Source organism: Schistocerca americana, chromosome 5 (assembly GCF_021461395.2).
Source record: "Schistocerca americana isolate TAMUIC-IGC-003095 chromosome 5, iqSchAmer2.1, whole genome shotgun sequence".
NCBI classification, from domain to species: domain Eukaryota; kingdom Metazoa; phylum Arthropoda; class Insecta; order Orthoptera; family Acrididae; genus Schistocerca; species Schistocerca americana.
The window spans coordinates 720,336,308-720,624,665 of NC_060123.1; the positions used below are offsets into that span (position 1 = coordinate 720,336,308).

General features: G+C 40.9%; 1 protein-coding gene across 7 annotated transcripts; it reads left to right on the top strand.

Moving 5' to 3' along the window:
- Positions 1-73,218: 73,218 nt before the first annotated feature.
- On the top strand, positions 73,219-199,525 carry LOC124616187 (ankyrin repeat domain-containing protein 1-like). Of its 7 annotated transcripts, none has more exons than XR_006979852.1 (7): positions 73,219-73,744; positions 103,269-103,767; positions 189,028-189,270; positions 189,370-189,517; positions 198,455-198,604; positions 198,689-199,072; positions 199,162-199,525. XR_006979852.1 is itself a non-coding variant. In XM_047144481.1 (4 exons), the coding sequence occupies exons 1-2, from the start codon at positions 73,389-73,391 to the stop codon at positions 103,744-103,746; spliced, it is 519 nt and encodes a 172-aa protein (XP_047000437.1). In that variant the 5' UTR covers positions 73,219-73,388; the 3' UTR covers positions 103,747-103,769; positions 198,455-198,604; positions 198,689-199,525. The 7 variants fall into 7 exon arrangements, 1 of the variants encoding a protein (XP_047000437.1); XR_006979854.1 differs by having other exon boundaries at positions 198,689-198,858; positions 198,944-199,525; XR_006979856.1 differs by having other exon boundaries at positions 198,689-198,858.
- Positions 199,526-288,358: the final 88,833 nt, after the last annotated feature.

The window sequence follows — 288,358 nt, forward strand, 5'->3', positions numbered from 1 at the left end:
AGGCGGGTAAGCGCGTACCTACCATTCTGTAGTTTCAAAAGTGCATTCGATGTTTGTTGGTAAACCTGCTATCGGTTATCACTGGTGCACGAACGTGTTCGTATGGGCGCACGAGAGCGAATTCTTTAGCGCACGGGTTATCACTGGTCTCATATCCTTTTACGTTAGTAGTTTTAGTAGAGGAATTTTGCACTTCTGCGTATAATTAAAAGGTTTGAGCCTTATTCACTTAACTTAGAGTTAAGTAATTGCTCGGCGAATATTACGTTACTTTAAGGGCTTTATTAAGTCTCGAAAGACCTGAACACGTTATTGCCGGAGCACTCGACCCTATTTTCGTAGTGTGTACACTACTTGTTGACAGGCGCGGCCTCTGCGCCGTGACGTGGAACTCGGCGGGCGCGGCGCTGGCTCGCGTGTGTTTCGGCGTGTGCGGGCACGCAGCGTCGCTCTCTGGAGCAGCTGCGGCTGGTGAACGAGTTCAGTACTCCTGGTAAGCTGTTTGACGGGTGGCTGTAAGTACCTGCCTTTTCGAGCTTTCCCACTCTTAGGATCTAACGTAACGGAGCTGAGAATCCATTTCCTATACTTGAGTTTACGAACATTTACTGTACTTAGACTTTTCAAGCCACGTGTAATTAACTGCTCTTGATAGTCAGCTTGGCCTAACTTGGTTCCACTCTTCTTGCAACTCACTGCAAGATTACCAAATTTATAGTTGAAAATTTGCCCTCTTTCTCGGAGGATTGATTATTGTTGTTGGTTGTTGTGTGATTTGATTTAGGCATATTTACTTAATTCTACGGTTATTCTTGTGTGTGTTTCACTTAAACACCTTATGGACATTTTTTATTTTGTATGACTTCAACTTGTTCTCGGTTTTAAGGGTGGCTTTCGCCTACTTATTTTGATAAACAGTAGTTATTGCAATTACTGTTTCTCCATTTTAAATCTGCTTGTGTAAGTAAAGCTTGTTGTTTAAATTGATATTTCTCTTGTCATAAAGACTGCTTATGTAAGAGAAACTTGCTGTTAATTATTATACAGCGCGATTTTTTGCACCTTATACAAACTCGATTCATCGATGAGAGGATATGTAACAAATAAGGCCTAATGAACTTACATCTGGATATGCGTGGTTTTAGCCCTAAAGACCATTTATTCAATCATACTTTCGTACCGAGACTACGGTCTAATACGCACTGTTCCGCGCAGCCACAGGTAACAGCATGCACGGATACTCCTAGAGGGTGGTACTTTTCCTCATACGTCACGCCTTAGCCCCCTCTCCTGCCATAGTAATTGGTAGTGTTGTGTCCGATTCGCTTCTCTTGCTGTCTCACCTTGTAGCGAATGTGATACGGCGTTGTACACAATGGTTCAGTATTGGAATCGAGAGCTTGTCGACACGGTGTTTACTTGTAATGTTTCCTTACGGAAAGGCAAATGTCGTCAGGCGGCGGGAAGCAAGGTTGTATCAGAAGACCTGTCCCCGCCGACAACCTCCACAGCATTCAATGTTTGCAACAGTGCGTCCCCATTTGTCTTGGACAGGGTCGTTTCAGGAAGGAGGAAATCTTGAAGGATGAACCCGGTATGTTAGGATACCAGACTTGGTAGAAAACGTGCTTAACAGTGTGGAAGGCGACGGCCTTGTCAGAACCAGGCTGTTGGCCCGACAGTACAGGGGAAACCAGACGACCGTGTGGGACACTCTCCATGACGATTGTTGTTACCTTTATCACTTACAGCGTGTGCAGGGCTTACAAGCGACAGACGTTCCACATCGAGAGCAGGATTTTCACCTGGTAACCACGGTTCCGGTACTTGCGTCATCCATCCTATTCAAAGATGAGGCCACCTTCACTAATAGTGGTATCTCCAACTTGCATAACAGTCATCTGTGTGATAGTATGCACAACCCCCACGGTATGGTGACAGCGAATCATCAGCATCGGTGCAGCCGGAATGTGTGGGCCGGGATAACTAGCGACCGTGTTTTGGGACCAGTCGCGTAACAGGCCGTAAGTATCGGCGTTTCTTGCGGATGACTTTGCCTCCCCTGCTTGAGGAAGTGCCAGTGATGAATCGGAGGGTTGCGTGGCTGCTACGCCACGGTGCTCCAGCCCAAGTCGCCCTTAACGTGCGGACGCATCGCAGTCCCTGGTCTGTGAATCGGACGAGGGTGTAAAGATGCGTGGCCTCTCGTTCATCGAATCTCATCCCGTGTGATTTCTGGTTACTGGGCCATCTCAAATGTATCGTGTATGCAGAGGCCATTCCAGCAGTGGAGACACTGGAGCAGTGTATTCGTGCTGCCTTTGACACTGTTCGGATGGAGCGTGGCTGATGTGAACGTGTGAGACAGAACATGCTACGGCGCGTACACGCATGCTTTCAGGCACATGGAAACGATTTTCAACTCATAATGTAACTGTGTCTGCATGGTACAGCGTGTTTTAGACTCTGTAACAATGTATTATTGCATAAATGGTCCCCTAGCATGGAAACCCTGTATTTACGGACGTAAGTTAACTAGATCTCTTTTGTTCCATATCTTCTCACCGATCAATCCATAGAGTTTCTACACGGCATAGAAAATCACCCTGCATATCAGATGCAAGAGGAGATTGTGCTGTTAATTATCATTCTGACTGTTGGCATATTTTGAAATAAATTTGTAATTTTTTCAGGAAGAATGATGTCCTCAACCGGGTTCAGCCCTTCCGCGTGTCCTATCCTCTCTCCATCCTATGTTTGGATTCTGAGGGACGCATCAGAAGTGAGCTGCCTGCGAATTCTCGATTGTACAGAGTTGCGATCAGAACCGGAAATCCTTATCGATTACACAGGTCCTGCAAGTTCTCCTATTCCCGAGGGTAAAAGAATGAAGCTTTCGCGAAAATTGTATAAGAGGGCATGGCTAGTATCGGGAATGCGTCAGAGGCCAACCGAATGAGACAGTATGATATATTGAAGAGCCATGAGCAAATATTTGCCGATACGCCTGGTGCTATTAAAGGGTTCCAAGTACAGGAACATCAACAGTTCTTTGTCAAACCATACCCAATTCCATTAGCTCACAAGACGAAAGTGAAGGCTGACATTGCCAAGATGCTGAAACAGGGTGTGACTGAGCGGGCCTGTAATCTCCTGTCTCGGTCGTTCCGAAAAGATGTGAATCTGTACGGTTGGTTTTGGAGCCTAGACAGACAAGGGCAGAACATACAGGCCCGAGAGCCTAGATGAGTCCTTACAACGCTTCCACAGGTTGTACTGTCTAACGCGCCTATTTTGATGTTACCTCCAGTCTCGGTATTGAAAAATAAGGAGCCAGCCATTAAGATAAACGAGGCCGTGCCCAGGCAACAGAGTCAAGACTCCGACACAAGGCTATCGTTCAAGTGGCGTTGAATAATACACTGAAGCGCCAAAGAAACTGATATAGGCTTGCGTATTCAAATACAGACATATGTAAACAGGCACAATACGGCCATGCGGCCGGCAACTCCGATATAAGACAAGTGTCGGGCGCAGTGGTTAGATCGGTTACTGCTGCTACAATGGTAGGTTATCAAGATTTAAGTGAGTTTGAACGTGGTTTTATAGTCGGCGCACCAGCGGTGGGACACAGCATCTCTGACGTAGCAATGAAGTGAGGATTTTTCCGTACGACCATTTCACGAGTGTACCGTAAATATCAGGAATACGGTAAAACATCAAATCTACGACATCGCTGCGGTCAGAAAAAAATCCTGGAAGAACGGGACCAATGACGACTGAAGAGAATCGTTCAATGCTGACCCATCGACAAGTTTCAGCGAGCGAACCATTCAACGAAACATTATCGATATGGGTTTTCGGACCCCAAGACCCACTCGTGTCCCCTTGATAACTGCACAACGAAAAGCTTTAAGCCTCGCCTGGGTCTGTCAACACCGACATTGGACTGTTGACGACTGGAAACATGTTGCAGGTCCGACGAGTCTCGATTCAAGTTGCATCGAGCGAATTGACGTGTACGGGTATGGAGACAACCTCGTAAATCCATTGACCCTGCATGTCAGCAGGAGACTTTTCAAAGTGGTGGAGGCTCTGCAATGGTGTGAGGCGTGTGCAGTTGGAGTAATATGGTACGATACGGCTGACATGGCTAGATACGACTCTGACAGGTGACACGTACGAAAGCATCCTGTCTGACCGCTGCATCCGTTCATGTCCGTTGTGCATTCCGACGGACGCGGGCAATTCCAGAAGGACAATGCGACACCGCAAAGTTCCAGAACTGCTACAGAGTTGCTCCTGGAAAACTCTTCTGAGTTTGAACACATCCGCTTGCTACCAAACTCCCCAGACATGAACAATATTGAGCATATTTAGGATGCCTTGCAACATGCTGTTCAGAAGAGATATTTATCCGCTCGTACTCTCGCGGATTTATGGAGAGTCCTGTAGGATTCACGGTGTCAGTTCCCTCGGCACTACTTCAGACATTAGCCGACCACATGCCAGGTCGTGCTGTGGAACTCCTGCGTGCTCGCGGGAGCCCTACACTATATTAGGTAGGTGTACCCGTTTCTTTGGCTCTTCAGTGTATTAAACATGCAGCCAAAGTAAGATAGAAGGGCTTGCTGTTGTTGTTGTTGCCTTCAGTCCTGAGACTGGTTTGATGCAGCTCTCCATGCTACTCTATCCTGTGCCTGTGCAAGCTTCTTCATCTCCCAGTACTTACTGCAACCTACATCCTTCTGAATCTGCTTAGTGTATTCATCTCTTGGTCTCCCTCTACGATTTTCACCCTCCACGCTTCCCTCTAATGCTAAATTTGTGATCCCCTTATGCCTCAGAACATGTTCTACCAACCGGTCCCTTCTTCTTGTCAAGTTGTGCCACAAACTCCTCTTCTCCCCAATTCTATTCAATACCTCCTCGTTAGTTATGTGATCTACCCGCCTAATCTTCAGCATTCTTCTGTAGCACCACATTTCGAAAGGTTCTATTCTCTTCTTGTCCAAACTATTGATCGTCTATGTTTCACTTCCATACATGGCTACACGCCATACAAATACTTTCAGTAACGACTTCCTTACACTTAAATCTATACTCGATGTTAACAAATTTCCCTTCTTCAGAAACGCTTTCCTTGCCATTGCCAGTCTACATTTTATATCCTCTCTACTTCGAGCATCATCAGCTATTTTGCTCCCCAAATAGCAAAACTCCTTTACTACTTTAAGTGTCTCATTTCCTAATCTAATTCCCTCAGCATCACCCGACTTAATTCGAGTACATTCCATTATCCTCGTTTTGCTTTTGTTGATGTTATATCCTACTTTCAAGACACTGTCCATTCCGTTCAACTGCTCTTCCAAGTCCTTTGCTGTCTCTAACAGAAATACAATGTCATCGGTGAACCTCAAAGTTTTTATTTCTTCTCCATGGATTTTAATTCCTACTCCAGATTTTTCTTTTGTTTCCTTTACTGCTTGCTCAATATACATATTGAATAACATCGGGGAGAGGCAACAACCCTGTCTCACTCCCTTCCCAACCACTGCTTCCGTTTCGTGCCGCTCGACTCTTATAACTGCCATCTGGTTTCTGTACAAATTGTAAATACCCTCTCGCTCCCTGTATTTTACCCCTGCCACCTTCAGAATTTGTAAGAGAGTATTCCAGTTAACACTGTCAAAAGCTTTCTCTAAGTCTACAAATGCTAGAAACGTAGGTTTGCCTTTCCTTAATCTTTATCCTAAGATAAGTCGTAAGATCAGTATTGCCTCACGTGTTCCAACATTTCTACGGAATCCAAATTGATCTTCCCTGAGGTCGGCTTCTACCAGTTTTTCCATTCGCCTGTAAAGAATCCGCGTTAGTATTTTGCAGCTGTGACTTATTAAACTGATAGTCCAGTAATTTTCTCATCTGTCAACATCTGCTTTCTTTGGAATTGGAATTATTATATTCTTCTTGAAGTCTGAGGATATTTCGCCTGTCTCATACATCTTGCTCACCAGATGGTAGATTTTTGTCAGGACTGGATCTCCCAAGGCTCAGTAGTTCTAATGGAATGTTCTCTATTCCCAGGGCCTTGTTTCGACTCAGGTCATTCAGTGCTCTGTCAAACTCTTCACGCAGTATCGTATCTCCCATTTCATCTTCATCTATTTCCTCTTTTCTTTCTATAACAGTGCCCTCAAGTACATTGCCCTTGTATAGTCCCTCTATATACTCCTTCCACCTTTCTGCTTTCCCTTCTTTGCTTAGAACTGGGTTTCCATCTGAGTTCGTGATATTCATACAAGTGGCTCTCTTATCTCCAAAGGTCTCTTTAATTTTCCTGTAGGCAGTATCTATCATACCCCTAGTGAGATAAGCCTCTACATTCTTACATTTGTCTATCCCTGCTTAGCCATTTTGCAATTCCTGTCGATCTCATTTTTGAGACGTTTGTATTCCTTTTTTATTCCATTTTTATATTTTCTCCTTTCATCAATTAAATTCAATATTTCTTCTGTTACCCAAGGGTTTCTACTAGCCCTCGTCTTTTTACCTACTTGATCCTCTGCTGCCTTCACTACTTCATCCCTCAAAGCTACCCATTCTTCTTCTACTGTACTTCTTTCCCCCATTCCTGCCATTTGTCCCCTTACGCTCTCCCTGAAACTCTGTACAACCTCTGGTTTAGTCAGTTTCTCCAGGTCCCATCTCCATAAATTCCCACCTTTTTGCAGTTTATTCAGTTTTAATCTACAGTTCATAACCAATAGATTGTGGTCAGAGTCCACATCTGCCCCTGGAAATGTCCTACAATTTAAAACCTGGTTCCTAAATCTCTGTCTTACCATTATATAACCTATCTGATACCTTCTAGTATCTCCAGGATTCTTCCATGTATGCAACCTTCTTTCATGATTCTTGAACCAAGTGTTAGCTATGATTAAGTTATGCTCTGTGTAAAATTCTACCAGGCGGCTTCCTCTTTCATTTCTTCCCCCCAATCCATATTCACCTACTAAGTTTCCTTCTCTCCCTTTTCCTATTCTCGAATTCCAGTCACCCATGACTATTAAATTTTCGTTTGCCTTCAATACCTGAATAGTTTCTTTTATCTCCTCATACATTTCATCAGTTTCTTCATCTGCAGAGCTAGTTGGCATAGAAACTTGTACTACTGTAGTAGGCATGGGCTTTGTATATATCTTGGCCACAATAATGCGTTCACTATGCTGTTTCTAGTAGCTTACCCGCACTCCTATTTTTTTATTCATTATTAACCCTACTCCTGCATTACCCCTATTTGATTTTGTATTTATAACCATGTATTCCCCTGACCAAAAGTCTTGTTCCTCCTGCCACAGAACTTCACTAATTCCCACTATATCTAACTATAATCTGTCCATTTCCCTTATTAAATTTTCTAACCTACCTGCCCGATTAATTGATCTGACATTCCACGCTCCGATCCGTAGAACGCCAGTTTTCTTTCTCCTGATAACGACATCCTCTTGAGTAGTCCCCGCCCGGAGATCCGAATGGGGGACTATTTTACCTCCGGAATATTGTACCCAAGAGGACGCCATCATCATTTAACCATACAGTAAAGCTGCATGCCCTCGGGAAAAATTACGGCTGTAGTTTCCCCTTGCTTTCAGCTGTTCGCAGTACCAGAACAGCAAGGCCGTTTTGGTTAGTGTTACAAGGCCAGATCAGTCAATCATCCAGACTGAAAAGGCTGCTGCCTCTCTTCAGGATCTACACATATGTCTGGCCTCTCTGTTGTGGTTGCACCTACGGTACGGCCATCTGTATCGCTGAGGCACGCAAGCCTCTCCACCAACGGCATGGTCCATGGTTCGTGAGGGGGAGGGTGATAGAATAAGAGCTATCAAAAGAAAGTAAAGATGATCGAGCTTCATATCGGTCAAAATGTCCTTGTTCACTCTCATAAACTGTCAAACAAGCGAAATGGAGTATGTAAGAAATTCTTTAGTGTTTACAGTGGTCCGCATCGAATACGCCGCATTCCACACCCCAAGGCGGTGGAGCTCCAGACAGTTCGATCGCGCATATCAAGGCGATTACATCACATCTCCAATATCAAGCCGATAGTCGAGTGAACGAGACAACGACATTAAGCGGTAATCAGTATGTGGAAACAAGTAGTACGTATATTCCGTTTCATTGTCTAATGTTCTATTAGTGATATGTTGTAAGTAACCAATGGATTTATTGAACAAGTACGTGATGAATAGTTTACTCTATGGATAAAATCAAGTTGAAGTGTCAAAAGAAAGTAATAAAAGTTGACGATTTCCGAGTACATGTTCTCATTTGGTAGATGTGCATGCTTCGACCCGATGATACCGGTCGATGGAACTATGTTCTGGATATGGCATACCCTCTCGTGACAGGTGTGAGACCACAGGAAGGTGCGGCGTCTAGCGTGAGAAAGATAGGGAGCGATGTGAAGCACGGAGGAATACAGACGAAATTTGTATTTTGAAGTAATAGAACTATTTGTGTTATATCTTAAGTCATGGTACATGTTTGTATTAATAGAACTGTTTCTGTTGTTGTCGTAAGTAGTAGTATGTGTTTATAAAACTAAAACTAAACTCCTCCCGAACAGGCCATGAAGGCCCAACGGTACCGACCGGCCGCCCATAGGCGTCACTGGATGCGGATGTGGTGGGGCATATGGTCAGCACACCGCTCTCCCGGCTCTGTGTCACTTTCCAAGACCGGAGCCGCTACTTCTCAATCGAGTAGCTCCTCAGTTTGCCTCACAAGGGCTGAGTGCACCCAGTTGACCAACTGCGCTCGGCAGACCGGATGGTCATCCATCCAAGTGCTAGCCCAACCCAACAGCGCTTAACGTCGGTAATCTGACGGAAACCGGTGTTACCACTGCGGTAAGGCAGTTGGCAGTATGTGTTTATGATGTTGTAATAATGGAAGGTGATACGAAGGGTAGCTACTTACTCTAGTGAGCCATGTGTTTGGGTAAGTCACATCTCAGGAGGTGTAGATGTACGTTTGAGTAGTTGTGTAGTTGATACAGTACTTCCGCTGTATGAGAACGTGTTCTCCATTGCGAAGCCCATTTTTTACTGTTTGTCCTCTGTCGCAATCCCTTTTTTAGTATGTGACCACTGTTAGCGAGTCATTTGCCCGTTCACGGTTAAGTTAGAATTTTTTTTTTTTTTTTTTTTTCCTTCACTCAGTTCGATAGCATTACTGATTCATGAAATTTTAAAATGCTGTGAAACCTGTTGTATATAAAACCTTTAGGGCATATCCTTCAATTTCGGAGCCTTAGCGAGGCAAAAAAATTTCAAGTAAGTTTTTTAAGAATGTTGTGGTCACCGTTTTGTAAAAGTCTCTGAGGCACACCTTTCTACATCTACATCTACATCTACATCGATACTCTGCAAATCACAGTTATCTATAATTCCAATCTCGTATAGCCCGCGGAAAGAATGAATACCTTTGTCTCTCCCTACGAGCTCTGATTTTTCTTGTTTTATAGTGGTTATCGTTTCTCCCTATGTAGGTCGATATCAACAAAATAGTTTCTCATTTGGAGGAGAAAGTTGGTGATTGGAAATTCGTGAGAAGATTCCGTCGCAACGAACTAACGCCTTTCTTTTAATGATGTCCAACCCAAATTCTGTATCATTTCTGTGACACATTCTCCCACATTTCGAGATAATAAAAAACGTGCTGTCTTTCTCTGAACTTTTTCGATGTACTCCGTCAGTCTTATCTGGTAAGAATCCCACACCGCGCAGCAGTATTCTAAAAGACGATGGACAAGCGTAGTGTAGGCAGTCTCCTTAGTAGGACTGTTACATTTTCTAAGTGTCCTGCCAATAAAACGCAGTCTTGGGTTAGCCTTCCCCACAACATTTTCTACGTGTTCCTTCAAATTTAAGTAGTTCGTAATTGTAATTCCTAGGTATTTAGTTGAATTTACGGCCTTCAGATTTCACTGATTTATCGTGTAACCGAAGTTTAACGAATTCCTTTTAGCACTCATGTCGGAAAGAACAGACACGAAGCATTTATGTACTTGATTCGCCTGTATGGGCAACGAATCCACTTTCTCCAATAAGGATGCACAAATACGTCCGACCGCCTGTAGGAATTTCTCAGGACACGGACGAGAACTGTGGACTGATGGCGCTAGATGGGAGTGTCGGTAGGTCGACAGTCGTGCCGAGATATTTGTGATAAGCATCGTGTTGTGGACGGCACAATGGTCAACGGAACTGGCAAGTGAGCAAGATATCATGGGTTCTGATCTGGCGCATATTTTCACCCGTCGTCGCTGATTGCGCAAAATGTCCCAAATGTCCCAGTGCAGCTGAGATCGATAATCCTTTCCCTTTCATGTTCTTTCTCTACCCTCCAGTGCATTCAGTGAACTAGGATATCGTCTCCTCTATCTCAACATTCGCTCCATCCCTGCCAACAAATACCTGTTCATTAATACCCTATCTCAGCACTGGGACAATTCCTTCATCCTTAATGAAATCCTCTTCCAATCTCACCATGTTGTCCGCTACTCCCTATCTCCTTTCTCACACCGACAAATCCCTTCCCCTCGCCCGCCTCGGGGTCATTATCGGCCACCTCAAGCATCTCCCTGTCCGGCCACAACCCCTACTCAGTGACCCGTCTTAACACCTTCTCCTCAGCATCTTTTTTTCCGTCCCTCACCATCAACTGTGCCACTGTCTATATCTGTCCTGCAGCACCTTCCCCCTATGAGTTCATTTCCCATGTTGACTGTACATTCTCCGCCTATGCGATCGCCACTGACCTCAACATCCACAGCTGTGACCCTGCCACCCTTCGGCGGTGGCATCAGCTCCTTCCCTCCCCCCATGGTGACCTTGTACCTCTCCCAAAACACACCTGTCCTGAAAGTAACTCCATCCTCACTTCCCCCAATCTCGTTGGCTGTATCGCCATGGATGTTCTGGATCCCATTGGTAGTGACCACCATCCCACTGATATCACCCATGCCTCTTCCTTCTCACCGTCTCCTCTGCCTGTGGCCCCCCTGCAGCCCCCCACCCAGCTGCCCATCCAAAATCCGTCCACGACTACTGCCACACCAACTAGGATGCCTACCGGGAATCCAGTGCCTTACTGGTTGAAAGCCAACGCCTCACCCCTTCACCATCCCACTGAAATCACTCATGCCTCTTCCTTCCTTCAGAAGACTGTCACTGACACTGTGGAGCTCCATGTTCCTACCAAACTCATCCAACCCCACCGCCCTATGCTTCCTCCACAGGCGGTCCTTCTCCTTCATGAATCCCACAGGCTCTACTGCTCCTTCCTTGGCAGCCATGATCGAGGTACACTCATCTGTAACCGGCAATGACAGCGACACATCTGGAACATCCTTACAGCAAAGAAACGATGGGACTAGCTCCAGATATGTACACACCTCAACTCCACTCTCCTTGTCAACTCCTCCAGGTACCAGTCAGCCTTCCACCGCCTTACTAGTAGCCATCCCATCTCACATTACCCTATTCTCCAAGACAATCGCCCCTTCCCTGACAACCTCAGTAAGGCTAACCATTTTGCTTCCCTCCTATCCAAGGCCATCTCCATTCCTGACGATCCTCCCTCTTCCCCACCATCCTTCACTGCACCGATACCTCAGTCCCGCCGCTCACCCGTAGTTTCCAGTGCTTGAATTGGTTACCCCCTTCAGACATCAATATACTCATCACCACACATGACATCACCCTCATCCACTCCAAACGCAACACCGCCCCTGGTACGATGGTGTCACCTCTCGCCACTTCAAGCAATCCGCCCATCCTTCATGGTTGTCCTTTCTATGCTGTACAACGTCCGCCTCTCCATTGGCTTTTACCCTGACCTGTGGAAGACTTCTTGTGTCCTTCTGTACCCTAAACCCAACAAACCCCCCTCTGACACCTCCTCCTATCGTCTCATCTGCCTTACTCCATGTTCAGTAAGGTCTTTGAGATCATCCTCTCCTGCCATATTCACCACCACCTTGACCAGCTCCACATGCTTCCCCTTACCCAATGTGGCTTCCAGCCCTCCTTCTTAGCTGACAACCAGCTCCTTAACCTTACCCATCTTCTTTCCCTCCAACTTTACTCCCATCGCTCCACTATCTTTGTTTCCCTTGCCCTCCGGAAAGACCTTTTCTGGTATTCTGGGCTCCTCTTCAAAGTCCAGACATATGCTCGTCCATCTTGTTGCTTCCTTCCTCTCCCATCGTCCCTCCTATGACACTATCCACAATTGCAACACCTGTACTTTTTACCCCTCTGTGGCGTGCCACAAGGCTCAGTCTGAGTTGGTGCAGCCCGGGCGAGGCTAGTCAGTTGGTCAGCCGGCTCAGTATGGGCAGTCAGCGTCTGTCTGTCGTCCGAAGAACTAGTATGTGTTAGGCCGCCAGTCTGCTCGAGTTTGTTCAGGCAATGGGCATTGGCGGTTGGATCGATCGATTGGTCGGTCGCGCACTGGGACACAAGATGACTTGTCCGTCTTGAGCGTCGGCGCATGTGAGGTCGCCACGTCAGTCCATTGGGCCGCGCCGTATAGCAAGGGGTAGTGGCTTCGCGGCCGACACGAAAGCAACAGGTGCCAACCCACGACATCGGTCTGGCCGTGGCGAGCTGCGACGCCGTGAGATGGGAGATCGGCGCGCCTTCCTGCGTCGGTTGAAGCGGCTGGCAGGTCTTCGCCAGAAGTCGCAGTCATTAAAAGTTACGTGATTCGTGATATGTTGTTTCAGTTACTTGTTAAATTCCACTTGTTCTCTTGGTCAGTCTCTCGTCCCCAGCTTGCTCGTTTGTCTCTCGTTCGCATTTGTTAGGCAGTTAGTGTCTGTCTATCTGTCTGTCAGTCTGCCATACGTCAATAGCTGCCTCTGTCATGTTTGTCAGATTCGGTGTTATCCAATTTATAAAATTAAGGTGTAAGGCCGAATTCCTGAAATATATTTTATCTTGCCTATCATCTTGCGAGGCGGTATATGTGTAATATAGAGCATGTTGTACATTTCATGTAAGTCTGAATTTCATGGGTTTTATTTAAATAGTCAATTTTATAAAGTTGCCACCCTTCCACCGTAAGAGTCCTTTTAAAAACAAATTGCACTTTCGGTGGCAAATAATTTCTTAGTGTGTTTGTACCATTTCCATCCTTCTTACAGAGGGCATAGTTAATGTGTTTGTGTGAGTTGTTAAAATTTTTAGTTGCAGATTTGCACCCGTGTAGTCTTTCGGAGGTTGTTGTGAGCGGTCGTGACTACGGCCGTGTTGAAAGGGAGCGGCAAGCTTCTCAGCCCAAAGGCTCATACTGTCAGTATAGTTCTTTCTGCCTCTAAATAAAATTGTAACTTGATATTTCGAGGGTGCTTTTCTGCTTACAAATTTTAAATCTGTTTTGAAAAGGCTTTTATGAATAAAATTCCCATTTGTTAAAGGTAATTTCATATTCATCAGTTACTTCCTGGCAACTACTTCCACGCTCACCTAGTGTGATTAAATGTGTTAATGTTCTTGATGAATCGCTAGTAAATAAAGTAAATTCTTTAAGAAAAGATTTTGAAAGTAAATTCACGGGTTATCTTGCTCTGTGTGATTTTTATCCAATTGTCGACTTTTAATTTGTGTTTGCCTCCAGTGTTTTTAAGTGCACTTTGAATTGCCAGCTCTGTTAGTTTACCTTTATGTCGACTTTTTAACTGTCCCCCAGTACATGTCCCGTATTAGTGTATACTTTAACTCCCATCGTCTCCATTTACAGTGTTTTTTATGTCCCCCTCTTTGTCCCCCCTTTTTTATGTAAGAGTCCCATATGGGGCAAGGGAATGAAATTACAATAAAGAAAAAAAAAATCAGTGAACTAGGAGTGTGTGTTATAAATCACAGTGATTGAGAAGTCGCAGGTATCACAATAACAACTTTACATAATCTAGCTGCGATTACAGTCACAACTACAAGTCACAAGTAGCCTTTAACATTCAACACTGTGTGCCATTTGTTGGTCGAATTTCGTTCTTCTTCTTGTGAACCCGCCTTTTTTTTCCTTTATTGAATTTCGATTGCCCCCCTACCCCACCAGAGGGGGGGGGGGGGCTGTCAGCAGCTTAATACGCCGCTCTACAGCCGATATAAGAGTTAAAAGAAAAATATAATGGGAAGATAACAAACAATATAATAAAGGTGATAAAACGGTGACTTTGTTAAAAATAGTAAAGTGGCGGAAAAGTGCAGAAGTTAAAATAGAAATCCACGGCGTTGATGATGCTAACGAAGACATACAGTAAGTACACAGGCACAATTAAAAAACGGCGCACACTGCACTGAACACTCAAACACTGCACCAGAAATTAGAGACGAAAATAACTCACCACAGCCTATGGAAGATGGCGGGAGGGAGGGGGAGGGGGGGAGAACCCGGATAGATGAGAGGAAAAAAGGGTGGGGAAAACAAAAAGGGGGGAGCCGAAGAAGGGAGAGGACACAGAAAAAAGGGGGGGGGAGGCAGGGCGGACGCGAGTAGGAGTGGGGAAGGCCATGGAGAGGAAAGGAAAAGGATCTGGGGGAGATGTGAACCTCTTGTCTAGCTGCGATTTCAGTGACAAGTCGCAAGCAGAAGTCGGTCTAGCAGCGATTTCAGTGATAAATCGCAAGTAGAAGTCCAAGTAGCAACAAAAAAGCGCAGTTAACATTAGATGCCTTATGCGATCAGTTGTCCTGCTTCGTACTTCGTTCTGAGAGTCTTGTGTCTCTCAATATGGATGTATTACATATTTGTGGCAGAAGAAATGAACCAAGGAACTAATTTGCTCTAAAAAAAATTTTATACTCGGTTGAGAACTGGTGTAGCCGAGGAATGTAAAGGCCGAATAAAGGTTTTGCCAATAAACAGACCTATAGTGTAGACAGAAAGTTTCGTGACTTGTTTAAAGACATTCTCCGTCATAAAAGCTAAAGCTCCACTGTAATAGATAAGTCTCCGATGTGTATTTTGATGCGTATTACACACATACATCGTACATAAACTACTAAAAATGCAATCTGGTGTCCACTATGTAACTTTTGCCAAATATTTAACAGCTGTATTCACAAGATGGATATTTTCCCGACAGTACAATACACACACAAACTTTTGTCTGCATTCTCAAATACTGTATTAGTAGTATTCCCATTGTCAACTTGTAACTGTAAGATCAGTGCCTTCCACTGTTTTCACTTGCACATCATCAATCTCAAAACACACAATCTACCAACCTAACCTAGATCTTGGGCTGCGGTACAGGTCAGTCTGTCATCACAACCAACAATCAAGGTGGCAGGGGTGGACGGATCAGTATCACAGTATCACAGTAAGTCTTCATCATTAAATACATGGTAGAAAATGTTAGGGTTTTGGATGAAAGGTGAGAATGGAATTTTCATTATTCACTCACTATAGTTTACATTTATTTATCGTCCCTTTCACATCGCATAATGGTTTCAATGACACGCTGTACCAATACTCAGTTTGCACACTTATGTTATCAATTATGGTTGTTTCACACTGCGAATTCTTGAAGAGTCGTTTTGAATATTCATGACTATCTCTTCTAGATATGGATGGGTACATAGAGCAACCAGTAATCGAAATGGGAACTGTGTCTCGAAAATCACGAGGATTATTAAAATTTTATATTGCTACTAATTACTGGCAATATAATTTATGTTATACAACTGCTAATGCTTCTGGTACAGAAAGCACCTGAGTGGGGGGAGGTTTCACATTTTTCATAAACGATGCCCCTATGTTCATTCAGAAACTTATAAACTAACATTACTTCTGATGAAGACGGTATAAAGACGCTGTGGCAACTTTCCAATTCTGCTGTCACTGATATATTGAATTATCGCTATATCGAGTGACAAAATATGGTTCAGGTACGGTGAACGAAACAACGTGGTTAGAATGCGTATTCTATACATGAACTCTTATGGCACTGTGTTGTAACTGGGTTTTCTTCTTTTGATGCTAGTCAATTGTCAGGATGAGCATTACTGCAAAGGGCATTTGATTCTAAAGCATTATGACAGGGTGAACAACACTAAATAAATTACTTTTTCTCTCTTAACAACATGTGGGCAGGGCCGGTTCTTCCTTGGCTAGTGTATGAGGTAGATTGAAACAGCATTTTTACATAAGACAACTTTTATTGAAAGTTTTGTACAACGGTTTCCTTACTGGATTATTCTGGCTGGGAGAGCGGCAGCTGTGTCACCTGCGAAGCCTTCTGCTGCGGCAGCAGCGGCGTCTGATTACGCCTGGCGGTGTGTGTCTCGTGTCGCCGTCTCGCCCGGTTGACTGGAGACGCGCATCGCGAGATGGCTCCTTTAATTATTGTGAACGGAGTTGTGAATATGATGGTGATACCTTGGATGTGGCGTCCCAGTGTTTCTCTTCTCTATGAGGCCTCGTGTGACAGCGGAGCGGCGCGGCGGGGAAGGCCAGTGTCCCGGACTCGAACAACGGACTGCAGCTTGCCAGTCTTCGGCTGTCAGATCTTCATCACCAGCTTACAGGTGACTGCTGATGTGAGGCCGTTTCCTTCCCGTCCTCACGAGTCACTTGGGTATGTAAAAATCAGTCTTCAAATACCTTCGAACTTCTGTCTTCTGGCGGCGAGGCTGCTGCTTGCTATTCCTTTACAGCGGCGGACTTGGTGCTTCTGTGTACGATGTAGTCTCTTCCTGCATGACGGTCTTCAGCCTCGAAACTGAACTGAAAACTACTCTGTCGGGCCCACTGCGTCTTGCGTATTTATTTACTTCATTTCACTGGAGGTGAACGACTTCACGGTCATTGCCTCTTCTGTCACGTTGAAAAGCTTCTCGAAGAATCTTCTTAACGTCGGTCATTGGCTCTAGGAATGTAGGCGAGGGCATTTGATCACATGTGACAATTGAGAAACACGTGAGCCTGTCGGGCGATGCCCTGACGGCTGAATCGACAGCTGCTGCTTATGTGGGGAGGGCGCTGGCTCCTCCCGATGTGCTGACTTGCAAGCGCCGGCGGTTGCCACTGCTGCTCTGCTCGCTGTTTGCCAGTGTGTAATTCTTCTAAACTAAACTAAGTTTTTCATTTATTTTCTAATTTCTACTTCACTTCACAATGATTTCACTAATTTATTTACCTATCTCAAGTACCACTCAACAGTGTGGTAGTTTGTGTTATGATTCTGAGCATCACACTATCAATATTTTCACACTTGTTTCATTAATTTCAAGTGAAGCCAAAGGAAGAAACATAGGTATGTTTAATACTGATTGTTTTATTACACGGCACCTGGTTTGTCCTGCAACACTGTGCTAAAAAAAACAGGGTGCAGCATAGAACTTTTGACTGATGCTGCAATGCTTCTATTTTTTGAGCGCTTGATCAGTGGGGGACTTTGTCAATGCATCCCCAGGCATGCCAAGGCAAATAACCCATGGATGGGTGTTGTGTTTAACGCATCCCTTGATTTGAGTTACATTACGTACTTAGATGCGAACAACTTATACGAGCACACCATGATGCACCCACTGCTAGTTGGTGGGTTTCGATGGGTGTCCGAAGGCAAAGTGAAGGGATTAGGTGGAAAAATAATGGATCTTGCAGCTGATTCTGATGTAGGGTATGTACTTGAGGCAGACCTCACATAACTTGGCGTTATGTCCAGAGCAACAGATTCCGTGAGGAAGCACCATCCCTAAACTGTTCGCTACTGTTGGAGATAAGCAGAGGTATATTATTCATTATCATAATCTCCAGCAGTGACTTAGCTTAGGGATGCAGCTTGTTAGAATCACCCCGACTATCTCCTTCAAGCAATCCCCATGGTTGAAGGAGTATATTGAACTAAATATCAAAAAGAGGGCGGTCGCGACTAGTGATATTGAAATAGATTTTTATAAATCAATGAGTAATTCTATTTTCAGGAAAACTGTGCAGAATATAAGAAATGAACGCGATATTTCGATTATAACCGCATGGGATGGGCATTATAGTGTGAGAAAGTGTATCGCCATGACAAATTTTAAGCGTGCCACCATCTTCAATGAAAACTTTGTTGCTGTGGAGATGTCGAAGGTTTCAGTAGAGTTTATGAAGCCTATTTATTTTGGGACATATCCAAATTCTACATGTACCACTATCACTACAAGTTTGCGAGACCTTATTTCATAGAACCAAAATTGCTCTATATGGATACTACTGGATGAAGATCTGAGATCCATATGAAGTAATTAGGTGCCAAGGTAAAAAATTCGAGAGTTCTTCTTATGAGACCAATAATCCTTACGGTATTGTTCCTAAGAACAAGAAGGTTATTGGGCATATGAAAGACGAGGCAAATGGTTTACCGATTGCAGAGTTTGTGGGATTGAGGTCCAAAATGTATGCATATCATACAATAGATGGGTGTACACAGAGGCGGGCAAAGGGTGTTCGACGTGTGGCATCTCACGCATCTAGTTTATATAAGCACTATGTGCTGAAAAAAAGTTAAAAATAAATACTTTTAATTTTCTTATGTAAAAGCACCATGTTCTGGGAAAAAGATATTGTCACTTTATTTAGATATATAACTACAATGTGTTGCAAAAAAATTATTATTGTCTCTCTTTTGTGATTCATGTGTATGTGTGCATAAATAGTAGTGTTTAAGCTTCACCTAACGCTAGCCTTCCAGTATAACTAGCCTGAAATCCATCCAGATCAATTTTTTTTTAGTATGGCTGTTTGGGTTGGACGCTTTAGAGCCACCCAATTAATTGTTATTATTATTAAAGTATTTCAGCTGTCTGTGGTGGAAAATGTCTAGAGCCACCCAGTTCAAAAATATTTAGAGCTACTCAGTTAAGTTGAAACCATCCAATTAAATGTTGTTATTAATGTATTTCATGGGAAATGTCTAGTTCAAACCTATGTCTCGTTAAGTTGGAGGCAGCCAATTAATGAAGTATTTCACAGAAAATGTCTAGTTCACAAAAATATTTAGAGCTATCTACTTAAGTAGGAGAACGTTAACTCACAGAGCAGCTCCATTCAATATAGTCTGTTTGGGTGGAATTTCATTAGTAGTAGTAGTAATTAGCATGTAAGTTAGTCTATACCTCTGCTTTAGTTTTAAGAAAGGCTCTATAAGGGAAAAAATCAGTCCCTTGGAGGACTCTCCAACATGTGTTGGATTCTAGTCATAAGTTATAAGTATCTCTGCGTTGAACCACATCAAGAACTGAACTGTATCTCAAGAACTATATATATTGCACATCACTAACTAAATTGTAATCTCAAGAACTGAATTGAATTGAATAAATGAAAAACATTCGTCACTGCGCATCGCTGTTGTTATTTTTTGAAAAACCTAATCATTAATTTTTTGCTAAAACATATCTTTGAACATTCTGCAGTCGCCTACAAGACATAGTGCCTTTAACACACAATTTCAGAGAATTAACTGCAGGCAAGGGCACAGGAATGCGGAAGCCTACCTATTAATAGCACAGGCACCACTAGTCCCTTGTTGACAGTGCAGAAAGCTGTGGTAAGTAGGTTGCACACTTCCAGTGGACTGCAGGTGTAGATGGAAACAGGTATAGTATCTTGGTTAAACTTACATGCTAAGGACGTAGATGTCAAAAAAATATGTACATGGATTGTTAGGAAAAAAAATGATTTCTTTTCATTAATCCAACTTAAAAGTAATTTTACATTTTCATAAGCACATACAACAAAACTTTTTTTATACATGTTCTTGAGTCGATGGAGAGAAGGACACCCATAGAATTCCCAGTCTTGAATAGCAGCAAACTTAAAGATTCGATGCATCCATGAGATCTTCTTCTTCCCCTTCACGTACATGGTGGTATCCATGTGATAGAATAATTTAAGCGCAGTCACCATATCTTTATAGGGTATTCCAGGATCATCCCAGTGAATTCCATGGTAGAAATGTGTTAATGTCTTTGTACTCTTCCATGTCGTAGCACACCTCACATGCTTGAAAGACCTTGGTGATGCAATGTTTGCTGAGAATGTCTCTATTATTCCAGCATCTTATGTGTACGCTACAAATGCAACATCTTTAAATATGAACTGTCTATGCTCACCATCATAGAAACCCTGAGAATCCGCAATGATGTTCGCACCTTGAGATGTCATTCTGAAATGCTGTAGGTATGGTGCAGCACCTATTCATTTATACAGCTCATTGCACAACACCAGTAAGCCGGCAGTAGTTGATCACACGGTCATGTACAACTAGAGCATCTGCAGCAGTGTGTTCTGGGAAATTTGTCGATGGTTCAAATTCAATTGGCATAGCTGTAGATCCAGTCTATTACGATGATCAGTGAAAGCTCCTTGAACTTACGCAGACTGAGTAGATACCCTCCTCCCTCACCTTTGGAAAATTTCAAAGTAAGAAGCACGAAACCTTGCATACATGTCATACGCTAGACTGTATACATTTTGATTCCACTGCAGATGTAAATTGTAATACGGGTAGAATTCTGAATTGAGGTATACTTTGGCACTAGTTAACTTGCAGTTCTGTCTGTCTGAAACGCAAGTATGATGAATCTAGGTGTCTCTAGATGGGAGGAGGTTTTAATAGCCCATGTTTGTCTGCTCGCAGTTGGTAACACTGGGTAATCGCAAACCTCCCATGAACGAAATGTTAGTGACAGAAATGTACCTGAATTCAGGACTTTTAAAAGCTTCAAACGCTCCTCGTCTGATACACTAATGTGAGGCATTTTTCATATTATCTTGCTGATTGTGATCAAATTCTCGTCTTTAGCTCCTTGAATGTATGAGTTATTGTCCATCGCACTCCGCACCAGAATGAGTCCCTGTTCAGCATTCATAATAATTTCTCTCGTGTCCTCAAAGTATTCCATAAGCATTTTTAGAGGTATGCATGCAGTAAATCGTTTGTACTGTGCAACTGTTCTATCCTCTGGATCGTCTATGGACCATCCCACATTTTCTAAACTATGCAAATCCGTTGATGATGCAGAGAAGTATGTTTTAAGGGTTGATGTTATTCGGACATTGCATGTACAGTCGATCTCAGACCCATGAGTTCATAGCGTACCTCTTGGAACAGCCTTACATGTAAGCGTGGATCCCGCTGTGTCGCTGCCGTCAGTTTTCTTGAATGACCCCACTAGATATATGAAACACTTGCATTGAAGTGTGAGTACGTGTTGGTGCTGGATGACAATCCTAATTTCATCGTTCTTGTTAAATGTGGTTGAAGCTAAGGTTTATTGGAGAAATATTCCCAATGTATAATTCTCTCATCATACTCTACTGGACTAGACTGGTAGTGTTTCGTTTCTCACCGTTTAAGCGCTCCATCTATTTTAGTTACTACATAATAGTTTTCAGTTTCATATATCAGTACAGTTATTTTGTTTTGTTTCTTCTTTTGTCAAGAACAATGCACAGTTCAGTAACAGGAGAGCCATTAGCCACTGGGATTATGTCTTCTACCTCCACAATGTTTTCAGGTTGTAAAAAGGGGACAGACGATCCTTCGTGAGGGTAGTACGTAAGGAAGTAAGGAATATTATAAAATCACGTGATTTAGAAGCAAGAAGGAAAGTAAAACAAGGTTATCTACTTGCTGCCTCTTATGCTGACGTATCTCTACGATCTGTTGCAAAAAGCCGAAAAGGCTTACTTTCCACAGATATGACCTCTTTCTGCTTCTGCCGGCCGCGGTGGTCTCGCGGTTCTAGGCGCGCAGTCCGGAACCGTGCGACTGCTACGGTCGCAGCTTCGAATCCTGCCTCGGGCATGGATGTGTGTGCTGTCCTTAGGTTAGTTATGTTTAAGTAGTTCTAAGTTCTAGGGGACTGATGGCCACAGCAGTTGAGTCCCATAGTGCTCAGAGCCATTTGAACCAATCTTTCTGCTTCTAGTAAAAAGCGTCCAAGATATGAAGTACGTAAGTTTAACTATCGTTACTTGGATATGGATGTAATAAGAGATATTATACTATGTACACACATTTCCACTGCAAGCTAGAAACTAGTCGAAAAGCAGTCACAAGTAACAATGTTTCAATTGGCTCGCTGTGATGACAAAAAGCACTTCAATTGTTGTATGCACATTATCAGTATTAATAAACTGCTCATACAAATGAAAGAAATGGTCGGTATTATTACGGAAGTAGGAATATCCTAAAAGAGTGTGGCGATTAAGTTTATTTAATTTGTTAAAAAGTACCGCTGACAAAGGCAGATTTACTTTCATGACAATGTTTTTCAAACTCCAGCTCACAAGGCACACGTGGTTAGCTTCTGCATTCCTGTCTCGAGCATCATCCTCCGCTGAAGACAGTTCACTGACCATTGTGTTGTGCGATAGATCAACTGTTTATTTTTCTCAGTAACAACTATTTTATTCACGATCACACATTGTCAGTTTGGCAAGCCGTAGGTGAGTAACCAGCATTCGGCATGTGCCTATCATTCCGCCTGAAGGAACGCTCGTCGTTATTTTAATACTGCTCAAATCAAGAGAAGGAATAAAATCCTTTGGTAAATTTCCATTCCAGTCGCTCAGTGTTAAAAATACGATGGGTTACGGGGATTCAACCAAAATTCCAACAGAATTGGCAATTAATTTTTGTGTGAGTTGTTAATCTTTTCTCACTCGAAGAAGCATCACCATTTATTAGTAACTGCCACATTTCTCTTGTTGACAGGTTTAACTGTATTTCCTTTGTCAAAACGCAGTGTAATTTGCACAAACTCATCTCACAGCAGCTATTGCGACAGAATTCTGAAACAGAGTGCCTCAGTAAACAAGTAATTGTGAGTCACAGAGCTCAATAGCTTACGAAAAAACTCATAGTGTGGTTTGCAGTACTATGAGAGAAGAAATTTAATGTTTATTTTCATACTAGGAAACTCTTGTTTCGCTAGCTGTCGATAACTTAAAAAGTACAGTCACTGGAGTGAAAAAAATAAAAAGGGAAGTATAAGTACTGATATATCGCCATAGATAAGAAAGTTCCTTGTGTGTACGAATTGGCAAAATACGCTCCCTCTTGTGTGCCGTCATTCGTCAAATTTCCGTTTCGATGTCTCGAGCGGTTTGGGAGATATGAGAGATGTGAGATTCTCGTGGGCGTCAGATCAGAAGTGAGCGCGCTACATAGCATCCATTTTCTCGATATCGGAGGCAGATAGAAACCTTCTCCCTAGTCTAAACAAAAATTCATCATGTTAGCTAAATTTTATATGCAGTGGCGCATGGTGTAGTACGCACCAAACACAAAATCATAGCGACCCATATTTTTCATTGCAAACTTTTCGAATTTTGCGTAGCGTCTTATTAAAATGTGTATATCACAATAAGTATGACCATTAGCGAGATGATGAGCACTTGGCCACGAAGCTGACATATAACGCTACAAGCAAGGTAAAAATTGAATATTTTTAATGAATAGTTTGTGTAAAATCGTTTGAGAAAGATTACAGTATGCGCGCGCTTCGTTTCTGTCAGCGCAGAGCGCCGTCAAACGGCGCGTGCAAACACGTGGACCCGCGCGACACGTCCGGAACGTGGGCGTCGCGCTGTAGCGTCGCGCCTCACGTGCTGTACGCGGCTCAATTTAGGCAAGCATTGGCATGCGTAGTTGGTTAGAGTCTGGGAAACACGGGTGGAACATCTGAAACCAACTATGATGAGTGTGAAACAATCCCACAGATGATCATATGTTTCCAAGTTCCGGGCAATTTGACACCTAGAACACACAATTATTGTACAAAAGCGACAGCCTAATGTCCTTTTTAACAAATGTTTGCAGTCAGTTGTATGCAGTTTTAGATACATATCGGCAAGACGAAAAATTGTAAGATAAATTCTAATCACTATTCAGATTTCCAGAAGGGATAACATTTTGTAAAGCCCACTTTTCTGAACAATGTATATTAAGAAAATGTGCACAATTTTTTATTTCAAGTACGTCAGAGACTGGAACACACCGTCTGTAATAGAAGAATAAAAGTGCTTCAAAAATGAAACTGTAGTACTTAATTTTTGTTTGCAATAGTTGCTTTCGTCCCTGTTTCCTGTCTGCGATACTCGTCTCTTTAGCCGCAGTGTAAATGAATTCGGGCCTGCGACTAAAAGAGCTACGCTGCACGCCAAAATGGCCGACAGATGTGCTGCCGGCTGACGGGAGAACGGCAATCTGGTGGTACTTTGTGTTGCAGGAGCTGCTGGCGCGGCCGGCTCGTTTCTGTGGTTCGGGTCGGCGCTGGGGCCGGCTCGTGGGAAACGTAGGACGGCTTCACTCTGTCCATAGTGACAGAGGTACGTTTCCCGTTTGGGAGGATGTCCAGTGCGCGGTCTCCTCTTCTGACAACCTGGTGCGTTTCGGTGTAGGGCGGTCGGAGAGCAGGTTTCGTGCCGTCACTACGTAGCATCACGTGAGAGCACGAGCAGAGGTCGTCGTGCACGACCAGCGGGCCGGTGCCGTGCCTGCATGGCTGTGGGTGGCGTATCTTGTGGGTGTGCTCTCTGAGACGCCCAACGAGCGTAGGATCCACTTCCCGTCTCGGAGCTGCTTCCAGGAAATCTCAGGGTAGCCTCAGCGCTTCCTCATACACTAGGTCGGCCGAGGAGCCGCCCAGGCCGGATGTGCATTTGTTTCGGAGTCGCAGTAGGACGATCGGTATGGCCTCAGTCCAAGTGGCACGGCAAATCGGGGCCGCTCGGAGGGTGCGGTGCCATCATTGCACCAGTCCACTTCGTACCGCAAAGTACTGACAGTTTTGCTAACATTTCGGACTATAATTGTCTACTTCTGACGGTGGTGACGTGGAGCGGGCAGCCAGACCGCGATATCCGATGCGCCGACATTTCGGCCGAGATATTATCTATCGGTACTTCTTCCAGCCGAGTGAATCTGTCGACGATGGTGACCAGGTAGCGCCGGATGTTTGAAGGCGGCAGCGGCCCGACGAAGTCAATGTGAACGCGTGTGAATCGCACTGTGACGTCGGGCAAATTACCTAGTGGCACACGTACGTGTCTGTTGGCACCGGAGACAACACTCGGCCCACTCTCCTCCACCTTGCTGCTACGCTCCCGGCCACACGAGGCGACCTGGAACCAGACGGAGAGCGGATCTCGTACCTGGGTGGCTCAGGCTGTCTAGGGATTCGAATGCTTGCCGTCACAAGTTCGTAGGCAGGGCCGTGGACACGTCGCAATAAGGACAGCTGGCGGACAGCCCCTGTTTTGACCGGCAGTGGTAGCGAGCCTGAAGGAGTGATGCGGTGGCCTAGCACGTCAACTTGTGACTTCCCAAGATAAGCTTCGCGACGTTCAGCACAATTCCGCACTCGGTCGTTGAAAAACCTCGACGAGACGCTGGCGATGTTCTTCTGGAGAGGCTGACCAGACCAAAACGTCTTCGAGGTAAGCGAAAGAGAACGACAGGCCTCGCAGCATTGAATCGACGGACCTTTGCCACGTTTGCGCCGCATTCCGGAGACCGAAAGTCATAAATTTCCTTTCAAATAAGCCAAATGGGGTAATAATGATAGTCTTCGAAGTTATCTTGGCTGGTCAGCGGAATCTGGTGTAATCTGGTACGTACACTATATGAGACGCTCAACGATACTTCAACTCAATAAAGACGAGGCAATAACTACCAGTCAAACACAAACTCTGGCTTGTAATTTCCAACAGATTTTATTTAAGAATACCCCAGAATGATATACGTAATTGCCCTAGAATTTGAAACATTACTAAACAGACAAAATGTCTACAGGCGTCAAAGCCCACCCCAAACAATAAATAACTTTAAAACCCTCTTTACATAAATCTTAAGAACCGTAAAAACAATAAATGATTTGCCGAGAAAAACTCTTACAGAAGCAGGAAACGTTTTAGGACATAACACCATAAACAACTCATAATTCTTCTCTCTGAATACGATATTAAAAACCCAGAACAATGAAAGGCGTCTATCAGGTATTACAAAATGTCAGTGGCAAGTCATGGTACAGCAGAGGTGCGCGGAAGCTAGAACGCAGGTCGAGCCTGAGTGAAAGCTGAAAGGAACGGTGAAGAAGGAAAGACGGACGCCTCGGTGTCAGCAGGCACAAATAATAAAACACTCAACTTAAATTCGCCAAAGAACTGGAGTCTATCGATAAACAGAGCGACCGCGCTATTTGTTACAGTTCAAACTGACCGCTGCCAAGGCGTCGTCCCACAGTTAAACGACCAGCTACAACGGACGACGCGCACCGCTGATTATACCACTGAAAGGACAACGTAAAACCACACAGCAACTAGGCAGTGTCAGAAGTAACACAATACTTAAAACACTAGAAAAATTTCAAAACGGGAATACGGGCACAAGGGACCCACAAGCCATCCACAATCAGCACTTCCTAATGACATGAAATAGTGATGTACACAAATTCATCATCATAAGTCGTTATGCTCATTGCTGAGCGTCTTGACCCCACGAAGCAAGCGTCTCCATCCCGGACGGTTGCCAGCTTCTCTTAGTGCCTGCTGACGTGGTAGACCGGAGATCTCGATTTGATCGATCCATCTGCTCGCTGCTCTTCCTCTCGATCCCATAAATTACTGCCACAAAATTTTTCGATCAGACACAATTATATTGTGTGCACTTCTACTCAGTGCCACGGTTCTGCAGCATACTGTACATAACAGCATTTCAGACAGCATTGGCTACATTGTGACAAAGCTGTCGCTATTCGCTGTTGTAAATTAATAATTAAAATGTTCACAATTTTATGATGTTGAAAATACTGAAGTTTATAACTATTCCACTGGCTCTGCCCTTCCTCTATTTACAACTTCATCAATGACGAACGAGAATTTAATAGTGAAAAGGAGTCGCTAATTGAAACAATACAAACACTCGGTTATCTTCTTCTGGTAATAGTAACAGTAATAAACTTGTCAGGTTTTCTCATCAGACGCCGTACACGCTCGCCGACCGCGCGCACTCGCACCCGCCCGCCCACAGCCGGACTGCCCGCGTGACAGAAAGAGGCTGAGCGACCACCGACAACCAGGCTGCACACCGACCGACCGAAGCCAGCCCTCTCCGCACAGCGAACGTGCGCCGAAATAGCCGAAAAGCGACCAAAGGGGGGAGCCGCGGCCGCGCGATACAGACTCGATCGCAGAGATCTTAGATGAATAGAGATAAGCGACTGGCGCCACGCATCATACACACGAGCGCCACTCGACGCAGTGGAGGCCAGGAGCTGCCAGACGGACGCACGATGCCCACTTCGATCGTGTTATCGAACTCGGCCTCGGCTATCTTCAAACGGTCCGGCGCCGTTCGTCGCGGTCGGCGGCAGATCGGCAGTCGTGTGAAGTTAGCATCCCTTTTTCGAGAAATATATATTTTTTTCAGAGTTCTTGATAGATATGCCATAGTTCTATAGTTCTTTGCACAAAATTTCAATAGTTCTGCAGAATTTAGCGAAGAAAACAACGATACTCGAAAAAATTTTCGTATCGAAAATATTCTTTGTCAATTTTCGCTAAAAGTAAATTCGTGCAGGAGTTCTGAGGGCAGTACAGAACAGAACACCAAGAGCTCTATCGAAAATCCCAATAACATTTTTTTGTGGCGATAATAGTTTATGAGCTACACTGATTTAATGTGGGACACACTTTCTCTACAGAATATATATATATATATATATATATATATTCGTACAACAGTTCTGATGACAGTTCTGGATATTATGTGAAGAGTTCTATCGAAAATCCTAGTAGCATTCCTTTGTGCAGGTAATAGTTTATGGCGTAATTGCAACTTAATTAGGAACCCCATATGTTTTTCAGAGTTCTTGATAGATATGCCATAGTTCTAGAGTTCTTTGCACAAAATTTCAATAGTTCTGCAGAATTTGGCGAAGAAAACAACGATACCCGAAAAATTTTCGTATCGAAAACATTCTTTGTTAATGTTCACAAAAAGTAAATTCGTACTACAGTTCTGTGGACAGTTCAGAACAAAACACCAAGAGTTCTATCGAAAATTTTTTGTGCAGCTAAAATTTTACGAGATAATTGCAATTTAAGGAGGAAACCTTTTCACTTACTGTGAAGTTAGCACACTTTTTTTCAGAAATATATGTTCTTCCCTCCCCCCCTCCCCTCTCTTCCCCCCCCCCCCCCCCCCCATGAACCATAGACCTTGCCGTTGGTGGCGAGGCTTGTGTGCCTCAGCGATACAGATAGCCGTACCGTAGGTGCAACCACAACGGAGAGGTGTCTGTTGAGAGGCCAGACAAACGTATGGTTCCTGAAGGGCGGCAGCAGCCTTTTCAATAGTTGCAGGGGCAACAGTCTGGATGATTGGCTGATCTGGCCTTGCAACACTAACCAAAACGGCCTTGCTGTGCTGGTATTGCTAATGGCTGAAAGCAAGGGGTAACTACGGCCTCAATTTTTCCCGAGGGCGTGCAGCTTTACTGTATGGATAAATGATGATGGCGTCCTCTTGCGTAAAATATTCCGGAGGTAAAATAGTCCGCCCATTCGGATTTCCGGGCGGGGACTACTCAAGGGGACGTCGTTACCAAGAGAAAGAAAACTAGCGTTCTACGAATCGAAGCGTGGAATGTCAGATCCCTTAATCGGGCAGGTAGATTAGAAAATTTAAAAAGGAGAATGGATAGGTTAAAAGTTAGATATAGTGGGAATTAGCGTAGTTCGGTGGCAGGAGGAACAAGACTTTTGGTCAGGTGAATGCAGGGTTATAAATACAAAATCAAATAGGGGTAATATAGGGATAGGTTTAATAATGAATTAAAAATAGGAGTTCGGGTAAGCTACTACAAGCAACATAGTGATCGCATTATTGTGGCCAAGATAGACACGAAGCCCAAGCCAGCGACAGTAGTACAAGTCTATATGCCAACTAATTCTGCAGCTGACGAAGAAATTGATGAAATGTATGATGAGATAAAAGAAATTATTCAGATAGTGAGGGGAGACGAAAATTTAATATTCATGGGTGACTGGAATTCGGGAGTAGGAAAAGAGAGAGAAGGAAACTTAGTAGGTGAATATGGATTGGGGGGAAGAAATGAAAGAGGAAGCCGCCTGGTAGAATTTTGCACAGAGCATAACTTAATCATAGCTAACACTTGGTTCAAGAATCATAAAAAAAGGTTATATACATGGAAGAATCCTGGAGATACTAGAAGGTATCAGATAGATTATATAATGGAAAGACAGAGATTTAGGAACCAGGTTTTAAATTGTAGGACATTTCCAGGGGCAGATGTGGACTCAGACCACAATCTATTGGTTATGAACTGTAGATTAAAACTGAATAAACTGCAAAAAGGTGGGAATTTAAGGAGATGGGACCTGGATAAACTGACTAAACCAGAGGTTGTACAGAGTTTCAGGGAGAGCATAAGGAAACAACTGACAAGAATGTGGGAAAGAAATAGAGTAGAAGAAGAATGGGTAGCTTTGAGGGATGAAGTAGTGAAGGCAGCAGAGGATCAGTTAGGTAAAAAGACGAGGGCTAGTAGAAATCCTTGGGCGACAGAAGAAATACTGAATTTAATTGATGAAAGGAGAAAATATAAAAATGCAGTAAATGAAGCAGGCAAAAAGGAATACAAACGTCTCAAAAATGAGATCGACAGGAAGTGCAAAATGGCTAAGCAGGCATGGCTAGAGGACAAATGTAAGGATATAGAGGCTTATCTCACTAGGGGTAAGATAGATACTGCCTACAGGAAAATTAAAAAGACCTTGGAGAAAAGAGAACCACTCATATGAACATCAAGAGCTCAGATGGAAACCCAGTTCTAAGCAGAGAAGGAAATGCAGAAATGTGGAAGGAGTATATAGAGGGACTATACAAGGGCAATATACTTGAGGGCAATGTTATAGAAAGGGAAGAGGAAATAGATGAAGATGAAATGGGAGAAACGATACTGCGTGAAGAGTTTGACAGAGCACTGAAAGACCTGAGTCGAAACAAGGCCCCGGGAATAGACAACATTCCAGTACAACTACTGACAGTCTTGAGAGAACCAGTCCTGGCAAAACTCTACCATCTGGTGAGCAAAATGTATGAGACAGGCGAAATACCCTCAGACTTCAAGAAGAATATAATAATTCCAATCCCAAAGAAAGCAGGCGCTGACAGATGTGAAAATTACCGAACTATCAGTTTAATAAGGCACGGCTGCAAAATACTAACGCGAATTCTTTACAAACTAATGGAAAAACTGGTAGAAGCCGACCTCGGGGAAGATCAGTTGGGATTCCGTAGAAATGTTGGAACACGTGAGGCAATACTGACCTTACGACGTATCTTAGAAAATAGATTAAGGAAAGACAAACCTACGTTTCTAGAATTTGTAGACTTAGAGAAAACGTTTGACAGTGTTGACTGGAATACTCTCTTTCAAATTCTGAAGGTGGAAGGGGTGAAATACAGGGATAGAAAGGCTATTTACAACTTGTACAGAAAGCAGCTGGCAGTTATAAGATTCGAGGGACATGAAAGGAAGCAGTGGTTGGGAAGGGAGTGAGACTGGGCTGTAGCCTATCCCCAATGTTATTCAATCTGTATATTGAACAAGCAGTGAAGGAAACAAAAGAAAAATTCGGAGTTGGTATTAAAATCCATGGAGAAGAAATAAAAACTTTGAGGTTCACCGATGACATTGTAATTCTGTCAGAGACAGCAAAGGACTTGGAAGAGCAGTTGAACGGAATGGACAGTGTCTTGGAGGGAGGATATAAGATGAACATCAACAAAAGCAAAACGAGGATAATGGAATGTAGTCGAATTAAGTCGGGTGATGCTGAGGGAATTAGATTAGGAAATGAGACACTTAAAGTAGTAAAGGAGTTTAGCTATTTGGGGAGCAAAATAACTGATAACGGTCGAAGTAGAGAGGATATAAAATGTAGACTGGCAATGGCAAGGAAAGCGTTTCTGAAGAAGAGGCAATTGTTAACATCGAGTATAGATTTGAGTGTCAGGAATTCTTTGCTGACAGTATTTGTATGGAAGTGAAACATGGAAGATAAACAGTTTGGACAAGAAGAGAATAGAAGCTTTCGAAATGTGGTGCTACAGAAGAATGCTGAAGATTAGATGGGTTGATCACATAACTAATGAGGAGGTATTGAATAGGATTGGGGAGAAGAGGAGTTTGTGGCACAACCTGACTAGAAGAAGGGATCGGTTGGTAGGACACGTTCTGAGGCATCAAGGGATCACCCTATTTAGTATTAGAGGGCAGCGTGGAGGGTAAAAATCGTAGAGGGAGACCAAGAGATGAATACACTAAGCAGATTCAGAAGGGTGTAGGCTGCGGTATTTACTGTGAGATGAAGAAGCTTGCACAGGATGGAGTAGCATGGAGAACTGCATCAAACCAGTCTCAGGACTGAAGACCACAACAACATATTCTTTTCAGAGTTCTTGATGGATATGCCGTAGGCGAATATAGCAAACACCAATATGCGGTTCCTGTACTATAAAAATATGTCCCTCAACAGCTTAACAAAAACTAAATAGCGATCAACAGTCATGCGGCAAACCTTTAAAGTTCAATCGGGCATCGCGTTATAAAAGTCAGGACGGTTTGTATTCTGTATTAAACGAAGCCGCCGGCGGCAACAATGTCATTTGCAAGAATGAAAAAGTTGCATTGTCAGCTACTTATAAATCAGTAACTAGTGTGCTGTTCTTGGTGATGTCTGAAGTGTGCGCAGTAGGAGGCCATATTAGCACAATGTCGAAGGAGAAGAACAGTAAGGCTTATTTACTTCGACAGTGGATTGTGGAAATCCGACTCTAACAACAGATGGAAATGTTTTTTTGCCAAGTGTGTGAGATGCACGTTAAGTTCTATTTTTGCTTTCTCAAAGTTAAAAATCAATGTGATTTTCGAGTTAGTTTTTTACTTAATGAAAATAAACTCACTTCATTTTTTAAACCATTGTTATAGGTGCCCTGAGATAAAAAAATTCAGATTATACAATATTTACAAACAGCTGCTCATAGAAATGCTGCTAATATCTTCAACATCTAGACAACCTTACCAGCAGCATTTTCTGCAAGCAGAAGTGGAAATAATGGCAATGACAATTTTTGGAAAGATCTCTGCTAAGCTTTAGTTTCAGCCAATATCCCTTTCAATAAATTAAATGATGTAGAATTTCGAGGGTTTCTCAAAAAATATACCAAACGAAAAGTTCATGTTGAATCAACAATAAGGAAAATCTATCTCGGCAAAGTTTACTAAGAGGTAAGTTTAAACATTTATTTAATGAAATTAGGTTGCATGTCAGCTACCCCCATATCCCCCACCCTCCATTCACGTTTCATTGAAACTTTTCAATTTTTAAGAATTTTAAATGTATTACACTAAAATATTTTAAAATCGAAACATAAAATTTCGTATGGCCTGTAGTGTCAACGAGTTTACGATCAAGAAACATTTTTAATATATTTTGTTATTCTCACCCCCCCCCTCCCCTCCATTTTACACTTGTGTTCCCCCCCACCCCCCACCCCACCCCCACCCAAAAAAAAGTGAGACTCATATTACCATGGCTGTTCTTTACAAATTTTCAATAAAGTAATTCTTTTCAGGTAATACAAGAGATCAGAGATGATATTGGGGATTCAAGCGTGTGGTTATCTGTAGATGAAACCACTGACTCATGTCGGAGATATATTGCCAACGTTGTCGTCGGATAAATGGCGGAATATGAAGCATTGTCTCCAGAGTACTGGAAAAAAACAGACAATTCTACTATTGCTAGGGTTGCTCATGATTCAGTACACGTTTTGTGGTCCGCTAAAGAAAACGAGGAAAAACTCCTGGTGATAGTTACAGATGCAGCAGCGTATATGATTAGGCTGCTAAAGCTTTGCAGATATTTTATCCCAAGGCAGTTCACATAACTTGATTAGCACATGCTCTTCACCGACTGGCTGAAGAAATTCGAGCGTATATTCCAGAAGTAAATGCCTTAATTTCCTCTGTGAAAAAAGTGTTTGTGAAATGATGCCAGGTATTCGTTTACCCCTACAGGCCATCATCACGAGGTGGGGACCATATGACAGTGAGCATTTAGTAGACGTGAAAAGGGTGCCGGACGTGATGGACAGAAACGAAGCAGCAAGTATCCCAGCTGCAATTATTGCTTGCAATGAGGAGAGTCTCCAGAGTAAATTTGTGTTTATTAGGACCCATTTCAGTAAACTCTCAGCCACAATCACACGTTTGGAAGAAAAATCAATGCCTCTATTTTATGACCTTGAGGTCTACGAAACAGCTGTCTTCGGAGACATACCAGGAGAAATAGGAAAGTGTCTTCGCAACAGAATTGAGAAAACTGAAGCAAGGAATCCAGGTTTAATGTTTCTTCGGGATGTGAATAAGGTGTTACAAGGAGAATATGAAAAACAGCTTAATGGTTATTCTGTAAGTGACATAGCCTCTTTTCGGTACTGTCCTGTGACTTTGTGTGATGTAGAGAGAGCTTTCTCTTTGTATAAAAACATTTTAAGTTACAGAAGGAAATCATTTCTTCCAGAAAACTGTGAAAAATATTTACTTGTTTATTGCAATAAAAGCAACTGATGCTAAAATAGACTAAGAGAAAGAGACAAACAGACAGTAATAAATATTAACTTTGTTAATTAATGTTTTAAGAATAATTCTATAATCAGATTACTTTAGGAGGATTAAAAGGTGAGAGAAAGTTGAAATAATGAATTTTATTTATTATGCATCTTTTAAAGTTTTTAGAGTATATTTATCAGAATCTTAATGCATAGATGCATGCATATATTCATACTTTTCAGTGCATATAAATCCGAGCACTAGTTATAACTTCATGCAAGAGGCTGTATATGCAACAAATGGAAGTCTCAAGACTATCAAAAAATGCAAGAAATGTAAAGGAGAAGCAGTCGAGGAAATGGAATTCGGACGCTACTTGATGATGGATACTAGTATAAAAATTTGTCCACTAACTGAAGAGCAGTTTCCTCCAAATCAAAGGAAGAAATTTGTGTTGCAAACGATCACGAAAGAAATCGTAGTCTACAATCAAGAGTACACTATCGTTGGTGCCATTCATTATAATAATTCCATCGAACACTACGCGACATACATCTTTGATGGAACCTACTATAAGCAATATAAAGTTGTATAGCGAGTTTCAAAATAAACGATAATTTCTCCACACCTGTTCATGTATGTCAAGACAGGACAATTTTTACTAGTACTTTGAAATTTAATAATGCAAGACTGTCAGTAGATTCATGAATGAAACTTTTATCAAACAATTAATATATTGTGAGCTCTAGGTAAAAAAAAAGGTAAATCTGTGCAATACATTGTGCTGTGAATATTGATGTTTTTCTTACATACTGAATTACATGCAATTGTTATTCTAGGTTCAATTTACATACACACTATTCCAAATAAAAAATAAAAAACTAATGTTATTCTTTGAATTATTACATTGTTGAAACAGTAAACCAGTAATATTTACAAGTTTCATGTTTTAATTAGTTTTTAAAAAAATGTATTTTAAGAATCATTTTTTTCTCCTAATAATTTAAGAACATAGTATGACATATTCCAGCTTAAAATATTTAATCCATTGTTGAGTGATGTGGTTTAGTGTGTAGGCAAGTGCTATATTATTATTCATCCATATCTTTGTTGTAAGGGGCTCATTAGCGGTTCATTACTATTCGTTAGCGCACTTGAGATGATGTAATTTCGATGGATTGCTCACGTGCTGCCTGCGATATGGAATGTCTGTGCTACAACAGAATCGCAGGTCAGAGCAGTGTTGGCAGTTTAAGTCGAGTTTAGTAGCTCGCAGATAGCAGTCATATTTTGTAGCTCGCACAGAGCACTTGAGTTCTGGAGTTCGGACAGGGCAGTCGAGCGGCTGATTTGTGTTGGGCCAGTCATGCAGAACGAGCAATGTAGTATAAGGTAATATATATATATATATATATATATATATATATATATATATATATATATATACGGGGTGAGTCACCTAACATTACCGCTGGATATATTTCGTAAACCACATCAAATGCTGACGAATCGATTCCACAGACCGAACGTGAGGAGAGTGGCTAGTGTAATTGGTTAATACAAACCATAAAAAAATGCACGGTAGTATGTTTTTTAACACAAACCTACGTTTTTTTAAATGGAACCCCGTTAGTTTTGTTAGCACATCTGAACATATAACCAAATACGTAATAAGTGCCGTTTGTTGCATTGTAAAATGTTAATTACATCCGGAGATATTGTAACCTAAAGTTGGCGCTTGAGTACCACTCCTCCGCTGTTCGATCGTATGTATCGGAGAGCACTGAATTACGTAGGGATCCAAAGGGAACGGTGATGGACCTTAGGTACAGAAGAGACTGGAACAGCACATTACGTCCACATGCTAACACCTTTTTATTGATCTTTTTCACTGACGCACATGTACATTACCATGAGGGATGAGGTACACGTACACACGTGGTTTCCGTTTTCAATTACGGAGCGGAATAGAGTGTGTCCCGACATGTCAGGCCAATAGATGTTCAATGTGGTGGCCATAATTTGCTGCACACAATTGCAATCTCTGTCGAATGTCGTACACGCCGCAGTACATCTGCCACAATACGTTGTTTCATATCCTCTGGGGTTGTAGGCATATCACGGTACACATTCTGCTTTAACGTACCCCACAGAAAGAAGTCGAGAGGTGTAAGATCAGGAGAACGGGCTGGCCAATTTATGCGTCCTCCACGTCCTATGAAACGCCCGTCGAACATCCTGTCAAGGGTCAGCCTAGTGTTAATTGCGGAATGTCCAGGTGCACCATCATGCTGATACCACATACGTCGACGCGTATCCAGTGGGACATTTTCGAGCAACGTTGGCAGATCATTCTGTAGAAACGCGATGTATGTTGCAGCTGTTTGAAGAAGTGAGGACCAATGAGGTGGTCGCCAATGATTCCGCACCATACATTTACAGTCCACGGTCGTTGTCGCTCTACCAGCGAGGATTGTCCACGGACCAGTAATTCATGTTCCGTAGATTCACTGCCCCGTGGTTTGTGAAACCCGCTTCATCGGTAAACAGGTAGAACTGCAACGCATTCTCTGTTAATGCACATTGACAGAATTGCACTCGATGATTAAAGTCATCACCATTTAATTGCTGATGTAGCGACACATGAAACGGGTGAAAGCGGTGACGATGCAGTATGCGCATGACACTACTTTGACTCAGTCCACCGGCTCTCGCAATGTCCCGTGTACTCATGTGTGGGTTCATGGCAACAGCAGCTAACACACCAACTACACCCGCTTCTCCTGTGACGGGCCTGTTACGGACCCGTTTGCGTGCTACGACCGTACCTGTTGCATACAGTTGGCGGTAGATGTTTTGCAATGTGCGGCACGTTGGCTGCTCTCTGTCCGGGTACCGTTCTGCATACAACCTGCAGGCTTCAGCTGCATTTCGTCGACACTCGCCATAGATGAGGATCATCTCTGCCTTTTCAGAGTTCGAATACACCATGGTCACAGTTCCTACAACACTACACTATCACAGACGTCTGGTAACACGGTGTACTACAGTTGGTCTGCGTGCGGAGACGAATGCAGAATAGCAATAGCAGCAAGCGCTACATGCGGACACTGCGACAGCTAGATCAAACCACAACAGTGCACTAGAGCCACACTCGTAAACACGGTCGTCATCGTAAACATGTCCCTGCAGATGCTGCTCGCCGACCGTGGCCCGTGTTTGTTACAACACGCAACTGAACGTCGGAAGTTTCAAGCGTCAACTTTAGGTTACAATATCTCCGGATGTAATTAACATTTTATAATGCAACAAACGGCACGGATTAGAATTTGTTTATATGTTCAGATGTGCTAACAAAATTAACGTGGTTCCATTTAAAAAAACGTAGGTTTGTGTTAAAAAACATACTTCCGTGCATTTTTGTATGGTTTGTATTAAACAATTACACTATATATATATATATATATATATATATATAGAGTTCTTTGTTGCTGCCCGCATATGTTAATTGCCACAATTGATTTAACCACAATTGCAATGTTAAAGTCCCATGTAATTCTTTGCAGAAATGTTTCAATAATAACTTTTGTTCTGAAGAAAACTTTTGCCAGTCATTTATCTGAATTTAAAGGTTTTACGAATTCTTCCCATGCATACTCATGTAGATTAAGCAAAAGAAAATCAGTTGTTTTCCTACAAATGAAAATCTAGTGGCCAGCATTTCACTGGAATGTCACAAAAATTTCTTATAGGCGCAGATATGTAGATAGCGTACCCTGGCGACATCATTGTGAGGTAACAATTTTTCAGTTTATGCAGGATGATGTCACAGGGCCGTGACACAGCGCTGCTGACATCAAAACTTATTAATCTCGATATGCAGTCAGTCTTTAATGGAAGGTCACATTAAAACTTGAAATTTGGAAAGAAATTTTTCTAGTGGGAACCTAAACGGGATTTTTCTGTTGGGAGATTATACTAAATGTGAATATTATAATTATATTTTTTCTGTTGGGAGGTTAAATTGTTTATGTAGCTTTAATAATGGATGAGATACTGGTGACAATATCTCTGTTTGCAAACACATTGATTACAGAAAATTGAAATTAAAGATTTGTATGTCTTTTCTTATCAATCACGACATTTCAAACCATTCCTGCTCCATAATATTGTTGATTCCTTTCGTGTCCTTTTTATTTTCTTTAGTTTTACTTCTTTTCTTTGTTATTCTGGCCTCCATTTTCATGCTTTCAGCAACTTTTTCAATTTCTGTGACATGTTGCCTGTCCGCTCATAGCAGCACAATTTTCATGTTGTTCCTAGTTTTGATGCCTGGTCTGCCCATTGTTTTTAATCTGCTTTTTACTCCATCATTAAAACATATTATGACATCCATTCCACCGATGTGAAAAGCTGAAATACGAACAAAAACAGATTTCGGTTAGTGCTCCCAAATGCAACTGTTGAAACGCATTCTGATTTTGCTTTATGCCATGTAAACATTTTTCCTGCACATACGACAGTCGACAGTTTCTTCAAAGACATTACATAAACGAGTTTCTACGGAAATTGCGGCGGCCGCATTTAACAAAATCATATTTAAGCACGAGAATGACGAGGTACTGTACATGAAGTGTATATTTTTAGAATCGGTAAGAACCAGAAGAATTTTATTACGCAAAACAATAATTTTTTTGAGCTCTCATGACATCCAGGACCCACTTAGATCTAAATATATGCCCACGACCCTCGTGGTTGAAAGTTAAGTGGCAACATCAACAGACTCTAGGATACAAAACCACATGTGATGTGTGTAACAAGTAAATTTGAAGTTGCTATCGTTTATATTATTGCAAACATTTGTTCTAGTTAGAAAAGAAGTGTGGAAGTTTGATGAGCTACACTACAGCGAGAGTCAAAAGTCTTTACAATGTATAGTAACATAAGTATATTTAAATGAGTATATTGTACAAACGAACTAAGTAGTATGTTAAAATCCTGATTCAGTACATGACTGATAGAGGTGGTGTTATATTGAGGGGATACAGTATTAACGTTAATAAGGAGTTCTAAATTTGTAAAGAAGAATCTCGTTTACTTGGCCCTCACTAATTCGGATTTCCAGTTTATCCGGATTCATATTTTGTATCCCTCGGTCTTTTTCTCTTTCTTTTCTTATAGCACGAAGATGTGTAGTCGGTGGGGTACATAGGCTGCTTATCACTAGGCTGGTAATTTAGTCTAGTACCGAATGATGAAGCTCAAATTGTGTGAATGACATTGTTTCTCAAGTATTTTACATTAATATTGGGGCCCATCAAGTAAGTTGCATAGTAACGACGCCAACAGTTCTCCCACCACAGCTCATTGTACCTCTGGTGCGTTTCTCGAGAGGTGTGACACAATCTGGTTAGTGGCGCATGTGAATGTATCCGCTCTCTCATCCATCTGTTTGTTTTGCACTGACGATCCTTCTCTCTTTGAATCATCTAAGCATACACATCCCACGCTTCCACCTGCAGTTACTGTAATGTCAGTGTTAAGAAGCTGTACCGGCAATTGTACATTGCTAAACGTTTAGACTTTTTGTATTTAGTGGAATATTTCCGGACTATCCTGATTTTAGGTAATCTGGATTACATCCAGTCCCACCTTGTCCGGATAAAAGAGCTTCTTGTGTATTGCACTGCACATTGTACCACTGATTATGTCTCACATAATTCCAAAATTAAAGTGAGAATTCACGATCCGTTCTCATAGCTGTACTTCCGGCAACACCTCATCTCCTGCGTTCCAAACTTGCCCTACGAAACTTGCAGAAGTGGCACTCCTGGAAGAAATGATAATGTGAAGATATTGCTTCGTAACAGGCTGGGGTTAGAGACCCGGTCCGGCGCACACTTTATATCTGCCAGCAAGTTTCACATCGGCACACACCCACTGCAGAGTGAGCAGACAGTCTACTTCAAAACTATTGACACCATAAAAATGTTATGAGAGTTTTTAAAAGAACTCATTCGGTGCTATCCAAAACTGTCAACAAAAGGGTTGAGGCAGTTTGTTATAATGTAGACCAAGTGGCTCTCTCGTAAATGATATTATCTCATTAACTGTCCCCAAAAAAAAATTTATTACAGTTTTCGGGAACACTCTTATGGTCCTATTAAGAAATGTCTTCAGACCTTTTGTACGAATTTATTACTTTTACTTAACAAAAGTGAGTCCCACATTAAAGAAATTATCTCATATAATGTTATCGTTACAAAAAATGTTATTATAGTTTCCGTTAGAACTCTGTGGGTGCTATTCAGAACTGTCATCAGAACTGCTCTACGAATTTTGTTTTCGTAAAGAAAGTGAGTATCAGATTGAAACAACTGTCGCATAAACTATTAGCGCCACAAAAATATTCTTAACATTTTCAATACAACTCTTCGCGTGCTATCCAGAACAGCCAACAGAACTGTTATACAAATTTATTTTTTTCCAATCTGACAAATTATTTTTTTACTATACCAAAATTTTGACGTGTTATTGTTTCATTCCCGAAATTCTGATGAACTATTCGTGCTTTGAGCAGGGAACTCTAGAACTATTGCAAACATATCAAGAACTATGAAAAAATGTATATTTCTCGTAAAAGAGGTGCAAACTTCACGGGAAATGCTCATAAGCATTCTTTATTAAATGCAGTTACTTCGCAAACAATTACCCGCACAAAGTATGTTACTAGCATTTTCGATAGAACTCACAATGCTATCCACAGCTTTCATCAGATCTGTTGTACGAATAGATATTTTTTTCCTTGTAGTGTAAGTGAGCCCCACGATTAATAAATTATCTTACAAACTATTATCACCACAAAAAAATGTTATTACGATTATCGATAGAAGTCTTAGGGGTGTTATCCAGAACTGCTCATCAAAACTGTTGTACGAATTTCTATGGAGAAAGTGAGCCTAACATAAAGCAATTAGCGTATAAACTAACATCGCCACAAAAAGACGTTATTAGGATTTTCGATAGAACTCATGGTGTTCTGTTCAGAACTGTCCTCAGAACTGTTGTACTAATTTGCATTTTGCGGAAATTGACAAAGAATGTTTTTGATACGAAAATTTTTTCGAGTATTGTTGTTTTCTTCGCTAAATTCTGCAGAACTATTGAAATTTTGTTCAAAGAACTCCAGAACTATGGCATTTCTATCAAGAACTCTGAAAAAAATGTAGTTCTGAAAAAAAGGGTGCCAGCTTCACAGTAGGAGCTCTTATGGCATTCCTAATTAAGTTGCAATGACCTCATAAACTATTACCTGCACAAAAGAATGCTACTAGGATTTTCGATAAAACTCTTCACATGGTGCCCAGAACCGTCATCAGAACTGTTGTACGAATATATACACTACTGGCCATTAAAATTGCTACACCGCAAAGATGATGTGCTACAGACGCGAAATTTAACCGACAGGAAGAAGATACTGTGATATGCAAATGATCAGCTTTTCAGAGTATTCACACAAGGTTGGCGCCGGTGGCGACACCAACAACGTGCTGACATGAGGAAAGTTTCCAAACGGTTTCTCATACACAAACAGCAGTTGACCAGCGTTGCCTGGTGAAACGTTATTGTGATGCCTCGTGTAATGAGGAGAAAAGCGTACCATCTCGTTTCCGACTTTGATAAAAGTCGGATTGTAGCCTATCGCGACTGCGGTTTATCGTATCCTGAGATTGCTGCTCACGTTGGTCGAGAGCCAATGACTGTTAGCAGAATATGGAATCAAATAGTTCAAATGGCTCTGAGCACTATGGGACTTAACATCTATGGTCATCAGTCCCCTAGAACTTAGAACTACTTAAACCTAACTAACCTAAGGACATCACAGAACACCCAGTCATCACGCGGCAGAGAAAATCCCCGACCCCGCCGGGAATCGAACCCGGGCGCGGGAAGCGAGAACGGTACCGCAGGACCACGAGCTGCGGAAAATATGGAATCGGTGGGTTCAGGAGGGTAATACGGAACGCCGTGCTGGATCCCAACGGCCTCGTATCACTAGCAGTCGAGATGACAGGCATCTTATCCGCATGGCTGTAACGGATCGCGCAACCACAGAGTCAACAGAAGGGGACGTTTGCAAGACAACAACCATCTGCACGAACAGTTCGACGACGTTTGCAGCAGCATGGACAATCAGCTCGGAGACCATGGCTGTGATTACCCTTGACGCTGCAGCACAGACAGGAGCGCCTGCGATGGTGTACTCAACGACGAACCTGGGTGCACGAAAGGCAAACCGTCATTTTTTCGGATGAACCAGGTTCTGTTTACAACATCATGATGGTTGCATCCATGTCTGGCGACATCGCGGTGAACGCACATTGGAAGCGTGTATTCGTTATCGCCATACTGGCGTATCACCTGGCGTGATGGTATGGGGTGCCATTGGTTACACGTCTCGGTCACCTCTTTTTCGCACTGACGGCACTTTGAACAGTGGACGTTACATTTCAGATTTGTTACGAACGGTGACTCTACCCTTCATTTGATCCCTGCAAAACCCTACATTTCAGCAGAATAATGCACGACCGCATATTTGCAGGTCCTGTATGGGCCTTTCTGGATACAGAAAATGTTCGACTGCTGCCCTGGCCAGCACATTCTCCAGATCTCTAACCAATTGAAAACGTCTGGTCAATGGTGACCAAGCAACTGGCTCATCACAATACGCCAGTCACTACTCTTGATGAACTGTGGTATCATGTTGAAGCTGCATGGGCAGCTGTACCTGTACCTGCCATCCAAGCTCTGTCTGACTCAATGCCCAGGCTTATCAAGGCCGTTATTACGGCCAGAGGTGGTTGTTCTGGGAACTGATTTCTCAGTATCTATGCACCAAAATTGTGTGAAAATGTAAACACATGTCAGTTCTAATATAATATATTTGTCCAATGAATACCCGTTTATCATCTGCATTTCTTCTTGGTGTAGCAATTTTAATGGCCAGTAGTGTATATATTTTCTGTAGAGAAAGTGTGTCCGACATTAAATTGTAAGTAGGCTGTTTAGGTTTTTATGTTGGTGATGTGATGATCAGAATAAGTAAAGAGAGAGATGTCTGAGTACATTCAGTTTTACTCAGCTGTTTGAAAATCAAATAATGTTAGAAGCTTATCAGCAGAATAATTTATAAATTTTTCTAAGGGGATGTTTCATATGGCGACCCTGCCAGGATACCTCACTGGAATCTTCTGATTTTTTCTTGTAGTTTCTGTAATTAGTGTAGCTATTGTATATTCCTAGAGTGTAATTGTAGAGAGAATTTACTTTGTAGTTGTAGTTTTTCATTGTTGTACAGTTAAACAGTTGTGGCATGCGTGTAGATTTGCACCAAGTATTTCGCAGTTGCAATTGCAATTAACTAGATATTATTTTCAGTGCTATGTTAATGTGCTTTCTTATTTCGCTCTTCAAATTGTGCTTTTCTGTGTTATCGTGTGAAATATTGTGACAATAATGGCGTGTGAAAAACGTAATACTAGGCTCCAAAGTAAACTGAGAAATGACAGTGAAGACGAGAGTAGTTTGTTAGCGCCACCATGTAATGAATTAACTAATGTTCAACATAGTAATTTAGTAATTGTGCATAGGGGAATGGATCAGGCAATAAATAATCATGTAGCCAGTGAAACAGCTAGAGAAGAGGGTAGTATTGTCGATCGGTCGGTCAGCAACAGCTCGCCACAGGGATCCGAAATGACAGGACACAATTTTGCAAAACCATAGATTCAGGTTTTGCGTCATCACCCGTTTCTCAGTCAAGTCAAGACACATTGTCTGCTTTTCAAAATGCGAATGTTGCCGGTGCAAATACAGTTCTGAAAAGTACAGAGGAACATGTTTCAGACACCAGTGCATTGTTATTACAATTAATGCAACAAATGGGACAACAGCTTCAAAAGTTAGACAAAATGGAACAAAATCAGAGACAAACACAGCAACAGCTTCAAAAGTTAGATGCAATGGAACAAAATCAAAAACAGTCACAGCAACAAATGGAACAAAATCAGAAACAAATTAAAGAAACACTTCAACAAACACGTGAAAACATAACTACTGAGTTACATAACATCGAATAGAAATGCCATAAAGTCTGTAATGACGTAAAAACACAATTTTGTGAGTATTTTCAACCTATTTTTTCGAGGCATGAAAATGCATTGCATAATCACGAAGCAGCCATAAAAGAACTGCAACCTGTTGTTCATGAAAATCACTAGACCTTGTGGTCTAAAATTGACTCAGTTGCATCTACCGATTGCAAAAACTCAGGAAAACCTAAAGGACAGAGTAGATACTCCGAAAATTGGTTCAGAAAGACACATGGAGGAAATTAGTTCATTATCAGAGAAAGTAGTCGAACTTTCGGATCAGCTAAATAATTTATCTATGAAGGTAGATGGTAATCTGAATGACACAAGACCGGTAGTCTTTAATGACACAGAGTACGAACAAATTAGGATATTCAACACAAAAGAGAAATCCGGGAAGTACAAAATCAGTTGGCACATGTAATACAGGAATCACGTATTTCAGAGGAGACTCGCGCTCCAACACGGGAAGAGGGCCTTAGAAATAAGGAAAAGCCACAACATAATAACACAGGGTATTTCGGAAACTATGAAAGAAATTGGCGCACCGAATTTTGAGATGGAACCGCCGATACAACGTAACAATGACCGATACGCGACTCGCCGACACGAAGACTTTGACTGTAAGCTGTTCATTACTACATGTAAATTCAAAAAATTTACGAATTCTGGCAAGGACATTCATCCACAAGCATGGCATCATCAATTCTCTCATTGTTGTCCTCCCAAATGGTCATTGGAGCACAGATTAGAATTTATGTGTGGCTACTTAGAGAATGAACCAGCTGTAAGAATGCGATCGGTCATTCACGATTGTCACAGTGAATGAGAGTCTTATCGTGCCTTCCTCTCAGCATATTGGTCTCAAGCTACACAAGACCAAGTAAAACATAGCATCATAATGATGAAACATTTCGAACAATTTGAATTTTCCAGTCTTATGAAATATTTTGAAGACATGTTGCATAAGAATCAGTATCTGTCAAACCCATACAGCCCGTATGAAACTTCATGGCAGATTAAAACTGTGTGCCAGACAGAGACTCAAACTTGGGACCTTTGCCTGTGCCTTTCGCGTGCAAGTGCTCTACCAACTGAGCTGCCCAAGTTTAGAAGGTAGGAGACTAGATGCTGGCAGAAGTAAAGCTGTGCAGGAGAGCTTCTGTAAAGTTTGGAAGGTCGGAGACGAGGTATTGGCAGAAGTAAAGCTGTGGGGACGGGGCGTGAGTCATGGTAAAGCACTTGCCCGCGAATAGCAAAGGTCCCGAGTTCGAGTCTCGGTCCGGCACACAGTTTTAATCTGCCAGGAAGTTTCATATCACCTCACACTCCGCTGCAGAGTGTAAATCTCATTCTGGAAACATCCTCCAGGTTGTGGCTAAGCCATGTCTCCGCAATATCTTTCCTTTCAGGAGTGGTAGTTCTGCAAGGTTCGCAGGAGAGCATGTGTAAAGTTTGGAAGGTAGGAGACGAGGTACTGGCAGAAGTAAAGCTGTGGGGACGGGGCGTGAGTCGTGCATGGGTAGAATAACTTCAGGCGCAACGGTCCACCACGCAGTTACATGGAGAAATTCTCCATCATGTGACCGACAAGAAAAAAATTACAGCAACTACCGACATGACGACAGACGATATAACCTTGACAATAGACCAGAATGCAATCAGAACTGGCGGGATTCAAACAGAGCAGGGCACTCTCGGCAAGGTGAATTGGTAGAAGTTAGGTCTCCTAATCCTAATAACGACACGTGCAAACAAAGAGACAGACAATGGCTCGCACCGCAGGCAGCCACGTGCGCCGGCTGGCTCAGAGAAAAATAACAAAATAACATAGACGCTAACCTTTAGCATTCCTTACTGACGTATACAGCATGATAATTGCTTTGAAGCTGAAACTCTGCGTACTAGGAAGAGTAAAGGATTGCACCACATTTCACATATAAAACCGTTTATTGAGAGATAATCTGCTTTTTAACTTAGTCTTTGATATAAAATTTTTCACTTCACGTTACTAGTACACTTTGTCACACTTAGAAACTGTTAACATGCAACAATGTTTTGTAATTAACTATCCAGTCTAGAACCTAGGGAACATACACTCCTGGAAATTGAAATAAGAACACCGTGAATTCATTGTCCCAGGAAGGGGAAACTTTACTGACACATTCCTGGGGTCAGATACATCACATGATCACACTGACATAACCACAGGCACATAGACACAGGCAACAGAGCATGCACAATGTCGGCACTAGTACAGTGTATATCCACCTTTCGCAGCAATGCAGGCTGCTATTCTCCCATGGAGACGATCGTAGGGATGCTGGGTGTAGTCCTGTGGAACGGCTTGCCATGCCATTTCCACCTGGCGCCTCAGTTGGACCAGCGTTCGTGCTGGACGTGCTGACCGCGTGAGACGACGCTTCATCCAGTCCCAAACATGCTCAATGGGGGACAGATCCGGAGATCTTGCTGGCCAGGGTAGTTGACTTACACCTTCTAGAGCACGTTGGGTGGCACAGGATACATGCGGACGTGCATTGCCCTGTTGGAACAGCAAGTTCCCTTGCCGGTCTAGGAATGGTAGAACGATGGGTTCGATGACGGTTTGGATGTACCGTGCACTATTCAGTGTCCCCTCGACGATCACCAGTGGTGTACGGCCAGTGTAGGAGATCGTTCCCCACACCATGATGCCGGGTGTTGGCCCTGTGTGCCTCGGTCGTATGCAGTCCTGATTGTGGCGCTCACCTGCACGGCGCCAAACACGCATACGACCATCATTGGCACCAAGGCAGAAGCGACTCTCGTCGCTGAAGATGACACGTCTCCATTCGTCCCTCCATTCACGCCTGTCGCGACACCACTGGAGGCGGGCTGCACGATGTTGGCGCGTGAGCGGAAGATGGCCTAACGGTGTGCGGGACCGCAGCCCAGCTTCATGGAGACGGTTGCGAATGGTCCTCGCCGATACCCCAGGAGCAACAGTGTCCCTAATTTGCTGGGAAGTGGCGGTGCGGTCCCCTACGGCACTGCGTAGGATCCAACGGTCTTGGCGTGCATCCGTGCGTCGCTGCCGTCCGGTCCCAGGTCGACGGGCACGTGCACCTTCCGCCGACCACTGGCGACAACATCGATGTACTGTGGAGACCTCACGCCCCACGTGTTGAGCAATTCGGCGGTACGTCCACCCGGCCTCCCGCATGCCCACTATACGCCCTCGCTCAAAGTCCGTCAACTGCACATACGGTTCACGTCCACGCTGTCGCGGCATGCTACCAGTGTTAAAGACTGCGATGGAGCTCCGTATGCCACGGCAAACTGGCTGACACTGACGGCGGCGGTGCACAAATGCTGCGCAGCTAGCGCCATTCGACGGCCAACACCGCGGTTCCTGGTGTGTCCGCTGTGCCGTGCGTGTGATCATTGCTTGTACAGCCCTCTCGCAGTGTCCGGAGCAAGTATGGTGGGTCTGACACACCGGTGTCAATGTGTTCTTTTTTCCATTTCCAGGAGTGTATTTAGACAGTAATTACGAATACATTTTTATAGTGAACAGACAACACAATGTTATTGTGTGTGTGTACATTCTTGCTTATTAGTTGCATGATTACGTAACGACTATAAGGCTCACATACTTAGAACATATACCAGTACTGCTAATGAGATATTAATGCAACATTTTGGTTTCCTTGCAAGTACATTCTGGATTTAAAGTACTTTCTGAGAGATACCAGGTGACACAGTGGTTAGTTTATTTGACAGCTACACGATTATATCACGACGCCCCTTATTGAGTGACACAATTTACTGTATATTATTGCTTTTGCGCTGTATTTGCTTTATATCTGCACAGTTTTTCTGAACGCTTCTGGAAAGTAAAACATGTTTTAGTATGAACTTTTGTGGTATAGCTACAATGAGACAGCCTTTTTCGTAGCACAACAATGCATTACAGTATAGTACTTTCTTGATCACGGTGCTGTACGTAATAACTACGATATCTATATGCATAGTATTTCGCTTTTGTTTATTACGAGGTAAGTAGATTAACTTCTACAGAACTTTGCTTACAGACGACAATAATTACGACATTTGGCACTTTTTTACCCTTAAGTAATGACAGAGATTATCTTGCAACAAGATGCACAGTTTAGCGCTGCAGTACACGTATTTGAGTGATTAATTTTGTACTTAAAACATTTATTTTTAAAGATTTTTGAATTACTAAGCTTTACTTCGTGAACTCTTCATATTTTTTCGGAAGCATTGTGATACTATGAGAGCTTTGAATGTCGTATTTGGTATGGGATCATGATTTTTAAAGTACATTTGAGGTTGATGACACTATTGAAATGAGCAGAGAATTTTTTTTAGGTTTTGAAATTATTGCAGAAAGCTACGACGTTTTTGAGATTTGACTGAGCTGTTATGATGTTGTTATTACGATGACGATGTGTATTATGCTGTTGAGGTATGTTTATGATCAATAAGCTGATGCTATATGAGGAATTTGATTATGCGACATATTTATTATGATGAAATATTGAAGAAGTGTCGACGAATATGTAATGTGTAATAAAGTAAGGAATAATGAGTAGTGGTTAGGGTCTCTGATTTGTGAAAAAGGATGTTGGAAACTAAGAATGGTACTTTAAGAGTTATGAAATGTGTGTACATGCATGAATGTAACACAATGCCGGCGAAAATTTTTTGGGCATTGATATATTTATAGGATTTAGTTTCTACACATTCGTAATGCAAATTCTCGATCTGTGAAATTTTTTTATATGAGTCTCACTGTAGCGTAAACTGCTGTCGTAAATATTTCGGTAAGAAAGCTAAGTGATCTTGACGTAATATGTTATGGGCGCCCAGCTGCGCCAGTCGCCTGGAGAAAAAGTCATTAGGTGGAGAAAAAAGAGGCCATTAACCTCGCTATTGACATTCCTTTGTAGAAAGGATCGCAAATACGGCACGCTCATTACTTGGAAACATATTATTACACTGAAGAGCTCGTACTTTGCGCTACTTGCTGAAATGTTTATGAATTGATGGGAAATATTCTTACATCTGCACACCTGATTATGACAAGTGTCTTTTTATGAGAGTTGAGAGAATCTCTACTGACTTATGAAATGCCACATGGCTATTGAATGATGTTTTTATGCTTTGCTTTGTACATAGTTGCTTATTTAATTTGATATCTGGTTTCCAGCTATGTTGCAGCACTGGTTTTATAAAATAAAATTAAATGCATTTGCTAATGTGAACACTTTTTGTCAACAGATCTATTAAATAATAATTTTATGATCCACATTCTTCGAAAAAGGAGCCCTTGGAAAGGAAAGAACAATAAGAAGGGACTAATAACAGTAACTGCATACATAATTTTCTTTTCAAGTACTTGGTATTTTTTTTTGTAGAGTAACTTGTAGTGGTGCACCACTTTAATGACATAGACATTAAGATGTGAATGGACATTTCCCTTATCTGCATTGTTGTCTTTAGTGTACTATTTTTTCTGCTTGTGGGTTTGTCATATTTAGGTGTAAGTTATTACATTTGCTGCTGCTGTTTGCCAGGCATAGTGCTACTGAATTTCACTTTGTATTACTCTGTTTAGCCAGTTTTACTACTGATGTTTTTTCTTGTTGCTGCACATTGGCTCATATTAGTTGTAATGTTGCATTTACTTTGCTAATTTATATTTATTGCTGCGAGCTTTGCCAATTCTCATTTTTATGTCGTTGCTGTTTGTGTTAATTGTTTTGTGCTGCTGCATTGCCTCGTCCCTTAGTTTATGCATCTGAGCTCAGTAGATTTAAGTTAGCTTAAGAGGGGGTACGCTATATAAGAGAACGAGTTACAATGAATTGGAAGAAACGCATTGAGAATTTATACGAAAAAAGTTTGTAAAAGAAAAAGTACTGTACAATGAAGAATAATTATTTTGAAAGAGGATATGAATAGAATACAGAAAGCAGGTATAGATAGGACTTTTTGGGAATAATGATGAACGAAGGGAGATCTCCAAGAAGTAAAGAAAGTTTTGTTTGCAAAATACTGCAGTAGAACAAACCCTGTCCTTTCCTTTTGCGCTATTCCACTATGTGTTTGTGTGCCCTTGTGTATTTGTGTTCTTCCTGTCTTTATGTGTTTATCTGATAATAGTTATGTTGCAGAATTTTTCTAATAATGTGTTATTTACTTTGTAAAGATGTTTAGACATTATTTATTGTGTTCTGTTTTAATGCTCATGTGTGAAATTAATGTTTCGAAAACTATTCTCATTATTTTATTTATTTACTTACGTCGTAATTTCTGTAACACTGGTGTGTATGTTATTTCGATTCTTTTGTAAAGCCAGTAATAATACAAATGTTATCAGTATTATTATGTTTTAATGATGTTTTCTGTACCTTTCTAATTGTATTCTCATGTTATAAAATTGTAATTGACACGAGTTGATCAAATTAGGTAACTTGTAAGCATTCATTTCAGTGTACACATTTCTGTTGGTTATAGTATATGCACAATATGTGAGAAGATGGGACTGTTAACGTTTGCATGTGTGTTATTAATTCAGCAAGGGACTGGTTAACAGCACTCCTGGTTCTAAGGACAATTCCAAAAACTTTGTGAGTGCACAAGTGGTGGTTTATGGACTTGCTATAATGTCCGCAAGACTCTTCGATGGTGATTGTGCACCTGCACAGTCGCAACAGATGGCTGCTGACCATCTCTACAAGGACTGCAGTGGGTCTGCACCTTTGATGGCCCACCAATACCCTACTCTCTACCAGGACTACAGTGGGTCTGCTCTGTGATGACCTACCTACCAATATTCTTCAAAACTTCAACTGACTCTGTGGTGAGTTTGCTCTGTTGTGGCCCATTACCTGTCTGCATGTCAAGAGACAACACTGTCTTTCCGTCTGAAGGACAACACTACTTCTTCAAGACTGCATAGAAATCCACTACTACCATGTGAATTTTCTTTTACTGCTGAGACTTTGAGGAAAAAAACTGTAATTATTACTGTGATGAATGATCAGGACTGTCTTTATGAGAACAATTTTTGCTTTTGGCCAACAGTGTATCAATAAGTGTGCATTTGATGTCTTTGTTATTGTAATTATGAAAAATTTTATCAAATCATTATTGGCCACTGCCCAAAACAATTTGTAAAATATTTTGTGGGGAGCATGGAGGCTATGTAAGGCTATGTAAGTAGGCTGTTTAGGTTTTTATGTTGGTAACGCCACGTAGCGCTCTGTATGAAAATCACTGACTGAGCTGTGTGCAGTCTGTGGCTGGTTTGCATTGTTGGAATTTTTGCTATTGTAGTGTTGGGCAATTTGGATGTGAACAGTGAATAGCGTTGTGCAGTTGGAGGTGAGCCGCCAGCAGTGGTGGATCCGGGGAGAGAGATGGCAGAGTTTTGAGAGGTTGCTATAAGCAGACGACCTGGACGTGTGTCCGCCAGAAAAAGGAAATTTGTAAAGACGGAGGTCATGAATTGATATATTATTAAGTTAAATATATTGTTTGCTCTCTATCAAAATCTTGCATTTGCTAAATATGCCTATCAGTAGTTAGTGCCTTCAGTAGTTAGAATCTTTCATTCACCTGGCAGTATTGACGCATGCTGTATTGCAGTAGTTTGAGTAACGAAGATTTTTGTGAGGTAAGTGATTCATGAAAGGTATACGTCATTGTTAGACAGGGCCATTCTTTTGTAGGGATTATTGAAAGTCAGATTGAGTTGCGATGAAGAAATATTGTGTGTCAGTTTAGCGATGATCAGAACAAGTAAAGAGAGAAATGTCTGAGTACGTTCAGTTTTGCTCAGCTGTTTGAAAATCAAATAACGTAAGAAGTTTATCAGCACAGTAATTTATAGATTTTTCTAAGGGGATGTTTCAAATTTATCGCCACAAAAAATGTTATTGGGATTTTCGATAGAGCTCTTGGAGTTCTGTTCTGAACTGTCGTCAGAACTGTTGCACGAATTAACTTTTAGGGAAAATTAACAAAGAATGTTTTCGATACGAAATTTTTTCGAGTATTGTTGTTTTCTTCGCTAAATTCTGCAGAACTATCGAAATTTTGTACAAAGAACTCTAGAACTATGGCATATCTACCAAGAACTCTGAAAAAATATACATATCAGAAAAAAGGGTGCCAACTTCTCAGTAAGTGAAAAGATTTTCTCCTTAAATTGCAGTTATCTCGTAAACTATTAGCTGTACAAAAAAATGTTAAAATATCTGTTCCACCGCGTGACCGTGGCGCGGGGCGCGCACGGCGGAGGGAGCGCGCCGCGGGCGGAGGGTATTTAAATCGGCCTCCGCCGCGACCGAAACCAGTTCCCTCTGAGCAGCCATAGCGTACGGATCTCCGTGCCGGCACGTTCACAGGAGCTCAGTCCGTCAGTTCACCTGATGATGGCGACATGTATGATCGCCGAAATATTGTGCCCGTTGGACACTATAGACCGGCAGCACACCCGTGGATATTTTGATTATAAAATACGCCGGGAGAAACTCAAGAATCACAAAAAAATGTTATTAGGATTTTCGATAGAACTCTTGGAGTTCTGTTCAGAACTGTTGAACGAATTTGCATGTTGCGGTAATTGACAAAGAATATTTTCGATACGAAATTTTTTCGAGTATATTTGTTTTCTTCGTTAAATTCTGCAGAACTATTCCAATTTTGTACAAAGAACTCTAGAACTATGTTACATCTATCAAGAACTCTGAAAAATGTATATTTCTCGAAAAGGCGATGCTAACTTGACACGACTCTGCAGCACGCTACCAGCTGACCAGTCTGCTGCGTCGTTTGATCGACCTTCGCCGCTTGTGCACCATCGTGCTCAGCTCGCGCTACCGCGATAGCCGTACTCCCGCACTGTGCGGCTGCGAGCGCATTAGGCACGGATGAGCCGTCGTCGGCCGCCTTGTCGATCAGTTCTGCCACGGCACCTGACGTCATCTCCAACCGCGTCGCCATAATCGCCTCGATAGGTGGAGAAAGAAAACTGCCATTCTGCGGATCGGAGCGTGGAATGTCAGATCCCTTAATCGGGCAGGTAGGTTAGAAAATTTAAAAAGGAAATGGATAGGTTAAAGTTAGATATAGTGGGAATTTGTGAAGTTCGGTGGCAGGAGGAAAGGGACTTCTGGTCAGGTGAATACAGGGTTATAAATACAAAATCAAATAGGGGTAATGCAGGAGTAGGTTTAATAATGAATAAAAAAGTAGGAGTGCGGGTAAGCTACTACAAACAGCATAGTGAACGCATTATTGTGGCCAAGATAGACACGAAGCCCATGCCTACTACAGTAGTACAAGTTTATATGCCAACTAGCTCCGCAGATGACGAAGAAATTGGTGAAATGTATGATGAGATAAAATAAATTATTCAGGTAGTGGAGGGAGACGAAAATTTAATAGTCATGGGTGACTGGAATTCGACAGTAGGAAAAGGGAGAGAAGGAAACATAGTAGGTGAATATGCATTGGGGCTAGGAAATGAAAGAGGAAGTCGTCTGTTAGAATTTTGCACAGAGCATAACTTAATCATAGCTAACATTTGGTTCAAGAATCATAAAAAAAGGTTGTATACATGGAAGAATCCTGGAGATACTAGAAGGTATCAGATTATATAATGGTAAGACAGAGATTTAGGAACCAGGTTTTAAATTGTAGGACATTTCCAGAGGCAGATGTGGACTCTGACCACAAGCTATTGGTTATGAACTGTAGATTAAAACTGAAGAAATTGCAAAAAGATGGGAATTTAAGGAGGCGGATAAACTGACTAAGCCAGAGGTTGTACAGAGTTTCAGGGACAGCATAAGGGAACAATTGACAGGAATGGGGGAAAGAAACACAGTAGTAGACGAATGGGTAGCTTTGAGGGATGAAATAGTGAAGGCAGCAGAGGATCAAGTACGTAAAAAGACGAGGGCTAGTAGAAATCCTTGGGAGACAGAAAAAATATTGAATTTAATTGATGAAAGGAAAAAATATAAAAATGCAGTAAATGAAGCACGCAAAAAGGAATACAAACGTCTCAAAAATGAGATCGACAGGAAGTGCAAAATGGCTAAGCAGGCATGCCTAGAGGACAAATGTAAGGATGTAGAGGCTTATCTCACTAGGGGTAAGATAGATACAGCCTACAGGAAAATTAAAGAGACCTTTGGAGAGAAGAGAACCACTTGTATGAATATTCAGAGCTCAGATGGAAACCCAGTTCTAAGAAAAGAGGGGAAAGCAGGAAGGTGGTAGGTGTATATAGGGTCTATACAACGGCGATGTACTTGAGGACAATATTATGGAAATGGAAGAGGATGTAGATGAAGATGAAATGGGAGATACGATACTGCGTGAAGAGTTTGACAGAGCACTGAAAGACCTGAGTCGAAACAAGGCCCCGGTTGCAGACAACATTCCATTAGAACTACTGACGGCCTTGGGAGAGCCAGTCCTGACAAAACTCTACCATCTGGTGAGCAAGATGTACGAGACAGGCGAAATACCCTCAGACTTCAAGAAGAATATAATAATTCCAATCCCAAAGAAAGCAGGTGTTGACAGATGTGAAAATTACCAAACTATCAGTTTAATAAGTCACAGCTGCAAAATACTAACGCTAATTATTTACAGACGAATTGAAAAACTGGTAGCAGCTGACCTCGGGGAAGATCAGTTTGGATTCCGTAGAAACACTGGAACACGTGAGGCAATACTGACCTTACGACTTATCTTAGAAGAAAGATTAAGGAAAGGCAAACCTACGTTTCTAGCATTTGTAGACTTAAAGAAAGCTTTTGACAATGTTGACTGGAATACTCTCTTCCAAATTCTAAATTTGGCAGGGGTAAAATACAGAGAGTGAAAGGCTATTAATAATTTGTACAGAAACCAGATGGCAGTTATAAGAGTCGAGGGGCATAAAAGGGAAGTAGTGGTTGGGAAGGGAGTGAGACAGGGTTGTAGCCTATCCCCGATGTTATTCAATCTGTATATTGAGCAAGCAGTAAAGGAAACAAAAGAAAAACTTGGAGTAGGTATTAAAATCCAAGGAGAAGAAATAAAAACTTTGAGGTTCGCCGATGACATTGTAATTCTGTCAGAGACAGCAAAGGACTTGGAAGAGTAGTTGAACGGAATGGACAGTGTCTTGAAAGGAGGGTATAAGATGAACATCAACAAAAGCAAAACGAGGATAATGGAATGTACTCGAATTAAGTCGGGTGATGCTGAGGGAATTAGATTAGGAAATGAGACACTTAAAGTAGTAAAGGAGTTTTGCTATTTGGAGAGCAAAATAACTGATGATGGTCGAAGTAGAGAGGATATAAAATGTAGACTGGTAATGGCAAGGAAAGCGTTTCTGAAGAAGAGAAATTTGTTAACATCGAGTATAAATTTAAATGTCAGGAAGTCGTTCCTGAAAGTATTTGTATGGAGTGTAGCCATGTATGGAAGTGAATCATGGACAATACACAGTTTGGACAAGAAGAGAATAGAAGGTTTCGAAATGTGATGCTACAGAAGAATGGTGAATATTAGGTGGGTAGATCACGTAACTAATGAGGAGTTATTGAAAAGGATTGGGGAGAAGAGGAGTTTGTGGCACAACTTGACTAGAAGAAGGGATCGGTTGGTAGCACATGTCCTGAGACATCAAGGGATCACAACTGACCAGAACTGCGGTAGCCTCACGGCTAGTCTAGATACTGTCAGGTTAACAGCCGCTTGATTCTCATTCATTCTTTATACCACAGGCAAATTAGTTAGAAAATCAGCGCAAATGGGGGAGAAAAATTATAAAGTTTTGAAATTTCGGGAAAATACTCATATGGGGTACAGTAATACGAATCAGAAAAGTTTCCTTTCGTAAGGGGGGGGGGGTGTTCCCCTTTTATCCCCTCTAAAAGTAAATTTGTACCATATTTTAAATTTATACACAAAAAGGCTCATTTTTCAAGCAGTGCTCTTATTAGTAAGTATATTCCTAGCAAAACTGAACACGAAAAATATCTTGTGCATCTTTTCATTTGGCCGGCCGTTGTGGCCATGCCGCTCTAAGCGCTTCAGTCTGGAACCACGTCACCGCTACGGTCGCAGGTTCGAATCCTGCCCCGGGCATGGATGTGTGTGATGTCCTTAGGTTAGTTAGGTTTAAGTAGTTCTAAGTTCTAGGGGGCTGATGACCACAGATGTTAAGTCCCATAGTGCTCAGAGCCATTTGAACCAATTTTTCATTTATACGAATGTTATATGAGATATGAGAATTGGAACAGAATTCTGTTAACGTTATAGTTTGCAGTTTTTGTTGCTTAGCAAAGTATTGAAATGAAAAGCGTAATTAAGTGTACGGAAGTATTTCGTAGCCTATATATTCCACATGATGATATTTCTTTTGCGATCAGTATTGTTGAAATCAGAAGTACGTCCGAACAACAGAAACGTCGTTCCTCTTCCCACTCACTCAGCGCTCCCCTACCACTATAGTCGCTGCCGTTTCTTCCGACCCACTGTCCAGTTCAGTTGAGTTAATGTTGTGAACTGTCAAAGTAGTGCCAGAGAGTTCTGTTTTTGTGACAGCATTCATCAGTTTGTGGAGGTATGAAATGTTTCTTCTTAGTCTCATTCCTTTTCTCTGGACTGAGAAAAAAAATTGCTGGACTCTACTACCTGTTTTATTTTTGCTAAATCTGTATCGGAAGGAGAGACATCAATAGTGACGAAGGGCTTGGCAACACTGTAAAGGCTCATTCTTACATCTTCACGGATGATTCCTGCTGCTGCTTCTAGTATTCTCTTTCTCTCATCTCAAGTGTGCAACGTCACCAAGGAAGGATGAGGCTCATAATCTCCTAAAGAAAGCTGTACTGACTGAAGTGCATAAGGTACGTCGAATTGAATACATTTTGGAACGCAATATAAGAAAACTAATTAATCAGAATGTTGCACAAGCAGTTGGTAAAAGTTTGAGGTCCTCTTCCTCTTATCCATTCAATTTCAGAAAAGACTGATTCATGTGTGCTGAAAAGTGTGAAATAGAGGAGGAAACAAAAAAACCACTCCACAAACGCCGTGGAGAATTTGAAGTTCGCTCTTCAACAGTGAAACAAACACTGCTTGAGAAAGCATAGAAACGCGGTGATGATTTCGGTAGAAAGGTTGCCAAACGCATCAACAGTGTTTTGTGTTTGGTAGCTGCAGAAGCCCGTTATCATCAAGATTGCTATGTTAAATTACTGTCGAATCCCTCCTCTGTTCGAAAAAGAGGCCGCCCTCAAGATACTAACTCTGAAGCTGTGTACCAACAACTTTGTAAATTTATAGACAATTCAGAGGAATGTCAATTTTCACTGCTCGATTTGTTCCAGAAAGTTAATTAATGTCTTCCAGAAGGAGAGGCAATGACTATAAAAACTCTGAAAAATAAACTGAACACTTTGGTCATGGGGTCTTGTTTGCCACAATATCAAGACATCCCTCAGCTGTATATTTTTTTTGTGGTGGTGGCCACAAATTTTTGAATCAGTGGTACAATGATCTCTTGTTAATGAAAAAGATGAGAGAAAGAGAATACTAGAAGCAGCAGCAGGAATCATCCGTGAAGATGTAAGAATGAGCCTTTACAGTGTTTCCAATTATCCAGATATCAATGATTTGACAGAGAATGCTGACGTGATGGTTCCTGACAGTTTACACGAATTTGTGAAGGGTGCAGTTTTGTCAAAAAAGAAATGTAGTGAACAGTCCACTTTAAAAAATGTACAGTAGTATCCAATGTGATTGTGTCAGCTTCCAGCCCTCGTTCATTTATCTCCTCATTACAAATTGGTCTTGCAGTGTACTTATTTCGCAAAGTGGAATCAAATAACATTGTTGAAGTTGTCTCGAATATGGGTTTCCGTTCTTCATGCAGCACTGTGGCTTTATTTGAGGCTTCTGCTGTTCCGTTATGGAAACCAAATACTTCAAATGATTCGTTCTCACAGTTCGTTTTCGATAATGCTGACTCCAATATTGCAACAATGTCGGCCAAAAGTACATTCCATGGTAGTTATGGGACTAACTGTGTGTCGCCCCACATTCCATTGTTGCCAGATGTATCCAAGATGGCGGCGATGACGACATCCAAGATGGCGGCGTGTAGACTTAGCAACAGCGCATCACGTCATCCAAGATGACGGATTTTGGCGGGAAGTATGAATTTTGGTGGGAAGATATGTCAATAGGGCTATCTCCACTAACCTAACCCTTCAGAAAAAAACTGGAGAGTGTTGTGTACATAATTCCGCGTAGTCAGCGCGTACACAACTTTCCCACTAGAGCGCGCCCCGCTAAGCACAACAACGCAGGCGCAGCACTCGTCCATCTCCGCACTACGAGATGGTGCTGTCTTAGAGACAGATCAAATTCTGCTTCCGCCGATCCGCGTATTAATGTTTAACGCAGCCAATGAGATTGCTGCTAACATAGAACCTTTTCTCCTCGTGGATCACACTCGCGCAGTGATACCTGAACGCGCGAGGTATTATAACGAGTGTACAGACCTCCGATTAGTCAGTCTGCATCAGTCTGCATTAGTCTGCATAAGTCTGTACGAGTCTGCATTTATCTGCACCTGTCTGTACCAGTGTACATTAGTCTGTACTAGTCTATAGTCAAGTTTCAGTCTGCGCCTAATAAGATTATCATATTCCTGTACATAGCCATGAAGATAAATGTATAGACACTTTGTCAAGTATCAGAGATACGTGAGAATAAGATTAACGTATCAAGATCAAAGGAACTTCAGATTCTCAATTGTAAATAGCATCCAGAAACAAGTTAAGTTATTTTTATACTTGTTCTTATTTTAATAAATGTGTGTAAAAATTAATCAAGTTCTGTTTAAAGTTGGTCACCGTCAATCTGCTACTCTAAGCGTGCAAGTGGCATTTCTATCATCTGACCTAACGGCAGAAGATAAACACGACACGATAAGACCACGAGACATATTGCTGACACTCGCCTACTTCGTTAGACGACAAGTCAAGTAATCTGATGGTGTGTGTACCGAAGGTCTTACAATACGCACACCACAGCGGGCAATTCAAATTCCAGCAGGATAATGCATCACACCACGAAAATGGAGGGAAAATAGACCAAATGAGCTACGACCCCTAACCTAACCCCCAACCCAGTAGAAAATGGTGGCAAATTCAAATTCCAGTAGGATAATGTACCACACCTTTCTTATCTCTACTAAGCAAAGAAAATCGCAGGAAAATAGGTCACCTGGCCTACCTCCACTAACCTAAGTCACCCGACCGCTACCTCTTCCTACGGACTGACACCAACTTTCAATTTTTGCGGTAAACAAAATTCAGTTCCCGTATGTCTACTAAGGTAAATGTGTGTGTGAAATCTTATGGGACTTAACTGCTAAGGTCATCAGTCCCTAAGCATACACACTACTCAACCTAAATTATCCTAAGGACAAACATACACACCCATGACCCAGGGAGGACTCGAACCTCTGCTGGGACCAGCCGCTCTACTAAGCTAACAGAGTGACGCAAAAGAAAAGACACTTTAATAATCTCGGTCGCTAGACTGTCACCACCTCCTAAGGATTCGTGGGAAAAGAACTTGGACATAAGACTTTATTTAAACAATTCCATGCAGGTGTGTTCACCACACGTTCTGGACTCCAACTGACTTAGTACACAGTGCCAATGCTAGAGGACGCCACCATGACATCATCCAAGATGGCGACCATGACGTCAATCAAGATGGCAACACCCAGTGTATCCACCATGTGTAGTAAGATTACACACCTCTCCTACCTCCACCAACCCAATCCCCTCCCCAATAAAAATTGTGAAAAGGGAAACAGGTAAGGGCCTCAAGGATCAGGAAATAGTACTAAAAAATAGTGAAAATATTGAATTAAAAGATGAAACTCTGGCAAATTACATTAATAATTACTTTTTAAGTGTACCAGTGTCATTAAGTAAAAACTTTACCAAACATGAGAAATTAACAGCCCCAAAAGTAGACAGTAGTATGTTGTTAACTCCCACAAATGATAATGAAATATTAAAGGTGATAAAGAGTCTAAAATCAAAAATGTCTGCAGGTGTAGATGAAGTGCCTGTGTCAATAATAAAAAAAGTTGCCAAACAAATTATAAAGCCCCTGGTACATATTGCCAATTTGTCTTTCAGTGAAGGTGTTTTTCCTGAGAGGTTGAAAATCTCTAAGGTTAGACCTCTGTTTAAAAAAGGAGATCCATACAAGGTAGAAAAATATAGACCAATATCCCTTCTCCAATCATTTTCAAAAATTCTAGAGAAATTAATGAAAACCAGACTCATAAATTACTTAGATGCTCACAAACTTCTAAACTGCAATCAACATGGCTTTCGCTCGGGCCACAGCACAGAAACGGCTATCCATGCCTATACCAAAGAGATTGTCAGGAGTCTCGACACTAAAAAATGTGTAGTGGGAATTAACTTAAATTTATCTAAAGCTTTTGATACAGTAAACCACAAAATTCTGTTAAACAAGATGGAGGCAATAGGTGTAAGGGGAGTTGTGAAGCAGTGGTTTGAATCTTACCTTCAAGATAGAACTCAGGTAGTAGAAGTCATCGCAGAACATAAAAATCAGAAAATCAAGTGGGTCTCAGATGCAAAGAAATTGGAAATAGGTGTCCCACAGGGCAGTGTTCTTGGTCCCTTATTATTTTTGCTTTATATAAATGACATAAAAAATCCTAATATTTCTACCAAAATAATGTTGTTCACAGATGACACTAGCATAATTATAAGTGATGATAAAAAATCATTAACTACCACAACTGATATAGTCCTGAAATATATTCAACATTGGTTTAATGCTAATGAGTTAACACTTAATCTAAGTAAAACAAATTATATACAGTATGGCAAAGCAACTCAAGATATGGACCTCCAGTTAAAACTAATGGATAAGAAGATAGAGAGTGTACAATCCACAAAGTTTTTGGGCATGCACATGGATCAAAACTTAAGCTGGAAAGACCATCTCAAGTATTTATCCCAAAGGCTCAATTCGGCATGTTTTGCATTGAGGATATTATCTAGAGTATGCAGCACAGACTGTACTAGACTAGTGTATTTTGCTTACTTTCAGTCCATCGTGTCTTATGGCATAGTGTTCTGGGGTAAAACTAAATCAAGCTTAACAGATATCTTCAAATTTCAGAAAAGAGCTATACGAATCATAACACATAACTCTCCAAGAACTCATTGTAGGCCCCTTTTCAAAGAACTGCAAATACTCACAATACCATCACTGTATATTTATAAAAGCATTCTGTGTACAAGAGCACATATGAAAAATCTACGTACAAATGAGGACTGCCATAATTATAATACTAGAACTTGTAAGAATTTGTATGTAGAAAATGTACTAAGCCAGTTGGGGTCTGGAGCCCGTGGTGAACACACAAGGTGGAACTTCCTGGCAGATTAAAACTGTGTGCCCGACCGAGACTCGAACTCGGGACCTTTGCCCTTCGTGGGCAAGTGCTCTACCAACTGAGCTACCGAAGCACGATTCACGCTAGTTCTGCAAGTTTCGCAGGAGAGCTTCTGTAAAGTTTGGAAGGTAGGAGACGAGATACTGGCAGAAGTAAAGCTGTGAGTACCGGGCTTGAGTCGTGCTTCGGTAGCTCAGTTGGTAGAGCTCTTGCCCACGAAAGGCAAAGGTCCCGAGTTCGAGTCTCGGTCGGGCACACAGTTTTAATCTGCCAGGAAGTTTCATATCAGCGCACACTCTGCTGCAGAGTGAAAATCTCATTCTGGAAACATCCCCCAGGATGTGGCTAACCAATGTCTCCGCTATATCCTTTCTTTCAGGAGTGCTAGTTCTGCAAGTTTCGCAGTAGAGCTTCTGTAAAGTTTGGAAGGTAGGAGACGAGATACTGGCAGAAGTAAAGCTGTGAGTACCGGGCTTGAGTCGTGCTTCGGTAGCTCAGTTGGTAGAGCTCTTGCCCGCGAAAGGCAAAGATCCCGAGTTCGAGTCTCGGTCGGGCACACAGTTTTAATCTGCCAAGAAGTTTCATATCAGCGCACACTCCGCTGCAGAGTGAAAATCTCAATCTGGACACAAGGTGGAGTCATCTTAGATTACGGTACTTGCATCACTACAGTGTCCTCTAGTGGCATCTATATGAACTAAGTCAGTTGGGTTATGGACTCAGTGGTGGTGCTGCCTCTAATTGTTAAAATAATGGCTGGTGTATTATTTCAACATTTGACGATTAGCAAGCAGTCTTTTACATGGATTATTATTTTGACAATTTAGGAGTTGTTTGGTTATCTGGACGTAAATGCTCTGCATTATTTATGAGTGGTTTGCAAGTCTGTAGGCTGTGGAATGTTTTATTTTTGATGGTTTACAACTAGCAAGGGTGTGTAGAGCTTTATATATGAGTTATGTAATAGTGGTTTGCAGGTCTGCATGCTGTGGGATATGTCAGAGCGTGTGTTCTGTGATACATATACTCCATCTCTATATAAACTGCTCGCAAATAAATAAAGTACACTCCTTTCTCTCTCCACCAGTGTAGTGCGTGCTGACTCCTTTTACTACCCGCCCCTAGGAACAGGTGGCGGACTGGCGACTTAGGTTAGTGGTGGTGGTGAACTTCGTTTTCAAAAAATTTTCTTACGTTGGTTATGAAAATGCACATGAGCTTTGTTTACTGGCAGAATTCAAACTTGACGCCGGTTCCTAGGAGTAAGTGTCGATCAGGTGTATGAGGTTGGTACAAGTGTTCTTTCTTTACCCGCAATCTTCTTAGGTTCGTGACGAAAGTGCAAGTGACCTTTCTTTACTGCCAGAATTCAAACTCGGCTTTGGTTCCTAGGAAGAGGTGGCGGTCTGTTCCTTGAAAAGTAGTTGAAACTAGGTGGTTGAACACTCATTCATACTTATATGAAATTGTAAATTGAATTATTTAGTACTATTAAAACTGAAATGCAATTAAGTACTTAGGTAACTGATAGGTTAGATGTGTGATGTTGGTAATAGCATATTTACAGAAGACTAAGTCTGGCACGTGTATGGAGGTGCCAGCCGAAGGTGTGTGACGTAAGCGGTTGGATGCCCGTGGGCCGGTGGCATGGAGAGTGTCCGGTTATAACTCACGCGTGCGAGAGAGAGCAGATGATCATGTGTCATCACGCGACGTCACGGTTGTGTCTTCTGGTGGTCACGATGAGAACTAAGCCATTTGAGCTCTGTAGCTCGTGGTGGACACAGTGGGTGCAGGCATCTTGAATAACTGTACATGCGTCATGTTCTGACGTAAGGGTGGCACCCTCTGCTGGCTAGAATATGAAATTCAGCCAGTTAGAGTCTGGACCTCGTGGCGAACACAGCTGCATGATATTGTTTAAATAATAATAAAGACAAATCCGTTTTTCCCGCTATTATCCCGTTTGAATTTGAACTTGGCGCGATTTTTACTGGGGAATGGGTTAGGTTGGTGGAGGTAGGCCAAGTGTACAATCTTACACCACATGGTGGATACACTGGGTGCTGCCATTTCGATTGACATCAACAGTCGCCATCTTGGATGATATCATGGTGGCGTCCTCTAGTGGTGGTGCTGTGTGCTAAGTCAGTTGGAGTCCAGACCTCATGGTGAACACACTGGGTGTCGCCATCTTGGATTACGTCACAGATGAGAGCGCCCTCTGGTGGTGGCAATATGTACTAAGTCAGTTGAAGTCCTAACCTTGTGATGAAAACACCTGCATCGAATTGTTTAAATGAAGTCTTATGTCCAAGTCCTTCTCACACGAATCTTTAGGAGGTTGTGGCAGTCTGGCGACTGAGGTTAGTAAAGTGTCTTATGTTTCACGCCATTTTGTTAGCTTAGTAGACATATGGGAATTGAATTTTGTTTACTGCAAAAATTAGAAGTTGGTGCCAGTTTGTAGGAAGAGGTGGCGATCGAGTGACTTAGGTTAGTGGAGGTAGGCCAAGTGAGCTATTTTCCTGCAATTTTCTTTCCTTAGCAGAAATAAGAGCGCTGTGGTGAATCATCCTGTTGGAATTTTAACTTGTAGCCATTTTCTATGGTGTTCGGGGTTAGGTTAGTGGACGTAGCCCAATTGGTCTATTTTCCCGCCATTTTCTCGGTGTGATGCATTATCCTGCTGGAATTTGAATTTGCCGCCAATTGTTTTTTCTGGTGGGTTAGGTTAGCAGAGGTCGCCCAGTTGACATATCTTCCCGCCAAAATTCAAACTTACCGCCAAAATCCGCCATCTTGGATGATGCCATCCACTGTTTCCAAGTCTACACGCCGCCGTCTTGGATGACGTCATCACCGCCATCTTGGATACATCTGGCAACAATGGAATATGGGGTGACAAACAGGTAGTTCCACTACTCATGCTATGAGTGAAACCAGGTGTGTGACTCCAGGAAGAGCGATAGAACATCAGCAAGAAACGAAACTCTCTGTCATGTTGGCTCTACTGAAACAGCAAGTGCCCAAAAAATTAGTCTCCTAACATTCTGAAGCCAGAATAGAGTTGGAACTGAAGACATTGTTATGCAAAATGTCTACTCAGAACATTCACTAAAGCAGCAGTACCTACCAATCACAATTTTACTTGGATGATGGGAAAGTTTTTACAGCTTTCTATTCCTACATGGCAAGATTTTATGAAGAAAATCACAACTGGAGAACCTTATACACAATCAAATGCATTAGCACTTTCATTCATCAAACACCTGCTCACATATTATAGTGCTATTTTAACTGCTTTAAAACACACAGAGTAAGAAAACAACACAGCAACATGTATCATGACGTTTGATCAACCACTCTACATAAAAGCTAAAGATATAGTTGCAGTGGAGGTTAATGGTGGGAATAACTTTATCACAAAAACAGAACTCTTTGGCACTACTTTGACAGTTCACAACATTAACTCAATTGAACTGGACACTGGGTCAGAAGAAACGGCGGCGACTATGGTGGTAGGGGAGCACTCAGTGAGTGGGGAGAGGAACGACGTTTTCGTTGATGGGACGTACTCCTGATTTCAACTATACTGATCGCAAAAGAAATATAATCACATGGAATATATAGGCTACAAAATATTTCCATACACTTAATTGCGCCTTTCAAAAAAATTGTTCAAATAGCTCTGAGCACAATGGGGCTTAACATTTGAGGTCGTCAGACCCTGAGAATGCAGCACTACTTAAACCTACCAAATCTAAGGATATCACACACGTCCATGCCCGAGGCAGGATTCGAACCTGTGACTGTAGTGGTTGTGCGGTTCCAGACTGAAGCGCCTAGAACCGGTCGACCACACCGGCTACACTTTTCATCTACTTTCCTAAGCAACAAAAACTGCAAACTATAACGTTAACGGAATTCTGTTTCAATTCTTATACCTCAGATACCATTCCTATAAATGAAAAGATGCACAAGATCCTTTTCGTGTACAGTTTTGCGAGGAATATATTTTCTAATAAGAGCACTATTCGAAAAATGAGCCTTTTTGTGTAAAAATTTAAAATATGGTACAAATTGACTTTTAGAGGGGATAAAAGGGGAACGATCCCCCCCCCCCCCCAACAAAGGGAAACTTTTCTGTTTCGTATTACCATACCCCATATGAGTATTTTCCCGAAATTTCAAAACTTTATAATTTTTCTCCCCCATTTGCTGATTTTCTAACTAATTTGCCTGTGGTATAAAGAATGAATGAGAATCAAGCGGCTGTTAACCTGACAGTATCTAGACTAGCCGTGAGGCTACCGCCGTTCTGGCCACAAAATCCGGCGCCGTGGTACTCCCAGGTAGAAACAAATTTTATTTATTCAGGCGTTACCGCAGACGCATCTAGATTTGTGTCGCTGGTGAGCCAATTGGAGCAGCAAATATGTGGCAGAAGTGCAACATATCATCGTCGCTCCACGTGAAGGGAACGCATAAAACGGTTGAAGACAGTATAAATTTTACCCCATTTTTCCTAATTCGGCTGGACTATTACTGGTGTTAATTGTGCGCAGGCAGGCCAAATCACGTCAAGGTCACCGCTCCAGATGTAGTGTAAATGAATCAGGTCGCAGGACGTACTTCATTTACACTGCGGCTAAATCTCTTAACTTTCATGTTGTGTCTGATGTTATGCTGAAGCATTTACCCTTCTTTTAAGACTTAGGGACACTTTAAACGAAGTCGGTGGTAATAATGAATAAAAAATAGGAGTGCGGGTAAGCTACTACAAACAGCACAGTGAACGAATTATTGTGGCCAAGATAGACACGAAGCCCACGCCTACTACAGTAGTACAAGTTTATATGCCAACTAGCTCTGCAGATGACGAAGAAATTGAAGAAATGTATGATGAAATAAAAGAAATTATTCAGATAGTGAAGGGAGACGAAAATTTAATAGTCATGGGTGACTGGAATTCGATAGTAGGAAAAGGGAGAGAAGGAAACGTAATAGGTGAATATGGATTAGGGCTAAGAAATGAAAGAGGAAGCCGCCTGGTAGAATTTTGCACGGAGCACGACTTAATCATAGCTAACACTTGGTTTAAGAATCATAAAAGAAGGTTGTATACATGGAAGAAGCCTGGAGATGCTGACAGGTTTCAGATGCATTATATAACGGTAAGACAAAGATTTAGGAATCAGATTTTAAATTGTAAGACATTTCCAGGGGCAGATGTGGACTCTGACCACAATCTATTGCTTATGAACTGTAGATTAAAACTGAAGAAACAGCAAAAAGGTGGGAATTCAAGGAGATGGGACCTGGATAAACTAACCAAACCAGAGTTTGTACAGAGTTTCAGGGAGAGCATAAGGGAACAATTGTCAGGAATGGGGGAAAGAAATACAGTAGAAGAAGAATGGGTAGCTTTGAGAGATGTAGTAGTGAAGGCAGCAGAGGATCAAATAGGTAAAAAGACGAGGGCTAGTAGAAATCCTTGGGTAACGAAAGAAATATTGAATTTAATAGACTAAAGGAGAAAATATAAAAATTCAGTAAATGAAGCAGGCAAAAAGGAATACAAACGTCTCAAAAATGAGATCGACAGGAAGTAGAAAATGGCTAAGCAGGCATGGCTAGAGGACAAATGTAAGGATGTAGAGGCTTATCTCACTAGGGGTAAGATAGATACTGCCTACAGGAAAATTAAAGAGACCTTTGGAGAAAAGAGAGCCACTTGTATGAATATCAAGAGCTCAGATGGAAACCCAGCTCTAAGCAAAGAAGGGAAAGCAGAAAGGTGGAAGGAGTATATAGAGGGTCTATACAAGGGCGATGTACTGGAGGGCACTGTTATAGAAAGAGAAGAGGAAATAGATGAAGATGAAATGGGAGATGCGATACTGTGTGAAGAGTTTGACAGAGCACTGAATGACCCGAGTCGAAACAAGGCCCTGGGAGTAGACAACATTCCATTAGAACTACTGACGGCCTTGGAAGAGCCAGTCCTGACGAAACTCTACCATCTGGTGAGCAAGATGTATGAGACAGGCGAAATACCCTCAGACTTCAAGAAGAATATAATAATTCCAATCCCAAAGAAAGCAGGCGTTGACAGATGTGAAAATTACCGAACAATCAGTTTAATAAGTTACAGCTGCAAAATACTAATGCGAATTCTTTACAGACGAATGGAAAAACTGGTAGAAGCCGACCTTGGGGAAGATCAGTTTGGATTCCGTAGAAAAGTTGGAACACGTGAGGCAATACTGACCCTACGAAGTATCTCAGAAAATAGATTAAGGAAAAGCAAACCTACGATTCTAGCATTTGTAGACTTAGAGAAAGCGTTTGACAATGTTGACTGGAATACTCTCTTTCAAATTCTGAGGGTGGCAAGGGTAAAATACAGGGAGCAAAGGGCTATTTACAATTTGTACCGAAATCAGATGGCAGTTATAAGAGTCGAGGGGCACGAAAGGGAAGCAGTGGTTAGGAAGGGAGTGAGACAGGGTTGTAGCCTCTCCCCAATGTTATTGAACAAGCAGTCAAGGAAACAAAAGAAAAATTCGGAGTAGGTATTAAAATCCAAGAAGAAGAAATAAAAACTTTGTGGTTTGCCGATGACGTTGTAATTCTGTCACAGACAGCAAAGAACCTTGAAGAGCAGTTGAACAGAATGGATAGTGTCTTGAAAGGAAAATACAAGATGAACATCAACAAAAGCAAAACGAGGATAATGGAATGTAGTGAATTGAGTCGGGTGATGCTGAGGGAATTAGATTAGGAAATGAGACACTTAAAGTAGTAAAGGAGTTTTGCTATTTGGTGAGCAAAATAAATGATGATGACCGAAGTAGAAAGAATATAAAATGTAGACTGGCAATGGCAAGGAAAGCGTTTCTGAAGAAGAGACACTTGTTAACATTGAGTATAGATTTAAGTGTCAGCAAGTCGTTTCTGAAAGTATTTGTATGGAGCGTAGCCATGTATGGAAGTGAAACATGGACGATAACTAGTTTGGACAAGAAGTGAATAGAAGCTTTCGAAATGTGGTGCTACAGAAGAATGCTGAAAATTAGATGGGTAGATCATATAACTAATGAGGAGGTACTCAAAAATGGCTCTGAGCACTATGGGACTTAAGATATATGGTCATCAGTCCCCTAGAACTTAGAACTACTTAGACCTAACTAACCTAAGGACAGCACACATCACCCAGCCATCACGAGGCAGAGAAAATCCCTGACCCCGCCGGGAATCGAACCCGGGAACCCGAGCGTGGGAAGCGAGAACGCTACCGCACGACCACGAGATGCGGGCTGAGGAGGTACTGAATAGGATTGGGGAGAAGAGAAGTTTGTGGCACAACTTGGCTAGAAGAAGGGATCGGTTGGTAGGACATGTTCTGAGGCATCAAGGGATCACCAATTTAGTATTGGAGGGCAGATTCAGAAGGATGTATGTTGTAGTAGGTACTGGGAGATGAAGAAGCTTGCACAGGATAGAGTAGCATGGAGAGCATGGAGGGCAGATTCAGAAGGATGTATGTTGTAGTAGGTACTGGGAGATGAAGAAGCTTGCACAGGATAGAGTAGCATGGAGAGCTGCATCAAACCAGTCTCAGGACTGAAGACCACAACAACAACAACTGCTGTAGGTACGTCCTGAGTTCTGTTTCATAATTATTACTGTGATAAAGGTCAGCTGGAAAAATCGTGAACCAACATGTTGTCACATGTAGAAATCAGCTATTGATACCATAGTTATTGTTTTAATGCTACGACACAGTACATTTTTTACACTTGGAACAAATGCTCAATAACATAGTTTCACAAGCTATTAACAATAGGCATGTGGGGGAGAGACAATGTGTTGAGCAAAGAAACTTAATTGTTTGTCAGCAGGCAGATCTATCGCCCACGAGTAAATTGTGTTAATTCACCTACTTGTGTGTCTCAAGGAAAACGCAATAATGTATTATCTGTTGCTTAAAGATGCAAAAAGGCAACAGATTCGTGTTTTACTTCCCGACAACTGAACTTAACATCTGTGGTCATCAGTCCCCTAGAACTTCTTAAACCCAACTAACCTAAGGGCATCACACACATCCATGCCCGAGGCAGGATTCGAACCTGCGACCGTAGCAGTCACGGGGTTCCGGACTGAGCGCCTGAACCGCTAGACCACCGCGGCCGGCCTGCATAAGACAAGAAAAAGGTAAAGATAACGCAAAGATATCAGTTTTTATTAGTAAATTAATGAATTATTCGAATTAACCTGCCTCTACCGGCGATGAAAGGTACTTACATTCACCTTCGTGAGTTTTTTTTTTACGTAGGTCTGCATAAATAACATGGTAAATATATCAAAAAATGCCGTCCATATCGCGTTAAACGTGAGTTAGTCACTGCTGTATTTCAGTTTCTTATAGCTACGTTTAAATAGTTTTATTCTGACGCTAGCAAAAAACATAACTTCCGAAGTTCAAAAGTTTTGTATTTGTAAAATTAAAAGCACAAAGAAATTACTACAAACGCTGCAGGGGATCCAACCAGTGAGTTCAACGGATCAAACCCGCAATGTTTTCCTTTTATTTAGTTCGTCTCCATATTACTTGAGGCGCTGCTATCGCACCGTGTTTCCATCTTTTAACACGAGACTTGCGCTGCACATATATTGTTGTTCAATGTTCAGTAGAGGTGGGCCAAACGGTTATTCTGGAGTAACCGTTATCACAGTTCCAGTTATTCTTTGATAACCGTTATCGTTAACGGTTATTAATAACTGCCAAGTTATTTTTCGCTAGCGAATACCGATAACTCCGACAGTTAAATAACGACATAGTTGGAATCCATCAGTTTAGTTATCAGTAGAACTGCGAGTAGTGTGAAATAGCAGGAATGTCGTATGACTCGTGTCATAACCTCAGCTTATTAACTCCGGGTACATTTTAGTTGATGTTAGAACGATTATTAGTGTTTCAGATTATATGTTTGTAGGTTATCGGTCGCTATTAGAAATATTATCTTCGCAGCTGCAACAGAAAGTACGCGGAACTTCGCCAAAGCACTGTTTAAGTAAAATGTTAACAACGTGCGTTTTTTAAGTATGAAGTAATATGTAAACTGAGTACTGTAGGTTAAATTCGAAGCTTAATTTCTTGTGCTGCTCACATAATAGAATAAAGTGTACAGTCTTGTAATACAACAAAAAATATACGTAATGTGACAGATTCGTTTACTCCTGTGCTGTAAAAGCTAGTCCTATTGGGGAAAGTGTGAGTACGCTAATCCAAGTTTTATGTCAGATTTGCAAACTGCTCGATTTCTCCAGCGACAGCATGTTTATAACATATGAAGACATGCAGATCGAAAAGGTTGACAGTGTTACATTTCTGGGACTACAACTCGATAATAAATTCAGTTGGGAAGGGCATACCACATTTTTTCATTCTATTATTTCATAAGGGAACATATTCTGTGGTAACTCATCAAACGTAGCAAAAGTTTTTCGCATGTAAAAGCGTGTAATAAAAATCGTTTGTGGTATCAATTCAAGAACATCATGTAGGAACCTGTTCAAGGAACTTTGTATTCTAACCACTGCTTCCTAGTATATTTATTCCTTAATGAAATTTGTTACAAGTATTTCCAACCAATAGCTCAATACATAATATCAGTACTAGAAATGGGAACAGCAATCTACATAAAGACCTAAAATTACTTACCTTGGTCCAAAAGGGGTCCAATATTCAGGAACATGCATTTTCAATAAGCTGCCAGCAAGTCAGCAACCATTAAAAACTTGGTTTCAGATAAGGCACGGTTTACCGTGTGTTTGAATGACTATTTGATACATAAGTGTCTGATTCCACCCATCATCAATATGCCGGAAATGTCTATTTTAAGTGTGTCTATGACGTCACTACATACACATGGCAACAAACACGAAGATACATATAAATAATACAATAACATTTCCCACCAAAAATACAATCAAACCAATGGGACAACTGCGGGAAGTTGGGGGTTTTAGGGTGAGGACAAGCTAGTAAAAAAAAACACACCATGATCCCAAAACACAAAATGAAGAACAAAAAGAAAAAAAATACAGCATTCTGCTACACCAACAAAAATCTGCAGGAATCGGACACTTCCCTTGAACAATATAGGTCAACTATAGGTGACCATACCAAAACACCAATACCCACAACTAAAAGTACGAAAATTGGAATCAGACAGTTCCCTTGACCTACATAGGTCAAACTCAGATGACGATACTAAAACATCAACACACACAATTATGAAAATGGGAATCGGTCATTATCCGGTGACCTATATAGGTCCACCACAGCTACTGATGCCAAAAAACCAACACCTACAACTGCGAAAAATAAAACCACAATCCCAAAAGTCCACAAATCAATCACCCCTACATAAATTAAATCACATTCAATACTTCATAAATACACAAAACATCACAGCTAGAAAAAAAAAAAAAAAATTAATTACCACCAGCAAATTCCGGCACTGCAACCTAGATCGACAGCCCCCCCCCCCCCCCCCACACACACACACACACAAAAACCAACTCATAAATACCGTGCCGTAATGACATTCACACTCCACAACACCTTTACGTCGAAGCAGACGGGTGGAATCAGACGCTTCCAGTGACCCCTCCTTCTGCTCTGTAGATGAATATCGTAACAGAGACTGATAGACCAGCTTAGGTAAAAATTCTGCTATATTTCAGTTTTGACAGCACTTGGTTGCAACAGTCAAGATCGGGTATTCTGTGTACGATAAATTTATTAAAAGTACGTAACTGTGTTTTATTCTGTCAGTGTACCAATTCTGTAAATATTAGCAGTTACTGTGATATATTCACGTATTTTGACAATCTCCTGACAAATGATGAGGATAATAATTATTATATTCCACTGTATTATGTTATACTTTCTGACATGTTATTTGTCATTCGTGATGGCCAGCGGCTATTTCCGTAGCAGTACGAAAATATTTGTTCGCTCCAGTTACTATCCTCTCTGGAAATATCACCTGGAACTACGACCTTTAACTGGAGTCACCGAGTCAGGAACGTCTAGACACACAGTTATTCCGTTACCAGCTTCCAGGTTATCTGTGGTGGTAGCCCGATAACTACCAGAGAACTAGAACTACGAGCCAATAACGATAACTGCCAGAGGAGAATACCGGCTCTGACAGTTATTTCCATAGTCGCTCGAATTCCTTAGTAACTTTCCTTGTACTACCCGTCCAAGCTAAATTAACACGTAAGGCGGTGGCTTAAGGGAAGGACCGTACTTGTTAATGCCTGTACTGCAGCTCCTATCAGCCACGGCTCGGACATTAACTTTATTTAATTGTTTATGCTAAAAGTAACGAAGGCCCACGAAATAGTACACAGTTCTTATCAACAGATGGCGCGCAGTCTCACAGTTATTCCCATGGTCTATAGAACGCCTCCAAATGCGCAGTACGATATTCGGTCAACAGATGGCGCGAGGCACTGTTGACACTAAACAGTTATTGAAATAACTGCCAGAATCAGAGGAACGGTTATCGCAGTAACCGTTACTTCTCAGTAACCGGTTATTTCTATCAGTTACGTTATTTTTTGCCACCTCTAGTTGACACTAAACAGTTATTGAAATAACTGCCAGAATCAGAGGAACGGTTATCGCAGTAACCGTTACTTCTCAGTAACCGGTTATTTCTATCAGTTACGTTATTTTTTGCCACCTCTAATGTTCAGTCTTTGCGAGCGGGAGGCTGTGTAGTGTGTAACTGTGCGTGAAGCTGAGCTAGAATAAGTCTGACAATAGCGTGCTGTAGGTGGTAAATGAATAACAATAGATTTCGTTTCTTAGCCACTGAATGAAGCTGTGCTGTACATGTATTTTAAAAACGAAGTTAAGCGCAGTTTTCCATTATTAGCGTTATGCTGTTAGCGAATGACTTTTTATGGTGCTGTGGCATCTGGTATGATAATATTGTGTAATTTGTTGATGCGTAATGCACGCTATTCAAACTTAGTTTTGCCCTCTTTTTAAATAGTTGTGACTGAATCATCTTTGCTAGTTGTTAATGGTGTTTCGGGACAGGTCTGAATTGTATATGGCATAAAATTATTAGAGGTTACGTTTATCGAAATAAAACCTTACATCTCACCCCTGTTTCGAGAAAACTCTTTTCGTGTAGGGTCATATTATATTAGTGGCCTGTATTTCTTTTGCTAGTTGATTTATGTGAAACACGTGGCAGTTATAATAGGATTATTGTAAGGCAACCTCCATGGTAAGTTAGTTTCATGGCTATAATAATGTGGAATTGGTCCCATGGTCATGTATTTTGTTGTTTGTAGTGTACAAATAAAGATTTTTTTATGTTGTGATAGATGTATTCATACAGAACTGTCAGAATTTCTATCCTTTTGAATAATTCTTCACATTGTGCCGTGTTAAAACTATTTGTTGTTATCGTACAGCTCTTTTCTGTATCTTGAAAGTAGGTTCTATGTTCCCAAAGTCACCGAAACACTATCCCATAACTGAGGATTGAATGAATATAGGCCTATCCAAATTAAGCTACTTCGAGGCATGGAATGCTGCACACAAATTCAAAGATTTGCAGGGCATAACGTGCTGAGGATAACTTCTCTGCCAAAATTTTCACATGTTCTGTCCATTTCAAGTGACATACTACATTTATCCCCAAGAATTTCGTATCTGTTACACAATCTCGTTCATCATTATTTACTTTCAATGTAGTATAATTGGGTTTTTATTTAGTCGGAAGTTTACACAGTTTGTCTTTTCACGTTATAGTTACTCTGGTCTTTAATGACCAGTTGTGGATGTTTCTGAGAGCTTCACTGGATTTTTCTGCTAACTGAGTTGAATATTTGGCTGTAATTGCTACAATGCTGTCATTGGAAAATAGTATTTTTTACCTGACACTATGTGGGAAAGAATTTACTGATAGGAAGAGGATTGAAGCCAATACACTTCCTTGGGGGATACCTATGTTAATACATTTCCCATAATTTTTGTAAAATTCTGGAAAAGCGGGGTCAGTCTGGTTATTTTTGTTGGATGTGAGACAGGCCTACCTTATAAGAGTTTCAGATGATTTTTTTGTTATCTCTGAACACCCATATTCTCTTTTAAAAAAGAAGAGCTCCAATCGAATCCAGTGTTTTGGTAAATGCTTCTTCAAATTTTAGTTTAAATATCGTCATGTACTTTGTAAAAAAAATAAAATCGTATTGACCAACTAGAATCACGTTAACAACTTCAGTTCCTCTTCTTCCTTTGTTATTGTTTCCTATTTTTCCAGTATTCCCTCATTTTCTCCCCATGAAGTCTCTTCCTTTCTTCTGTCCATTTTCCCGATTCTTTTATTTCTTCTGCTTTGAAAGCCTTCCAAATTTAGTATTTTGATTTTAAAATGGTTTCGTTCTGCTATTTCTGATTCTTTGATGTTCTTTCTTTCAAGATCTTTTCTTACTTCTGTAATCCATGCTATTGTCAATTTCTTCTTCCAGAAATAGAGGAGTATTGGTTTTGTTGGTCTATTTCCATCCATTCGGTAGATATGTCCAAAAAAGGTTAATCTTCGTTTGGCCATTACTTCAGATATTTTCTCTATATTTTTGTAGATCTCCTCATTACTTCTTATTTTCCAACCATCTGCAGTTTTTATTGCACCCATTATTTTTCTAATAATCCTTCTTTCCAGTACCTCTAGTTTGTCCATCTTATGGTTCATCGTTAGGCATTCAGATCCATATAAACATTCTGGTTGTACCACTGTGGTGTAGTGTTTTAGTTTTGTTTTTCTAGATGTACATTTCTTGTTGTAAATATTTTTGGTCAAACCATATGCTCTTTCCATTTTGTTAATTCTTACATCTATTGCAGATTTTTCTAGTCCATTCTGTTGTGTAGTTTCTCCAAGGTATTTAAATTTATTTACTCGCTCTATTTTTACCTATTTGTATTTCTGTGTATTTTGGTGCATTTTTATATTTGTCATGAATTTTGTTTTTTCAGCTGAAATTTTGAGACCAGTTCTGTTTGCTAATTTTTCCAGAATGTTTATTTGGTTAACTGCTTCTGTCAGGTTTTCTGAAAGTATTGCGAAATCATCCGCAAAAGCCAAGCAGTTTACCTTAATTCCATTTGTTTTCCTTCCCAGAGTTATTGGTTCAATTTTGTGATTTTTTTTTTTTTTTTTTTTTTTTTTTTAGCTCCGAATTCCAGATTCTTACAATTTTTTCTAGAACACAGTTAAACAGTAAAGGCGATAAACCGTCACCTTGTCTAACATCAGTTTTTATTTCAAAAGGCTGAGATACTTCTCCCATAAATTTGACTTTAGATACTGTACCTGTTAGTGTTTCACGAATTATGTTTGCTAGTTTTGATTTATCACCAAATTCTCTAATGACCTTATCAATCATTTCTCTGTCTATACAGTCAAATGCTTTCTTGAAATCTATAAATGACGCTAGTATTGGTTTGCTGGTTAACATTCTATGGCGAATTATTGACTTTAAGTTAAAAATTTGTTCTGCACAGGATCTTCCCTTTTGAAAACCACCCTGATATTCTCCTAGTTGTTTGTCTAAAGTACCTACCACTCTGTTGAGAATTTTTGATAATATTTTGTATGCCACTGGCAGAAGTGACACTCCTCTGTACTTATTAAATATTTTGTTTGTTTCTGCATACACTTCCAGCTTCATATCATAGATGGAATGAGAACTGACATAGGTTTAAATCTGAGAAAGCCCTTTTGTATGCATTCAATTTAGCAGACTTTTCTACATAAATATTTGCTTTTATTATATGACAGAGATGACCTGATAGGCTTACATTTTGAACAAGTAACCTGCAGTACTCTTTCTTTCTATGTCTGTCGTCACATAGTCGGTTATTGATGAAGGTTGTTTTGTCACTCCAGTTGGACAGTTTACTACTGATGTTGTGGTGAAGCTGCGGATGATATTAAAGTATACACTACTAATATCATCTGATTTCATTGTGTTGCTATGTAAATCCCCACACATGAGAACATTAATGTTTGGTCTAGATATTTTGTGTAAGCATTTGTTGAGTTTTTAGGAAAAAAGTCCATATTACCTTGGGGGGGGGGGGGGGGGGGGGATCCAAATAAACAAAATACAATTAATTTTTTTTTTGACATGTTTTTTTTCTGTTATTTCAACTGCCAATAATTCAAAATGTTTGTTTTCACTTAATGCTACAAGATACTTTCTGGTTTCAAAAGTAAAATCTTTTTTCACATGACCCCACCCCGCACCTTTCACGAAATTTGTACGAACAGAACAGGTCATATGATGTTAATGCAAAATACACAGTTTCATTTTCCCACACTAGCGCTCAGTGATACTTACAATGGCACTGTCTGGTGTTTGCAGTTCTAATGCAAGTTGCTAAACTTTTCTTTATGGATTGTATATTTTGATGAAATACTGTTAAACATTTAGTCTGCATATCGTCGTGGTTTCCTCCTCTTCATGCCTGACATTAAAGAATCCTTCAGATGGGATGGTTGCACAATTTTTTGCCTGATTGTTACACTACACATTTCACTTGCAGTTCTTTCTTCCTCTTCTGTTGGTGGTGTTTGTGTGTTGTCTACTGCTGTTGTGTGCCAACCCCCTCTTACTTACTCTGTGTGTGTCTAGTGTAATTTCATAAAAGAAACGGTTTAAATGACAGTGACTCCAGGAAATCATTTTGCAGCAGTTGCTGTATGCTGTAACTTAAGACAGTAACAGAAAGTGAAGTTCGCAAAATCACTTTTGTAGTCCGGAATATTGGCATGCATATTCCATGTGATGTAAAGGATAAGAAATGCTGGGAACAGTCAATAATAACATTGTTTTGCAATGTAGGCCTAGTTTATGGACTGCAGTATACTGTCTTTTTCGTAACAGAACCTAAAAATGACTTCAGCAGACAGCCATTGTGTAAACAGCTGTATTAAATAATGCTTGTTAAAAATGTGGTTTTGTGGCCTACTGAAGTGTTTCTACTGGTATACATCTATTTACTTGCAGTTTGTGACTATCGATCTGAATTTTAGTGATATAGCTAGTAAGCAAAATAAAAAAATCTTCCTATTGGCATAGTTAATGCCACCTACATTCATTTAAAGCTGCATACTTACCCATTTGCTTTAACCAATGACATCATCACCACTACCAGAACCCCTATTTTGAGCATATTGAAAATGACGACTGAAACATTGGTCATAACACTGTGAAAGAGAGGAGAGGGGGGGGGGGGAGGGAGGGGGAGAGAGAGAGAGAGAGAGACCACTTGAAACACCCATAAATAAAATTGACAAAACACGTCGTAGGATCACGGTATCCCAATCTCCAGTTCAGTTATATACCTCAACCCTACACTAGGATACTAATAACCCCCCACCCACAATGAATGGTGAATTATGGAAAGTGAATGTGATGACGTGTGGAATAGGACAAGACAGCGGAACTTGTGTGAAAATAAAAAAATCTCACAATGTGGCTCACTGTTTTTTATTAAATTAAGGGAGAAGATAGGCAAATCAGTGTTTTTTAATGAAATCATGAGATGAGGTGGGTGAATCAATGTTTATTTATAATAGTCGCCCGGCTGATATATTAATAGACAGTGATCCACCTACCTTCTGTCGTAATTTAATTAAAAGTATTGATTCACTTACTCAGTGGTTATGCCGGCACCTAAGAGTACAGTTTGTATTATGACAATATTCTGCATAAGATATCTCATTGTGCCAAAACGTAGGCCTAATTCCGTACGAGCCACATCGTGATGACTGCAGCACACCAAATGACGTGCTAACATACCTTACCACACAAACACTGGCCTCTATAACATTATTTCACTTCCACACCAAAACACATGTCATGGGTCAAAGCAGATGGATTGTATCCTACAACCAAGTATACACATGTATCATATAAACTGGTCTGTTCTTTTATTTAGGTTGTCATAAAATTCTTTATTTCTTTTCGCATAAGTACGGTTTGGTACCATGCCATTACTTATGAATCTAGCAATCTGATGTTTGGCATTCGTCCGTAGCATCCCATTTCAAAAGGTATTATCTTGTCACATTTAACTTCTTTAAAATGTTAGTATTTTCAAAATTGGCGTTCTGCATTTTATATCCCATCCACTTCTGCTATCATCAGTTATTTTGCTGGCCAAACACCAAAATTTGTTTGCTACTTCTGGTGTCTCATTTCCTAATGAAATGCATTTGTCATCGCCTACTTTTGTTGATGTTTATTTTATAACCACTCTTCAGAACACTATCCATTTCACTTAGCTGCTTTCGCAAGTCTTTGCTGTTTGATTGAATGTCATCAGCTAACCCCAACATTTCTATTTCTTCTCTCTGAACGTAAACTCCCTTTCCAAATTTCTCCTTTGTCTCCTTCACAGCTAGTGCAGTCTACATATTGAATGGGTAGGGTACCACTGTGTCTTACTCACCTCTCAACTTATCCCCACCTTCCCCTTTCCTGTCTTTCAACTCTTACAACTGCAGTATGGCTTCTGCACAAGTTGTAGGTAATTTTTACTCCAGTATTTTATCCCTGCTACCTCACAAACTACAAAGTGTGTAACCCAGTTAACATTGTCAAAAGCTTTCTCATAATCTAGATATGCTATAAGCACACATATGTGTGGCTTTTTCTCAGATTGGTGTAGTATCTTGTCACATATGAATGAAGAAAGACTACCTCAGGACCATTATTGCTTTTGTTAAGATCTAAGTTGGGAAAATGGCCAATATACAATTATAAACAATACGACCAATGGCGCTACAAATAACATCAGGACATTGAGTCCACTCGCACCTGCCACAGCAAGGTACAATCTATCAGCATTGGTAAGAATGATATAAAACTGCTATAAAAAACATATGAAGGTAGGTGTGGGGGAAAAGGAATTCTGTAGTCATTTACACAATACGTGCGCAAGTCTGCATCGATCACTTCCATTTCGGGACTTACTGATATGATAAAGGATAACACTATGAAGAGAATAAATTACTACTGAAGATATAGAGAAGACGTAGAGTCACAGGTACACACAACGAAGAGACTACTATACATTTATACATTTCAGCTTTCTCTCTCTCTCTCACTCACACACACACACACACACACACACACACACACACACACATAATAAAACCACTGTCTCTGGCTGCTGTGTTGGGCCACAGTGGCAGAGACAGTGTTCATGTGTGAGTTGTGCTTGTGTGAATGTGTCTGTGTTTTCTACTTCAGAAGCCTTTTGGGCTAAAAGCTAAAATATATAGCAGCCTTTTCATTGTGCGTGTCTGCAACTCAGTGTCTCCTCTATATAGTGAGGAGCACGCTTATCCCTTTCATAATATTGTTCTCATTTCATCCTGGACTTTTCCTTGTTTGACATGATAAACAGGCTCATGTTAGTGGAACGAGGCAGAACATCATCGCCAATATTAAAATAAGCATCACATGAAAATTCATTCTGTTTATTAAGATTCTCATCAGGTTCTTTGCTTTTGGCAGTATAAATTTCCAGCTACTTGAGCAAACCAAGACACTGCCCCTTGTTTGATCTGTGCAAAATCTCCATGTTACTGTCAGTATCTATGATTTGTGCTGATGAGGGTGCAGCTAGTGCAGTTCTATTGTGTGTAAGAGTATATTAAGTGAATTATGAATGTCCAAGCTGTCTGTCTTGTGTAGTCTTTTTGGCAGTCACCACTTGTTGTCTCAGAAACACCAGAGTGTAATTTCATGTTCTTTCCCTGTGAGGTGTCAAAATAAGTCCTGTGTCCTGATGTATTTTCTGGTCTGAAGGTAACTTTTACATAGGAACTTTCCAGTTTTATCATGCCATCTCAAGTGGTACGAGGAAGTGTATTTTCATTCATTGTTGTGCAGTATGTTACAACTATCTTTATCACAGGATGAGATGGATAAGGAAACTGTGACCTTGAAGTAGATTGTGAGAGCAAATAGATACCACAACTCTACAGCTACACATGTATACAGAAAATTAAAACATAGCCAATATAAACTTAAGTTAGGGAAAGAAATTTAATTTTGCAAGCATGACATACCGTGACACAACTTCTGGTAAAATTGGAAGTTTCTCACGTAAATCACATAAATCAAAGTTAACTGATGCCTTTGGAACAGAAAATACACTGAGTCCCAAAATTCGTCAAAACATCTCATAGGGTAAGAAGATGATGACTGGGGCATTCGTTTTGTAACTGGATTCATTTTCTGCATTTCTGTCTTAAAGTAAGTGTCCTCAGTATTTTTATTTATTAACTGAAGCTTATTGTAAAAATGGAGGTCTTAAGTAATGAAAAGTAGTTGGGTCATTCCATGTCAATTCAGCCAATTTGAGAAAATGTTACAGCTGATAGTCTCGGATTCAGCTGAAATTTAGCACGCCAATGCTACCAAGTGTGGAACACTCATATACAAAATTTTAGGTTCCCCTGCCAATTAGTTCCAGAATTATGGCTTGTGAAAGAAGGTGGCGTGATCCAGAAATTGCAACCCGCATCTGGCAATCTGTCTTCAGACCCAACTTTAGGTCTTAATAACTTTGCAACTATTCCGAACAGTCCATTGAATTTTTTACAACCCAGTAACACCCACTTAGAGAACGCGCACTGAATCAAAACACCAACAACATATTTCTGAGGGAAAATAAAAAATTCCAAAGTATGATTAAAAAAATGTAATACGTTAAAAGGTACATATTATAGGTGCCCTCTGCCAAATATAATTCACTCAAAAAGGGTATAATTTTTGTTTGTGGTAAGCTAACACACACAGAACTCATCTTGCCCATATCAGTCACACAAACAGAGTTATGTGCACACGAAAATACAAAAATTTGAAAAATTACCTGAAAACGTGGATTTTCGAAGTGTGGTAGCACAAGAGGGACAAGTGATATCCAAGCCAAATTTCAAACACTGCATAAGTAGACCACAATATAATATGTGGCAAAATTTCAACATGTTATTGCAAGGCATTCGTGTACAATAAAAGTTGACAGAGATGCATTTGGTTATGTTTCTTTTAACACGACTTAACAAGTAATAGTGATGAGACAGCAGTTGTTGGGAACCATTAGGCAACAGAAAGTTAAAAATGGTGGTTTTCAGGGACAGAATGAGTCATTGTTAGGCAAGAACAACAAAGAAAACGAGCAACAACTACAGGTTACTCACGTTTTTAAGATTCTAGTTCAGACTGGTCAGTACTGCTGTGAAAAGTCAGTATGGACGCAGAAGAGTGTACTAGTGGTGCGTTTGTTCAAACAAGTTGCGGTATTGGTAGAGCACAAGCATCTGAATGTTATAAAACAACATGTGGAACAAAATGTGGCATTCGCTTTGTGCTGTATGATCTGGATGAATTGGACCAAGATTTGTTGCTATGGAGATCCGGGATACACCCTGTGGGCACAAGAAGTACAGTTCCAGGAAACTTTAGCATTTGTTATCATCATATGAAAGTGTTTCTGGATAAGTATTCTTTCCTACAAAGAAGTTATTTTGATATATTTCGGATTCATAAGAAGACAGTGAAGTGTAGCCTCAGAGAAATTGATATATAATTCGGTATTGAATGAAGTCGGGTGATGCTGAGGGAATTAGATTAGGAAATGAGGCACTTGAAGTAGTAAAGGAGTTTTGCTATTTGGGGAGCAAAATAACTGATGATGATCGAAGTAGAGAGAATATAAAATGTAGACTGGCAATGGCAAGGAAAGCGTTTCTGAAGAAGAGAAATTTGTTAACATCGAGTATAGATTCAAGTGTCCGTTACTGAAAGTATTTGTATGGAGTGTAGCCATGTATGGAAGTGAAACATGGGCAATAAATAGTTTAGACAAGAAGAGAATAGCTTTCAAAATGTGGTGCTACAGAAGAATGCTGAAGATTAGATGGGTAGGTCACATAACTAAGAGGAGGTATTGAATAGGATTGGGGAGAAGAGAAGTTTGTGACACAACTTGACTAGAAGAAGGGATCGGTTGGTAGGACATGTTCTGAGGCATCAAGGGATCACCAATTTAGTATTGGAGGGCAGCATGGAGGGTAAAAATCGTAGAGGGAGACCAAGAGATGAATACACCAAGCAGATTCAGAAGGATGTAGGTTGCAGTAGGTACTGGGAGATGATGAAGCTTGCAGAGGATAGAGTAGCATGGAAAGCTGCATCAAACCAGTCTCGGGACTGAAGACCACAACAACAACAATTGAATCAGTGCATGGGACTTAAAATGAAAGCAGGACAAAAGTTATGTTCCAGGTGTGTTACACTGCTAAAAAATGAAGAATATTCTGATAATTTACATGACAGTGACGAAGAGTATCAGCCACCTACAACCGCAGCGCATGAGCAGTTAAATACTTCAGTGACTGCTCTTGGTTTGTCTCCCATGGAGACACACAAAGTTGGGAAAAGACACAGGACCAGCTATGGTAGAAGAAAACTACAAGAAGCTCAGATGGAATTAAAACACAAAATAGCTGACACACTAATGGTGGAAGAGGAAGAACTATCTGCTCCAAAGGAACAGGGATCATGTCAGAAATGCTCTGATTTGGACAAAATTGTGCATGATTTGAAAGAAAAATGTACCATATCCACACGTCAGTAAAAGGTAGCTATTCTTACCCTTGCACCTTCCAGCTGGTCTATTGACTACACTGCAAAGGAATTCAATGTTTCTACATATATGGTAAAGCAAGCTACGAAAATAAAAGCAACCCAAGGAGTGCTTCCACGACTTCAGCAGGCTCAAGGTAAGAAATTGAGTTCAGAAATAAAGGTGCTAGTGTCGGAGTTTTATGAAAATAATGACTGCAGCCGAATAATGCCTGGAAAAAAGACTATGTAACAGTGAAAATGGGAAATGTACGTGTACATGTGCAAAAAGACTGTTGCTATGCAACATATCAGAACTATATGTAGAATTCAAGGAAAGGTATCCCAATACGAAAGTAGGTTTATCATCTTTTTTCAATCTTCGGCTAAAATGGGTTTTGCCTGTAAGTGCAAGGGGCACACACAATGTTTGTGTATGTGAGACCCATCAAAATGCTAAGCTGATGTTTGCTGCTATAAAGGATTCTGGTCTGGATTACAAAGGTGCAATGAAACTGCTAGTGTGTGACATCAGTTCCTACCAGTGCATCATGATACACAGGTGTGAAAAGTGTCCCGGTAAGGCAAATCTTGCAAAATACATGAATAACAAACTGTATGGTGAATTCCTTATGGATGACGGTGAACTTGTTTCTTATCAACAATGCATACACATGGATCACGCATGTCTTGAAACAAAGCAAAGTACAGTGGAAGATTTTGTTGAAATGTGTTGTCAAAAAATAGACAAACTGACCACACACAGCTTCACAGCAACAGCACAATCGGCTTATCTCCAGTTTTGTAAGGATAATTTGAAACAAGATGAAATTATAGTAATACTAGACTTTTCTGAAAATTATGCATTTATAGTTCAAGAATTCTTTACAGACGAATGGAAAAACTAGTAGAAGGTGACCTCGGGGAAGATTAGTTTGGATTCCGTAGAAATATTGGAACACGTGAGGCAATACTGACGCTACGACTTATCTTTAAAGCTAGACTAAGGAAAGGCAAATCTACGTTTCTAGCATTTGTAGACTTAGAGAAAGCTTTTGACAATGTTAACTGGAATACTCTCTTTCAAATTCTGAAGGTGGCAGGAGTAAAATACAGGGAGCGAAAAGCTATTTACAATTTGTACCGAAACCAGACGGCAGTTATGAGTTGAGGGGCATGAAAGGGAAGCAGCAGTTGGGAAGGGAGAGAGACAGTGTTGTAGCCTCTCCCCGATGTTGTTCAATCTGTATATTGAGCAAGCAGTAAATGAAACAAAAGAAAAATTCGGAGTAGGTATTAAAATCCATGGAGAACAAATAAAAACTTTGAGGTTCACCGATGACATTGTAATTCTGTCAGAGACAGCAAGGGACTTGGAAGAGCAGTTGAATGGAATGGACAGTGTCTTGAAAGGAGGATATAAGATGAACATCAACAAAAGCAAAACAAGGATAATGGAATGTAGTCTAATTAAGTCGGGTGATGCCGAGGGAATTAGATTAGGAAATGAGAAACTTAAAGTAGTAAAGGAGTTCTGCTGTTTGGGGAGCAAAATAACTGATGATGGTCGAAGTAGAGAGGATATAAAATGTAGACTGGCAATGGAAAGAAAATCATTTCTGAAGAAGAGAAATTTGTTAACATTGAGTATATGTTTAAGTGTCAGGAGGTCATTTCTGAAAGTATTTGTATGGAGTGTAGCCATGTGTGGAAGTGAAACATGGACAATAAATAGTTTGGACAAGAAGAGAACAGAAGCTTTCGAAATGTGGTGCTACAGAAGAATGCTGAAGATTAGATGGGTAGATCACATAACTAATGAGGAAGTATTGAATAGGATTGGGGAGAAGAGAAGTTTGTGGCACAACTTGACTAGAAGAAGGGATCGGTTGGTAGGACATGTTCTGAGGCATCAAGGGATCACCAGTTTAGTATTGGAGGGCAGCGTGGAGGGTAAAAATCGTAGAGGGAGACCAAGAGATGAATACATTAAGCAGATTCAGAAGGATGTAGGTTGCAGTAGGTACTGGGAGATGATGAAGCGTGCGCAGGATAGAGTAACATGGAGAGCTGCATCAAACCAGTCTCAGGACTGATGACCACAACAACAACAACAACAACAACAACAGTTCAAGATGCCATCGAAGGATATCATTGGGACAACAGTCAAGCAACTTTCCAGCCATTTGCAATTTACTATAGAGGTGAATCAGGTGATGTGTCTGTCATGAACCTCTGCATTTTTAGTGACTGTTTAATTCGTGATGCTATTGCAGTTCATGCCCACATTCACACTGTCATGGCATATGTGAAAAACAAGCTCCCTCAGATACATTTTGTGAAATACTTCAGTGATGGGGCAGCTAGTCAGTACAAAAACTGTAAAAATCTCAAAAATTTATGCATGCATCATCATGATTTTCAGATTAACGCAGAATGGAATTTTTTCGCAACAAGTCATGGTAAAAATGTATGTGATGGTATTGGTGCTACCATTACCCACATGGCATCACGAGCAATTCTGCAGCACTCTACAGAAGGTCACATTCTAACACCTCTTCAATTATGTACCTGGGTACAGAAAAATATCGCTGGCATACAGTCATTCTATGTTTCGGAAAATGAGGTGAAATCATTAGAGGAGTTGCTAAAAAGCAGACTAGAACACGTTAAAACTGTTGCAGGCACAAGGACCCATCATCACTTCTCTCCAGCGGACTCTGATAATGTGCAGATGAGCAGACTGTCTGGTTATAACCATAGGTTCAAGCACAACATGTGTCTTCACATTGTGTCTGATTCAGGATTCAGAAGCAAAAGCAGCAACGTACTACCATGTTGCTATGTCATTGCTGTTTATGATGACAAATGGTACTTAGGATATGTTGCAGAGTGCTGTGAAGCAGAAGGTGATGTATTTGTGAACTTCATGGCACCAGCAGTACCAGCAAGATGGTTTCATTGGCCACGTTTGGCAGACGGGTGTTGGATTCCTTTTGAACATATTCTTATGACGGTTCCAGTTCCTACCACAGTGTCAAGAAGACAGTACAAATTGCCACTCAAGGTACAAAGTACAGTAGCTAAAGTGTGGGACAACTTCTGTTTGAAGCACAATCGACTGATTTTTAGCAATTAAGGTGCAGTAAACATTAATGATAGGTTGTGTTAATCTGTCTATATGTTGTTGCTTAGTGATTAAACAGTTGTGGGAGAGGATAAGAAGAGGCAGAACAGTTTACGATATGTTTTTACAAAATTGTGTTGTGGAACAATGGCCACATCACCAAATATATCTGTCAACTTCCATTGTACACAAATGTCTTGCATTAACATGCTGAAATTTTGAGATATATATCATTATGGTCTACTTATGCAGTGTGTGAAATTTGGCTGGGATACGACGTGTCCCTTTCGTGCTACCACACTTCGAAAATCCATGTTTTCAGGTAATTTTTCAAATTTTTGTATTTTCATGTGCATGTAACTCAGTTTTTGTGACTGGTATGGGCATGATGAGTTCTGTGTGTGTTTAGGCCACATTAAGCTTACCACAAAAAAATTTATACCCCTTTTGAGTGAATTATATTTGGCGTAGAGGGCACCTACAATGTGTACCATTTAACGTCCCCTATTTAAATTTTTTGAATCAAATTTTGGAATTTTTTATTTTCCCTCAGAAATATGTTGTTGGTGTTTTGGTTCATGGAGTGTGTTCTCTAAATGGATGTTATTGGGTTGTAAAAACTTCACTGGACTGTGTGGAATAGTTCCAAAGTTATTAAGACCTGAAGATAGATTGCCAGATCGGGTTGCAATTTCCGGGTCATGCCACGTTCTTTCACAAGTCATAAGTCTGGAACTAATTGGCAGGGGAAACTAATACTTTGCACACGAGTGTTCCACACATGGTAGAGTTAGTGTACTGAATTTCAGTCAGATCTGAGACTATGAGCTGGAGCCCCTGGTTGAACTGACATGGAATGACCCAGTTGTTAATTTTGCACTGGTTGCAAAATGTACAAACAAGTGTGAAAATGTGCAATGTACAATTTACTAAGAGGTTGTTTCATATATTTAAATCAAATCTGATAACACATCATGCACACGGAAATGTAGTACGTAAAGTAAGGGAAGGGTAACCACTCATCTGTAGCGGATTGATGCATGGAGCATGGAAGCACATAACAGAAAACAGTATTCATACTGGCTTTTGAGCAACAGCTCATTTTCTAGCAATAGGACAAACATTCACACATCCAAACGCACAATGCAGTGGCCATGACAAAACCAATTATTGATAGTCATTGTTGAGAGCTATTGGCTGAACTGATGGAGGTGGGGAGGGGGTAGCGAGAAAGAAGCAGGTCCTTAGACACATGACTCTGTGGCTGCACAACAAGACAAAGACATTACAGAGGATACAACAAAAAGAGATGTAGGGAGAAAGGAAGAAGAAGGGGTAGTAGGGAAGGGGAGGTGAAAATGAAGAGGCGGGAAAGAAAAGGAGAGAAAAGGGAGAGGGGATGAAGAGGTGAAGTGGGGGAGGGAGAGAGATGAAGGGGATTAATGCATGCAAGGGCAAGGGGGGGGGGGAGGTGGAGAAAGCAGTGCACAGTCTGGATGGAGAAGTTCACAACATAAGAAAAAAAAATGAGCATATGGTGTCATTGGCCGGGAGTTCCCAGGCGGAAAGTTCGGCCGCCAAGTGCAAGTCTCATTGAGTGCAATGGGCGACTTGCGCGTCGACAATGGGGATGAAATGATGATGATGACAGCACAACACCCAGTCCCTGAGAGGAGAAAATCTCCCTCCCCGAACTGGGAATTGAACCCGGGCCCCCATGCACGGCATTCAAACACGCTGACCATTCAGCTATTGGGGCGGACAAAGGCAAGGTGAGACAGTGGGAACAGATAAGCAGATGATTGTGAGAGCACAGGGTGTCTTGGAGAGACAGTACCTGTTGAAGTCATTTGTGTAGTAGTAGTAGTAGTAGTAGTAGTAGTAGTTGTTCAGCAGGTTCGGGAACTGGATGGTCGAGTTTGCGACCTGGAGCAGAAGGTGATGGGTAGGTGTATGGAGCAGATTTTGCACCTAAGTTGACCAGAAGGGAATGACTCATGGGGTACAGGATTGTGAGCAGGATTAGATTAGTGATGGACAAGGATGTTCTGTAGGTTGGGTGGGTGAGAGAACACACTTCTGGTGATGTGGTTAGGATTTTGGGTAGGATATCCCTCATTTCAGGGCATGACAAGAGGGAGTCGGAGCCCTTGTGAAGGATGTGGTTGAGCTTTTCGAGGCCAGTGTGATACTGGCTGATTAGAAGAGTGCTGGTCAGTGGCTTAGTAACATGGTTATCGGTATCAGAGGCGGCAGATGGCACGGAAGACTTGTTTATGGATGAGCTGGATAGCACGTCATGTGAGTAAAGGCTCTGGTAAGCTTATCGGTATATTTCGACAAAATCTGCTTTTTACTGCAGGTGTGGCATGGCTAGGCCGTAAGGAGGGGACTTTCAGATAGGGGATAGGTGGCAGCTGTCAAAATAGAGGTACCGTTGGTGCACTTTATACAAACGTATCTATGGAGACATCTGAGAGATGGAGATGACATCTAGGAAGGTGGGCATGATAAGTTGAGAAGTACCAGGTGAAGCAGATTTTGGAATAGGTGTTAAGGATGTGGGGGAAAGAGCAAAAGCTGCCCTTGCTGAGAGTCCAGATCATGAAAGTGTCATCAGTGATGATGTGGGTTGTCCCCTCATGGTTACTGAGGTGTGATACATGCCCTGCGCACCCACCTACCACCTCCTACAAGTCTAGTCATAGTTATATCCTGCTCAGTGGAAGGTAGGGTCACATGTGAAAGAAAGCATATGTTTTATGTATAGGTTGTGCTGCAGTCTATGTGGGCACAACATATGTCCAACTGGCTACTCACACAAGTGGCCACTACTAAACTGTGGCAAACTGCAGCTTGACTATCCAGTTGCCAAATGTGTTGCACACCACAACAAAAATGATTTCAAAAGATTCCTCACTACACGGGCCATTTGGATACTCCTTCAGGACAAGTTTCTTTGAACTATGCAGATGAGAATTATCTCTCAAATGCATTCTGCACTCTCGCAATCCCTCTGCCCTAAATCTACACTAATGTGGTCCTGCTGCCACACCTTGCATTTCCCTTCACTCTTCCATCCAGACAAATCCTCCTCCCAGATCATCCGCTACCTTATTTCATCCCCCTCCACCCCATCTCGCCCCCGTCTCCCCGCCCCCCCCGTCTCCCCGCCCCCCCCCCGTCTCCCCGCCCCCCCCGTCTCTCCGCCCCCCCCCCGTCTCCCCGCCCCCCCCCCCCGTCTCCCCGCCCCTCCCCAGTCTCCCCGCCCCCCCCCCCCCACCCGTCTCATTTTTACCTCTTCCTCCCTACCCCATTGTCCCCTTAGTTTTCCCTGCTTACATCCGTTGTTGTACCCTTTGTACTCTCTTTTTTGTGTTGCGTGGCCATGAAGTCATCTGTCTGATGACCTGCTTGCATTTGTACTATTGCTAATAAAAGAACTATTGCTGAAAAGCTAGTGTAATCTCTGTTTCCTGTTATACAGTTCTGTACTACACGCATTGATCCACTTTAAGTTAGTGGTTGCTTTTCCCTTATTTTACGTATCGCTACATGCAGAAATTCCCTTTATTATTATGCTGAAATGTATCTCTTAACTTAATTATTTTTATTTTAGGATGAAGAAGTTCCAGGCAGTATTTGTTATTCATTCTAACTACTGAGACCATGTTGCCTCAAGTATTGCTACATTTCTGTGGAACCCAAACTGATCTTCCTCAACATCAGCTTCCATCTTTTTTTTTTGCAGTCATGACAGGGTAAACTAAATTAACACCTTTCAGCATCTGCATTCCTGCTCTATCGAATTCTTTTTCGCTATAACAATGAAAACAATCAATTACTGATAAAATTATTTAATTGGATGGATAAAAAATCTACTCGTTAAGCGGTGGCAGAACACACACATAAAAGAATGTTGTGATTGGCAAGCTTTCGGAGCCAGAGCTGCCTCCAGGCAGAAGGGTGAATGAAAAGGAATGGACAGGTCTAGGAGAAGGAAAGTCACCCAGAACCCGGGAGACTTACTGTACGGGATGAGAAGGAAAGACTGATTGTTGAGGACTGCATCGGATGAGATCTGAAAACCTCAAATCTCGTCCAATACAGTCCTTAACAGTCAGTCTTTCCTTCTCATCCTGTACACTTGGTCTTCCGTGACCCACGGATCTGGGTGACTTTCCCGAAATCTACCCCTTTTTTTAGACCTTTCTTCCTACCCCTTCAACCCTTCTGCCTCAGGAAGGAGCCTCTGGCTCTGAAAGCTTGCCAATCACAACAGTCTTTTATGTGTGTGTTCTGTTGCCGCTTTGTGACTAGATTTTTTTTATCTATCCAATTAAAAAATTCTTCTCACTGTATCACATGTTCTACCTCGTCGTCTTCTATTTCCTCTTCTGTTTCTATACTGTTCCCTTGAAGTTCATTTCCCTTCCATATAGTAATGTAGGTTAAGATCCCACCTATGACATCTTGCAGCCATTCACCCTGACGGACCCTCGTTTGTGAGTAATTGATGGGAAAAAGTTTTGGAATTTTATATGTTGATAAGTAGGTTTAAAAGAGAAGCTTATTGTAGACTGGTTGCATGGTTTAATTGCTACCATAAGGCCTTCACATGCTGAAGGTGTGGATTTGAATTTCATCAACTGTCTTAATTAAAAAAAAAAATCTTTATCAAAATTACTTTAATCATTATTATTATTCAATTAATTGGTTGAAATTTAATTATTAATTTCTATTCTTTTGTCACATTTTAATCATCATAATAATTTTTTCATTTGTCTCATTTTTTCTTTATAGCATTCTGTTTCTGCTTGGAATTTTTGTGATTGTGAATTTAATTCTATTACAATATTTTAAAATGCCAATTATCAGTTAAAAAACAAAAGATGAAATAACCTACTTATTTTGACTTCATAGTAGTATCAAAAATGTATTTTTGATTACAAGATGTACATATATATAATTTTTTCTGGTAATCACCATACAAACATTTAAAACATAGCCTAAATTCCTATTGCACTGTGGACAAAATAAAGGAGATGAAGATTTAAACAAAAGAAGGGTTTATAAGGTAAAAGAAAATTAAAGAAAAATGAGAAATAGAAATTTTAATTGCAGTTACATGGACAAAAAAATAGGATGATATGATAAAATGAAGGAAATTAATACATAACATGAACAAAGATTTCAAGTGTAAAGAAAGAATGATAGGAAGAAAAATGAGAGAATATGAAGAAGCTGAATTGAAATCTAAAACTGCATTCAAACCAATTTATTGGCCAAAAATTATCCTCAAAGTAATTTTGATAAAAATTTAAAAATAAAAAAATTAAAGAACTTGACGAGATTCGAATCCATGACCTTCTCCATGTCATTGCCTTACCTTATCCATTACACCACACAGCCAGGCAGTATGAGGGAACTAGATTAAAAAGGTGTTGAGTGAGTGTCACGCAAAATTCTAAAATACTTTTCATCAATAACTTGGAAATGAGAGTCTACAAGTGTTTAATGGCTGCAGGGTGTGATACCTGGGATATTAACCAACATCATGGTATACATGCTTCTAAAAAGTTAGTCCCATCACTGCGCACGCGTCCTTCTTAATACTGGGTTATCAGAATTCTTCATGTCCATACAGTAGCTTCTCGTTTCTCAGAGGGTATCTCTAATATTACTAGGCTGTTTTTTTATATTATCTCGTTTCATAAGTTAAATTCATTATCTCATGTGTTGCCAAAGAATTTATACTGGGCCTTGTCTTTTTACATATACTGAAGTGCCAAAGAAACTGGTATAGGCATGTGTATTCAAATACAGAGATACGTAAACAAGCAGAATACGGCACTGAAGTTGGCAACGTCTATTTAAGATAACGAGTGTCTGGCGCAATTGTTAGATCGGTAACTGCTGCTAAAATGGTAGGGTATCAATATCTAAGTGAGTTTGAATGTGGTGTTACAATCAGTGCACAAGCAATGGGACACAGCATCTCCGAGGTAGTGATGAAGTGGGAATTTTCCCGTACGACCACTACACGAGTGTACTGTGAATATCAGGAATCCAGTAAAACATCAAATCTTCGATGCTGCTGTGATGGGAAAAAGATCTTGCAAGAACGGGACTAGCAACAACTGAAGAGAATTGTTTAATATGACAGAAGTGCAGCCCAGTGCAGATTGCTGCAGATTTCAATGCTGAGCCATCAATGAGTGTCAGCGTGCGAACCACTCAGTGAATCATCGTCGACATAGGCTTTTGGAGCTGAAGGCCCACTCGTGTACCCTTGGTGGTTGCACGACACATAAAGCTTTACATCTCAATGGGCCCATCAACATCAACTTCGGACTGTTGACGACTGGAAACACGTTGCCTGGTAAGACGTGTCTCATTTAGAATTGTATCGAGTGGATGGACATGTACGAGCATAGAGACAACTTCAAGAATCCATGGACCCAGCATGTCAACAGAGGACTGTTCAAGCTGTTGGAGGCTTTGTAATGGTGTGGGGTGTGTGCAGTTGGAGTGATATGGGACCCCTGACATATCCAGTTAAGACTGACAGATGACATGTATGTAGGCATCCTGTCTGATAGTCTGCATCCGTTCATGCCCATTATACATTCCACAAGACTTGGGCAATTCCAGTGGGACAGTGCGACACTCCATACGTCCAGAATTGTACTCGTCCGGATTTATGGACATCTCTGCAGAATTCTTGGTGCCAATTCCCTCTAGCACTATTTCAGACATTAGTCGAGTCCATACAGTGTCGTGTTACGGCACTTATACCTTCTCGTGGGGGCCCCTACATGACGTTAGGTAGTGTGCTACCTTCACTATTGCATCCCTCAAGTTTGCCTTTTCACCTTCTATTCAATTCCTTTCACAAGTTTGTCAGTTGTCACTTAATGCTTTCTTTTATACTCTAAACAACCTCTGTCAGTAATTTTTAGTCCTCCACATCTGCTACTGGAAATTTTGTGCAGTTTTGAAAATGTACTCAACATGAAATCTTCCAGTAGCACCAAGTCTCTTTCATGTACTTGATCTGCTTTTGTGATTCTTGAAGCAAGTATTAGGAGAGACAAAATTGTGTACTGTGAAAAACTACCAGACAGTGTCCCGTTCATGCTTTTCCCGTCAGTGTTCTCTTCCTACCATTTTTCCTTGTCTTCTTTTTCCTATTACTGAATGTCAACCACACAGCACAATCAAACTTTCATGTTCCTTTTATGTTGTAACTTATTTTAAACTCTTCATTTGTGTAGTTACTACACATATAAACTTCTACTGCTTGGCTTTGTGTCCATCTTAGTTACTATAAAATGCTCATTTATGCTGTTCATAATAGCTTACCAGCATTGTTATTCGTTATTGCCATTGTGCATTATCCCTTTTGATTTTCTGTTGAAAACCCTGTATCCACCTGACCAGTAGTCCACAACTTCCTGTCACAGCACATCATTAATTCTCTCTGTATTTGTATGACAAGATCCTACCCTGTTTCCAAATACACTATTGTTGTTCTTAACATGTTCTTTTTGCGTTTATGGTTTACACACTGTATTAATGTGGAAAAAATCGATAATTCTTAAAACTTACAGCTACTCTAGATAAAAATAGAGAAAAAGTGAAATGGAGCAAAGTGGAGCAAAATATAAGGAAAGTTATTAAAAATCTATTTGAGTTGAGATTTTTATTTTTACTTTCAAATATTTGCCAGGTTCTGTTTCAACATATTAACGCTGTCCACATCTAGACCAAGTGTCAGGGTCAATGAGGCATGTTTTAGCTTCCCTACAAAGTTCTGTGGTTTTTTATCTTTAAGTGGAGTGCGGCAGATGTTGTGGCCTCTTGGTTCAGTGCGTGCCACCTAAGACTGTGTGGTGAGTAGTGCTGTATCCTTTCTGTATTTTTACTTTACTCCCCCTACAAGCAGAACAGCCTAGAATGCTTTCCATTTTAAGATTCTTCGTGGCCTTTTATCCAGTGTAGATTCTGAAAGTGACAATGTACAGTCTAAATCGATCAAAGTTACAAACAGGTTCTGGGATTGTGTCAAGCAAAATAAAAAGAAATGTACAATGCAGATTTCTTCACACGAAGAGAATATCTTTTTTTAATTCAGTTCCTAATGGTGTGCGAAGGATTTATAACAAATTACTTCTTACGATAGCAGCAATTTGCCATATGTCTTCTTTGCCACAGCTGTTGTAGTGAGATGTTCATGAGCTACCATTATCCCAAGCTGCATTCTTAGGCAACTCGATACATAGATTGTGAAGAAATTGTGTTTACATACAACAAGCTTCGAAGCAATAATTTAGACCTGTGCACACGGTCTAGCTCTTTCAGAGCATCTGCATGCGTTCTTTGGATACATATTATTTATTTCTCTCTAGTCTTATTTTTAATCTGTAATAGTATTGAGTGTTTTAAGTTATTGGTCATGTTAAATACATGGAAATTGTACACAACTTTTGCATAAGTAATCCTTTAAAACGCTATGTGAATTAAATATCTATTAAAATTTAAATGTGCTGTTAGCATTAGCTTGTGCATTTAGGCAAAACATTCATGAACAGAAAATTGAACACACAGCTTAATTTTCAAGTGTACATGTTCACTGATAGTAGAAGTAGTGACTCCTTAAAGATGATTATGAATTTGAACTGTTCTGTATTCCTGCAGAGTTTGCTAAAAACCTTGTAACCTGTTTCAGATGTGCACTTCTGGCTCTGTAGCATATTGGGGCTATTTTTGTGGAGGTCTTTGTTAACATTGATATTGTGTTCATTGTCAACATCAAGTTTTATTTGCAGTCTCGTCTTTATCAATTAAATGTACTTTAAAGAACAGGAGAGCTTCCTCGATGTAAATTCACAGCACACAATGTCACTTGGATGTTGTAGCTTTGATGCACAGTTGTATAGAATGGACAAGAGGGACTGAAACATCTGCTAAAAATGGAGGAATACAAAATTGTCTTATTCAAGAAAGAATGTTACTGCACAGGTCTGCCAGCAAGTACAATGAAACTTTATGCGGCTGTAGCTGGTCATTATTTTGAATTGGCTGCAGTTCTCGCTTCCCAGACATCAGAGCATGTTGCTGCCCAGAGTATTGTTATCAGCTGACTTAAACCCCTGCGTCAGTCACTCGTGGGCTAATGCAGTACTGTACTCGGTGCCTTCCTTTTTTTATCACCTAAATGAAACACTAATTTTATTGATACATTTGTCACTGAGCTCTACGAGCTTGCTCAAAGATCTATTTACTTGGCCACAGTTTACTCCAGAACAAATGTAACGGATAAACATCAGTGTTTTGCATCAAAATTGGTCTACAATGTACATTGACTTTTAGTACAGTTCTGTTATTTTTTTATCGAGCCACTATTAAGTTGTTAGTGCCTTTCGTTTTATAATGGAGCTGTTTTGTTATGTACTTGCAGATTTTGATTTTCAAGTTGCAGAGCTGTAAATATAATTTGAACTATGGTGTATTACACTGTCCAGTCACATTAACATGACCGCCGTCTGTGTCACAGCTCTCAGTGGACGAGTGTGGTTGAAAGAACACTCTGACAAGTTCACCATACTCTCCCCACCACCAAATTCCCCAGATTTAAACTGATCGAGAATCTACGGGACCACCTCCGTTGGGCTGCTTGCGCCATGGACCCCGAACCGAGAAACCCACATCTGGCCACGCCACTGGACTCGGAAGGGCTCCACATCCCTGTCGTTACCTTCCAGAACCTGCTGACTTTCTTTCTTATTATGTGACAAGGTTGTTATCGAAAACTGTGATATAATGTGGAAGACTGAATATCTTATACTGAAATCTTTATTATTATTATTATTATTATTATCAAACTGGCTTAGATTTACAGGTCCATATGCACTTGACCTATGTGGTTCCTCATCTCTCGAAATGAACACAGCAACAATAAAATTGTAAATGAGCAAGAAAGAACTTTGCAACGTAGATACCCTGCATTATGACAGCTGTACTAAATGAACCAATCCCTTTACCATCCCACTGTGGGTCTGGGGGTAACAATAGGCCAGAGGTATTCCTGCCTGTCATAACAGGTGACTAAAAGGAGTTTTCACACATTTTGGACTTATGTAATGGTCCCCTGTAGGGTTTGACCTCCATTCTTCAAGATTTTCCCGAAGAGCGAGCCAATTGGGGAAGGGCACCTTATATGGTGCATCGTGTCCACCATGCATTGAGATCTTAAGCCCACTTTCTTGTCGCCACATTTCAGTCCCGCTCAGTCTCTATCTGTTGGGTGAGGACACCTTCCTGGGTACGTTTTCCACCATGCACTATGCCGTGTCACTTTCTGCGTCGACAATGACCATGGCCTTTTTGCACCTGACAACCAGCATGGTAGCCAGTCTGTTGTGGTGGGGCTGCCATGTACCGTGTTGGTTGTAGCCCCCTGACCACACGGGGATCACTCTGCTGATGCCTGCGCCATTAACTCCTCACGTATGCCAAAGGGTAGATGCCCATCCCCCTAGGGCATCGGGACTCCCAGCAATGGCCATCCTGCCAGGTGGCCTTTGCTGTGGCTGGGTGGCGCCCATGTGGAGGGCCTTGGTTGGAGCGGGTGGCATCATGGTGGATGACATGCGATGAAGTGTAGTACATCATCTCCTGCTGGTGGTGAAATACCAGCAGTCTCTAAGCGTTTACTGGCTCAAGTCAGTGCACAGAAGTACGACCCCAAATCGTTCTCCTCCCTGGCCTCACCATGGGAGGAAATTCAGGCTAAGGATGGCAGCGGCTCTTATTCACCCTGGTACCTTGTATATCCGAGAGCTGATTGGGAATCTTTCATGACAAGGATGCCACAGTTTTTTTGTTGAGCATTTGGAGGACAAGTTTGGGGAGGTGGAGGGCTTGTCCAAAATGAGATCTGGGTCAGTCTCAATTAAAACAGCATCCTCTGCCCAGTCATGGGCATTACTTGCTTGTGACAAGCTGGGGGATGTTTTTTAACCATCACCCCCCATAAGAGCTTAAATCTGGTTCAGGGTATCATATTTCACAGGGACCTTCTTTTGCAGTTTGACGATGATCTGTGCGCCAATTTAGAGCAGCGAGGTGTACATTTCGTTTGGCATGTCTCCCGGGGTCTGAAGGATAATCAGGTTGCCCAAGGTGCCTTCATCTTGGCCCTCGAGGGTGATACATTATCTGAGGTCAAGGTGATGGTCTACAGCTGTGGTGTAAAACCCTATATCCCTCCCCCAATGCAGTGCTTTAAATGTTGGAAGTACAGTCATATGCCTTCCTGCTGTACTTCCAGCATCACATGTCGAGATTGCAGATGCCCATCACATCCCAATGCTCCATTTGCCCCGCCTCTCATCTGTGGAAACTGTGAAGAGCACCATTTGCTTTGTCCACCAGATTGCAGGATTCTCCAGAAAGAGAGGAGAGTCATGGAGTACAAGACCTTGGACCGACTGAACCTACACTGAGGCTAAGAGGAAATTTGCACTCTTACATCCTGTACATAGTCTTACACTGCCGCTACAACAGTTCTAGCCCCATCAGCTCAACCAACCCCAGTCAGCTCTCAGAGCCAGAAGACTTCACCTGCCCCCTTGATGATGGGGGCACTTCCCTCCCTGTTGCTCCTGCACCACCTACTTCAGGAGCAACACCCCTAACCTCACCCCCCCCCCTCCCCCCCCCCAAACATCGGGGACGTCCGTCCCAACTTCTAAGCCGGAGAAGCATACAGCTTCTTCGGCTGCTCTTGCTAGGAAGGGGTCTCTCGAGTCACTCCCTTCCCAGGTTTCTGCTAGTGGGAAAGATGACACCCGCCAGTGGCTTAAGAGCCCAAAAGCAGCTGGTCGCAGGGCTTCTCGCTCATCCTCAGTCTCGGAGACTGCATCAGTGAAGTCCTCCCAGTCAGGGAAACCCAAGGAACAGTGAGAGAAATCCAAAAGGAGGTCCCCAAGACTAAAGGAATTGAGGTGGAACCCACACTACCGCTAGCTCCAAGTTCTGCATCTGTGAATGAGGTGGAGATACTGGCGTCCACTGAGGACCTAGATCTCGCCAGACCCTCAGACAAAATGGATATAGACTGCTCAGGCAAAAAGTCGGTGGCAGCAGGTGACCCTAAGGCGTAAACTGCGTCATTGAAGGTTCCATGCGATCCCAGTCTCACGATGACATCATCCTCCAGTGGAGATGCAGAGGTTTTTTCCACCACCTGGCTGAGCCACGGCAACTGTTCAGCTTTACACTGGCTTTCTGCTTTGCTCTCCAGGAAACCTGGTTCCTGGCAGTGCGGACCCCTGCACTCCACCGCTATAAGTGATACTACAGGAACTCTAGTGACTGTAATCGAGTGTCAGGTGGAGTTTTCGTTTATGTCCTAAACTCAGTCTGTAGTGAAACTGTGCTCCTGCAAACCCCTCTTGAAGCTGTGGCTGTCAGAATGAGGAGGATGCAGGAAATAATTTTGTGCAACATATATCTTCCTCCAGATGGTATAGTATCCCTGAATGTATTAACTGCACTGATTGATAAACTCCCTAAACCTTTCCTACTTTTGCGAGATTTTAAAGCCCAAAAGCCCTTGTGGCGTGGCACTGTGTTTACTGACCGAGGCAGAGGTGTCGAAACTTGACTGTCTCGGTTTGACCTCTGCCTCTTAAATACTAAGGCCGCCACACATTTCAGTGTGGCTCGAGGTACTTACTCGGCCATTGATTTAGCAATTTGCAGCCCAGTACCTCACCCGTCTATCCACTGGAAAGCACTTGGCGACCTGTGTGGATGTGACCACTTCCCCATCTTCCTGTCACCGCCCAGGCACCAGGCCCACGGACGCCTGCCCAGATGAGCTTCAAACAAGGTTGACTGGGAAACTTTCACCTCTGCTGTCACCGTTGAATTCCCCCCCCCCCCCCTCAGCCCCCCCACCCACCCCCCTCCCACGGGAAAATTGATGTGATGGTTGAGCAGGTGACTACAACAATTGTTCCTGTGGCAGAAAACAAGATCTCTCGCTCTTTAGGGTTCCGCCGGTGAAAGACAGTCCCTTGGTGGTTGCCAGAAGTCGCTGAAGTGGGGACCAGACCCCAACAGGTATTCCTGATGTTAACATAAATGGCGTGTTATCTACCGACGCAAATGCTATTGCCGAGCACTTTGCTGAGCACTATGCTCAAGCCTCTGCGTCGTAGAATTATCCCCCCCCCCCCCCCCCCCCCCCCGCCCTGCCCCCCGCCCCCCTCCCCACCCCACCCCACCCAGCCTTTCGCACTCTCAAACGGCGGCTGGAAGGGAAAGTCTTCTTGTTTACTACACACCACAGTGAATCCTATAACGCCCCATTTACAGAGTGAGAATTCCTCACTGCCCTTGCACATTGCCCAGACACAGCTCCTGGACCAGATCGGATCCACAGTTAGATGATTATACATCTCTCATCTGATAACAAGCGATATCTCCTCGTCATCTTGAACCGTATCTGGTGCGATGGCATCTTTCCATCGCAGTGGCGGGAGGGCACAATCATCCTGGTGCTCAAACCTGGTAAAAACCCACTTGATGTGGATAACTATTGGCCCTTCAGCCTCACCAACGTTCTTTATAAGCTGCTGGAACATATGGTGTGTCGGCAGTTGGGTTGGGTCCTGGAGTCACGTGGCCTACAGGCTCCATGTCAGGGCGGCTTCCGACAGGTTCGCTCTACCACTGATAATCTTGTGTCCCTAGAGTCTGCCATCTGAACAGCCTTTTCCAGACACCAACACCTCGTTGCTGTCTTTTCTGATTTATGAAAAGCATATGACACACCCTGGCGCGACATCATATCCGTGCCACGTTGTATGAGTGGGGTCTCCGCGGCCCCACTTCCGATTTTTATCCAAAATTTCCTGTCGCTTCATACTTTCCATGTCTTAAGTTTGTGACTCCCATAGTTCTCCCCAGATCCAGGAGAGTGGGGTCCCTCAGGGCTCTGAATTGAGTGTCTCTCTATTTTTAGTGGCCATTAATGGTCTAGCAGCTGCTTTAGGGCCGTCCATCTCACCTTTTCTGTATGCAGACGACTTCTGCATCTCATACTGCTCCACCATTACTGGTGTTGCTGAGCGGCGCCACAGGGAGCCATCCACAAAGCGCAGTCATGGGCTCTAGGCAACAGTTTACAGTTTTCGGCCGCACCTGGGGTGCAGATCGATCTACACTGCTGCTGCTCTACAGAGCCCTTGTCCAATCCCAAATTGACTATGGGAGTGTGGTTTATGATTCGGCAGTGCCCTCAGCGTTACATTGATTTGACCCTGTGCACCACTGTGGTGTTAGACTAGCGACAGGAGCTTTTAGGAAGAGCCCAGTGACCACCATACTGGTGGAGGCTGGGGTCCCTCCATTGCAGATCAGACGTACACAACTGCTTGCCAGTTATGCAGCACACATTCGTAGTTCTCCTCAGCATCCGAATTGCCATTTCCTTTCCCTGCCTGCGGCAGTCCATCTCCTGCATCGGCGGCCCAGGTCAGGGCTGATTGCAGTTCGCGTGTGGTCCCTTCTCTGCGAACTTGCGATCTGTTCACGTACACCTCAATTGTGAACGCCTTGGCTGCAGCTTTGTCTGGACCTTTCACGTGGCCCTAACGACTCCGTTAACCCTGTGGCTCCCCGCTGTCACTTCCTCTCGATTCTTGACGTGTTCCGGGTCTCTCAAGTGTTTTACACAGACGGCTCGATGGCTGATGGTCTTGTTGGCTTTGCCTACGCTCATGGCTGCCATATTGAACGGAATTCCATACCCAATGGTTGCAGTGTATTCACTGCAGAGCTGGTGGCCATTTCTCATGCACTTCACTATCTCCGTTCATGCCCTAGGTAGTCTTTTCTTTTGTGTACTGACTCCTTGAGCAGCCTGAAAACTATCGACAAGTGCTATCATTATCATCCTTTGGTAGCGTCCATCCAGGCATCCATCTATGCCCTGGAACAGTCCAGTCGTTCAGTGGTGTTTGTCTGGACCCCTGGCCATGTCGGAATCCCAGGAAATGAACTTGCTGACAGGCTGGCCAAGCAGGCTACGTGGAATCCGCTTCTGGAGATCGGCATCCCCGCAACTGACCTTCGTTTGTTATTATTTTTCAGCTTTTGGAGACGGAATGCCAAAGTCTCAGTACGCACAACAAACTGCGAGCCATTAAGGGGACCCTAAATGTGTGGAAGTCCTCGATGAGGGCCTCTCACAGGGACTCTGTGGTTTTCTGCTGGCTCCACATTGGCCATGCCTGGGCGACCCATGGGTACCTCATGCGCCGTGAATACCCACCTCGGTGTTGGTGTGGCGCCCAGTTGACAGTGGCCCATATTCTTCTGCTCTGTCCTTCCTTGGCTGCCCTGCAACTTCCTCTTCGGTTGTCGGACTCATTATCATTGATTTTAGTAGACAATGCCTCATCGGCTGATTGGGTTGTACGTGTCATCCATGAGGGTGGGTTTTATCATTTGATCTGAGTTTTAGCGCATATCCTTTGTCCCTCTGTGTCCTCCACCCTAGTGCTTTTAGGGTGAAGGTTTAATGTGTTGCAGGGTTGCTTGCTTTTCCTTTTTATTTTCATGATCGGCCAGCCATTGTAATCTGCTTCCTTGTTTTACTCTCTTCTGTTTCTTGCATCTCTGTTTTCTTGTTCTCTTTTGTTCCTTTTAGTGGTGGTCTTTCCTTTCTTTCTGTTTTGTGTTATATGTCTTTTCTGTTTTATTAGGAACAAGGGACCGATGACCTTGTAGTTTGGTCCCTTCCTCTCTCTTTTAAACCAACCAACCAGTACCTGTAACATTTCAGTCCGTAACAACAGAATTGGACGAAACAGTTTAATAGTCAAATTTGTGTAGAGCTGTAACAAGAGAAGTATTGATAGAAAACAGACAGAAGATACAACAGTGCACCTTTGGCTCAGTGTGCTCACTTTGACTCCAGAATAGGCCCTTTGTTTTTGCTAATTAAGTAGTTTTAAATTACTTTTGGAGGTAGGGTTTGCAGCATGCCGGGTCTCCTCTGTTAGCAGCGTAAAAGAGGTACAACCACGGCTGCTAAGTGCTTTTAGATGCAGTTAGCCCTCTGTTCTGCCACACCTAAGTTATATTTTAAGGATGGGACTTTTGAGAAGGCAGAACACTAAGGATCTCTTAGCCTGTCTAGCCAGTGGTGAAGGAACAGTTCAACAGGTCTTTATACTTCCTCCGGGACTGTGGGTGCTGTTCATGCCTTCAGCATTTTGACTATAACGAATTGGGGCTGGGACAGTTGTGGGATGGGCAGTCGCTGTCATCTGCCGAGACCTGGGGACCGCTTGCCTGTCCGCATCCACCTGCAGACCTGATTCTTTCTCCCACATTGTTCTGCTATTGTCAGTCCATCTGACATTTGTTGCATCTTTTGCCTTCGAAATTCTCTGTTACAAATCTCCCAAGTGCAAGCCATTTCCATTACTATTTCAGCCCTCAGTTGGGTTGGTTGCGGGTCAGATGTGGGTGATGTATCTCTTGCCACAAGTAGGCCCTGAGGGAGCCTTCATCTGCCATCTGAGCTACATAATGGCCTGACCCGTATAGTTTTATCACTCAAAAAATTATTCCTCGCCTCTGGCATCAGTATTGCTTTTAATGTACACATTTTCTCATTCCTGCACGCTTTCATAATTCTATCAAATTTCTGTCAGTGTGACGAACTCGGGACAAACTGCTCTTTACCGAGGAACTCATGACCTCACTGTTTAGTCTCTTAAATCACGGGCCGACCTATGTTTCTAACTGGTCTGCGTTGTAGAAGGGAGGAAATGGGACTCTTTCATTTCTGTTAATTGACAATTTATGCATTGTGAATTAATTGCTTGCAGCTTAGCTTTGACTAGTTTGCAGTATATGTGAAGAAACTTGACACTTTTGTGCAGGAATATGTCTGCCGAAAAAAGAGTGAGGCTTCTGGAGGCAGCTTACGATGGAGCTGTGGAAGAGCTGAAAGAACTGCTGTGTGTGGGGACGGACGTAGGGTTGAGGGACGAGCACGAGATGACTGCCCTGCACTGTGCGGTGGAAGGCGGAAGTGTGGAGGCGGTCAGAATTCTCCTTGACAGTGGAGCAGACGTGAATGCCAGGAACCAGGAGTGGGACACGCCGCTGCACATCGCTGCGTTCTTCGGCTACGTGGCCGTCGTGCGGCTGCTGCTGTCAGTGTCGGCGGACCCGAGTCCCAGCTGCCAGAAAGGGTGGACGCCACTGCACTGGGCAGCACAGGAGGGGCACGCCGAGGTGGTGGCCGCACTTTTAGGTGCGGGAGCAGACATGCGCATCAGGGACGTAGAGGGGAGGACGCCGCTGGACCTCGCCAGGCAGTACGGCAGATGGGAGCTGGTCACTATTCTCACATAAGGGCGTCAGTTTACTATGTGTGTGAGTAGCTATCAATTGCACTGATAACTAGAGACTGGATTATGGGTAATGTAAAAGGTCAAAATATATGTATAAATTGCTTAAAATATGCACGACAAATGTTGAAACGTACAAGATAAAGTAATAAAAAACATAGCAGTTACTGTGTGCAATATGTCTCAAAGTTGGACCTGTGCATTTCGATTGCAAGAAAGAGCGCTGGACACATGAAAAATTTGGACATTTAGAATGGTTGTTTCGTGACCTGTATACTTTGTGGTAGAGGTTTGGCAGTGTCGTGTTTGAGCTTAGTTTTTAAAAACTGCAAAAACAAGATGCACATCATGTTTCAATAGCTGCAAAACGATTGACATGCACAGGTCCACCTTTAAGATATATTGCACGCAGAGGAGCATGGATGAGGAATTTGCGATATTTTATTTTAGAAACAACATACAATAAGGAACTTTTTTGAAGAACATTAACATTTAAATAATATTATTGGACTAAAGAATCATTTACAAATTGTTTAAATTTTGCTGCTATTTTAAATATCAACAATCAGGTACAGCTCCAAAGGTTCAAAGCCTGGGCTATTTTATTCAATAACTGAACAGATTCATTCAGTGCCAAATCGTGAATTTCTAGCTTTTTAATACTCTCAGGCCTGAGTACTAATCACAACACTCTTTTTTTTTTTTTTTTTTTTTTTTTTTTTTTTTTTTTTTTTTTTTTTTCCTTAGATACTTCCTTGCATTGGCAAACTGCCACAGCATCTGCACTATAAATATACTATACTACTACTATCAAAGTCCTTTACTATCGCTTTGATGGCCTTGAAATGTTTATTGTGAAACAGCAGAGCTTCAACCCACATACCCCAACAATTTAACACTGGTTCAGGAGTTCAAGGGCAGATTTAGCAGTTTTTCTTTGTAGGTCTCGGTGTGAGCAAGTGCCTTAGGAAACACATTCTTTGTGTATGAAATCAGTTTATCAACATTCTCAAATGTGGATTGTATTTCCTCAGCAAGGTGATGTACAACATGAGCAAACACATGACATGCAAATTGGCTGGCATATACCCTCTGAGAAACAAGAAGCTGCTCCACAGACATGAAGAATTCCGATGACAAACCAGTATCAACAAGGACACTTCCCCAGTGGTGGGACTAACTTTTTGAAAGCATATGTACCATGATGTGTGTTAATATCCCAGCTATCACACCCTGCAGCCATTAAACACTTGTAGACCCTCATTTCCGAGTTATTGATGAAAAATACTTCAGAATTTTGCATGACGCTCAATACCTTTTTAACCTAGTACCCTCATATTACCTGGCTGTTTGGTGTAATGTATAAGATAAGGTCCTGACATGGGAAAGGTCATGGATTCGAATCTCGTCAAGTACTTCAACCAGGTGGCAGGCGTGTCGATTCTGCCAGTGTGTTCTCTATCAGTAATAAGTCTGGTTGCCTCTCGCTTACCGATCGTGCTGTCATAAATCACAGTCATTCTGTGAGACATTGAAACGAGATTGAGCTCAAGTCAGCCCGTCCAGATTGTTCTAATATTGTAAACACAGAGCAAAAATATTCATAGTCACTAGGTTTTAGTTAACCCTTTGACTGCTGCGGACATGTTAACTTGTCATGCCTCGCCGTTCCCCTGGTGCGGCCTTGGGTCTTCCCTACAGCGCTAAGGACTTGTTTACGCATCCTGCGCCACCGGCCTTCCCACCGCTAGGGACTAATTCAGGCTCGCTGAGTCACAGCTACCTGAGCCCTGCGGACGTGTATACACACAGAGCTGTCTTTCCACCCTGCTCTTCTTGTAGCTTTTCAGTGGTCTGACTGTGTAGTTCGAGAGTGTATATGTTTGTTGCTGTGTTCACTCTTTGCAGAATTTCACTTAGATTCCTGTATTTTCGTCAGTTTTCTTGTTTTCTATGTGAGAAATGTCACCTCACAGTGGTTGCACAGATAAAGAAATCCTGGATATGCTCACTAAGAGCGACAGTGAGTGTGAATTATCTGGTGTTACTAACAGTGATGAGTCTTCAACAGAATCTCAAAGCTGTAGTCCTCAGACCGAGAATTACAGTCAGCAGTTCCTCTGAATCCAAGGAATCAGAAAGTGACATGAAACGGTTTGGAAAAGAGCGCACTTAAGCGAAACATTTGACTGGAAAGAAACCAATTTCCAGCCGTTAAACCATTACTTCTGTGACTCGAGTTCAGGACACAAAAGTCAGTTAGATACTGACCCAAACATTCTTTCATTTCTTGTGATATTTATGTCTCAAGAACTGTTGAAATTTATTGCAGACAAAACAAATTCTTTTTTACGTTTACACCAGGGAAAATACTACAGAATCTGTGAATTCTCGACTGTCAAAGTGGAAGGACACTGGATTTGAGGAAATGTATTGTTTTGTTGCTGTTTGCCTTCCAATGGCGCAAGTTAAAATTAAGTGATTACTGGTCCAGAGATACACTTTTGCACACACCAGTTTTCAGCAAAATTATGTCCCAAGACCGTTTTTGTCTACTTCTGAGACAGTTGCACTTCAGTGATAACTCTGCGAGTACTGGAAGCAACAGTCTATTTAAAATTAGGACGATTGTTGACAAAGTTCTTAAGATGTTTCATAATTCATTTCGCCCACATCACAAGCTTTGTATAAATGAAAGTCTCTTGCAGTTAAAGGGACAATTATCCTTTAAGCAAGTTACTCCAACCAAGCGAAGTAGTTTCGGAATGATGAAATTTGGATTGTGTAACTGTCAGAGTGGGTATATTTTAAATTTTATTGTATATACAGATGCAACAACAGAAATTTGGTTCTACAGTTTGGGACAAAGTGGCGACGAAGTGGCAACTCTTATGGAACCATATTTGGAACAGGTTCATATTCTATATGTCAATAACTGGTACTCCAGCCTGGACCTGTTCCTCTGGCTTCACAACCACGGAACAGCCGCATGTGGCACTGTTCATAAGAACAGGCGCAACATGCTAAAACTGCAGAAGAAATTAAAATGAGGAGAAACTGAGTTTAGGTCCACTGACTAGATCCTTGCTATCAACTGGTGTGATACGAGAGAGGTGTACATGTTGACCACAACTCACGCAACACAAATGGTTGAAACAGAGAAGACTGACTGAAATATTGGCGAAAAAATAAAGAAACCGCAATGTGTTGTAGGGTACAATTAAAGTATGGGTGCAGTTATCCGTTGTGACATGTTGCTGAGCTCAGTGGGACCTGTGCGTAAGACTGTGAAATGGTATAAGAAATATGTTTTTCACATTCTGGATTTGCGCATTCTAAATGTTCATGCTCTCCACCAGTCGGTAACAGGGCGAAAAATGGCACTCGCACAGTTTCACCTTTCTCTCGTAAGGGAGATTGTAGAAAAATATGCTATAGAATGGAGAAAAGCTGGTAGGAGAAGGTGCTACAATGACGAGAATATTCTGCGATTCACAGGGAGACATTTTCTGGCTGTTATCATGAGTGAACATCTGCAGAAAAGTACACTAATGTGCAGTTGCGTGGTTTGCACAAAACAGAAAGTGCACTGGGAAACTAGATACCAATGCAAAACTTGCAACATTCCATAATGTGTTGCACCCTGGTTTGAGGCTTATCATACAAAGAAGCATTACTAAGCATTGCGAACTAAATCTGAGAAAATCTATTGACGCTTCTGAATGAATTACTAAAAAAAATAAAAAAAGGGGGGGGGGGGCAAAAATGTAAAAAAAAAAAATATAAATATATTTTAACTTCACCAGTGCTGGTCCAAAGCCTGAATCAAAAAGAAGGATGGGAAATAGATGCAATAGGTGTAAAATTATTTAGGCGAAGGCTGACTTCTTCATATGTAGCAGTTTACTGGCAAATGAACGGACTTGGCGATTGAGATGGCGCAATATCTGTACTGTGGCAGATGTAATTATGCCAAGTTCATTGCGCCAGTATAACAAAACCTATACATTAATCTGCATACGGTACATTTAAATTATTAACACATAACATGGACACTTATATTCTTTTACCCTTAACAGTACAAATGTATATCATACTTGGTCTACTTGTACAAAACAAGTTTTCCATTAGCTCAGGAGGTGTAAGAAGCCAAACTTCGAAGTTTTTTCGGGCACCTAATTTTTTGGCCGATTTACCTACAATTTTCTAAGAACGCATAAAGTTGTGCAAGATGGCCAAATTTTATTTCTTAACGAAAGCTATTGCCCGAGATATTACAGCTCAAAGCCGCCAAAACTTCACACTGGCTCTGCGCGAGTCATATTCAGCCGAGAAATACTCAGCACAGGGCGGGTTGAGCAGTATGGGCCGATCTGGTCTCGGCAGCAGTTCTGAGAGACAGGCACACAGCGCACCAAGCAGGTCAAAAGGTTAAAATTTGCAGCAATCAGTGAAAAGGAGCCAAATATGCAAATTCATATGCAACATGCAAATGCATATAACCTGATCTCTACTTGTGACCATTAAAATAGAAACACCAGTAACTATAAAATTGTATGAACAGAGCTGCCACATCTGGCAGCTATGACAGCTGTAGTTTGTCCGAATTGTGCGCAGGTAACACACGGGTATGTTGTTCTGTGCTGCTTCGACCCTGTGCCAGACTTCACCAGTTGCAGTGGCCAGTTAGTGGTGGCTGCCAGTCCATCGAGAACCCACGATTGGACATCTGTACTGCCTTACACGCTACAGTGTAAGGTGCAAGATCATTAATAGTGAAACCTAAAGATAATTTATTTTAATTTCTGCAAGTGTAGAGACAACAGGAATGTACTCTAACAAGTACAATAGATCAGCGAGTGTAAACAATGGCAATGGTATAAAAGAAATTCAAAATTGAATTTTAAGTCCTCCTTTTAAATCAAATCACCTGTTTACACCAAATCCTTCCAGCATCCCTAACAAGGATAGTGTAAAATAGCAGCAGCTCAGTAGGACAAAACCACACTGCCAATCACACCCACACACATTTTCTTACCGCCCAGGCATTCACACACTTGACCTGGATTGGACACAGCTCCATGGCGATGCATTCCCGACCTGCGGGTAACTGGAAAACTTTATTCCATTTGATGCTCCCTATTCTGCCGTGACCTTATTATTTGATGCGTAGTTGCAACTCTCATTTCCCACGACGTAACTACTGTACCCAATTTACATCTATATAGCAGTGACAATAGCACACGTGAGAGTGTGAGTGACGTCTTCCACTCTCTGTAGCTACCCCAGTTTGTAGTAATATTGGTTCTTGGCTGGAACAGAAATCACTGAACGCTTTGTCTTCTTTGTCGTGAGATACGGAGGATGTGCTGGCTGCGGGAGCAGTTTGACTCTCCGTATCAGGGTACCTCAGGACGGCGCAGCACAGCCAGCGTGCGTTCCAGATTTACCTCACCAGGTGACGTTGCAGAGACCTTCGAGTTAAGGCCAAGCCGACAGATTCGGCATGTCGGGAACATAATTTCTGCTGCCGAAATCCCCAGCCGTGCTGACCGTAGCTGTCATGCCGTGTACTCGGGGACGTGCCGCAGCATTGCGGCGTCCTGGTGGGAGTCGCGAGCCCGTCGATCCTGTCACTGGAGAAATTTGATGTGTCGGCAAACATTTCCCCTTTTTGTGGTGGAGACTGGAAAGATAAGACGCGGGAGATTTGCTTTTGTACAGGGTTGGAAGGATATTATCCCACAACCTTCAAAAGTCCCACCGTCCGGCCACAGAGAAGCATTCCCCTCGTAACTCGTTACCATCCAGGGCTCGAGCAACTGAATTACTTTCTCCACGAGAGTTTTGACTACCTATCGTGCCCTGAAATGAGAAATGTCCTGCCCACTATCCTTCCCACCCTTTCCACAGTGCTATTCTGCTGTCAACCGAACCTACACAATATAATCGTCCATCCTTACACAACCCCTGCTTGCAAACCCCTTAACTTATTGCTCGTACCACTGTAATTGACCTAGATGCAAGACCTGTCCCATACATCCTCCCACCACTACCTAGTCCCGTCACTAACATCACCTACCCCATTAAACGCAGGGCTATCTGTGAAACTAGTTGTGATCTACAAGCTAGACTGCAACCACTGTGCTGCATTCTCTGTGGGCACGACAACCAACAAGCTGTCTGTCCGCACGAACGGCCACCGACAAACTGTGGCTGCAAAACAGGTGGACCACTCTGTTGCTGAGCACTCTGCCAAACATGACATCCTTCATTTCAATGACTTTTTCACAGCCTGTGCCATATGGGCCCTTCTGACCAACACCAGCTTTTCTGAATTGCACAGGTGGGAACTTCCCCTGCAGTACATCCTACGTTCCCGTAACCCTCCTGGCCTCAAGCTTCTCTAGTCACTGTCCGCACCCATCCAGCTCTTTCCCTGTTCCCATTCCAGAACTACACAGCTGTCATTCCACCATCACAACCAGTCTTTTTACTTCTCTCGTTTTGCACTCCCCCCCCCCCCCCCCCCCCCCCCCACCCTCTCCCGATGCCCCTACCACCACGCTCCCCACCTATCTCCTGCCCTCTGTCTAATCTGCAGCACTTCACTGTCTGCTACCCCTACCCTACTATCCCTCCCCCTCCCCACCTCAGACTCCTCCTTACCCCCACCCAGTCGCCACTCCCATCGTGCACTGGTGCTATTTGCAGTGTGGTTTCAGTTGCGTGTGCGTGTGTGTTGACGAAGGCCTTACTGACTGAAAGTTATGCGACAGTCTTTTTGTTGTGCCTATCTGCAACTCAGCAACTGCTATATGGTGAGTAGCAACTTTCCTTTTCTTAATGTTGTTACATTCCATCCTGTATGTTCCATTTTTTGATATTCAAATGTGTTTTCTGAATGAGATACACGCTTCGTAATCTTGTCTGGTGTACAGAATGTAATCAGTGTTACTACTACCAAGTTGCTCAGCTGCCTTTAAACGTGAGTCACCAGTATAGCCAAACATGTAGCACATGTGGTGCCACTGACTTTTTTCGCGTACCGCCTTTGTTGTCTCAGTTTTAATTACTGGCAAAGTCAGATGTGTCTCACCTTGTGCTGCATTGAGGATTTTGTATTGCAAGTTACAAACAGCTTGTACCTGAACCTCCGCGGTGTATCGTCTAAATGAGCTTGCAGGTCACAAATCGGGTTTCGCTGGTACAGTGTTGAAGTAGCGCTGACAAAGGAGATAAAGCCTTCAGTGATTTCTGTTCCAGTCAAGAACCAATATTACTACAAATGGGGGTAACCACAGAGAGTGGAAGACGTCACTCGCACTCTCATGCGTGCTGTGGTCACTGCTACAAAGGTTTTTGTAAGGTGGGTACAGTAGCTACGTCGAGGGAAATGAGAGGTGCGGCTACCCGTCAAATAATGAGGTCACGACAGAATAGGGGGCATCAAATGGAATAAAGTTTTCCAGTTAACCACAGGTCGGGAATGCATAGCCACGGAGCTGTTTCCATTCTGTGTCGAGTATGCGATTGCTTGCATGGTAAGAGAACGTGTGTGGGTGTGACTGGCTGTGTGGTTATGTCCTACTGAGCTGTTGCCATTTTGCACTGTCCTTGTTAGGGATGCTGGAAGGATTTGGTGTAAACAAGTAATGTGACATAAAAGGAGGGTTTAAAATTCAATTTTGAATTTCTTTTTTACCATTGCCATTGTTTACACTTGCTGGTCTTTTGTACTTGTTGGAGTACATTCCTGCTGTCTCTACATTGGCAGAAATTAAAATAAATTACCTTTAGGTTTCACTATTAATAATCTTACAGATTATTACCTTCACAAAATACTGGCCTTATAGAAATTTTAGTGCTGTCTGTTTCATAATTGAGCTTTATCCAGTGAATACCATAGGAAATTTTTGTCAGTTGTAACTAGCCGTATATAAGAGTTTGAACTTTTTCTATGATTGACTGTTTGTGTTCAGATAATTTAATTAGCATCTGCACTCTGTAGCAGAACAGGTATTAACTGGGACAAGTCATTTTGAATGCACAGACTAATGCACGTATGTCGCAAGTTTAGTGTCATTTTATACCTGTAGCTCCACAGAGATGTGTTTCTGACCTATTGTTATCTGGGAAACTTTTTCCATTCATTGATGATGATTGGAGTGTGCAAAAATTGGGACTTTGTACGGGCACTGATGACCACGCAGTTGAATGCCCCACAAACCAATTTTATACTCAGTCCAGCAGCTATCATTAGTGGTGGTGGTGGTGGTGGTGGTGGTGGTGGTGATGATGAGATGATGGACAACACAAACACCCAGTCCCCAGGCAGAGAAAATCCCCATCCAGGCCAGGAATCGAACCCGGGACCCCGTGATCCAGGAACAGCAATGCTAGTCACTAGACCATGAGCTGTGGACCCACTCGCTCCATTCACAGTCTCCTGCCCCTGTCTCAACTTATTGTCGGTCTGTTTTCTGTATAACTGATGTCTTGTTGGCTGTGCGGTCTATTTGTTCCGTGTGCTAATTTGTAGATTCAAAATGAGTTAAGATGGCCTTACTGTACTCGTGGAGAAGAAATCAGTTGCACATTTCACTTATAAACATATGACATCAACTATAAGTAATGGAGGTAGCTACTGTCTGCTTTCAGAGTGAAGCAGGAATGAAAGGTGGCCACATATGTTCAGTCATACAACTCAAAATTTTCTACGAGTGTGAGTATGTGCAAAATGTTGATTGGTGTGTTACCTTTATGTTACAGATGATTACTACCCCCAGGGGGCTTGCCACTCTTTGACGGGTTCGTGCTTGGCTACCACGGGGCCCCAGCCTTTGCAGCATCTTTTCTCTTCCGTGCTGCACATCTAACCTCTTGCTATTCTCTTTCCCCTCCCTTGGGCAACATGGCTGGGATGTTATTGGAAATGTTCTGCATTGTCTGTCTCTGATGTAAGAACAGTCTCACCTTTGTTTTTCGTTCCGTTTTCCTTTCTTTTTCTCCCTTCTCATCTCGCCCCTCCACTTCGGCGTTTGAGGTTCCTCTTTTTCTTCTTCCTCCCTGAGCCCTCCTGAAGGCTGGCCCATGTCTCTTGACACGTAACAGGTGACTGGGTAACACGTAATTCCCAGCCTCGGGTCAACAGGTAGGGTTTGCATATACCCCCTGGTGCAGGCCAGGCCCGAGGAGCGGTGATTGCCTGAGCTGCATCCTTCCCAAATTGCCGATTGGTCCTTCTGTCAGCTGTTCGGGAAGTGTGACCTGAGGTGTGAACACCTAAAGCAGGTGCGTCCCCTTGTGAAGAGAGCTCCCAGGAGGAAGGAGCATGGCATTGGAGATGCTGGCAATTGTGGGGGATTTTCTCACAATGAGTCAATCATCCTCCAAATCAACGTCTACAAGAAGTAAATGTTATGAGGCTAATGATTCAAAGACCCTTCCTGCTGCACCATAGTTCATCATGGTCTCAAGTACTGAAGACGGTCAGTCCTTTGCCTTCCATTTATTATTCAGAAAGGTGTTGACGCCATTGCCGGCCCCGTGAAATCCTGCCTGCGTTTACAGAATGACACTTCGCTTTTGGAGACTACTTTTGATTCTCAACCACAACAACTGCTTGCTGCCTCGCTTCTCCACAGCTACCCTGTTCATGTCGAGACCTGTAGAACTTTGAATTCTTCCTGTGGTGTAATTTACCCCATGCTGCTCGATGGTCTAACCGAGGCCGAAATCCAGTCTTACCTCTCTGATCAGGATGTCGTTGCCGTCCATCGTGTAATGAAAAAGGTAGATTCCTCCTTAGTGCCCACCCGCTCTCTTTTCTTTACCTTTGATAGAGTGGTGCTGCCGTCAAAGATCAAAGCAGGCTATGAAATTATCTCACATGCCTATTCCCATTTGGACCTATCCTTCTGCACTGCCCAACTTGCTCATCATATTGAGTGGTCCATTCTTTCTGACACCTACTCGAGTGACCATTTCCCGTGTGCTATCCTTTTTCTGACTCCTACCCCATCCATGTGCACGCCAAAATGGTGGCTTACTAAGGCTGACTGGCAGCTTTACTCCTCCCTGGTGACCTTCAAAGAACAAAATTGCCCCAGTTGTGATAACCAGGTGGAATATCTCACAAATGTTATCCTTACTGCTGCAGAACGTTCCATTCTTTGCACTTCCTCTGTACCACGTTGTGTCCCAGTCCCGTGGTGGGCTGGATAGCAAAAGAGGTATCCGAGTTCAATTCATTAGTTCTTTTAACAGTTCCACCCCCTTCCTCTGTCGTACGGGCCAACCTCCGGCGGCTCTCTAGGACTAAGATCCATTCCCCAATTTCCGACCTGACAGTAGCAGGTGATGTTATCGTGGACCCTATTGCTATCTCCAACACCTTGGGCCACCATTCTGCAGAAGTTTCGAGCTCTTCCCACTATCACCCTCCATCAGAAACGAGCGGAGGAGGCTCAGGTGAGACCCTTCTCTTCTCCGAATCGTTAGTGCTACAATTCCGCATTTACTATGAGGGAGCTAGATCGTGCTCTCAGTTCATCCCGATCCTCTGCCCAAGGGTCAGATGCCATCCACATTCAGATATTGCAGCACCTGCTGGGCAAATGCTTTCTGCTTAACTCGTACAACTGCATCTGCGCAGAGGGCACATTTCCCAGATGCTGGCATGAAGCCACCCTTATACCTGTACCTAAGCCTGGTAAGGGCGAAAACCTTTCTTCTAGCTACGGCCTCATCTCTCTTGCCAGCTGTGTTTGCAAGTTGATGGAATGTATAATTCATGCCCGGCTGGTATGGTGGCTCAAGTCTCGCAATTTACTAACGAATGCACAGTGTGGATTTTGAGCGCAGTGTTCTGCAGTCCACCCATGTCATGTCTGCGTTACTTTGTCCACCCACATCATGAATGGTTTTCTGCAGAAATCCCAGACTGTGGCTGCGTTTTTCGATTTGGAGAACGCCTATGATGCCTGCTGGAGAATGGGTATCCTCTGTACTCTTTACACGTGGGGCTTCCGTGTCTGCCTGGTCCATTTCCTTCAGGCATTTTTAAAAGATCGAGTTTTCAAGGTGTGTGTGGGCTCTGCCGTGTCGGACACCTTTATCCAAGAAAATCGTGTGCTTCAAAGTTCTGTCCTGAGTGTTGTCCTCTTTACTATTGCCATTACCCTTACCTTGGCCTGTCCCCTGCCGGGCATTTCCGGCTCACTTTTCGTTGATGATTTTGCCCTCTATTGCAGTTCTCCACGGACCTGTCTCACTGATCTATGTCTTCAGCGATGTTTTCATCGTCTTTACTCCTGGAGCATCGACAGTGGCTTTTGCTTTTCCACAGGCAAAACCGTTTGATTGAATTTCTGGCAATGCAAGTGGTTTCTCCCACCATCTTTACATCTTGCACCTGTTGCCCTTCCATTCATTGAAACTACGAAATTCCAGGGGCTCATGCTTAATAGGAAACCCTTCATCTTCCCATGTGTCTTACGTGGCAGTGGTTCCTCAGTGTCCTATGTGTCCTCAATGGTACTTCATGGGGTGCCGATCGAACCACCCTCCTCCATTTGTACTGGTCCCTTGTCCATTTGAAACTCAACTGTGGGTGCTTTCTTATGCGCCTGCACGCCCACCCGTCTTACGCTGTCTCGACACTAGCCCGGTTGAGAGTCTGTATGCTGAAGCTGCTGAACTACCACTGTCCTACCACTGTGAGTTTCTCCTCAGCAGGTATGCATGCTGTTTGTCTGCCATGCGTGGCCACCCATCCTATGCTGCCTCCTTTGATGATACCTTTTATCGTTAGTATGGGGCAAGTCCCTCTTCTCTGTTACGTCCTGGAATCCACATTCGGCACTTGCTATGGCGGCTTAACTTCACACTCTTTGCAACTTTCCTGGTGGGTGTGAACCCTTCACCACCTTGGCTTCATGAAGTGGCCCATGTTAACCTTGGTCTCCATTCACTTCCTAAGGACACTACTCCAGCCTCAGCCTATCGCCTTCAGTTTCACGACCTTCGCATGGAACTTTGCAATAGTACCTTTGTATACACCGATGGCTCATGGACTGACTGTGGGGTCGGGTGTGCCTTTGTCATTGGCACCTGTGTCTTTCGATATCAGATTCCAGAACACTACTCAGTTTTTACAGCCGAGCTCTTCGTCCTGTATTAGGCCACGGACGCCCTTCAAAGACTGTGTGCGCTGCACACTGCCCATCCCTTAAAGCAGCGGGTCTAGGAAAACTGTCACTTCCTCACTCTTGGTGGAGGCAGTGTAATGTTTCTGTGGGTTCCTGCTCATGTCAGTCTGCCGGGAAACAAGGCTGCTGACGTTGCTGCCAAGGCTGCAGTCCTCGTACCTCAGCCTGCAAGTACCTATATTCCCTCCAATGATGTCCGTGTTGCCGTCTGTCAGGTGGTGGTGTCCCTTTGCCATCACCAATACACCTTCCTTCACGGGAATAAGCTCTGGCTTATTAAGCCTCTACCAGCAGCTTGGATGACCTCCTCTTGGTTGTCCCACCAGGAGGAGGTCATTTTAACTAGGCTGCGTATTGGGCACTTCCTTTTTAGGAGTCGTTGTTTGCTAAGTTGCGCTACCACACCACTTTGTACACGTTGCGCCCAAGTTTTAATGTCCACCATTTCCTGATGGAATGCCCATTTTTTAACTGTTTACATTCCCGCTTGGATTTGCTATTTGACTAATTGGCCATTTTAGCTAATTACGCACGGGCTGTCGACCACATTTTACTTTGTATCCGCCAAAGCAGTATGGCAAAGGCCATTTAATTTTTAGTTTTGAGCCTCTGTTTCTGTACGGTGTCTGTTTTAGCCCTTTTTCTCTGTGCCTGTTTTTAGCTGTCTTCTATTATGTCAATTGGGACTGATGTATAGTCATTTTTTATCGCCTCTCTGTCTTCGTGTTACATAATTTTGACTTGGGCACGTATGACCCCAGTTGTTTTTTGCACCCTAAAGCAAAACAAAACAAACGATTACTGTTTCTCACACACACACACACACACACACACACACACACACACACACAGTAGATCTACCAGAAAATCTATTTAAATCTCTTTGTCACACAGTGTAGGGAGCTGATAGTGCATAAATAAACGTGCTTTTGTTGTATCTGAAAGAAAGCCACAGGCAGATATACGTGACATGATCTTGGTATAACAGGAACAGAATTTTTCCTTGTAACTAGTTATAAATGATGCTGTAGTTGCTCAATAATTTGTGACAATGGTCTAAACTAAAACATTTGGGAATATTCATTAAAATATTTTGGATTTTATCATTAATCTGTGAAAAAGCGTGCATGTTGACTGTATAGCATACAAATCCCACAGTTGAGTCACTCGTGTGAAAAACTGAGACTGCACTGTAGACTGAAAACTCAGAATGACCCCATGTATCTGATAAACAGTTCTTCATTCACTGCAGTCTTTCCTTCACTCTAATGTAAATTTCAACCATTAGAGACAGACAACATTGCAGTCATTTTAAAACTGTTTGAAATTCCATTTGTGCACAATGTTTGATTAGTGAAAATGAATATAGCACCATGTAAAAATACGCAACCACAGTTACTGCCATATACAATCTTTATTCCAGCATTCTCTCTTTCAGGCCCCAGACTGAATTTACCCGTGTATTCACACCACAGATGGTTTCTGTAAATGAAACAGAATCAAAGAATATTTGGAATATAGATAGAAGAGTTACATGTAGAATTTGTATTGACAGTTGGGAGTGAATTGAATTGTGTGATGTTGCTTTTATATGCTGTGTCAGAGCTTCTAAGGCATCTTGCAGAGTCAGACTTACTGCCATGCCCAAGATGTGCACACTCGACAATGTGAAGTGCACGAGACAGATTATGCAACTAACTTTGCCGCAGATGTAGTTGTAAATATTTACTGGCAGATAAAGATAGATTCTCTTCTCCGCTGCTCACACTTAATTAGTCTAAATAATGGTCACCGACCTTGCTCTGATCTGTGAGATGGAGTAAAACTTTTCAGAACTCTAGAGGCTATAAATAAAGACTTTGCAGCTGTCTAACTATTTCCAGCAATGATTCCCAGATAGGACCGCTGGGCTAGAATATGTTCACTGCTAATAATTCAGCATACTGCTTTGGACTAGTTGCCAGTAGCTCACTAATTTCACGACAGCGTAACACTTAATTGGGAGAGAGTCACACAAAAATAGGGATCTCAGATATGCACAAAAGCATATGAATTAATTCTAGCCAAATCTTCCACTTCTACTCATCTCCACTCCCTGCTGACCCCACGTTCTGCTCTGTCTTTTGACAGAATGTGTCCACGGTCACTAATGCTCGAGATGAAGAGACTTACTGGTCTAGCACGGAAAGTTGAAAAACCACCACTGCCACCACCGTATAATGAATGTGTTTTACGGGGACCTTTCGTCAGTGGAAGATTACAACACCCGATTGATGACATTTTTTCAGCTATGTTTTACATTAAATTGCAAATCTGATGTTCTGAAAGGGAACCCATGGGATCGACATATTCTAACGTTATATGGACGACACGAGATAGTGTGGTTTTGGGGTGCAAGACTCACATGTCTCTCGAATCAGTTAACTTGCACATTGTGTGTAGCCGATCCTCTTCCCTGAGTGATCAGCTACGTCGATCTCCCACAAGCTTCTTCTCTGAAGATTATAGCTGGTTAAGGGAATTTATTAAAATACTTCTCTATCCTTGAAATAATTTTGGTACTCGTATAATACTTTTCAGTTCAATCACTTTGTTTTCAACTTCCACAGGTAATAATTTCTGCAACCTAACTTATTCCTTACACATTAGACTCATTTAGACATATTCAAATAGCATACATGTGTCTTGTTTCATTCATAGCCAAGACATGAAGTAATTCAAGAGAGTCTAGTCTCAAATGAGTCCAATACATGAATGTGCATAGTAATCTATATTCAAATGTTCATTAGTCTTTTTTACAATCACCACAGACACTAACACATCAAAGAATAAAACATAATTATTCCTTGAGTTCTCCCCATGTCTTCTGTGACACTGGCGGTAAACACTTGTCATCGTCAGTGACTCGCCCCTCTTACAGTCTTCTAATAACAAACTTCCAATGCACATAGAAACAGGTGGATTGGTAGAAACGTTCTCTCTCTCCCGCACTCGTACCTAAAATATCGTGTGTTCGAGATGGTTGAAGGCTGAGTGTTTCTAGAATTTACACCAAAATTCTTGAGGCACTACATACCCCTCCCCTTAGCTCGAACATGCGATATTTTATACATATTCATTATGTAAAATAATATTACACAAGATAATTCTTCATCTTTTAACAGTACCTCTCTTTTTTACTAATAACTGAATATTTTACCACAATTACAAAATGTGAACCTTTCAATCCATGTTGGAGTTAACTCTTTTCAGTCTCAAAAAAAATAATTTGTGAGTACCAAATCTTTGTTTTCTATTCCTCTTCCAATCATAAATTCCAGGTGTACATGACTCATGAATACTCTACTGCTTTGTTCTTACTTCCCGTACAACTTTTCCTAAGTATGTACTTATTCATTACTTATTGTAATCTGGAGGAACTCTGGGTAGAATAGAAGTGTTCCCTTCTTCTGACACTTGTAAATCTAAAACGTAATGAGACTATTGATGCATAGCTCCTACTATATAAACAGATATGATGCCTACACATAGTAGATGCTATGTCTATCTGTATTTACCAACTCCCAGTAGATACTATGCCTTTTCTCAAAGGACTAGCATGGCACAGGTAAATATATATTTGAGAGTGACAAAAAATAACGATGCAGAACAGTCACATATCAACAATATGTAACACATGCATCTACTCAGATGTACATATACCTTTATTCCCCAAATCCCTTGGCGGTTCTGACATCACTTCGGGTTTCTAATTCGTAATTCTCCTGTTCGTGGTTAAGTGTATCTTTGTATGTAGATGTGTGTTTGTGTATCTTGATTCTTCGGCCTGCTTATGTGAAATAAATTGTAGGTTATTGGAAACCATGGAAAAAAGGACTTCAGCAATAGAAATATATGCATACAGAAAGAGGGAAAGATAGATAAGTACTCAGATGAGACATGAGAAAGGAAAAGTAGAAATGTTTGTGAAGATCGAAGAAGTGAAAGAAGATAGCCCCAAAGACAGGAAACCCTTCCCACTCCCCTTCCCCCTTCTCCTACAGAACGAACATTCTCACCTTCCCCTTTGAAGCTCCCGAAGAAAAATCTTAGCAACACCTATGGAATGACAGATGGTGAAGAACCAGTTACACTTGTCTGCGAGAGTTGTCTGAAAGGTGGGGTGTGTGATTAGTGTTCGTCACGCTTGTACTTACACTACCCACCTCTTCCAAAAGTCCCTTTCATTTACATTACATCACACAAAAGGTATAAAATATTCTATAAAAATAGAAAATTATACACTACGATAACATAGTTGTTTCGTCATTCACTTTACACTATATTTCATACACACATAAAGTACTCCGTTCAGTTTACGATGTCTATATATTACTTTGTTTGAATAGTACCATTATATTATCTTTATACTAGTACTGTATTCTATTCGTTTCATTTCTTGTCTAGAGATCACTGTTCATCTGTGATTTCTCTTAACTTGGTCCTGATCTTGTAGTCATATCTGGTTTCCTACGTACTAAAATTATAGGATAGTTTAAGAATTCATGAATAGATTACAGCGTAGTTGAAGAATTGAAGGGAATTCAGTGTAGGAAAACTAAGTTTGAAGAAACACCGAAGACAACTAGGGATCTGATGGTCGTCAATCCACCTGTTAACACAGAACATTAACGTCCCTGGGGGATATACAACTTTGTTTTTTTACATTGTACTTTCCTTTTTCTGATCCTGTTAGAGGATCCACTAAAACTAAGGCTTTGGGATGTACCACCGTTTGCACTCGGTAAGGTCCCTCATACTTTTGAAATAAATTGTGTGTTTCTTTCTTCAGGGCAGGGCTCTGAAGATGCTGTTTTACTAGGACTTAGGTTCGACAGCCTTCTCGTTATATTTACTCACTCATTGTTGTGCTCTTTCAACCAAGTTCTTAGAAACTATTGTTCGGTTAAGTTCGTAATCAACAGTAGGTTGTTCCGACCAAGTAAGGGGTTCTAAAAGATTTGGAAACCTATTACTTCCAAACGCGTTAATCCAGTTGATAAATGTGGTAATTCATTTAAAATAAGCTCAAAGTCTTTAACTTTCGTCGCCCATGACATACGTTTTTCATGGCAGTATGTACGGCATAATTTCCCAATTTATTTCATAACCCTTTCACACTGTTTAGGAGATGGATTGTAGTTGGAGCTTAATACCCGATGAATATCTTCCCACGCTAAGAATTCTTTGAAGTCATTACTAACGAATTGTGGTCCATTATCAGAGAGGAATCGTTTAGGTTTGCTCACCTCGAGAAAGTATTGTCGCAGACAGTGTATCACTGTTGGTGTATTTGCTTTCTTAATAGGATACAACTTAATATATTTAGATCAACACTCTATAAGAACAAAAATGTATGACACTTCTCCTTTTCCTTTCGGAATTGGTCCGAAGAAGTCCACTGCTGTAAGGTCGTGTAATGTCTTGGGGACGATTGGATACATTTTGTATCTAACATAAGTGTTACTCTCTTTTACTTTCTGACAGGTTTCACAAGTTCTAATTAAATATGCTACCCTATGTCTCAATTTTTTGAAATAATAGAACTTGTTCATGTGGGCTATACACTTTTTTGTTCCAAAGTGTCCATACCCTGTATGGAATACCACACAATTTCGTCCTCCATCGACTTCAGGATGCATAAACACCACCGTCGAGATGTTATACTGTCTCTCCAAAATAAATTTTGCCCTATAATTTTCCATTTTCCTGCTTGATTAGGAGGTAAAGATTTTCTATTACACATAGCATGTATTTCTGTAAAGTAGGAATCATAATGGATATTGTCAGTTATTTTTTGAGCCATTTCTTGTACCCTATTGTGCGGATATTCTGTTATCATAAAATTAAACGCAAAAATTAGGCCGGGTTCTTCTGTACATTTTACATCTTTCATATCTACAGGTAATCTAGACAAAGCGTCAGGTACAATATTTTCAGACCCTTTTACATACTGTATTTTAATGTCATATTCCTGTAGGAACAACATCCACTGCATTCATCTACTATGTAATAAGCGACTACTCATTAAGAAAGATGGAACTTGATGATCCGTATGTATGTGGATCTCTGACCCTCATACTAACGTTTATAATTTAGGACACTCCATACTACTGCTAATAATTCTTTCTCTGTAGCTGTTTAGTTTAATGCATGGATGTTCAGACTTTAGCTAGCGAAAGCTATAGATCTGTGATTTGTACTTTCCAGGACCCCATTATCCTTGAAAAAGTTCCACTGCTATACCATACTTATTTCTTACACGTTAGACTCATTTACACATATTCAAATAGCATACATGTGTCTTGTTTCATTCATAGCCAAGACATGAAGTAATTCAAAAGTCTCTAGTCTCAAGTGAGTCCAATACATGAATGCGCATAGCAATCTATATGAAATGTTCATTAGTCTTTTTTATAATCACCACAGACACTAACACATCGAAGAATAAAACACAATTATTCCTTGCATTCTCCTCACGTCTTCTGTGACACCGGCGGTAAACACTTGTCATTGTCGGTGACTCGCCCCTCTTAAAGTCTTGTATTAACAAACTTTCAACTTGCACATAGAAACAGGTGGATTGGTAGAAACGTTCTCCCTCTCCCACACTCATACCTAAAAGATTGGGTGTTAGAGACGGTTGAAGGCAGAGTGTTTCTAGAATTTACACCGAAATTCTTGAGACACTACAATATTGTGCAGGGACATTTATTTAAATTTCTCCTTTTCATACTTTTCGTAGTATTTTGGAGCACCAGTTTTATCTCCAAATTTAAAGCAGTTAATTATCCTACAAAGTCCATTTGTTTCATTTTACTGTAATTGGCACTATTTTCGCATTATGCAGTATTTGGTTAAAAATCATGGAATAACACTTGACTCTCAATTAAATAAAGAACTGTTTGTATTGTCCTTGGGTGAGCAACTGGGTGCAGTCATCTTCACATTACCGTGTGTCGTCTTCTGACGGTATCTGTAGAACGAACGTCTTCACTACATCCTGCATCCTATGTACTGTGATCCATCCCTGTCCCTTCCCCCACTAGCTGGTCACACGAGACCTCAGGTGAAATGATGAGGGATAGCACTGCCAAAGGCAGTGCGTGAACCCTGTCCTCTTGGTGTTCTGTAGCCCATGTCGTACACAGTAGTGTCTCTCGTCTGATGCTTGATTTCAGTTGGCTGAATGCTGGGTCCCAAGAGTTAATTAGTGTTTAGCCACTGTCTCTGTTAGTCACCCCATCGACCACTCTAATTTCAGTAGCCTCCTGCTGAATGCAGTTACAAAGTGATGAGATCTGTCTTAATGTCTCTGTTTCTTCGTACAGTAGTTCTGCATATATTGTTGGTTGCTTAAGTCCAGTGTGTGTGTTTTGTGTTCCACCCATCATTCGTAAACTGTCTGCACAGTCTCCTAATGCATGCCATACCATATTTACACAGAACGCGGTAAACACCCAGTTTATGGAGCCCCGAGTCATCTTTCACTGTTCCTAATAGTGCACGCATTTTCAGAGGTGTACAGAAAACACATTTAATGTTACGTCGGGCCAGGATTATGCTCATTTTATTTGGTGCTTTGCCAGCACATGGCTGATATGCCATTGCTTACCTTCCTTGTCGTGTTCTGCTTGTGGGGCCTGTATCTTCTGCCTGGAGGCACATCAGATTTGTCTCCTGCAAATCTGTTCTTCACAAATACCTCAGTAGCATGTCCTAATGCTATGAAGGTTGATGATGTACGTCCTCGGAGTCTTTTCCGGTGGCCTGTCTGAGTAAGCCCTTCTCGGTTTTCGAGCCACATCAGTTCGAATAAATTTCTCGAGCTTTCAATGGCCATCTCCGCCATCGTTGTTAGGGGTAAAACCACTGACTGCAGAGACTGACACTGTTTTCCACTGATATACCAAAATTGCGGCCTCTGACACGAGTCTAGAAGGTTGAAACGATGTGTGTGTGGAGAGTGATTGGGCAACTCGTAGCAGCTCCGGCCCACCCCAGGACCGAGTGACATCAGGTTGCATGGGGCACTGGTGCCTCGTTTGAAACTGCCACTCCTACCTTCCTATAAGGTTGAGCATTTGTCATTGCTTCTTTTCAACATCCAAAGCCAAACCCCACACGCTACTGAGTATGTACCCCCTGTCTCTATTAAAGTAGTTGCTATTCTCTATTAAAGTAGTTGCTATTCAATCTAATCTCAGCCACCTCTTTTTATAGTGGAATAACAGTATGTTGACACAGGAGTCTAGACTCTCGTGTTCTCAAATTTTATTTTTTGTCTGTTTTCCATGCAATGCTCAGCTATGGCCGACTTGTCAAGCTCCCTTCGTTTAATATGTTGCTTGTGCTTGGTACAACACTCTGCACCTGTGTGAATTTGCTGTCGTATGTAGATGCTGCTGGATTCGCAAGGGCCATGATACACACCGAGCACACGAAGAGCTAGGTCATCTTTTAACAGGGCGCAGCATATATCATATCTTAGGGTCAGGCTGGAACACTGTTCTCAGTCCGTGCCTCTGTAGTACACGTCCTAACTTGTTGCGCGTTGTCCCACAGTACAACAGCAAAGCAGCCAGCTTGGCCTCAGCTGATTCACAAGATTTCCTTCTTCGGTGTCACCTGTAAGCATTTTCAGTGTCTCTTTTGCTATAACCATTCTCTACAAATATGTGTCTCAAGTGATGCAGTTCAAACTGTAGGTGGTCATTATCTGACATAACATTTTTGCTATGTGTATTAGTGTGTTCAAGACTGCTTTCTTGTATACAGAGCGGTGAAAACTATTGGCATTCAAGTATCCGTCAGCGTGCATTGGTTCCTGTACACTGAATGACCAGCCGGCCTTCTGCCGTCCTCACAACTAAAACAAGAATAGTAGCTTGCCATCCTTCTCCATCTCAGTAGTAAATTTAATTTCGGGTCGGACGCCATTCATCGATCGATGAACTGTTGCAGTATATTTTCACCGTGACACCGTATCGGGAAGATGTCATCGACATACCTCAGGAAGCGAGACAGGTGCAACACTGCACGGTTCAGAGCCTTCTCCTTAAAGTGCTCCACCTAGAAATTCGCAGCTACTGGAGACTGGTGAGCCATCGCTATGCCATCTGTCATTTCATAATAATCGGCGCAGTATGAGAATTCTGTTGTCGTTAGAATGTTGTGAAACAATTTGACGGTTCCAAACTGTCGGGCCGTAAGATCTGGCGTGTCTTCTACTGGCATCCTCACGAAAAGTGACACAACATCCAGACTAACCGATACATCATTTCAGTCTATTTTCATTTTCTCGAGTGTTTATACGAATGTCTGAGAGGTGACAAGATGGTGTTCATGATGCTCCAGTTTTGACGCTAACAATCCTGCAAGATGTTGTGCCAATCTGTAGGTGGGCGTGCTGATTGCACTAAACAGTGGAGTTTCAGAGGAATGTTTTCCTTATGGATCTTTGGCAATCCGTAAAGCCTGGGAGATTCGGCGGCAGGAGATGTTAACTTCTCCACTTCATCTGGTAAACCGGAGTCCTGTAATAACTTTCCTGTCTTCCTGAAGACAGCCCACGTCAGATCGCGACTAAGCTTCTGGTACGCATCGTCTTCTCATAAACGAAACACTTGCAAGCGGTAGTCTTCAGTGTTCAGAACCTCAGTCGCACTTGCTGTGTTGGCCGGTAAGACGACAGTCCTCATTCTCGTGCAGTAAGTGTAAGTCATGTCATCCCTCCTGGCTAATATTAGATTTCATTGGCTCAGCTAGGATGATGACAGCTGGCAGCACAGGAATAAAAAGCAGTGTTGGTGGCTTTCCCGTACACGCTACATCGCATAATGCTGTCCATGTTGAACTCGACTGAGATTTCCAAATGGGAGTTTGCCATTCTCTTCCATCTCAGTGGTGAATTTGATACTGGGGTGCCGAGAGTTGATGTTGGAGGAACTCCTTACGTTTTTCACTCCAATGTGGCCATACCACATCAGCATACGTGAAACAGCTTGTTTCTAGAAAATCCTCTGTAAACAAATTTGCCACTCGCAGTGATAGAGGGCAGCTCGTGGTGACACCATCAGTTCGTTCATAATAGTCCCATTAAAGAGAGAGAATATTGATGCGTGAACAAATTCAGAGAGATTAGTAATCATCAGGTTGAATTTCTCCCCACTTGCGTAGCTCAGTGGTAACATGCTTGCCTCCCACGCTGCAGGCTCTGGTTTGTGTCCACTTGGTGGACAAACTTCCCTGGATGGGGTGTTCCGGCCAGCAATGCCATACGCTCATTTAATTTTTTTCTACTCAATAAACTTCAAGAAATCAGCAAGCAGGTCTGTAGTGTAGAGGGAGACTACGTCAAAGTTTGCCATAAGATTGTGGTCAAAGCCGTGTAGTTCTTGCGGCAGTTGAATGAAATATACAGAGTTCCTGAAGTGGTGCCGACATTCACTTGTGTTTTTTATTATTTTATTTATTTATTGTCCCGTGGGGCCAAATTAAGGAGAAGTCTCCATGGTCATGGAACAAGTCAATACATGAAATTATAACACGATAGTACAAACAAATAAAATGAAATATAAGAAACATAGTCAGGCGACAAGTCGTAAGTTTAAATAAAGAAAATCAACAATGTAACACTGGAATTTGCTTAATTTTTCAGCTCTTCCAGGAGCTCCTCGACAGAATAGGAGTAGTGAGCCATGAGGAAACTCTTCAGTTTAGACTTAAAAATCTTAGCAGTGACCCAAACACTTATGAGTTCTTGTGGTAGCTTATTGAAAATGGATGCAGCAGAATACTGCACTCCTTTCTGCACAAGAGTCAAGGAAGTGCATTCCTCATGCAGATTTGATTTCTGCCTAGTATTAACTGAGTGAAAGCTGCTAACTCTTGGGAATAAGCTAATATTGCTAACAAACAAACGACATTAAAGAAAATATATACGGTGAGGGCAGTGTCAGAATTCCCAGACTATTCAATAGGGGTCGACCTCAACCTCTCTCGAACTTACACCACATATAGCTCCAACAACCAATTTTTGAGCCAAAAATACCCTTTTTGAATCAGAAGAATTACCCCAAAAAATAATACCATATGACATAAGCGTATGAAAATATGCGAAGTAGACTACTTTTTGTGTTGAACTGTCACTTATTTCAGATACTGCTCTAACGGTAAATAAAGCAGCATTTAGTTTCTGAACAAGATCCTGAACATGGATTTTGCACAACAGCTTACTATCTATTCGAACGCCTAGGAACTTGAACTGTTCCGTCTCGCTTATAATTTGCCTATTCTGTCTGATCAAAATATCAGTTCTTGTTGAATCGTGAGTTAGAAACTGTAAAATCTGAGTCTTACTGTGATTTAGCATCAAATTATTTTCCACAAGTCACGAACTTATTTCATGAACTACATTATTTGATACTGTTTCAATATTACACACAAGAACCTTCACTACCAAGCTGGTGTCATCAGCAAACAGAAATATTTTTGATCACCTGTAGTACTAGAAGGCGTATCATTTATATAAATAAGAAACAGCAGTGGCCCCAGCACTGACCCTTGGGGATTGCCCCACTTAAGAGTGCCCCATTTCGACTGAACTGTAATTTTTCCTCCTCTCTACGTAATTCTGTAGCTCTCAATTCATTCGAGCAATCAATCATTCATGATAGGAAACACAGTCATAGCTCAGTCACTCAAAATGACTCTGAAATTTTACTTGTTAGAATGAAATCAGGCGATGATTCTTCTTCTCTGCAGGCTCGTGCTTTGCGGCAGTCTGCTAATCTGTACAAATAAAATGCCTCTTAATTTTGGGAGCGTTGTATAATCAGTCGGGAAACCTCAAATCAAGCGGATATTTGGCTTTGATGAAGTTTAACCTTCCGAAGAAGTAATGGAGCTCTTGGATTATTAAATGCAGGTTCGTATCCAGTCTTTCGGAAGTTCCCTTCTGATTAACAACTGTGTAATATATCGATAAATATCATTAATTCTCAAATTTCCAATACACACCTTTTATTTGAAGGAGCAATATATATATATATATATATATATATATATATATATATATATGTCTAAAAAGAAAGATGATGAAACTTACCAAACAAAAGCGCTGGCAGGTCGATAGACACACAAACAAACACAAACATACACACAAAATTCTAGCTTTCGCAACCAATGGTTGCCTCGTCAGGAAAGAGGGAAGGAGAAGGAAAGACAAAAGGATATGGGTTTTAAGGGAGAGGGTAAGGAGTCATTCCAATCCCGGGAGCGGAAAGACTTACCTTAGGGGGAAAAAAGGACAGGTATACACTCGCACACACACACATATCCATCCACACATACACAGACACAAGCAGACATTTGTAAAGGCAAAGAGTTTGGGCAGAGATGTCAGTCGGGGCAGATGTACAGAGGCAAAGATGAAGTTGAGAGACAGGTGAGGTATGAGCGGCGGCAAATTGAAATTAGAAATTAGCGGAGATTGAGGCCTGGCGGATAGCGAGAAGAAAGGATATGCTGAAGGGCAAGTTCCCATCTCCGGAGTTCTGACAGGTTGGTGTTAGTGGGAAGTATCCAGATAACCCGGACGGTGTAACACTGTGCCAAGATGTGCTGGCCGTGCACCAAGGCATGTTTAGCCACAGGGTGATCCTCATTACCAACAAACACTGTCTGCCTGTGTCCATTCATGCGAATGGACAGTTTGTTGCTGGTCATTCCCACATAGAACGCTTCACAGTGTAGGCAGGTCAGTTGGTAAATCACGTGGGTGCTTTCACACGTGGCTCTGCCTTTGATCGTGTACACCTTCCGGGTTACAGGACTGGAATAGGTGGTGGTGGGAGGGTGCATGGGACAGGTTTTACACCGGGGGCGGTTACAGGGGTAGGAGCCAGAGGGTAGGGAAGGTGGTTTGGGGATTTCATAGGGATGAACTAAGAGGTTGCGAAGGTTAGGTGGACGGCGGAAAGACACTCTTGGTGGAGTGGGGAGGATTTCATGAAGGATGGATCTCATTTCAGGGCAGGATTTGAGGAAGTCGTATCCCTGCTGGAGAGCCACATTCAGAATCTGATCCAGTCCCGGAAAGTATCCCGTCACAAGTGGGGCACTTTTGGGGTTCTTCTGTGGAAGGTTCCGGGTTTGAGGAGATGAGGATGTGGCTCTGGTTATTTGCTTCTGTACCAGGTCGGGAGGGTAGTTACGGGATGCAAAAGCTGTTTTCAGGTTGTTGGTGTAATGGTTCAAGGATTCCGGACTGGAGCAGATTCGTTTGCCACGAAGACCAAGGCTGTAGGGAAGGGACCGTTTGATGTGGAATGGGTGGCAGCTGTCATAATGGAGGTACTGTTGCTTGTTGGTGGGTTTAATGTGGACGGACGTGTGAAGCTGGCCATTGGACAGGTGGAGGTCAACGTCAAGGAAAGTGGCATGGGATTTGGAGTAGGACCAGGTGAATCTGATGGAACCAAAGGAGTTAAGGTTGGAGAGGAAATTCTGGAGTTCTTCTTCACTGTGAGTCCAGATCACGAAAATGTCATCAATAAATCTGTACCAAACTTCGGGTTGGCAGGCCTGGGTAACCAGGAAGGCTTCCTCTAAGCGACCCATGAATAGGTTGGCATACGAGGGGGCCATCCTGGTACCCATGGCTGTTCCCTTTAATTGTTGGTATGTCTGGCCTTCAAAAGTGAAGAAGTTGTGGGTCAGGATGAAGCTGGCTAAGGTAATGAGGAAAGAGGTTTTAGGTAGGGCGGCAGGTGATCGGCGTGAAAGGAAGTGCTCCATCGCAGCGAGGCCCTGGACATGCGGAATATTTGTGTATAAGGAAGTGGCATCAATGGTTACAAGGATGGTTTCCGGGGGTAACAGACTGGGTAGGGATTCCAGGCGTTTGAGAAAGTGGTGGGTGTCTTTGATGAAGGATGGGAGACTGCATGTAATGGGTTGAAGGTGTTGATCTACGTAGGCAGAGATGCGTTCGGTGGGGGCTTGGTAACCAGCTACAATGGGACGGCCGGGATGATTGGGTTTGTGAATTTTGGGAAGAAGGTAGAAGGTAGGGGTGCGGGGTGTTGGTGGGGTCAGGAGGTTGATGGAGTCGGGTGAAAGGTTTTGTAGGGGGCCTAAGGTTCTGAGGATTCCTTGAAGCTCCGCCTGGACATCAGGAATGGGATTGCCTTTGCAAACTTTGTAAGTAGTGTTGTCTGAAAGCTGACGCAGTCCCTCAGCCACATACTCCCGACGATCAAGTACCACAGTTGTGGAACCCTTGTCCGCCGGAAGAATGACGATGGATCGGTCAGCCTTCAGATCACGGATAGCCTGGGCTTCAGCAGTGGTGATGTTGGGAGTAGGATTAAGGTTTTTTAAGAAGGATTGAGAGGCAAGGCTGGAAGTCAGAAATTCCTGGAAGGTTAGGAGAGGGTGATTTTGAGGAAGAGGAGGTGGGTCCCGCTGTGACGGAGGACGGAACTGTTCCAGGCATGGTTCAATTTGGATAGTGTCTTGGGGAATTGGATCATTAGGAGTAGGATTAGGATCATTTTTCTTCGTGGCAAAGTGATATTTCCAGCAGAGAGTACGGGTGTAGGACAGTAAATCTTTGACGAGGGCTGTTTGGTTAAATCTGGGAGTGGGGCTGAAGGTGAGGCCTTTGGATAGGACAGAGGTTTCGGATTGGGAGAGAGGTTTGGAGGAAAGGTTAACTACTGAATTGGGGTGTTGTGGTTCCAGATTGCGTTGATTGGAATTTTGAGGTTTTGGAGGGAGTGGAGCTGGAAGTGGGAGATTGAGTAGATGGGAGAGACTGGGTTTGTGTGCAATGAGAGGAGGTTGAGGTTTGCTGGAAAGGTTGTGAAGGGTGAGTGAGTTGCCTTTCCGGAGGTGGGAAACCAGGAGATTGGATAGTTTTTTAAGGTGGAGGGTGGCATGCTGTTCTAATTTGCGGTTGGCCTGTAGGAGGATGCTCTGAACAACAGGTAAGGATGTGGGAGAGGAAAGATTGAGGATTTTTATAAAGGATAGGAGTTGATGGGCGTGTTGGTTGGCTGAGTGGATGTGTAGGTGAAGGATTAGTTGGGTGAGGGCAATGGATTGTTTGGTTTGGAACTGGTATAGGGACTGATGGAAAGAAGGGTTGCAGCCAGAGATGGGAACTTTAAGTGTGAGGCCTTTGGGGGTGATGCCAAATGTCAGACAAGCCTGAGAAAATAAAATATGGGAGTGTAATCTGGCTAGGGCGAAGGCATGTTTGCGGAGGGAATGTAAATAAAACTTAATGGGGTCGTTGTGAAGGTGTTGTGAGGGTGACATGGTACTAGAAGGTGGAAAGTGGAACACGAGGCTGAAATGAAAATGAAAATAAATATGAAAAAATATATGGGGAGAGATAAAGGTTGTTGTTCAGAGCATCCTCCTACAGGCCAACCGCAAATTAGAACAGCATGCCACCCTCCACCTTAAAAAACTATCCAATCTCCTGGTTTCCCACCTCCGGAAAGGCAACTCACTCACCCTTCACAACCTTTCCAGCAAACCTCAACCTCCTCTCATTGCACACAAACCCAGTCTCTCCCATCTACTCAATCTCCCACTTCCAGCTCCACTCCCTCCAAAACCTCAAAATTCCAATCAACGCAATCTGGAACCACAACACCCCAATTCAGTAGTTAACCTTTCCTCCAAACCTCTCTCCCAATCCGAAACCTCTGTCCTATCCAAAGGCCTCACCTTCAGCCCCACTCCCAGATTTAACCAAACAGCCCTCGTCAAAGATTTACTGTCCTACACCCGTACTCTCTGCTGGAAATATCACTTTGCCACGAAGAAAAATGATCCTAATCCTACTCCTAATGATCCAATTCCCCAAGACACTATCCAAATTGGACCATGCCTGGAACAGTTCCGTCCTCCGTCACAGCGGGACCCACCTCCTCTTCCTCAAAATCACCCTCTCCTAACCTTCCAGGAATTTCTGACTTCCAGCCTTGCCTCTCAATCCTTCTTAAAAAACCTTAATCCTACTCCCAACATCACCACTGCTGAAGCCCAGGCTATCCGTGATCTGAAGGCTGACCGATCCATCGTCATTCTTCCGGCGGACAAGGGTTCCACAACTGTGGTACTTGATCGTCGGGAGTATGTGGCTGAGGGACTGCGTCAGCTTTCAGACAACACTACTTACAAAGTTTGCAAAGGCAATCCCATTCCTGATGTCCAGGCGGAGCTTCAAGGAATCCTCAGAACCTTAGGCCCCCTACAAAACCTTTCACCCGACTCCATCAACCTCCTGACCCCACCAACACCCCGCACCCCTACCTTCTACCTTCTTCCCAAAATTCACAAACTGTTGCTTCATTTCACAGTTCATTTGTTTTCTCGTGCGAACAGCGCACATCATACACACAGCGTATTTACCTACATATCCCACACTGTTCAAGTTTCACACGCAATTCTCACGTAAGTGCCGTGTCTCGAGGAAATGTAGATGCACTTTCATTGTATATCACTGTGGCTTCTGCTCATAGTCCACACTTACAAACACTAGTAATTAACAAATTCTTCTACCTATCTTAAAATTTTTGTGCTGAAGTATCACAGGAGCAATCTCACTGTCTCTTAACCTACCACAGGAGTAATCTCACTGTCTCTTAACCTCTAGACAACATAAACTTCTTGATATTTATATACACATTCGACTCATAGTCAAATTCCACTCTAAATTATTCTCCATATTTGGTATCACAGATCTACGATCCTTCACTACATTTCTTAATATCATTATGCAGGAATAATCCCTTTATTCTTTTCGATTCGGGATATGCCAACAAGTATGAGCCAGGGTTTGGTATATTTACAATAACGTATGGTCCGGTATAAATAAGATTCCATTTCTTTACGTTCTTCATCAGTTTCGAGGAATGGATGTGTCGCTTCAATAAAACCTTTTCTCCAAGATGAAACATCTGAATCCGATGAATCCGTTTATCATATGTCAATTTCCGTTGTATTGCCTTTTCAGTTAAATTGACAAGTGCGAGTCGAGTCTTTTCCTCCCATTTTAAATTCTGGTCTTCATACTTTTCGCCCATTGCCTCCAGGTTTTGAAACGACTAAGAGCGGAGAACAATATGGACTAGTTGATGGCTCAATCAAGTTCTATTCTAACATTCTATTTATCTCCCTTTGAACGGATTGTTTTAAACGCCAGGGGATCGGATAGTGCGTGTAACAGTAAGTCTGATGTGGCTTCACTTGTAGGTGACAAATATACCCTTTAATAATTCCTGGTTTCTCATCAAAAATCTCTTCATATGCCTCTAACAAACAATGAAGCTGCTGCCTTTGTTCTCTGGGAAGCTGATTTGATTCAGTAGCTTTTATCATTGTTGTTTGGTTAAAGTCCTCCTGTTGCATCAAATCCTTTGAAAGCTCCTTCCAACGACCATTTGTTGTGTCAATTAATTGAATCATGGCACCGCGACAATATTTCTCATGCACCGTCTCCTTTATGTTTAAATCCAGTGCTATCTCTTCTCCATTTAATCTAAATTTAACTATTCCTTCCAAGAAATCAATCTGACAATCGTACTCCTGCATACTCCCAATACCAAGAATACAGTCCACTAATAATTTCTCCACTACAAGGAACGTGCATTTTATTGCTACATTTCCCATTTTCATCTCTAATTGTGTTTGTATTTTGACATTGGGAGAGCATGCTCTAACAGCTCCGATGATTTTGCAGTTCTGTACTGGCAAAATTGGTACCTTCTTCTTCCTAATAATTATCCGAAAAAGAGCGCCTGAGATGACAATGGCGGAAGCGGCGGTGTCTAATATCACATTCGTTGGAACTTGCTCTATTTCAACAAATACTTCCGATACCGGAACACTCGATCTGTCATTATGACACGTTATTAAATCCTTTGTTAACTCTTCAGTCAACAGCTCACCATCATTATATCTTAACAATTGTAATTTTACTGTTTCGCCCCTAACAGATCCCCTGACCGCTCCTCCGGGGCACGATGCGGTCATGTTTAGTTTGACTGATTATTGGTCTGATTGGTATTTGTCTCTTCAGCTACTTCAGTGATTATCGGTTGTTGTGGTGAATTCTGACTATATTGCCTTGCTTGATTCGTGTAATTATTGTTGTTGTTTTGCTGGTGTTGGTAGAACTGTCCTGTGTTGCCATACATTGGATTATACCGATTAAAATTCCTATTGTTCCTAAAATAGCCCCTCGCTGCATCATCACTAAAGTTTCCATTATGGTAATAATTATTGTTTGCATTTTGTCCATTTCTAAGTCTCCTCGGAGAGTGTAGTTGGTTATGATTATTGTTACTGCTACTATTACTGCCATTCCCATTCGAGTTGCAGCTCGGATTCGCTTCTGTTACTCTTCTTTGATATGACATTTCTCTTGCCCTTTTATTGTCCTCCTCAATTATATCAATATGATCAAGCGTAGTCATAAATGAGTCTATATCCTTATCATTTATATACAACAGCTGATTCCTTATACTGGTGGGTAGTCTGGACTTGAGTATTCTAAGTATATCCGGCAAAGGAATTGGTACATCCCAATACAAAGATTTATTAATGTATCTCTCAAAATATCTCTTTAGAGATCCTCTAGAAAATGAGAAAGGCTCAGGATATAATACTTCCTACCTAAGTCTTTCTTGTACTCCAGCAGACCAATATTTTGCTAGAAAAGCCTGCTCAAATTCTTTGTAACATTTACAAGAAGATGTTTGTTCGGATGCCCACAATCCTCCTGTTCCTTGTATATATCCAGATACAAAACTAATCTTTTGCCATTCTGTCCAAGATCGTGGAAATAGACCACTGAAACTTTGAATAAAGACTACAGGATGAACATTCTTTTTGTCAGGGTTAAAGATTTGAAATTGTCTCTGTTTAATCATCTTCTCCTCAACGCTACTAAGATTCCAAAAATCATCCTGTTCGTACTTTTCCCTGTGGCTATCCGTTATATCGAATCTAACTTGTGACGTTCCAGTTCTGTCTACATCGGATCTTGACGTGGACGGAATGTCACGCACAGATTGAGAGTTTTGTTCCCTACTTCTCGGTGTTTCTAAATCCTCCTGCGAGAGATTTAGTGATCTTTCGATATTTTCTTTCCAACGTGAGAAATCTTTGCCAAGTTGTTCTCGAACTTCCTTTAACCCTTTGTTAAAAAAATTATCCTCGGAACTCTCTGAAATTGACTGTAAAGCTACTTTTACAGTTTCTTCTATCGTTTCCGAAGGAGAATTTTGCCGCTCTAATGTCATTTCTGAAAACTTTCCCTCAAGTACATTCATTCTATGTTCCACTGTCTCCTGTTTTTCCTTCACTTCGTCAAATTGCTTCTTTAGATTATCTTGGGATTCTGTTATTTCTGGTATCATAGCTACGGAACACTGTATGTCCTTTTGAGCTTGTATTACTTGAGGAAACAGTTCTACTTGTTTTTGTATCATGTCAATTTTGACGGATACATATTCGGTTAGTTCCGCTTTTAATTTACTATTGTTTTCTTGGCATTATTTGCGGACCTGCTCAATTTGAGCAATAAGATTCTGTTCGGTCCTTTCTGCCTGTTCTTTTATTTCCTGTGTCTGGGTATTTAATCTCTGATCTAATTCGGTAAAGGTTGCTCTTAACTGATTTTGTAATTCTGTTTGATTTTCGGCTAATTGATTTTGGAGTTCATTTTGTATAACGGATAAGTCTCGTTTTACCTCCGCTTGGCCTTTGGCTAATAGAGACAACTGTTGCATAATAACAACTAATGTGTCAACAACAGTCTGATCAGCTGTTGTATGAATGTTTTCTGAACCAGCGGGATTATTTATATTGCTACCGCTAGCCACAACAGTCTCAGAATTGCTATCCGTGGCCTCTGCTCCTGCGCAAACAGCTGAAGGCTGTTGCACTTCTCGTTGCTGATTCAATGACATTTTAAATGCCGCTCTAGTCAATACCATTAAATAACTGTCAATATCAGGTTCAAATCACTAAATACAGTTTCAAATTTACTGTCGTAGACACACTTAACTTTCAAATTACTTCACAGATGGTATAAAGTTCGATGTCCAGATACGAAAATCACACAATATACAATTCTACAATCTTAACTACTATATGGAAAAAAGTTCTTTCTAAATTGATTTCAAACTATTTTAACTACAGGATAAAAAAAATTAGATTTCTCTGGCCTTGTTCTGTAGTCTCGGTGTTGTCCAGTAGTTGAAATCGTTTCTTGGTATCAGCAATCTTTTACTATGGGCACCGAATCTCTCTTCAGATTAGTTACCTCTCGTTCTCGTTGGTTTTCATGAAACAAAAAATACATATATTATTTAACAATCCAAGAGAGTCCTGTCACACTGGCGCCACTGTAATTTTTCCTCCTTTCTACGTAATTCTGTAGCTCTCAATTCGTTCGAGCAATCAATCATTCATGATAGGAAACACAGTCATAGCTCAGTCACTCAAAATGACTCTGAAATTTTACTTGTTAGAATGAAATCAGGCGATGATTCTTCTTCTCTGCAGGCTCGTGCTTTGCGGCAGTCTGCTAATCTGTACAAATAAAATGCCTCGTAATTTTGGGAGCGTTGTATAATCAGTTTATGAAACCTCAAATCAAGCGGATATTTGGCTTTGATGAAGTTTAACTTTCCGAAGAAGTAATGGAGCTCTTGGATTATTAAATGCAGGTTCGTATCCAGTCTTTCGGAAGTTCCCTTCTGATTAACAACTATGTAATATATCGATAAATATCATTAATTCTCAAATTTACAATACACACCTTTTATTTGAAGGAGCAATCTATATATATTTTCTTTTTAATCGTACAGTTTCGTCTCGGTTATCTTCTGTCATAAATCTCAATAATCAGATTACAGTTCTTCCAAACCAAGCTCAGGCTAATCGGCACGAAGACAATCTCGGAAGCTCCCTTTCTTTTTTTTTTTTTTTTTTTTTTTTTAACAACCACCAGAGGGAGTACTACAAAGAATACTTATGCGCTCATGGCATAGCTATTGTATGAACTACTTTTCGCATGGATTCTGCGAGTATGAAGATAGAAAATTAGTAAACGTCATTCAAGGGTAAAATTATATCTAAATAATTCATCGAATATAAAGAGATATTACATAAATAAGAAACAGCAGTGGCCCCAGCACTGACCCTTGGGGATTGCCCCACTTAAGAGTGCCCCATTTCGACTGAACATCACTACCACTCTCGATATTGCGAAGAATTACCTTCTGCTTTCTGTTCTTAAAGTAAGAGGCGAACCAGTTGCAAGCTACTCCTAAGGAAGCCTCTGAATTATCTCCTTATTTAAGAAGTGTTTCAGATATATCAATAATTTCAGAGTCAACATCGATAAGCAGTTCACTAACTTGATCTCTAATACCTTGTATATTTTGATGAAATATACTAATTCCCTCATTACTCGGATACCTAAGCTTTGTTGAAAGTGGTTCCTTTGTTAGAGAGACTTCCCTTAAGCAGGAATACCTATCAGCTGACTTCCATCTAAAAAAGGTGCAGCTCTAACACCCACTACTACCGGAATTTTCCCATGAGTGATCCCACCACCCCCACCTATGCTGTCACCTATAAGCTTTGCCAACCTCCCCTTCCCATACCTGTTGAGGTGCAGGCCATGTCTAGTGAAACCCGTCCTGCTGATAGACTCCACCAACACCACTGAAATGTGACCCATGCTTTCTGTCATCAGCGCACCCCCAAGTCTCATGTTATTACGCCTGATGGCTTTATTAAGATGAAGCCGATCGTGACGCTGAAACAGTTCCATGAAATGCACATTCGTGTTGCCAGTCTGAGTGGCTATCTTTTCCAGGTCACCACCTATGTCACACTCCCCATCCCTATTAATACTATTACCAGCCCCACCCACAATCACTACCTGATCCTCTTTAGTAAAATCCCTACATAACCCCCCTATGTTAACAGTCACCTGAGCCAATCCTGCATTAGGCTTCACAATGCTGGTGACCCGGTACTCACTCCCCAACACTTCCTGCAACTGCTGGCCTACACCTCTGCCTTGAGAACTACCTAACAGCAGAACCTCCTTCTTCTTTCTCTTCGACTTTGCACCTGTCCTAGTCATCATAACTGCTGAGGTCTGCTGCATACTTTCTACAGCTACTAGAGATTCCTCTCCACTAGACTCTGACAGTTGGTCATATCTATTGCAAACACCAGTAGTAAAACTATCTGAAAATATCCTTCTCCTAGCAGATCTCTTGCCAACAGCCAGCTCCCATTCCCCAACCCCCTTCTCCCTCCTCATTCTATCTAGCTCCTCCTGTTTGTTTTTCAACTGCACCTGAAGGGCACAGATCTTACACTCCTGCTCCTCTATCAACTTACTCTTGCTACATATTCTGCAGTTCCAGGAGAGGATCTCACCAGAATGCCCACTGCCTTCCCCACTGCATTCCTCCCAGTGAAAATACTTCGAACAAGACTCACACCACAATCCACTACTCACGAACCTACGGCAAAGCCCACACTTCTCACTCTAGGTAAAATTTAACAGTTATTGAGACAAGAAAACTACTTTATCCAAGTCCCACTACTACAATAAGATGATGTTAAAAAACTGACTACAATAATCACAAACTTACTTTACAAGGGAAGGAACTACTATTATTAACAGTATTAATCAACAACAAATGAGAATATAACAAGAGACTAACACAGAAGACATATTTTCACGATCAGACATAGAGGAACATTTTGTTTGTGAACCTTTGGTAAGCCACAGAGCCCGTGCTCAAATTCTTAACAATCTCCTTTGGCAGGGATTAGTGTAGATCAGTGGTCTAGATTCTACGTGTACGTATATAGCTACACTCTGCAAACTGTCATGTGGTGCATGGCAGATGGTATGTCCCATTGTAACAGTTATTAAGGTTTCTTCTTGTTCCATTCCTGTACGGAGCATGATAAGAATGATCGTTTGAATGCCTCCGTGCGTGCAGTAATAATGCTAATGTCATCCTCATGGTTGTTTGTTAATAGACTTACTCGGGATAGTTTACATCTGTCTTCAAGAGTCTTCCAGTTCAGTTCCTTCAGTGTCTCTGTGGCACTCTCCCACAGATTAAACAAATCTGTGACCATTTGCGCTGCCATTCTCTGTATATGTTCAATATCCCCTGTTAGTCCTGTCTGGTACGGGTTCCACACACTTGAGCAATATTCTAGAACTTGTCACGTGAGTGATTTGTAAGCAATCTCCTTTGTAAACTGATTGCACTTCCCCAATATTTTACCCATAAACCGAAGACTACCACTTGCTTTACCCACGACTGAACCTATGTGATTGTTGTGTTTCATATTCCTACAAAGTGTTACACCCAGGTATTTGTGTGAGTTGGCCGATTCCAACAGTGGCTCATTGATGTTATAGTCATAGGATACTACATTTTTCATTTTGTGAAGTGTAAAATTTTACATCTCTGAACACTTAGAACAAGTTGCCAATCTGCACCACGTCGAAATTTTATTGAGATCTGACTGAATATTTATGCAGCTTCTGTCAGATGGTACTTCATTATAGATAACTGCATCATCTACAAAAAGCCTGATTTTACTATTAATAGTGCCTGCTAGGTCATTAATATACAATAAGAACAGCAGGGGTCACAACACACTTCCCTGGGGACACCTGAAGTTACTTCTACATCTGACATTGACACTCCGTACAAAATAACGTGCTGTGTCCTCCCTACCAAAAGGTCTTCTCGTTATTCACTCTCAGTCCAGTCTACCTTCAGTTTTCTGTCTGTCAGATCTTAGAGTAAGTCGTACTTGTCGTGATCGTACTCAGACAGCAGAATCAGTAAAGTGTCATTTCCTTTGTATTCAGGTAGAATGACTATTTCAAAATCGCTCTGTAGTTCTCAATTGGCAGCTCTTTCGTGATATTCATACTCGGTGGAATGGCTCTGGTGAGCACGTGGCACATTTCCTCGAAGTATTTCTTCTGTGTTATCGCTGTGGAGGGTAGAAATAGCTTGTTTCGTACCAGTCTGTGACAGATATAGCAGCCAGTGTCGGTGCGAAGTTGAGTCCCTTTCCCAGAGCTAATTATGCTGCAACTTCAGTCTCTTTCCCCGTGAAGTCGATTACTATTTGTCATATGTGTTCATATGTGTATTAGAAGGAAAGGAAGTACTTTGGAAAGTGCCTCTGTTCCTCCTACCTAGTTGCAGCTTTTATTCAGTAATTCCAACTGAGCTTTTATGTAACTTCAAACAGACCAGTGCCGGCTGTGTATATACAGCAAAAGTTTATATCTGCTCCACGTATCAGAGTTACTGGGAATCTCATTCATGACCAAAGTATTTTGATAAACTGTAGGAGCAGTGTGGTGTTATTTTGACACGTGTGCCATTTTGATACGATAATGAAAGTGCAATATAACCTCATTGACAGTAGCTAAGGGACTGGCTCCACCACATCCCACCAGGAGCCACACCTAGCAGCCCTACCCTGTTCCCACAGTGTCCCATAAGCAGCACTATGCTTTCCCCCCCATCCCTACCCTGCTATCCCCCCTTATCCCCATCTCACACACACACACACACACTCACACTCACACTCTCACTCTCACTCTCACTCTCACTCTCACTCTCTCTCTCTCTCTCTCTCTGTGTGTGTCACTAGGTTACTTCTCCCATCAGGCACAGTGGCTGTCCACAGTCCAGTTTTCTTTTTTCTACTTCGGAAGAAGGCATTATCAATGAGAGGTTAAATGTACAGCAGTCTTCTTGTCAGGCCTGTCTGCGACTTGACGTCTCCTCTGTATGGTAGTAGCAATTTATCCTATTCCGAATATTGTTGTTATTCCATCTGGGGCTTTCCATTGTTTGATTTTACCATTATCTATTTATTTCACAAATGCAATTATGGAAAAATCTTGACTGCACAGTTTTTTTATTAAATATTACACATTTCGAATGGTCATTGCCAGATATCAGCTGTGGGAGAATGTACATTAAAAATAAGTAATACATACCAGTATAGTGCATGGGCATGACACACAGTGTATGCACAGTACTTCATTATGTACATGTAAATCTAGTTTTAGCTCAATGAACTGAGCATGTGGTCTGTATATAGAAATACAATTCTCTTTTCATAAGGACTGACATTTCTTAGTACTGTTGTCAGTTCAGCGAATAAAAGTGTCAAACTGGCTGTAGTGTATTAAGCTGTTGTCACATATTGCTAATGTAAATATCTGTCCTGCTGTGCGTGCTCATTATACAGAGTGTACATAAAGTCCGGGAACACTTTCAATTATTTATTGCATAAGAACTAAACATTGTTTAGATGTCATACATATTGCATTTTGAAGAGAAACTCTGAAAGTTTTTTGTTTTTTACAAACATTTGATATGTGAACCATGAGTGGCCTGGCAGACGTGAATACAGTAATAGAGTTTTTGCCATACTCGTCCCAGCACGACATCGTAGACTGTGACAGTTGCTTCCCATATTCTCTCCTGGAGCTCTACTACATTAAGTGGTAGAGGTGGTGCCTACACCAGATCTTTAATGTGTCCCCACAGAAAAAAGTCTCATGGAGTAAGATCTGGTGAACAGGGAGAGCATTTCATGAAACAGCTGTCCTTTTTTGTAGCACGGCCGATCCATGATGCGGCAGCCCCGCGTTCGAGCACCCACGAACTTCACAATGAAAATGGGGTGGAGCCCCATCCTGCTGAAAGATGAATGGAGAGTCCAATTGCATTTGAGGCATCAGCCATTGCTGCAACATGTCCAAGTAGGAATACCCGTTGACAGTGCTCTTGGCGAAGAAGAATGGTCCATACAGTTTTCGACACAAGGCACAAGAAACCTTTGGGGAATCTCGCTCAAATTCCATGCATTCGTGTGGATGCTTTGTACCCCAGATTCGACAATTATTCCTGTTCACCTTTCCATTAGTGTGAAAAGTGGCTTCGTTGCTAAAAATTAAGTGATCAACAATGCCATGCCCATTCTCATTCAGTTGTTGCAACAGCGAACAAAACTCAAAATGCTTGTCTTTGTCACCATCATTGAGCTTATGCACTAGCTCCAATTTGAATGGTTTCATACAGATTCTGTCACAGGACTTCACACACTGGCATTGGAGCCATTTCGAGTTTCACGGGATGTCCACACACTGATTTGCTTGGACTCCTTATGAATATCTCTTGGACGCCTTCATTCACACTGGGATGTCCACTTCTCTTTGCCAGGCACAAGCAACCTGTCATAACGAATTTGTGTACCAGTGGTAAATGTCCTTCCTTGTTGGTGGCTTCGTACCGTACTTGGTTCTAAACATCTGTTGAACAGCTGTAGCGCACTTGTTTTGTCGAACTCCAACAGACAGAAAGCTTGCTCCGCACTTGAACTCACCATGTTTGCAGCTAGCGCTGCCTATCGGCAAATTATCAAACTACACTGTGGCAGTATATGCGAAAAAAAACTTTCGGGGTTTCTCTCCAAAATTACATATGTATGATAGCTGTACAATGTTTGGTTCTTGTGCAATAAATAATTGAAAGTGTTCCCAGAATTTATGTACACCTGTAGTTACGGCAGTCTTCTAGGCTACTTCACAGTATTGGTCCTTCATCTGCCACTTCACTTTAGCTGTTATGTTTTCATAATTGGAGCATATTTACAATATGGAACTCAATAACAGTTTACCTCATGGTCTTTATAGTAATGTGCTCTCTATTCTCAGTTTTACTAATGCTGTGACTTCAGTTTTACACTTTTTAATTTTAGCCTCATTGTTGTAACCTTTTTGTAATATGAATTTCTGTAGCATCTTACATATGCTAATGCTATTCATTCATATTTTAACTATTTTAGTATACTACACAAACAATTTTCAAAGTTTTGGTCTTTTTCATGTAAAAAAAAAGACACTGGACAGTTATTACTACTGCCTATGCCAACCTTCGAGTTATAAATTGTTAAAAACAGTTATCACTGCCTAGTAACCTATTTATGTTAAAAAAAATATTGTTAACTTTTAAATATATTTAACATTTTCCAGGCACACTTAGTCAGTTGGTCATATTATTCCTGACCTATATTTTTATTTTACATTTCTTTCCAGTTGTTGATCCACCCCTGGTGCTGATGACAAATAGAGACTAATGCACTTTGACAAAAAGATGCACCACAAAGGAATTGTCGAAATGGGATGGAAATGTACAGGTACAGGAAGTGATCACAGTTTTAGAAAAATTGGGTGATTTATTTAAGAGAAAGACCTTCAAAAATTGAGTAAGTCAATAACACGTTAGTCCATCTGTGGTCCTCATGCAAGCAGTTACTGCACTTACCATTGATTGATAGTTATTGAATGCCCCCCTGAGGGACATAGAGACCAAATTCTGTCCAGTTTGTGCGTTAGAGCATCAAAATCCTGAGTTGATTGGAGGGCCCTACCCATAAGACTCTTAATGTTCTCAGTTGGGGAGACCGAGCGGGGTGGCGCAGTGGTTAGACACTGGACTCGCATTCGGGAGGACGACGGTTCAATCCCGCGTCCGGCCATCCTGATTTAGGTTTTCCGTGATTTCCCTAAATCACTCCAGGCAAATGCCGGGATGGTTCCTCTGAAAGGGCACGGCCGACTTCCTTCCCAATCCTTCCCTAATCCGATGAGACCGATGACCACGCTGTCTGGTCTCCTTCCCCAAACCAACCAACCAACCAGTTGGGGAGAGGTCCAGCAACCTAGGTGGCCAGGGTAGGATTTGGCAAGCACAAAGACAAGCAGTAGTAACTCTTGCCGTGCGTAGGTGAGCATTATCTCACAGAAATGTAATTCTGAGATGGCTTGCCGTAAAGGGCAGCAGGACAGGGTGTAGAATATTGTCGACAGACCGCTATGCGGTAAGGTTGCCATGCATGACAACCGAAGAGCTCCGGTTATAAAAGTAAATGGCACACCAGATCACCACTCCTGGTTACTGGGCCGCACGACAGGCGACATTCAGGTTATCATCACACTGTGGTCCAGGGTGTCTCCAGGCATAATGTTCGTCAGGGCTCAGTTCAAAGTGGGATTCATCACTGAAGACAGTTCTACTTCACTCAATGAGATTCCACGCCAAATGCACTCAACACCACTGCAAACAGGTTTTTGATTATAGATGGCAGTGCTAGTTGGTGCAACGGGTGCCGTGAGCACAGCCCTCTTCCTGTGACACCGATTAACTGTTGCTGCGGGCACTGAAGCACCAGTTGCACATCAGGTTGATGATAATGACAAATGTGGGGCTCAGAGTGCTCCTTTGACGATTGATCAGTCCTCACGTTCTCCCACATGTCTAGATCAACAGTGCCCTTTTTGACGCTTTGTTTGGCCATGGTTCAACATCATCAGACAGTGGCATTGCACCTAGTAAAATGTCAAGTCATTTGCCAACTGCTTGTATCAGCTTCTTTGAGCCCAATTATGCATGTTGTCTCAACTGCTGAGATCTACTTATATTGTTTACACGCCTATCTGTGAGGTACAGTTACTGTCCAACTGAGTAAACGGAATAAAATTCGTAAGAGCTTTATGCCGTGGAATCATGTCCCCCATTTACTTTTTTTGCCAGCTGTGTGGTGAAATTGTGCTGCAGTGTCACACTTTCATTCATCGGCTCCCAAAGACCAATTTTCATAGCCCCTCTGCATCATAACTTTAGTTCTTGTATTATTTTACTTATTAGTCCAGCAACACGTTATTGCATCCTATGTATATGAATGTCATGTAGTTAAATAATTTTTATTTATTGTTTTAACTTCACATTTTGATGTGTCTTTGTTATATCTTGATGCATATTGTACTGTCATTTAACTTTTATCTAACGACATCATAAATTTCTTCTTTCTTAAAAGTCCTTACGTTGTTTTGCAGAGAAAGTACCATAGTGTATTTATTCATCAATGTGAATTGCCTGTAGTTTAATACACATGGCAAGTTTAACACTTATATTCGTTGAACTGACGCATGTACTACCGTAGGCAATCTTTGTATGTCTATATACAGTCCGTGTGCTCACTTTGTTGTGCCTACTATTTTTGTCACGGTGATGCAGTATACTGGTATGTGTTACATACTTTTTATAATTTCTGTATGTTGTCTCACAGCTCACGTCTGATTACGAATTTTTGAAACGCGCACATCTAATACAGAACTATGCGATTGAGACCTTTTTTGTAATTGCAATTTGTGTCAAATATTAATTGTCACCTACCACTACTGTGGAAGAATTAGTAGATCGAGTAATGGCTATTCATTTCACATTGTTTGCAGTGGCTCATTGGCCATTCTGATGTGGTAACTACCGTGTTTACCCGAGTATAAGATGACCTCCCCCTCCTTTTTTAAGAGGCATCTTTAAAGAAATTTTTTGTAATATATTCTGACTAATCAAAATCACGAACTGTTCTATTGGCAAAGTATCTGCCAAAAAGTTAACATTATGCCTGTTTTAAACTTGTACCATTTATTGATTGTCTACATTGTGATAATATTAGGAAAAATAAAAGGAACAAAAAGGAATGGTTTACATTAATTTTTGGACCATTTTCTTTTCTACCTTTAAAGCTTCCCGTTGTAACAATTAGTCAGTTTAGTATGATTTATTTCCTTTGTTAGACATTTCATTCTCAATTAAGTTTTGTTCTTGTTACAACTGAATGTCACCAGCGTGTTCTAAACGGATTAAAAGCTGGTAATGTCCTTACCCAGTATTTTAATACATGAACAGTGACTGCATTGTCATTTGCAGTCCCCTTAGTAAGTCATTAGTGTGTCATAATCAAAGAAAATACTGGTCTCAGTTTTGAATCGACTAATGTTTTTTTGAAGGACATTTCCGTTTTTGATTGTTACCTTTACTTAAATAGCAGCACAATGTTTGATACAGTGCCTGCATATTTATGAGAAGGTTTATTGCAAACCTGTTTGTGTACAACATAAGTTTATAAGATGATAGAATTTAATGTGATTTCTTCCTGTGTTCCACAAAACTGTCAAATATTAATCCGAGCAATAGACTGTTGTAGTGCATCAACTGTATGGGTGACCACGCTGCTTCCTCTCGAGATTGCCCTGTTTTTAAGGACGAAAAGCTGATCCAGGAAATAAGAGTGAAGGAAAAGGTGTCGACCTTTGCTGCTCGAAAGTTACTCGCCAGTCGACAGCCCACCGTGCCTCAGAAAGGAAAATACAGCGCTGTCCTTGCTTCTTCTCGGCCAACAAAGGAGGCGGCCACGCAGACTTGCGACCTCACATTTAGTACCACGGTCGTCAGATCGGCCAGCGCAAAGATCGCCCGTTCAACCTCACCTCTTTCGCCTGCCCACTCTATGGCTCACCCTTCGTCGGGTTCTGCTAAATCTCGAGCCCAAAAGTCAGACGCCAAGTCTACAAAAAAAGAGCATTCTCGTGAAGAGTTTTTACGTACTGCAACTTCACAACCATCGGTTCCTCCTTCATCTAAACATACCTCCAAGAAGGCTACGAAGAAACACAGTTCCTCTCCTTCTCCGCCAAGGTGTGTCCCATCTACAGCACCACCTGGCGGAAATCGCCCTCGGCCATCTTCTGTGTCGCCGAGGCGCACTGTTGGTGGCCGGTCAACTGGCCGATCGTTGGTGGCAGGAGCTGCTCCTGACCAACCTATGGATCAGGATCTTCTGCCTTCGACTGAATGCCATTCCATGCTGTCGGTCGCAAGCTCTGAGCAGTTGTTGAGTTGACAGCACCCTTGGTGCCGTTCCTCCATTTTCTGTTCACCCTATGTCCATTATCCACTGGAATATCCGCGGCATTCGCGCCAATCGGGAGGAATTGTCAATCCTCTTACGATCCTACTCGCCGGTCATCTTCTGTCTTCAGGAAACAAAGCTGCGTCCCCATGACCGCTTTGTTCTCCCTCATTTTCAGTCCGTCCGATATGACCTCCCCTCAGTTGAAGGCACTCCAGCCCATGGAGGACTCATGATTCTGCTCCATGATACTCTTCATTATCACCCAATCCCCTTAAACACTTCCTTCCAAGCTGTCGCCGTCCGTCTTTCCCTTTCTGGATACACGTTCTCTCTTTGTACGGTATACATTCCATCGTCTACACCAATGGCACGAGCTGATCTCCTTCATCTTCTTGATCAGCTTCCACCCCCCTATTTGCTGGTTGGGGACTTCAATGCCCACCACCCGCTTTGGGGATCTCCACATCCTTGTCCACGTGGCTCACTATTGCTAGACGTCTTCCACCAAGCGGATCTAGTCTGCCTCAACACTGGGGTCCCTACATTTTTGTCTGCCTCCACGGCAAATTTATCCCATTTGGACCTTGCGGTCGGTACTGTTCCGCTAGCTCGGCGCTTCGAATGGTTCGCCCTTGATGATACACACTCGAGTGACCACTTTCCATGTGTTCTTCGACTGCAGCCTCAACTGCCATATATGCGCTCGCGACGCTGGAAGTTTGCCCAAGCCGATTGGACACTTTTTTCGTCTCTAGCGACATTCGATGACCGTCGCTTTCCCAGCGTCGACGATGAGGTCACACATTTTACCGACGTTATTCTCACAGCTGCGGAACGTTCAATACCACGCACCTCCGAATTGCCCCGGCGCCCTCCAGTTCCTTGGTGGAACGAGGCCTGCCGTGACGCAATACGTGAGCGGCGACGTGCTCTTCGCATTTTCCGTCACCATCCAACTTTGGCCAACTGTATCCGATATAAGCAGCTCCGTGCGCGATGCCGTCGCGTCATCCGCGATAGCAAGAAGGCAAGCTGGAAATTCTTTACTAGCTCATTTAACAACTTCACTCCCTCCTCGGAAGTTTGGAGTCGGCTTCGACGGTTCTCAGGCGCGCCTAGTTTCTCCCCGGTCTCTGGGCTCACTGTCGCGCATGATACCTTAGTGGACCCCGTCGCAATTTCTAACTCATTGGGTCAGCACTTTGCTGAGATTTCGAGCTCTTCAAATTACCCGCCAGCGTTTCTCCCGAAGAAACGTGCAGCAGAAGTGCGGCATCTTGCTTTCTCCTCTCAAAATCGCGAAAGCTACAATACTGTTTTCTCCATGCGCGAACTCCAACATGCACTCTCTACTTCTCGCTCCTCCGCCCCAGGACCGGATGGTATCCATGTCCAAATGTTGCTGCATTTATCAACCCATAGCCTGCGTCACCTCCTTCGCCTTTATAATCGAATTTGGACCGACAGTACCTTTCCCAGGCGATGGCGGGAAGCTATTGTCGTTCCCGTTCCGAAACCTGGAAAGGACAAACATCTCCCCTCTAGCTATCGCCCCATTTCTCTCACGAGTAGTGTCTGTAAGGTTTTGGAGCGTATGGTGAATTACCGTTTAGCTTGGTGGCTGGAGTCCCGCAGTCTTTTAACACCAGCCCAATGCGGATTCCGAAAGCATCGTTCTGCTGTTGACCATCTTGTTGCTCTCTCCACTTATATCATGAACAATTTTCTCCGGAAACGCCAAACGGTAGCAATATTTTTTGATCTGGAGAGAGCGTACGATACCTGTTGGAGGACAGGCATCCTCCGCACACTGTTCTCTTGGGGCTTTCGAGGCCGGCTGCCCCTTTTTCTTCGCGAATTTATGGCAGAGCGCACATTTAGGGTGCGGGTGAACACTACTCTCTCCCGTACTTTCTCCCAAGAAAACGGGGTACCCCAGGGCTCCGTGCTGAGTGTTGTACTGTTTGCCATCGCCATTAATCCAATTATGGATTGTCTCCTTCCTGATGTCTCGGGCTCCCTCTTTGTGGACGATTTTGCGATCTACTACAGTTCTCAAAGGACCAGCCTTCTTGAAAGACGTCTTCAAGGATGTCTCGATCGCCTCTACTCGTGGAGCATCGAAACCGGCTTCCGTTTCTCACCCAGTAAGACCGTTTGTGTTAATTTTTGGCGACGTAAGGAGTTTCTTCCGCCCTCCTTACATCTAGGTCCTGTCAACCTTCCGTTTTCCGACGTCGCTAAATTCTTGGGTCTTATGTTTGACAGAAAACTGTGCTGGTCCTCCCACGTTTCCTATCTTTCGGCTCGCTGTCTGCGTTCCCTTAACACCCTCCGTGTCCTGAATGGTACCTCTTGGGGAGCGGACCGGGTGGTCCTTCTCCGCCTCTATCGCGCCTTAGTGCGCTCGAAATTGGATTATGGAAGCATAGTCTACTCCTCTGCTCGGCCGTCTATTCTTCGGCGTCTCGACTCTATCCACCACCGTGGATTACGTTTAGTGTCTGGAGCTTTTTACACCAGCCCTGTGGAAAGCCTTTATGCTGAGACTGCTGAACCTCCGCTGTCCAATCGGCGGGCAGTCCTTCTGAGTCGTTATGTTAGCCATCTGTCTTCCATGCCTGCTAATCCAGCCCATAACCTTTTTTTCGACGCCTCCTTTGATGTCGGGTATGCAGGCAGCTCCTCCTCCCTACTACCCCCGGGAGTCCGCTTCCGTCAACTGCTCCATTCTCTTTCCTTCCGCTTTCCTAAAACTTTCTTGACAACTTGGGGTACAGCACCGCCTTGGCACCGTCCCCGGATCGACTTGCTCAGAGACCTATGTCAATTTCCCAAAGATGGTACCCCTACACTTGTTTACCGTCGGGCATTTGCTGCTCTATGTGCACAAATGACGGAAGCCACATTTATTTACACCGATGGCTCGAAAACATCGTTAGGTGTAGGGAGTGCCTATATTGTTGGCGACACCCCAAATCACTTTCGGCTTCCCGACCAGTGTTCGGTTTATACTGCAGAGCTTTACGCTGTTCTCCAGGCTGTCCACTACATCCGCCGCCATCAGCGGATACAGTACGTAATCTGCTCAGATTCTCTCAGCTCTCTCCTAAGTCTCCAAGCTCTTTACCCTGTGCACCCTCTGGTCCACCGGATTCAGGACTGTCTGCGCTTGCTCCACCTGGGGGGCGTCTCAGTGGCGTTCCTCTGGCTCCCGGGACACGCTGGTATCGGTGGAAATGAGGCGGCCGATATAGCGGCCAAGGCTGCAGTCTCTCTTCCTCGGCCAGCTCTTCAGTCTCTTCCGTTTACCGATCTACGGAGCGGTTTATGTCGCCAAGTTACTCATTTATGGCATGCGCATTGGTCAACACTTCCCCACAATAAATTGCGGGAAGTGAAAGCCGTTCCTTGCGCTTGGACCTCTTCCTCCCGAACGCGTCGTCAGGAGGAGGTAATTTTAGCTCGACTCCGGATAGGGCACTGTCTTTTTAGTCATCGACATCTTTTAAGCGGTGATCCTCCCCCACTCTGTCCCCACTGCTCTCAGCTGTGGACGGTCAGACACCTTTTAATTGAATGCCCCTATTTTAATCCGTTACGCTCCCGTCTACAGCTATCGCCTGATCTATCGTCGATTTTAGCAGATGACACGCGCTCAGCTGACCGCGTTCTACAGTTTATTAGTGACAGTGAAATGACGTCAGTCATTTGAAGCTTTTTTTTGTGGACAACCAACCCCTTTCTATAGTGGACTTTTAAGCATTCCTTCTGCCTTTAGTTTCTCCAATTTTCTGACTATGTTTCCATTGCTGCTGATTTTAAATTTCGTTTTTTTCCTGTTTTCTACGTCACGGGCTGGGCGCTAATGACCATAGAAGTTTTGCGCCCTAAAACCACAAACAAGACAAGACTGTTGTAGTGGCTAGATAATGTGTCTTGCGTATCTCTCACACTAGCACTACGTCAGTCAGTGTCGCACGATAGTTAGAGCGACCTTGACGCTGTACCGGGTGCTGTGGCATATCGAGAAGTTTCGAGCCTGTCGGCACACAAGTATTGTTTGCCAATCCCAGGCCTTCCAAATTCTTCAAAATAAATTTGTTCGTGACGTCAAAAGGTAAAGCTTCATCTCTAAGTGTAAGACAAACCCTTTAACTGCAAGACAACCCATATATGCTCTACTACACAATGTAAAAGTGTTGACTTTGGCAGCATTAGTTTAATCTGTGAATATAAGATGATCCTGTATTTTTTTGAATGATGAATTTTGGAAAAAAAACTAATTTTATAATTGTATATAAAAAACAAAGATGAGGTGACTTACCGAACAAAAGCGCTGGCAGGTCGATAGATACACAAACAAACACAAACATACACACAAAATTCAAGCTTTCGCAACAAACTGTTGCCTCATCAGGAAAGAGGGAAGGAGAGGGGAAGACGAAAGGAAGTGGGTTTTAAGGGAGAGGGTAAGGAGTCATTCCAATCCCGGGAGCGGAAAGACTTACCTTAGGGGGAAAAAAGGACAGGTATACACTAGCACACACGCACATATCCATCCACACATACAGACACAAGCAGACATATTTGTCTTTAAATATGTCTGCTTGTGTCTGTATGTGTGGATGGATATGTGCGTGTGTGCTAGTGTATACCTGTCCTTTTTTCCCCCTAAGGTAAGTCTTTCCGCTCCCGGGATTGGAATGACTCCTTACCCTCTCCCTTAAAACCCACTTCCTTTCGTCTTCCCCTCTCCTTCCCTCTTTCCTGATGAGGCAACAGTTTGTTGCGAAAGCTTGAATTTTGTGTGTATGTTTGTGTTTGTTTGTGTATCTATCGACCTGCCAGCGCTTTTGTTCGGTAAGTCACCTCATCTTTGTTTTTTATATATAATTTTTCCCACGTGGAATGTTTCCTTCCATTATATTAATTTTATAATTGGGTAAATAAAATCTTAATTAATGGTGAATTTATTGTTACGGGACATTTGTTAATTGAAACTTTTTCCCCAACCTTTCCTAATAATACACAAGTCTATACTGCACTGTATTTAATTTCTTTTTAAACAGAATCCCCTAGGGTGAGGTGAAATTTTAAATGTTTAATCTTTTTGCTTGTTTTCTTATGGTCATTTAACAGTGTTAAATTTTACATGTTTGCAAGGAGACAAAAATTTACAACTTGTTAAATAAAACCTTTCCCAGACTAAGTCTAATTTTTTGGGTCCTTGCACCTTACCCTCTCTACTTCTCACTTGTGGATGTATTTCACTTTTAGTTGGTCAGGTATTTGTAGTTTATACTTCCTACCTTGTATCCGCTGGCAGCTTTGTAGACATTTGCACCAGAACTCAAAACTTCATTCAGAACCCTAGAGATAAGTGCATAGACTATGCAAAAATTATTTCTACTTCTAGTATTTGGGGCAGTGAATTTACTCTTACTATTGACCACAGGGACCAGTAAGGAGTATGCATATTTGTACATAAGTTTGGGAACACAAGCAGAAGAGAGTGACTTTTTCCAAAGTACCTGTTCATCCTCTAATATACATATTATATAAGTAATCTGGAAGTAATTCCCATCAATGTCACCAAAGATAACTGATGATTAACATGATTGTGATAAAAGCTTAACATCAAACTGGCTTGCGATCCCATCCAACACATTATTGTGTCAGAGAGGAGCTTTCTGTGTGGATATAAAATTGATGTGAAATACAAAGTTGTTTTAGAGATCTGTTACGAAATGTCTGCAGTTCCATCCCTTTTGCAGAAAGCGAATGCAAGAAGTTTGTAATATTTATACGTATGAAGATAACAAGCCTAATGAATATAGCCTACTTGATTAAAGTCTGAATCCCAGTGGCACTGTGTTTTAATGGACACAATCCATATATCAGGATGAAATAACTTCACTCTTTTACATTGTCTGCTGTCCAGCATGGTGGAGGAGAATCTTACTCATGCAACTGGCAACACACAAAATCCATAGGAAAGATAAATCTGTCATTAGCTCAGTGTCACTGTGAACACAAAAAAAAGAATACTAGTCATGATGGTGGTAGTGGTTGTATCCTCCATCCTCCAGGTCTCACTTTTACAAGGATGTTGAACACGCTGTGATGCTAGATTGAAGAACAAACAAAAACAAAGAAGTTACAGTCAATTACATATTCTTCTAGTCTAAGAAGGATGAGGCAGGCAATCAGCTGTGGCCTTACAATGGGAACTATCCCAGCATTTACATGAAGTAATTTAAGGACAACACAGATAACCTAAATCATGATGTCCTGATGAGAAATTGCAGCCTCTATCCTGAATTTGTGGGCAGTCTGTTTAAAAGGGCACTACTTCATCTAGTTTACTCTGATATATAATACAGTTTTGTTTGTATATTCTTTAGAAGAAGATATTTAACAATGCCAAAAAAAAATCTAGCATCCTCAGTACCGATCACTGTAAAACACCAGGTTGCATGCTTGCGCCAAGTATAACGCTCACACTTTGCTTGACACTAACTAGTGTTACCCTCTGAGAGGATTTTTAGTTTTAACCGTGTGTTTGTCTAATAGATAATTGGCATCGGACAGTAATTTTGTGTATGTGGCAGTTAATAGAAAGACTTAACAGGCTTTACTTTGGAGATGATAAAAGTAGTGAAGTTCATGTGAATGAAACAAAAAATGGTTGCCAGCCTAATTAGGCATAATAATTTGAAGTATTGTATCCATAGAATATAAATATGATTTTGCAAAAATGACTGTCATTAATTCTCTCTTTGAATAATGCACAGGATACTCACAACTACAGGGCAAACTAAGATGTGGATAGCAGTAGTTATTATTTGCATAAATTATTAATCATAGGAAGACAAATGGCACTCAACACACAATAATAATAATAATAATAATAATAATAATAATAATAATAATAGGTGATTTAAATGATTAATGGAAAATCTCCTATAAAGATGTGAAACAAATACTAACAAAGAGATAGAGGGGCTGGCCAGTACTTACCTCAATAGTTACTATAGTAATCATTAATCAACTCTGCACTGAGATGTTACCACAGTACACACTGGACTGTAGTTGGGCATGAAAAGAGTTCTGATTTAGCCAACAAATACATACCACAAATGAACTTAAATTATGCTACACATACACTTATTATGCTCCCATTTTTAGAACTCACAGATTTCTCTTAAAAGCAACTAAAATCCCAATTATCTTTTAATTGGAGAAAAGATTACTATGGGAACCCACAAACTGTTACTTTCTCTACAGGCTAACTCTGTAATTATTTTATAAACAAATTGTAATTCACTAATATTAATACCTAATCCCACTTGAAATAGTTTATATTTTTTATCCTGTTTAGCAATTTACTCAATCACTAAGCTTAATTAACTGCATAAAATAGTTCATGGTAATAATAAATGCAAATTAACGTTTCATATAAGTTCACATTATGTGCCTTTTTCATCACCTGTGAAGCAGGTATTATTACATTAACACTTACACACTCTGGCACTGATCTTTTGCACATTCTCATTTTAGAGCCATTCCATAATACCAAAAGCACCAACCGACAGCCGAATCCACATCCAAGGCAAATTTTCAATATATATATATATTAGCTTCCAAATGCCTCACTTGGCACCCTCGATGTTAACCATATGACGGCTAGCCACTGACTGCGTACCATTCTCATCCAGTAGCCACCCAGATCGACCATCGAAACCACCTTTTGTCATGCGCCAAGCCACTTCCATTTTGGAGGGGGTTCCGTACATCTTTTATACTACACAATACAAATCCCCTTAGCATGAACCAGCACTCAAAGTACAATTTCTCTTTTATGAACAGACGTATATTATAAAATTCCGTTATTTTTAAATATCCTTTAGTTTTTTCAATACAAATAATAAACTTTCTCTCTTACAATTCAGTGACCTTCATTGGTAAAAAACCACCACTTCATAGTCACATACATACAGTTTCATAGTATAACCTTCTTACAATCAATATTGGTGTTAAACATGCCCCATGTTTCATTGAGGTCTCCTGACAGGGATACATCAATGAAACATCAGTAACACCTGTGCGGTGTCGAGGAGTCAAAAAAAAGGCAATCCAGCCAGAGTTGGGTATAAAAAAAGTCACAAAATACACTAAAATACGATAATTTTACGCACATCATTATCAAAACAAGACATAAGCATTCTTATTCAATCCTATAGACCTTTGACAATTCACTCTCATTTTATGAGACAATAAGTTAATCAAGGCTTTCTGCATTATGAAGAAAATTGCATAGTATTAATGAAAAATGTAGGTATACATACACAAGTATATACGTAACAATGTGACAAGAAATTTTACACTTCATACATCGTATAGGTTATAGCATGGTTATGAAATTATTAAGCTAGAAATTTTTCAATGCTGCTTCTAATACAGGGTGTATACAGCCCGGGACATCCGGGAATTTTTTCATTCGGGAAAAATCCGGAATTTTTTCATTCGGGAAAAATCCGGGAATTTTTTCATTCGGGAAAAATCCGGGAATTTTTTCATTCGGGAAAAACCCGGGAATTTTTAGAATTCCGGGATTTTTCATAGTTTTAGATTTCAGTTAAAGTTTTGTAAGTTTGACATGTAAGATCTGATATGGTGGCAAAGAAATTTAGCCCACTACTGCTTAGTTGTATAGAAAATGGGTAATTTACACAATGCACAGACCAGTTTGCCGACACCGAAAAGTGTCAAAGGCTTTAGGTCGAAGATTATGCAGCATGTCCATAACAACTAATGTGCATTCGATGTGCGTGACATCACAATTGTTTACATCTCTAATAGATCACTAGAAAATATTACGAATAGTGGCTTGAGAAGCATTACTTTCAAAGTAAATTTCCACGCAAATTGATTTATGTTACATGTGAGAATGTGCAGTGAATTTCTTAAATCACAGGGCGTTATAACTCTCATTCAAAACATAACACTTTAAGGATCAGCCATTTGTAAAATTTCGGGCCAAGAAGTTAAGTCATTTTTTACTGGCACGTTTGTATTTTATATGACTTAATGTGTAACACACGCCTAAAGAAGACCGATCTTCAAGTTAGTTTTCATATTTAATGTTGTTATTTCATAGATAAAAAATTATGCAATCGATGGCAAAAAGTATAATTGACCTTCAAAAAACTGCATAATGTGTTACTGAGCAATATCATAAGTCTCTCCATGCCAGAACACTTCGACTTTTCTATAGTGTAGAAAAGACGAAGTGTTCTGGCATGCAGAGCAATACCAGTTCGCTTCTTTTCTACTTTTTTTGCCAGTGAATTGCCTTGTCATCTGCGAACAGCTCTAACATTCGCTACTACTTTTTCCTAAGTAATCCTATAAATGGAGAACAGAAGGCAGCACCAGTCAAACGACAGGTAGCGGGACGTCCCTACCTTGCTCTCGTACAAAAGTAGTCCACTTTTAGAGCGAAAAGCTGTGTCAAGCGGAGCTACTATATTCCCCGCTCTAAAATTTGCTTTCAGTAAAGACAGTTGTGTCTTTTACCTCTTAGATTCCTCAATTTTTCTGATTTTATTTTTGTTTTTATTTAAATAAAAAAGCTTGCGGTTTAATCATTGTTAAAGACCTTTAATTAATTTCTTTCGTTTTAGAATAATAAGAGATTTTTTTCTGTAAAATATGTTGTGCATTTTTACAGTCTTTCCTTTCCGGATTTTCGCGTTGCTAAATTTCACATCTGATCTTTATTTTAATACTTAATTTCTTAAATTAGGTTTATTTTTGAATGAACTTATTCTTGACGGTGAACCCAATCCTGACGTGGTCCACACCCAAAAGATTGGATTCTTTGTACAAATTAACTGACGGCGAGATCTTCATCGGCTGGACAAATCGTGTCATCGTTGTCTCCATTATCTCTGTCAAAGCAGAGTGGAGGAACGGTGCTAGTGGCCAATCGGATTGGAAATCTTTTAGGAAGGGTGTCAAGTCTCCAGCAAGAGTCTTGGAAAAAAGCAATTTTTGGACCGAGTAGCTTGTCCTTGAGGTGATCCTCCATTACTCTGTAGCTAGCCCAAATTTGTTTTTTTTTTTTTTCCTTCCATCTTTGCAACAAATTTTCGCAGAAACGGAAGCATTACTAGAGCTCGCTAAGCAGCTTACACATTCTCCAGCCATCGGATCGCGCAAAACTTTAAGGGCAACAGTTCCGATTCCGTTGTCGAAATATACAGAGCTCTTCTGGCAGGGACATCCTTAAAAGGATTGTACAAGGCACGTAAAAAGTGAATTATCATCCACTGTTTTTCCTGAATTGCGGACTTGAAGGCGCCGTGAACAACGTGAAGCCCACAAGTTCCAATTTCCAATAAAACGGTGTCTATTCATTCAATTTGTTTAAAAAAAATTTTAAGTTCCCTTAAGAACACAAAGTTGACGTTTGGGCCATCTATCGATACGTGTAAAAGTTTTTTCATTGCTTCGCCTGGAATTTTTTTCTTGCAGGACTCGAGTAGCTTAGCTGCCTTCGAACTGCCTAGAAAAGCCGATGCGTAATAACGGATGCACACTAGATTTTTCTTAAGTGTCCCAATAACGCACTAAAATGCCAATCTGGATGTTTTTGCACATCTTGTTCAAGGATTCGTCAAAAGAAACAACAATCCGTGATGTGTTTATGAGGTCATATTTAATTTCAGACTCAATATATTTTTTAGTCCATATTGCACGATGTAACTGATTTTGTCCTTTTGTAAACGCATGCTCTTGGGCCCTTCACTGACGGGGAAGATTGCGAGGAAAGTAACACATTGTTCGCAGAACTACGCAGTGACTTGTGTGAAATGATGCACTCCAAACACCACAATATTTCCGCCTTTGTTACTTCGTCCTTTATTGTCATCCGATCAATTCCTCTCAGTTTATCCCCGGGTTTTGACACTGCAGTGACATCCTTCTATGAAGGCACAGCAATTCCAGCAGCCAACGCCACTGTTGTTGACCCAGCTGAATCTGCAGATGTGGTAGTGGAAGTAGAATCTGTCTGGTGAGTTGAAGTGGTCGCCGCCGGTCGGGTGTAGACGTACAAACTTGCTATGCTCCTCATGGAAGCTGCTTTCGCGACATGCTTCTTCGATTTTGTCATGTGACTTGTAAGAGCCGATCCTTCCATAGTACAGATGTTAATGAGGGTCCCTGGACATAATCCACATTTAGCACTATAAAGGCCTGTCGGTCCTTTCACCAACCAGTCCTTGAATGCTGGATCTGAAAGCTAGCTATCTTGAAAACTAATCGACATGGCGCAGTCGCAATGATTGTTGGTGGGCAACCTTTATTGGAGAAAGAGGACTGCCTCTCATTATTACGCATAATGAAGTATGAATGAGTGTTACCTACCTTATTAGTATACAAAACTTTGCCTCTCACGTGCGCAGAACTGAATTCAACTTGAGCCGAGCTCACTGACTACTGACAGACTGTGTGCGCACTGACTACTGACAGACTGTGTGCGCACTGACTACTGACAGACTGTGTGCGCACTGACTACTGACAGACTGTGTGCGCACTGACTACTGACAGACTGTGTGCGCACTGACTACTGACAGACTGTGTGCGCACTGACTACTGACAGACTGTGTGCGCACTGACTACTGACAGACTGTGTGCGCACTGACTACTGACAGACTGTGTGCGCACTGACTACTGACAGACTGTGTGCGCACTGACTACTGACAGACTGTGTGCGCACTGACTACTGACAGACTGTGTGCGCACTGACTACTGACAGACTGTGTGCGCACTGACTACTGACAGACTGTGTGCGCACTGACTACTGACAGACTGTGTGCGCACTGACTACTGACAGACTGTGTGCGCACTGACTACTGACAGACTGTGTGCGCACTGACTACTGACAGACTGTGTGCGCACTGACTACTGACAGACTGTGTGCGCACTGACTACTGACAGACTGTGTGCGCACTGACTACTGACAGACTGTGTGCGCACTGACTACTGACAGACTGTGTGCGCACTGACTACTGACAGACTGTGTGCGCACTGACTACTGACAGACTGTGTGCGCACTGACTACTGACAGACTGTGTGCGCACTGACTACTGACAGACTGTGTGCGCACTGACTACTGACAGACTGTGTGCGCACTGACTACTGACAGACTGTGTGCGCACTGACTACTGACAGACTGTGTGCGCACTGACTACTGACAGACTGTGTGCGCACTGACTACTGACAGACTGTGTGCGCACTGACTACTGACAGACTGTGTGCGCACTGACTACTGACAGACTGTGTGCGCACTGACTACTGACAGACTGTGTGCGCACTGACTACTGACAGACTGTGTGCGCACTGACTACTGACAGACTGTGTGCGCACTGACTACTGACAGACTGTGTGCGCACTGACTACTGACAGACTGTGTGCGCACTGACTACTGACAGACTGTGTGCGCACTGACTACTGACAGACTGTGTGCGCACTGACTACTGACAGACTGTGTGCACACTGACTACTGACAGACTGTGTGCACACTGACTACTGACAGACTGTGTGCACACTGACTACTGACAGACTGTGTGCACACTGACTACTGACAGACTGTGTGCACACTGACTACTGACAGACTGTGTGCACACTGACTACTGACAGACTGTGTGCACACTGACTACTGACAGACTGTGTGCACACTGACTACTGACAGACTGTGTGCACACTGACTACTGACAGACTGTGTGCACACTGACTACTGACAGACTGTGTGCACACTGACTACTGACAGACTGTGTGCACACTGACTACTGACAGACTGTGTGCACACTGACTACTGACAGACTGTGTGCACACTGACTACTGACAGACTGTGTGCACACTGACTACTGACAGACTGTGTGCACACTGACTACTGACAGACTGTGTGCACACTGACTACTGACAGACTGTGTGCACACTGACTACTGACAGACTGTGTGCACACTGACTACTGACAGACTGTGTGCACACTGACTACTGACAGACTGTGTGCACACTGACTACTGACAGACTGTGTGCACACTGACTACTGACAGACTGTGTGCACACTGACTACTGACAGACTGTGTGCACACTGACTACTGACAGACTGTGTGCACACTGACTACTGACAGACTGTGTGCACACTGACTACTGACAGACTGTGTGCACACTGACTACTGACAGACTGTGTGATTTGAAAGGCGAGTGAGGCACGTTTGACAACACTGTCTCTGCCAAGCAACACTCAGCGTTAATTGTGATATTATTAGTAGCGCTGCGTTTGTTGACCCTTTAAGAAACTCTGAACGACAAGACTTATCAACCAGTGCTACTCCAGTATCCTGTTGCAAGTTTCTAGCTAATTTTACATGTACAGCACAGCACCTCAATTATAAAGACGAAAGATATTAAGTCCACCGCGCTCATAGATGAAAGTTCTGAAGGCTTCGCCACCTTTTCGTTCTAGCTTATTATTCCTTACCATGAGGCTGCTTCTTCCCCCCCCCCCCTCTCTCTCTCTCTCTCTCTCTCTCTCTCTCTCTCTCTCTCTCTCTCACTCTCTCTCTCTCTTTCTCTCGGCCACTATTGGTTACTTGCTCTCGTCTCCCATCCATGATATCTAAGTTACGAACTCTGCCGGTTACGAACGACTTGGCCTCCAAGTTACTTTACAGCTGAGGCACTCTACTGTAGGTAAGATTTCCGAAGTGCTTTAGGACTTGGTAGACGTTCTGTTCTACATATACCGATTCTAATCTAAAGCCTAGATTCTTTACCAGCGTACATGTTGATTTACTTGTAGAGGAATGATTTACCTGCTTAATTTTAAAATATGGTTTTACTTGACATCCAGTATATTGATAATGTCGCTTTTTATGTATCCCTCCGTACCTAGAAACGTAATAAATGCCGTTTAGCTGTTATTGTTGTCTTCATGTTATGTTTTCTTGCTGTTCTTTGACGTGCTTTCGAGCCCCCTCTCCATATTTTTCTGCTAATAAAGTCCACAGTAAAGGAAACAGTAATTCAGCTTTTACATGCCTTGTAAAACCTATTTAAGGATTTCCATTCCAGAGTAGCTCTGTATATTTGGACCATGGGATCGGAATGGTTGTCCTTGAAATTTAGGGTGATCCGATGGCTGGAGAACTTAGACCTTGCGGAGTGCGCTCTAGTAACTGCTTCTGTATCTGCGAATGTTTGTTGCAAAGCACAAAAACCTGAAACGTGCTAGCTATACGGTAGTCTATGATCATCTGAAGAACATGCTACTCGGCTCAATAAACTCGTATTTCAAGACTCTTGCTCCAGACTTTGTTTTTGTTTACTAGATATCTGCCACCTAGTATTTTCCTGTAATACTGTCTCGGCGTTTTTTCTTCTCTCTTTTTTTTTTACATATACCAAGTTATATTTTTTGGCATTGGATGTATAAACAGCAATTGTTTTAGTTCTATTTAATCACGGTAACAGCGGCTGTTTTACTATGGTGTTTCACGGTATTGGGATTTTGAGCAGGCATGTAACGATGTTAGCTGCTGAAAGCGATGGCTCGTCTTTCATGTGATCGATTGCTGGCTTGGTCATATCAACTCGCCTCGCCTCACCTCACCATCTGAACTCGCAGCGATCTCTCTTCCCTCTTCATCCAGTCACTGGATTGCTTTGTATTGACCAGCTGACGCTGTGGTGACTGCTCCTATTCTGTCCCATCCTTCATTGCCACTCCAGTCCCAGTCAGGCAGAACGCAGAATACTCGCAAAGATCTCTAGACCTTGCTGTGAGTGGCTCTGAGCACTATGGGACTTAACTTGTAAGGTCATCAGTACTCTAGAACTTAGAATACTTAAATCTAACTAACCTAAGGACATCACACACATCCATGCCCAAGGCAGGATTCGAACCCGCAACCATAGCGTAGCGCGATTCCAGACTGTAAGCGCCTAGAACTGCTCGGCCACCCCGGCCGGCTGCTGTGAGTGTTCGCAGCCTTACGTCAGTGGGTGTTCAAATGTTGTACAGTAAATTTGGGGTTTCAAATAAAAACAATGTAAAAGTTGTTGCATCACTCTTCAACAAAACATGACACCGACATCACTTTGTAAAGATTCTCCTAAATCGCTGCAGCCATGATCACGAAATAAAAACTAAATAAATTGTGGTATCGGAAAACGGCTTATGGAAAGGTTAGTGGTTTTATACTTTCGAGCACTTTAAGAAACGAAATCCAGCAAAAAACACCGCATTTTGGAAAGATCTACGATTCGCATCGGCATTTGAACTGCATGTTTGCGTAATACGAAAGTAGATGTATGAAATACATCAAATACAGAAGCTAAGTTTCCGAAGCATTCTTAGGTTCCTGCCTAACTATCCCCTCCGAGAAAAAACACAGCAAAACATTGTTAATGCCCAATATTATATGTGAAAGTTCAGCTTTTCGTGAAGATATAGTGTACTTACATACCTTTAACCGATTAACCTTTCGTCTTTGTGTGGTCGCGCTACTTAACAATGATGCTGCTAGTGGTTGATTACATAACATGTCACATGCTCTGAACGAGGCCCACGAGAAAGACAGGCCGCGGCACGTACGTCACGAAGAACGGCCTGAGCTCACTCGTTCCCTTAACTCAGCAGGAAAAATGCGTTTGTAAATCTGTTAAACCGCAACTGGGCGCGTGCATACTAACGAGAATTGCATCTTGTACCGGAATCCATTATTATGAAGTCTTACTGATTACTGTTTGTACAACGAAATTTCAAATCAATTCTCGATAGAAATGGTATAACCGCTCGTTTATAGCATTTAGTCTCTTCTTCGTAACAGTTCTCCTTTCACTGAAGATGTGGTACATTACGCAACTGATAATCGTTTTGGCGTGATTTTAATTGCCAAATTAGGGCCTGTTATAGGCCTGTGCACTTCTTATCATTGTAGGACTAACAACAGTGGATTCCAATAGATGATGCAATTCTCATTCGTACATACACATCTAGTTACGAGTTAACCGGTGTAGAAACGCACTTTGCTGAACTGAGTGAGCTCGGCCCACCTTCGTAATGTGCGCGCCGCGGCCTGTCTTTCTCGTAGGCCTCGTGCTCTGAATAACTGCCGTCAATCATTAGCGAGATCACGTGACATGAGCTATGACTGGCTGGGCTGACAAAAGTGCATCGCTCAACGCAATCTCTATTTTAGAGCTTCGGAAGCTACCGTGCTGTAATTTGTGGAATTTGTGTATATACTATTGCAATACGAAAGTAAATTCTGTGTGTTTTGTCTCGCATCAAACATCTTTCCAAACTCATTGTTTTTCCTGGATTTCATTTCCTAAAGTGCTGGGACGTCCTCCGCCGGTATAAGACCTTTACGATTCAAAGGACTGATAGGTTTTACGGCTCCGAGGGAAAGTATACTGTTGCTTAACACTGATGTGTATTCACCCGCTTTATACTCAATTTCATCCGGGAGAAATTGTGTTTTTAACCGGGAAATCCAGGAAAAATCTGGGAATTTTTTTTTCTTGTCCACGTAGACACCCTGTAATATTTCTTTTCTCACTGCCCTTACTTGACACAGACAGTCCATTTTAGAAAAACAATAGTAAAAACACACATAATATTAATTAAGACAATAACCAAATAATTTTACTGCCTGTAATAGCGTTTGGCAGTCCGTGTTTGCAAAATTTTCAACACTGTGTATTCATTATAAGGTACAAGGAGGGATGTTCGACACCAATTTACAAAACAATACTTCAAATTGTTTTCATTCGTGAAAACATAATGAAATATTTTTTAATATGATAAGTTTACTTATATATGTGAAATAAAAACTCCATGAACGATTGAAAGTGACGTATTAAATGATAGGAAATTTTTTCCATACAATGTAGCCAACTGGCGAACTTCCCTCCCAGGGAGGGAATTTCGCCTGAAATCAAATTTTGTTTACTTTAAATTCTGCTGTTTATAAAATTCACTTGAAAATTCTACAGGACATAAAAATATAATTTTAGATAATTTTTGTGACATTCGTGCACGTTAATCTGTATCACAGTTCAAGTCATTACAAACCGTACACAAGCCACACTTAGCCACAGACTGATTGTCACAGTCCATGGAACCAGTTCTGGCAACTTACACACTGGTACCTCTCCACTCGCCTTGCTCTTGGATCGTAGTAATCTTCTCCACAGTCTTTGCAGGTAGAAGATATGGCACATTAACGTTTCTTGGGATTCAGTGTTACTCCACTGCACTTAGGCAGCAGCTCTTTGTTTTTGCTGTGTCTACTTTTTCTTTGAACAGGTTCCGATGTACTTGCTTGTTCGTTCCCACTGCTATCTGTGTTCATCATGGAGTTATTTCCATCTTCGTTGGAAGAGAAGAGCTTCCGAGTGATCAGAACTGCTGACAAATTCATCGAATTTGTTATCCTTTCCCTCTGGAGTTGACATCAGGTCATGAAAAGAAACACTGCGAATATCGTTGCTCTCCAGGTCATTTTGAGATGTGCTTGCAGAAACCTGTTCGAGAGGAACTGGATTATCTGAGACAGTGATTGGTGCAAAAGCTTCCTTTGGCATGGCTTCCGGATTAAAAGGGTGAATCCCGGTTGCCTTAAAACTGGAAATGGTGTTGCTTGGGGCTGCCGTCTTCAACCAAGCCTCTGTAATTATTGTTGGAAAATAGATCTCCCGCACAGGGCGTCCAGGGTATCGTCATCTAAAGTTGTCTGCAGCTTTGTTCCAATACTCTTTGAGTGCTCGGAATAAACTTTTATCCAGGGGTTGCAGCTCATGAGAGCAATGAGCATGCAGATAGACAATTTCGATGTTGGATATTTCCGCTATATTCAAGACTGCTTTGTCCAAATGGCTTTAGTGTCCATCCAGAATGAGTAGTGCTTTTCCTGCTAGTCTGTGGCGCTTAAAATGTTCCATGAATCTGCAGAATGAATCTACCCCCCCAGGGGATCCACAACTCTTTTGTGGATACGTGCGTAGCGAGCACGGGGCCCCGAGCTAATGTGGCCTTCCTTCCTTTCCGGGCTGCATACCTTCCCTTTCCGCATCCTTCCCCATCCCCTGTCTTCACCCCCCCCCCCCCCCTCACCTCTTGCTCTTTCCTTCACTTTCTCCCCCTCTGGGAGTATGGTTTGCGCCTACGTCCGGAGACGGACGCTTGTAAATGTACCGCATTCTTCTTCTTCCTTGCTTGTATGTCTTCTTCCTTCCTTTGTCCATCTCCTTTCCTTACCTCTTCTCTTTACCCTTTTCTCCGCTGTGGCGTTTGAGACCCCCTCTTCTTTCCTTTCCCTTTCTCTTTCTTCCTCCCTGTGCGTGTCTGAAGGCCGACCCACGCACTTCCATGCGTAGCCGGTGACGGGGTAACGCGTAATTCCCCGCCCCGGGTAGACAGGTAGGACACGTACGTACCCCCTGGTAAAGGCCAGGCCCAGGGAGGGGTGATTACCCGAGCTGATACCTTCCGAAAGTGCCGATTGGTCCCTCCGTCCGTATGTCGGGAGGTGTGACCTGAGGTGTGAACAATCACCTAAGGCGGGTGTGCCCTCGGTGAGGGCCCCCACAAGGGAGGAGCGCGCCATCGGAGACGCCGGTAATCATGGGGGATTCTTCCGCAATGGTTTCCTCACCTTCCACTATGTCTGCTCACAAACGTAAGTTCACTGAGTCTCAGCCACAGACGGTTCTTCCATCGTTGCCACAGTTCCTTGTTGTTTCTCGGTCTGACGAAGGTCACGACTTTTCCACGGTCAACCCTTTCATTATTCAGAAAGGTGTCGACGCAATTGCGGGTCCTGTAAAGTCTTGTTCCAGATTACGGAATGGTACCCTGTTGTTAGAAACACACAGTGCCCTCCAGGCTCAAAAATTGCTGCGTACTTCTCTGCTCCACAACTTCCCTGTCCGGGTGGAACCGCACCGTACCTTAAATTCCTCGCGTGGAGTCGTTTATACACGCTCCCTCGATGGATTGTCTGACGAAGAAATTCAGCACTACCTGTCTGACCAGGGCGTCACCGCTGTTCATCGGGTTATGAAAAGGGTTGACTCGAACATCATTCCAACCCGCACTGTCTTCTTGACTTTTGACAAAGTTCAACTCCCATCAAAAATCAAAGCAGGCTATGAGATAATTTCCGTTCGCCCTTATGTCCCAAACCCTACGCGTTGCTATCGATGTCAGCGGTTTAATCACACCAGCCAGTCCTGTTCCAATCCGGCCAAATGTGTTACGTGTGGCAGGGATGCCCATGAGGGTGCTTGTCCACCTCCATCCCCTCGCTGCATCAACTGTATGGGTGACCACGCTGCTTCCTCTCGAGATTGCCCTGTTTTTAAGGACGAAAAGCTGATCCAGGAAATAAGAGTGAAGGAAAAGGTGTCGACCTTTGCTGCTCGAAAGTTACTCGCCAGTCGACAGCCCACCGTGCCTCAGAAAGGAAAATACAGCGCTGTCCTTGCTTCTTCTCGGCCAACAAAGGAGGCGGCCACGCAGACTTGCGACCTCACATTTAGTACCACGGTCGTCAGATCGGCCAGCGCAAAGATCGCCCGTTCAACCTCACCTCTTTCGCCTGCCCACTCTATGGCTCACCCTTCGTCGGGTTCTGCTAAATCTCGAGCCCAAAAGTCAGACGCCAAGTCTACAAAAAAAGAGCATTCTCGTGAAGAGTTTTTACGTACTGCAACTTCACAACCATCGGTTCCTCCTTCATCTAAACATACCTCCAAGAAGGCTACGAAGAAACACAGTTCCTCTCCTTCTCCGCCAAGGTGTGTCCCATCTACAGCACCACCTGGCGGAAATCGCCCTCGGCCATCTTCTGTGTCGCCGAGGCGCACTGTTGGTGGCCGGTCAACTGGCCGATCGTTGGTGGCAGGAGCTGCTCCTGACCAACCTATGGATCAGGATCTTCTGCCTTCGACTGAATGCCATTCCATGCTGTCGGTCGCAAGCTCTGAGCAGTTGTTGAGTTGACAGCACCCTTGGTGCCGTTCCTCCATTTTCTGTTCACCCTATGTCCATTATCCACTGGAATATCCGCGGCATTCGCGCCAATCGGGAGGAATTGTCGATCCTCTTACGATCCTACTCGCCGGTCATCTTCTGTCTTCAGGAAACAAAGCTGCGTCCCCATGACCGCTTTGTTCTCCCTCATTTTCAGTCCGTCCGATATGACCTCCCCTCAGTTGAAGGCACTCCAGCCCATGGAGGACTCATGATTCTGCTCCATGATACTCTCCATTATCACCCAATCCCCTTAAACACTTCCTTCCAAGCTGTCGCCGTCCGTCTTTCCCTTTCTGGATACACGTTCTCTCTTTGTACGGTATACATTCCATCGTCTACACCAATGGCACGAGCTGATCTCCTTCATCTTCTTGATCAGCTTCCACCCCCCTATTTGCTGGTTGGGGACTTCAATGCCCACCACCCGCTTTGGGGATCTCCACATCCTTGTCCACGTGGCTCACTATTGCTAGACGTCTTCCACCAAGCGGATCTAGTCTGCCTCAACACTGGGGTCCCTACATTTTTGTCTGCCTCCACGGCAAATTTATCCCATTTGGACCTTGCGGTCGGTACTGTTCCGCTAGCTCGGCGCTTCGAATGGTTCGCCCTTGATGATACACACTCGAGTGACCACTTTCCATGTGTTCTTCGACTGCAGCCTCAACTGCCATATATGCGCTCGCGACGCTGGAAGTTTGCCCAAGCCGATTGGACACTTTTTTCGTCTCTAGCGACATTCGATGACCGTCGCTTTCCCAGCGTCGACGATGAGGTCACACATTTTACCGACGTTATTCTCACAGCTGCGGAACGTTCAATACCACGCACCTCCGAATTGCCCCGGCGCCCTCCAGTTCCTTGGTGGAACGAGGCCTGCCGTGACGCAATACGTGAGCGGCGACGTGCTCTTCGCATTTTCCGTCACCATCCAACTTTGGCCAACTGTATCCGATATAAGCAGCTCCGTGCGCGATGCCGTCGCGTCATCCGCGATAGCAAGAAGGCAAGCTGGACATTCTTTACTAGCTCATTTAACAACTTCACTCCCTCCTCGGAAGTTTGGAGTCGGCTTCGACGGTTCTCAGGCGCGCCTAGTTTCTCCCCGGTCTCTGGGCTCACTGTCGCGCATGATACCTTAGTGGACCCCGTCGCAATTTCTAACTCATTGGGTCAGCACTTTGCTGAGATTTCGAGCTCTTCAAATTACCCGCCAGCGTTTCTCCCGAAGAAACGTGCAGCAGAAGTGCGGCATCTTGCTTTCTCCTCTCAAAATCGCGAAAGCTACAATACTGTTTTCTCCATGCGCGAACTCCAACATGCACTCTCTACTTCTCGCTCCTCCGCCCCAGGACCGGATGGTATCCATGTCCAAATGTTGCTGCATTTATCAACCCATAGCCTGCGTCACCTCCTTCGCCTTTATAATCGAATTTGGACCGACAGTACCTTTCCCAGGCGATGGCGGGAAGCTATTGTCGTTCCCGTTCCGAAACCTGGAAAGGACAAACATCTCCCCTCTAGCTATCGCCCCATTTCTCTCACGAGTAGTGTCTGTAAGGTTTTGGAGCGTATGGTGAATTACCGTTTAGCTTGGTGGCTGGAGTCCCGCAGTCTTTTAACACCAGCCCAATGCGGATTCCGAAAGCATCGTTCTGCTGTTGACCATCTTGTTGCTCTCTCCACTTATATCATGAACAATTTTCTCCGGAAACGCCAAACGGTAGCAATATTTTTTGATCTGGAGAGAGCGTACGATACCTGTTGGAGGACAGGCATTCTCCGCACACTGTTCTCTTGGGGCTTTCGAGGCCGGCTGCCCCTTTTTCTTCGCGAATTTATGGCAGAGCGCACATTTAGGGTGCGGGTGAACACTACTCTCTCCCGTACTTTCTCCCAAGAAAACGGGGTACCCCAGGGCTCCGTGCTGAGTGTTGTACTGTTTGCCATCGCCATTAATCCAATTATGGATTGTCTCCTTCCTGATGTCTCGGGCTCCCTCTTTGTGGACGATTTTGCGATCTACTACAGTTCTCAAAGGACCAGCCTTCTTGAAAGACGTCTTCAAGGATGTCTCGATCGCCTCTACTCGTGGAGCATCGAAACTGGCTTCCGTTTCTCACCCAGTAAGACCGTATGTGTTAATTTTTGGCGACGTAAGGAGTTTCTTCCGCCCTCCTTACATCTAGGTCCTGTCAACCTTCCGTTTTCCGACGTCGCTAAATTCTTGGGTCTTACGTTTGACAGAAAACTGTGCTGGTCCTCCCACGTTTCCTATCTTTCGGCTCGCTGTCTGCGTTCCCTTAACACCCTCCGTGTCCTGAATGGTACCTCTTGGGGAGCGGACCGGGTGGTCCTTCTCCGCCTCTATCGCGCCTTAGTGCGCTCGAAATTGGATTATGGAAGCATAGTCTACTCCTCTGCTCGGCCGTCTATTCTTCGGCGTCTCGACTCTATCCACCACCGTGGTTTACGTTTAGTGTCTGGAGCTTTTTACACCAGCCCTGTGGAAAGCCTTTATGCTGAGACTGCTGAACCTCCGCTGTCCAATCGGCGGGCAGTCCTTCTGAGTCGTTATGCTAGCCATCTGTCTTCCATGCCTGCTAATCCAGCCCATAACCTTTTTTTCGACGCCTCCTTTGATGTCGGGTATGCAGGCCGCTCCTCCTCCCTACTACCCCCGGGAGTCCGCTTCCGTCAACTGCTCCATTCTCTTTCCTTCCGCTTTCCTAAAACCTTCTTGACAACTTGGGGTACAGCACCGCCTTGGCACCGTCCCCGGATCGACTTGCTCAGAGACCTATGTCAATTTCCCAAAGATGGTACCCCTACACTTGTTTACCGTCGGGCATTTGCTGCTCTATGTGCACAAATGACGGAAGCCACATTTATTTACACCGATGGCTCGAAAACATCGTTAGGTGTAGGGAGTGCCTATATTGTTGGCGACACCCCAAATCACTTTCGGCTTCCCGACCAGTGTTCAGTTTATACTGCAGAGCTTTACGCTGTTCTCCAGGCTGTCCACTACATCCGCCGCCATCAGCGGATACAGTACGTAATCTGCTCAGATTCTCTCAGCTCTCTCCTAAGTCTCCAAGCTCTTTACCCTGTGCACCCTCTGGTCCACCGGATTCAGGACTGTCTGCGCTTGCTCCACCTGGGGGGCGTCTCAGTGGCGTTCCTCTGGCTCCCGGGACACGCTGGTATCTGAGGAAATGAGGCGGCCGATATAGCGGCCAAGGCTGCAGTCTCTCTTCCTCGGCCAGCTCTTCAGTCTCTTCCGTTTACCGATCTACGGAGCGGTTTATGTCGCCAAGTTACTCATTTATGGCATGCGCATTGGTCAACACTTCCCCACAATAAATTGCGGGAAGTGAAAGCCGTTCCTTGCGCTTGGACCTCTTCCTCCCGAACGCGTCGTCGGGAGGAGGTAATTTTAGCTCGACTCCGGATAGGGCACTGTCTTTTTAGTCATCGACATCTTTTAAGCGGTGATCCTCCCCCACTCTGTCCCCACTGCTCTCAGCTGTGGACGGTCAGACACCTTTTAATTGAATGCCCCTATTTTAATCCGTTACGCTCCCGTCTACAGCTATCGCCTGATCTATCGTCGATTTTAGCAGATGACACGCACTCAGCTGACCGCGTTCTACAGTTTATTAGTGACAGTGAAATGACGTCAGTCATTTGAAGCTTTTTTTTTGTGGACAACCAACCCCTTTCTATAGTGGACTTTTAAGCATTCCTTCTGCCTTTAGTTTCTCCAATTTTCTGACTATGTTTCCATTGCTGCTGATTTTAAATTTCGTTTTTTTCCTGTTTTCTACGTCACGGGCTGGGCGCTAATGACCATAGAAGTTTTGCGCCCTAAAAAACCACAAAAAAAAAAAAAAAAAAAGAATGAATCTACAGTGATGTACCCTTTAGGTGTCATTTCAAATATCGAGCCTGGTGGCAACCCATCGCCCCAAATATCCTTCCTGTTCTTTCCCTAGTATAGAATCATGGGGGGGGATGAAATTTGTTCCAGTGGCATTGACACAAACCAAGACTGTCACAGTTTCTCCTTTTTCCCCGAATGTTGCCATGTGAACACACTTTGAACCTTTCAAAGCTAAAATGTTCTCCTGTGGATTAAGAGTGAGTAGCAATCCTGTTTCATCCACATTGTAGATCAGCTGTGGGGTAGATGAAAGATTCATGGCATCATAAACTTTACCCAGAAGATTATAAAACTGGGATACTCTTTCAGCGTTAAAATGCATCAATCTTCGGTAACTCAAACTTTCTCCTTTTCTGAAAACTATTTCAGGATGGCGTGCGTGAAATCCTTGAAACCAAAATTTCCTTGCTCGGTCATTTCGTAACATGTTTGGGATATTTCTCTTTGCACAATATTCAGATACCATCGTCTGTAGTTTTTCTTTTGTAATCCCAAATCCCACAGACAGGAGTTTGATGATGCGGGTAACAAGTTCATTTTCTTGATCCACTGAAAGGGTTGGTGGCCTGCCAAACACCTTTTGGTGATTTGCTACCAGCACGTTTTTCGTGGCCTTCAAGAGTTTTCCTCGGAATCCCATACAATTTAGCGGCAGTATACACAGATTGTCCATTGCGAACAACTGTAACAGAACTTTTTAAATCCTCTTCTTTCCATTTACCGTACAGACCCTTCGATTGTCTAACCATATTGCCTGGAAAGTCAACAGAGAACGACAATTTAGCTTATTTCAAACAGGGTAACAGAATATGAAATGTGCATCAACTTCTAATTTGCCCCAAAATTATTGTCAACATTAAAATCGATGAATATTAATAAACATTAATTAAGTGGTCAATTAAATGAATAATTCTCAAAATGTTACATAAGGTAGCTCTTCTAAAGTCACTCTTTTATTGTTCACGAGTCTACTCTAATAAATGTCGATGTATGGCGTCAGACGAGAACGGGAGGGAAATTTGCCACACTAATGGCGAAATTCCCTCCAGAAGCACGCTTTATTATACAATAATATATCACAGCATTGTTAAGTAATTTAAAATTAATTCTTTGTCGTTTCACTCGCAGCACATATTTATACGCTTTAGCAGTCAAAATAGTAATTTATTTATACTTAAGTAGCGAAAAAGGATCTCAAATGGTGGAGATGGGAAAAATGTCCCCTGTCTCAGTGTCAGTCTTCTCACGTAATTTGTTTCACTACTGATTGTGAGGACAATACGTAATTTTCTGTGCTACCACCAGATGGCAACATAGAACGGGCATGCTTTGAATCAGTTTTTCTCATGTTCGCCAACAGATCGTAGTGAGTGCTAACAGATCTGTTGCAGTAGAAAGGCAAATATGGTGGACTTCCCTCCCTGGCGAACATCCCTCCCTCTACCCTACATTAGACATTTGTCTGCTCTCTTTGGATTTTATTGCAGTTCATTTCTGACCAATTTATATATAAAACACTCAAAGGGATCTCAGTATGAAATACTGCCTATCGCTGAAGTATGGCAGTCTATGATGAACATTTTACCATGATTACACATACTTTCTTGCCCCAGTTTGGCAAGTCTTTTATGCTGCCCACTTTGTATTCAAGGCAGTTGTTATTTTCGTCACCACCACCACCACCACCACCACTACCACTGGTCTGCCCACTGCCCACTTTTGGCATTCCATCTGATCATACTGCAATATTCCATTATTTCCATTCTTAGACAACTCATAGCTTTGAGTTTACATATAATGTACATCTCATTGTTTTATATCAAATCTGAAACTTACAGGCATGCATCAGTAGTCTGATAATAGAAAAGTTTTTTCCAACATGACAACACTTGAGTAATACATCAAGAACAAGAGCAAATATATTAAAATACATAGGCTCTTTCTCACTTTTGCCCCCTTATTATTCACTTCTGTGGACATACAGTTTTAAATCTACAGTATTGCGAACACCTAATGGTTTCTCATGAGATAATAGGCATTAGTGTGCGGAGTTCCCTGTACTTCAAAGGGACCATTATAGATATATTTGAATTTAGAAATTTCCTGGTTAATTTCACTGGATTTTTCATAAATATTTACTAGAACAAAATCACCAGTTTTGAATTTAGTCACTTTAAGGCCCTTATTGTGCCTTTTAGGTCTGATTTCCGCTTTTTCTTTCATTCATTTTCTGACCCAAGTCTCTTTTTCTCTTTCATATCTAGTTCAACATCGAGTGGAAAATGTAAGGTTTCTTCAGTCACACTTTTGTTCTTGTGATTAAGTAGGAATTCCTCAGGTGTAAATCCTTTAGTTTCTTGATGGGGGGTATTCATCACATATCCGTAGTAAACATGCCCTCATGCCTTATGATTGTGGTGGCAGTAAGTTAGACACAACCTACCTAATTCACGCATATACCGTTCTGCTGGATTACTTGCCGGATGGTAGGCTGAAATATATTTTACTTGGATGCCATTCTGTTCCATTCCTTCCTTCCATGTTTTTGAGAAAAACTGAGGCCCTTTATTGGATAGTACTGCTTTTGGCTTTCCAATCATATTAAAATACTCAGTCATTCTATTAAAACTGCTTTTGTTAGCCTTGGTTGGTGTGGTCTGTAACTTTTGCCCTTTGTCAAATATCACATGATTTGATTCTATCTGTTATTTTCTTTCTAGCACAGGTGTTTATTACTACCACATCAGAGAGTTTTCCAATACACTTCTTGGGACCACAGTGTCCTAAAGCGAAGTGGAAATAATCAATTACTTCTGTTTCAAATTGAGATGGCCAATATACTTTCCACTCCTCTCTATTTGCGTCTCTCCTTTTGTATAAAATACCTTTAAAGAGCTTATAAAATTTACAAAGTTGAGGATATTTGGTGTTACTGAAATGTACTTTAACTGATTTCCAAACTTCATCTTCATTTTGATAGTACAGCATATTTTTGCAAATTTGTTCAATCTTCTTTTTACCCTGAACTTCTTTGATGTATCTTGCATGAAAAGTACCATCTTCATTATTTTCCTCTGATACACTGTCCATACCTTCCAGTAACCTGGATAAAGCCTCTGCTACGTGATTGTCACTTCCTTTAACATATAAGATTTCATAGTCAAACTTCTGGAGGTACAGTGCCCAATGGCTTAATCTGCCAGTAAACAATCGACAGTCTTAAGAAAGGTCAGTGCTTTATGATATGGATGTATAATAGTTTTATGCCCCCACAAATAGTTTCGAAATTTTTTCAAACCCATAATAGTAAGAGCTTCCTTCTCTGAGATGGTGTAATTCCTTTCGTATTTAGTCAGGGTTCGACTAGTGAAACCTATGGTCCTGTGTTTTGGTTCCACTGATTCCATGTTCTCTCGGAAAATTTCTATACCAATCCCATGTGCACTGCTATCAGTACTCACATGGAATGGTTCACTCAAAATCAGGTGATACAAAATATTTTTCCTTATTAATTCATTCTTCAGCTCCTCGGAATCCTTTTGGCATTCTTGTTTCCACTATTTTTCTTTAACAGTCCATTTAAATGAGCGCTATTAATGGCAGTTGTGGGGAAGGCAGATAGTCGCCTTCGGTTCATTGGTAGAATTTTGGGAAGATGTTGTTCATCTGTAAAGGAGACCGCTTATAAAACACCAATGCGACCTATTCTTGAGTACTGCTCGAGCATTTGGGATCCCTATCAGGTCCGGTTGAGGGAGGACATAGAAGCAATTCAGAGGCGGGCTGCTATATTTGTTACTGGTAGGTTTGATCATCATGTGAGTGTTACGGAAATGCTTCAGGAACTCGGGTGGGAGTCTCTAGAGGAAAGGAGGCATTCTTTTCATGAATTGCTACTGAGGAAATTTAGGGAACCAGCATTTGAGGCTGACTGCAGTACAATTTTACTGCGACCAACTTACATTTCATGGAAAGACCACAAAGATAAGATAAGAGAGATTAGGGCTCGTACAGAGGCATATAGGCAATCATTTTTCCCTCGTTCTGTTTGGGAGTGGAACAGGGACAGAAGATGCTAGTTGTGGTTCGAGGTACCCTCCGCCACACACCGTATGGTGGATTGCGGAGTATGTACGTAGATGTAGATGAAACGCTTGCCGCTGTGCAAATTTGCGATAAAATCCACAAAGATTGAGAAACACTTCCAAATTCTTTCAGTTCATAGGTGGCGGACATTTTTCGATAGTGTTTAACTGCTCTGGGTCCTTTCCAATCCCAGACGTGGTTATAATATGTCCCAAAAACTTTATTTCTTTCAATTTCAATGTCATTCCACCTGCTTGAAGAGCAGAAAGGGTTTTGTTCAACAACTCACAATGTTCCCTCCGATTCTCAGTGGCAATCAATAAGTCATCCACATAGATATTTAATCCAGCACTGAGTTCTCTTCCTAGTACAGAATCTAAAGCTCTGATGAAAACAGAAACAGAAGTATTGAGACCAAAAGGAACAACTTTAAACTGGTAACATTTTCCTGCAAATAAAAATGCGGTATATTTTCTGCATTCTTTATGTAGTGGGATTTGTCAATATCCTCCAATGAGGTTGAAGTTAGTCAAATATTTTACATTGTGGAAATTTTGTAACATGTCGTCTAAGTTTTCCGTTGATCTACTTCCCTTTTGACTACTTTATTCAGAGTTCGTGCATCGATTACAACCCGCACGCCTCCATCCTTTTTTTTTAATTTTACAATAATTAGTGGGCTATTATATTCACTATTGCTCCTTTCTATACCCCCCCTCCCCGCATTCGACCATTTTATCTATTTCTGCCTGTACTACTGCTCTCTTAGCTAGTGGTACTGGGTAAGGTCTCATGAAAAATGGTTAGTGTTCTACTGCATCTATACGGTATTCAAAATTTTTTTACCATCCCTGATTTATCTGAGATCACATCCTCATTAACAGTTACAAAGCTTTTTACTGTCCCTGGTTTATCTGAGAACTCATCTTATGTAAGTTCTTGTATCTCATCAATAATTTATTTAAAAGTTTCTGTTTTTGTATCATCAATTATCAAGTTCCTCATGTAAATTTCATATAGATTTGACAAACCATCATTTCCCGGGTCTAATTCTAATACCAGTGACTCAACATTTGTGTCCAGTAAAGTTTAGTTTTCCACAAACTTAATTGGCAAAATGCCAGATTCACTATTAATTTTGACAATTCTGTTGCCACAATTGATGAATACTTTCTCTTTGTCTAACCAATCAATATCCAAAATCATTTCATTACTCAACTCAGGTACGACCAAGAAGTCATGTTCAAATTTCTGTCCATTAATTTAAAAATCTACCTATACTTGTCTCCGAATGAGCTTATTGGACTTGCCAGTTGCTCCTACAATTTTCATCCTATCACTGACATAACCAATCCAGATTTATTTGAGATGTATTCAAAGAAGGATTTTGAAATAGCACTAATTTTGGAGGCAGTATCTAAAAGTACCTGTAATTTAATATCGTAAATTTTGACTGGAATAATGGTTTGTTTAATTGTTCCACTTTCTGTATTTTCCTGTTCCTCCCATAACAAATCTTGTTTGACCATCAGATCGCTCCAGGAAATGTTTATTTACTGACAGCTCATGTATATCCATGGGCTTTTTCGGTTTTTTGAACTCTATTTCCTTTACAATTCTCATTAACTTTTGCCCCCTTTCAGTTTTGAAAGTTCAAAGTCTTTCACTCCTGTAATCAGAACTTGCCCCAGTACCGTATCATCAGGAGGCTCTTCCTTTTTCGATTAGGTATCTACCACCAGATTTTGCTTTAAAAAACTTAATTTAGCCTTTCATATTTATTTTTGGTTATGCTTGTTTCTCTCTCTTCTATTTCTATGTGTTCTTCACCTGAACTGCCACTCATTTCACACTCACTATCTGATTCTAGCATGAATGCTACCCTAAAGACAACAAGCCAACTCATCTTTCGATCCTTCATTATTTTAATTCTTTTCGATTTTTTGGTCATCTCCTAAAATTCCCACTTTATTTTCAGTTAAAGGCACTTCCACAATATCGCTTCGGATGATGTCAACTTTCACATCATACTTAGTATAATCGTCATGAACTTTAGTGGTTCGCATGTAATCGTCGGAATCTACATCTTCATCACTATCGCCAACAATTTCTTGTACGAGATTTTTGTCAGTCAGGATCACATCCACACTATTGGGGATTTCATCCTCCCCCCTGTTTCTATTCATACTGGCCATTTTCCTATTTTCTGCACCAATTTCCCTAACCCTAGCAGCTTGCGTGCTTCGCACGGCGTCGTCTTTATTCTCATTAACCTCTTCTTTTAAATTTGCTGCATGCGCACCTTGCACGGCGTTTCCTATTTCCACCTGATTTTCATTTACGGACAACGTCCTTACTCCAACATTTCCTCCGTTTATTACATTTCTGGCAGTACAACCTTCCTCAAAATTTCCCCTCTCATACTGCTTTATACTATTAATTACATTATCACTCTCCTTTTCGATCCCTGATGACTCGCTTTTGTACAGCTTCTCTACCTTTCCACCTGACTAACAGATACGATCCTCTATTAGTTTCGGTGATATTTTCCACCGAAACAGGTCCACTAAATTATTTTACTACGTCATCTCTTCTTACTACTGTAGCTACTGCAGTCTCACGGTGGCCAGCTGATCGCTCCTTCAAAGTTCAATGCATTCTGTGGCCTAGTTCGCTTGCTGTCGCTTTTTCACCCGTGTGTGACTCATACGTGTCAGCACCTGTCGTTCTGCTTGTACTACCTAGTGATACGGCTCTATCATTTGCTCTTGTCTTAAACTCATCTTTCTTAACCCAGATAACCCTGACGTCCTTCTTGAAGGACGACGTCACTCACTGTTGAAACTATTTATTTTTGTGAATAATGCATTGTTGCAACGGACTGTGATGCATTGTTATATGAAGTAGGCAGAGTCAGTTATGCGCTGTGACAATCAGTTTGACACCGTCATTCATAGTGAGTGAGAAACTGTGTCTTGAAAATAGGGCCGATTTTACCATGGACGAACTGTCTGACCTTGTCGTCGATGGGTATGTATATTATCTTTCGTAATGCGTCAATAGTTCTGAAACTTGTCATATAATATCTTAGAGAATTAACCTACACTATTTATGGGTTCATATTGCGATTGAAAGTTTTCGTCAGTTGTAATTCCATAATGTTTTTAACCGTCCTTCCAGAAGAACGTCAGGGTAATATGTTGCCATTTTGTATTCACAGAAAACGATGTACACTGATGGAACTTTTGGACATGTTAGAATCAAAAGATGAGGAAATACCTAATACTGGTGTGAACGCAACATTACACCGTCCTCTAAATTCAACTGATGACGTAACAAATAAAGATTCGGCTGCTGAAGAAAATCCAAGTGTAGATAAATTACCACCAAGTCAGCTCAATGCTACTGCGCTTTGTGATTTGGCCATTTCTACCAATGGTAATGCTGTGAATGCAACAAGGAAACAATCCTTTACCTCTGATGTTGTTCCAGGACCCTCCAGGAGTTCAAAAACAGCAACAATAACAACAACAACCACAAACAAACCAGCAAGGCTGTCGAAGAATGAAGTTCTAAACCTCAAGAAATATAACTGGAAAAGTGGTGAAATAGTTAATCCAACACTTGTATGGCCTCTAATGTTCACAGTTGCAATGAAGAAAGGGCAAACACCGCTTGAATATTTCCAACAGTTTTTTGATAACAAAGTGCTTCAAATGATGGTCACTTACACAAATCAGTACGCAGCCAAGAGAAATAGACTAGGTGATTGTTCAGAAGATGAGATGTTGGTGTTTACTGCAATACTTCTGCTAAGTGGATAAGTAACAGTGACACGCAGAGAGATGTACTGGCAATCAGATAAAGACAGTCACGACCACATCGTAACAAATGCCATCTCCAGAGATCGATTTGACTTTATCTTTTCCAATTCGCATGTATGCAACAATGGCAATTTAGATAAATCAGACCGTTTTGGGAAAATCCGCCCATTACTGTGTATGCTGAATGATAGATTCAAACAATTTGCGCCTCACGTGTGGCATCATTCTGTCGATGAATCGATGGTCACATACTTCTGATTCAAATTTTGGTGTAGAGGCACAAGTGGTGGATATATTATTTGACTCGAACCCTACCAAGGAGGTGGCACGTGTATTAAGGATTATGAAACGAAAGGTATGGGGGACGGTGTGGTAATGACTTATGTTGACCAGTTACTTCCACGTGTTCCATACTGCATATACTTTGATAACCTCATTAACAGCATTGAACTACTACATGACCTAAAAGAGAGGGGTGTGGAAGCAACAGGAACAATAAGAGGAAACAGAGTTAAGAATTGTACTCTTATCATCTGTAGATAAAATGATAAAAGAAAATAGACGATCATATGAAGTTTGTTCTGACTCAGCATCCGGGATTTCCATTGTACGTTGGAATGTGACAACATTGTTGTTACTGTAGCCACCAACTTTGACAGAGCGCAACCACTACGTTCTGTAGCAATATTTTCCAGGGAACAAAAGAAAAGGATTAGTGTGCTTCAACCTAACTTATTACACTCGTACAATACTCATATGGGAGGCATAGATCGAGCTGACCAAATGCATCCCTATATAGATGCTTTATAAGAGGAAAAAAGTGGTATTTCCCGATCATTACACATTTTATAGACATTGCAGAGCAAAATGTCTGGGATCTTTACAAACACAACGAAGAACACTTAGATCATCTGACATTTCATCATCGAATTGTCACTGCAATTCTGGAAAGTAACAAGAGTGTCACTACCCTCGGAGGACATCCTAGTAAGAGGGCAAAGCTAGATTCTATATTTGATGGGAAAGAACATTATGTTGCTGAATTACCAGTGGACGAGATAACAAAAAAGAAGCAGCAGCTAAAATGTCGAAGTTGCCACAAAAAAACTACTACGTTGTGCTTTTTGTCTTACCATACTAGTGCATAAAATATGTTTATAGGTTACTTTCTTTGTTGTGTTTTTTTTGTATTTATTAGCTGTTTTAGCTCATAACTCAAATTTATTTATGTTTGTTTGAAAGTATGAAAACCAAAACAAGTTAATTGTGCAATGTCATATACTTTAAAAACATGTTTCCTTATTGTCCTGACATCCTTCTGGAAGGACGCCCATTTTTGGAAATGCTAAATAAAAATAAATACTCAAAATTGTTTTTACTTTCTTCCTTACAACCTTGTGAATGAATGCAGATAAGATATAAATCAATTTTGAAAAAAACAAATAATTCAGGACTGTCTGGGTTAATGTTGTAATGTTTCTTTACTTTGGGCCCATAAAACTCGTCCGCACAAATCTCGCCCGTAATACACGCGGGCGTTGTTAGTTTTCTGCGTCATTTTGATTTTCAAAGTTTTGTGGTACAAATCTCCTACCGCGAAATGATGAGCTACTGCTACCACTGCCTCTACCTTTTTGTATCATATTCACCCAGTAACGTTTGTTCTCCGGTTGTTCATTCTGATCGTGATTTTCTCTCGTCCCGTTGTTATTGTTTTGACGATAATCACGGTTTCCTCTCCAGTGATCCTAGTCTTCTACTCTTTCCAAAAATGATGAGAAGCTTTTATGGTTACTTCCCACATAACCTTTTGAATCGTCCAGTAGCTTTTTTCATAGTTCCCATACTATTTTGGTTTCTGTTCGCCTATTTCTTAAATGGGTAAATTTTTGGTACCACATTTTGCAAAATTCTTTCAAGGAGTTCCTTCCTTTATTATGATAAAACCTCGCCATGATAAATTCTCTCCATAGATAGTCCTGCTCCTGTTCTAACCAATATTCCTCAATAAATTTTTGTTTAAACCCATCAAAAGACGTCTGGTCCGTATCTAGACTTAACCCCCATCTTTTTGCATCACCTACTAGGGCACTCATAACCATATTAATTTTTTTCTTGAGCCGTCAAATAATCAGGGAAATTACTCTCACAATTTTTCAAAAAGTCTAAGGGGTGCTATCCATTATCAGTTACATAATTTGACGTCCAGGATGGAATGTAACAATATGAGAGAAGGAAAGTTGCTACTCACCATATAGCGGAGATGTTGAGCCGCGATAGGCACAATACAAAGATTCACACAAACATAGCTCTTGGCCATTAAGGCCTTTCTCAGCAGTAGACACACATATACCCATGTGCGCGCACACACACACACTCGCGCAAGTGGAACTAGCACACACATCTGCAGTCTGAGAGAGCTGAAACTAAACTGCTAGCAGCAGCACCAGTGCATGATGGGAGTGGCAACTGGGTGAGGGTAAGGAGGTGGCTAGGGTGGGGAGGTGAGGGATAGTATGGTGGGAGTGGCAGACAGTGAAATGTTACAGTTTAGACAGAGGGTAGGAGAGAAGGTGTGGAGGGGGGACAGGGTAAGTAGCGGAAAGGAGAGAAATAAAAATAAAAAAAATTAAAAAACTGGGTGTGGTGGTGAAATGACAGTTGTGTAGTGCTGGAATGGGAACAGGGAGGGGGCTGGATGGGTGAGGACGGAGACTAACAAAGGTTGAGGCCAGGAGGGTTACGGGAGCGTAGGATGTATTCCAGCTAAAGTTCCCACCTGCGTAATTCAGAAAAGCCGGTGTTATTGAGAAGGATCCATATGGCACAGGCTGTGAAGCAGACATTGAGATGAGGGGTATCATGTCTGGCAGCGTGATCATCTACAGGGTGGTCCTCTTGTTTTTTGACCACAGTTTGTCGGTGGCCGTTCATGCGGACAGGCAGCTTGTTGGTTGTCATGCCTACATAGAATGCAGCACAGTGGTTGCAGCTTAGCTTGTAGATCACATGACTGGTTTCACAGGTAGCCCTGCCTTTGATGTGATAGGTGATGTTAGTGACCAGACTGGAGTAGGTGGTGGTAGGAGGATGTATGGACAGGTCTTGCCTCTAGGTCTATTACAGGGGTATGAGCCATGGGGTAAGGGATTGGGAGCAGAGGTTGTGTAAGGATGGCACAGAGAAGCATTCCCCTTGTAACTCAGTACCATCCGGGACTGGAGCAACTGAATAACATTCTCCGCCATGGTTTCGATTACCTCTCGTCGTGCCCTGAAATGAGAAATGTCCTACCCACTATCCTTCCCACACCTCCTTCTGTGGCATTCTGCCATCCACCGAACCTACACAATATACTCGTCTATCCTTACACTTTCTTTCTCTCGTATGGCTACATAATTTGGTTTTCCCCTCATCTTATGTTCAAGATTGCTCACTTTACCTTGAATCTGTGAAGTGTTTTGTTCACACTTCTTTTCAAAAGTTGCTACTGGTTTACTCAATTCTTTTTCGGAATCAGTCGCCATTTGTCTCAATTGAGAAATTTCAGTATTACATTTATTTATTTATTCGGTTTTGAGGCCGATAACTTTTTCATCAACTTTTGTTATTACCAAAGGTTCTACATTGTCCTCTATTTTCATTATTTCTGTGTCAAATCTATCGTTAATGTCGCCAATCTGTCCTTGCATAGTGGCAACATTGTTATTAATAGTATTCATCTTAATTTTTAAATACCTTATTTCATTTGCTCACAATGCCTACTTTGTAGTATACCTCTTCAATTTGTCAACTAATTTTAACCCCTTGCATTTCAATTTGATGGCCTTGTGCTTTAATCTGATTACCTTGCGTTTTCTCAAGTACTTTAATCTGATTGTTAATATAATTACTGTGTGCTGCAAATTGTTTGTTACTATTCCTACCTTGTTCTGCAGTTTGTGCAGCTAACATTTTTGACAATTCGGTCATGTCTAGTGGTTTTTCGCTTTCTTGTTCTAAAGTGTCATTCAGATTTTGTTTCTAGCGATTCACTCATTTTACTCTTGACTTTTGATGAATTAAACATATCCATTGAGTTGTTGACTTAACCACTGTCTACAGTTGTGTTGCCTTTCCTGCCTTGTTTTATATGTGACGAGTTCATCATTTGAATTTGATCGTTCACGTGCGTATATTACTCCACGAAAGCTTGTTGCCGTCTTGTGGCGTCATCTGTGTTCTTGTCTAGCGAACTATTGCCACACAGTGCACTCTCTACTTTCTCGTCCTGCTCGTTCTGGCCTACTGTCGTTTTTGTATCCATTTTAACTTTGTCACTATTTTATATTCTATCTTAAAAATACTTGGGAACTTTTCTATTAATTATTTTTCCTGATGTATTGCAAGTTCGTGCCACTGGACATACAATACTCATCTTACTATTGTTTTTCACCCAACATTTACATTCTGAACTGTACTTAAGTGAGTAAAATTGATGACTGTCCTGTCACGCCGCGCCTAGTATAACTCAAGGTTGCGCACTTGCGCCAAGTATAATGCTCACACTTTACTTGACACTAACTAGTGTTACCCTCTGAGAGTATTTTTAGTTTTAACCGTGTGTTTGTCTAATGGATAATTGACATCGGACAATAATTTTGTGTATATGGCAATTAATAGAGAGACTTAACAGGCTTTACTATGGAGATGATACAAGTAGTGAAATTCATGTGAATGAAACAAAAAACTGTTGCCAGCCTAATTAGGCATAATAATTTGAAATATTGTATCCATAGAATGTAAATATGATATTGCAAAAATGACTCATTAATTCTCTCTTTGGATAATGCACAGGATACTCATAACTACAGGGCAAACTAAGTTGTGGATAGCAGTAGTTATTATTTGCATAAATTATTAATCATATGAAGACAAATGGCTCTGAACACACAATAATAATAGTTACTATAGTAATCATTAATCAACTTAGCACTGAGATATTACCACAGTACACACTGGACTGTAGTTGTGCATGAAAAGAGTTCTGATTTAGCCAACAAATACATACCACAAATGAACTTAAATTATACTACACATACACTTATTATGCTCCCATTTTTAGAATTATCACAGATTTCTCTTAAAAGCAACTAAAACCCCAATTATCTTTTAATTGGAGAAAAGATTACTATGGGAACCCATAAACTGTTACTTTCTCTACAGGCTAACTCTGTAATTATTTTATAAACAAATTGTGATTCACTAATATTAATACCTAACCCCACTTAAAATATTTTATATTTTTTTATCCTGTTTAGCAATTTACTCAATCACTAAGCTTAATTAACTGCATAAAATAGTTCATGGTGATAATAAATGCAAATTTACATTTCATATATGTTCAAATTATGTGCCTTTTTCACCACCTGTGAAGCAGGTATTATTACATTAACACTTACACACTCTGGCACTGATCTTTTGCACATTCTCATTTTAGAGCCATTCCATAATACCAAAAGCACCAACCGACAGCCGAATCCACATCCATGGCAAATTTTTAATATGTATATTAGCTTCCAAATGCCTCACTTGGCACCCTTGATGTTAACCATATGACAGCTAGCCACTTACTGCATAGCATTCTCACCCAGTAGCCACCCAGATCGACCATCGAAACCACTTTTTACCGTGCGCCGAGCCACTTCCGTTCTAGAGAGAGGTTCCCTACATCTTTTATACTTCACAATACAAATCCCCTTATAGTGAAAAATCCCCTTAGCATGAACCAGCACTCAAAGTACAATTTCTCTTTCATGAGCTGACGTATGTTATAAAATTCCATTATTTTTAAATATCCGTTAGTTTTTTGAATATGTTTAGTATAAACTTCAACTTTCTCTCTTACAATTCAGTGACCTTCACTAGTAAAGAACAACCACTTCATAGTCACATACATACAGTTTCATAGTATAATCTACTTACAATCGATATTGGTGTTACTACTGTGCCAATATTATTTCATAATGTAGCACTACATGGAACACACACTACCGACTGATATCAGGACAGGGGAGATAGTTTTTTGTTCCCTTTTATACGTAATACCCCACATATTTTGAACACTTCTGTATAAATAGCATTATTATTATTCTTGTTATTATCCTACTGGATCTTTTTGTGGTTTCTAAATGTAAATTCATTCTATGTGTATTTGTTTCACAGAAGAGAGTTCCATAGATTAGAAATGAGTGTGTCTGTGAATACATTACTATGATGGGGTCACAATATGCTGATGAATGCTGTTTACAAGTCTCTGTCTCTCTCTCTCTCTCTCTCTCTCTCTCTCTCTCTCTCTCTCTCTCTCTCTCTCTCTGTATGTCTGTGTGTGTGTGTGTGTGTGTGTGGGGGGGGGGGGGGGGGGGGGGGGGGAGGTGTGTGTGCGTGCACCCGTGCATGTATGAGCATGCGTGGGTGCGGGAACGCGCACTCGCGACTGACCGTCTGTCCGTCCATCCACTCACTCAGAATTTATAATCAGTATTCATTCCTTGAAATTTAGTGTTTGCTACAGTCTATAAAAGTACCATATACATTTAATTTGACATTGTCATATTTCTGTCTTCAAATTGAAATTCGTGGGATTTGACTTCTTCTGTGCATATTTCAAGTGCACAATTATCTATGGGCATTATACTTGTTTTTGAGAATTTTTCTTATTGATTCTTTTTTGCTCAACTTAAAACAGTGGTCACTCACAGTCTCCTAGGTGGTGTGGGCCACTAATTACTTTATCCCCATCCATTATTTCTACATTCTTATGCTTTTGTATCTCCCCCCCCCTTGTTTCCTATTTTGACACCTTAAACTGCTTCACGTGTGTTATTATTTTTGTCATTAAATAACCTTTTACAGCAGTTAATACTCTTTTTGTACTTGTGACAAAAGTTCAGTACTCTTTTTCATGAATCTGAGGTACTTATGGGTTTGGGAGGACTTTTTTCTATATGTATTTGTTTTAGTCAGTCATTGGTACTGATGTGGGCACTTTCAAAAATTTATTTCCAAAGTTGCACTTAAATAATGCTGAGAACTGAGAGAATTGGCATTTTTGTTGGTTTCTCTACACGCCTAAGTCCAGCTTCGGTTTTACAGACCAGATTTTACATCTATATGTGTATTCTGCATGTCAGTGAGAAATATGAGGCTGAGGGTATTGTACCACAGGTGTCATTGTCACGCATCTTTATTATTTGGCACAAATGGTCTGAGATACCAAGATCTTTTACAATTACACCACACTTTTTCCTGTCGACATTTGTGGCCACTTGATCAGTTACTGATGCTGTTATTGTATTTAAGGTTGTTGCAGAGATGACAAGATTGTGAAGGCTGTTTATAATGCATCTCATAGCTACATCTGTGATATTTGTATTTATAGCTCCACACAAAATAATGTTAACTTTTCTGATGAAGACTGTATACATAACTTAATTTATTGAAGAGAAGTATCCGCACTACCACTAGGTGATAAATTCACGTGCATAGCAGATTAAGTTATGGTCAATGCCAAATCCTTTTTATTCAATGGCCAATATTTCAAAATCTCTGTCTTTCGAACAACTTACATGAATGCAGCTGGGTGACATCTTCGACAGCTGTGGCGCGAGGAACTAGCCGTGTAGTTGGCAGCATTGAAACCTGCATGTTTTTCAGATATGTGGACAATACTTGTGTCCTCTTGGAAATGACAGTTTAAACAGCTTTCTAAATCATCTAAATTTGATACACCCAAATATTCACTTCTCAATGGAAGTTAAAAAGGATGTTCCATTCCTAAATGTGTTTTTCAAGAGTGGTATGACGAGACATTCCATTTGTACATTTCTCGAGTTAAACATGTCTTGCATATTTTCATTCTGTGAACACATTACACTTTTCATTCTTGCACTACGTAATGTTCAATTGGGTAAATCAATCATAGTAGGATGGGGAAGACAGCAAGCCATGTAGCACACACGAAACAATTGCCAAATAACATTAATGGTTATGTAGCTAAAAATATAAATTTGCTTATGGGAATGGATAACTAAGACTGAAATTTCAAAAAGGACAACCATTGGCAAAGTGTATAGAATGTACAAATAGAATTTGTTACTGTAGTGTGAAGGAAACAATTAGTTTTCTCCATGTACACCAGAAATGAGAAATGTGGGACAAAAAAAAAAAAAAGAAAAGAAAACACGCACACATTATCAGAATGCAGTGAACAAAAGGCACGTGGGAAGAAGAAATGAAAGAACTTGATTTTGGAAACGCTTAAGACATGTAGGGATTAAAATGTAGCTCAAGTGTAGATACTGATACTTTCTTTAATTGAGTATTTGTAACGGCATCGAAGCACGAAATGCCAATCTTCCTGCCTCTACTCTGGCAAGATTTTTTACAGTGCATCCTAAACCTCACTGACTACAGGCGACTCTGTATTGTATATCTATTGATCATTTGGTACATTGTTCCTGTACAGTTAAAACTGCTAAATTTACAAAACTATATACCCATTAGTGAGTGAAAATACTGCAACTAAGTACTGACATCACTTCCATGCTGTTTGCTTCAGTGGTCAAAGACAACTACTTGTATCCAATAGTAAACTATATCCATTTGTGTATGAATAAACTGATCTTGATTGTACTAGTTTATGAACTGTTGTGACAAGGTACACTCCTGGAAATGGAAAAAAGAACACATTGACACTGGTGTGTCAGACCCACCATACTTGCTCCGGACACTGCGGGAGGGCTGTACAAGCAATGATCACACGCACGGCACAGCGGACACACCAGGAACCGCGGTGTTGGCCGTCGAATGGCGCTAGCTGCGCAGCATTTGTGCACCGCCGCCGTCAGTGTCAGCCAGTTTGCCGTGGCATACGGAGCTCCATCGCAGTCTTTAACACTGGTAGCATGCCGCGACAGCGTGGACGTGAACCGTATGTGCAGTTGACGGACTTTGAGCGAGGGCGTATAGTGGGCATGCGGGAGGCCGGGTGGACGTACCGCCGAATTGCTCAACACGTGGGGCGTGAGGTCTCCACAGTACATCGATGTTGTCGCCAGTGGTCGGCGGAAGGTGTACGTGCCCGTCGACCTGGGACCGGACCGCAGCGACGCATGGATGCACGCCAAGACCGTAGGATCCTACGCAGTGCCGTAGGGGACCGCACCGCCACTTCCCAGCAAATTAGGGACACTGTTGCTCCTGGGGTATCAGCGAGGACCATTCGCAACCGTCTCCATGAAGCTGGGCTACGGTCCCGCACACCGTTAGGCAGTCTTCCGCTCACGCCCCAACATCGTGCAGCCCGCCTCCAGTGGTGTCGCGACAGGCGTGAATGGAGGGTTGAATGGAGACGTGTCGTCTTCAGCGATGAGAGTCGCTTCTGCCTTGGTGCCAATGATGGTCGTATGCGTGTTTGGCGCCGTGCAGGTGAGCGCCACAATCAGGACTGCATACGACCGAGGCACACAGGGCCAACACCCGGCATCATGGTGTGGGGAGCGATCTCCTACACTGGCCGTACACCACTGGTGATCGTCGAGGGGACACTGAATAGTGCACGGTACATCCAAACCGTCATCGAATCCATCGTTCTACCATTCCTAGACCGGCAAGGGAACTTGCTGTTCCAACAGGACAATGCACGTCCGCATGTATCCCGTGCCACCCAACGTGCTCTAGAAGGTGTAAGTCAACTACCCTGGCCAGCAAGATCTCCGGATCTGTCCCCCATTGAGCATGTTTGGGACTGGATGAAGCGTCGTCTCACGCGGTCTGCACGTCCAGCACGAATGCTGGTCCAACTGAGGCGCCAGGTGGAAATGGCATGGCAAGCCGTTCCACAGGACTACATCCAGCATCTCTATGATCGTCTCCATGGGAGAATAGCAGCCTGCATTGCTGCGAAAGGTGGATGTACACTGTACTAGTGCCGATATTGTGCATGCTCTGTTGCCTGTGTCTATGTGCCTGTGGTTCTATCAGTGTGATCATGTGATGTATCTGACCCCAGGAATGTGTCAATAAAGTTTCCCCTTCCTGGGACAATGAATTCACGGTGTTCTTATTTCAATTTCCAGGAGTGTAATTGGTTTTTGCGCTAAATTCTGTTGGTTTTTCATAATGCTATCATTCATATTTTACATAGGCCTGCTACTGAAGTTCCCATGTACATCAGTGGCCTACCCCATATATGTGCAGTGACATGATTGTAGATTTAATTAAAAGTCTGTTTTTACCAGACAAGACAGGCTTCTACTACAGCCACACAAAAGACAACATACCGATACAGTTTTTTGGCCCTGTTTTCTGTGTTGAAAGCATAGTAAAAAGAGTGCGTACTCTTGGCCCGTTATATCATAAAAAGGAGACTCCTGTTGCAGATCATCTGGTAAGTAAAATAAAGATCTTAGTACCAATTATATATAGTTTCAATCAAAAAGGAATAGTTACAGGGACTTATTAAATTTTGTTCATTTTATACATAAAGGTGGACCATGTTAACCCAAAAAAGAAGAGAAAAGTTATCATGGACACACAAAAGAAAGGCTGTCCAGCAACATTGGACGTTAAGAGTGTCAGGGTATTCCCCGATTATTCGATAAACTCGGCAACAGACAGTTAAAAAAAAAAAAAAGGTATGTCATTTGGCTAGCTCATGTATATAAATATTTGTAATTCATTGATAAATTTTTATTGTATTAAAGGTTACTGAGAAACTGAAACGAGACTTGTAGTCGACACAGGCACCAAAACGTTATCTGCGGTATTATGTGGCTGCCTCCCAAGCAAGCCACCATAATCATGGCATTGAATGTGTGAAAGCAATTGGACACATACAACCTTTGTTTTCAAAAGAGATCAGGGATATAGTTACAAAGTGGATGAACTCAGTTCGGATTATTAAGTTAGAACTGGAAAGATTTGTGGAAAACAATTTCACTAGGGAAAACAGACCAGATCAGATGAACATAATGTTTTACCCAACAGATCGTACAATTTATAGCCATATGTATCAGGCTCTGTTTGATTTGAAGAAAACTGTTATTGACCAAAATGCATTCAGGAATGAAATTAATGGGTGGGAAGAGGAATCGAAGGATGAGACATTTTTTTTCAGATCATTTACAGATGACAATGGAAAAGTGCAGCCATTGCTTTTTTGTTACCAGCACATGAGGCAAAGGGAACTTTTGAAAAAGTATGGTAGGGTATGTTTGCTTGATGCAACATACAAGACAACGAAGTATGACATTCCATTATTTTTCTTGGTAGTGAAAGCTAATGTGGTGCTATTTAGTCATTGGGATATTCTTCATTCAAGTAGAAAACACTGCATCAATTAAAGAGGCTCTATGAATTTTCAAGGCATGGAACCCAGATTGGAATCCAGTTTAATGGGTTACAGATTTTTCTGAGCCTGAGATACGGGCAATTGAAGGAACATTTCCAATGTCAAGGGTTTATCTTTGTCTATTTCATCGAAAACAAGCCTGGCAACAGTGGCTTAGTAAAAAGAACAATTTAGACATACCGGGAGATAGTGAGCAAAGTCTGAAGCTGTGTGAAGAAATTACTGAGTCACCATCTGAAGAACAGTTCTTAACTGCAAAACAAAACCTTCAATCTCATGAATTATTAACTAGAAATTCTGGTGCACTTGATTATTTTAATAAGCAATGGCTTTCAGTATCTGAAAGGTGGGTGAAGGCATATGACAACAAGAAGAATTTCTTCGCCAATATACCTACTACTAATGGTGTTGAATCACTAAATAAAAAAGTGAAATATTTTTTCTTAGACATTCAGCAAATAAAACATTGACAGGTGTTGTTAAAGTTTTAATAAATGATTTCCTCCCTAGCCTGTTTAAAAAATATTGTCTGAAGAATTCAGCCGTCAAATCTTACAGCAGAGAGAGTCCTCATTTCTTGCATAACAAGTCACACGAATTTGTGAATCATGTAATGAAAAGACATTATTCAGCACAAACTGAATTTACAAAAGCTCAGTGAGGGAAATGGGTGGTGAATTTTGCAAAGCCTAATTGCACATGTGAAGACTTCCAAAGGTGGAAATATCCATGCAAACATTTCTGCGCAATTTTCATTTATTACCCTGGCTGGGACTTCATAAGTTGAATGACAGTTACAAGAACAGCCCTTTAATTTGTCTCGATGAGACCTTTGGGTTTGGCTCAAGCAACAGCTGGTCTGAAACTGCCAGCCCAGTATTACAAAGTTCAGAGGATACCAGCAGTGAGGAGGCAGTAAACCAAGGCAGTGACAATCCCAGAAGCTCAACTTCATCAGAGGAGCAAGATGCACGGGAATTAGCAAGGGAGGTCATGAACCTGACCTACAACTGTAAAAACGGAGAAGCAATTGTTAGAATGCTGAACAGACTTCGAGAATGTGTGGATGATTTAACATCGTCAAACCCACAAGCTGGTGGTCTTCCATTATTAGGATCATAAAAGCGGTGTGTGTGTGTGTGTGTGTGTGTGTGTGTGTGTGTGTGTGTTTGCTTTGGTAATATTTTGTGTGGGAAATTTAACTTCTTGGTGTACCACGTATCGCCCAAGTCTCGTAATCACACTGTAAGAAAATGGATGGAAGGAGTAAGATACATGCGGTTGCTTGAACAACTGCTACCTGAAGTATCCTACCTCTCTGCTGAAGCAAATTTAGCTCCAAGAATATGTAAGTGAAAATAAATTTATTGTGCGTACATTTTCTAAAACTAATGTACTATAACTCTAATCATTGAAAGAACTACTTACTTGCATTGATGCCCATACCAATCACCTTGGACTAAAAGAGGACTAGGTCAGGACCAGCGATAGCCAAAATGGTGCTTATCTACTGCTCATTGGTTGGTGACGTGACAGTTTTGCGTAGCCAGAAGAATGATTCTTTGACATATTGAATGAGAGACGAGAACAGACAATATACTTCTAGTGCTGAAATTGTAAAGCATTGTTATGTTTTCTGCTTTTCAGTGTATTCGTGAGTTTTGAGAAATATTTTGTGATAAGGGGCGCAAGCTATAAATTACTGATTTCAGTGATTGTTCTGCACGATGATGTCATCAGCTTGTGTATATCTCATGGATTAATTGCAGAGATATGAAAATGTCAGATGTGATGGTGAAATGACGTTTAAAGAGAATGTGGGTGGAATCGTCTGGAAGTGCAGCATAAGCCTCCACTTTGAGTAACAAGATCAATGTTTTTTTAATTCCATCGTGGAAGAAGGTAGGTGGATCAGTATTCATTGATAGTTGCGCATGTGATATATTAAAAAGCACCAATCCACCTACCTTCTTCCATGATTTAAGTAAAAAACATTGATCCACTTACTCATTGTTCTCGTGTACATTGATTGCATACCAACTCAAAAGGAGAAAGATATTTCACTGCTTTCTCGAATATACCATGGGTTGTGACACTGTACTTAGTTTTCAGATGCTAACACAGTTTAAATAGCTGTAACTCAAACAGGGAGCAGTTAAATATGATTCTTGTTTACAACACTGTTTCATCCTTTCTTTCAAATTTATTACATCGAAACACATAGTCTGCCTACTGCTATCTCATTGGCTGTTTAACACAGCTGACATACCCTCTTTTGTTCCATTATACCTCACAAGAAGTGCTGAAAACATTCCTGTGTGAAACGTATAAGTACGCCGCTGGCCCTATTCTAGATTTTTCACGATAGTTGGTTCACAACTTGGGCTGCTTCCACATAACACCCATTGTCTAGTCTGCACAAGTGCCAACTGCCCCTAAATAACTGTTTTGCCCTTCCCCCCCCCCCCCCCCCCCCCGCCCCCCCACACCCCTTCCTCCTCTCATAGTTCGTCATACCTTACCAAAAACATTTCCTGTTCTAATAATATGTGCCTTATAAATCTTCCTGTAAGAAAATTCTTTCTCTGTCTGCCCTCATTCCCTCCACCTTATCTCTCGTACAGTTTCTTTGTCTTGCCTTTCACTACATATTACTATAATTACCGAAAGGTAGAGGCACCTGGAATGACTCAATCTACATGGTTCTTGTACTGTACTGTCTATATCCGAATCCCGCTCCAGCTACTGCCGGGTTTGGGTGTTGACAAGTCCTCTCCATTTGGCTCGGTCCTCCCACCACTTTTCTTCCTCCACTTGCTGCCAGGTCACACCTCTCCTTTCTACAGATATTCTCACTCCCATTTTCCACCGTGTTCTTGGGCGCCCTCTAGGTCTTTTCCCATCCACCTTTAGTTCTTCCATAATTTTGGAGAGTCTCTGCACATGCATCCTCTTAACATGCCCATACCATCTTAATCTCTTTCTTTCAATTTCTTCTCTCATACTTCCTTGTTTAAGGTCCTTTCTAATCTCTACATTCCTTACTCTGTCCATTCTTGTTTTTCCCATAACTGCTCTGACAAATTTCATTTCCCCTGCTTGCAGTCTGCTCCAGTCCCTTTCTGTCATTGTCCATGTTTCTCCAGCATAGGTGACAATAGGGATGTAATAATTCTTATACATTTGCTCTTTCAAAAAACTTCATTTTTCCAAATCAGGTGTTTTATTGTTTGGTAGAAATTGCCTCCCTTCTGTAACCTCCTATCAATTTCGTTAGATGTTCTTCCATCCCTAGATATTTCACTCCCTAAATAAGTGAAACTTTCTACCACTTTGAGGGGTTCTCCATTCAAGGTAATATTTCCGTTGATCCCTTTCTCTCTTCCAAATACCATTACTTCATTCTTACCTTTATTTATTTTTAATCCATACCTTTTCATTGTTTCCTTCCACGCATCAAGCCGTAACTGCACATCTACCTCTTTATCATCCCATATTACCATATCATCTGCAAAACTCATCTTTTTTGTCTTTTTCTTTTACTATATCTTTAACTGCTCTATTCATTCCCTCCATCACGACATTAAAAAGTGCAGGAGATAGAATACTTCCTTGCTTAAGTCCTTGTCTTATTTGGAAGTATTCATAGTTCCCCAATGGTGTTCTAATTCTACAATTGTGTCCTCTGTACATTGTCTTTATAACATTAATGTATCCATCTTCTATATCTATCTTCTTCATTTCTTCCCAGAGTCTTTCCCTGTCAACTGAGTCATATGCCTTTTCTATGTCTATAAAAACCATTATCACCCTTTTGTTATACTCCCAACATTTTTCCAGCAGTTGGTGGATAGAAAATATCAGGCCGATCGTGCTTCTTCCTTTCCTAAACCCATGCTGTTCTTCACTCAGCTCGTTTTCTATCTTTTCACTTATTCGATTTAGTAAAATTCTTTCAAAAATCTTGGCTGTATGACTCATAAGGGTTATTCCTCTGTAGTTTTTACAAAGTCTTTTATTGCCTTTCTTGAAGATGGGAACAATCCTGTTCTCCAGTTGTCAGGTATTGTACTATTTCTCCACACGCTTGATAGTACTCTATACAGCCACTGCATTCCCACTGGACCTGCTGCTCTTATCATGTCCACTGATACTTCATCAGGTCCTGGGGCTTTCCCCCCATTCATCTTCTTCACAGCTTTTTCCATTTCTTCCCGTGTAATTTGTCCTAATTCTGCTTCCCAACTTCTCTCAATTTCTCCATTATTTGTTGTTTCCTCATGTACCTGCTCCTCAGCATTTAACAGCTTCTTAAAATGTTCTTTCCAGAGGTCTTTTATATTTCCTGGATCTTCAATAATGGTACCATCCTCTGTTTCCATCTTTACTGGTACTTCAGAAGCCTTCCTTTTATTTTTCATCATTTTATAGAATAATTTCTTATTGCTCTTCACATCTTCAAGTTTTTTTGTAAACTCTTCCCATGCCTTTTTCTTTGCTGTTTCCACTACTTCTTTGCACTTCTTCTTTTCCTCTATATATTTTTATGATCTTCGTCATTTTTAGTGTTCCACCACTTTCTCCATGCTCCATTTTTCCTTCTAACTGCTTGGATTGTGGTATCATCCCACCAACTTGTCTGTCTTATTTTTTCCTTTCCAGATGTTCTGGCACATACTTTTTGTGCTGCTTCGACTAAGGTGTCTTTGAATAAACTCCATTCTTTTTCTACATCGCAGAAAACTTCTTTTGGAAATTTTTGTGTGATTAATTCTCTGTACTTCTCAGCACATTCACTCTCCTTCAGTTTCCAATCCCGTATCCTCATCACTTTCTTCTGTTTTCTATTTTTCACACTGATTCATTTTCCATTGTCCCACCAGTAATCTATGGTCTCCATCTGCACTCACACTTGGAATTACCTTCACATTGGTTACTTTGTCTCCCCATTCCCTATCTGCTAGAATATAATCAATTACACTCTTGGTTCTTCCTTCCCAACTGTATCTGGTGATAACATGACTTTCTCTCTTCATAAACCAGCTGTTAGCTATTTTCATTCCATTCCTCTGGAACAAATCCAGGAGTCTTTCCCCTTCTTCATTTCTGCCTCCATATCCAAAACATCCCAATACTTGCTCCAATCCCTTTCTGTCTTTGCCTACCTGTGCATTAAAATCTCCCATCACTCTTCTACTGTACTATGGAGTACAATTTTCGATCTTTTCACTTAAAAGTTTTGTTGATCCACTGTTGTGGAATTTGCTGTATACATTCTGGTGGTGATCAGATGAAAGGAGCTCTTGTCTTAAGTAGCTAATGCCTCATCACGTGCATGAATGGACTAAATGTTGTTGTACAGTTACTCTGGCACACAATTGGCTGTTATATGCAATTCCCAAAGATTATTCAATTATTCTACCTTTTTGTGTATACATATACGAATTTGTCTGAGGCTCTGGTCTGTAGATCCATCAATCACTAAAGTATTGCTATTTTCATCGGTAGTATCATTCCAGTAGCTACTTACCCCCTGCTTGCCAATCTTATTGAGAGATCAACACACACTCCTTGAGCTGCCCTCATTTGTTATCCTGCCCCTTTAATTTCCAACAGTGAGTTGGTATAGAGCCTCACCTATTTGGAAAGATTTACCTCAGTAGCTCTGACATTTTCATTGACCTATGAAGTGCAGGGATAGGTATGTAAAAAATGGAGACATTAATCTGTTGCATGATACCACTCATTCTATGTGGGTAACTCCTAATATTTTATCAACTCATTGTATAGAGTATAGGGGTGCTTGGTAAAAGTCATGTCACACGCAATGTTTGATTTTTTTCCATACTGAAATTTTAATGACACGTGTTAAATCTTCAATTACTTCTATAAAACAACTTGTTAAGACTACCAACCATGAGGTGAAAGCAACCTTGCAGATACAGTAAACAATTTAGACAGTGTTGCAAGAGGATCTTTGATGGTTGATAATTAAAGACAATGGGCTAAGCCCTTAGTCACTGCTGATAAATGTATCCTGTTAATTGTAATTTACTACAATGAAATTTGTATGTCATGGCAGGCAGTGTTCCACACTTTGATAAAGACGAACTGACATGTTGCAGCTAATTCCACATTCACACAGTATGTTTGACATTCACTATCAAAAAACTAGAAATTGTATGGAGACAGTCTGTTGAAGATCAACTTTAATTGAGGACTTCCCAATTGTGGCAGACTTAATGAAATAGGATATTAACATTATGAAAAGGATACGAAATGTTCTCGCAAATTGGTACAATGAAAAGATTGATAACTCTTAGCTTTCAGCCCAAAGGCCTTCATCTGAAGTAGAAAAATACACACACATGACCAATGTCTCTTACTACCGTGGCCAGAATGTACACTCCTGGAAATTGAAATAAGAACACCGTGAATTCATTGTCCCAGGAAGGGGAAACTTTATTGACACATTCCTGGGGTCAGATACATCACATGATCACACTGACAGAACCACAGGCACATAGACACAGGCAACAGAGCATGCACAATGTCGGCACTAGTACAGTGTATATCCACCTTTCGCAGCAATGCAGGTTGCTATTCTCCCATGGAGACGATCGTAGAGATGCTGGATGTAGTCCTGTGGAACGGCTTGCCATGCCATTTCCACCTGGCGCCTCAGTTGGACCAGCGTTCGTGCTGGACGTGCAGACCGCGTGAGACGACGCTTCATCCAGTCCCAAACATGCTCAATGGGGGACAGATCCGGAGATCTTGCTGGCCAGGGTAGTTGACTTACACCTTCTAGAGCACGTTGGATGGCACGGGATACATGCGGACGTGCAGTGTCCTGTTGGAACAGCAAGTTCCCTTGCCGGTCTAGGAATGGTAGAACGGTGGGTTCGATGACGGTTTCGATGTACCGTGCACTATTCAGTGTCCCCTCGACGATCACCAGTGGTGTACGGCCAGTGTAGGAGATCGCTCCCCACACCATGATGCCGGGTGTTGGCCCTGTGTGCCTCGGTCGTATGCAGTCCTGATTGTGGCGCTCACCTGCGCGGCGCCAAACACGCATACGACCATCATTGGCACCAAGGCAGAAGCGACTCTCATCGCTGAAGACGACACGTCTCCATTCGTCCCTCCATTCACGCCTGTCGCGACACCACTGGAGGCGGGCTGCACGATGTTGGGGCGTGAGCGGAAGACGGCCTAACGGTGTGGGGGACCGTAGCCCAGCTTCATGGAGACGGTTGCGAATGGTCCTCGCCGATACCCCAGGAGCAACAGTGTCCCTAATTTGCTGGGAAGTGGCGGTGCGGTCCCCTACGGCACTGCGTAGGATCCTACGGTCTTGGGGTGCATCCGTGCGTCGCTGCGGTCCGGTCCCAGGTCGACGGGCACGTGCACCTTCCGCCGACCACTGGCGACAACATCGATGTACTGTGGAGACCTCACGCCCCACGTGTTGAGCAATTCGGCGGTACGTCCACCCGGCCTCCCGCATGCCCACTATACGCCCTCGCTCAAAGTCCGTCAACTGCACATACGGTTCACGTCCACGCTGTCGCGGCATGCTACCAGTGTTAAAGACTGCGATGGAGCTCCGTATGCCACGGCAAACTGGCTGACACTGACGGCGGCGGTGCACAAATGCTGCGCAGCTAGCGCCATTCGACGGCCAACACCGCGGTTCCTGGTGTGTCCGCTGTGCCGTGCGTGTGATCATTGCTTGTACAGCCGTCTCGCAGTGTCCGGAGCAAGTATGGTGGGTCTGACACACCGGTGTCAATGTGTTCTTTTTTTCATTTCCAGGAGTGTATTTCAGATGAAGGAGCTTTGGCTGAAAGCCAAGATGGATAACAGTGTAAAATTGTTATTCCATCCTGGGCTTTGTGTTGTTATATTATTACCATTCTTATACATGTTATGTGTACTCTGCATCAGGTAGAATGAATCTGTACTATTTACCACAGTTACTCAGTGTACGTACATATTATTATATTGCAAAGGAAATTTTTCTCAACACCTTGTCAGTCATATATAGATTTCAGTAGTTATAGGTAAGAATTGCAACCTACCTTTTATTTTAAAGCTGTGGGTGGTGTGGGAGTTATCCCCTTTTGCAGTTAAACATGTTACATAAGTACTTCATCATTAAATATGTATTGTTTACATTTTTTTGCTTACTATATGAAAAAACACTATTTCACAGTTCACAGGTACTCTGCGTTCTTGTGCCACATTTAAAAGCAACATTCAGATCAGCTTTTTTGGTTCTTTTGTATTGCATGGGAGCAATGGACAAGCCACAAGTAAAGTTTACAAGAGAGTTGCAGTTGCAGATCACCTTGGCAACATCAAGGTATGTCAGTATCTGCATTGATTTTTGATTAAAATCACTTGCAGGCCAAGTTATTTTAAAGTTAATGATTGTATTCCTATTCAGGTGACACAGTTGTCTTCTCCCAGCAGCGAGAGGCAATATTGTGATCATTCCTCTGAACCTCCTTCTCTCGTGGAAAGTGTAATTGACACACAATGCATACCCAGGTGGGGTAGTCCCTACAGTTAAAAATAAGGTTGCAGTAGCACATTAACTGGTTGTGTATCATCAAGGTGCATAAAGTGATAACATTTATTTACATAAATTCTTATTACAAGGCAATTTTTTCAATTAATTTTGCTTTCTACGCTTAATCAGACCGTATCAGTCCAAGGGAAAATGTAGTGAACACAAATGAGAGAGTGCTCAGCTACAGTTTCAGACAAATGGCTGAAATTTCCAGGTTTTCTGTTCAGTGAACAAATTACCACATGGAGACAGAAATGAGTATAGTATCTGATTCTGAATTATATTTTTAGGAGCATGTTATTTTACCACTTCACTGTACATGATTTGACAACTTTGTATTGTTACAGGTTGCTGCAGAAGTGGCCTTGGTGTTCAAGCAAGACAGAAAGGCAAATTTCTGAACTTTTTTTTTTATCATGATGCTATTACATCATCCTAAGGATACGATGTAGCTAGTGCCACATTCTCAAAGTCTGTCAATGTTTATAGTTCTGTAGGTCAGGTTTATAACCAGCCTAGCCAACTGCCTTTCATCTTGTTCCTCTGATGAAGTTGAGCTTCTGGGATTGTCACTGCCTTGGTTTACTGCCTCCTCACTGCTGTGGACTATGTATGTGAATTGGACATATGAAGAAATGTCATTGTTTTATTATCCTTTTTGAGCGAAAACTAAATGTTACAGATAATAAAACAACGTGGTATCAATAATTATGAACAGTTTTCTAAATCATTTGCAATTACCCACTAGAATCCACAGATACGAAAGTAAAGTAGTTTGACTATGGTGCCTGAAAAATGTAACCAACCTAACAAACTTTCAGCTTTTAGGTTTGTTTACTTCACAAGAGGATTAGAACTTTAAAAATGGCATATACAGAGCTTACTACAGGGGAATTTCTGCACCTGGTATTGTCCTCCTGATTGTCATTTGGCCTTTCCTTTTGTATTTCTGGAGACTCTTGCTCACCTTATCATTCTTCTTTGGTACCACCATATGGGCACCAGGTAGACAGTAATCCAGTATGGTGTTTTTTGGGGAGAATAACTTAAGGCTACTAATTCTGAATGTTATTAGAAATGTTGGTAGCCCGGCGAAACTTGCTACCATTCTATCAAATAATTCATGGTTGTGAGTTTGTTGTAACTCTATAATAGGTATGTTTCAAGTTGTAAATAAATTGTCCCAAGTATCACTGTTACAACTAAAGAAATAATGGTTCTAAAATTCCCCTATTTTACTTTTGTAATTCACGATCTTTTATATCCAACTTGCCATTTTTTACAACAAATCATGTGATCTGTCTTGTATGTTATGAGATACATTACATTTCAAATTGTAGATACCACAAGCACTTCAGTTTCATCATTGGCCACTAATGTTTTCCTGTGTAACATGGTGGCACCAATGTGGTAAGGATTCTAAAAAAAATGTCTGCAATGTTTTGATTGTGGTACTTCATATTATTTTAAATTATATTTTCCTTCACTACTGAAGCCAGAACATCAAGTAAACAAAAATGTATATAAGAGGGCCTGCTTGGCTTCATATCTCATTACCTGAAACAACCAAAATGGAAATCCTTTAACACAAGATGGTGCTAACAGAATTCTCACTGTAAATGTTGCATTTCACCCTCAGGAAGTACTATGGTGGGTTATTGGTTTGAGAGATGATATAAATGTTGCTCTATCACTATGACAAGCAGAAAGCACTCCATAGATTTAATAAGCCTCCACTACACACAATGTGCAATGGAACAAGTGGTTTGTGTACCTGAATGTAATGGAACATGCTCCCATTCAACCCAAGTTTAACTTTATCACTTATCTCTCTGTACTGACAAGGTAATTACTGTACAAAATTTCACAAACTGAAGATATATTACATTTTTTAAACAATGTAACACATTTGCAACTGGTTAAATAACTGAAGTTTTGTTATGTTTTAACACACTGACTGGCACACACTTAATGATGGATATTTCACAGCCACGCACACAGTGCTAGGCTCTGGGCTCTGCTGTGGCCTCAAGTGGCTACGTATTGTTGGGCATATAGTTCTACTGTGGCTGCCTGCAGCCACATGGCAGACAGAGTGTTCAAGAAATAAAAAAGTATTTCTTATTGAAATTATTATAATGGAAAATCTCATTTAAAAATGAGTCCAGTATTAGAGCTGGGCCATCCTCTTGCTGAAAAGCACAACACAAACCTATTCATTGGGTGCTTCAGCAACACAATGAAGTGTGCAGACAACGGTCATTTTCTGTGCTTCTCATAATACACCATGGGATGCTACATGGACACAATCATGTAGCCCATTATTGTAGACCGGATGTGCAATTGTTCTGTGCAAACATGTATAGATGTAAAAAAAATTAACAAATGATGGAACTCTAGCAATTTTAGGCCTGTACACAGATGAAAATCGATGGTATGCTGGTAAGAGCTGGCAGTTTATGAATCGCACATATATCTGTACAGTACATGTATGGTTAAGAAACATACCTGCTTCACCTAGTACTAAAAGAGAAATAATGTTGTGGGGAGATTTTAATGTATGTTATTTAACTGAAAGTGCTAAGAAAGATCTTAGTTGTTCAGTGTTTTTGCAGTTTAGAAGCAGTTAGAGGTACAGTGAAAAATCTGCAACCATAAACTCTAGCTTATGACAGTCTCCTGTATATATATGGTACTGACAGTTTTAATATTAAACATGCATAAATGAGTTTTCATCACAATTTCAAGAGGTATTTCCACAATCACCAAAACATTGCCATTCTTCAAAAAAGACGGATTTAGGAAAACAATCATTAATGCAAAAAAGGAGCTTAATATTACTATTTCAGTATCTAAGATGACAAAATTATTTGCGTCAAATTGTAGCAACAGTTAGTACTTCAGAAGGAAACTGATGTCTGAAAAATAATGAAAACTCCTTTGGAGAAACAGCAGAGAAGCCCAGCCCCTTGAAAGTCTGTCCTCCCCTACCCTGGCCATTGCTGTCTTGATCTGCATCCCTTCCTCCATGCCATTCTGTTAAAGTGTAGCTAGAAGCTTTGCCCATATGGGCTTTTGGTTCCCTTATCTCCATGAACATGCAAATATGGTCAAAGGCTTAGGATAAAGAGTATTCTGTGCACCCACTGTTTACTGTTACCCTTAATCTCTGTACAGTGCTTGCCAGTCTGTCATGCTAACAGTTATCAAACATAATTTTAATCACAATAAATAAAATAGAGAATGATCGACACCAGACTGAACTGAACATTTGATATTCTACTACATTTGTAGAGGAGACCAAGCTCTGCGACTTTTGCTTTACATCTCACTTTCATGCCACGAAGTTGACTATGGTTTTATGCCACCGAAGAATAAAGGTCCTCAGTGTTATAGCACAAAATACTCCATCACAAGTGTGGTTAAAACTATTGCAAATAACTTTTATAAGACTGAGAGAACGACAATGAACAACATGTACTAAATTCTGTGGGGGTGCACAGAATAAACAATACTAAAACAATGTTGTCACTCTATTAATACAGTCTCCAATATCAGTATCTGGATGCAAACAAATGAAACATACTTGTGACTGTGTAACTGACGTACTTGTATGGGCTACCAAGCTGCTTTCCAAAGAAGCTAACTACTTTCCATTCAGTATTGGCATATGAGGATACATTCCAAATAGAGATGAGCAATTTATAAATGATGCAGTACACAAAAAAGAAATTCAGTGATGTACTTTTTTCAAACAATACAAATTGTTGCTGTTTACAAAATCCACCACGCCCCTCAGGGTAAAAAAGGTTCAGAAACTGCATATATTATGCCAACCAACAACCAACCAAATCACACAGTTACCTCAGTATTTAGTTTGTGAATTAAGTTTAATCTCCTACTACCACTCAGAAGGTAGCCATATATTATTTTCACTTTTTATTAACACATTATTGCACACTATTGGTACAGTTCTGTATGTATGAAGCCATGATTGAGTGTGGGTGGGGACAGTACACTGCTCTTAATGAAAACAGTAGAACAATACATACATTTTCAGAAAAATAGCATTCACATGAGAGTAGTACCGGTAATTGTTTCATAATTTATTTACATTTCTTTTTAAATAGTCTTTCTTTCTTTTTTTTTTTTTTTTTTTTTTTTTTTTTTTTTTTTTTTTTTTAAAAAAAACAGTCGTCTGAACATCCACATTCAATTCCGAAATTGCGGATAGGGTGTGGGAATGAATGTTCTAAATGATGTGCTGACACGAGTCACTTCATATATTCAGCAGCAATTATAGAGAAAGAACTCTTTGAGTCTGTGACAAATTTCAATTTTTAATCAGACTTTGGTGAATATGTTGCAACAAACCAATTAACGTGTTTTTCGATTCTATGTGCAATTTTCTGGAGTATGTCTGTTAATATGGCACATCATTAATCAACTAGGGAAAGCACGCAAAATTTGGCAAATATAATTGGAAGACATGTCGTACGCATATTTTGCCATGGATGAACAAACAGACACAGTATAGTTTCGTAGAATACAAGAGAAAACTCTCTGACTTATCCACATGTTAGCTACATAGTTTTATTGTGTGGTTAACACACAGTCCTCCTGCTCAGAGACTCCGTGTGAGGCTGACCTAAGCTTTCATGTCAGCTCGATTTGTACTCGGCGATCGACGTATCGACATACTTCGCGAACGCTGGGCTACGTCATTTTTGACGTCACTTCCTTAGCTCATTCGGGTGAAACGAAGCTTTCTTGTGTGTGTGTGTGTGTGTGTGTGTGTGTGTGTGTGTGTGTGTGTGTGTGTGTGTGTTGGGGGGGGGGGGGGGGGAAGGGGGGGAGCGCACACACAAAACTAGTATCATGATGCAACCTAACATGACCAACACTACAAGTTACCAATAGTGAATGTAAGATATTAAATTCCCTTGCACCTCGCTCTGTAGTTGCATTTGTGCCCTGGAAATGCCTGGGTGTGCACCTGTTAAAATGTTGTCAGTTGTTGTAGATTTCACCCCACTGTGTTGCTGAACATTTTATGCACAGAAACTCGTGTTTCTTTGCTTGCTGTTGTAAATTCATGTCTCAGTTCAGGCTGTGTTCTTTTCCAATATAATTGCACGGTTCTCCACCCTCTGAAGAAGTGCTGCAGTAAGAATTGTCACACCAAACACTGATAGTATCGCATGTCAGATTCGTGTGTTTCAACATGTTGACACTTGTGATCAGTTACACAAATTATTGTGCAGTTCGAAGATTGGAACGGAATTTCAGATTTCAGTATTTTATTTTTTATTGTTTGCAAGTTTTGATGAAGGATTGTTTAGTCTGTGAAATGTCTGATGTTACTTATCACAATAATTTATCTGTCTTGTGAATGCTCACAAGAAATTTTTAAAGTGGTGGAGACACTGTAATGTAACGTCTGTAGTTCTGTATAATAAATGGATGAAATAATATATTTCCAGAAACTGTTTTAAAGCAGTTGCACACTGCTGTGCTCTCTGGGAAAAATTAAAATCACTGTGGAATATAGAGTGCAATAGAAAAGATGCACAGTGAAATTCACAAATTCATCATAGTAGTATGCTTGTCTGCTCAATAAACTGAGTGAGCTAATGAATATTAAATGTCAATTATGATAGAGAACCAGTTGTTTCAGAGGGTAGTGTGTGGACTGCAGGCATTATGTTTTCTTTTCTCTATAAGGTCTGCAGTGTGACAGAACTTGTTAGGATAAGTCTTACAGTTGGGAAAGCCACAGTGTAGGAGCCAGAGTGTCGGGAGGTGGATGCAGCAGCAATACGGGGTCTGGCAAGGATATTGCAGAGACTGGGAGGGTGATACAAAGGTATTCCAGGTGTGGTGGGCAAATTGTTGGACTGAAGGGACCTCATTTCTGGGCACAATTTAGGGAAGTAACAGCCTTGTCGAAGTGGCATTACCTAATTTGAAGGTGGAGGGGGGAGAAAGGAAAAGAAAAGAAACTATTGATGTTAGCAGCATTGGAACTTTTGCGCAGTCAGTGACGATGAGCGAGTACGTGTGCCAGACTAGGACTCGAACCCGGGATCTCCTACTTAGTAGGCATTACATTCAAGAACTGGGTAATACTGAGTGACAAGAGGTTGCTTCCTAAGTTGTTTTTTGGAGAGATCAGCAGTTACCAGGATTGGCTGCGATGGCCATTTTGAACTGGGCTGGTGAGGTAATTACGTCCAGTGAAGGCTGAGGTGAGAATGAGGTGTGTTGCTGTAGAGTCTGCATCAGAAGAAATATGTTTGCCTCAGGTGCCAAAGCTGTGTAGGAGGGAACATTTGACGTAGAAAGGATGGCAGCTGTCAAAATATAAGTACTGTTGTTTGTTAGTAGGTTTAAAGTGAATGGAAGTGTGTAGCTGACCCTTGGTGAGTATGAGGTCAAAATAAAGGAAAATGGCATGGGATTTGGAGCAGGGCCATGTGAAATTTAACTGGGAGAATTTATTTAGAGATTCCAAGAATTCTAACAAGTCAGCCTCACCATGAGCCCATGTAGCAAAGATGTTGTCAATGTATCTAAACAAAACCAGAGGCTGAAGGCTTAAGGAGCCCAGGAAAGCTCCTTGGAGCGACCTGTGAAGAGGTTGGCACAGTGGTGCCCCTGATCTGATTATATATCTGCCCCTCAAATGCAAATCAGTTATTTGTAAGTATAAAGCTGATTAAGGTGAGCAGGAAGGATCTCTCTTAGGTTTGGAATCAGGTGTGCACTGATTGAGGAAATGTTCACTGGGATCCCTGACCTTTCAGCCTCTGGTTTGATGAAATCTTTTCCGTATGAAATCATGGTGAGGCTGACGTGTTAGGAGTCTTGGAATCTCTAAACACATTCTCCCAATTAAATTTCACATGCTCTGCCATTCCTTCCATGTTAAACATTCCCACCCATACAGCCCTGGCATTTGACGCAAACATATTTATTCAGATGCAATCTCTTTAGAGCAGTAAACCACCATTCTCAGCTCAGCCTTCGCTGGACACGATTACTCCACCAGCCCAGTTCAAAACAGATAACTCAGGCTGTTACATCCAATTCAGGTACTGCTGGTCTCTCTGAAAAACATATTTGGAACACACCACTAGTCACTCAGTATCACCCTTGTCTGCAGCTACTTAATCAGCTACTTTGCCAAGTCTGTGACTTCCTGAAATCGTGCTCTGAAATGAGGTCCATTCTGTTCAAATTTTGCCCACGACACCTGGAATAGCTTTCCACCACCCTTCCAGTCTCAGCTATATCCTTATCAGACCCTGTGCTGCTCCTGCACCCATCTCCCTATCCTATGGCTCCTACCTCTGTGGCTGTCCCTGCTGTAAGGCTTGCTCAGTGGGCCCTCCTACCAACACCTGCACCAGCCCCTGTAAATGGCAAAACATATACTATCAAAGGGAGAGCAAACTGTGAAATAACACATGTCATATACCAGTGTAAACACTGTTAGGTCTTTTACACTGGCAAGACTACCACCAACTTATCAGGATGAATGGCCGTAAGTAGAGGGTGTATATTGGGAACACACAATATCCCATTGCCAAGCATGCTCTATAACATTAAAAGTCATAATTTTGATGCCTATTGCTCCACATGTGCTGTCTGGATTCTCTCCCCAGGCACCAATTTCTCAGAACTTTGGAGATCAAAATGGGCGTTACAACATGTTCTTGCTTGTTGCCATCCACCTGGCCTTAATTAATGTTAATTTCTTCTGTCTCAATGTGTCTTCTCAGTAACTATTCCCTGCTTCTCTCCGTTTTAGTTTTCTGTCTTATTTTCTGACCTGTCTGCCCCCCCCCCCCTCCCCCCACCCACCCCCCTTCTCCTCTCTCTACTACATACAGTGCACATAGCTTTCTGCACTTATTAATTCGTGCAAGGTTATTGTCCACCTCTAAGTTATCAGGTTTTCAAATCTCGTCCAGTACAGTGTCTAACCATCAATTTTCCCTTCTCGTCCCATCCGGGAAACTGCCACTGACCTGGGGTTCCTGGTGACTTTTCCAAATTCTCCCCATATTCTAAACTTCAACAGTCCTTTCCCTTCATTCCTCTTCCTTCACCTCCAGCTCTTCTGCCAGGAAGACACACTGGCTCTGAAAGCCTGCAGATTTCAATACCTTTTTATATGTGCATTCTCCTGCCACCCCTTGGTGAGTAGATTTTTTATCCATCCAGTTGATTATTAAATCGTTTGTTTGAAATGTGGTTCTGTCTCCTTGAGTATTTGTAGTGGCAGAAATCGTCTTGCTATCATCTTATGACTGTAAGCCTGAAATTTAACTACCCAATGAACAAGGTACATAATCATATGTGGGTTTGTACTTGTTACTTGTGAACACTGTTAATTTTTACATATTGCATATAGTAGCACTCCAAGCTACAAATGGAGTGTGGAGTGTGTTCAGAAAGGCGTATGTGTGAAGCGGAGATGGTATATCTAATGTATAGTAAATTTATGACTATTCTTATTGTGTCACTGATGGTAATTTTGTATAACAGTGGGTTTATTCTGTTCTGAAACTGTTACAGAAATGAGACTGATGGTCACGTTATATTGAATATTAATGATGCAATTAAAGTGAAATGAAAACAAATGCAGGTGTGACTTCATTAACTTACATACATAGTACAACAGAAAAATAGAGACTTCTTTATTGATTTTGCATGTTTAGTGATGACTGAAAATAATTATTTTTCAAAGTTGCATAAAGAGACATTTAGTGTGATCACTGATCTGAGAAGAACCTTTTGCAGCAGTTCTCCTCAGATACATAAATTAGGTCACAGTAAGATCATCAGCAGAAGCTATGATTTCAGACAAACAGCAAACAGAATTAAATCCCGATACATTTGTCATCGTGCTGATGGGGGATGTAAATTCGTCATAATCCAGGTGAACAGCTCCTTGACACTTGTAGTGCGGGACGCAGTCAAGCTGGTGGTGTGTCTCTGGGGAACATTAATGTGGGCATCCATGGTTCCAGTGGAGTTCGTGCAAGGCACCATGATGGCAAAGGAGTATTGTACATTGGTTGCAGACCACGTACACCCCTTCATAACAGTCATGTTTCCGGACAGCAGTGGCATTTTTCAACAAGATTATGTGCCATGTCACAACATCAGAAGTGCGGTGGAGTGGTTCGAGGAACACAGTGGCGTACAGTGGGGGCCGATACTGAAGGTATTTATTAGTATAAAGTTTGATTTTTATTTTTTCACTTGATGTTCGTCAGAGCGTTCTGCCTGGCGGTAAGTTGCAGCGTCTCTGTCACGTTGCCCAGAACCGGATAGAACCACCCTGAAACTCACATGTTGAACCATCAGCAGCTAAACTCGCGTGTTGCTGACGAGGTAACGCTACCGAACTACGCGTCTTACGATTTGACTGACCAATAGGGAGGCTTGGAGGTGGTCAAGTGGGGGCAGAACCGCATCCGGGAATGGACACACCATTCGCTCTCTTCTGCTGGCAGCTTCCAAACCGATCAGATGCCCTCCTCACCTGCTTTCTTGGGCGGCTGCCCATTCAGTCTCAGCAGCCTCTCCAGGCCTGCCTTTCTTTACGGCATTAAAACTTCATACAGTTTAAACTATGTTTTATTCTTCGCCTCAATGGGTGCCTACTGCTTTCCCCTCCTGGCCAATCCTGACGCATTAACAACTGCTGTCAGGAGTGGGACGGCTTACCATTAGGCCCGTGTTGTTGATCTAACTACTGTACCCAATGAAGCTGCCAGAAGTACTTCACGCTTGAGTCGCCAGATGCATTGCACAATAACACGCGCATGCGCCATGGTCCGCCATGCAGCCTTCCGCCGTTTCGGCGTTCTTTCCAAACAGCTGCCGCAGCCAGCGCCAGGTCGCTTGAGTGGCCAAGTGCTTCGCCATGCCACTTGGCCGCCGCCTCCAGGCAGTCCGGTGCTACGTCACGCCACGGTTAGCTGCCCTCTGTGCCACCCCGATGTAGCGCAGTGGCATGTTCCAACTGCGCGCCGCCATCCAGGAAATGTGCATGTTCCAGCTGGCTAGCTGTGGCACAGCGCCCAGCCATCAACACCGCCGACATCACCTTCGCCACCGTTTCCAGCCGCTGTCGCCTAATGCATCAGCTTCTATTAGTTCGTCGCTTCATTTTTCTACACCGCCGCCTCCATGCTGTTAGCTATGCTGTCATCCTGTCCAATATAGGCCCTTTCTTTTCTTTCCATGCTCCGATTCTAAAAGTCTTCAGCAAGCACTAGCTGCCCTAAATTTGTAACCATGCCTCAGACCCATAGTACTGCCACTAGTGAAGATAATGCCACACCTACGGGAAAACCAGACCCAGTAGCTGCCCTCCAAGCAGAAATCGACAAATTACTGTTATGGAAGATAGAATTAATGGAAGAATGCCAAAAATTGGCTCAAACACAGTCTGCCAGTTTAAGTGTGCCAGAAACACAACCTGCTATGCCACAAATGATGGCTGCAAGCACCTCCAGTAGCGTAGTACCCCAGCCGCACATTGCCACCTTGGCTAACAGTTTCCCTGCATCGATTTTATCCCAACATTTTCTGGGAAACCCAACGAACAAATAATCTCCTTCCTGCAAACTGTCAGAGATGTAGGCCGCTTTTGTGTGTGGCCTGTTAATTATACTCCACCTTAAATTGTCAGGTGACGGCCATACCTATATTAAATCAGTGCACATCCTTAGGGACACCACCTCTTTCACCACGTTAGAAGCTGGGTTGAAAGAAAGATATTCAGACAGACGTGACACTCGCTATTACAGGGAAAAGTTGTCCACTCTCCACCAGAAGCAAGGGGAGGATTTAGAAACATTCACTGACTGAATCCATGCTGTGGCTTGCCGTACTTATTCGCTGGGTCGGATCCCGTCCACAAACAGGTGTTAATTGAACAGGCTGAAGCCCGCTTGATTGACGTATTTATACGTGAAATCAACCTGTATTTTGGAGGGGAGGTCAAAATAGCATCACTCGCCTCATTGCATGATGCAAGAAAAGGCAGCGCATTTTTACTGCTAGTTTGGAGTGCCCAGACGACCAGCCACATCCAGTTTTTAAATACGAGCAGCCATGCCAACACTGCCGAAAGATAGGCCATGCTGATTCGCAGTGCCGTGCACCTTACTGTCCTTGGTGCAGAATCATAGGGCACGTGAGTAAAAACTTCCTACAGAACTCGGGAAACTTGGGCCCCTCATACAGCCAGCACAGGAAGACAATTCACTGACAACTCATCCTGACCCCAAAGACAGCCGGGAAACGGTCGAGGGCCAAGTCATGCCTCCGAACCGCGCCCCTGTAAAATTTACTCATCCAATCCGCCACAGTGTTGTAAATGAGGCAGCGAGTATCTTCCTCCAGGGTAAAATTAGAGGAAAGAAGGTAAGAGTACTTATTGACACGGGAGCACAAACCAGCGTGTTATTCGTAGGGCATGGGGAAGATAAGTGTTAAAACTACCTGGTCATCTCATTAATGGTCTGAGTGACGAGATAATCGTACCCGCTGGGTATCGTCAAGTTAAGTTGAGACTTGGAGCCAGCTACTACTCATTTGACATGGACGTAATTTGGAAACAAAGGCGAGACTTCAATGTCATCCTGTGGAGTGATTTCCTTTACCACTACCATTCGATTACAGAACGCAAACCGTCCGCCTCAGTGAGGAAACCCACAGTTTCGGCGGCTCCCACGTCATTCCGTCGCAAGGAATTTGTGAAACGCGGCCGCATCCACAGGTTCCTTCCACGCAAACATCGGAGTTACGTACAACTACCTCTGTTAGAATCAGCGGTGGCTGGGACACATTCTCTGGCTTGGGGTCAAATCCCGCAAACTCCCGAGAACAGCCATATTGGTGGATCCTCTCTGTCAAAACGATGTTCTCGACAGATTACAAGTCCATGTTAAACTCGGTTTAACAACAGCAGAACCGCAGGGGAAGAAATTTTATGTTCCTGTATGTTTGTACAATTTTGGAACGAAGAAGGTAGAGATTCCTAGTGGTACCATTATAGCTAGTGGCCACGAGATTGAAGAAGATTACCCTGTACAAGAGATGCCAAAATCTAACCAAAAACACTGGCTTCCGGGACGTAACATATGCTCAAAGACTAATTTAAGGATAAGTTAGCTCATCTGCCTGCGGCTGACCAAAATAAATTGTACTCCGTCTTGCAAGAACACTCCTGGTTATTCGAGGAAAGGCGTTATCTGTCGGCTAGTGACCTTGTTTACCATGAAATTCCCACTGGAGATGCAAGGCCCATTGCACAGAAACCGTATAGAATTCTGTACCACCTCCAGCCTGTTGTGGAAGAAACTATCCAACAACAGCTAGAAGCACAACCCTCCACCAGTCCCTGGTCGTCCCCAGTCATTGTGGTTCCCAAGAAATCAATCAGTGGAGAGAAGACCTTCTGTCTTCGCGTCGATATGAGAGCAGTACGTAAGATATTTACCCTCTTCCCCGTATCGACAAGACACTAGACAGGTTAGGAAATTGTAAATACCTCACTATGCTTGACATGAAGAGTGGGTACCGCCAAATACCGATTGCGACACAGGACAGGCCAAAAACAGCGTTTGTAGTTCCCTCCGGTCTATATGAATTTCTGAGAATGCCGTTCGGATTGCGCAATGCTGCAGCCACTTTCCAAAGATTTGCCGACCTATTACTTAGAGTAAATGAAAAGCACCAGTTTGCTTTTGTTCTACAATATTACTTCATATAATCATCTCTATTGTTCATTACTTCCCACACTGTCCCTTCCTACATATTCCCATTTTCCTGCATTCCTTAAGTTCTGTTGTTTTGTTGAAGTTGTCTTTGTATCCCACATAGAATGCAGTTGCAATAGTTAAGGCTTTCTTTTAACTGGTACTTGTATTACTGTCCATGTTTAATACCCCTTGTACTTGTCTCATCAAATATTGTTCATATTTTACTTTGTTCATTTATTTAATGCAAACTGTTACACAGCCACCTTTTGATTATAATGTTAATGTTAAAATGCAGTACCACCACACTCTCAAAGATTGCATTTACTGTAGGTTCCCTCAAACGCCTCCATTTTCCTGCACTTATTAATTTCTGTTTATCTTATTGACATTGCTTAAGTTCCTTATTTATTCTATAGTTACATTGATAATTGTCTCTTCTTTTAATTGGTTTGTGTATCACTCTCCATGTTTCATACCTCCTGATGTAGCCTTGTCTAGTATTAATTTTATTTTATTTTATCAGTTTTGTTTATTAATAGAAACTGTTATGTAGGCATTCTATTCCTATTTTGTGTTAAAGGTTTTCCTGTATACTCCATTGTTATTTATGTACTGTTCAATTTTTACTTTTTCACTGCATTCCCACCACACTGTGAAAGATGTAACTTACTGTATGTTTCTACTTGAGTCTAGACATGTTATTTCTCTTCCAGTGTTATTTGCAAACATTGTAACTTCTTTGGTGATAATACTCAGTAAATGTCTTAAGATGCCCTTGTAAGCCAAAAACCGGTTAACAATAAAAGTAATATTGTAGAGCAAGCGCAAACTGATACTTTTTATTTATTATAATGTTGTTCTATGAAGAACTGACGGACGATTCTGTTAACATAATATTAATTAGAGGATTGAAAACCACAATGTGCTACTCTATGTAGATTATATCATTGTTTTTTTCCAGGACCATAGATAAGCATGTTACCCGGTTAAGAAATGTTTTGTCTAGTCTAAGAAGTGCTAATTAAGCATAAAAATAGAAAAATGTCTCTTTGCTGAGAGTCAAGTGCAGTATCTTGGGCACATTATTAGTGCTGATGGAGTAAAACCCGACCCCCATCTACTTGTAGCAGTTAGAACCTTCCCTTCCCCTAAGAACGTAAAAGAAATGCAAAGCTTTCTAGGACACAGCAATTATTATAGGCATCGTAAAGGACTATGCCACAATAGCTAAACCTCTCACCCACCTGTTGGAAAAAAAATGTACCCTATCAATGGACCACCGAGTGCGAAGCTGCCGTGCAGCATCTCAGAGATGTTCTAACCATTCCCCCCTTGTTGATCCTATCCCGATTTCGAAAAACCATTCGTTCTCTCATGTGATGCACCAGACTTTGCCATAGGAGCTGTTCTGTATCAAATTATTGACAGTGAGGAAAGACCAATTGGTTACGCATCCCGTCAACTGCGCCAGGGGGAAATTAACTACAATACTACACAGAAAGAATTACTGGCACTAATGTTCGGAGTTAACTACTTTAGATGCTACCTTTATGGGAGAAAATTTACAATAGTAACAGATCATGCAGCACTGCAATGGCTATTAAATTTAAAGACCCTAGCAGCTGAATCACACACTGGGCCCTGAAATTGAGCGAGTATGATTACCAAGTGCAACAAAAAGCAAGAAGATTGCACCAGAATGCTGACGCACTTAATAGAAAGGTGAGAGTAGCTCAGACAGGCGACATACTAATTGATGAATTAAGATTCTCAGGAAAATGATGCAAAATCCTGCCACTATCGCTCCCATTCGGATTTTGTTACAGAGGATGGAATTCTATATCATAAGACCCCCCCTGTTAAACGTATAGTAATACCAAAAGATTTGCAATCAAGAATTATTGCCCAGTGCCATAACAGCATCCAAGCTTGCCATAGCGAACGAAGAGCCACAAACGCCTGCATTTCCGTGAAGTATTTGTGAGACAACAGATGGTGAGATGTTGTTAAGTATATAAAAACATTGCCTACCGTGTGCCCAAAGAGCACCACCCCCACAAATTAGAATTCCCTTACAATTTCTTCCCATGGCATCAAAATCTTTTCAGTTCGTCGCTTTAGACGTGATCGGGCCACTTCCAGTAAGTACACAAGGAAGTAAATATATTCTACCTATTACTGATCACTTTTCCCGATACCTTATTTTGGTACCCGTCGCTGACATGTCAGCTGAAACTGTAGCACGAGCTTTTGTAGACCATCTTGTGCTTCCTTTCAGAAGCCCTGAAGCCATTATAACCGATCAAGGAACCAACTTTATGTCCGCCTTATTTATCCAAGTTTGCAAATTGCTGAGAATTAAAAAATGGAAAACCACCCCTTTTCGCCATCAGGCAAATGGCCACATTGAACGTGTTCATCACACTGTGAAACAAATGATTTCCTATTATGTTAACTCAACCCACAGCGACTGGCAAAGATACATTCCATACGTGGCAAGTGTGTACGATAGCCGTTTCCACGAAGCCACTGAACATACCCCTTCCGAGATAGTGTTTGGCCGCCCTATGGAATCTCCCTTTGAGATCGATAAATTACCTCCAGGAATCGATCACACAGCCGTTAAGGGGCTAGCCCGCCGCCTTAAGGCCATTTGGAAGAAGGTACAAGGGAACAACCGCAAGGCAACCAGGAAGCAGATAGAAAGAAGAAATAAAAAATGCCATACCTTGCCCCTACAAACCTTCGTGATTTGGTTTTACTGAAAAAAACCTAGTGTAAAGCACCAGACCTTCCAGAGGTCCTGCTCCTCCTGTGAAGCAGAGAAAACGGAAAGTTCTCCCATCCCCTGCTCGCCAAAGATATGGGCTCAGATTGAAGCATCCTTATGCTCTCAGATCTAGGGACTAGAAAAGGGGATGCTATTTTGTGCCTAAGAGATTCCCAGTTTGATCAACCAAAGGAGAAAGTAACAAGATTCAGGCAACCACCTTATTACTTTTTTTCTTCTTCCTCATTGCAAGTGAACATTGTACCTCTACAATTCGTATTTTGTGCTCCCATACTATAGTAATTAAAGTGTCACCCAAGCATCCCCCTCTGAAAGAGATCGTCACAGTTCCCCCCACCTGTTCTGCAATGCTGGCCTAGTTCTAACCCCTAGTTTTAACCTGTATTTTACTTACGTTATTTTTATTTATGTGCTAAGACATGCCTAGTGGTCGGACAGCAGCTCTATGTTCAGTACCAATACAGTTAATGCTAAATAAGATTATTGTATGAAGAAGTGATTGCATTAAGTAATTTTCCCGTTTGAACACTGATACTGCGCACCTGTGAACACGTGCGCTCCGCCTGTCAAACAGGCAGCACACGTGCGGCAGCCATCATGTAGAAGGCTGGAGATACTCACCTGACACTGCGGTACCTCCCCGCCCCTCAACCAACCCGCAACCCGCACCTTCCCACTAGCCACACCCAGCTGTCACCGCCTGAGCCTCCCCCCCCCCCCCCCCCCCCCCACCCGTCTCCTTCCTTCCCCACTCTCCGCACGCTGTACTTGCTGCTGCCTGCCGGTGTTAAAAGTACAATACGCATACTAAAACTATCTTCGCTATCAAGGCATAGCACTTTAATACAGAAGGGCACCACATTTCTATGCAATACCTATTATGAACATCATCTCCTCCATCCTTCCGCCTCACTAACCGAGTCACTTCAACTTGTAAATTTATTTACATTCCTAAGCCCCTAACTGTTAGGCCTAACATGTCCGCATGCACGGAGAGAATTAAGTATTTGAAGGTACTCTCTCCCGACTACTGTATACGTATTTCCTATTTGATGATATTAAGCTATTTGCCTTGTATTCAGCTTTGTTGCAGAATTTTTGTATTATACTGTATTTCACTTTTGGATTTCTTTTATTGACAATGATTTTGTTTTCCCTTTCGAAAGAATGCATCAAGTTTACCTTACAAAAATTTTTCTCCAATGTTACTTTTTACAATCCTACGTCGTTGAACATTTTGTTTTGTTGTCAAACCTAGGCTGTGGAGCTCCTCCTTGCATTGTCCATTCTGTTTGTCTTTTCTTGTTCGATAGATTGTGATACTTCGAATTATCATCTAATTTTTGCAACTGATACGCCACTGTTCCACTGTGCTCATAACAGCCTACTCAATCCTCATTTGTCATTTCATTGGTCAATACTATTCGCTGAAAACACTAAATCCACTTTAATCTTACTAATTTTTATGGACTACGTCTACCACTGGTTAATTAAAACGCCCAAGGCGTCACTCACTCAGGATGCACCGCCCCTGGCTAGCTCAGTGTTACACGTGCCTCACAACTGTCCCGCTATCTCAGCGCTCCACATGCGCTCACTACGCTGCAACCTCAGCAGTAATTTGAAACCTGCTTCTGTCGCCTCTGTCTGTTTCTGCTTCCAGCCAGCTTCATAATGCTACCTGTTTTCCCCAGTAACGAGTCCGACAAATTGTTTCACCACTCTGTATTATATGCCTTTTGTATGCTTAGCAGTGTTGAGCGATGTCCGACCCGCTACGTGTTGTCAGTTGATAGCCAGTTAATAATTGGTACCAATAACTTGTATTCTTCTTTTTTTTCTCTCTCCCCTTATGGTTGTATGTTAGGTTTAAACACTTCATCGTCTTGCTGCGCAGCAACTCCTTGCTATTTTCCATATGTTATTTCATGCTAGTGTTCTTTTAATTTACACCATTTGTATTGTATAATATGTACTTGTATTTTATATTGCTAACCCCAGCATGTAAAGGCCCACCACAGCCCTGGATTTTAGATATGTTGCACTACACCAATCCTTGCATTTTGTAAGACTCTCGTGTTATCCGATTTTGAGTAAGCGATTCCGGAATCCTATATGCGCCATGTTCATGCCCAGAGCCGGAGTGGTATGTTTAGAAGTGAGTGAAGCACCCCAGTTACATGAAGTACCTGATAGAGGCGAGTTGAATGCACCCCTGAAGTTCAGAAGTAGTACGCTATCCTCTCGCTGTAGAGTGGTAAGTGAGATAGATTTTGTGGTAAGAGTGATGTGATTACGTTTCACCAAAGTATATGATGAATTGTAGTTAGCACTCCATGTGTGTGCAACACATTTAATAGTTCACCAAGACAAATTTAGGTTTTGTATTATTCACCCTACTTCTTACGAAGTAATTGGTTGACGAAGAGAAGTTGTTATGAGCGAGCACGAAAATGGACACTGCTACCTTTTGGGTACAGTGCCCCACCATGTGTTTAGGAAGTGAGAAACACCCGTTTGTTTATTCAAACAAACACACTCATGATGTTCCAAGATGGAAGCGCCTGATGAAATAAGCATTTGTTTTTGGGTGATTAGCGCCCATGATGTGACGTCATTGCCCAAGTGCAGTTACGCGCTGTCTTGTTGAAGATTGTACTACTACACTATAGTAGTTTATTACACTTTATTGCAGTAGCTCGCACCATTATTTCTCATAGTTCACCCTGTTACTTCGGAGATTTTAGGAATTTTGTAATTTTACCCCTCCGACATGTATTCGCCCTATGTCTTCCTCACCCATGCATTCCACCAGGTTGCTTTGAATTGCTCGTTCCCACCTCAACAATTACTCTCTACCCCCTTCCTCCAGGGCCGTGTGCCTTACATGGTTAGCACCCGCATAGTGCCCAGCTGATTGGTTTATTCTTTCAGTTTCGTAAATCGATCACCTGCCTCTCGCTTTCATCTATGCGTCATTGCTGCCCCCAGACGGAGGGGGAAGGAAGCCTTTTCTATTCCAATACAACTACTACAGTCGGAATTTCTCTGTTATCATCGTTGAATCAATTTTTACTCTGAAACCTGAAACCTGTTACCTGAACTCGTTACATTTATACCCAATTCCTTATTCTTTACCGTGGGCACCCTCCCGGTTCACTGCAAGTGGGTCGCTCGGCATAACTAGCCAGTATGTTGGGCGATCCTGGCATTGCGATCGCGGACGGCTGTACACGAATATACCACCTACGCATTGATTACAGGCATTTATTAATGCAACACTCATTGTTGCACCCTTTCTGAGCTAGATGACGAGTTAGCACAACCAACCCCCCTCATTCCCTCACTCCCCCGTTGCTACTAACGTCTACCCCTGCAATTCTTTGGACTCTTTCCTGACTATTTATTCCTTTTCTGTCCATGCCTTCTGTTTTTCGTAAGTGATAGTTCCTTGATTGGTTAGCTCAATGCACGACGCTACGACATGACTTCCAGATATTAACCCCCAAGAGGACAGCAAAGTTTTGTTGATGATTGAAAAGAATTGATTTGCTTTATCCCTGTGTGTGTTGATGTAGGTGATGTTAAATGGTCTGTTCTATGCTGTCACCCTGAGGTCAGAGCAAAACTGCTGGCCATGATTCACTTTACCATGCAATGAGTTTCCTGTTGATACAAAGTTTTGGAGTCATTTAAATTGCATGTTATGCTACCAGTGAACACTTACTATAAGCAGAGCACAGTGCAAACATTCGGACTGGCACAGCTGTCGCCTTGCGATAAGCCAGTCACGGTCCCGAACGCTACCACTTCCTCCCTATTCTTCGCCTTGTCTGCTGTAATCAATTCTAATTTTCATGTGATTTATCAGTCATTTTTTGTACAAGTTTTAAGTAACAGCCACTATCGCATGTTATGAATTCTTTTGAGCAACCCAGTCTTACTGTGTGCTACTTAATGGTAGCAGCTTACTATTTAATAGTTCTCCCTGTGATATCACTACCCTGCTGAGGAGATGTTTGCACGCTTGTCCTAGTTCTGTATTACTCCTTTAGAAATTATCTTTATTGGTTTATCACTGCGAGTAGAGTTTAGAAAAAGACTTTTTGCGCAACTTCGGTCACCCTCTCGTGCTGTCCTTGAACAGCAACCTCCTGGGGAATACCATGCTTAAGCAAGAAATGGGAGCAAGAGTGTTCCTTGCTGCCCCCATACTGTAGTAGTTAGTAAAAGATAGTGGTGAGTAGAAAGGAATAGTAAATAAGTAGAATCTACCCAAAAGAAAAGGCATGGCCCTCCTTTAGATGTAAGCAACAAAATAGGCATGTGAAGTGATTCAAAAGTGTAAACCCTCTTCCCCCACCCCCTTTGTGATTTGTGCATCACCCCTTCCAAAACCCCTGCTTATATGCTCCGACGGAAGTTGCAGTGCGTCACAGCGCGCTGCTGCCTGCCGCGGTCGGCTACCTTCGCCGCTGCCACCGCCAACTGCTGATCGCCGCAACCAGCGTACTACTCGCAGCGTCCCACACCAGCGCCACATCTTCCACTGTCATCCAAATTTTGTCAAGCAAGCATTCATCACCTAATTATTGTCATTTTTTCAATTCAAATCTGACATGAAAACACAAATAATTAATATATATTGTTAAAATTATGTGAGGCTGTCCTTCGCAGGAGCCTCCCTTAGTAACTGTTAATTTACCATCCCCCCCCCCCCCCCCAATACTCCACTCCTGCAGAGGGGAAAAGGGTGTACAGTGGGGACCAATACTGAATGGATTTATTAGTATAAAGTTTGACTTTTATTTTTTCATTTGATGTTCGTCAGTGCGTTCTGCCTGGCGGTACGTTGCAGCATCTGTCATGTTGCCCAGAACCAGATAGAACCACCCTGAAACTCATGTGTTGAAGCATTGGCAGCTAAACTCAAGTGTTGCTGACGAGGTAATGCTACCGAACTACTTATCTTAATGATTTGAATGACCAATAGGGAGGCTTGGAGGTGGTCAGTAGAGGGTGGAACTGCAGCTGGCTGCTGGGAGCAGACACATTGTTCTCTCTCTTCTGCTGGCAGCTTCCAAACGGATCAGACGCCCTCCTCACCTGCTCTCTCGGGCAGCTGCCCATTCAGTCCCGGCGGCTTCTCCAGGCCTGCCTTTCTTTACAGCATTAAAACTTCATACAGTTTAAACAATGTTTTATTCTTCACCTCAATGGGTGCCTACTGCTTTCCCATCCTGGCCAATCCTGACGCATTAACAGTGGCTAGTTCCAATTGATGTGCTGGTTCTGCAACTTGTCAGACCTGAATGTGATCGATCACATCTGGGATGTGATTGAATGTGGTGTTTGGGCTCATTGCCCTCCTCACCGGAGTTTATGGAAATCCATTCCGTGTGTGTGTGTGTGTGTGTGTGTGTGTGTGTGTGTGTGTGTGTGTGTGTGTGTGTGTGTGTGTTGCCAACTCCCTCCAGTGACCTACTAAGGCCTCCTTGCTTCCATGCTATGGTGCTTTGCCACTGTTATCCATGCCAGAGATGGTCTGTATGTGTTTGCGACATTCAGTTATCAACTAAGATGAAAAATCAACTGATTACTGGAAACCGAGCATATTACAACTATGCTATCAGTTTTTAAAATGTTCGTTTCATTATCACCCTTTTTCCAGTATAAGTAACTATGTCAGAAATTAAGGAGATGGGGCCTGGATAAGTTTGAAAGTACCAGAGGTTGTTAAGAGTTTAAGGGAATGTTAAACAATGATTGTCAAGATGGGGAAATGAATGAAATGGAAGACCAACAGGTCGCTTCAGGTAAAAAGACAAGGCTTTGTAGAAACCATTGGATAACATGGGAAATGCTGAATTTAATTGATGAAAAGAGAAAATTTAAAAACGCAGCAAATGAAGCAGGCAAAAGAGAGTACAAACATCTAACAAATAAAGTTGACAGGAAGTGTAAAATGGTGAAGCAGGAATGGATAGAGGACAAATGTAGGAATTTAAAAGATTATATCACTAGGGGAAAAAATAGATACTGGTTACTGGAAAATTAAAGAGGCTTTTGGAGGAAAGAGAATTAGCTCTGAGTGTCAATAGCTCAGATGGAAAAGCAGCCGTAAGCAAAGAAGGGAAAGCTGAAAGGTGGAAGGAGTATACAGAGGGTCTCTACAGGGAAGATATACAAGAAGGCCATATTATAGAAATGGAGGAGGATGTAGGTGCAGATAAGATGGGAGATATGACATTAGAAGAATAATTTGTGTCAATTCTATTGTCTGATGCCACTCGTTGTTTTCGAGCAATGACGTCACACTAAGGCAGAGATGCTACATATAGGCAATCTTTGAAAGCAGCTGATCACATTCGTAAAAAAATGAATTTAGCATACAACAAAATTACAACCACAGTTGATGTGATTAGTTACTTAGCCACAAATTATGTTGAAAAGGACTGCATGTAAGAAAAATAAGTAAGAAACAGAAAAAGAGACGTATTCGTGTCTGAAATAAATTATTATCGTGATTTATATGAGTAAGAACAGCCCAGAGAACCTTTAAATTCATTACAGTATAGCGCATGATGAAGTTATAATACTGTAAAATAAAGTTAATTTTTAATAATAATCATTAAATGTAATGGGACTACTACCCAAGTAGCAAAGATTCACAAAAAGTAGGGTCTAACAAATATTGGAATCGGTAACTAGAATTAAGCTAAATAGGTCAATTCTAGTTACCAATTCCGACCATTTCATGATAACGTAATTTAGTTGTCTTAGTAGCAGGTGTGTGCACTGGAATTTAGTAGGATTTTTGGTTTGTAATTGCTGTCTAAACTTCTGCAGAAAGGTGACTGTTATTGGAACCTATAGACATTCAAATTCTAAAGGTGGCAGGGGTAAAATACAGGGAGCGAAAGGCTATTTACAATTTTTACAGAAACCAGATGGCAGTTATAAGAGTTGAGGGGCATGAAAGGGAAGCAGCAGTTGGGAAGGGAGAGAGACAGTGTTGTAGCCTCTCCCCAATGTTATTCAATCTGTATATTGAGCAAGCAGAAAAGGAAACAAAAGAAAAATTCGGAGTAGGTATTAAAATCCATGGAGAAGAGATAAAAATTTTGAGGTTCGCCGATGACATTGTAAATCTGTCAGAGACAGCAAAGGACTTGGAAGAGTAGTCGAACGGAATTGACAGTATCTTGAATGGAAGATATAAGATGAACTTCAACAAAAGCAAAATGAGGGTAATTGAATGTACTCGAATTAAGTCGGGTGATACTGAGGGAATTAGATTAGGAAATGAGACACTTAAAAGTAGTAGGTGAGTTTTGCTATTTGGGGAACAAAATAACTGATGATGGTCAAAGTAGAGAGGATATAAAATGTAGACTGGCAATGGCAAGGAAAGCGTTTCTGAAGAAGAGAAATTTGTTAACATCAAGTATAGATTCAAGTGTCTGTTACTGAAAGTATTTGTATGGAGTGTAGCCATGTATGGAAATGAAACATGGACGATAAATAGTTTGGACAAGAAGAGAATAGAAGCTTTCGAAATGTGGTGCTACAGAAGAATACTGAAGATTAGATGGGTAGATCACATAAGTAATGAGGAGGTATTGAATAGAATTAGGGAGAAAAGGAGTTTGTGGCACAACTTGACAAGAAGAAGGGACCGGTTGGTAGGACATGTGCTGAAACGTCAAGGGATCACAAATTTAGCATTGGAGGGCAGCATAGAGGGTAAAAATCATAGAGGGAGACCAAGAGATGAATACACTAAGCAGATTCAGAAGGATGTAGGTTGCAATAATTACTGGGAGATCAAAAAGCTTGCACAGGATAGAGTAGCATGGTGAGCTGCATCAAACCAGTCTCAGGACTGAAGACCACAACAACAACATAGACGTTAATTCTAGTTACCGATTCCAATCACTCCACTGTTCATTTTTTAGACCGTTTTAACAAAAAGTGCGTGCCCCAAAGTGTTACAGGATTTCTACATTTGGCAATACTCTCTTCACTACTATGAAAAACTTTTCCTGGATAGTTCTGAAGTCAATAACAAATCTAGATATCCTACAAAAACATACTCGACAGATTTAGTGCAAAAATGTCCAAAGTTATGACCCATCGAATAGCTGGAATTGGTAACTAGGATTGACCTCCTATAGTGGTCAATTCTGTTACCGATTCCAACCATTCGATGGTTCATCAATTAGATCTTTTTTTTTTCAGCAGATGCACCTGTGCACTAACATGTGCGCTAATAGAGTTTCTGACTTGTATGTTCTCTCTAAACTGCTGCAAAAAAGTTACTAATACTGGAATCTGTTACAACTAGAATTGACCTACATAGGTCAGTTCTAGTTCCTGATTCGAATTTTTGTTATTTCACCACAGTAGTTTTAGAGAGCAAATACGAATGTAGAAATGCTATTGCGTCTCAAATCTTGCAAAAATATTTTCATATGAATCATGGATAGGCTGGAATCGGTGATAGGAATTTACCTTTAGAGGTTAATTCTAGTTATTGATTCCAATAATCGTTACTTTTGTGGATTTTTGTTCATTATGTAGTGGCTTTTCTTTAAGAATTTAGTGTGTTGGTTTCTCCACATTTTACTTACTGTTTCGTATCGGTTGTCGCTCATTTCATTTTCCCGTTATTTTTTTTTTTACTTTTTAGTTCCTCCCTGTCCAAAACCCCTGTTTTCCTATACTTCTCCTGTTACATTCAATAATTAACAGTAAAATTAACCCTACTTTACAATAGTATGACTTCACTATGCGGTTTATTTTAATGTAGTACAAAGGTTCTTTGTGCTTTTCTACTCTCATAAATTACGAGTCTAATTCTTATGAGATGTGATTTATGTATTAATTTTATCCCTGTTCTTAATTATTTTCATTAACTTCAATTTGTTTCGATATGATTCATGACTAAATAGCTGCATGAAATGTGATGTAATTTCACCGCTTGCTCAGACTTGCCAACTCTCCCAATTTAAGCGGGAGACTCCCGATTTTTCCTTCTTCCTCCTGACCGTGAAGACCGATCTCCCGATTTTCAGAGCAGTTTCAATACTTTACTTACTATTTGAAAATCCTGTTCCTTCGATATATTGGTGGATGACAAGGTATGGCTGCTACTTGTCTATGTTAACTTGGAAGATTCGTATGGTGGCTGTCGGGAGCGGCAGTAGGCGTAGCTCGCGCTTCGTATCCACAAGGAAGTGAATCGAGGAAGGAACAAACTTTTGTAGTGTATGTAGATGTAACTTTTCAGTGGTCATGGCGGGAAATGCTACATTCTAAAACATGTGCAATCTAAAAAAACACAAGGAGAGTGTCCATTGTGTAGAACGAAACAAAAAACTTAACTTGTCGTGTAAACCCCAAAATGTAGATTCTGTGACGAATCCCGAGGCTTTATTTACCTCATTTATTATAGAGTATAACTTGACTATAAACTGTGCCACCCACACTGGGCCTTTGTTTCGCAAAATGTTTCCCGATTCTGAAATTGCGAAACGATATGGGTGCGCAAGAACAGAAACAACCGCTATCCTTGTGAAATTCAAAATTGCCTACTCTCTGTGCCTAATTTAAAAGGAGATGCCACTGTAGCTAATATTGCTGATCTTCTGCTGCCAACTTTACTAGTATTCCATATTCCATTAAAAAACTGTCTGGCTTTTTGGTGCCGATAATGCTCCTGTAATGGTAGGGCAAAAAAAGGGTGTGGCAGGATGTTTGAAGCAAGAAATTGCTAACTTAATCATTGTAGGCTGTTCTTGTCACCTAATTAATCTTGCTGCTGAGAAGGGGGTGGCATGTTTGCCTTTAAACAGTGACGAAAATATTATTGACATATTTTATTATTTGGAAAGGAGTGCAAAGAGGAAAGAAAAATTCTGAATCATGTGCCTACACGATGGTTATCATAGAAAAGATGTTTAGATAGGATTTTGGAGCAGTGTGATCCTTTGGTTAGTTTGTTCAAGAGTGAAATTGTAAGTAAGGGTTCTGAAGTGGAAACATTGAAGAATTGTAAAATTCCAAAACACACTCAAAATGTAGATGTGTCTACTTCGTATCACAAGTCCAAGCACTGTGATAAGATTTCACCACACTTCTCACTTAAAAGAAAAACCCAATCCTCAGTTTTACAGAAAACCATTGACACTGTAGACCATACTTTATCATGTGAGGAACGATTGTTCATGTTACTGTTATCAAATTTACATAAATATTTATGCCTTTTCCTTTCAAGTTTTATGCCTATCTTTGAGAACCCAAATGAAGCTCTTCAGTGAAGTGCCCCACATATCCACTTATTTAGGTCAATTTTGGAGGAACTATTGAAGAATGTGATGGCAAGATTAGTGAGACCACTCATTATTAAAACCTCCAGCTCTCTTATTGATGTATATTATCACACTCCAGCAGAACAAAAGGATGATTATGATCTGATATTAGGAAATTCTACATTTGCTTTGGTGACCACTTTGAAGGTCGAGGAAAAGTCTATATTCTTTAAGACTGTAAGAAAATGTTTCTTATCGTCATGTGATTATATGATACACAAATTTCTATTCAAAGATGAAGTTTAAATCCACGCAGAAGTTAGATTTTTCATAAACAGATTTACTAATATTCTGACCAGCGAAAGTGAACACTTAGATACAGAAGTTGATATTCTCCACTCTCAGTTCTGCAACTTTCAGCTGGAAGAAACCAACTTGGCAGCAGAGAGAATTAATGTTCAGTGGGCGTTGGTAGGTAAGATGAAATCAGCTGATGGGGTTTTTCAATATGATAAAATTGCAAAGGTGATGCTGGCTATTTTGTCAATTCCACATAGTCATGCGGAATGTGGGAGAATTTTTAGCACAGTTACAGAGACCAAAACTCAATTCAGGTCCATGCTTTCAGAAACGTCTTTGGAGAAACTTTTAATTTTAAAATCAGTTCAAAAGGGCAAGTGCTTTGAGCAGAAATTTAGTTCAGAGTTTTTAAAGAAGGCTGTCAGCTATGGGTGTACTGAATAAGTAACTACCATAATCTGACAAATTCAGGCTGATAAACTATTCATATATTTGCTAAGCCTAACATGTATAAAATTGATTTAAATTTGGGAAAGATGTCTTACGGGTTTAAGATGCCATGCAAATATGGGTTGCATTATGAAACGAAAACGTATTATCGTATTATCATTTAACAGTGATTTATTCATGCAAAAACTGTGCTAATGTCAAAACAGAAATCTAATAGACGTTAATTTGTTTCCTTGGGTCGTAATTTCGAACTGTAGTTCTCTCGAGAGTGCTTCACTTGAATGTATGTGAATGCAAAGAAACCTGCAGAGCTCATCATTCATGTTGTTCAGCATGGTGAATGATAAATTATACAGTTTGAAGGCTCAGGTATGTTCATTATTTAGTATTTACATATAAATAATAAAGCAAATGTAATTGATTTGTTTCAGGTATTGAATTATTGCAGCTTTAATTGTCAGGGATGTGTTGTAATTCACAATAGTACACCGCTAAAATTCTCCTGATTTTTCACTTTTGAAAGTTGGCATGTCTGTATATACATTTGTTAGTGAGTATGATCCGTTACTTTCATAGATCGCCTATACATAGCACCTCTGACTTAGATATGACGTCATTGCCCAAAGCTGACGAGTGGAATCAAACACTAGAATTTATCCAGGAATGTGACAGAGCCCAGAGAGGCCTAAATCGAATTAAAGACCCAGAAGTGAATGACATTCCGCCAGAACATTGATAGTCTGGGAGAGTCTACCATGACAAAACTCTTGTGTCTGTTGTGCAAGGTGTGTGAGACAGGTGATACATCCTCAGACATTCAAGAAGAATGTAATAATTCCAGTTACAAAGAAAGCAGATTTTGATGGGTGGAATATTATTGAGCTGTCAATTTAATGAATCATGATTGCAAAATACAAACACGAATTCTTTTCAGAAGAATGGAAAAAACTGGTAAAAGCTAACCTCAGGAAAGATAAATTTGGTTTCTGGAGAAACGTAGGAACATGCAAGGTGATACTGACCGTATAGTTTGTCTTAGAAGATAGGTTAAGGAATGGCAAATATACGTTTATAGCATTTGTAGATTTAGAAAAGCTTTTGACGGAATAGTCTCTTTGAATTTCAACAATATTATGAAAAGGAAAGTTGCTGCTCACCATATAGCGGAGATGCTGAGTTGCAGACACACACAAGACTGCAGTCTCAGGCAACTGAAACCGCACTGCTCTCTTTGAAATTCTGAAGGAAGCAGGGGTAAAATACAGGGAGTGAAAGGTTATTTACAACGTTTATACAAACCAGACAACAGCTAAGAATCAAGGGGCATTAAAGGGAAGCAGTAGTTGAGAAGGGAGTGAGACAGGTTTGTAGTCTGTCCCCAGTGTTATTCAGTCGGTACATTGTGGAATCAGTAATGGAAATGAAAGAAAAAAACTGGCTGAGAATTAAGGTTCAGGGAAAAGAAATAAAACTTTGAGGTTTGCTGATGACCTTGTAGTTGTGTCAGGGACAGCACAAGACTTGGAAGAGCAGCTGAATGGAATAGATAGTCTTTTGAAAGGAGGGTATAAAATGAATATCAACAAAAGCAAAACAATGGTAATGGAATGTAGTCGAATTAAATCAGGTGATTCTGAAGGAATTAATTAAGAAATGAGACTCTGAAAGTAGTAGATGAGTTTTACTATTTGAGCAGCAAAATAACTAAGGATTTCAGAACATACACAATGAAATTTTCTCATGAAACTTGACAAAAAATCGAAAGAGATTCCCATCGTACCTAAAGTATGCTAGCGGTGAGACGTGATCAATGCTTCTCTGCATGATAACAATGGAAATACTGTCGATAACAGTGCTGCTAAAGTAGAGTTACTAAACACAGCCTTCTGCAATTCCTTCGCCAAAGAAGATAAGGAACAGCTACCAACATGAGTAACTTAGAAGTGGCTATCCTCAGAGTAATGAAGCAAATTAAATAACTTAATAAGAGGGTCTTCTGATCCAGACTGTATACCAGTTAGGTCCCTTTTAGAGTATGCTGATGCAATATCTCCATACTTATCAGTCAAATACAACTGCTCGCTCAACGAGAGATCTGCACCCACAGACTGGAAAGTTGCACAGGTCACACCAATATTCAAGAAAAGCAGTTGGAGTAATCCGTTAAATTGCTGGCCTGTATCATTAATGCAGCAGGATTTTTGGACATATACTGTATTTGAATGTTATGAGTTGCCTCGAGGAGAACGTCTGTTGACACATAGTCAACACAGACATAGAAAACACCGTTCTTGCAAAACACAACAATCTCTTTACTCACTCAAATTGTTGAGTGCTATCAACAAGGGATTTTGAATTGATTCTATATTTGTAGTTTTCCACAAGGTTTTTTACATTGTACATCACAAGCAATAATCAGATTGTGTGCTTATGGAATATCATCTCAATTATGTAACTAGATTCATGATTTCCTGTCGAAGAGGTTGTAGTTTGTAGTAATTGATAGAAAGTAATTGAGTAAAACAGCAGTCATTTATGACATTTTACAAGGCAGTGTCATAGGGCCTTTGTTGTTCCTTATCTGTATAAACAGTTAGGAGACAAGCTGAGCAGCTGTCTTAGGTTGTTTGCAGATGACGCTGTTGTTTATCGTCATCATGAGATCAAAACCAATGACAAAATGATATAAGTAAGATACCTGAATGGTGCGAAAATTGGCAATTAACCCTTAGTAATGAAAAGTGTCAGGTCATCCACAGGACTGTTAAAAGGAATCTGTTGGACTTCAGTTACACAAAAAATCAGTCAAATTGAAATTCGGTAAATTCAGCTAAATACCAAGGAATTACCATTACAAACAACATAAACTGGAAAGAACACATGGGGGCTGTTGTGGGAAAGGCAAACCAAAGACTGTGTTTTATTGCCAGAACACTTAGAAGATGCCACAGATCTACAGAAGGTACTGCCTACCGCATGCTCGTCTATCCTCTTTTGGAATATTGCTGCACTGTCTGGAATCCTTACCAGAGAGGATTAAGAGAGTACATCAAGAAAGTTCAAAGAAGTGCAGCACATTTTGTATTCTTGAGGGATCGGGGAGGGGGGGGGGGGGGGGGGAGGGAGTCAGAGTCACAGGCAGAATACAGGATTTGGGGTGGACACCATCAAAACAAAGGTATTTATCATTGCAGTGGGATCTTCTCACAAAAATACAATTACCATCTTCCTCATCTGAATGTGAAAATATTTTGTTGACACTGACCTACATATGGAGAAACGAACATCGTAATAAAATCGGGAAAGATCAGGTCATTTTTTTCTGCGTGCAGTTAGATAGTGGAATAACAGTGAATTATTGTAAAGATGGTTTGGTGAACGCTCTGTTGTGCACTTAAATACGATTTGCAGAGTGGCCTTGTAGATGAGTTGTAGAGAGGATATAAAAGGTAGACTGGCAATGGCAAGGAAAGCTTTTCTGAAGAAGAGGAATTTAACATCGAATATAGATTTGTTAGGAAGTCTTTTCTAAAAGTATTTGTCTGGAGTGTTGCCATGCCTGAAAGTGAAATTTGGATGATAAGAAGTTCAGGCAAGAAGAAAATAGAAGCTTTTGAAATGTGATGCTACATTAGAATACTGGAGGTTAGGTGGGTAGATAATGTAACTAATCAGGAGGTACTGAATGGCATTTGGGAGAAAAGAAATTTGTGGCACAACCTGACTAGAAGAAAGGATCATTTGATAGGGCAAATTCTGAGAAATCGAGGGGTCACTAATGTAGTACTGGAGGGAAGTGGGGGAGGTAAAAATCATAGAGGGAGATCAAGAGATGAATACAGGATGTAGATCAGAATGATGTAGGTTACTTTAGTTATACAAAGATGAAGAGGTTTGCACATGATAAGGAAGCAGGGAGAGCTACATCAAACAACCCTTTGGAACGACGACGACAGCAGCAGCAGCAGCAGTAAGCATTGTGCACGTAACTTTAGAAGCATGTGAAACAGTTTTTTTAAAAATGGTTTAGATATATTTTTACTGCTGAGCGACAACTCTCCCTGTGTGTGTACCTTGCAAGAATTTTATGCAAGATAACTGTTGTAGCTTAGCAATGAAGTAGGTACCACTTTGTGTTTGGTTCTGTTGTACCCACAGTGTATTTGAATAATTTTACTGGTAATACTAATGTAGGTCAGAACTCTTTATAATTTGTTTATGCAGCGGTGTACATTAGTGTTTAATCCACATTAGTACATGCAGCAGCTGCTTGACCAGCAAAGGAGGGCAACACTGCCTGCCCTAAATAGCAAATATTTACACAAACTGCCATACAAACACTGATTTCATTACTTAAATCCAGAATTAGGCTTTCTTTTTTAAAAGTGAAGTTTTGAAAAAGGTATACATAATAGCATAAATTTCTCACAGTATGTCGGAAGTAAATTTAAAATGATGTGCACTGCAGAGGAGATTTTTACCTACTTAGTCCACAGCACAAAAAGTGTGCGTTTTGTATGTGAACTTGTAAGTGTGATTCGAATCAGTTATTGCTAAGGCCGGTATTACACTATCAAATTTCTTTGTCCAATATCTTTGCCAAAGATATTTGATAGTGTAATAGGGACTTTGTCAAATGTCGTCCAATATTTGATCAAATCTAGGGCCTCGCTGTATATTTGATCAAAGAAACCGCTTGTCTTCTGTTCACTGCAATGTGACATGTTACCACATGGAGCGCTAGCATCGCTGCAGGGTTCTGTCGTCTGTAGTGTTTTTATTACCATTGCCGGTAAATACAATTGGTGTGTGCCAACAACTACAAAATTAATAGAGATGTCTGAAGCTGTTGAGGCGCTTTACAACGTGAGGCACCCTGAATACAAAAATAGATTAAGAAGATTGGAGACCTAACCTAACCTAACATAACCCTCTCCTGTAGCAAGGAATCGGAGTGTTATGGTGAGCCTGTCTTCTGAAGATGTAGTAGTTCTTAAGTGAATATTGTGCTTCGTGATATGAGGATACACTTCATTGAGCACATACAGAAATGTATGCTCATCCATTCTTAAGTAATTGATGTACGACTTGACGTCTTCCACTGTAAGCTCAAGTAACAAGTTTTGTTGAATGCTTTTATCGTGTCATCGTAAAACCCACGGCTTCACCCAGATTAGATTAGTTTTTCGTTCCATAGATCTGTGCTGAGGAGATCCTCGTGGATGTGGAACATGTCAATTTTTTTTAAGCTGAAATAACAATACTAATAGTATGAATAAATACAATACATCATTTGTTTCTACTAAAAATTTCGCCAATGGAGTAGAAGGAGTTGGCCAGTAGTAAGCCTTTCAGGCTCCTTTTAAACTGATCTTTATTTCTAACTAAATTTTTTATGTTTCCTGGCAAATTATTGAAGATGAGTGTTCCTGAGTAGTGGACCCCTTTTTGAACTAAAGTAAGTGCTTTTAAGTCCTTGTGCAGATCATTTTTGTTCCTGGTATTGTATGTGTGAACTGAGTTGTTTGTTGGAAAAAGAGATATATTATTTACGACAAATTTCATTAAGAAGTAAATATACTGAGAGGCAGTAGTTAGTATACGCAGTTCTTTGAAGAGGTTTCTGCAGGAGGTCCGTGAATTTACTCCACAAATAATACGTATTACACACTTTGGGACCTTGAAAACTTTTGTTTGACTTCAAGATTTACCCCAAAATATTATCCCATATGACATTATGGAATGAAAGTATGCAAGCTTTTTCATTTTTATGTTGCCTATGTCTGCTAACACTCGAATTGCAAATACAGATTTGTTAGGCCTTTTTGCAGTTCTGTGATGTGCTCCTCCCAACTGAATTTATTATCAAGTTCTAATCCCAGGACTTTTAAGACTGTCAACCTCGTATGTATGGTTCCATTTTTTCCCCCCACTTCTTTTCTGCATGTGCACACAATGCAATTGGAGTACGTAGAACTGCTGCGGTTAATAACAAGTTGTTGTCAGCCATCTTGAACTTTGACGAAAAATTTGATGACGGTGTAATACCCCTTCTAGCGCTACGTCAAAGATCTTTGTCAAATATATTGGACGGAATATTGGATCACATCTTTGATCAAATCTTTGACAAAGAAATTTGATAGTGTAATACCGGCCTAAGTGTGGTGCTATGACAACACTGCTTTTTCAACTGACTCTGCTGTGTTTAAGGCAAGATTAGCAGTGAGAGTAAATTTTTTGTGGTTTTTCCTTGCACTGTAGCTCTCGATAGTGAATCTCGGTGTTCTTTGCATTGTACGTACCCGCAACAGGGCCCACAGATGTGACAGATGCAAATCTTGCAGTACATTAAAGTAAATCCTTTAATAAATTAAATTCTTCAATACATTTAATTTCCAGTATAGCTCTGCAGAATATGACTGTACCCTGATCTAGATTTTGTGACAATGCCCCAGGAAGTTAAATGCGTGCACTATAAAAGTATTGTTTTCCCTGCAATCGAGATTGTTTTCTTTCGAATAGATAAAAATCTTATTATGTCTTCAGCACACCAAAAGTAATTAAATAATACTGAGAGCTTGTTTTGTTTGTGATCTATGTTGTCGAAATATGAAACAGAGTGCAGTTAGATTGTGTTGCCATCTAAATGTGGTGCATTTCCAGATCCCCCCTTTCTCACCCTCACCCTCATCCTCGTGCTCACACGGTGTGATGGGGTGATGGGGGGGAGTGTGCAGCCAGGCGAGAAAGCTTTGCACGCATGGAGCGACTGCTTGCACACTGAATTGTTGTTCGTGCACCTTTTAAACCGATAGTGGATTCAAGCATACTATTGGAATAGTGTAGGACCCTGATTGTTGACAATAATATCAAATGCCCCTCAAGGCTGTTTGCAGATGATGATGATGATGGCTTCTAAGTCACAAAGCTAGAAGTGATTGGTGAATGCTGGAAGACCTGCAGGGATCTACACTTGGTGCAGGGACTGGCGGCTGACCCTCAACATAACATGTAACTTACTGCACATAAGTGGGTGATTTTTCTTAATAAAATCCTCTTGGGCTTACAGCCATGTCACGCTCGAATTCCCACGAACTTTTGACTGAGCCCTCCTCGGCCATTGTCAAGTGGTACATAACTTAATAACTTCCGTGTCACTGTGACCTTGGCATTTTATAGATGTGCTCCTGGCTCTATTTTCACTGATGCTCTCATATTCACCAAATGTGGTAATGTTTCCATTCAGAATCTGCCACGCCAACTTTGACCTCAGGATGGCATGTCCCGGGCAGTGCTGAGCTGCAAACGGCTGTCCTTATTGGTGATGTTTTCAGATATTTTTATTTCTACAGCTTCTTTTATGACACTGTCCCAAAATTCCTTTGTCCTCATAATGATAGGTGTTTTGTCGAACAGAATTTGGTGTAGATTGTGTAAAACATGTTCTGCCCCAGCTGATATTTCAGGATACTGTAGGGGTAAGCACCCTCCGTGTTCCGTCCGACTGTGCTCCACAGTGTGTACTGTTTGTCTGACACAGCAGCAGCCACACTGACATGGTATTTTGTACACTCTAGGCATTCTAAGTCCTAGATCATCCTTCACAGGCCTTGTGAGCTGTCGTATTTTTGCTGGGAGCCTGAAAACAGAGATGTTGTCTCTCTTCAAGAGCCGGCCTAATTTCTCCTGATGCTGTATCACAGAAAGACAAAAGCGCTAGTGTTCCCTTCTTCGATGGCATTTTTCCTGCATGTCTCACCAGAAATAACCTGTCATACCTGACGGTGGTTGTAGTTGTTTTGTCGGAAAAAGTTTTGGAGTTGACTTAGTTCTACCGGCAGATTTTCAGTCTTTGAGATGACTTAAGAATGATAGATGAGATGTTGAGGCCACCGAATGCCTGCAGATACCGATCCATGTGTGTAGCTTCTCTACACACACGGTGGCTGAGGTATCTATTGGTTTTCCGGCGAACGAGGCTGGCGAGGAAGTGCAATGCACCATCTATCTCTACTTACATTGTAAACCTAATGTGGTTGTGAATGGCATACAGATGTTCTGAGGCTCAGTTTTTCACATCCCTGTGGCCAGATGATAAAAGTGTCATTGAAGTAATGATAAGAGCAACTTTCCTTATTTGGAGCTGTGTGCAAAGTGATGTTTTTAGATTACCGTGTAAAAAGGTTGGCTACGGATGGAGCTAAGAGGCTTCCCATCATTGTGCTGTCCAACTGATCGAAATACTGGCTGCTGTATAGATAATATGATGATGTCAGTGTGTGCTTAAACAATCCCAGAATTGTACTATAAAGTAAGTGGGAGACGAGATCTACGCAGTCCTTGGCAGAAGCATGTGTAAATAGGGAGACCGCATCAAAACTGAAAATACATAGCCAACCTTTTTATGGAGAAATTTGAAGACATTGCTTTGGACCCAGCTTCGGATAAGTCAAGTTGCTTTTATCGTTATCATGTGACCCCAAAGACATGAAAAAATGGGAGAATTGTTCGAACATCTGAATGGCATTCACAACCACATTAGGTTTACGACAGAAATCGAGATGGATAGAGCAGCCCACTTCGTGATAGGCACCTCGGCCATAGTGTGTACAGGAAACCTACGAGCACAAATCAGTGTCAGAATGCTCTCAGCCAGTGCCGTCCGACACAAAATTTGGCGTTCAAGCGCCCTCGTCCACCGTGCTAATGTGGTCTCAGATGCTGAAAATCCGCTACTAGAACTGGGCCACCTCCGAAAAATCTTCCGGGAAAGTGGTTACAACCACAACCAGGTATCATGGGCTATTCCTGTGAGACACACAAGAAAAACACACCAAAGAGGAGGAGAAGAAACTTGTGTCTTTGCATTTCTGTGGCACAGTGTCAGGAAAGATAAGCCGGCTGTCAAAGAAAGACAACATAAGACTGCCACAAAGCCTGTGAAGGTCGGTCCAACACTCGGATTGCCTGGAGTGGACTAAATATGGTGTCAGTGTGGCCACTACTATGTTGGACAAACATTAAACATTATGAAGCAGCATCGCGTACACTATCCTGAAAAATCTGCTGCGGCAGAACACGCTTTAGATAATCGACAATAAGTTATGTTTGATGAAACAACTGTTATTATGAGGATGAAAGGATTTTGGGATAACATCATAAAAGAAACTGTAGAAATGAAAATATCTGAAAACACTATCAATGGGGATGGCGGTTTGCAGCTCTGCACATCTCGGGACCCGGCCTTCTCGAGGTCAAAGCGGGCGCGACGGACGTAGAATGAAAACATTGCAGAGAGCACCAGTGACATGACAGCCAGCAGTGTGGCTATATAACGGTGGGGCCTTGGTGATGTGGCAGTCGTTTAACACTTGACAGTGGCTGCGGAGAGCTCCATCGGGAGTTCGGCCGTGGGAATTCAACCGAGTGATGTGGCTGGAAGCCCGAGAGACTGTTATTAATTCACATTGCATTTGAACAGGTGATTTTTCTTATTTTCAAAATAATTTTTTAATACTAAATGTATAATCTTTTAACATAATACAGACATATTGACATCTAGTAGCACACAAAAATATCTTTGTTATTATGCAAGTTCCACATTTGGTTACCACAGTAATCAGCATCTCTTCTAAGGGTTGGAGCTGCAGGATGATCAGTACCAGCAATGTGATCATCATTTTTGTCATTTATTTATTTATTTATTATCTTTCTTTGCATATAATCACCAACTGGTGACTTTTGCAGGTGTCATAGCTGTGGTGTCACTGCCAGACACCACACTTGCTAGGTGGTAGCCTTTAATTCGGCCGCGGTCCGTTAGTATACGTAGGACCCGCGTGTCACCACTATCATTGATTGCAGACCGAGCGCCGCCACACGGCAGGTCTAGGCTAGAGAGATTCCCTAGCACCCGCCCCAGTTGTACAACCGACTTTGCTAGCGATAGTTCACTGACTACATATGCTCTCATTTGCCGAAATGACAGTTTGGCATAGCCTTCAGCTACGTCATTTGCTACGACCTAGCAAGGTGCCATATTCAGTTACTAACAGATAATATTGTGAATCATGTACCGTCAGGAGCGACGTTGATCATTAATGGATTAAAGTTCAGTACCAAACTAGCTACGTCCGCTTTCTGAATTCTAATTCCTTGTCATGTTCCAGACCTCACGTCAGTATAGTTCTTCCCTCCTCATGCCAGCCTGCGTGAGCTAAAACGCGTGAATTTCAGCCTCCTCTAGTATCACGGTGTTGGCTCTTCTGCCAGCACTACAATAGCATTTTTATACACTTTTTGTGCAAACAACAGGAATTACAAGAAGCCACTTATGTGTGATGCGCTTGGCAATATATGTTTCGGTACTTCATAATGCAACACACGGTTGTTACATAGTATAGGTATTTAAATTTACAGCATGTTGTTACAAAAATAATATATGTTACAATCACCTCAGAATAGTACATCATATAATAGAAGAATACCAGAGAAGGAAAGTTGCTACTCACCATATAGTGGAGGTGCTGAGTCGCAATAGGCACAACAAAAAGATTCACACAATTATAGCTTTCGGCCATTAAGGCCTTTGTCAGCAGTAGACATACATACACACACGCACACACACACTCGTGCAAACGCAGCGTGCACACACGTCTGCAGTCTCAGAGAACTGAAATCACAGTGCGAGCAGCAGCACCAGTGCATGATGGGAGTGGCGACTGGGTGGGGGTAAGGAGGAGGCTGGGTGGGGAGGAGGAGGAGGATGGATAGTATGGTGGGAGTGGCGGACAGCGAAGTGTTGCAGTTTAGACGGAGGGCAGGAGAGAAGGTGTAGGGGGTAAGTAGCGGAAAGGAGACAAAAAAAAGAAATTGAATGACTGGGTGTGGGGGTGAAATGACAGCTGTGTAGTGCTGAAATGGGAACAGGGAGGGGGCTGGATGGGTGAGGACAGTGACTAACAAAGGTTGAGGCCAGGAGGGTTACAGGAACGTAGGACATATTGCAGGGAAAGTTCCCACCTGCGGAATTCATATAAAGCTGGTGTTGGGGGCAAGGATCCATATGGCACAGGCTGTGAAGCAGTCATTGAGATGAGGGATATCATGTTTGGCAGCGTGTTCAGCAACAGGGTGGTCCACTTGTTTTTTGGCCACAATTTGTCGGTGGCCGTTCGTGCGGACAGGCAGCTTGTTGGTTGTCATGTCTACACAGGATGCAGCACAGTGGTTGCAGCTTACCTAGTAAATCACATGACTGGTTTCACAGGTAGCCCTGCCCTCTATATTTTTTTCCTTCCTATCGCGACTCAGCATCTCCACTATATGCTGAGTAGCAACTTTCCTTCTCTGGTATTGTTACATTCCATCCTGGATTTTCCATTGTATAGATAGAAGAGTTAGGCATATATTTAAGAATAGCTACATTTTAATATCAGTATTCATTCATTGAGTACAAACATTTGAGAGTTAAGAATGATTTTAATTCCCTTTTGAATACGTGACCTCTTTGGCATCTTATAGTACTTGGCAGTTTGCTAAACCATATCTGGCCATTAATCCAAGGACTGTGATCTGTTGTCTTTAGTTGTTGACTGAATCTCTACGGAACAATTCCCGTTCTTCCTCGAGAGCGGAAACTGGAGAAACTAGGGATGCCAGACAAAGAATATGGTGAGAAGTCACCCTCGTAACTCGTCCCAAAGGTGTTCTGTTGCATTCAGGTCAGGATTCGGGGCAGGTAAGTACACTTCAGGAATTTTATTGTTCACAGACACTTGCCTCACTAATGCTGCTTTATGACGGTTTCACTGTCGTTGCAATACAATCATTTATTGTTGCTGAACTGTTCTTTTACTGTACACAATACATGATGCTGTCAGATATGTTCATATACTTCCACATTTAGTGTTTTATAAAGTGCACTGAGGGGATCTCATCCTAACCACAAAAAGTATTTGCATATTGTTACGTCGATTTATCTGTACATATAATATTGATTCGTCTGTACATAAATGTCAACACTACATGTGATGATACGCAGCGATCTCTGGTCATTTGCCTGTCCCAAAACACTTCCTTCTGATCGTAGGGTGTGGCACGAATAGTCCCTCCGAGTCACTTGTTCCCAGATGTCCACTGCCTGTCGGGGCCACCGTTCACAACACCTTGACAGTAGTGTAGTGTTTTCAACAGAAATATGTGGGTTTTGAGGAGCTGCTAAGCCATTGTATATCACTGATAGCTGACTTTGACAGCTTTAGAAGTGTTGGAGCGCATCTAACGTGTTTGCTACGCGTGTCACATCCAAAGTTCAGTTCACACTCGATGTTACGGAACTCACTGATCGACCCACTCTGCTTCTCTGCTTCCAACACAGTACAACACGCCTCCTTTTATGCTGGAGGGCCCAGCTCTCAGGAAGTCTAGTGGTCTGTTCCATCTTACTTGGCGGCATCCAGATCCTTTTGATAAAGTAGTGTATCTACAGTTACTACTGTGATCTGATAGTCAATCTTGCAGACTAACACGAATCGGAAGCCACAAATTGTAACATATTTTATTATATATTTTCAAATAATGCAATTTTAGACTTATGACAGACAGATACCAATTTTTAATGCACAAGTCATTAAAAAGGCTGAGGGTCACTCGGGTAGCAGCATTAACGTATACTGGAAATTACTGGGAGAGACAAGGAAATGTGCAAAGTTGGATCTGGCAGGATGTGAGACCCAGAGAGTGTGTGACAGATCAGCTGAGAGAGTTATCTGCTGGAGTCTGTGTAGAGAGGTGAGATAGGAGAAACACACAGGCTGGCATGGGTGTTTGGGAGGTGACTTCGTGAGATGTGTGGTAGAGACAGGGATGCTTGTAGGCTGTAGAGACAGGGATGCTTGTAGGCTGTGACTGGAAGGCCTGGATAAGTCTGGAGGGAAAGTTTGTGCACATCATCACACATTAGAGCTCCATGGCTGGGCAGAGTGAAATATTATTTATTAAGAAGAATCTGAATTGCATAACAGAGAATTTATTTATAACTCATTAAGGAAGTAACTGAAGGGGAATATTCATGCGAGGATCTATATAATTGCACATATAATATAATAATAATAATAATAATATCCCAAGGCAGTGTTTGGAATATAGTTTATTTATTCAGTTAATCAATTTGTTGGGAAATTGATTGCAGTATATATAGTGCATGGAGACGCTGAGTGTGCTTAGTTCACATTGCTGCCAGAGTCAGGGATGTTATGGCTCTTATTTTTTATTTTCCACATTTTTCAAAGCTCACTGGTGTCTAAACAATGGTGAGAAAATCAGAACAATGGCATATCTAATAGGTCATGACATATTTCAACACCCACTGGCACTTTCTGTAGACAGACATATTACTAGAATCTCAGTGGCAAATGAATGATTTAATAAGCAGTCTCCTGTTAAACTGATAGGATGTCCATAGTTTTCTACCAGTACACATACACAGAACAGTGCAGTAAGAACTACAGTTCATCATAATACAGCCAGCTTGGGTGAAGCATTTATAAATTACATGTGAAACATTCCTTGTGAAACAGTGAATCTGGTTGTAAAAATTGTATCAAAATCCCTTGAATAGTCCCTGAGATTAGCCTTAATGTGTACCAGAGACAATGGAATTGCTTTCTTCATTTTCTTTTTGGCTTCTCAGTAGTTATATGGAACCATTGTAGCCCAGCTTTATGGATCTCAGTGTAGGGTCATGGAAGCATGGGGAGAAGTGTCAGTGGAGGAGAGGGGGTCTCGAAGTAGATGAAATGAGGGTTTCTATGATATAATGTGGAATACATGTGTGCTAATCATGGCTGAAATGAAGATAACCGAAGTAAACAGTATATGGAAAAAATTTGAAGTACATCATTTAAAGGGATTGAAGTACATTAGAAGAGTGATTGATAATAGGTATCTACATATAATGTACATATAATGCACAATAATAATGACACATCGGTATTGAACAGTTTCATCTTATGGAACTCTGATCACACGTCTTTGCACCTGGATCTTGTTAGGCATTTTTCATTCTGATGAAAGATAAGAAGCTCAGTGCAGGAAGCAGTAGAATACTGTACTAATTTCAAACCCTCGCATCTATTCGGACCACCACATTTAGATTTGGCCATAAAATGACTGAAAGAGAGACAATGGTACAATTATAAACCCTTTATTGTTGGAAAGTTAAGGAAAAATACATCTCATGGTTTACACAGTCTTTCCATTGTATTAAGTAAAAAAAACTCATATTGCATAGGTTCGCAAACAAAAAGGACATCAATACATATTTTTCAGCCACCGGGAACACTATGGAATAAGTACCCAAAAGAAAATTGTAGCAACTCTTACATGAGAATTTGATTGATTGCATACCGGGAGTACTGAACACCAACAGTTGTTACACAAATGACAAATGAAGAATGTCATCTGGGAAAAAGAATTCAAAACATTTTAGAATGCCACATGTACATCCAGTAGGAGTAGTCGGGCCTTGGCGAATATGGTCTATGTTCGTTGCTGGTGTTTTACATGTGGTTTCATGCAGACTTTTCATTTTCTAAGCCATTCCTGTCTTAGACAATAGGTCACTTTAGGTGGTACCAAGTTGTGCTGGAAGTTGTCTCCAGAGTATGACTTTGTGGCCAACAACTGTCAACCTGATGAGGAACTCTTCTTTCTCGAACCATTCTGATTACTTGTGTTCTGCACATTTTTCAGACCAGTTTTTCGGGGCAAATAGATGACTGTTTTCACTCCTTCTCACTTCCGCAACAGATCCTGCATTCTCAGTTTGGGCCACTTTCCTACACCCCAACCTGATGCACAGAGTAGATGTTGTTGTTGTTGTTGTGGTCTTCAGTCCTGAGACTGGTTTGATGCAGCTCTCCATGCTACTCTATCCTGTGCAAGCTTCTTCATCTCCCAGTACCTACTGCAACCTACATCCTTCTGAATCTGCTTAGTGTATTCATCTCTTGGTCTCCCTCTACGATTTTTACCCTCCACGCTGCCCTCCAATGCTAAATTTGTGATCCCTTGATGCCTCAGGATATGTCCTACCAACCGATCCCTTCTTCTGGTCAAGTTGTGCCACAAACTTCTCTTCTCCCCAATCCTATTCCATACCTCCTCAGTAGTTACGTGATCTACCCATCTAACATCAGCATTTTTCTGTAGCACCACATTTCGAAAGCTTCTATTCTCTACTTGTCCAAACTATTTATTGTCCATGTTTCACTTCCAGACATGGCTACACTCCATACAAATACTTTCAGAAACGACTTTCTGACACTTAAATCTATACTCGATATAAGGGTCTAACGTTGCCACTGACACCCTATGGCTGTTCTCCTGTAAGTAACGTTTCTTATTTCCTACGCAAACCTGTCAGTTACTTCTTAGCATCCCATCCTGGTATTGACAATGGAACCTACAAATTGCGTCACGATTAAATACATTGGTCTCCAACCAACTAATCTCCAAGGGCCTGTTGCTGTCTCGGTCACCAGATGGTTGTTTCCTGTGAGTCTAGTTTCTTGAACCCGAAGCAAAACTGATAGTTAATTGCAATCCTCCCACTCTCCTGATGACGATTGAAAACACAAATTGCGTTGCAATTCAATACATCAGCCTCCTGAAAACAGATCTCCAAGGGTCTAACGATGCCACAGTCACCTGATGGACGACCTCTTGGGAATCAAGTTTCTTGTATTCGACGCAAAACTGAGAGATAAGTGTAACCCTCCCACTTTCATAATGAGGATGCAACACTCAAATTGCGTCGCGTTTCATTACATCAGTGTCCAGCTAACTTATCTCGAAGAGTCTAAAGATAGCTCAGGCACCAGATCTCTTGGGAGTCTAGTTCCTTGTATCCGACCCAAAATTGACTGTCGTAAAGAGGATGGTACACACAAATTGCGTCGCGACTCACGACATTAGACCCAAGCAGACTTTTCTCCAAGGGTATAACGCTACCACGGTCACCGCATAGACGTTCTCCTCCAAGTAAAGTATCTTATTTCCAACGCAGAACTGACAGTTAATTCCAACACTCCCACTCTCCTAATGACGATGGAACACACAAATTGCGTCGCGATTCAATACATCGGTGTCCAGCTAACATCTCCAAGGGACTAAGGCTGCCGAGGTCACCAGATAGACCTTCTCTTGGCAGTAAAGTTTCTTGTCTCCGACGCAAAACTGACAGTTAACTGTATCCCACACACCCTCCTAATGAGGAGGCAATCCAAGATTGCGTGCGATTCAATATATCTGTCTCCAACCGTCTGATCTCCAAGGGCCTACTGCTGCCTCGGTCACTGTTAATTGTAACCCTCCCACCATCCTTATGACTATGCAACACCCAAATTGCGTGGCACTTCAATAAATCAGTCTCCAGCCGACTTACCTCCAAAGGTCTATTGCCACTTCGGTCACCAGATGCCTTTTCTCCTGTGAATTTAGTTTCTTGAATCCGACGCAAAGTTGACAGTTAATTGTAACCCTCCTACACTCCTAATGACAATGGAACCTAGTAATTGCGCCGCGATACAATACATCGGACTCCAGCCGACTTATCTCCAAGGTTCCATTGCTGCCTCAGTCACCAGATAGTCGTACTCCTGTGAGTCCAGTTTCTTGAATCCGAAGCAAAACTGACACTTACCCTCCTTACCTTCTCACCCTCCTAATGACGATGGAACACAAAAATTGGGCCACGATTCAATACATCGATCTCCAGCAGAATTATCTCCAAGGGTCTATTGCTGCCTCAGTCACCAGATGGTCGTTGTCGTGTGGGGCCAGTTTCTTGAATACGACAAAAAACTGACAGTTAATTGTAACCCTCCCACGCTCCTAATGACGATAGAACACTCAGGTTGCGTCGCGATTCCATATATCAGTGTCCATCTAACTTAACTCCAACGGTCTAACGCTGCCTCAGTCAGAACTACGTTCTCTTGGCAGTCAAGTTTCTTGTCTTCTTCGCAAAACTGACAGTTAATTGTACCTCACTCACCCTCCTAATGACGATGCAACACACAAATTGCGTCGCGATTCAATACATCGGTCTCCAGCCAACTTATTTCGAAGGCTCTAACAAAGTCTCGGTCTCCGTATGGACGCTCTACTGTAACTAAAGATACTTGTCTCCGAGGAAAAACTGATAGATAGGTGTAACCCTACCAACCTTCGTAATCACGATGAAACACACTAATTGCGTCGCGTTCCATTACATCAGCCTCTAGCGGACTTTTCTCCAAGGGCCTATTGCTGCCTCGGTTACCAGATGATCGTTCACCTGTGAATCCAGTTTTTTGTATCCGATGCAAAACTGACAGTTAATTGAAACCCACCCACCCTCCAAATGACGATGCAACACACAAATTTGCGTCACTATTCAATACGTTGATCTCCTGCTGACTTATCTCCATGGGTCTATTGCTGCCTCCATCTCCAAATGGTCGTTCTCCTGTGAGTCTAGGTTCTTGATTCTGACGCAAAACTGACAGTTAATTGGAACCTTCCCACCCTCATAATGACAATGTAACACAATTTGCGTCGCGATTCAATACGTCGGTCTCCAGCCGACTTATCTCCAAAGTGCCATTGCTGCCTAGGTCACAAGATGGTCGTTCTCCTGTGAGACCAGTTTGTTGAATCCGACGCAATACAGACACTTAATTGTAACTCTCCCACGCTCCTAATGACGATGGAATGCACAAATTGCGTCGCGATTCAATACGTAAGCCTCCAGCCGACGTACCCCCAAGAGTCTATAGCTGCCTCGGTCACCAGATTGTTGTTCTCCTGTGAGTCTAGTTTTTTGAATCTGACGCGAAACTGGCAGTTATTTGTAACCCTCTAACACTACTAATGACGATGGAACAACAAATTGTGACGCAATTCAATACATCGCTCTCCAGCCGACTTATCTGCACTGGTCTATTGCTGCCTCTGTCACCACCTTGTCGTTCTCCTGTGAGTCCAGTTTCTTGAATCCGACGCATTACTGACACGTAAGTGTAACACTCCCACCATCTTCATGAGGATGTAGGAAACAAATTGCGTCGTGTTTCATTACACCAGTCGCTAGCGGACTTATCTCCAAAGGTCTGTTGGCCCCTTGGTCTCCAAATGCTCGTTCACCTGTGAGTCCAGTTTTGTGTATCCGATGCAAAACTGACAGTTAATCGTAACCCTCCCACCCTCTTATTGTCGATGCAACACAGAAATTGCGTCTTGATTCAATACATCGATCTCCATCCAACGTTTCTCCAAGTATCTAATGCTGCCTCGGTCACCAGATGGCTGTTCACTTGTGAGTTTAGTTTATTTAATCCGACGCAAAACTGAATGTTAATTGTAACCTTCCCACCCTCCTAATGACGATGTAACACACAATTTGCGTTGCGATTTAATACGTCAGTCTCCAGCCGACTTATCTCCCAGGTGCCATTGCTACCTCGGTGACCAGATGGTCGTTCTCCTGTGAGACCAGTTTCTTGAATCCGACGCAAAACAGACACTTAGATGTAACCCTCCCACGCACCTAATGACATTGGAAAACACAATTTGCGTCGCGATTCAGTACATCAGCCTCCAGTCGACGTACCTCCAAGGGCCTATAGCTGTCTCGGTCACCAGATTGTCGTTCTTCTGTGAGTCTAGTTTCTTGAATCCGACGCAAAACTGACAGTTAATTGTAACCCTCCCCCTCCCCTCCTAATGACGATGGAATACACAAATTGTGTCGCGATTCAATACATCGATCTTCAGCCGACTTAGCTCCAAGGTTCTATTGCTGCCTCGGTCACCAGATTGTCGTTCACCTTTAAGTCCAGTTTCGTGAATTCGACGCAAAACCGACAGTTAATTGTAAACCTCCCACCCTCCTAATGACAGAGGAACACACAAATTGCGTAGCGATTCAATACATCGGTCTCCAACCGACTAATCTCCAAGGGCCTGTTGCTGTCTCGGTCACCTGATGGTTGTTCTCCTGTGAGCCTAGTTTCTTGAATCCGATGCAAAACTGATAGTTAATTGTAACGCTCCTACACTCCTAATGACAATGGAACAGACGAATTGCATCGCGATTCAGTACTTCACCCTCCAGCCAACGTATCTCGAAGGGACTAACACTGCCTCTGTCACCTGATGGATGACCTCTTGGAAGTCAAGTTTCCAGTCTCTGACTCAAAACATGACAGTTAGTTGTGATATTCACACTGTCCTATAGAAGATCGAAGACTCAAATTGCGTCGCGATTTAATGCACCGATCTCCAGCCGACTTATCTCCAACGGCCTATAGCTGCTTTGGTCACCAGATGGTCGTTTTCCTGTGAGTCAGGTTTCTTGAATCGGACGCAAAACTGGCAGTTAATTGTAACCCTCCCACCCCCTTTAGATGCTGGAACACACAAAGTGCATCGCGATCAATACATCTATCTCCAGCCGACTTATTACCAAGGGTCTAACGCTGCCTCGGTCATCACATGGTCGTTCTCCTGTGAATCCAGTTTGTTGAATCCGGCGCAAAACTAACAGTTAATTCTAACCCTCCCACCCTCCTAATGACAATGGATTATACAAATTGCATTGCAATTCAATACTTCAGTCTCCTGCCAACTTATCTCCAGGTATTGTTTAATAGTTAAACAATCTAATTATATTATTATAATTAAAATAATTATTTATATTAATATAATATTTTCTATTTAAAGTTATTAATTTTATTTATTATATCCAATTATAATTATATTTAATATTAATTTATATTTTATTATATATATTATAATATAATAACCTATTTTAAGCTAAAAACATAAGTAGCTATCATCCTCATTAAATAAATGTATTAAAATAGTCACTTAAAAATAGTAAAATAAACTTTTAAGTATTTAAATTTAATTAAATTGATAACATCGCGTAAATTATACCTAATGTTCCAAATGATTCAGTTTTTCCTCTTTCTTGACATACAATGTGTGAAATAAATACAGTGTGTGAAACAATACCAAATCCGGGTAGAATTAGAATGTAATCATCTGGGTGCCTGAAATATCAGAAGAGGTGTTGGTATAGAATTGGGTCCCCTCCTCTCTCAGGGTAAAAAAAATGGTTCAATGACTCTGAGCACTATGGGACTCAACTGCTGTGGTCATCAGTCCCCTACAACTTAGAACTACTTAAACCTAACCAACCTAAGGACATCACACACATCCATGCCCAAGGCAGGATTTGAACCTGCGACCGTAGCAGTTGCACGGTTCCGGACTGCGTGCCTAGAACCGCGAGACCACCGCAGCCGGCCCCCTCAGGGTCAATTTAAATTTCGATCTGTTAATAGTATGGTAATAGCTTCTGCTAAAGCTGGAAGTGAAAGAAGGAGAAGAAGGGCTGTAATAGCTACAGATCAAACAAATAAAGGTGTTTGATCTAAAGTTATACTTTCTGATCGTATATTAATTGCTGTTGTAATGACGTTTACTGCACCAAGAATAGATGATACACCTGCTAAGTGGAGTGAGAAAATAGCTAGATCTACAGATGCACCCCCACGTGCAATAGCTCCTGCTAGAGGGGTGGTAAACTATTCATCCTGTACCAGCACCGTTATCTACTATAGAAGATGTAAGAAGAAGGGTTAATGAAGGTGGTAGTAATCAAAAACTTACATTATTTCTTCGTGGGAATGCAACATCTGGAGCACCAATTATTAATGGTACAAGTCAATTACCAAATCCACCAATTATAATAGGCATTACAATAAAGGAAATTATTACAAATGCGTGGGCTGTAATAATAACGTTATAAATCTGGTCATGTCCAATTAGAGATCTTGGTAGACCATGTTCAGCACGAATAAGTATTCATATTGATGTTCCTACTATTCCTGCCCACGCTCCAAATTGGAAGTATAAAGTACCAATGTCCTTATGGGTTGTTGAGAATACTCATTTTTGCAGTAAGATGGCTGAATTTTAGGTGGTAGACTGTAAATCTACTTATGAGATATTTTCTCTCTTACCATATTTTGGTTTTATATTCAATTATGATTCTAGACTGCAATTCTAGAGGTGTAAAATTTTACTAAGGCCTAAATGATTATTCTTTTAATTATAACTTTGAAGGTTATTAGTTTAATCAACTTAAGTCCTTAGTATAATGAGATTAAGGTTGATGTTGAAATCAATCCTATTGCTGAAATTATTACTGTTATAGGAAGAATAATTCTTGATTTTTGAGACTTTATCCTTATAGATAATAAATTTTCTGTGTATGACATAATTAAGGCTGAGAATCTAATATGTATGTAATAATAAAGTGTAATTGTAGTTAATACAACTATAATAGTAATAATAGTTATGTTGTTTTCTATTAACAATTGTATTACAATTCAGATGGTAGAAATACAAGAAATGGTGGTAAACCACCTAGAGATAGGAGAGATAAGAATATTATGAATTTAATTTTAGTTTTTATATTTCTGGCTGAATAAATTTGGTTAATGAAAAATAGGTTCATTTGCTTAAATAATAAAACCATGATTATTCTTAGTAGTGAATAAATAAAAAATATAGTTGTCAGATGTTTTCCCTGACTGTTAGGGATCTAATTATTCACCCTAAATGTCTAATTGAAGAATATGCTAGAAGTTGGCGTAGAGATGTTCGATTTAAACCTCCTATTGCTCCAATAATGATTCTTAAAATGATAATTGTTCAAATGAAAGTTCTTAGTTGAATACAATATGATAATACCATTATTGGAGCAATTTTTTGTCATGTTATTAATGTTAGACAGTTATTTCGTCTCAGAGGTCCAACTACTTCTGGAAATCAGAAATGAATAGGTGCAGCTCCAATCTCTAATAATAATCTAGATCTGATTATTATTGATATCCTATTGGATACTTTATTTGAATCAACAAAATTGAAAATAATAGTATTGTCGATGCTCATTTATTATTATATTTTTATTTGTTGTTAGGAGCGGAATAAATGAAAGTAAGTTGATCTCAAGCCCTATTCAAACTCCAAATCAGGAATTTGATGAAATGGACAGGATCGTTCCCATCATTAATGTAGATAGGAAGAGAAGTATTGTAGTGTTGTTTGTCATTAAGAAGGTGAGGATTGATACCTCTATAAGTGGGGTATGAACCCATTAGCTTGGTTAGCTTACCTTTTTACATTAAGGTGTGTGATGCAAGTTAGTTTTTGATACTAAAGGAGATAGTTTAATTCTATCTTATGTAATTCTTTTAATAAAGGTAATTTATATTTACTTAATTCACCCTATCAAGGTAACCCATTATTCAGGCACTTCATTTATTTAATATACAAATTAATAGTTTTTTTTTTAAATTTGGTTACGTATTATTTTGGTTATTTTGAATTAATTTATCTCGATTCGGTTAATTTTTTTGTTTCTTTATATATATATATATATATATATATATATATATATATATATATATATATATATACACTCCTGGAAATTGAAATAAGAACACCGTGAATTCATTGTCCCAGGAAGGGGAAACTTTATTGACACATTCCTGGAGTCAGATACATCACATGATCACACTGACAGAACCACAGGCACATAGACACAGGCAACAGAGCATGCACAATGTCGGCACTAGTACAGTATATATCCACCTTTCGCAGCAATGCAGGCTGCTATTCTCCCATGGAGACGATCGTAGAGATGCTGGATGTAGTCCTGTGGAACGGCTTGCCATGCCATTTCCACCTGGCGCCTCAGTTGGACCAGCGTTCGTGCTGGACGTGCAGACCGCGTGAGACGACGCTTCATCCAGTCCCAAACATGCTCAGTGGGGGACAGATCCGGAGATCTTACTGGCCAGGGTAGTTGACTTACACCTTCTAGAGCACGTTGGGTGGCACGGGATACATGTGGACGTGCATTGTCCTGTTGGAACAGCAAGTTCCCTTGCCGGTCTAGGAATGGTAGAACGATGGGTTCGATGACGGTTTGGATGTACCGTGCACTATTCAGTGTCCCCTCGACGATCACCAGTGGTGTACGGCCAGTGTAGGAGATCGCTCCCCACACCATGATGCCGGGTGTTGGCCCTGTGTGCCTCGGTCGTATGCAGTCCTGATTGTGGCGCTCACCTGCACGGCGCCAAACACGCATACGACCATCATTGTCACCAAGGCAGAAGCGACTCTCATCGCTGAAGACGACACGTCTCCATTCGTCCCTCCATTCACGCCTGTCGCGACACCACTGGAGGCGGGCTGCACGATGTTGGGGCGTGAGCGGAAGACGGACTAACGGTGTGGGGGACCGTAGCCCAGCTTCATGGAGACGGTTGCGAATGGTCCTCGCCGATACCCCAGGAGCAACAGTGTCCCTAATTTGCTGGGAAGTGGCGGTGCGGTCCCCTATGGCACTGCGTAGGATCCTACAGTCTTGGCGTGCATCGGTGCGTCGCTGCGGTCCGGTCCCAGGTCGACGGGCACGTGTACATTCCGCCAACCACTGGCGACAACATCGATGTACTGTGGAGACCTCACACCCCACGTGTTGAGCAATTCGGCGGTACGTCCACCCGGCCTCCCGCATGCCCACTATACGCCCTCGCTCAAAGTCCGTCAACTGCACATACGGTTCACGTCCACGCTGTCGCGGCATGCTACCAGTGTTAAAGACTGCGATGGAGCTCCGTATGCCACGGCAAACTGGCTGACACTGACGGCGGCGGCGCACAAATGCTGCGCAGCTAGCGCCATTCGACGGCCAACACCGTGGTTCCTGGTGTGTCCGCTGTGCCGTGCGTGTGATCATTGCTTGTACAGCCCTCTCGCAGTGTCCGGAGCAAGTATGGTGGGTCTGACACACTGGTGTCAATGTGTTCTTTTTTCCATTTCCAGGAGTGTGTGCATATATATATATATATATATATATATATATATATATATATATATAATTATAATTTATATTAATATATTACATTTAATTAAATATAAATACTTATAAGTTTATTTTACTATTATTAAGTGATTATTTTAATACATTTATTTACCGAGGATTATAGCTACTTATGTTTTAGCTTAAAATAGGTTATTATATAAAAATATATATAATAGTATGTAAATTAATATTAAATATTATTATAATTGGATATAATAAATAAAATTAATAACTCTGAATAAAAATATTATATTAATATAAATAATTATTTATAATAATCTAATTAGTAAATTACCTATAATTAGATTGTTTAACTATTAAATATATAAGTTAATTTTATATTAATAACATATTACATTAATTTACATAATTGTATAAAATATGTTTATTATATTATTTAATTTTTCTTTATTATTAGTGAAAAGAAAGATTAAATAAGAAAGAATATAATACATTTATTGGTATACATGTTCCATATTAATCTTTATTTATATACAATAGAGAAGTAGTTGTGGTCATTCAGGGGTGCGTTTCTTTTTTTTGTTAGTGTTTGTGTTTTTTTCTTTTTTTTCTTTAAATATTTGAATCTTTTTTTAAATTTTTCTTAATTTGATTAATTTTTTAATTTGTTATTTTTTGTTATTAATAGTTTTATTCTTACTTGTTTATTCACTTTTTCTTTGTATTATATGTAAGTTTTGTTAAACTAATTGTTCTTTTTGCAGTAATTTGATTTAAGTATGAAGAGATTTTGGAGTTAGCAATTGATTTAGTATCGGCATAATTCGTGCTAGCAGCCGCGGTTATACGATTGATACAAGTGAATATTATTGGTTAAAACAGTTGTTTATATTATTAGGGTTAAAATATAAATTTGTAAGGTGATCTGTTACAATTTATTTGTAGCTCTTTTTATGAATCTGTGAAATTTAAATAACAAACTAGGATTAGATACCCTATTATTTAAAATGTTAAGTCCACAGCTCGTGGTCGTGCGGTAGCATTCTCGCTTCCCATGCCCGGGTTCGATTCTCGGTGGGGTCAGGGATTTTCTCTGCCTTGTGATGATTGGGTGTTGTGTGATGTCCTTAGGTTAGTTAGGTTTAAGTAGTTCTAAGTTCTAGGGGACTGATGAATATAGATGTTAAGTCCCATAATGCTCAGAGCCATTTGAACCATTTTTAAATGTTAATTATATTTACCAGGGTACTATTAGTTAAAGTCTTTAAACCCATAGAATTTGGGGGAATCTCATTCCATTCAGAGGAACCTACCCCGTGATTGATAATACACGATTTACTCTACTTAATTTATTTGATGGTATATCTCCGTTATCAGAGAATATTTTTAGAGCTATAATTCTCAAGATTTATAATTATAAAATATTTCAGGTCAAGGTGAAGCTTATAGTTAAGAGGAGGTGGGTTACAATAGATTTTTGTTTATAACAGATTTGATGGTGAAATACTGTTAATGAAGCAGAGTTGATAGTAATTTAATTAATTTAATTTAACTGATATTGGCTCGTAGGTGTGTACACATTGCCCTTGGCTCTCATTATTGATTATTCTATTTTGATTATTTCAAGGTAGCTTCAATTTAGATGAGATAAGTCATAACATAGTATATGTACTGGAGAGTGTATCTAGGAAGAGGTTCAAGATATAACTTATTAGTAAAGTGTTTCACTTACACTGAAAATTTTTTTGTGCAAATCAGAATATCTCGATTATTTATTTTATTATATTTATTTATTGTTTCTTTAATTATATAATATAAATAATTTTGTTGGATTTGGTCTTAGTATATTTTGTAGAATTGATTTTTTAAATTATAGTTTATTGGTAATGTAAGTGTTTTATGAAATATTATTTTAAATTTTTTGAAGTAGATTTTATTTATTGTACCTTTTGTATCAGGGTCTATCAAAATTTTAGTATTTATTTTACTTGTCTCGATTTGGGTTGATTTATAAATAATTTATAGTTAATGTATCATAATTATTATTAAATTATTTATAGAAATGAGATGTTAATCGTTTCCTAAGATATCTAGTTTCTTAAGAAAAAATTTAATTTTCGGAAGTTAATTGTTTTTATTTAATTTTTTAAGTATAAATATCAACTTATTTATTCTTTAAGGGATAAGCTTTGAATTTAATAACCTATAATTTGTTTTTAAAAATATAATAGTAAGCTTTAACCCAGCTATCTTTAAGTTTACATTTTAGTTCATTACTTTTTATTTTGATTTTATAAATATTTTAGGTTTTTTTATTAAGATTATTAATTTAATTTTAAAATTTTTGTAATAATGATAGAATTAGTATATTTATTTGTATAAAATTTTTACCTTGTAAACTTATTATAAGGAACTAGGCAAAACTGATTTCCGCCTGTTTATCAAAAACATTTCCTCTTGAAAATATTTTGATGTCTGGCCTGCTCACTGAGCGGATTTTTAATGAGCCGCGGTAATTTGACCGTGCGAAGGTAGCATAATCATTAGTCTCTTAATTAGTTACTGGAATGAATGACTTGATGAGAAATCAACTGCCTCTTAATAAATTTTTGAATTTAACATTTGAGTCAAAAGGCTTAAAATCTTCTTTAGGATGAGAAGACCCTATAGAGCTTGACATTTTACTTTTATATAATTTTTTGTTTGTTTTTCTATATTTAATAATGATGTTTTGTTGGGGTGACATGAAGAATAAATAAACTCTTCATTATTATATCATTGATTTATGTTTGTTGTTTTGATCCATAATTTATGATCATAAGATTAAGTTACCTTAGGGATAACAGCGTAATTGTTTTTGAGAGCTCATATCGACAAAGCAAATTGCGACCACGATGTTGGATTATGAAAAATTTTGGGTGTAGGAGCCCAGTGATTAGGTCTGTTCGACCTTTCAATTCTTACATGATCTGAGTTCAGACCGGCGTGAACCAGGTCGGTTTCTATCCTAAGACTATTAATCCACATTTGTATGAAAGGACCATATGGTTAAAATATTTTTATTATATTGATTAATAATAATTAATTTACTATTTTGACAGATTAATGTGTTGAATTTAGAATTCATTTATGTAGATTTTTTCTACAAATAGTATTGATAATGTATGATTTATTTATGTTTATTTTAAATTTTCTTTTATTAGTTATTTGTGTTTTAATTAGTGTTGCTTTTCTAACTTTATTGGAGCGTAAGGTTTTAGGTTATATTCAAATTCGTAAGGGTCCAAATGAAGTAGGGTTTGTAGGAATCCCACAGCCCTTTAGTGATGCTATTAAGTTGATTTTCAAGGAGCAGCTAATTCCTATTATATCTAGTTATTTACATTATTATTTTTCTCCTGTTTTTAATTTAATGATTTCTTTGGCTGTTTGAGTAATTTTCCCTTACATAACTTATATTTCTTCTTTTTCTTATGGGTTTTAGTTTTTTTTGCACTAGATTATTTTAATTGTTAGTTTTAACATGTTTGATTTTATGAATTATCAGCTTTATTGTTGATTTATTAATATTTCTTTTCCTTTAGCTTTAGTTTGTTTTGCTTCTTGTTTAGCCGAAACTAACCGTACTCATTTTGACTTTGCCAAAGGTGAATCTGAGTTAGATTCAGGTTTTAATATTGAATATGGTGCAGGTGGTTTTACTTTGTTTTTTTCAGCAGAGTATACTAGAATTGGTGTTATAAGAATATTATTAGCTTTAATTTTTTTAGGTGGTGATTTTTATTCTTTTATATTTTTTATTAAGATGGCTATTATATCCTTTGACTTTACTTGAGTTCGGTTTACATAACCACAGTTCCTTTATGATAAATTAATATACTTGGTTCGAAAAGTTTTTTAACTTGAATCTTCGAATTTTTTGCTTTCTTTGTTGGTTTGAAGATTTTATTTACCTCATTTATTTAGTGAAATATTTTAAGAACAGTTAATAGAAGAGTTAAACTTCTAGTTTTATGTTTTCAAAACATATCCTTTTCCTAAGCTAATTATCTTATTATTACTTAATTAGCTTATGTCATGCGTTTGCAACATGGACATTAATTAAGAAGTACATAAAGCAGATAATTTTTAAGATTTGCCATGTTATAATGTAAGGCACTTCAACTGGTCGTTTACCAATTCATGTTAATAAACATACAACAAATACCATGTTTCAGAAAAAAATCTGATTAATAGGATAGAATTGGATACCTCGGAATGGTGTTCTACTGTAAAATGGTAAAATTATTAAGATTCTAATTGATAAGAATAATGCAATAACACCTCCCAACTTATTAGGAATTGATCGTAGAATGGTGTTACTAATGGATTGGCAGGTACAAAGTTATCTGGATCTTCTAGGAGGTAAGGATTAATTAAGCATAATATAATTAATAATGATGTTATTAATACAAATGTAATAGAATCCTCGAAAGTAAAGTATGGATGAATGGATTTTTTCAATATCTCCGTTTGGTCCTCATTGGTTATTAGATCCCGTTTGGTGAAGAAAGAATAAATGAATTGTTGCCATAGCTGCAATAATAAATGGTAATACAAAATGAAATGTGAAAAATCGATTTAATGTTATGTTATCAACAGCAAATCCTCCCCACCCCCATTGAACTACATCTGTTCCTAAGTATGGAATTGCTGATAATAAATTAGTAATTACTGTCACACCTCAAAATGATATTTGACCTCAAGGTAAAACGTATCCTATAAATGCATTTGCTATAACTAAGAATAAAACTACTGTACCAATTATTCAGGTGTGTATGTATATATAAGATCCATAGTAAATTCCTCATCCTACATGCAAATGAATACATGCAAATGGAGCATTTTTTATTTGTAAAGTTCGAATAATTCAACCATTGTTTACGTCTCGACAGATGTGTACTACACTACTAAATGCTATTTCAATATTTGATGTATAATGTATAGCTAAAAATAGTCCAGTTACGATTTGAATTACCAAGCATAACCCTAGCAGGGACCCAAAATTTCATCAAAATGAAATATTTGTTGGTGCAGGTAAATCAGCTAAAGAGTTATTAATAATTTTAATTAAAGGATGTCTTAATCGTAAGGGTTTATTCATTAGTAAATTATCTTATTTTATGAATAGGCCCCTGGTTAATATTAGTGATTTTAACTACTGATAATAGTGTTAAAAATAAATAAATCTTTATTATTATTGTAATAATGAATGGTGGTCTGTTATGTATTTTTCCAAAGATATTGTTATTTCTTGGTAATCGATTGAATTATCAATATTTATAGTTTCAGTATTTTTGAAGAAGTCTATAAATATTGTTATATCTAGGATAATTAATGTCGATATAATGAATACCCATATTGTTAAGGTAATAATTATGGTAATTGATTTAGGTTGAAATATTTCGTTTGATTCAATTCTTGAAATATAAATAAATAGAACTAATATACCACCAAAAAACGTTAAAAATAAAATATAAAATAATCAATATCTTTCCATTATTGTTCCTGTTATTAATCCAACTAAAAAAGTTTGTAGGATAATGAGAACCATTATTAATATTGGGTGTCTTAATAAAATTAATATTCATTATGTTTGATAGTGATATAATTATTATTTTAATCATTTAAGAGGTTAGTTTATTTAAAATATCGGTTTTCGGGACCGATGATGGACGCCTTCCCACCTCTGAAGATTTGAAAGTTGGGGCTAGGCTTATTTCCGGTTTACAAGACTGGTGGTTTTTTTAAACTATAAAAACTAATGTTTTTATTCTCTGTTTTTACTTCTTTGTTGTTTTATTTTGCTGGTGTTTATGTTTCTTCCTCTAAATGTAATCATTTATTGATGGTTCTTCTGAGAGTAGAGTATATTGTTCTTTCTTTATTCATATTAATTATTGTATTTGTTTGTGAGTTCGATTGTGATTATTTTTTCCCTGTTATTTTGTTAGTTTTTTTCTGTTAGTAAAGGTGCTTTAGGTCTTTCTATTTTAGTTTCAATAATTCGTTCTCATGATAATGATATTCTTAATTCTTTTGGTTTAACTTTATGTTAAAGTATTTATTTATAACTATTTTTTTGATCCCTCTTTGTTTGTTGAATGATTGTTGATGTTTGGTTCATTCTTTAATGTTTCTGTCGAGTTTTGTTTTTATAATTTGTGTTCAGTCATATGCAGATTTGAATATAATTAGATATTATTTTGGTATTAATTATTTTTCTTTTAGTTTGATTATGCTGAGTTTTTGAATTTGTTCTTTAATAATTACTGCTAGAGGTTCAGTTTATTTATGTTCTCATCATTCTAATTTCTTTCTTTATGGTTTTAATTTTAATGATTATGCTTTATTGTTCATTTGCTAGATTGAGTCTTCTTTCTTTTTACATTTTTTTGAGGATAGATTATTTCCTACTTTACTTTTGATTTTGGGTTGAGGTTATCAGCCTGAATTTTTACAGGCTGGTCTTTATTTAATTTTTTACACTTTGGTTGCTAGATCACCTTTATTATTGGTTTTATTTAAGGTTTATGATTTTTCTAACATTTTATATTTCGCTTTATTGGTTGATTTTGGTTCTTATTATTTTATGTTTTGTTTGTTTATAATTTTAGCTTTCTTACTTAAGATGCAAATATTTTTGTTCATTTATGTCTTCCAAAGGCTCATGAGGAGGCCCCTATTTCAGGTAGAATAATTCTTGCTGGTGTTTTATTGAAGTTAGGCGGTGATGGTATTTTTCGTGTTATAAAGGTTATGTTTTATTTGGGTTTAAAGTTTAATTATTTTTGATTATCTTTAGGTTTATCTGGTGGGGTAATTGTTAGATTTATTTGTTTTCGTCAGGTTGATTTAAAGTCTTTAATTGCATATTCTTCTGTTGCTCATAAGAATAGTTATTGGTGGATTGGTGGGGTTGTATGGGTTCTCTTTCTTTAATGGTTGGTCATGGTTTATGTTCTTCTGGATTGTTATGTTTATCTAATATTATTTATGAACGTTTAGGTAGACAAAGATTATTAATTAACAAGTGTATAATTAATTTGATATCTAGAATGGCTTTATGGTGATTCCTTTTAAGATCATCAAATATGGCTGCTCCTCCATCATTAAATTTGGTAGGTGAACTTAGATTATAAAATAGAATTATGTCTTGATCTTCTTTTAGATTTTTTGCTTTAATTTTTTAATTTTTTTAGAGGTGTTTATACTTTATATATATATTCTTACTCTCAGCATGGGAATTATTTTTCTGGGGTTTATACTTGTTCTCTTGGTAATTTTCATTAATATCATCTTTTACTTTTGCATTGATTGCCTTTAAATATTCTTTGTTTAAAGGGTGAATATTTCTTTGTTTAAATTGCTTAAGAATTTTAATTTAAAATATTGTTTTGTGGGTTCAATTATATGAAGTTTTTTATCTTAGGCCGTGAATTTATTTTCTACTTGTTCTTTGAGTTTTTTTCTTTATTCTTTTCTAGAACTATAATTTTTATTTCAGGTATTTATTGTTTAATAATTGATTACAGAGTTTTATTTGAGTGAGAACTTTTTAATTTAAATGGTTCTATGGTTGTTATAACTTTAATTTTGGATTGAATATCTCTTATTTTAATGTCTTTTGCTATACATAATTCTTCTTTGGTGATTTATTATAGAGAGGATTATATATTGGGCGAAAAAATATGAATCGTTTTATTATTATTGTTTTAATATTTATTCTTTCTATAGGTTTTTTAATTATTAGTTCTAATTTGATTAGAATTTTGTTAGGATGAGATGGTTTAGGTTTGGTTTCTTGTTGTTTAGTTATTTATTACCAAAATGTAAAATCTTATAGTGCTGGCATATTAACTGCACTTTCTAATCGTATTGGTGATGTTGCTATTTTAATTTCTATTGCTTGAATATTAAATTTTGGTGGTTGGAATTATATTTATTATTATGATTTTATTTCTAACTCTTTTGAAATAAAGCTTATTACTATATTAATTGTTTAGGCAGGTATAGCTAAGAGAGCTCAAATTCCCTTTTCTTCTTGACTTCCTGCTGCTATGGTTGCTCCTACTCCTGTTTCTGCTTTAGTTCATTCTTCTACTCTTGTTACTGGTGGAGGTTATTTGTTAATTCGTTTCAGACCAATATTAGGTACTTATAATTGTGGTTGATTTTTACTTTTAATTGGCTGTATAACTATATTTATGGCTGGATTGGGTGCTAATTTTGAATTTGATTTGAAGAAGTCTATTGCTCTTTCTACTTTAAGACATCTTGGTTTAATAATAAGAATTTTGGCTATAGGTTACCCAAAACTTGCATTTTTCAGTTATCAGCCCATGCTTTATTTAAGGCATTATTATTTATGTGTGCAGGTTCATAATTCATAATTTAAAGGATTCTCAGGATATTCATTTTATTGCCTCAATTGTTCATTTTATACCTTTAACTTCTGTTTGTTTTAATGTTTCTAGTTTATCTTTGTGTGGTATACCTTTTTTAGCAGGTTTTTATTCAAAGGACTTGATTTTTGAAATGGTTTGTTTAAGATGAATTAATTGTTTAATTTTTCTTTATTTTTTTCTGCTGGTTTAACTGCTTCTTACTCTTTTCGTTTATTTTATTATTCAATATCTGGGGATAATAATTTTTATTCTAGATTTTCTTTTGATGATAAGGGTTATTATATTTCGTTTGGTGTAATTGGTTTATTGTTTGTTGCTGTTTTTGGTGGTAGTCTTTTGTCTTGGTTAATTTTTCCTATTCCTTATATGGTTGCTTTACTTTATTATTTAAAGTTTTTTAACTATTACAGTTGTTGTTTTAGGTGCTTATTTGGGTTATCTTATTTCTAAGTTTGATTTTTCTCGTAATTTGTTTTCTCTAAGTATGCTTCCTTTTGTTAGATTTGCTGGTTCTATATGGTTTATACCTTTTCTTTCCACTACGTTTGTTAGATATATTCCTTTAAAGTTATGTTATTATTCATCGAAATCATTTGATTATGGTTGAAGTGAATTATTTGGTGGCCAAGGTTTATGTAGATTCTTTATTTATTTAATTGGATATATTCAGGGTTGATATGATTCTAATTTCAAGATTTATCTTTTAACTTTTATATTTTGAATATTTATTTTAGTGATATGTTTTTCATGTACTTAAATAGCTTATAATTAGAGCATGACACTGAAGATGTTAAGGAAGTATTTTTACTTTTAGGTATTTATAAATATAGATATATTAGTTTTACATTGAAAATGTAATGTTTTATTTAAACTATATAAATTTTAGAAATGTTAACGAAGTTTAACCGCTAATATAAAAAGCTAGCAGCTTTCATATTGGCTTTACATCTCCTTAATTGGAACTTTATAGTTCAATTGTATTATTAACAGTAATGTGCCTCTTTGTGGCTTCAATGAATAAGAATAAGGGTATATTATTTACCAATCTTCCAGGTCGAAACTGACTGCAATATTTCGCTTCTTATTTTATTCAATGTTGATTGATTATATCAATACTTTTTGAATGCAACGCAAATGTTACAGTTAACTACAACCCTTTATTCTGCTCATTGTAAGGCTCCTTGATTTCATTCATGGTATAGTCCACCTAATAGGACTAGAATAAAAAATATTGTTTGATACTGTTCAGATTATAATGTCTGAGGATTTGATAATAAATACAATTGGAAGAATTAGTGCAATTTCTACATCAAAAATTAAAAAAATTACTGCGATTAGGAAAAATCGTAGGGAGAATGGTATTCATGCTGATCTTTTTGGATCAAACCCACATTCAAATGGTGATCTTTTTTCTCGATCATTGATTAATTTTTTTGGTAATGTTGTTGCAAGGATTATAACAATTATTGGAATAATAAATCTAATAAAAACTTTTCTAAATAGAATTAGGATTGTTTTTCTCTATTTATATCAAGCTTTCTGATTGGAAGTCAAATGTACTATTTGTACTAGAAAAACAATTATCTACATCATCGATAAATAGAGATGTATAAGAATAATCATACTACGTCTATGAAGTGTCAGTATCCTGCTGCCGCTTCAAATCCAATGTGGTGTCTTGGTGAGAATTGATTTATTGAGTGCCGAAGTAGACATGTTGTTAAGAAGATTGTTCCAATAATTATACGGAGAGCATGGAACCCTGTTTCTACAAAGAATGTTGAACCATAAACTGCGTCTGCAATCCTGATACTAGGACTATTGCTCCAATTGCTTCTGTTAGTGGCCAAGGTCTATAGTCTAATAAGTGGAATGGGTGATTTGAGTGAGTTGTTAACATAGGTTTAATATACTTCTCTAGAATATAAAGTTTTTAAAATTGAGAAAACATAAGCTTGAATTATTGCTACTGCTGATTCTAGATTTAATAGAAGTATTTGTCCAAAAATTAGTAGTGAGATTGAGTTTATTGCTAGAGATGGTCCTGTGTTTCCTAGTAAGGTTAATAGTAAATGTCCTGCAATTATATTTGCTGCTAGTCATACTGCTAGTGTACCTGGTCGAATGACATTTGTAATTGTTTCAATTAATACTATAAATGATATTAATGCAGGTGGCGCTCCTAGAGGAACAAGGTGTGTAAATGTATGATTAGTATGATTAATTCATCCAAATAATATGAATCTTAATCATATAAGTAGGGCGATTGCAAATGTTAATGCTAAATGTCTTGATCTAGTAAAGATGTAAGGGTATAATCCTATAAAATTATTAAATAGTATTATAATAAAAATTGAGATAAAGATGAATGTTGTTCCATTAAATGATTTTGGTCCTAGTAGTGTTCTGAATTCGTTGTGTGAGGTTAAGTTTAGTTTATTTCTGATAATATTAATTCGTGATGGTGTAAGTCACAACATTGATGGGATTAATAACAGTCCTAAAAATGTTCTAGTTCAATTTTATGATAAATTGAAATGTTAGTTGATGGATCAAATGTTGAGAATAAGTTTGTTATCATTTTCAATTTAAGTTTTTTTATCTCCATTGTTCTTTTTTCTGCTCTTTTAATAAGGTTACGTCTAAATGAGAAGAAGTTTATTTGATTAAATAGGATTAAGGTAGCTGAAAATACAATGAATAAGGAGAATCATATGAGAGGAGATATTTGAGGGATTAAGATTTCATTTCCCCATCAGAAGTAGTCATTAATTTACTATTGTTTGGTTTAAGAGCCCATTACTTACTTTGTCATCTGATGTTTCAAGGTGTACTAATTGTTTAGTTATTTTAGATTGACACTCTGATGTTATATATTTTAACTAACTCCTTAGATTATCTTAGATAATCACTTGATAAATAAATTTAATGAAGTTCTTTCAATTACAATTGGTATAAATCTGTAATTTGCTCCACAGATTTCTGAGCATTGTCCGAAGAATAATCCAGGTCGGTTTATTATAAATGTTCCTTGATTTAGTCGGCCTGGTGTTGCATCAATTTTAACTCCTAGAGCAGGAACAGCTCATGAGTGGAGAACATCTGATACTCTTGTTAATACTTGTACTTCTGTATTTATTGGGAGAATTGTTCGGTTATCTACGTCTAGAAGTCGAAATTAATCATTTTCTAGATCTTGTTCTGGTGTTATATAAGTGTTAAATTGTACGTCTATAAAGTCTGAATATTCGTATCTTCAGTATCATTGTCGTCCAATGGTTTTGATTGTAATTAATGCGTCTACTGAATCAACAAGTAAGTACAATAGTCGTAATGATGGTAAAGCAATAAATATTAGGGTAATTGCTGCTAATGCTGTTCAGATTGTTTCAATTAAATGTCCTTGAAGTATGTTTCGGTTTTTATAGGAAATAAATATTATATAACTTAGGGCATAACCTACAATTACTGTAATTAATAATAATACGACCATAGTATGATCATGAAAGAATGATAGTTGCTCCATTAATGGCGAACCTCCATCTTGAAGGGCTAAATTTGATCATGTTGCCATTTGAATATTTTTCTAATAAAAGGTCAAACCTTTATTTGTACATCTTAAATCTACTGCACTAATCTGCCATATTAGAATCTAGAGATTAATGGTAATTCTGAGTAACTGTGTTCTGTAGGTGGGTTATTTTGTAGCCATTCTGTTGATCTTCTTATATTAGCTATAAATATGATTGCTCGGTTTGTAACCATTATTTCTCATATAATTACAACGAATATAATAATTCCTACATTGGAAATGATAGATCCAATTCTTGATACTACATTTCATGATGTATATGCGTCTGGGTAGTCTGAATATCGTCGTGGTATTCCTGCTAACCCTAAGAAGTGATGAGGGAAGAATGTTAAGTTTACTCCAATAAATACAATTGTAAATTGGATTTTTAATCATGTGTTGTTTATGGTTAATCCTGTGAATAATGGGTATCATTGAATAACACCTCCTATAATTGCGAATACGCCCCTATAGATAATACATAATGGAAGTGGTCTACTACATAATATGTACCATGTAATACAATATCAGGTGATGAATTTGCTAATACTAATCCTGTTAATCCACCAATTGTGAATAGGAAAATAAATCCTAGAGCTCATAATAATGGTGGGTTGAACTTGAATTTAGTTCCATATAGTGTAGCTAGTCATCTGAATACCTTAATTTCTTTAGGTATGGCAATAATTATTGTTGCTGATGTGAAGTATGCCCTTGTGTCAACATCCATTCCTACTGTAAATATATGATATGCTCATACAATAAATCCGATTGATAACATGGTATAAATTATACCTAATGTTCCAAATGATTCAATTTTTCCTCTTTCTTGACATACAATGTGTGAAATAAATACAATGTGTGAAAGAATACCAAATCCAGGTAGAATTAGAATGTAATCATCTGGGTGCCCGAAAAATCAGAATAGATGTTGTTATAGAATTGGGTCCCCTCCTCCCTCAGGGTCAAAGAATGATGTATTTAAATTTCGATCTGTTAATAGTATGGTAATAGCTTCTGCTAAAACTGGAAGTGAAAGAAGGAGAAGAAGAGCTGTAATGGCTACAGATCAAACAAATAAAGGTGTTTGATCTAAAGTTATACTTTCTGATCGTATTTTAATTGCTGTTGTAATGACGTTTACTGCACCAAGAATAGATGATACACCTGCTAAGTGGAGTGAGAAAATAGCTAGATCTACAGATGCACCCCCGTGTGCAATAGCTCCTGCTATGGGGCGGTAAACTATTGATCCTGTACCAGCACTGTTATCTACTATAGAAGATGTAAGAAGAAGGGTTAATGAAGGTGGTAGTAATCAAAAACCTACATTATTTCTTCGTGGGAATGCAACATCTGGAGCACCAATTATTAATGGTACAAGTCAATTACCAAAACCACCAATTATAATAGGCATTACTATAAAGAAAATTATTACAAATGCGTGGGCTGTAATAATAACATTATAAATCTGGTCATCTCCAATTAGAGATTTTGATAGACCAAGTTCAGCACGAATAAGTATTCTTATTGATGTTCCTACTATTCCTGCCCATGCTCCAAATAGGAAGTATAAAGTACCAGTGTCCTTATGGGTTGTTGAGAATACTCATTTTTGCAGTAAGATGGCTGAATTTTAGGTGGTAGACTGTAAATCTACTTATGAGAAATTTTCTCTCTTACCATATTTTGGTCTTATATTCAATTATGATTCTAGACTGCAATTCTAGAGGTGTAAAATTTTACTAAGGCCTAAATGATTATTCTTTTAATTATAACTTTGAAGGTTATTAGTTTAATCAACTTAAATCCTTAGTATAATGAGATTAAGGTTGATGTTGAAATCAATCCTATTGCTGAAATTATTACTGTTATAGGAAGAATAATTCTTGATTTTTGAGACTTTATCCTTATAGATAATAAATTTTCTGTGTATGACATAATTAAGGCTGAGAATCTAATATGTATGTAATAATAAAGTGTAATTGTAGTCAATACAACTATAATAGTTATGTTGTTTTCTATTAACGATTGTATTCCAATTCAGATGTTAGAAATCCAAGAAATGGTGGTAAACCACCTAGAGATAGGAGAGATAAGAATATTATGAATTTAATTTCAGTTTTTATATTTCTGGCTGAATAAATTTGGTTCATGAAAAATAGGTTTATTTGTTTAAATAATAAAACCATGATTATTCTTAGTAGTGAATAAATAAAAAATATAGTTGTCAGATGTTTTCTCTGACTGTTAGGGATCTAATTAATCACCCTAAATGTCTAATAGAAGAAGATGCTAGAAGTTGGCGTAGTGATATTCGATTTAAACCTCCTATTGCTCCAATAATGATTCTTAAAATGATAATTGTTCAAATGAAAGTTCTTAGTTGAATACAATATGATAATACCATTATTGGAGCAATTTTTTGTCATGTTATTAATGTTAGACAGTTAATTCATCTCGGAGCTCCTATTACTTCTGGAAATCAGAAATGAAAAGGTGCAGCTTCAATCTTTAATAATAATCTAGATCTGATTATTATTGATGGAATAAATTCTGTTTCTTATCCTATTGGATTCTTTATTTAAATCAACAAAATTGAAAATAATGGTATTGTCGATGCTATTGCTTGGACGAAAAAAATATTTAATTGGTGACTCATTTATTATTATATTTTTATTTGTTGTTAGGAGCGGAATAAATGAAAGTAAGTTGATCTCAAGACATATTCAAACTCCATATCAGGAATTTGATGAAATGGACAGGATCATTCCTATCATTAATGGCGATAGGAAGAGACGTTTTATAGAGTTGTTGGTCGTTAAAATGGAGAGGATTGATACCTCTATAAATGGGGTATGAACCCATTAGCTTGTTTAGCTAACCTTTTTACATTAAGGTGTATGATGCACGTTAGTTTTTGATACTAAAGGAGGTAGTTTAATTCTTATGTAATTTTTTAATGAAGGTAATTTTTATTTACTTAATTATGTAAATTAATATGAAATATTATTATATTTGGATATAATAAAATTAATAACTTTAAATATAAAATATTATATAAATATAAATCATTTATTTAATTATAATAATATAATTAGTGAATTATCTATAATTAGATTGTTTAAATATTAAATATATAAGTTAACTTAATATAAAGTTAATTTTATATTAATAACATATTACATTAATTTACATAATTGTATAAAATATGTTTATTATATTATTTAATTTTTCTTTATTATTAGTGAAAAGAAAGATTAAATAAGAAGTAATATAATACATTTATCGGTATACATATTCCATATTAATCTATATTTATAATCAATAGAGAAGTTATTGTGGTCATTCGGGGGTGTGTTTCTTTTTTTTTGTTAGTGTTTGCGTTATTTTTTTTTTTCTTTAAATATTTGAATCTTTTATCTTTTCTTAATTTGATTGAGTTTTAAATTTGTTTTTTTGTTCTTAAACGTTTTATTCTTGCTTGTTTATTCAGTTTTTCTTTGTATTATATGAAAGTTTTGGTAAACTAAATGTTCTTTTTGCAGTAATTTGACTTAATTATCAAGTGATTTTGGATTTAGCAATTGATTTAGTATCAGCAAATTCGTGCCAGCAGCCGCGGTTATACGATTGATACAAGTGAATATTATTGGTTAAAACAGTTTTTTATATTATTAGGGTTAAAATATAGATTTGTAAGGTGAAATGTTAGAATTTATTTTTAGCACCTTTTATGAATCTGTGAAATTTAAATAGTTAACTAGGATTAGATACCCTATTATTTTAAATGTTAATTATATTTACCAGGGTACTATTAGTTAAGGTCTTTAAACCCAAAGAATTTGGCGGTATCTCATTCCATTCGGAAGAACCTACCCTGTGATTGATAATACATGATTTACTCTACTTATTTGTTTGTGTATCTCCGTTATCAGAGAAACTTTTTAGAGTAATAATTCACAAGATTTATAATTATAAAATATTTCAGGTCAAAGTGCAGCTTATAGTTAAGAGGTGGGTTACAATAGATTTTTGTTTATAACGGATTTGATGGTGAAATACTGTTAATGAAGGTGGATTTGATAGTAATTTAATTTATTTAATTTAACTGATATTGGCTCTGAGATGTGTACATATCGCCCATCGCTCTCATTATTGATTAATCTATTTTGATTATTTTAAGGTAGCTTCCATTTAGATGAGATAAGTCAAACATAGTAGATGTACTGGAAAGTGTATCTAAGAAGAGGTTCAAGGTATAACTTATTAGTAAAGTGTTTCACTTACACCGAAAATTTTTCTGTGCAAACAGGATATCTTGATTATTTATTTTATTTATTTTTTATTTATTTAATAATTCAATATAAATAATTTAGTCGGATTTTGTCTTAGTATATTTTATAGAAATGATTTATTAAATTATAATTTATTAGTAATGTAAGTGTTTTATGAAATATTATTTTAAATTTTTTAAAGTAGATTTTATTTATTGTACCTTTTGTATCAGGGTCTATCAAAAATTTAGTATTTATTTTACTTGTCTCGATTTGGGTTGATTTATAAATAACGTATTGTTAATATATCATAATTATTATTAAAATATTTATAGTAATGCGATGTTAATCGTTTCCTAAGATATCTAGTTTCTTAAGAAAAAATTTAATTTTTTGAAGTTAATTGTTTTTATTTAAGTTTTTAAGTATAAATATCAACTTATTTATTCTTTAAGGAATAAACTTTGATGTTAATAACCTATAATTTGTTTTTAAAAATGTAATAGTGAACTTTAAACCAGCTATCTTTAAGATTACGTTTTAGTTCATTATTTTTTATTTTGATTTTATAAATAATTTCGGTTTTTTATAAGATTATTAATTGAATTTTATAATTTTTATAATAATGATAGAATTAGTAAATTTATTTGTATAAAATTTTTACCTTGCAAACTTATTATAAGGAACGAGGCAAAATTGATTTCCACCTGGTGTATCAAAAACATGTCCTCTTGAATATATTTTGAGGTTTGGCCTGCTCACTGAGTGGATATTTAAAGAGCAGTGGTATTTTAACAGTGCAAAGGTAGCATAGTTACTAGTCTCTTAATTAGTGGCTGGAATGAATGGATTGACGAGCAATCAACTGCCTCTTAATAAATTTTTGAATTTAACTTTTTTGTCAAAAGGCTTAAATTCTTCTTTAGGACGAGAAGACCCTATAGAGCTTAACATTTTACCTTTGTATAGTTTCTTGTTTGTCTTTCTGTATTTAATGATGATGTTTTGTTGGGGTGACATTAAGAATAAATAAATTCTTCATTATTATATCATTGATTTATGTTTGTTGTTTTGATCCATAATTTATGATCATGAGATTAAGTTACCTTAGGGATAACAGTGTAATTGTTTTTGAGAGCTCATATTGACAAAGCAGATTGCAACCTCGTTGGATTAAGAAAAATTTTTGGCACAGGAGCCCAGTGGTTAGGTATGTTTGGCTTTTAAATTCTTACATGATCTGAGTTGAGACCAGCCCGAGGCAGGTCGGTTTCTATCCTAAGACTATTAGTCCACATTAGTACGAAAGGACCATATGGTTCAAATATTTTTTTATTATATTGATTAATAATAATTAATTAACTATTTTGACAGATTAATGTGTTGAATTTAGAATTCATTTATGTAGATTTTTTCTACAAATAGTTTTGAAAATTTATGATTCATTTATGATTATTTTAAATTTTCTTTTATTAGTTATTTGTGTTTTAATTAGTGTTGCTTTTCTAACTTTATTGGAGTGTAAGGTTTTAGGTTATATTCAGATTTATAAGGGTGCAAATAAAGTAGGATTTGTAGGAATCCCACAGCCCTTTAGTGATGCTATTAAGTTGATTTGTAAGGAGCAGCCAATTCCTATTATATCTAAATATTTACTTTATTATTTTTCTCCTGTTTTTAATTTAATGATTTCTTTGGCTGTTTGAGGAATTTTCCGTTACTTAACCTATATATGTTCTTTTTCTTATGGGTTTTTATTTTTTTAAGTTGCACTAGATTAGGTGTTTATACTGTTATAATCGCTGGTTGATCTTCTAATTCAAATTATTGTTTGTTACATTCTCTTCGTTCTGTTGCTCAAACAATTTCATATGAAGTTAGTTTGGCTTTGATTTTATTATCTTTAATTATTTTAATTGGTAGTTTTAACATGTTTGGTTTTATGAATTATCAGCTTTATTGTTGGTTTATTATTATTTCTTTTCCTTTAGCTTTAGCTTGTTTTGCTTCTTGTTTAGCCGAAACTAACCGTACTCCTTTTGACTTTGCCGAAGGTGAATCTGAGTTAGTTTCAGGTTTTAATGTTGAATATGGTGCAGGTGGTTTTACTTTGATTTTTTTAGCTGAGTATACTGGAATTGTTTTTATAAGAATATTATTAGCTTTAATTTGGTTAGGTGGTGATTTTTATTATTTTATATTTTTTATTAAGCTTGCTATTATATCCTTTGGCTTTATTTGAGTTCGGGGTACATTACCACGGTTCCATTATGATAAGTTAATATACTTGGCTTGAAAAAGTTTTTTACCTTTATCTTTGAATTTTTTAATTTTCTTTGTTGGTTTAAAGATTCTATTTATCTCATTTATTTAGTGAATTTTTTTAAGAAAAGTTAATAGAAGAGTTAAACTTCTAGTTTTATGTTTTCAAAACATATGCTTCTCCTAAGCTAATTAACTTATTATTCCTTCATTAGCTTACCTCATGCGTTTGCAACATGGACATTAATTAAGAAGTATGTAAAGTCGATAATTGTTAAGATTTGCCATGTTATAATGTAAGGCTCTTCAACTGGTCGTTTACCAATTCATGTTAATAAACATACAACAACTACTATGTTTCAGAATAAAATCTGATTAATAGGATAGAATTGGATACCTCAGAATGGTAAAATTATTAATATTCTAATTGATAAGAATAATGCAATAACACCTCCCAACTTATTAGGAATTGATCATAGAATTGCATATGCAAATAAGAAATATCATTCTGGTTGAATATGAACTGGTGTTACTAATGGATAGGCAGGTACAAAATTATCTGGATCTCCTAGGAGGTAAGGGTTAATTAAGCATAATATAATTAATAATGATGTTATTAATACAAATGTAATAGAATCCTTGAAAGTAAAGTATGGATGAAATGGAATTTTTTCAATATCTCCGTTTAGTCCTAATGGGTTATTAGATCCTGTTTGGTGAAGAAAGAATAAATGAATTGCTACCATAGCTGCAATAATAAATGGTAATACAAAATGAAATGTGAAAAATCAATTTAATGTTGAGTTATCAACAGCATATCCTCCCCACCCCCATTGAACTAAGTCTGTTCCTAAGTATGGAATTGCTGATAATAAATTAGTAATTACTGTCGCACCTCAAAATGATATTTGACCTCAAGGTAAAACGTATCCTATAAATGCAGTTGCTATAACTAAGAATAGAATTACTGTACCAATTATTCAGGTGTGTATTTATATATAAGATACATAGTTAATTCCTCGTCCTACATGCAAATGAATACTAATAAAAATATGTATGCTCCATTTGCATGTAAAGTTCGAATAATTCAACCAATATTTACGTCTCAGCAGATGTGTACTACACTACTAAATGCTTTTTCAATATTTGATGTATAATGTATAGCTAAAAATAGGCCAGTTACGATTGGAATTACCAAGCATAACCCTGGCAGGGACCCAAAATTTCATCAAAATGAAATATTTGTTGGTGCAGGTAAATCAACTAAAGAGTTATTAATAATTTTAATTAAAGGATGTCCTAATCATAAGGGTTTATTCATTAGTAAATTATCTTATTTTGCGAATAGGCCCCTGGTTAATATTAGTGATTTTAACTACTGCTAATAGTGTTAAAAATAAATAAATAATAATTATTATTGTAATAATGAATGTTAGTCTGTTATATAATTTTTCTAAAGATATTGTTATTTCTTGGTAATTGATTGAATTATCAATATTTAAAGTTTCAGTATTTTTGAAGAAGTCTATAAATGTTGCTATATCTAGGATAATTAATGTCGATATAATGAATACCCATATTGTTGAGGAAATAATTATGGTAATTGATTTAGGTTGAAATATTTCATTTGATGCAATTCTTGTAATATAAATAATAGAAGTAATATACCACCAAGAAACGTTAAAAATAAAATATATGATAATCAATATCTTTCCATTATTGTTCCTGTTATTAATCCAACTAAAAAAGTTTGTAGGTTAATGAAAAGCATTATTGATATTGAGTGTCTTAATTTAATAAAATTAATATTCTTTACATTTGATAGCGATATCCGCTGCCTCAGTCACCAGTTGGCCGTTCTCCTGTGAGTCTAGTTTTTTTAATCCTTCGCAAAAGTGTCAGTTATTTGTTACCCTCCCACCGTCCTAATGACGATGGAACACCCAAATTGTGTAGCGATTCAATACATCGATCTCAAGCCGACCTATCTCCAAGGGTCTATTGCTGCCTTGGTCACCATTTGATCGTTCTCCTGTGAGTGCAGTTTCTTGAATCCAACGCAAAACTGAAAGTTGTTTGTAACCCTCCCACCCTCCAAATGACAATGGAATACACAAATTGGGTCATAATTTAATACATCGATCTCCAGAGGACAAGGGTTTATGGCTGCCTCGGTCACCAGATGGTCGTTCTCCTGTGGGTCAGGTTTCCTGAATCTGACACAAAACTAGCAATTAATTGTAACCCTCACACCCTCACCAGACGATGGAACACACAAAGAGTGTCGCGATTCAATACATCGATCTCCAGTCGACTTATCTCCAGCGGTCTAACTCTGACTACGTCAAAAGATGTACGACCTCTTGGCAGTCAAGTTTCTTGTCTCCGACTCAAAACGGACCGTTAATGGTAAGCCTCCCACTCTCCTAATGACGATGGAACACACAAATTGCGTCGCGATACTGTACATCAACCTCCAGCCAACTTATCTCCAAGGGTCTAACGCTGCCTCTTCCACCTGATGGACGACCTCTTCGCAGTCCAGTTTTTAGTCTCCGACTCAAAACTGACAGTTAATTGTAATCCTCATACCCACCTATTGACGACGGAAGACTCAAATTGCGTCGCGATTTGATACATCGATCTCCAGCCGACTTCTCACCAAGGGTATATAGCTGCCTCGTTCACCACGTGGTCGTTCTCCTGTGAGTCAGATTTCTTGAATCGGACGCAAAAGTGGCCGTTAATTGTAACCCTCCCACCCTCATAAGACGATGTAACACACAAATCGTTTCGCGATTCAGCACATCGATCTCCAGCTGACTTATCTCCTGGGGTCTGACATTGCCTCGGTCACCAGATTGACATTCTCTTGGCAGTCTAGTTGCTTGCCTCCGACGCAAAACTGACAGTTAATTGAAACCCAACCAGCCTCCAAATGACGATGCAACACACAAACTGCATCGCGATTCAGTACATCGATCTCCAGCCGACTTATCTCCAAGGGTCTAACTCTGCCTGGGTCACCAGATGACTGTTCTCTTGGCATTCAAATTTCTTGTCTCCGACGCAAAACTGACTTTTAATTTATATTGTAACAAATAAGCCCCCGGTCACAAACATTTTGTCAAAATTGACATGGTTTCGACGCTACTGTGAGCGTCGTCTTCAGAATTAGACTAACTGTACTAAAACATTAGATATCTAGTACATTAATAAAATTAAAGTTTGTACTGACTCGATACGATGCAGTACTTACAAGTCACATATGAAAAAAGATCTTGTCCAGAATGGCGACGTCATGAACACTTGTCAGATGGCGAGCCGCTAAGGGCTTCTCGTACTGTGGACAGGGGTTGCAACAAGACCGAGGTGTCCACTTTAGAGAGTGTGGGCAAGTAAACATGGTGTTGCTACAAGCGCCATCTGGTAGCTGCAGCAACAACTAGGCTACTGTACATTCAAAATTAGACAAATGAAATTGTGATGGAGCTGATTCAGGCATAACGTAAGCATTAATAATAACAGGATGAAGTTACATATTTATCTGGTCGAATAGAGATACATTTTGTAACGTAAAAACGTTAGTTATGACTTTCAAGAATACAGCAGAGATGTGACAGGAAAAGAACATTTCGATAAACTGCATGAGGAAATCTGAATCAAAGATCAATACAGTCAAAAAAGTTTTTATTTCGCAGCTGGAGCTGTTCGTTATGTCTTCTACTGTAAGCGTCAAGTCAAAATAATTTAATTGGCGGTTATCGTTTTCGAGTTCAATAGTGAAAGAAATTTTTTCATGGAGGTCGTTGAAAAGTTTAAATATATGATAAATTCTATCGGCAGGTCAGTTATAGATGACTAGAATATCATAAACGTATCTTGTGTAAGAAAGGATACCTAGTGAAGCTGCTGAGACACGGTTAAACAGCTTTTTTTCCAAGGAATTGATAAAGATGTCAGCGAGGATGCCGGCTAAAGGGTTGCCCATAGCGAGTCCATCAGACTGCTGGTACAGTTGTCCGTTGAATTCAAAGTTGTTGTCCTTGACAACGACATTAATGAGATTCATAAAATCAATAATCTGTTCATCTGGTAGATCTTTTTTTAAATTGACGTAAGTTTTCTTCCACAATGATGAGTGTCTCATGTACCGGGACATTGGTATAAAGATTTTTAATATCTAAGGAAAAAAGCTTGGTGTCTGAACTGCATACTAAGTTTTTAATATTTTGGACCAAAACGTGGCTGTTGGGAACAGAATAATTATTTTCGAAAACGAAGGATTTTTTCAAAGTTTCGTGTAGAAATCGGGCCAAATCTTGATATTCGCTATTCATGCTAATGGAGATTGGACGTATTGGATGATTAGGTTTATGAATTTTGAACTGGGACCAAAGTTTACGGGGCTGAGGGTTCATATCGATGAGTAGTTTCTTTTGGAAAGGTTTTATAAGAAATTTTGCATTGTTAATGGCTGACCTTACTTCTTTCTGTAATTTAGTAGTCGGATCATCATGCAGCTCCGATATGTTGCTTTCACTGAAGAAATTTTCAGTTTTAGAAATATACTCAGAAATATAAGCAATGACTAGACAACAACCTTTATCAGATTTAGTTATTAAAGCATTTGCTGTTTTAAGTTTATTATCAATGGAAGTTACTAAAATTCTGTCGTTATGCGTAGCATTAGGCAAAGTAGCTGTATTTTTCTCTAGCATGTGGGTTACATCATACGACATTCTGGCTTGAGAAGCATTATCTATCTTATTATAATCGAGACCGATTTTTAAATCGGCAAGCATATTTTCTCTTACATTTCTGTCTGACAGGTTAGGCCTGACATTGTATTTTAGTCCTTTTCCTAATAGAACTTTTCCATTCTCAGTAAAGATGAAGTTGGTTTTATTTAAAATTCTTCCATGAAAGATGTGACTGCGTTTTTGAAATGTATTCTGAGGGCATTTTTCATTAGAAAGCTGACAAAAAAGATTACTGAGCTTCTTCTCGTGTTTATGTATTATACCTATTTTACAAATATCTAGATGTTCGTAAATTTGCGTCCACATGTCATCAATGTTAAAATTATAGTTAACACGATAAGTTTTTGTGATATTTAAGTGCAAATGGTATGCTTCTTCGTTAAAACGGTCTTTTTTAGCGTACAGCTCTTTTATCCTATTACAAATAATATTCTTAATGATAGGTCTAAAGGACTTTGGATTTTTCTTACATGCAGAAAAATTGATGTAGGCTTTTGTATAAGTCGGGACAAGTCCCCTTTTATCACACTGCTTGTTAAAATAGATAGCCATCCTTGTATTTAGAAATTTCTTTTTTAATTCTTTATATTTAGAAGCAACCTTAGATACCTGGGCAGGTAAGAAACGTAAAACTTTGAACATAGCTACTAAGGTTCAGTGACCGTATCAGAATTATATTGTAACAAATAAGCCCTCGGTGACAAACATTTTGTCAAAATTGACCTGGTTTCGACGCTACTGTGAGCGTCACCTTCAGAATTAGACTAACTGTACTAAAACTTAGGTGTATAGTACACGAATAAAATTAAAGCTTGTACTGACTCGAAACGATGCAGTACTTACAAGTCACATATTTAAGAAGATCTAGGGCGAAAAGGTGACGTCATGAACACTTTTCCGATGGCAAGCCGCTAAGGGCTGCTCGTACTGTGGACAGGGGTTGCAACAAGACTTCGTAATGACGATGGAACACACAAATTGCGTCGCGATTCAATACATCGATCTCTAGCCGACTTATCTCCAAGGGTCTATTGCTGCTTAGGTCACAAGATGGTCATTCTCTTGTGAGTCCAGTTTCTTGAATCCGAAGCAAAACTGACAGTTAATTGTAATCCTCCCACACTCTTAATGACGGTGGAACACACAAATTGCGTATCGTCCTCCAGCCGGCTTATCTCCAAGCGTCTTTTGCTTTTTCCGTCACCACATGGCCGATCTCCTGTGAGTCCAGTTTCTTGAATCCGACGCAAAACTGAAAGTCAATTGTAACCGTCTCACACATTTTGCTTTTCGATTCAATACATCGATCTCCAGCCGAATTAACTCCAACGGTAACGCTGCTTCGGTCACCAGATGGACGTTCTCTTATCAGTCAAGTTTCTTGCCTCCGACGCAAAACTGACAGTTAATAGTAACCCACCCACCCTCCTATTGACGATGCAACACACAAATTGCGTCGAGATTCATTACATCGGTCTCCAGCCGACTTATCTCCAAGGGTCTAACGCTGCCTGGGATACCATACGGACGGCCTCTTGGCAGTCAATTTTCTTCTCTCCAAAGCAAAACTGACTGTTAATTCTTACCGTCCCATCCTGGTATTGACGATAGAACACACAAATTGCGTCGCAATTCGATACATCGATCTCCAGCCAACTTATTTCCAGGGGTCTAACGCTGCCTCGTTCACCAGATGGACGTTTTCTTGACAGTCAAGGTTCTTCACGCCGACGCAAAATTGAAAGTTATTTGTAACCCCCAACCCTCTTAATGACGATGGAACACACAAATTGCGTCGTGGTCAATACATCGATTTCCAGTCGACTCATCTCCAAGAGTCTATTGCTGACTCGGTCACGAGATGGTCGTTCTCCTATGAGTCCATTCTCTTGAATCCGACGCAAAACTGACAGTTAATGGTAACACTCCCACCTACTTCATGACGATGCAACACACAAATTGCGTCGCGATTCAATACATCGGTGTCCAGCCGACTTATCTCCAAGGGTCTAACGCTGCCTAGTTCACCAGATGCTCTCTTGGCATTGAAGTTTCTTGTCTCCGACACAAAACTGACAGATAACTATTACCATCCCAATCTTGTATTGACGATGGGACACACAAAATGCGTCGCCAATCAATACATCGATCTCCAGCCGACTTATCTCCAAGGGTCTATTGCTGCCTCGCTCACCACATGGTCGTTCTCTAGTGAGTCCAGTTTCTTGAATCCGACTCAAAACTGACAGTTAATTGTAACCCTCCCACCCTCTCAATTTCGAGGGAACACTCAAATTGCGTCGCGATTCAATACATCGAACTCCTGCCGACTTGTCTCCAAGGGTGTATTGCTGCCTGAGTCATCAGATGGACGTTCTCATGGCAGTCCAGTTTCTTGTCTCCGACGCAAAGCTGACAATTAATTCTTACCGTTCCATCCTGGTACTGAATATGGAGCACCCAAATTGCGTCGCGGTTCAATACATCGATCTCTAGCCGACTTAACTTTAAGGGTCTAATGCTGACTCGGTCACCAGATGGGCGTTCTCTTGGCAGTCACGTTTCTTGCTCCAACGCAAAACTCACAGTTAATTGTAATCCTCTCACCCTCTTATTGTTATTGCAACACACAAATTGCGTTGCGATTCAATACATCGATCTCCAACCGACTTACCTCCAAGGGTCTAACGCTGCCTGAGTCACCAAAAGACCGTTCTGTTGGCAGTCAAGTTTCGTGCCTCTGAGGAAAAACTGCCAGTTAATTATAACCCTCTCACCCTCCTAATGAAGATGCAAAACAGAAATTGCGTCGCGATTCAATCCTTCGATCGCCAACCGACTTACTTCGAAGGGTCTAATGCTGCCTCGGTCACTAAAAGGACGTTCTGTTGGCAGTCAAGTTTCGTGCCTCTGAGGAAAAACTGCCAGTTAATTATAACCCTCCCACCCTCATAATGAAGATGCAAAACAGAAATTGCGTCGCGATTCAATCCTTCGATCTCCAGTCGACTTATCTCCAAGGGTCTAACGCTGCCTGGGTCAGCAGATGGACGTTCTCTTGGCAGTCAAGTTTCTTCTCTCCGACGCAAAACTGACAGTTAATTCATACCGTCCCATCCTGGTATTGACGATGGAGCACCCAAATTGCGTCGCCATTCAATACATCGATCACTAGCCAACTTATCTTTAAGGGTCTATTGCTGCCTCGGTCTCCTGATGGTCGTTCTCCTGTGAGTCTAGTTTCTTGAATAAGACGGAAAACTGACATTTATTTGTAATCCTCCCACCCTCTTAATAACGATGGACACACAAATTGCATCGCGATTCAGTATATAGAACTCTAGCCGACTTAACTCCAGGGGTGTATTGCTGCCTCAGTCACCAGATGGTCGTACTCCTGCGAGTCCAGTCTCTTGTTTCCAATGTATAACTGATAGTTAGTTGTTACACTCCCACCCTCTTGATGATGATGGAACACACAAAAATTGCGTTGCGATTCAATACATTGATCCCTAGCCATCTTATCTTCAAGGGTCTAACGCTGGCTCGGTCACCAGATGGACGTTCTCTTGGCAGTCAAGTTTCTTGCTCCAACGCAAAACTCACAGTTAATTGTAATCCTCTCACCCTCTTATTGTTATTGCAACACACAAATTGCGTCGCGATTCAATACATCGGTCTCCAGCCAATTTTCTCCAAGGGTCTACCGCTGCCTGAGTCACCATGTGCTCGTTCTCTTGGCAGTCAAGTTTCTTGTCCCGACGCAAAACTGACATGTAATTCTTACCACCCCATCCTGGTATTGACGAGAGATCACTCAAATTGCGTCGCAGTTTCAGTACATCGATCTCCAGACGACTTATCTCCAAGTGTCTAATGCTGCCTCGGTCGCCAGATGGTTGTTCACATGTGAGTCTATTTTCTTTTATCCGACGCAAAACTATTTGTAACCCTCTCACCCTCTTAATGACGATGGAACACGCAAACTGCGTCGCGATTCAATATATGATTCTCTAGCCGACTGTCCTCCAAGGGTCTATTGCCGCCTCGGCTACCAGATGGTGGTACTCCTGTGAGTCCAGTTTCTTGAATCGGACGCAAGACTGACAGATTCAATACATCGATCTCCAGCCAACGATTCTCCTATGGTCTATTGCTGCCTCGGTCACCTGATTGTCGTTTTCCTGTAAGTCTAGTTTATTTCAAAACTAACAGTTAATTGTAACACTCCCACCTTCTTTGACGATAGAACACACAAATTTCGTCGAGATTCAATACATAGATCTCCAAGGGTCTAATGCTGCCTCGGTCACCAGATGGACATTCTCCTGTGAGTGTAGTTTGTTGAATCCGACGTAAAACGGACAGTTGTTTCTAACCCTCCCACCCTCTTAATAACGATGGAACACACAAATTGCATCGCGATTCAATATATGGTTCTCTAGCGACTTATCTTCAAGGGTCTAACGCTACTTCGGTCACCAGATGGACGGTCTCTAAGCAGTCAAGTTTCTTGCCTCCCACGCAAAACTGACAGTTAATTGTAACCCTTCCACTCTCTTAATGACGATGGAACACACAAACGGCGTCGCGATTCAATACATCGAACTCCAGCCGACGTATCTCCAAGTGTCTAATGCTGCCCCGGTCACCAGATGGCTGTTCACTTGTGAGTCTAGTTTCTTACCTCCGACGCAAAACTGACAGTTAATTGCAACCACCCAACCTCATATTGACGATGCAACACACAAATTGCTTCGCAATTCAATAAATCGGTCTCCAGCCGACTTATCTCCAAGGGTCTAACGCTGCCTGGGCCAGCAGATGGACGTTCTCTTGGCAGTGAAGTTTCTTGTCTCCGACGCAAAACTGACAGTTAATTCTTACCGTACCATCTTGTTATTGACGATGGAACACGCAAATTGCGTCCCGATTCAATACTTCAATACATGAATCTCCAGCCGACTTAACTACACAGGTCTAATGCTGACTCGGTCACCAGATGGCACTTCTCTTTTGAGTCTAGTTTCTTGAATCCGAAGCAAAACTACCAGTTATTTGTCACCCTCTCACCGTCTTAATGACGCTGGATCACACAAATTGCTTCGCAATTCAATACATTGATCTCCAGCTGACTTATCTCTAGGGGCTATTGCTGCCTCGGTCACCTGATGATCGTTCTCCTGGGAGTCTAGTTTGTTAATCCGACGCAAAACTGTCAGTTCATTGCAAACCTCATACCCACATAATGACGATGGAACACACACATTGTGTCGCGATTCACTACATCGATATCCAGCAGACTTATCTCCAAGGGTCAATAGCTGCATCGGTCACCTGATGGCAGTTCTCCTGTGAGTCTACTTTCTTGAATCCGACGCAAAACTGACATATAATTGTAACCCTCCCAACCTCTTAATGACGATGAAACACACTAACTCCGTCGCGATTCAATACATCGGTCTCCAACCAACTTGTCTCGAAGGGTGTAATGCTGCCTCGGTCACTTGATGGTCGCTCACCTGTGAGTCTAGTTTTTCGAATCCGACGCAGAACTGACAGTTAATTGTAGCTTTTCCATCCTCTTAATGACGATGGAACACACAAATTGCGTCGCGTTTCAGGTTCGAATACTGCCTCGGGCATGGATGTGTGTGATGTCCTTAGGTTAGTTAGGTTTAACTAGTTCTAAGTACTAGGGGACTAATGACCTCAGAAGTTGAGTCCCATAGTGCTCAGAGCCATTTGCGTCGCGTTTCAATACATCGTGCTCCAGCCGACTTGTCTCCAAGGGTGTAATGCTGCCTCAGTCACCTGATGGTCGTTCTCCTGTAAGTCTAGTTTTTCGAATCCGACGCAACACTGACAGTTAATTGTAATGTTCCGACCCTCTTAATGACAATGGAACACACAAATTGCGTCTTGATTCAATACATCTTCCTCCAGCCGACTTATCTCCAAGCCTGGGTCACCTGATGGTCGTTGTCCTGTGAGTATAGTTTCTCGTATCCGACGCAAACCTGACTTTCAATTGCAACGTTCCTACCCACTTAATGGCGATGGAACACACAAATTGCGTAGCGATTCAATGCATCGTCCTCCAGCCGACTTATCTCCAAGCGTCTGTTGCTGCTTGGATCACAACATGGTCGTTCTCCTGTGAGTCTAGCTTGTCGAATCCGACGCAAAACTGACAGTTATTTGCAACGTTCCCACCCTCTTAATGACGGTGGAACAAACAAATTGAATATCGATTCAATACATCGTCTACCAGCCGACTTGTCTCCATGGGCCTATTGCTGCCTGGGTCACCTAATGGTCGTTCTCCTGTGAGTCTAGTCTCTCGAATCCGACGCAAAACTGACAGTTAATTGTAACCCTCCCACCCTCTTAATGACGATTGAACACACAAATTGCGTCGCGATTCAATACATCGTCCTTCAGTCGACTTATGTCCATGCGTGTATTGCAGCCTGGGTCAGCTGATGATCTTTCTCCTGGGAGTACTCGTGTAATTTCTCGAATCCGACGCTAAACTGTCAGTTTATTGTAACACTCCGACCCTCTTAAAGACGATGGGACACACAAATTGCGTCGCGATGCAATACATCGTCCCCCAGCCGACTTATCTCCAAGCGTCTTTTGCTGCCTGGGTCACCAGATGGTCGTTCGCCAGTGATTCTAGCTTTTCGAATCCGACGCAAAACTGACAGTTAATTGAGATAAAGTATGTGTTGTGGCTAACCTGTGATGGTTCAATATATATCGCTGGTGTGATTGTCGATTGTTTCATGTTTATTTACTCTGTCGTTATCTCGAAAATATTCGTAATTAATTCTGTTTCTTGTATTTGTTGGAATAGAAACACTTCACTTTGGTGTGTATGATGCTGTTGCGACTTTCAGTGATGGCAACATTGTAAGGTGCAAGGTATTTAGAAATATGGGAATGAAGATAGGTTCTAACATGGTACGAGCGATGCTTGCTTTAGACAAGGAATGCCTTTGGGCTGCAGACAGGGCTATAAAGAGTCTAGAAATACAAGCAAGAGTAAACAGGAGAAGGAACAAGAGGAAGCTGGAGGAGGAGTTTGCAGAGGATGAAGATAATCCATCCTATGGACCTGGAAAGCACTAAAAAGTTAATCCAATCTTTGTCGCTCGATTCCCAAAACTTTTATTTTCTCATACTAATTACATGTTTTCTAAGGATCTTCCAAACATATTTGTTTCAAACTTTCAGTAAATGTCACACAGTACCTTCTGCATAATTTAACACAGCCTTTTTCCAAAAAACTGTATATTTTTGAATATATAAATAAAAAATTGCATAAATGTTGTGAATTTTCATTACAATTGAAAAAAAATCATCTTTAATAACTGAACTAAAATTTTGTAAAATCCCTGTCTTAAGTTGTAGCCCATATTCCAATAAATAATCTGTAAAAAGTTCAACTTCCTACCTCAAATACTTTGTGAGGAAAGATGTAATTTATAAGCGTTATTTTAACATTGCAAGTATAGGGCGTTCCGGAGCCCCTTAATGACAATGGAACACACAAGTTGCGTCGCGATTCTATAAATCGTCCTCCAGCCAACTTGTCTCCAACGATGTATTGCAGCCTCGGTCACCTGTTGGGCGCTCTCCGTTGAGTCTAGTTTTTCGACTCCGATGCAAAACTGACAGTTAACTGTATCGTTCCGACCCTCTTCATGACGATGGAACACACAAGTTGCATCGCGATTCAATAAATCGTCCTCCTGCCGTCTTGTCTCCAAGGGTGTAGTACCGCCTCGGTCACCTGATGGTCGTCCTTCTGTGTGTCTAGTTTTTCGAATCCGACGCAAAACTAGCAGTTAATTGTAACGTTCCGACCCTCTTAATGAAGATGGAACACACAAATTGCGCTGCGATTCAATACATCGTGCTCCAGCCGACTTTTCTCCAAGGATGTATTGCTGCCTCGGTCACCTGGTGGTCGTTCTTGTATGGGCCTAGTTTTCCGAATCCGACGCAAAAATGACAGTTAATTGAACGTTCCGATGCTTTTAAAGACGATGGAACACACAAATTGCGTCGCGATTCAATACATCGTCTTCAGCCGACTTGTCTCCAAGGGTTTATTGCAGCGCGGTCACTTGGTAGTCGTTCTCCTATGAGTCTAGTTTTTCGAATCCGACGCAAAACTGACAGTTAATTGTAACGTTCCGACCCCGTTAATGACGACGGAACACACAAGATGCGTTGCGATTTAATACATCGTCCTCCAGCCGACTTGTTTACAATGGTCTATTGCTGCCACCGTCACCTGATGGTCGTTCACCTGTGAGTCTAGTTTTTCGAATCCGACTCAAAACTGACAGTTAATTGCAACGTTCCGCTCCTCTTAATGACGATGGAACACACAAATTGAGTTGCGATTCAATACATCGTCCCCCTGCCGATTTGTCTCCCAGGGGCTATTGCTGCCGCGGTCACCTTATGGACGTTCTCCTGTGAGTCTAGTTTTTCGAATCCGACGTAAACCTGACAGTTAATTGTAACTTTCCGACCTCTTAATGAGGATGGAATACTCAAATTGCGTCGTGATTCAATAAATCGTCCTCCAGCCGACTTGTCTGCAAGGATGTTCTGCTGCGTCTGTCACCTGGTGGTTTTTCTCCTAAGAGTTTAGTTTTTTGAATCCGACGAGAAACTGACAGTTAATTGTAACGTTCCATTCCTCTTCATGACGATGGAACACAAATTGCGTCGCGATACAATACATCATCCTCCAGCCGACTTGTCTCTAAAGGTGTATTGCCGCCTCGGTAACTTGATGGTCGTTCTCTTGTGAGTATAGTATTTCGAATCCGACGCAAATTTGATAGTTAGTTGCCACGTTCCCACCCTCTTAATGACGATGGAACACACAAATAGTGTCGCGATTCGTTACATCGTCCTCCAGCTGACTTGTCTTCATGGGTCTATTGCTGCCTGGGTCTCGACATGGTGGTTCTCCTGTGAGTCCAATTTCTTGAACACGACGCAAAACTGCCATTTAATTCTAACCCTCCCACCCACTTAATGACGATGGCACAAACAAATTGCGTCGCGATTCAATACACCGACCACTAGCCGACTTGTATCAAAGGTTATATTTCTGCATCGGTCACCTGATGGTCGTTCTCCTGTGAGTCTAGTCTTTCGAATCCAACGCAAAACTGACAGTTAATTGCAACGTTCCGCTCCTCTTAATGACGATGGAACACACATTGCGTCGCGATTCAATACATCGTCCTACAGCCGACTTGCCTCAAAGGGTCTATTGCTGCCTCGGGTCACCTGATGGTCGTTATCCTGTGAGTATAGTATTTCGAATCCGACGCAAAACTGATAGTTAATTGCAACGTTCCCACCCTCTTAATGACGATAGAACACTCAAATTGCGACGCGATTCTATAAATCGTCCTCCACCCTTATTTTCTCCAAAGCGCTATTGCTGCCTCGGTCAACTTATGGTCGTTCTCATATGAGTGTGACTGATGACCACAGATGTTAAGTCCCATAGTGATCAGAGCCATTTGAATCCTATGAGTCTAGTCTGCTGGAGGACGTTTCATTGGATCGCGATGCAAATTGTGTGTTCCATCGTCATTAAGAGGATCGAAACGTTACAATAAACTGTCAGTTTTTAGTCGGATTTGATAAACTAGACTCACAGTAGAACGACCATCAAGTGACCAAGGCAGATATTGACCATTGGAGACAAGTCGGCTGGAGGACGATGGATTCAACGAAGACGCAATTTGTGTGTTCCATCATCATTAAGAGGGGTGGAACGTTGCAATTTGCTTTCAATTTTACGTCGGATTCGCAAAACTAGACTCACAGGAGAACGACCACGAGGTGTCCGAGGCAGCATACATCCATGGAGACAATTCGTTTGGAGGACGCTACATTGAATCGAAACGCAATTTTTTGTGACATCGTCATTGAAAGGGTAGGAGGGTTAGAATTAACTGGCAGTTTTGCTACGGATTCAAGAAACTGGACTCACAGGAGTACCACCAAGTGGAGACCCAGGCAGCAATAGGCCCTTGGAGAGAAGTCGGCTGGAGGACGACGTAATGAATCGCGACACAATTTGAGTGTTCCATCGTCATTAAGAGGGTGGGAACGTGGCAATTAACTATCAGTTGAACGTCGGATTCGAATTACTATACTCACAGGAGAACGACCATCAGGTGACCGAGGCGGCAATACACCATTGGAGTCAAGTCGGCTGGTGTATGATGTATTGAATCGCGACGCAATTTGTGTGTTTCATCGTCATTAAGAGGGTCAGAACGTTACAATAAACTGTCAGTTTCACGTCGGATTTGAAATACTATACTCACAGGAGAACGACCATCAGGTGACCCAGGCAGCAATAGACCCTTGGTGACAAGTCGGCTGGTGGACGATGTATTGAATCGTGACGCAATTTGTGTGTTCCATCGTGATTAAGAGGGCGGAACGTTGCAATTAATTAACAGTTTTGCGTCGGATTCGTAGTATTATACTCTAGTGAGAACGACCATCAGGTGCCCGAGGCAGCAATAGACCCTTGGAGGCAAGATGGCTGGGGATGATGTATTGAATCGCGATGCAATTTGAGTGTTCCATCGTCATTAAGATGGTCGGAACGGAACAATTAACTGTAAGTTTAGCGTCGGATTCGAAAAACTAGACTCACAGGAGAACGACCATCAGCTGACCGAGGCAGCAATAGACCATTAGAGGCATGTCGGCTGGAGGACGATGTATTGAATCGCTACCCAATTTGAGTGTTCCATCGTCATTAAGAGGGTGGGAACGGTACAATTAACTGTCAGTTAAGCGTTGGATTCGAAATACTAGACTCACAGGAGAACTACCATCAGGTGACCGAGGCAGCAATATACCCTCTGAGACAAGTCGGCTGGAGGACGATGTATTAAATCGCGACGCTTTTCGTTTATGCTCTCGTCATTAAGAGGGTGGGAGGGTTACAATTGACCTGCAGTTTTGCATCGGATACATGAAACTGGGTCGGCCGTGGTGGCCGATCGGTTCTGGGCGCTACAGTCTGGAACTGCGCGACCGCTACGGTCGCAGGTTCGAAACCTACCTCGGGCATGGATGTGTGTGATGTCCTCAGGTTAGTTAGGTTTAAGTAGTTCTGAGTTCTAGGGGACTGATGACCTCAGAAGTTAAGTCCCATAGTGCTCAGAGCCATTTGAACCATGAAACTGGACTCACAGGAGAACCACCACGTGGAGACCCAGGCAGCAATAGACCCTTGGAAACAAGTCGGCTGGAGGACGATGTATTGAATCGCGACGCAATTTGTTTGTGCCTTCGTCGTTATGAGGGTGGGGGGGGGGGGGTTAGAATTAACTGGCAGTTTTATTTCGGATTCAAGAAACTGGACTCACTGGAGAACGACCATCTGGTGATCAAGGCAGCAAAAGATCCTTGGAGACAAGTCGGCTGGAGGACGATGTATTGAATCGCGACGCAATTTGTGTGTTCCATCATCATTAAGAGGGTCAGAACGTTAAAATTATTTGTCAATTTAACGTCGGATACGGAAAACCAAACTCGTAGGAGAACGACCACCAGGTGACCGAGGCAGCAATACATCCTTGGAGAAAAGTCGGCTGGAGGACGATGTATTGAATCACGACGCAATTTGTGTGTTCCATCGTCATTAGGAGGCCGGGAACGTGGCAATTAACTATCAGTTTTGCGTCCAATTCGAAATACTATAGTAACCGGAGAACGACCATCAGGTGACCGAGGCAGCAATAGACCCATGGAGGCAAGTCGGCTGGAGGATGATGTATTGAATCACGACACAATTTGTGTGTTCCATCGTCATTAAGAAGGCCGGGACGGAACAAATAACTGTCAGTTTAGTGTCGGTTTCGAAAAACTAGGCCGCAATAGACCCTTGGAGGCAAGTCTGCCGGAGGACGATGTAATGAATCGCGACGGAATTTGTGTGTTCGATCGTCATTATGAGGGTCAGAACGTTGCAATAAACTGTCAGTTTTGCGTCGGATTCGAAAAACTAGAGTCATAGGAGAACGACCACAAGGTGACCGAGGCATTAATACCTTCTTGGAGGCAAGTCTGTTGCAGAACGATTTATTGAATCGCAACGCATTTTGTTTGTGGCATCGTCATTAACAGGGTGCGAGGGTTAGAATTAACTGGCAGTTTTGTGTCGGATTCAAGAAACTGGACTCACAGGAGAACCACCATGTGGAGACCCAGGCAGTAATAGACCACTGGAGACAAGTCGGCTGGAGGACGATGTAATGAATCGAGACGCAATTTGTGTGTTCCATCGTCTATAAGAGGGCGGGAACGTGGCAATTAACTATCAGTTTTGCGTCGGTTTCGAAATACTATACTCACAGGAGAACGACCATGAGGTAACTGAGGCAGCAATAGATCCTTGAAGGCAAGTCTGCTGGACGACGATGTATTGACTCGCGACGCAATTAGTGTGTCCTATCGTCATTAAGAAGGTTGGAACGTTGCAATAAACGGTAAGTTTTGCGTCGGATTCGAAAAACTAGACTCATAGGAGAACGACCACCAGGTGAACGAGGCAGCAATACATCCTTGGAGACAAGTCGGTTGGAGGACGATTTATTGAATCACAACGCAATTTGTTTGTGCCATCGTCATTAAAAGGGTGGGAGGGTTAGAATTAACTTTCAGTTTTGCGTCGGATTCAAGAAACTGGACTCACAGGAGAACCACCATGTGGAGACCCAAGCTGCAATAGACTCTTGGAGACAAGTCGGATGGAGGACGATGGAACGGATCGCGACGCAATTTGGGTGTTCCATCGTCATTAAGAGGGTGAGAACGTGGCAATTAAATATCAGTTTTGTGTCGGATTCGAAATACTATACTCACGGGAGACCGACCATCAGGTGACCGAGATGGCAATACACCTTTGGAGACAAGTCGGCTGAAGGATAATGTACTGAAACGCGACGCCATCTGTGTGGTGTGCCATCGTCATTAAGAGGATCGGAACGCTACAATAAACTGTCAGATTTTCGTCGGATTCGAATAGCTAGAATCACAGAAGAATGACCATCAGGTGACCGATGCATTAATACACCCTTGGAGACAAGTCGGCTGGAGGAATATGTATTGATCGCGACGCAATTTGTGTGTTCCATGGTCATTAGAAGGTCGGAACGTAACAATTAACTGCCTGTTTTGCGTCGGATTCGGAAAACTAAACTCACAGAAGAACGACCGTCAGGTGACCGAGGCAGCAATAGACCCTTGGAGACAAATAGGCTGGAGGACGATTAATTGAATCGGGACGCATTTTGAGTGTTCCATCGTCATTAAGAGGGTCGGAACGTTACAATTAACTGTCAATTTTGCGTCGGATTAAAAAAACTAGACTCACAGGAGATCGACCACCAGGTGACCGAGGCAGCAACACATCCTTGGAGACAAGTTAGATGGAGGATGATGTATTGAACCGCGACGTCATATGAGTGTTCCATCGTCATTAAGAGGGTCGGAACGGTACAATTAACTGTCAGTTTTGCGTCGGATTAAAAAACTACACTCACAGAGGAATGACCATCAGGTAACCGAGTCAGCATTAGACCCGTGGAGACAAGAACGCTGGAGGACGATTTATTGAATCGCGACGCAGTTTGTGTGTTCTCCCGTCATTAAGAGGGTGGGAAAGTTAGAAATAACTGTCAGTTTTGCATCGGGTTCGAGAAAGTATACCCACAGGAGAACGATCATCAGGTCACCGAAGCAGCAATAGACCCTTGGAGACGTTCGGCTATAGGACGATTTATTGAATCCCAACGCAATTTGTGTGTTCCATCGCCATTAAGAGGGTGCTTTGAACTTCTCCTGGGAGACCAGTATTAGATTCCGATGAAGCAATGCAGCATATTTGTGTCACTTGGACCTTCACAAGGTCCATAAAATACAGATATTGCATCGGGATTGAATACGAAAGGCACAATGCCTAAATAAGTACAAGAGGAGTGACTGTTCTAATAGTCTGTGCTTTGGGCTTCTCCTGGGAGACCAGTATCAGATTCCGATGCACCACTGCAGGTTTTCTGTATCCCTTGGACCTTCACATTGACGACGACACACAGATATTGCATTGGGATTGAATACGAAAGGCCCAATGGCCACTTAAGTACAAAAGGAGTGACTCCGCTAATAGTCTGAGATTTAAGCTTCTCCTGGGAGACCACTATTAGGATCCGATGCACCACTGCAGATTTTCTGTATACCTTGGTCCTTCACATTGACGATGAAACACAGATATTGCATCGGGATTGAATACAAAAGGCACATTGCCGACATAAGTACAGGAGGAGTTACTCTTCTAATAATCTGTGCTTTAAGCTTCTTCTGTGAGACCTTTATTAGATTCCGATGCACCACTGCAGGTTTTCTGTATCAGTTGCACCTTCACATTGTCCATGAAACACAGAAATTTCATCAAGAAAGAATACAAAACGCACAATGCCAACATAAGTACAAGAGAAGCAACCCTTCTATTAGTCTGTGGTTTGAGCTTCTCCTGGGAGACCAGTATTAGATTCCGATGCACCACCGCAGGTTTCTGTATCCCTTGCACGTTCATATTGACCATGAAAGACAGATATTGCTTCGGCATTGAACACGAAAGTCACAATGCAAACTTAAGTACAACAAGAGTGAATCTTCTAATAGTCTGTGCTTTGAGCTTCTCCTGCGAGACCTTTATTAGATTCTGATGCACCACTGCAGGTATCCTGTATCCCTTGCACCTTCACATTGACCATGAAACCCAGATATTGCATCGGGATTGAATGCGAAAGGCACAATGCCCACTTAAGTACAAGAGGAGTAACTCTTCTAATAGTATGTGCGTTGAGCTTCTCCTGGGAGACCAGTATTAGATTCCGATGCACCACTGCAGGTTTCCAGTGTCCCTTGCAACTTCACATTGACAGTGAAACACAGATATTGCATCGGGATTGAATACGAAAGGCACAATGCATACTTAAGTACAAGAGGAGAGACTCTTTCAATAGACATTTCTTTGAATTTCTCCTGGGAGACCTGTATTAGAATCCGATGCGTCACTGTCGGTTTTATGTATCCCTTGGACCCTCACATTGACCATGGAACACAGACATTGAATCGGCATTGAATACGAAACTCACAATGACAACTTAAGTACAAGAAGAGTGACTCTTCTAATTGTCTGTGCTTTGGACTTCTCCTGCGAGACCTTTATTAGATTCCGATGCTGCACTGTAGGTTTCCTGTAACCCTTGCACTTTCGCATTGACCATGAAACACAGATATTGCATCGGGAGTGAATACGAAAGGCACAATGCCCACTCAAGTAGAGGAGGAATGACTCTTCTAACAGTCTGTGCTTTGAGCTTCTCCTGGGAGACCAGTACTACACTCCGTTGCACCACTGCAGGTAATCTATATCCCTTGGACCTTCACATTGACCATGAAGCACAGAAATTGCATCGGGATTGAATACCAAACGCACAATACCGACGTAAGTACGAGAGAAGCAACCCTTCTATTGGTCTGTGGTTTGAGCT

Bases quoted from the DNA above. Each gene is read 5' to 3' on its own strand.
- LOC124616187 (XM_047144481.1), top strand. From the start codon at position 73,389: ATGCTGTTAGCGAATGACTTTTTATGGTGCTGTGGCATCTG. The intron at 73,430-103,268 runs GTATGATAATAT...ACTTTTGTGCAG, and splicing joins TTATGGTGCTGTGGCATCTG to GAATATGTCTGCCGAAAAAA.